The sequence below is a fragment of the Ahaetulla prasina genome, chromosome 4, assembly GCF_028640845.1.
Source record: "Ahaetulla prasina isolate Xishuangbanna chromosome 4, ASM2864084v1, whole genome shotgun sequence".
NCBI lineage: Eukaryota > Metazoa > Chordata > Lepidosauria > Squamata > Colubridae > Ahaetulla > Ahaetulla prasina.
This window is the reverse complement of record NC_080542.1, coordinates 125893252-126143700: the sequence shown is the minus strand read 5'-3', so window position 1 is coordinate 126143700 and position 250449 is coordinate 125893252. Positions and strand designations below refer to the sequence as shown.

General features: G+C 38.4%; 4 protein-coding genes across 15 annotated transcripts; 2 read left to right on the top strand and 2 right to left on the bottom strand.

Annotated features, from left to right (window-relative positions):
- The first annotated feature begins 15715 nt into the window (after positions 1-15715).
- ABI1 (abl interactor 1) lies at positions 15716-122601 on the top strand. Of its 3 annotated transcripts, XM_058183091.1 has the most exons (10): positions 15717-16025; positions 57802-57969; positions 93473-93649; positions 98554-98654; positions 104030-104170; positions 106321-106421; positions 108100-108276; positions 111831-111917; positions 117711-117896; positions 120155-122601. In XM_058183091.1, the coding sequence occupies exons 1-10, from the start codon at positions 15909-15911 to the stop codon at positions 120328-120330; spliced, it is 1431 nt and encodes a 476-aa protein (XP_058039074.1). In that variant the 5' UTR covers positions 15717-15908; the 3' UTR covers positions 120331-122601. The 3 variants fall into 3 exon arrangements, with proteins under 3 accessions (XP_058039075.1, XP_058039074.1, XP_058039076.1); XM_058183092.1 differs by lacking the exon at positions 111831-111917 and having other exon boundaries at positions 15716-16025; XM_058183093.1 differs by lacking the exons at positions 108100-108276; positions 111831-111917.
- A 156-nt stretch (positions 122602-122757) lies between these two features.
- Positions 122758-136016, bottom strand: PDSS1 (decaprenyl diphosphate synthase subunit 1). Of its 3 annotated transcripts, XM_058183095.1 has the most exons (11): positions 135837-136016; positions 133616-133680; positions 132199-132328; positions 131944-132074; positions 131208-131353; positions 130230-130337; positions 130025-130134; positions 127801-127881; positions 127526-127639; positions 125528-125608; positions 122758-123143 (listed from the first exon to the last, which is right to left on the bottom strand). In XM_058183095.1, the coding sequence occupies exons 1-11, from the start codon at positions 136014-136016 to the stop codon at positions 123003-123005; spliced, it is 1287 nt and encodes a 428-aa protein (XP_058039078.1). In that variant the 3' UTR covers positions 122758-123002. The 3 variants fall into 3 exon arrangements, with proteins under 3 accessions (XP_058039078.1, XP_058039080.1, XP_058039079.1); XM_058183097.1 differs by lacking the exons at positions 131944-132074; positions 135837-136016; XM_058183096.1 differs by lacking the exons at positions 131944-132074; positions 133616-133680; positions 135837-136016 and having other exon boundaries at positions 132199-133609.
- Positions 135997-191614, top strand: LOC131198441 (protein adenylyltransferase SelO-like). Of its 6 annotated transcripts, none has more exons than XM_058183088.1 (21): positions 136003-136127; positions 139187-139248; positions 146429-146676; positions 147912-148030; positions 150679-150807; positions 156232-156296; positions 156601-156657; positions 159229-159327; positions 172767-172834; positions 173986-174073; positions 175524-175593; positions 175812-175884; positions 177374-177457; positions 178971-179100; positions 182985-183029; positions 183121-183202; positions 183288-183380; positions 186938-187017; positions 187839-187882; positions 191132-191211; positions 191348-191610. In XM_058183088.1, exons 3-21 carry the CDS (start codon positions 146466-146468, stop codon positions 191468-191470), a joined length of 1740 nt encoding a protein of 579 aa, XP_058039071.1. In that variant the 5' UTR covers positions 136003-136127; positions 139187-139248; positions 146429-146465; the 3' UTR covers positions 191471-191610. The 6 variants fall into 6 exon arrangements, with proteins under 6 accessions (XP_058039068.1, XP_058039069.1, XP_058039071.1 ...); XM_058183087.1 differs by lacking the exon at positions 136003-136127 and adding an exon at positions 136171-136429; XM_058183085.1 differs by lacking the exon at positions 139187-139248 and having other exon boundaries at positions 135997-136127; positions 191348-191611.
- A 2493-nt stretch (positions 191615-194107) lies between these two features.
- APBB1IP (amyloid beta precursor protein binding family B member 1 interacting protein) lies at positions 194108-245374 on the bottom strand. Of its 3 annotated transcripts, none has more exons than XM_058183461.1 (14): positions 245148-245374; positions 229415-229486; positions 223947-224034; positions 222805-223091; positions 218627-218701; positions 215623-215782; positions 215101-215222; positions 211789-211863; positions 208900-209043; positions 207323-207433; positions 200254-200352; positions 199790-199907; positions 196797-196900; positions 194108-195451 (listed from the first exon to the last, which is right to left on the bottom strand). In XM_058183461.1, exons 2-14 carry the CDS (start codon positions 229484-229486, stop codon positions 194867-194869), a joined length of 2040 nt encoding a protein of 679 aa, XP_058039444.1. In that variant the 5' UTR covers positions 245148-245374; the 3' UTR covers positions 194108-194866. The 3 variants fall into 3 exon arrangements, with proteins under 3 accessions (XP_058039444.1, XP_058039443.1, XP_058039445.1); XM_058183460.1 differs by having other exon boundaries at positions 245213-245374; XM_058183462.1 differs by lacking the exon at positions 207323-207433 and having other exon boundaries at positions 245213-245374.
- Positions 245375-250449: the final 5075 nt, after the last annotated feature.

Below are 250449 nucleotides of genomic sequence, written 5' to 3'. Positions count from 1 at the left end.
ATATGCTCTCAGTGTACATAAAAGAAAAGATACGTTCATCAAGGTAAAACATTTACAACACAATTGATGGTCAATATATCAATATAAATCATAAGGATTGCCAGAAACAAGTTTTTTTTTTTATTTTATTCAAAAAGTTTTTATTAGTCAAAAAAGGTTTATACAAATACATATCAGGTATGGTAAATTTTCATTTTTCTTATCTAAAATAAGAATTTTACTCAAATTTTTTAACACATACAACAGCCATAAGGCAAGCAGGTGACACGAAGTAGCTAAGTTTGCAAATTTTAAATACGTAATAAAGAAGAGTCAAGAATAAACAGAATATCGTACAAAAGAGAATAAGGAAAACCAACACAATCCCAAATATCTTTATCACTTCCTAGTTTTGGATCTCAGAACTCTGGGTTCAGCCTGACCCAACTCCAGGGCCGCAACAGCGGCAGCCGCTTCAGCCCCATGATCTATAACCTCCCCTTCTTCAATTCCTGGGTCATCTGATTCCAGGAAGGCTTTGTGTTCCTCCACATAGGCCGTAGCCTCCGCAATTGTACTGATTTTTTTCGTAATGCCCTCCCGGAAAATCATCAATCCTCTGGCATCAGCCATCTGAAGCCCACTCCTTCTGGTACAATTTGCTTGACAAAAATAATATTTCTTTCTTTTTCACGTACCTGTCTGGGAATCTGCCTCAGAATGGCTATCTCCTGCCCCTGTAAATCAGTGCCCCACTCCTATGTTTTCTAAGAATTTCATCTCGCCTCTCTTCTCACAAATTTGACATGAACCTCTCTGGGAACTGCATGCGTGCGTGCATATTGCTAATTAACTCTATAAACTCGATCCACGTCCCAATTCATGAAATCAACACCTCTCCCAAGAAATTCTCCCAACAATTTAGTCACAACATCTCTCAAGTCTTCTTGGTCCACTTCTTCCAAATTTTGAAACCTAAGGAAATAAGACATTTTATCCATCTGAAGTCCAAGCACAGCATTGCCTGTCGCCTCCTCTCTTTTCTGCACTGCCCGCATCTCACCCTCCAAACCTTCCACTTTCTGCTTGTTTTCTGCTGAAACTTGTTGAGTATCCTTTAAATCCTTTTGGATAGTCACAATTTCTGCTCTTATTTCATCCAATTTCTTGTCCATATTAGATAACTTTTCCAAAATTCTCTCCATCTCTCCAGCAGTTGGTCTCTGACCTTTGCCATTAAGGAAAAAAAATCCAAAATCCTCAGGCAGGCACAGTATCCTTGTAATTTCCTCCGGATCCACCAGGGGGCACTCACAGGAGCAACGAGTCCAGAGTACAGTTAGTCAACCAGGTAGCCGAAGGGAAGTGATGTCATCAAAATTCTCATAGTGAAGGCGGAAGCTGGACGCCACCACTGTTCCCCAGAAGGAGGGGGCCTCAAACCTTCCCTCCTAAATTTCTCCATCACCCCTCTTCTCCAGAGCTCCACAAAACCGGTAATCTTCTTATTTTAAGTTCTCCTCTCTCCAGAATAACTCGTGCTCCTTCCAACCGCAGGGGAGAGAAAACCCCCCCGCACTCCGGAGCACTCCACTCACGTTTACCGATATTCCCTTCCCTTCTCCTCCTCAATTCTTCTCCGTGCCCTGTTCACCACCAGGCTGCTGCAGTTATAAATCCAATGCCCGGTGTCACGGGCACAGCGCCCAGGCGACCAAAATAATGGCCGCGGCCTGTGGCCTCCGAACCCCGCCGAGCCTAGGACGCGCCAGCATCGGTCCCCACAGTCCTGTATGTCGGCTGGGAGACCCCTGGCGAGCCGTCCGTGCGGCAGGTGTCCTTTTCGGAACACCTGGCCCCTGAGGGCCTCGGCGGCGGCCGGATTCGGGCGCTGGAGGCAAGAGAAGCCTTCCAGACGTCCGTTGCCGCTGGATACCGGAAGTCGTCTCCGCCAGAAACAAGTTATAGTCATACAGTCATAAGTGGAAAGAGATTGGTGGTGGGAACTATGAAACTATGAATATATCAATATAAATCATAAGGATTGCCAGCAACAAGTTATAGTCATACAGTCATAAGTGGAAAGAGATTGGTGGTGGGAACTATGAAACGATTAATAGTAGTGCAGATTCAGTAAATAGTCTGACAGTGTTGATGGAATTATTTGTTTAGCAGAGTGATGGCCTTCAGGAAAAAACTGTTCTTGTGTCTAGTTGTTCTGGTGTGCAGTGCTCTATAGCATCGTTTTGAGGGTAGGAGTTGAAACAGTTTATGTCCAGGATGCGAGTGATCTGCAAATATTTTCACGGCCCTCTTCTTGATTCGTGCAGTATACAGGTCCTCAATGGAAGGCAGGTTGGTAGCAATTATTTTTTCTGCAGTTCTAATTATCTTCTGAAGTCTGTGTTTTTCTTGTTGGGTTGCAGAACCGAACCAGACAGTTATAGAGGTGCAAATGACAGACTCAATAATTCCTCTGTAGAATTGGATGAGCAGCTCCTTGGGCAGTTTGAGCTTACTGAGTTGGCGCAGAAAGAACATTCTTTGTTGTCCTTTTTTAATGATGTTTTTGATATTAGCTGTCCATTTGAGATCTTGCGATATGATAGAACCTAGAAATTTGAAGGTTTCTACTGTTGATACTGTGTTGTCAAGTATTGTGAGAGGTGGAAGTATGGAAGGGTTTCTCCTAAAGTCTACCACCATTTCTACGGTTTTGAGTGTGTTCAGTTCCAGATTGTTTTGGTTGCACCACAAGGCTAGTCGTTCGACCTCTCGTCTATATGGGGCTCTCTACATGGGGCTCCCCTTGAGGTGCACTCGGAGGCTTCAGTTAGTCCAGAATGCAGCTGCGCGGGTGATAGAGGAGCCAGAGCTCCTGCAACACCGCCTCCTGCGCAGACTACACTGGCTACCTGTGGCCTTTCGGGTGCACTTTAAGGTTTTGGTTACGACCTTTAAAGCGCTCCATGGCTTAGGGCCTGGGTACTTACGGGACCGCCTGCTGTTACCGCATGCCTCCCACCGACCCGTACGGTCTCACAGAGAGGGACTTCTCAGGGTGCCGTCCGCCAAGCAATGTCGGCTGGCGGCCCCCAGGGGAAGGTCCTTCTCTGTGGGGGCTCCCACACTCTGGAACGAGCTTCCCCCGGGTTTACGCCAAATACCTGACCTTTGGACCTTCCGTCGTGAACTGAAGACACATCTTTTTATTCGCGTGGGGCTGGCTTAAATTTTATTGATTTTAAATTTTCTATTACAAATTTTAATGGGGTTTTAGTTTTATATATTTTAAAGTTTTTTGGCCAATTATAAAATAAGTTTTTTAATTTGTATTTTAAATTGTATATTGTATTGTTGTTTTTTTTTTACTTTTTGGCTGTACACCGCCCTGAGTCCTTCGGGAGAAGGGCGGTATAAAAGTCGAATTAAATAAATAAATAAATAATAATAAATATATGCGGATTCGTCATTGTCTCGAATGAGACCAATCACTGTTGTATCATCTGTGAACTTCAGTATCTGAATAGATGGATCATTGGAGATGCAGTCATTGGTATACAGAGAGAAGAGAAGTGGGGAGAGCACACAGCCTTGGGGGGCCCCTGTGCTAATTGTACAGGTATTTGATGTGATCTTGCTTAGCTTCACCTGCTGCTTCCTGTTTGTTAGGAAGCTTGTGATCCACTTACAAGTCTGTTCCAGTACCTGTAACTGGTTTAGCTTAGTTAGAAGAATGTCTGGAATGATGGTATTGAATGCTGAACTAAAGTGTACAAAAAGGACCTTTGCATAGGTCTTTGGAGACTCAAGATGTTGTAGGATGTAGTGCAGAGCCATATTAACAGCATCATCTGACAAACGGTTACCCAATCTCTTCTTTAAAACTTCCAATGTTGGAGATTTACAACTTCCAGAGGCAAGTTGTTCCACTGATTAATTGTTCTAACTGTTAGGAAATTTCTCCTTAATTCTAAGTTCCTTAATTCTAAATTCTTTCCTTGATTAGTTTCCAACCATTGCTTCCTGTCCTGCCCTTAGGTACTATGGAAAATAGCTTGACTCTCTCTTTTTATGGCAACCACTGGGATATTGGAACACTGCTATCATGTCACCCCTAATCCTTCTATTCATTAAACTAGATATACCAGCAACCATTCTTTATATGTTTTAGCTTCCAGTCCCTTAATCATCTTTGTTGCTCTTTTCTGCACTTTTTCTAGAGTCTCCATATCTTTTTTACATTGTAGTGACCAAAACTGGATGCAGTATTCTACGTGTGGCCTTACAAAGGCATTATAAAGTGGTATTAACAGTTCACGTGATCTTGATTCTATCTCTCTATTTATGCAGCCTAGAACTTTTTTGACAGCTGCAGCACACTGCTGGCTCATATATAAGTGATTGTCCACTAGGACTCCAAGATCCCTCTCACAGTTACTACTATTCAGTGAGGTACCACATATACTGTACCTGTGCAATTGGGTTTTTTTTGCCTAAATGTAGAACCTTTTTCACCATTGCATTTTATTTTGTTAGATAGTGCCCAATGTTCATGTCTGTCAAGATCCTTCTGTATCTTGTGCCTATCTTCTGGAGTGTTGGCTATTCCTGCCAGCTTGGTGTCATCTGCAAATTTGATGAGTTCCCCATCTATCCCCTCATTCAAGTCATTGATGAAGATGTTGAAGAGTACTGGCCTAAAACAGAGCCTTGTGGTACCCCATTGCATACTTCCCTCCATGTAGATGCAGTTCCATTGAGGACTACATGTTGAGTGCGGTTGGTCAGCCAGTTATGAATCCATCTGGTGGTGATGCTGTTTAACCCACATTTTTCTATCTTATCAAGTAGTAGGTTATGGTCTACTTTATCAAATGCCTTACTGAAGTCCAAGTAAATTATATTTAAAGCATTCCTTTGGTCCATTAATTTTGTCACTTTATCAAAGAATGCAATAAGATTTGTCTGGCATGATCTGTTTTTGACAAACCCATGTTGGCTTTTGGTTATTTCTTTATTTGCTTCTAGGTGTTAACTGATTTATTATTTGATTATTTTTTCCCAGAATTTTCCCTGGTATTGAGGTGAGGCTGATAGGTCTGTAGTTTCCTGGATATATTCCCCCCCCCCACACCTTTTTTTTTTTTTTAAAGATGGGAGCTACATCAGCTCTTTTCCAGTCCTTTGGTAGTTCCCTGATGCTCTAAGACCTTTGCAAGATATAGTTCAGTGGTTCTGAGATCTCGTCTGCCAGTTCCTTCAAAACCTTGGGGTGTAATCCATCTGGTCCTGGTGATTTGATCTCATCTAAGGTGGACAAGTGCTCACTTACCATTTTCTTCCTTATTTTAACTTGTATTTCTAATCTATTTTTGTAGTGCTGTTTTTGATAGGTTGGACTGTTTTTTTTCCCCTTTGTGTAAAGACGGATGCAAAAAAGGAGTTAAGTAGGTCTGCTTTCTCCCTGCTGCTTGTCACCTTCTTGCCACTTTCTCTCACCAATGGACCATTATCATATTCATATTCTGCAAGTATATAACAAGTGTTTATGCAATTCTTTGTATTGTAGAAGCAATGTACATTTCTTTTTTAAAAAAATGATACACATGAACTGTAGGGAATTTGCAAATGGTTCATGATGCATATATTACAAAGAGACACTTTGTACTTTGTGCTGAGCCATAGTTAGTTTACACAAGCATAGATAGCACTGTACATATCATACTTCTGGACTGGGAGAGCAGATTCAATATAATCTATCCATAACACAAAGAATAAGTCTAGGAACATTGTGCTTAAGAAAAATGACTCATTTTCAGAAAAAAGGAAGAATATTGTGAATTTGGAAGAACATGGCTCCTGGCCCTTTTTGCAATGTGGAATCCCTCCCTGTTCACCAATATTCAATGGCAAATCTCCAGATTTTTGATGCTATGATTTTGGTTTTCACACCTGTGAAAGACAAATCAAAATTTTGCCCTAAAGCAACTATGGCTTCCCAAAATATGAAGAAGAAATAAAACCAGCTTTAGCTTTTCCAGTAATGTTAATATGTCCTCATTTGTTTGTCAGTTAAAGTTTCTGGCTCTGAAATGTCTCCTTTGTGACAACGGAACCTTTAGTAGTTTACATATGGTATAATATACTGCATGTAGACTAATAAGATGTCATCTTGTGGTTATGAGCTGCAATTGCAAGGAGAAAATGATGTTACCTCTGTAAAAGTTAAAAACTCTTTTGATGTTTGCTTGGCAGTATCTGGTTGATCTTGGCAGACTGATTAAAGGTCATCAACTGAATAGAAAAGATAAGTGGACAGAAGGTGGATTTGAAACCAGAGACATTTTTACTAGGGATATTAAACAGAGCTTACAATAAAGAAACTCAATATTTGATATTACACATAATTACTGCTGCAAGGATTGTCTATGCACAGTTCTGCAAAAATGAAAAGGTACCAACAGAGAAGAAACAATCAAGAAAATTCTGGACTGTGCGGAGATGGATAAATTAATGAAAGAAATAAAAGAAAAGGAAAAGACAGAATACTATCGAGTATGGACTAAGTGGTACGATTGGTTAGAGAATAGGAAAAGTAAATATGAATAAATGATGGAGAAGAGAAGGTAATAAATATATAAAATATTGTAAATGAATAAAACTAGATATAAAGGGACAATAAAGATAAAGATAAAGAAAAGAGGGGGAAAAATGGGCAACACATAAAGCAGAAAGTATGTGGAACGAAACTGACATGTAAATAGAAAACACATATTATGTGTTTGTGTTATATATGTTTGGGTTGTGTTGTGTGTTGTAGTAAAATTAATAAAAATTTTGGATATAAAGGTCATCAGTTAAATATCAATTCTTTGCAACTACATAGCTAGATTGTCTTCCAGAGGACCTGTCCCTAACCTGGTCTTTCAACAGTGCTCTCATTGCTACCCTTAACTCCATTTATCTTGTTTTCATCCTCTTTTCTTTTGTTCCATCTTTCCCAGCATTAGAGCCTTTTCCAGGTCTTCACATAATGTGTCCGAAGTAAAATAATTTGAGCCTTTGTGGCTTAAGTAAGAATTCTGAATTGATTCCTTCAATTGTTTTTCTTACATTTTCACTGTATTATCAGAAGAAACCAAATTTCAAAAGCATCAATAAATTTGCTATCCTGATTCTCCCAAGTCCAAATTTTGTTTCCATAGATTATGACAGGGAATACTGTGACATATACTATTCTGATTTTTTAAGGTATAGAGATACATCATGGCATCTGAATACCTGTCCAAGGCTGCTCCACCAAGTGCTTATCTGTTCCATAATTCTTGAGTGATTGCTCATTATTGTTGATGGTTGATCCTAAAAAGCCAAAGCTATCAACACTTCAACATCTTTATTGTCCTTATACCTGTTGTTACTATTTTGGCCTCTTTTATACATAATACTACTCCCATGTATGCTCCCTGGCTTTCATTATTATAGTTTGCCAAACAATTATATGTTTAACTGTCAGAGTAATGTTAATAGCACAATACAGATTACGGATATTTGTTCCTCCAGTTTTAAAATAATATTACTCTTCTTCCAATCAAGCTTCCTTCAATGTATATTCATTATACAGTATAGGTTGGCTAAATTTAGGACTTACTCTTTTGTTAACTGGTGCCAGTCTGCTTTACTATTTTTCATCCAGAAAATGCATTTTTGTCCCAAGTATAAGGTTTACATTAGGATAAGAAGATGTTAAAGAATTTCAATTTTCCTAGAATATTTCATAGCTTGACATGATTGATACAATTAAAAGCCTTATTATAATCGGTAGAACATATACCATATTGTCTTATATTTTATATCCTTTGGCTTTTTCAACTGTACACACCAACACTAATGTCCCTTGTTTCTTTTTTAAAACCTTGAACATTTGGCAGCATCTTTCTCATGTAGGATTCTAAATTCTAATTTTAGAAAAATTCTAATTTTCAGAAAAAAATTATCATGTAACTTACAACTTCTCCATTGTAAAAACATATGGACTACAAATCTTGATCAAGTCAAAGTAATAGATGCAATCTACATAGACTTCTGCAAAGCTTTTGACTCAGTAGTACATGATAAACTCCTCCTAAAGCTAAAATCCTATGGCATTTCAGGACCCCTTCACAATTGGATATCTGCTTTTCTGTCTAACAGACAACAAGTGGTTAAAATTGGCAATGCTCTATCAAATCCTGTTCCTGTCAAGAGTGGCGTTCCTCAAGGTAACGTTCTTGGACCAACACTCTTTATACTATACATAAATGATCTTTGTGACCGTATCTCAAGTAATTGTGTTCTCTTTGCTGACGATGTCAAACTATTTAACACCACCAACAATACATCTACCATTCAAAAAGACCTTGATCTTCTAACCGCTTGGTCTAAAACGTGGCAACTCCAAATCTCAACCAGCAAATGCTCAGTCTTACATATTGGAAAAAAGAATCCAAACACTAAGTACATGCTTGATGGACATTACCTTACAGATGACCCCCACCCTGTTAAAGATCTTGGAGTTTTCATATCAAATTATCTAAGTGCCAAAGCCCACTGCAACTACATAGCAAAAAAGGCTCTAAGAGTTGTAAACCTAATCTTGCGTAGCTTCTTTTCCAAAAACACTACACTACTAACCAGAGCATATAAAACATTTGCTAGGCCAGTCCTTGAATACAGCTCGCCTGTCTGGAACTCACACCACATTTCTGACATCAATACAATTGAACACGTCCAGAAATATTTTACAAGAAGAGTTCTTCACTCCTCTGAAAACAACAAAATATCTTATTCCACCAGACTTGAAATCCTAGGTTTAGAAAACTTAGAACTCGCCTTCGACAAGACCTAAGTTTAACTCATAGAATCATCTATTGTAATGTCCTTCCTGTTAAAGACTACTTCAGCTTCAATTACAATAATATAAGAGCAACCAATAGATTTAAACTTAATGTTAACCGCTTCAATCTAGATTGCAGAAAATATAACTTCCGTAACAGAGTTATCAGTGTTTGGAACACATTACCTGATTTTGTGGTCTCTTCTCATAATCCCAAAAGCTTTAACCAAAAACTTTCTACTATTGACCTCACCCCATTCCTAAAAGGACTATAAGGGGCGTGCATAAGAGCACAAAAGTGCCTACCGTTCCTGACGTATTGTTTTTTATTCTTATACATATATGCTTATACTTCCTCATATTTTCTCATATATATGTTTATATACTATATAACCATTTTGTGTGATGCTTATGTATATTGTTGTGACAAAAATAAATAAATAAAATAAATAAATAAAAGTGACTCATGAGCCTAGCACATATATTACATGTAGCTTATTAAACCAAAACAAAATCATTGGCATTACAATGATTCATGTTTCTTTAGTCATTGTGAAGGGTAGTAATAATATAAATTACTGATATATATATTTTAAAACCACATATAGGATCCTAAAGTCAGAACATCACTAAGGGAATTTTTAGCAAAGCATCTGGTTTGTGCTAGAAATTGTTTTCATTGTGTTGCCCAGGCTGCAGCTCCGTAATTGGCACACAGTCACTTTTAGGATGGAAGTCTTGATTACAAAATCTCACCATCTGGTTTACTTATGGTTTCATACAGATTGGATTTTCATACAGAAAGAACATCAAAGGGATTGTGACAGGACATTCTGTTTCAAAGCTCTTCAAGAATCCTCCACTTCTCTCCCGCAGCAGTCACTTGCAAAAATCCCAATTAGTGACAACTGCAAAACTGGTTCTATTATGGAAAATAGATCTTGATGTACTCTCCTAAAGGTTGCAGTTTTAAAAGCAGGATGGATGGAAAAGATTAATCAACTTGTGCATCATATGGAAATGTAATGATATAAACTTGTCAGCTTGAAGCTGGATCCTAAAGACAATGAGTCTTTAACAGTGGACTGATCCTGTGTAGCAATCATAGCAAATAATAATATTTATCATAGAATCCCAGGATATAAGTGCTGGAAGAGGTACTGAATATCATCTAGTTCAATCCCATGCTTAGTACAGGAATTTGCAACTCTAGCTTCTTTGACGGACAGCCATCCAGCCTTTCTTTAAAAGATTCTAGTACCACCTTCCATTGCTGAGCAACTTTAACCATTAAGACATTTTTCCTATCCAACCAAACTCAATTTCTTGTATTTTGTTTTGTCTTCCGAACACTATTGAAACAATTTTGCCTTGGATTTTTTTTTTAGCAAGGCAGAACTTCAATTACGGTACTTTAAGATAGTATTATATTGTATCTCTATAGCTTTTTCTTCTCTGCACTAAATATATCCAATATCTCCAACTATTCCTTATAGGGTTTTTTTTAATCCCAGATATCTTATCATCTTATTTGTTATCCTTTGGACACTCTCTTTCCTAAAATGCAATCCTGAGAACAGCATTTAATGTTCTATATGTTTTTGACCAACCCAGAATAGAAAAGAAAAACTTTTCTTAATCCTGAAATTCATGTTGAAACAGTTTAGGGGATTTTATTTTTATTTTTCAATTATTATTGTTTTGCAAGTACAAGCCATGGTTGAGTCATACTCAGCCTATGATCTATTAAAGCAACAAGATACTTTCTGCATGTTGTGCTGTCCATTAAATTCTACCATTCTATACTCATGCCTTTGGTTTTTTTCCTACCCAAATATGGACTTTATATTTGTCCCTTCTGAAATCCATCTTACTTGTCCCTTGTTTTGTCAAAGTAATTCAAGTCATGTATAAGTACGCTGAATACCATAGGCGCAAAAGTGGAACCCTGTAGAACAGGCCTGTCAAACTCTGGCCAATGGGCCAGATGCATCACGCACTGGCCACGCCAATACCTGATTTACCAAAGGAGAAAAAAGTCCTGATATGCCACGTGACACCACCGTGACGCCACAAGTTTGACACCCCTGCTGTAGAACACCATTTGAATCTGACACAGAACTACTGACCTACTATATACTCATTGGGTAACACTGTTTAACTAGCTTAATGATAGTATACTTTTTGTCCTCTTATTTCTCAGAATCTAATGATAAATTCCATTGATTGCTTTGATCAAGCAAGGTTCACTATGACCATACATTTCAACGGTTAATTAAACTAGTCACTCTATCAAAAAAGAAGATCAGATTGGTTTGGCATGGTTTATTCATGATAAGTCCATGCAACTCCTGTCAAACAATACATCATTATTTGTTGTTCACAAACTGTTGGCATCATAATTTGTTCCAGAATTTTCCCTGGTATATTTTGTTGGTTTTACAAATTGAATCAAGATATACCCAGGGAATTTTTGGCGGGGAAAGTAGTTTATTGAAATTGTGTATTGTTCAATTAAAATGCTTTAGTGAGGGCAATATTCACTAGTTTTACGTGCATGGAGAAGTTAGAAAACACACAGCAATGTTTACATGGTGTTTGGCAGTCCTGACACTGAAATTTTTTACATTCTACATTTTAATTAAACTAAAATATTAATCTCCTCTGTGTTTAATCCTGGAACAATACTTATGAGAGTTTTCATTGAGCCATATTTTATGGTCTTTCCTTTCAAAGAAAATTGTTACGGAAACATTTTGATAAGTTTGGAGTAATGAAAGGAGAGAATACAGGGAGTTGATAGGAGTTGATTTTAGGGTTCTAAGTGTCTACAACCAATTATAAAGCATTGAATAAGTGTGTGTTTTTCCTGCATCAATTTCCCATTCTTTCCATTTCTAGTTAGTAAAATAATGGAAGAAGTAATGGGAAAACACAGGAGCTTATAAATGAAAGACACCAGCATTTGAATTCTCCCACTTTCCTTGCAGCCAAATAAAATTCTGTGAAGCAAAGTGAATCCAAGTAAATGCCCCATTTGAAAACATCCATGCTGTAAAACACAGTTAGTTTATAATTGGAAGATGCCATTTGGATCCTTCACATCATTCCATAAACGAGGCAAGCATGACTGTAAAATAAAAACTTCATCTAATATCAGTCTGTCCAGAAATTTTTCAACATGTTTCTGAAAAGTAAACAGAAATATTTGCCTAACTTGGATGAGATAACCATTGCTCAGCTTCTGTTCCTGGCTACTTCCGTGTACATAACTTGGCAATAAACCATGTCTAGTAGAAAGCCACAATGCGACTATTCACATAACATGCTAAATTAAAGCAACAAATAGAATAGAATAGAATAGAATAGAATAGAATAGAATAGAATAGAATAGAATAGAATAGAATAGAATAGAATTTATTGGCCGTGTTTGGACATACAAGGAATTTGTCTTTGGTGCATATGCTCTCAATGTACATAAAAGAAAAAAATACCTTCATCAAGGTACAATATTTACAAAACAAATGATGGTCATAGGGTACATTTTAATCCTTAATGATAGCAGCAAAAAGTTACAGTCATACAGTCATAAGTGGAAAGAGATTGGTGATGGAAATGATGAGAAGATTAATTGTAGTGTAGATTTAGTAAATAGTTTGACAGTGTTGAGGGAATTATTTGTTTAGCAGAGTGATGGCCTTCGGGAAAAAACTGTTCTTGTGTCTAGTTGTTCTGGTGTGCAGTGCTCTATAGCATTGTTTTGATGTAAGGAGTTGAAACAGTTTATGTCCAGGATATGAGGGATCTGTAAATATTTTTACGGCCGTCTTCTTGATTCATGCAGTATACAGGTCCTCAATGGAAGGCAGGTTGGTAGCAATTATTTTTTCTGCAGTTCTAATTATCCTCTGAAGTCTGTGTGTTTCTTGTTGGGCTGCAGAACCAAACCAGACAGTTATAGAGGTGCAAATGACAGACTCAATAATTCCTCTGTAGAACTGGATCAGTAGCTCCTTGGGCAGTTTGAGCTTTCTGAGTTGGCGCAGAAAGAACAGTCTTTGTTGTCCTTTTTTGATGATGTTTTTGATGTTAACTGTCCATTTTAGATCTCGTGATATGATAGAACCTAGAAATTTGAAGGTTTCTACTGTTGATACTGTGTTGTCAAGTATTGTGAGAGATGGAAGTATGGAAGGGTTTCTCCTAAAGTCTACCACCATTTCTACAGTTTTGAGTGTGTTCAGTTCCAGATTGTTATGGTCACACCACAAGGCTAGTCATTCGACCTTACGTCTATATGCGGATTCGTCATTGTCTCGAATCAGACCAATCACTGTTGTGTCATCTGTGAACTTCAGTAGTTTAACTGATGGATCATTGGAAATGCAGTCATTGGTATACAGAGAGAAAAGGAGTGGGGAGAGCACACAGCCTTGGGGGGTCCCTGTGCTAATTGTACAGGTATCTGAAGTGATCCCGCTTAGCTTTACCTGCTGCTTCCTGTTTGTTAGGAAGCTTGTGATCCACTTACAAGTCTGTTCAGGTACTTGTAACTGGTTTAGCTTAGTTAGAAGAGTGTCTAGAATGATGGTATTGAATGCTGAACTAAAGTCTACAAAGAGGACCCTTACATAGGTCTTTGGAGATTCAAGATGTTGTAAGATATTAGTGCAGAGCCATATTAACAGCATCATCTGTTGATCTATTTGCTCGGTATGCAAATTGAAAGGGGTCTAAAAGCGGATCCGTGATGGTTTTCAAGTAGGAAAGCACTAGCCTTTGAAAGGCTTTCATGACAGATGTTAAAGCAACTGGTCTGTAGTCATTCAGTTCCTTGATAGTGGCTTCTTCGGCACTAGGATGATGGTAGAGCGTTTGAAGCAAGAAGGAACATAGCACATCTCTAGTGATTTATTGAAGATATGGGTGAAGATGGGGGCCAATTGGTCAGCACAGACTTTAGGTTGCAGAACCAAACCAGATAGTTATAGAGGTGCAGATGACAGACTCAATAATTCCTCTGTAGAACTGGATCAGCAGCTCTTTAGACAGTTTGAGTTTTCTGAGTTGGCGCAGAAAGAACAGTCTTTGTTGTGCTTTTTTGATAACGTTTTTGATGTTAGCTTTCCATTTTAGATCATGCGATATGGTAGAACCTAGAAATTTGAAGGTCTCTACTGTTGATACTGTATTGCCTAGTATTGTGAGAGGTGGAAGTATGGAAAATCTACCACCATTTCTACAGTTTTGAGTGTGTTCAGTTCCAGATTGTTCCGGTTGCACCATGAGGTTAGTTTTTCAACCTCCCGTCTGTATGCGGATTCATCATTGTCTCAACCCCCCACCCCGCTGTCTGTATGCGGATTCATCATCATCTGGAATAAGACCAATCACTGTTGTGTCATCTGTGAACTTCAGTACTTTAACAGATGGATCGTTAAGAGATGCAGTCATTGGTATTCAGAGAGAAGTGGGAAGAGCACACAGCCTTGGGGGGGGGGCTGTGCTAATTGTACAGGTAACTGATGTGATTCTGCTTAGCTTCACCTGCTGCTTCCTGTTTGTTAGGAAGCTTATGATCCATTTACAAGTGTGTTCAGGTACCTGTAGCTGGTTTAGCTTAGTTAGAAGAGTGTCTGGCATGATGGTATTGAATGCTGAACTAAAGTCTACAAAAAGGACCCTTGCATAGGTCTTTGGAGACTCAAGATGTTGTAGGATGTAGTGCAAAGCCATATTAACAGCATCATCTGTTGATCTATTTGCTCGGTATGCAAATTGCAAGGGGTCTAACAGCGGATCTGTGATGGTTTTCAAATGGGACAGCATTAGCCTTTCAAAGGTTTTCATGACTACAGATGTTAGAGCAACTGGTCTGTAATCATTCAGTTCCTTGATGGTGGGCTTCTTCGGCACTGGGATGATGGTAGAGCATTTGAAGCTTTTTTCAGTGACGTAACATCAAATGGTCACTACATTAACTGTTGTAAGTCGAGGATTACCTATAGCTGTAAATCATTCTTAGCTACCATCTTGGTGCATGTCAGTGATTAGGAAAAGAGATTTTACAGTACTGGCATTCTGCAACAGGGACAAGAAATTTTATGATGCTACATAATTTTTGCTTCCTCAGAGATGGGAATGGAGCATTAACTGTGTGAAAAGGCTCTTAGTTTTGGTAGAATTGAGTAACCCATATTTGTACTTCAACAGATGAAAACACGGCCTTTGAAACTTATTCCACCAACGATGCTTAAATAAACTCTATTCACCAAAGCATCAATCACACAAGGCAGTTAAACTACCAAAGACTTAGAATAACTTTATTGTCACTTTGAATGTACACTAATCGGCATACGTTAAAATTAAATTTCGTTGCATACGGCTCTCACAGGGTCCCTACCTGTGAGAGGTATACTACATAAGCATGACAAAATAAACAAATACAAAATTATGCATATATAAAACCCACATATATTATATGACACGAAGAAACAACGTATATTATATGACACGAAGAATAGTCTAGTTTGGCTGTATACATACATACACCATAATGAAGCACCACCCTTGCTCCTATTCCCTAGCAAGCAGCATTCGCTGGAGAAAAGTGCTGCATTAAAAAAAAAAAAAAGAACGCCTTTACTGAGACGCCTTTTGCCTTCCGAAGCGCAATTCGGAACGAGCGCCGGAAAAGCGGCAAGAGGCTTCCCAAGCTACGGGGCGTGACTACATCTCCCGACGTACCGCGCGGCTGCCTCTTCCGGGCGAAGCAGGAGGGGAGGGGGGGAGTAGAAGTAGGCGGGCTCCTGAAAGAGGGAGGGAGGGAGAGTGAGAAGGAGGGAGGGACGAAGGAAGGAAGGAAGGAAGGAAGGTAGGCAGGCAGGCAAGGGAAGGGAAGGGTCGCGAGCGAGCGAGCGGGTGGGTGGAGAAAGCGGAGCCTCCGAGGCGAGAGCCAGGCGAGCAGGGTTCCCACAATAGCAGGCAGGTCGTGAGCCGGTGGCGCTCCCGCGGTCTCTTGAACGCCGGAGAGAGCAATGCGGAAAGGTGGAAAATGGCAGAGCTGCAAATGTTACTAGAAGAGGAAATCCCTTCGGGCAAGCGGGCTTTGGTGGAGAGCTACCAGAACCTCACCAGGGTTGCGGACTACTGTGAAAACAACTACATCCAGGTAAGAGGCCGGGCAGCAGGGTGGCAGCGGCTCCGAGGAGCCCCTTCCTCCCTTTTAACGGGCAGCGGGGATGGGAAGGAGCCCCTTGCCTTCCGCACTTACAATTGCAGGAAGCAGGCACCGACCGTGGCATTTTGGGGGGGGGGATGATGTGGCTCGCAGTTCTCCTCCTACCTCCCCAAGTCCCACGCTTCCTTGGGGTTTTTGCTTTAAACTTTTAACCAAAGAGAGCTCTTCCCCACTTCCTCCTCCTCCTCCTCCTCCTCCTCCTCGCCCTGAAACCCAACTCCACCTTAGTCGCTCTGCTGTTTGCAAAGGAAGGGAAATGGGGGAGAGGAGTTACTGTATTTCATCACTTCGGAGCCGAGGGTGTGCCACCTAATAGGTGTTTACTGTAAGGCAGGCTCGGCAGACTTCTGTAGGGTTGTGCTTCGTTTGAATGGGGTGTGTGTCGAGGGGGATGAGCTGCTCTTCCCAAGCCGCTGTCTTCCAGCAATGTCTGGCGGTCACTGCCATCCTTCTCGGCAGCCAGATTGGGGCGGAGGGTGGTTCTCTTCCAGCACAGCTGGTGGGCACCAGAAAATGGGGAGAGGGAGGTCCATCCAGAGGCAGAAATAGTTCATGGATTTAATAAGGCTTCTTATTCTCGGGCCAGTTTCCTCCTCCTCTCACGCCTTCTCATTAGTTACTCTTTGCCCTCCTGATAATATCTTACTGATCATGTGTGCAGGTTGCAAAACATGCATTAAAATAATGCTTTTTAGTGCATTAGAAAAGCAGAATTCCAACTGGATACAGAGAATAATTGCATGTTCTTAAAGGGTGCTGGGGCCTGAATAGTGGCCAGATTTGTTCCTCCTGTTTTTTTTCAAATATGTCAGTGGGGTTGTGGGAAAAGACTCTCATGTAAATAGTGAATAATCATTTGGCTTGCTCATCTGGCAGGATGAATAAATCCTGGTAGGAACGGGAAGCAAAGGAACTGGAGCAAAAGCCTTCTTGCACTTAGGCATGCTTATGGATGCAGCCACTCTTATAAATAACTTAGGGTAATGTAATCATGTGAGTCAATTCTATATGGATATTTAATGTTTTGACATATAAATCTTACTGAGCTAAATGAATTACATTCCTGCATGATATTAAATTGTTGAAATAATCAGCTGGAAAAAGAAGTAAACTGCAGCTGGGCAGCCAATCAAATAGAAAGCTATTTCTATTATGTCATGATGCTATCTAAACAGGTAACTTTAGGTATTAAGCATTTTAGAGCAATATTTTTAGATTTTGTGGGAGAGAATTCCTTATGGCTGAATGCTGTATTTATTTAAAATAAATACTTTAAATTTTTAGTTCCAATCACTCTCCAATTCACTTCTTCAATGACTATTATCACTGATCTTCCTTTAAAAATATCATAAGGATATGTGGTATAGTTTTAAAGCAAGATATTTAATCAGATGATACAATCTAGGTGTTAAAATATAGCCCTATTTTGTACATTCCTGATGGAGGGCAGTACATTTTGGAAAATGTAACAGCAATTTAACAATTCTGAATATATTTTAGGTAGAAAAAAGTAACATGGGATCTGTTGCATGCTTCCTTACGTTCCAGAAATATTTTTTATCATGCTCATTGCCCATATTATTTATGTTCTCTAATAATATTTACAAATAAAGTTGTATATTGTTTGAACTGCTCATTCTTCTCTACTTTTTCAAATACTGTGTAGCATTCTGGGGATAATATGACTATCTCATTATCCCTTGCATTGCGTTCAATTGATATGCTGTTCTGAATCTATTTAACATTTTCGTTGCTAATTTAAGAGCTTGTAAAGGTCTGTTATGTTTTAAATATTGATAATGCCCCAATTGTATTTTTAAAAAAGTATGCCAAATGATTCTACTTTTTTGAAAAGCAAATCCTATACATGGTTCTTGGATATGCCCTTCGGATGGATAGATCTGTGTTGCCTTTCTCTTCAGCCAACCTCTGATACCAAAATGTGCAGAGTTAAGTGAAAATCATGAAAAACAGGTAGAGGCCATCAGCATAATTATATACATGTGCCTTTGGGAAGGTGAAGGTTGAAAAAAAAACCCTGCTCCTGAGATGGTTAGTTCAAACTTGTGTTTAAATAAATGAGATTTAGTCTAGGGATCTAATCCTTAATTGTCGAGTGCAGAATACAGGTTTATTTATGGAGTGGTTCCCCTTCTGTAGGTATGTATACATATATGATATGCCTGTATTCATTCCCTGATAAGAAGATGGGAAAAATCCGGTGAATTTGTATTAATATAAAAGTAGCTTTAAAATATGTGATAAGATATAATAACCAAAAGAATTGACTATGAATGACTGTTTTGGATATGACACAGCAGATTTTAACATTTTCTTAAATGCACTAGTAACATCCAAAGATGATCTTCTATACAAAATACATTGAGACCTACACGGTACAGGCTACATGACATAAAACAAGGTCATTGATCTTAAGAGTGCAGTAGAGAATTAATTAAAATCTCAGTTCCAGTATGATTTTGTTGATCTTAGCCTGTTTCTCTACTTGAGTGCATGAATATCATTGGAACAAATCTTGAAGGATTGCATGGATGAAAAATGTGGAGCGTTGATGAAAAATGTACTGTAAACAATGCTAGAAATTCGGGGGGGAAATCTGATATAAATGGACAGAGCAAGTTGGAAAATAGGACAACTGGTCTGAGGTAAATAAAATTATTTTTGGATAAATAAGATGCAAATCCATTGTAGTTTACAGAGTAACATAACATGTAATTGGTATTTTTGTTTTTCCCCCCAGAAAGAATTCACAATGTATCACAGGCCTTTTTAATAACTATTGGTTTGTGTAATCTTGAAGTCTCCACCTTTTTAAAACTTCAGTTTTTAATATGGAAACATAGTAACATGTTTTGAACCCATCAGTGCAATAAAGCTAGAATAAATCATATACACTATCTAATGTGAAAAAAGTTTGAGAGAAAGCTACCTCTAGATGGGTAAAAGGATTTAGATTAGACATCAGTTGTAATATAAAACTTGTCTTCATTCAAGTAAATACAGAGATGCTATTTATTTATTTATTTATTTATTTATTTATTTATTTATTTATTTATTTATTTATTTATTTATTTATTTATTAATCATACTTTTATACTGCCCTTCTCTGAAGACTCAGGCCGGTTTACAGCCAAAATAAAAATTGTACAAAAAGAAACAAGTTAAGAACATTATTTAAAAATCTGATTCTAAAAATTGGCCTCATAATTTAAAACTAATAAAATATAAAATAGACCCTAATAAAACCACCCCTATTAAAATTAGGCCAACCCTGCCCGTTGGAATAAAAGAGTCTTAAGCTGGCGCTTAAAGGTCCGGAGGTCGGGGAGTTGGCGTAGCCCCAGAGGTAACTCATTCCACAGGGCAGGAGCCCCCACAGAGAAAGCCCTCCCCCTGGGAGCCGCCAGTCAGCATTGTTTGGCCAATGGCACCCTGAGGAGGCCCTCCCTGTGGGAGCGCACAGGTCGATGGGAGGCTGTCAGTGGCAGTAAGCGGTCCCGTAAGTAACCCGGTCCCAAGCCATGGAGCGCTTTAAAGGTGAGAACCAGCACCTTGAACTGCACCCGGAAGACCACTGGTAACCAGCATGCTTTGACTTGCCAGCATGCTTATGTTGGTAATTTAGCACGAATTCATATTACAACTTTCAGGGCAATTTTCTTTTTTAGCTTAACTTAGATATTATTTAAAATGTATGCAATTCCTACAAGGATTCTGAAACACTGGTGACAAATAGATTTGTTGTAAAGTCTTCTTACAAATGTAATCAGATTTGTAGTAAATACCATAATATTTTACACTCTTTACAGTTGAATACATAACTTTCCATTTTTGTAAATCTACATTGATTCAGCCAAACTTAAAATACAGCCTGAATATTGTTCTATGAAGAAGTGTTGCTTTTCCTGTTCAAAGTGCATTGAAGTTTACCCAAGAATTTGTGGATAACAGCTCAACTCTAGAACTGGCATTATCTATCTAAACCGCTCTTCATATATATATATATTTACAATGGTAAGAGTTAAATAAATTGCTGCTGTGACATTTTCTTGCTCCACCCAAATAAAGCTGCTGATACAAATGCTTCAAAAAAGGCGAGGTTACTTTTGGTTTTACTCATGGGACATATGACAAATACAGTGGTGAGGTAACTGCAACATGTTTCAACCTGTTAATGTGTGTTTGGTTTCTCCCCCCAACCTCATGTATTTGATACAATTTGTGGTGAACCTGTGTGGTATTACATACTGTTTTCATGTGCTGTGTTCTAATACAGAATGCATGTGCTGTATTTCAATTTGGAATCCTTTTTTTTTTTTTGTGCTTTAAAAATGCACATGACTTGAAAATAAAATGTGAATTAAAAAACAACAACTTTGCTTTGGCTAAGTTGTACAAGAAATCAGTGGCATTTTTAGGGTAATACTTAATTTTGATGCTTTACAAGGGTTTAGTCTAACTCAGTATAAGGTGACAAATGAGTTGATAATACTGATTTGATTTTCCCTGAATTACAGGACAAGCTGGAAGAAGCCATCTGTTCCACTGTTAGACTAGCATAGAAGATTGTGTTTCCAGGGGATTAATTTGGTGGTAGTGGCAATGTCTATGTTGATGCTGTATTAGAGAATTTAACACGCAAGGCAGTAGGACTATGTAAAGTGTGCATGCTGGGATTTGGAAAGTTATCAGGATTATACATATATAGTTTTAAAGGATGTTCAATCCATACAGTATTTGTATCCCAATGTACATGTAAATATATATCCCCAGAGAAAATACTATAAAAAAAATTAAGAGGCAGGATGTAAAAAGTAATCTAAAGATCCTAGAATAAATGCCTTCAGAATATTTATAAAATGGTTTTGACTTTTGCTAGAAGTTATTTGATTGCAGTCAATTCACACATTAACACAGGTGTGTAAGTTCAAACACATATATAAATGTAACAAACATGAGACTGTGGTTTTTTTTTATAATTCTTAAATTGTTGGATATGGGGTTTGGCACAATATGAACATCTGTTCTTTTGTCTTGCATTTCTGGATTGGCAAGACACTTGGGCATGGCACAATCAGGAATAAGCAAAGATTCATTGTTTAAATGCAACATAACAGGGTTAGTATAAGTCAGTATTTATTAACAGATCTCAAACAGTATTTCATTTGGGGTTTGCTCCTTGTCCCAAAATCTTCAGGAGTTGATTTAAACATTTTAACGTACACAGTATTGAAATTCTTTATGAAAAATATGTGGTCACTGGATGATCTTGGTTAATATGTGCGCATGTCCAAGATGGCGGCCGCACCGCTGAACAGCTGATGCGGCGGCGGGCCTATTTCGGGCCAGACCGGGTGGGGGGGGGTCTTTTTGACAGCTTGGACCCCCCGCCCGGGTAGAGGAGAGTGCGGTGAGTTGGAGGATGGGCAAACTGAGGCGGGGCGTCTCCGGGTTCCCTTAGGAGGAGTCCCGAGCTCTCCTCCGGGCGGTGCGGCCGACGATGGCGCGGCGGCGGCGGCCGGCCTTTTCCAGCGGCCGGGCCTTTTCCAGCGACGGCGGCGGCCCGGCCTTTTCCAGCGGCCGGGCCTTTTCCAGCGGCGCCAGCGGTCCGGCCTTCTCCAGGCTGGGCGGCAGCGGCCCGGCTTTTCCAGCGACGGCGGCGGCGGTGGCAGCCGGTTTTTTCCGGCGGTTTTCCGGCGGCGGTGGTCGGCGGCCTGGCCTGGCCCTGCTTCGGGAGGGGCTTAGAACCTCTCTCCCCTTTGTTACCCCTCGTCTGTGGTGCCGGTGGTGTGAGCAGCCTGGCCTTTTCCAACAATGGCGGCGGCCGAGTTCTTCAGTGGCGGCGGCCTGGCCTGGAGGCTCCTTCCCCCCGGCAGTGGCGGTGGCGGTGGCGGCGGTGGCGGCCTGGCTGGACCGGCTTGGCCAGGGCCTAGCCTGTTGGTGGTTGACTGGGTCCGGCGAACCGTGGCTTGACCCAGCAAACCCGACGGGTGAGTGGCCTATTCCAGCTGGAGGCCTGGCTTGGCGGCCACGAAGAGGCCCGATGGTCGCCTTCTTTGTCATCTTGAAGGTTGTCCACGGGTCCAGGGGACGCCCTCGCTACCATCTAGAGGACGTCTATGGACCGTCTATGGGGGCTTTTTTGAATCCTTTGCCCCCCCCCCGGATTTGGAGAGAGATGCCTCGTCGGTAGGGGATCTTTTGAAGACCTTTGGTCCCCAACAGGGGGAATTGAGGATTGTCCTGGACAATCCTAGCCTGTCTATTGTAGGACTATATCCTCTCTCTCCCCCCCCGCGCCCATAGACCACCCCTCGGGACTGGAGATGAGGGGTTGGAGCTCTGACTGAATCATGGCGGTTTGTTCATCTACCGCCCAAGACCTATATCCCGGCTGTCTTCTACTCGGAACTACTGGCGTCAATTTCCATCTTGACAGGTCCAGGATGGGTCTGTTCGCGGACTTTTATCATGCGGACATTTACAGCGGCTGACCTTCTTGCCCTCGAGACTCCCTCTCTCATGGTCTGGCCCCCACATTATCGAGGGCCCATCTTGAGGACGGGTTTTGGAACCCCGAGAGATGGCATGCCAAAAATAGGAGACTCAGGGGATTTTTAGTTAATTATTTTAATAGGGTTCTTAAGGGGAATTTTAATGGGACTTTTAAGGGAGGTGGGAACTGACGGGTCTGGGTTGGAGGGGGAGGGTAGTGTTGGGTGGGGGTGGGAGGGTTAGGGTGGGTGAGGGGGGTAGCCCGTCGGGAGGGAAACCAGTTCCAGCGCATGCTCGTGGCGACTATCAATTGGGTTCGGAGGTTATGGGGGGGGAGTGTGTTCCTTTATGTGAGGGTGAGTCTATTTGCACGGTAAGTGGGAGGGGCAGATATGGCGGAAGGGGGGGATCGTATCGACATAGGGGGTCACGCGTTCGATGTCTGCAGGCGATCGCGTGCCCCGATCCCCCTGACTTCTCCCGTTCCCCGGATGGCCAAGACCCTCAGAGCCTGGGCCTTCGTCTGATGTTATGCAACGCACGGTCCGTGGCCAATAAGGCCCCCCTAATACATGATCTGATTCAGGGGGGTGCCGCGGATATTATAGGCGTTACGGAGACCTGGTTGGGCACTGAAGGGGGTGTGCCCCTGGTCGAGATGTGCCCACCGGGTTTCCGTGCATTCCATCAGCCGAGGGCCCAGGGTAGGGGTGGAGGGGTGGCGGTTGCTATTAAAGAGAGTCTAGAGCCGAGGGAGACCACTGTACCTCAGGTTGCCGGGTGTGAATCCCTCTTTGTGAGGTGGGGTCATAGATGTCAGATGGGCTTGCTGGTCGCGTACCTGGCTCCTTGCTGCGTGACAGCTGCCCTGCCCGAGCTCCTGGAGGTGCTTGCCGGGGTGGCAGTGGAGACCCCCAGACTTTTAGTCATGGGGGACTTTAACTTGCCATCTGCCGGCTCGTCATCGACGGTAGCTCGGGAGTTCCTGGCCTCCATGACGGCCTTGGACCTGACTCAAGTAGTGGATGGCCCCACTCACATCGGGGGAGGCACACTGGACCTGATTTTTGTCTCTGGTCAGTGGTTGAGAGATCTGGACTTAAAGGAAATAGTCATTGAACCTTTGTCATGGTCAGATCACTCTCTCCTTCGCCTGGACTTTCTGACCGCTACCCAACACCGCAGGGAGACGGAACCATTACGGTGGTACCGTCCCAGGCGCCTGATGGACCCAGAGAGGTTTCGGACGGAGCTTGGGCCACTTCCTGAGGGTCTGGCTCACGGCACGGCAGAGGAACTAGCTGCAGCCTGGGAACGGGCTGCGGCTGGGGCTTTAGACCGTGTCGTGCCTTTGCGGCCTCTGACCCGGCGCAGACCCCAACCGGCTCCTTGGTCCCCCGAGGAGCGGAGGGGGATGAAACGCCGGAGAAGACGCCTAGAGAGTTCCTGGAGGTCCAGCCGTTCAGAGGCTGATCGGACACTAGTTAGATCCTATACTAGGACCTACCTAGTGGCACTGAGGGAAGCGAGGCGTTCTCGCCTCCTCCCTCATTGCGCCGGCAGATAACCGCCCAGCTGCCCTGTTTGGTGACCCGCTCCTCCTTCACCAGGGGAGGGGAATGACCCGTTGCGGGGACGTGCTGAGGAGTTTAACGGTTATCTATACGATAAAATCGTTCAGCTTAGGGACGGTCTGGACCAAAATTGTGGCGATTCAGACGAGGTATCTGAGAGCGGTCTTGGTGATGTTGTGTGGGATGAGTTTGACCCTGTGACTCCCGAGGACATGGACAGGTTGCTGGGTAGATTGAATGCCACCACGTGTTTACTGGACCCGTGCCCCTCCTGGCTGGTGCTGGCCACTCAGGAGGTGACACGAGGCTGGCTCCAGGGATTACGAGCGCTTCCTTGTTGGAGGAGTCTTTCCGGCCGCCTTGAAAGAGGCGGTGGTGAGGCCCTCCTCAAGAAGCCTTCCTGACCCGCTGTTTTAGGTAATTATCGTCCGGTCTCCAACCCGCTCGCGAAGGTTGTAGAGAGTATGGTGGCATATCAGTTTCCCCTGCACCTGGAGGAAACTGTCTATCTGGACCTGCTCCAGTCCGGCTTCCGACCCGTTACAGCACTGAGACGGCTTTGGTCGCGTTGGTGGATGATCTCTGGAGGCCAGGGATAGGGGTTATTCCTCTGCCCTGGTCCTATTAGACCTCTCAGCGGCTTTTGATACCATCGACCATGGTATCCTGCTGCGCCGGTTGGGGGTTGGGAGTGGGAGGCACCGTTTATCGGTGGTTCTCCTCCTATCTCTCCGACCGTCGCAGACGGTGTTGACGGGCAGAGGTCACCCCGCGCGCCTCACTTGTGGGGTGCCGCAGGGCCGATTCTCTCGCCTTCTGTTCAACATCTATATGAAGCCGCTGGGTGAGATCATCAGTGGCTTTGGTGTGAGGTACCAGCTGTACGCTGATGACACCCAGCTGTACTTTTCCACACCGGGCCACCCCAATGAAGCTATCAAGTGCTGTCCCGGTGTTTGGAAGCCGACGGGTCTGGATGGGGAGAAACAGGCTCAAGCTCAATCCTCCAAGACGGAGTGGCTGTGGATGCCGGCATCCCGGTACAGTCAGCTGAGTCCGCGGCTGACTGTCGGGAGCGAGTCATTGGCCCCGATGGAGAGGGTGCGTAATTTGGGCGTTCTCCTGGATGCACGGCTGTCTTTTGAAGATCATTTGACGGCCGTCTCCAGGAGAGCTTTCCACCAGGTTCGCCTGGTGCGCCAGTTGCGCCCCTTTCTAGACCGGGATGCCTTGTGCACAGTCACTCACGCCCTTGTGACGCCTCGTCTGGACTACTGCAATGCTCTCTACATGGGGCTCCCCCTGAAGGGCATCCGGAGGCTGCAGTTGGTCCAGAATGCAGCTGCGCGGGTGATAGAGGGAGCCCCTCGTGGCTCCCGAGTGACACCTATCCTGCGCAGGCTGCACTGGCTACCTGTGGCCTTCCGGTGCGCTTCAGGGTGTTGGTGAACGTCTTTAAAGCGCCCCATGGCATAGGGCCGGGTTACTTACGGGACCGCCTGCTGCTACCAAATACCTCTCACCGACCCGTGCGCTCTCACAGAGAGGGACTCCTCAGGGTGCCGTCGGCGCGACAATGTCGTCTGGCGACACCCAGGGGACGGGCCTTCTCTGTGGGGGCCCCCGCCCTCTGGAACGAGCTCCCCCCAGGACTTCGTCAACTTCCGGACCTCCGAACCTTTCGCCGCGAGCTCAAAACTTACTTATTTATCTGCGCTGGACTGGGTTAGTTTTTTAAGTTATGGGTTTTTAAATGGGTTTTACTTCCAAATTTTAATTATGGCCAATTTAAATAAGTTTTTTATTAGTATTTTAATTGTATGTATTGTGCATTTTACTTGGCTGTGAACCGCCCTGAGTCCTTTGGGAGAAGGGCGGTATACAAATTTAAATAATAAATAAATAAATAAATAAATAATACTGGAAAGGGTGGGCCTGATTATTAATGGAGATCATCAGAACTATAGGATAGAGTATCCTAAAAAAATGAAACAGGAAAGGACTTCTGTATTTTACAGGAAAATTAAACCTGTAACCTGTAATCCTCAGCAGTTGTCCCTTTTGAAGGATTCTTTATGTTTGTCTTAATGTGTTTATAATGCACATCTAACTTTCATCCTAACTAACCAAAAGAATTTACCTGACACTTGTGTTTGCACTTCCATAATTGTGATACTGTATATTCCTCTGGGAAAGAAAATACAGTTTGGGTTTAGTATCACTAAATCATAGTATAGTTTTACTTAACTCTTATGTGAAACTATGTAATCATTTAGTTTGTAAACAACATTGTTTATCCAGCAGTTTGCTGAATAAAGTATGATTAAACCCTAATGTAGTGCAGTGTATAAAACTTTGGCTCAGAATTTTGGACACAAGCGAAGATAATTTTTTGGAACTGAAGTAGTTTTTTTCCTCTTAATTAATCACGAATTTGATCATCCACTTTTTACCAAATTCTGAAAGATTCTTTTGACATACTGAGTTCAGATAGGTGTGTTTAAAATCAGTGGGTAAATTTATTTCTGAGAAGTCTAAATTGAACATCTCTAACATATAAAGAGATATTTATGTACAAATCTTTTGGACTGGAATCCTTTTTGTATCTTAGGTTGCTGAAGCTGAATAATACCGTATTGTACTAGAAAGTAACTATCAGTCAAACTATGTAAAATAAACAACAACTAAGGCTTCAAGATAGTAGTATCCTTTAAATCTGATATGTACGGATTACCTGAAAAGGCTTATCTGAGATGAGGGAAAAGGGAATGCTAGTAGAAAATATTAGAAAGATACCAATGGGGTTCAAAGACAGTATATTTATTTAAAGAAACCAAGTGTGTTTCAGATATAGGACTGTATGAGGAACTGAATATAAATAAAAGGAAACTAATGCAAATGCGGTGAGGATTTCAGGGTCTCAATAACGATGGGGGAGTTTATAGAGCTAAGTTATTATAAACTGTCATAAATTTTCAGAATCTTGTGAGACACAGATTTCTTGGCTGCTACATTTCTGCTATAAATAAAAAGGTAGAGTTTTTGTGTGTGATTTAAATTTTCTGTAACACACTGACCCTTACTGATACACTGTATATCTAGTCATACATTATTTCTTGCTGGAAAAATACCAGTTTGGAATCATGGGAAGAGACTCCCTAATTAGGGCTAGCAAAAGGAGACTTGCTGTACTTGTTTACTATGTCCTATCCCCTAATTTTTGCAATTTGATATCTTGAAGTGTAAATTAATCTTGGATCCAATAGTGATTCTTCCCTCCAAATCACAGTCTAGTAACTTGGCAGGTTGGGGTGGGGGTGAATAACTTTTTGCTTTACAGTTATGGGAGGAAATCTGGTTCATTTATATGTTGGCTTGTTCTAATTACATTGGCCAGCTCCTCAAATGTTTTCTAATTACATTGGCCAGCTCCACATACTGTTGAATAGCAGGGGAAAGAGCTGGGTTCATATAGCATATTAAACTGGAAGAAAACAAGGTTGGTCATAGTTTGCTTAATTGCTAAATGCTACCATGCTTCCCCCAAAATAAGACCTCCCTGGATAATAATCCCTCCCCTTAAAAATAAGTCTTCCCTGAAAATATTTAAACGCATGTGCATGTACAGCTGGTCCCCACCATTTCCTCTGGTTAGGGTTAGGGAGACAGAGCTGGAAATCAGGTAAGACAGCAAGAGGATCTCCATTTTGCTCCATGCACCCTAAAATAATAAGACTTCCGCGAAAATAAGCCCAAGTGCTTATTTTGGAGTTCAAAAAAAATGTAAGACAGGGTCTTATTTTCGGGGAAACACAGGTATTAGTGATGAGATTCAAATATTAAGTCATGATTTGCTCTACTACACTTTATTGAATAAATCACAATTGCCAAAATGTAAGCCATAACAATAATAAAATAACAAATGGTTATTATCTTTAGATGGTCTATAATATTCCATTTGTAATTTAATAATTTTAGGAATATAGTTTGAAAGTAGTTGTTTTTGAATTTTATAATCAAATACATTGTTGTTTTAATGCTTTACAATTTGTCTAAGGAAAATAAACTAATTAGACATCGTCTTTGTTTGCAAATTCAGTTGGGTTAAAATAACAAAATGGTTCTAACTGATATTCTGAAAAGTGTTTCTTAAAATTACATATTAAATAACCACTGGAGTCTACTAATTAAGTAATATTGTTGATGATATATTAAAAGGTATAATTCAGAAACAAATAATGGGTTCATGAATAAAAGAAAGGTGTAGTAAATGATGATTACAGTAAATAAATGTTGAAATAAATGTTTGAAGTGTGTAATTTATGTATTTTGGAAAAGGAAATATTTTCTACTAATCAAAGGATGCACAATCTATGTTGCAATGACAGATTTTGTGATACAATAAAATATTTTGAGTTCTCAGGTCAGTGAGATGGACTGTGAATTCAATAAAAAAATAAACTAAAATATTTTATATTGTTTATATTATTGCAGTGAATTCATTTGTAAGCCAGTGACTATTTATGAATATAAAATATAAGACTTCCTTCCTTCCTTCCTTCCTTCCTTCCTTCCTTCCTTCCTTCCTTCCTTCCTTCCTTCCTTCCTTCCTTCTTTCTTTGTTTCTTTGTCTGTATTTTCAATTTGTATTTTTATTTGAATTTTTTTTCTTTAAGATTAAATAAAATCTTATTGATTGCCCTTTAAATAAAATATATAAATATTAAGTAGTATTTTTTAAACCATGGTTTTCATCATCCTGTTTTATTTTATTTTTAAAGTTCCACATTCTTTAAGGTTGTATCATGTCAGTCCTAAATTAATTTTTGTTATGGTCTAAAGAAAAATATTTATACCAAACTGTCTTGGATAATGTATTAGAATGCACATCCTGTTTACAGAAATCCGTTGCAGACATTTTATTTTGGGAAAGCATTTTTTCATTCTGCTCTTTAGCCAAGAGTTTCCCAGAGTGGCTTACATTCAATCAATAAAGTAAGGCAGTCTCTTAAAGTAAGACACATATTTAAAAGTCTAAAATATGTGATGCAAAAAGGGAAAAAATGGGAAAAATAGCAGAAAAAAAGCATATTAGGGCAAGCTTATGTAATTGTAGATCTCTGTATCTTCTTTGTTTTTGTAGCATATGATTAATTTGGTTAGTATCTGGGAAATTTTCCATACATTATGTTCTAAATAGGAAAAATGTTCAAATGTAATTCAGATAGTCCTTGACAGTTTATTTAGTGACCGTTCAAAGTTACAACAGCATTGAAAAAAGTGACTTATGGCCATTTTTCACCCTTACAACCATTGTAGCATTCCCATGGTCACATGATTTACATTCGGATGCTTGACAACTGGTTCACATTTATGACGGTTATAGTGTCCCAGGGTCATGTGATTCCCTTTTGCAACTTTCTGAAAAGCAAAGCCAGTGGGGAAAGCCAGATTAACAACCAGGTTACTAATTTAGCAATTACAGTGAGTCACTTAACAAATGTGGCAAGAAAATTCATGAAATGGGGCAAAACTCAACAAATTTCTCACTTAGCAATGTTAATTCTGGGCTGAGTTGTGGTTGTAAGTCAAGGACTGCCTGTACCCATTACCAGCCAAAGAAGTCTTCTGTAAACCTAATAAATTTGCTGATTTTCTTCCGGTAGTGAAGTTGTCCTGCCTGAAGTTGGATGATGTTACTTTTGAACAACTGTAGCTAAAATATTTGTAATACAAAAGTATATGAAACAGGAACGTAGAATCAGAAATTCAATTTAATAGTATTGCATGTGCATTCTGATTAAAGTGTAAGATGGATTAGATCATGTGTCTTTGAGGCCAAACTGGATCTGGAAGTGAGAGGTATGTAAGCTTAGAAGTTTTGGTTCCCATGATGATATTACGAGAAAAAAAATCCTACAAAGTTCTCTGAAACTGCCACCTGATCATGTAAAATTCAGAACTTTTTGTAACCGCACATTTGTATGCAAGGATTCCCTTTTGTTGGTCTGATCCCCTTGGATTCAGTGCAGTGCAGTACAGTGGGAGGACTTGTAGTGGTTTGATGAGTGGGATATTTCAAAGGTATTAAATATTTAATACCATCTTCATGCAGTAGATTTCCTATGAACTGATGTTTGTATTTAGCACATCTTCAGTCTTGTATATCCCCTTTTTGTATCAATGACTGCTCTGTCACCAGTTTGAAAGAGTAATTTATTAAGGGTACATCTGTCTCAGCTTGTTTTTAAAAGATCTATGTGTGGAAAGACTAATCTGTACCCCATCTCTTATCTCTTAGCAGATAATTACTGTTTTGTTGATGTGATGATTTCTTTGTGAGACTTGGTGTTGTTGCTCCTGAATCACTGCTTTCTTCCTGACTTGTAGAGATGTCAAATTTTCTGAAATTTTGAAACTATTAAGGAAAAAAATGGAAATTTGGACAAATGGAAATAGTTATCAATACCCCTCTCCCCCAGGTAGAACGCGGGACAATGGGTGAACAGCAAAATGTGATTTTTGAGTGCAAGAATCTCTTCAAACATATGCTTTTTCCTGGGACTGTCCAGATCTCTGTACTGTGCTTTATACACATGGGTTTTTTTCCTCCATTAAATTTTTTTTAAAAAAAAATACCATATATACTTGCAGATAAATGGAGAATTATCTGCAATTAATCCCAAAATTTGGCTTTAGCGTATCTTTGGACGGGCTTATCCCCAAGTATATACAGTATACTTATGACCATAATTGCTACCTGAACTTCCATCACTAAGCTCTTCATTAAGGGAGGCACATCCAATTTTATGACCTATTTTGCTGTGGCCATTTAGTGAATCAGTGTAGTCATTGCAGTCATTAAGTGAATTTGGCTTTTCCCCATTGACATTGTTTGTTGGAAGCTGGTTAGGAACCTTACAAACGGCAGTCTCATGGAATGTTGTAATTCTAAATAAATGCTGGTTGTCAAGTAACCTAAATTTAGATCATGTGACTACAGGGATGCTATAATAGTAACTGGTACAAGTCACTTTTTTCAGCAGCAACATAACTTTGAATGGTTGCTAAATGAATGGTCATAGGTTTGGGACTGCATGTTGTTTTTTAAAAGTAAATTTTGTATATACTTGCATATAAACCTCATCCATGGATAAGCAGACCCTTTTAGTTAAACAAAAATACTTAATACTTTATACAAAAATACTTAATACTTAAATACTTTAAAATACCATGAAAACATGTGCACCCATGGATAAACTGATACAGACCATTTTTCACGGTTTGTTGTTTTCAATTTCTGCAGCTGGGCTTATCCATATATTCACAATGTCTATGAATGCGATTGTTATTGTGTATATCTTTCTTCCAGGACAACGAGGTCAAGTTAAAAAAGAACTCAACCATTAATCTTTAGATAAAAAGTCAACAAGAGGAAGAAAGACCGTGATCAAAAGAGGACTGAATGTTTTCTTCACTTTTGAAAGTATTGGTTTCCCCCCAGAAGGAAATGCATTCTTGTGCTCTTTATTTAAGAGTTATATTTTGTAGTGAGTTCTTGCCATAAGAATTTTAGTAAGTTAATACTGTAACATCAAATTCAAGCTAGTATATTGGTGAAGCGATTTGGGAAACAATATCTGAATTTCATAATATTTTTTTTCTATTTTTCTGGAGGAAACTAAGATTTGGGGAAAATGGGGTTTCCCTCTTTCATTGTTTTCTGCTTTTCCCTCCTGCACATTCACATTGGTGGGTACACTTGGTCATTCTTGCACAAGAATAGTCTGCCTCAGTACGTGTTGTACTGGTTCTACCCGTTTCTGGCAAACTGGTAGCAGCGGTGGCAAGAGGCTCCGCCCACCTGCCTAGACATCATCACGGACCCTCTGTGCATGCGCAGAAGGTTTTGCGCACGCGCAGAAGGTTTTGCGCATGCGCAGAAGATGGCACATGCAAGCAAAGCAAATGCGTACATGCATGCGCTTACATTTGCAAACCGGTAGCAAAGGTAAGTGAATCCCACTACTGAACTGCTTCCATCTAGAAGCGAAGCTACAGTCTCACTGCTGACCTTCCAAAATGTACTTTAGGCCAAATTCTTCCTGAGAGCATTTGAAGAATGAGTGGTCACTATCATACTTCTGAGTCTTTGAGTTGTTATATTATGTATTCTTCTTTGATTAATTAAGTAATATCAGAATTGTTTTCTGAGTCATGCAGTATAGACACAATAAACAATTCTGTTTATTGATTATCTTATATGTCACTTCTATGCCTTTCTCAATAATTTAAGTATTAGGCAAAAATATTTCAAAATTTTCCAGACTTCTAAAGGATGGTAGACTTCTGAAAAGGATAATACTTCTTTTTTAAATATCTGTCTTAAAGAAATATTGCTATGTTTTGAAGCTTTTAAAAAAATACTGTACTTGCATCTTGTTATTTATTAATTCAGCCATTATGATAACATAAATATACAGGGAAGTTCTAGGATATAAATTATGTAAATAAAATACATAATAAATCACATTATATAAAATGCAGGTACATTGCCTACTGAAAGTTACCCAGGCTATCCTATTTGATTGTTATAGTTTGACGGAGTGGCATCATAGATGGCGACTTTCAATATTATTATTATAGCATAGCAATATTACAACAAAGACATTTCTGTCAATTTTTCATACTATCATTTCAATGAAAATAGATTTAATTACTATTTTTGCTTGTTTTATTTGATAGACCAAATAACAGTCTATCCTGGAATATATTAGACAAAACAGCATTCAGACTTTTTTCCTGAAAAATTAAGAGAAAAGCACATGCCTGAATGTCTATGGAAATTCTCAGTTATTCAGGTCATGGTTGTCCCAAAGGTGTTTTTTCAAGGGGCAATTGGAATTTCTGATTTTTCTTTGAAGACCTTTTGCTTCTCTTCCAAGAAGCTTCTTCAGCTTTGACTGGATGGTGGGGAATGGAAGGATTTATATTCCTTGCAGACAGTTGGTCATTTGTATTCTTTTAGCTGGTCGTTAAGGTCACCTGGAGTGTTATCTGTGTCATCAGGGTCATCTAAGTGGTTCAAACTGGGGTGGAGCTTTTTTGGAACTGCTGAAAGGACTGTGTTGTAGATTGAAGATAGATGATGTTGCATCCCTCCCCCTCTGTTGGGAGAGGGCTGTTTAATTTTGACATAGATGGCCTCTTTAACCCTTCTTTCAAACCAGTGATCCTCTTGGTCCAAAATATGGTCTTTGTTGTCTTCAAAAGAGTGGCCCACATTTAAAAGATACAGGCCACTGTTTTCTTCACAGTTTTAATACTATGGTCACAATTTAAATTTTAATACCCTCAAACCATATCAAGCTGCACGTTTCCCCTGAGTACAAAGATGAAAATCCATGTTTAATCACCCAGAAGGAATATTCAGAAATACTTAACTAAGGTAAAAATGAGAGATCTTAATTAAGAATTTTGGATAGATGATATAAGTCAGCTTTCTTAATACTTTTCAGATGAACCACAGCCATATTGGCAAGGGATTATGAACTGTACAGTTCACATTAAGTTGAGAAAATCTCTTATAGCTTCTTTAGCAGGTAGTGTAAAACAGATAAAAGATCTGCAAATACTTCTTTCTTATAGCTGCTTATGACTGGAATGTGAACAAAGTCTGAATAGGAGACATTTGGAAAAGAAATTATATATATATTTTTAAAAAAGATGGCTTCCTAACTCAGTGACTCACACTTAGTCACCAATTTTATTCTTTACTCATATGGAAATTATAGTACTAAGGATTACGCAGAAATGTTGGCAGACCTCACTGGATGAGTGGATGTACTCTGCTCTTCAAGAATTGGCAAGTCTCAAATATGCCTTCTTAATTCTCGAATTCTAATACTGCAATCCTATATTTCTCTGAAATTAACTTAATTGAATATAATGAAATGGAGTAAATAATCGATAGAATGCACAGGATTGCACGTTAGGTTTCTAAGCTACTGCTTACAAAATGGAGGAACAGTTCTACCCTAAAATTAGTTGTTGTTTTGTTTGTGATAATTTTATACTTTTATATGGTTTGCTATGGTCAAACTAAAATACTGCACAGGAAAATATCTTTATTCTTTTTGCACAGTTGTGATTTCATATGACAGAAAACTTGAGAAGTTGAGTCTCAATAGTGCTGTATAATTAACTGCCTATATTCTATAAGAATATGTAATAAAAGCAGGCAGAGCATGTTTCAATCTTTTTATCACCTGGCAGATACAGGAATAACTGCAAAGTTCAGATTACTATCATGTCTAGTGTAGTACAAAGTTTATTTATTATATTTTATCCTTCCTTTATAAGTAACTCAAGGCAGTGAACATTCACAATATTCCTTCCTCTTTTTCCCCACAATAAGAATCCACGAGGGTGAGTTGGGCTGAGACAGAATGACTGACCCAAAATCATCCAACCGGCCTTCATGCCTTAAGTGGACTAAACTTACAGTTTCCTTATTTCTAGATCAGCATTTTAACTACTACACCCGACTGGTTCTTTTATCCTACTGGAGAAAGTGTTGCTTCCTCCAACATTATCCATCTGAATGTATTGAGGTACAATTTCCATAGTTTGGCAAATATAGTCAGCATGCATTATGCAGGCCTGGGATCTATAGTCTACATGGCATACTGGGATGATTGCATTGATATCAGATGAAGCCTTCAGACTAAATATTCCACATAGTTTCAGTTTTTGGTCAAAAATGTAAGACTGTTCTTGGAAGTTGAAAATCATTCCAGAAAGTAATGGAAAACTATTTGCATATTTTTTATCAAGGAAGTTACCAAGACATTGCCAGGACTTAAGCTGAACCCCAAAAGCTTTTATCTTTTAACTTTTAAAAAGAAATCCACAATCTTCTTGACTGAATTATCTCTGGCTGTCTTTCGGAACAATCTTGAATTTGAATCAACATCTTACCTTTTAATGGAGAGATGTAAACCCAGCCTAGGCAAATGGAAAATGTGTCTTTCCTGTTCATTATACACAGCTGCTACATCTGTGGACTTGCTTTTAGAAGTACCCATGACAACCTTGGGGACTTCTCTATTCCAGAAGTAGTCAAAAGACCCTCAGCAGCAGATGTATTGGCTATTCTGAAAAATAGGACTCAGCAGGAGTGAAATGCTCCCGGTTCGGACCGGATTGCGTGATCCGGTAGCAATGGGGGCAGGTAGTTCGGAGAACCGGTAGCAAAAATCCCTGCCCTCCCAACTGCCCACGCCTCGCTGCTCCTATTCTCTATCCCTGAAGCACTCAATGGTGATATAGCTGCAGATGGCCTTAAATGACTGCCACGGCACTTCAAAGGGCCGCACTACAGCTGATCAGAGTTGTAGGCAGCTAGTAGACCAGTGCCCCTATTTTTAAAGAAGGTAGACCAGTGCCTGCCAAAAAAAGGCACTTGGTAGACCGGGGTGTCTCAGTAAAAGGCAATTGGTAGACCGGGGCCTCTATTTTTAAAGAAGGTAGACCGGTGCCTCCCAAGTTTTGTATACTTTATTATTTTTATTATTTATTATTATTGACCATGCCCATTCAGTCATCTGACCACCAAGCCACACTCACCAATTAAGCCACGCCCACAGAACCAGTAGGGAAAATTTTTAGATTTCACCCCTGGGACTCAGCCAACCTTGTGTCCAGTGTTTGCACTTTCTAAATGTCAGTTAATGACAGTGTTTTTAACTCTGCGAATATGAACTCTTGATATGTTGCATAGTAAAAAAAAAAAAGGATTAAATAGACTTTTGCTACAGTGCTTCTTGGAATCCTTCCACTCCTGCATATCTGCAGAGATCAGTTATTTACAGCTATACAAAACCAGCTTCTTTCTCCACTTAGAAATGTGTTCCTCTTGAGTGAATGGATTCTTGAATATTTGTGAAGTATACCTAGTCATGCTCCTAAGAATAATGAGACACTGACTGAATTCACATACTGGGATAAATATGGATTGTTTATTATGTTTTATTGAATAAATTAAAATTTGTTGGCTCATCTAACATACTAAACCAAAAACAGTTTTATTAGCTGAGTTCGTCATGTATTATGGTACAGTTTATAATTTAACTCCCATAAATGCATATTGTTTTATTATTTGGTCTTTAGACTTAACTTTTTCTTAAATTGGTGAAGGATTTTTTTAATATATTGTATTTTACTGGTAATATGTGTTTTACAAAAGAAAAGGTTATAGTACCAATATGGAAGTAACTTGTGTTAGGGGCTATTAAGATCTTAATGAATTATTAGTAATGAACATAAGACAGTATAGAACAAGGGTCTCCAACCTTGGCAACTTTAAGCCTGGTGGACTTCAACTCCCAGAATTCTGAGAGTTGAAGTCCTCCAGGCTTAAAGTTACCAAGATTGGAGACCCCTGGTATAGAACAATGTGGATATCTCAATGGAGAATGGATTGAATGGGTGAACAGCAAGTGGTAATCTATAAATGATTAGGCATAACAGTAAATAATGTTTGGACTTATAGAATCAATGGCTGGTTTCAAATTCTGGCAGATGCAAGCCTAGTTCTTCTGCAACACACCAAGTTGGATGAAGACTAGATTGGGTTCTCAAATTTTACAGTATTGTGACCCCTTACTTTACAATTCCTAGTCCAGGAGTATGTAGAATGTGGTGACTCTTGTGGATACTTTGAACAATATAGAGAGGAATGAGACTACCGGTATGAAGGTTGTAAATGCAAAAATAGTTCACTGCAAATTTATTCCAGGATTGGCTTGGATAGGCTTTTCATCCTGAAGCTCTCTCCAAATTGTTATCCCTCGAATTTGCTGACAGTTTGACAAGTCCTAGTTTGCGGTAAGAGCATACAATCATTTTTGAGTGAAGGAAAGTAATTGAGAGAGAGAGGTATGATGTTCCTAGTTTCTCTCAGGCCACATCATCAACATGCTGTCTGTTGTGTTCTATTACTGTTATTGCAGTGCTTAAAATTTATTATATGAAAAATTACAGTCAGAGAGATACAGTGAACAGTGGACTGATCAGAAAGTAAGTTTGGGTATTCAAGTGCACAATCTTAAAGTAGCATAGCTGATCTGAGAGTGACAGGGTAGAATAGCTTTGAAAAATAATTTTTTGGGAGAGAAGCAACCAGATGGAAATTGGTAGAGCAGCCTTGCTGTCTGTCTGTCTGTCACCTTATAAATTTATTCTCTTTTCCATTGCCATCACACACACATATACACCCACCCACCCACCAAAAAATTGACTCCTGCCCCAAACTCTTGGTTGTGAAATTTGAAGCTAGAGCTGCTAAGAAATAAAAGTGTACTTCACCATGCTGGGAGTATGAAATCTCTATGGCTACACTTGTGTTTTCTGAGTGAAAACTACCCATTCTTTATTGGTCAGCATTACAATATCCTTTCATAATCTGACGTCTTTCTGATGCTTTGGGCTCAGAGACATAATTATAGCTGAAAGACATCAGCTGTCTGGGAATGTGTTTCTACCATTCTTCAACACAAAATTATTGGAAAAGATCATAACGAGGCTGTTTCGCCATTTTGAGAAAGGTACTGTATGTGAGGTGAAACTCTGAGAATCCTTGAAAGTTACCACTTGTTTAGAGATTAGATTAAAACGTTGTCATTTCCCCTCCTAGCAAGAACAGGAGGCACAATTTTGTTTTTGTTTAATAATTCCTGTTCTAACGGTAAATTTCCGATTAGTATACCTATATATATATTTTTTGCATCAGGTATAGAACTCTTACACATGAAAGGCAGGATAACAAATCTGAAATACGAATCAAGCATACTGAGTGCTTTACTGCCAGGAAAGGGCTAGAGATACTTTGCAATCTGCAGATGAAATATAGGGGGGGGGGGAAAAGACAATTTAGGTGAAAGAAGATATGGAGTGAGCAATTAACATTTGTATATTGTAACAATGAAAGGTAATTATGGATTAGCATGAGTTGAATTGCCATTATGTGTAATGTAAAGCTCCGATTTTTTGTAGAAATTCATACACTGCATTATGGAGATCATTTAATTTTCTCTTAGCCTCTTGTGTGAAAGTTCATAATTCATAGTTGTGCCAATCCAGCCAACTGTGGTTTATCCAATAAACAATTCAAGAAACAAATCCATAAATCCTACCCATTCTTATCATAGCTTGAAAATAGCTTGTAAGGTGTTTGTTTTGTAGTTCATTAAGAAAATATTTTCTGTAGTGAGAAGAGATGCGTGACTCTCATAATTCCTCTTGCCACATTGTGACTGGACTCTTCTGTTTTGAGAACAGTTAATATTAATCCTTGAATTAATAGCAACTAAAACAATATTGTTAAACTAACTGATGTCAATGCTAGTGGGCAAATATTTTTCCTCTTGATCCAAAAGTGTTGTTGTCAAGTAGAATATAAAGGTACCTTTTCTATACATATTCTTATTGTCATAATTTTTCAACAAGCATATTATTTTAGTCCTTAAAGTTCTGCAGTTGTTGAACTTGGCCAATGAATGATGAATCTCTGGTTTATTCACACTTCTTCTGTACTGGTCTTGAAGATGTAGTTATCATATACTAAAGGGTGGCATAAGCGTATAGTCTTTGGATAATGGTCAGTATGCAGGATGGATAAAAACTGATATTTAAAATATATATATATATCAGATTTTTTTATTTAAATTGGATTTTTTTGATATTTATTAAATTTATTTTAATAAAATGCTTTTGGAATAAAAATCTATCTAAAGATAATTTTCTATTTAAGATACATTACTGTGTTTCCCTGAAAATAAGACAGGGTCTTATTTTGAACCCCGAAATAAGGGCTTATTTTGGCGGTGCTCATGGCTGCTACTGTGTTGTGCTGCTTGTCTGCTGTTCACCTGAGGCTGTGCCCACATCCTCACATCCCTGCGCCTGGCTTTTTGGGAATTCCGCTCACAAGAGAGTAGTTGCCCGGCACCTTTTGCCACATGGTGCCCACCAGGCGGCCTGCGCACTCACAGCTGAGAGTCCAGCATAGAGAGGCTCCCTGTACATGCCGCCATCAAGTCCCTCCCCTCCCACGGGTGGTGGTGGAACACGAGTGGCCCGAAGGCGCCAAGCTGTATGAGCGCCTGTCTCCCCCTTGCTTGCATGCCCCCCAGGCCTCACCAAGTTGATGTGGGCTAAGTCACTGAAGATGGCTTTCTCTGTGGCTTCCAAACCCCAGCTTAAAGCCGCTGGAAGTGGAGAAGAGGCCGGTCGGGCCAGCTGCCTGATGCCAAGTCTTCCAGGGGCTGGGGCAGCCGCATGGAGCTGGAACCATAGAGCAGGAAGAGCACTCGCAGAGTGGCTGCTGTGGCACAGACTCCCCAAGGACCTACTGCTCACTGGCTTCGCCCACATCATGATCCTGGGATACTGCTTGGTCAGGGAATGGCGCTCTGCCTGGCTGGGGGGGGGGTGTTCACTGGGTGGGCACCATGTGGCAAGAGGTGCTGGGTGGCTGCTCTCTTGCAAGTGGGGTGGGAGTTTTCAGGCAAGGGGGATGGATGGATGGATGGGAGGCAGGCAAGCATCAAGAACACTGGGGAGAGATAGAATGAGAGGTAGCTCCCGAACAGCTCAGCTGATCCACGGGTTCCGATTAAGGGGCCCAGCTGCCATTAGCTGACTGGGGAAGGGAAGGGCTGCCTTCTGTGCTGGCCATGCCCAGTCCTTCACTAGGGCTTATTTTCGGGGAAGTAAATATATACCCACTCCAAAAATCAGGCTTGGCCTTATTTTCAGGACATGTATTTTCAGGGAAACACGGTAATAATTTAGTTTATTCAACATGAAATGGAGCTTAGTTATGTAGCTGTATATTCTGCAATACTGGGACTGTCAGTGAGTCAACAGCGGGTCAGAGGAGGAGCCACTGCAGGACAGAGATGACATTTGCTCTTTAAAAATTATGATTTAAATTGAGTTTATTTAAATCAAATCCACCCTGTCAGTGTGTTTTCTTTTTGTCTATTTTTCTTGACCTATGTGCACTGAACATAGCAGAGTCCAATATCTTTTATACCCACATTCTATTCATTTAAAATCAGGTTAGCTATATTGGCCAATTATAAGAAATTCAAAACAACAATGGGTCAAAACTTTGCATAGGACCAGTTAAAAAATGGAAAACATGTTGGCCTTCCTAGAGGTTCCTCAGGCTGGTGCTAGTTCTGGGGATTCTTCTAAAAATTATCTACCATCTAATCTATGATATGCAACAAATTTACCCAATCTAGTTTAATGCTTTTTGTTACACTGTAACATGTATGAACATTTTGTATGAAACCTTTTTTATGATTGTCCTGTCGTTACTTTGCAGTCTAGTCCACCAGTAAACAAAGATAAAGCTTTGTCATGGATGATTCCTGCAAGTAAATAAACATAATGCCATTTTAATTTCAAGCCCCATTAGTAGCAGACAACAAGAACAAAATAGTACACCATTTCTGTAAAGACCCTGTGAAATCACAGAAATCTCTATCCAGTAGTTTCATTTATAATCAGTGGCTTGCAATCCAGGTTTGATTGTTCCTTTCACCCCCTCAGATCCTACAGACATATATTGGCGTGTGTGTGTGTGTGTGTGTGTGTGTGTGTGTGTGTGTGTGTGTAGATCTTGGCGTATTTGGGTCTTTTCCCGTGTAAGGTTGAGAGTATCTTGGTGATGTTTCAACGAGGTCTCACTTGTCATCTTCAGGCTGGTGCTTACGGCTTCGTGCTTGTGCGAGCAAAGCGTGGTCGGAGCTGCCCTCTTTCTATAAATACTGGTAGGGAGGTATGGAGTGTTGGCTTTGTTGCTGTAAGCGGGTTGGTTGGCTGTGTGGTTGCATCTTGATTGGTAGGTGGAATGGGTGTTTTCAGATTAGTTGGCTGTTTCGTAGCATCCTGTGTTAGAATGCACACAACTAGGACCATACCCACATATATATATACCTATATATATATATACCACATATATATACCTACGCCAAAGTTTTCTTTTTATACTTTTATGTTTCTCCCTAGAGTTAATTCTAAACAATTTGTGTCTGGCATTTTAATTTCACTGTGTGGCTGCTGTCTATGCTATGTCAGATGCTGGATAGTGGTGCCGAGCCAATCTGTCTGGATAAGCTAGTTAAACCTGAAAGCAAGCAATTTGGCAATGTGAGATATTGATATTGTAATATGCTATTGATATGCACTGTTTTTGAGTCATAACTAAATTGGATTCACTTATCACCAAGCCACAGGTTGTTTTAATGGAGTGGTGTTTTTTTTTTTAGTAAGCAATAATATATGATGTCAGCTTGCTTCCCCCTTTAAGAGCTGCCCCTGGCTATTAAAAGTTTGTCCATTCTTATGGTAGAGAGTTACAGATTATTTTGTTTTGCTTATTTTTCAAAAATCTCATTTTGTTGGTAGTAAGGCCCTCTCAAGCAAATACATTAAGGGGGTCAGATAAGAGTTTTCTTGATAGCTTTAGCAGTTGCTAAGTTATGAACTGTTTCACATTATTAACAAAGTCCTTCTCTCCTGCCTGGCATGATTGCCAAAGAAGGTACTTTTTTTTTTCTTGAGATGGCTGCATCTGGGCAATAACAAAGATGTTAAGTCTCTGGATGACATTATGGGTCATTGTTTTCTTGGCAACAGTAAAGACATGTTTTGCCATTTCCTTAATCTAGCAATTTCTCTGTTTCCCAGGCTACACTGAAGCTCGTGTCTTCTCTGGAAGTTATATTTTCTACTTTGCTCATGAGTCAGACAAAATAATACTGCACTGCTAGTTTTCTCTCCTGATGTGATTAGTAAAATCCTATATTTGATAGTTGGTTTGGTAATAAATTAAAATTAGGATCATCTAAGAATTTGTAACCAATCTTTGTAGGAAATAAAGGAAAAGCTAAAGCAAACAGAAAAAAAGTATTTTGATTCAAACAGGAATGAAATACTTTGTAAACAATTTTTGTTAATCTTTTGTTGGTAGTGTGGGAAAGCTCTTGAGCAAAACATCCAGATCTCCATAGACTAAACTGTGAACTTTAGTATTTGGGCATGAGGAAAATACTTAAATCAACTTTATTTTCCTAAATTATATCAGTTACAGAATTTAGTCTTCCCTGTTCTGAAATCTGGATGCTCAAGTGCAGCATTCAATGTCTTTATTAATTCAAACATAGCACAATCAGGCATAATTGTGAGAAGTTCTTTGGCTTTCTCTTAGAAAAGGCATGACTCTGGAACAAATTAATTTAGGTTAAGTCCATTGTTCTACATCTTGTGGTTCAATTATGTATTACGGAATTCAGTGCATTATTAGGCTTCTCAAACATACAGCTTTTAGTGAGTCAAAACTCCAATCAAATCTAACCACACTGGGCTAAAGGTAAACATTTTTCTGTATCCCAAAACCTGTCTTTTGATTCCCACTTATTTTCCCTAGGGCTTCACTTTGCAAATACTCCTTCCATGCCTCTGCACTTTTAATTGGTGAATTTATACAGAGATATATTCATCCTACCACATTGTCATTTGCACTAATATGTCACTAAATTCAAGGCAGTTACACTGTCAATCTCAACTCATTAATTTGTACAGAGTAATACTGCAAATGTGTAACTCATCTTATTTTTTTATCCTTTCCTCAATTTTTGGGCTGGGGAATTTCACATAAAATAATGTGAAAATAGAAGGGCAGAATAAACCTATCAGATGGTTTGGATATTTTTTTTCTCGTGCATAGACATTATCTAAAGATGGCTGGACTAATTATGTCAACGATACCTTCATAAACATGTACATATTTAGATTGTAAAATTAGAATTTTAAGAATAGGTATTAATTATGTTATTGTTGCACATTATAGCAAGCCACAGTTTGTTCAAACTGAAATGAAAACTAGCCTGCTATATTTTAGGCTGGCTTATTGTGTACACACAGCTCTATAATTAGTGTATGGTTTAATTCTTTTGTAAGAAGCAGAAAATTAAGCTAACTTAGTAAATCATTGATAACACAGTCTGGTTTATGTGTATCATTAAGCCCATGATAGAGATCATGATAACAGAAAGTATATAGCATAAAGGATTTGATTTCTTTCACACAAGCCAAAATGCACTAGCACAAGGCTTAATGTCCGTTTTCTTAGAATCAGCTTTGATTGCAATCTTTGATAGAGGTATTTGAAATTACTTCAGATTGGCCTACGTTATGGAATACTTTTAATTAAAAGCAGACTGTGTTTACCTTTAATTAAAAGGAGGCTATTTTTTAAAAGACTTTGAATTATAACAAAGGTCTTTAGCTGGAATTAGCCTTATTTTAAAATAAAAGCAGAATAGAATTTTTTTGAATAAATATTTTAATAAAGTTGGAGACCAAGCACTGAATTCAAAATGCATTCAGAGAAAAGGTACCTAATGTCAAATCAAATTTTGCACCTTGAGATGATTTTTTTACTGGGGTAGACAAGCTGTGCCATAGAAGATGTTTCCAAATAACAACTGTATATGTACTTCAATCTAACTCTGCTGCTCTGGCTTCCAGCAGTTGCTTTTTCATCATGTTCTGGTAGTTCCCTTTATTTCCAAGAGTAAGGGGAGCTGTTGGCTATCCTAATCTTTCAGCAGATAAGTACCAGTTTTGAAAAAATGTCTTGAAAATCATTTTCCTTTGATCTCCACATAAAAAAACCATTTTACATACATAGTTAGATGTAACTGTAAAATGAAAACCAAAGCATGGCTTAGTAGTGCATCAAAGTATATTACCTGGAGCCACAGATACACCTGCTCATCTTGATTGCAGCTCCTTAAGTTCTCTAGCAGTTGCTGCTGAAGTATAATATTAAAAGATGAAAAGCTTGGTGACTGTTTAAATCTACTTTTATTTATATGGAATGCGTTTTAATACATGTATAAAGGTAAAGGTTCCCCCGCACATGCGTGCTAGTCGTTTCCGGCTCTAGACAAGGTGCTCATCTCTGTTTCTAAGCTGACGAGCCAATGCTGTCCGACAACAGCCTCTGTGATCATGTGGCCAGCATAACTAAACACTGAAGGCGCAAGAAACACTGTTACCTTCCCACCAAAGTGGTCCCTCTTTTTCTACTTGCATTTTTTATGTGTTTCGAACTGCTAGGTTGGCAGAAGCTGGGATAAGTAACGGAAGTTCACTCTGTTATGTGGCACTAGGGATTTGAACCGCTGAACCGCCGACCTTCAGATTGACAAGCTCAGCATCTTAGCCACTGAGCCACTGCATCCCTCTAATACATGTATACACCTATATAGTAGTACCTGTGAGAGGGATCTTGGAGTCCTAGTGGATAACCATTTAGATATGAGCCAGCAGTGTGCAGCAGCTGCTAAAAAAGCCAACACAGTTCTGGGCTGCATAAACAGAGAGAAAGAATCAAAATCACGTAATGTGTTAGTGCCACTTTATAATGCCTTGGTAAGGCCACACTTGGAATATTGCATCCAGTTTTGGTCGCCACGATGTAAAAAAGATGTTGAGACTCTAGAAAGAGTGCAGAAAAGAGCAACAAAGATTATTAGGGGACTGGAGGCTAAAACATATGAAGAACGGTTGCAGGAACTCGGTATGTCTAGTTTAATAAAAAGAAGGACTAGGGGAGACATGATAGCAGTGTTCCAATATCTCAGGGGCTGCCACAAAGAAGAGGGAGTCGGGCTGTTCTCCAAAGCACCTGAGGGTAGAACAAGAAGCAATGGGTAGAAACTGATCAAAGAAAGAAGCAACTTAGAACTAAGGGGAAATTTCCTGACAGTTAGAACAATTAATAAGTGCCTTGCCTGCAGAAGTTGTGAATGCTCCAACACTGGAAATTTTTAAGAAAATGTTGGATAACCATCTGACTGAGATGGTGTAGGGTTTCCTGCCTGGGCAGGGGGTTGGACTAGAAGGCCTCCAAGGTCCCTTCCAACTCTGTTGTTATATTATATTATATTTATATTTATATAATTTATATATATACACATTTATTTATACTTATAGATATAAATGTGTTATCTGTGTATAATTATGTTTAACTTTCAATGAAATAAAATATAGCTTTTATGTTGTTCCTACTCACTACTTTAAAAGAGCTCTACTCTTTTTGGATTACTATTCCCAGAAGGGGAGGGGATACATGCAGTTTTCTTCCTGGAAAAACGTGTAGTCCCACCATTTGAAATAAATAATAGCTAAGAAGTTTCCTTCTGTATGGATACTTCTTATCCATTGTTTCTATTCGGTTCTGGTTTGTAGACATTTGTGTAATAATTAAAATGTTGGATCAGGACTGAGGAATCCCTGGTTTGGGACTTTCCTTACTAACCCATAGAAAATAAATTATTTTAACTTCCTCCCTCCCTCCCTCCCAGCCAAACCTATTTTGAAGATCATTGTTGGGAAAAACTGGAGAAGGGAGTAATATGTTTTGAGTTTTGAAGGAAAGATGGCATACAAATCAAATAACAAATAACTGGGGATGAGTACTTGGGTCTTTCCTGAGAAATTCATATAAGTTCCAGTAGAATGTTGATTGGCAAAATCCATGTTATGTAGTTTGTCAACATCAGAATCATGAAGCATTATATGCAATGCCTGTGAAATACGTTTTTATGAGCAGCTCTCATGTGATTTGGAAAACATTTTTTAAAAAATAGAAATATTCTGTAGTGTCATCAAACCTTTATTTTCAGATGTCTTTTTCTTCAACTTTAATCAATTTCCTCCCATGTTGCAATCAATATTTTAAGAATAGTAGCGGGTATGTTCTCTTTTGCTCAGTTTAATTGTCTGTCTCTCCAGGTCAGAGAAATTCTGTGACTATTGTTGTGGTGACTCTCCTAGCTTTCTTTCCTGCTTCTTTTAACCATTGACTAGCTCAAGACAAGGTTGAGTTCTTGATAAGCATCTTTAAAAGCTTTACGAATAATAACAACAACAACAACACAGTGGTACCCACTGTCATTGGGACATTTGATACCATGTCCAAGAATTTTACAAAACACATCAAGAAATTGTAGCTTTCTGCAATAACACCAGCAGAACTGCAAAAAACTGTGCTACTTGGAACATCGTACCTCTTAAGAAGGTACTTGGTTGATAGCTAGGATGCTGGCAGCAACCCGTATCAGCCCTTAGCACCAGTGAATGGTATTTGTGATGCATTTTTTTAATGTTCAGTTGACTGAGTTCCATATTTAATGAATAAAGTATTTCACAACACCAGCAGAACTGCAATAACACCAGCGGAACTGCAAAAAACTGCACTACTAGGAACACATCATACATCTTAAGAAGGTACTTGTTGATAACTAGGACGCTGGCAGCAACCCGTATCAACCATTAGCACCAATCAATGGTATTTGTGATGCATTTTTGAATGTTCAGTTGACTGAATTTCATGTTTAATGAATAAAGTAAATAATGATGATGATGATGATGATGATGATGGGCTTCCCCATATAAAATTCTATAGGTAATTCTGTAATTATTTTAAATGATGTCTGGATTTACAGTTCTTAATAGTTCCTGCAAATTGGACTCTTGGCTCATAGTACGTAAATATTATCTGGTGTGAATGGGATAATTAAACCTCTGGGACACATTATTGCCGATCATATGTGGAAAACTGAGATTAAGCTGAACACAAACTGAAAAGATACTTTGAAAAATCCAAGACATTGGCATTGGATTTACAGCTTCGCAACCATCCTGAAAGGAAGATTGCAGTAAAAAGTGTTTGGGTCTCAGTTTATGCTACATAAGAAATGCTCTCAAGGCATTTCTGTAGTTTTCCTGTGGAGCAGTGGGGTGGACATTTAGCCACTAGTTTTCCTCACCCCTGTTTCTCATCAGTCAAGCTAAGGCACCATACGTATCTCTTTTCATCATTATCCACCACTTTCCAGTTTTTCCAAGAAGCAGCTTGGCTGCTCAACCTGCACAATGGATTGTTGAATGTTTCCCCTTTCCTTCCTTGGTATGAAAAGCTAAATTTACCCAGTGATATGAATCAACTGCTGAGCGTGTAAGGGCGAAGGCCAGTGACTACATGGAAGAATCGCAGATGAAGTGCTTATACTATAGTTCAATAGCAATTCATGCTGTCTTATTTCTTCAACTAACTCATATCACCCTTTAGTGTTTTTCCCTACCTGTTTCAAAAGTAACTCTGTTTGAATTTGGTGAATTAGTGGTTATAGACTAGCTGACAGTTTTACATGTCTATGTCTCTTTGGCTCTGATGAATAGGATAGTTTCTAAAACCAGTGAAACCTTTCCAAGGTGACAATCAGAAGACAAAAAACAAACAAACACAATAATTGCACTGAAACTGCCTGTAGTCCATAAACGTGATTATGTTAAAGATTGAAGTAAATAGATTTGGTCAGTGGTGAAATCCAATTTTTTTTCTACCGGTTCTGTGGCTGTGGCTTGGTGGACATGACAGGGAAGGATACTGCAAAATCTCCATTCCCACCCCACTCCAGGGGAATATACTGCAAAATCTCCTTTCCCACCCCACTGTGGGGGCAGCCAGAAATGGTATTGGTATCCAAACTACTCAAAATTTCCGCTACCGGTTCTCCAGAATTTGTCAGAACCTGCTGGATTTCACTCCTGGATTTAGTTTGTGCAAAATTGCCCCAACCCTATAAGGCAGGGGTGTCCAACCTTGGCAACTTTAAGCCAGGAGGACTTCAACTCCCAGAATTCTGGGAGTTGAAGTTCACCAGGCTAAAAGTTGCCAAGGTTGGACACCCCTGCTATAAGGCCTTTAACACCTGGTTTTATTACTGATCTTGGGACCTGGGTATCCGGTTGAGCTCATGTCATAGTTACATTTTTATCTTGGTTATAGTATATGTTGTTATTCTCTTGTGATATTTTCATCAGGTTTTAATTCACTGTTAGCCACCAAGAGTCATATCTCTTTTATAAATTGAATAAATTAATGAGTACATTTCACTCTTCATTCTGGAGAGAGTTCTTCAAATAGCTTTCCAAAAGCAAGACAGCTATAGTAGAGAGTTACATGCAGGTTTCTGTAAGTTTATAACTGCTTGTCTTTCAGTCATGGAATGGAATTAGAAAGAATCTCATTTATTTACCATATTTTTATGCAGTTTTTTTCTCTGAGAAACTAGGCATCCCCAAATGTTAACGTTCAAAATAATTCTCTGAAATAGGTTGGACTTAAAGTGATTGTTCCAAAGCCTTTCAGTTCATTTTAAGTTAGAGTGAAAACTTGAAACTGAATTTCACCGGCCTAAGTTTAATGCTTGAACAACTATGCTTTATGGGGCCTTCCATTATCCCAAACTGAAATCTTACAATACGGTGGTAGGAAGGTTGCAGTCCAAACCTGCTGGGTAGTTGATAAATCGTAGGGAGATCCTATTTATAGGAAGGCAATATTGTTCTTAATAAAAAGGGAAGATCTACTTATTGTATTTAATTAAAAAGGATGAGCCACTACTGAGGCAATCCTCAGATAAACAAAACTTAAGCCCAGGTCAAAAGTGCAACCTGGGAAACACCTAAGTCAGCATACACTCTCCCAGTCCAATTCTCATGAGGGAGGAAAAATAGCACGTTCCGATTTGCAAGATTCTGTACTATAAATGTTGCAATAAAACTAGCTTTAGATCCACATGGTGTCTCTTTCTTAGCGTGCTCTTCTTGATAGGCCTGATACTGATGAAGTACTCTCTTGTTTTTCTGTTGGCAGTCGAGCAAAGGATTTTTTGCAAATTTTAAGACTCAGATTTATTTATTTATTTATTACTTTATTTATTAAAATGTATATGACTACTAAAACCCTGAATACAAAATCCAATTAACCACTCCTCTGGTGACAATAATCAAACAAACTACTTGATAGGCTCTCTATTACCGTGGAATCCCCTGAACTGCTGGCAAAATCAGGTCTGAAGGACCTTTCAAAAAAGTATGAAATTGGGGATCAATCTTATATCTGCAAGGATGATGCGCCACACCACAGAATAGGCCCTTCGTCTTGGCCCGTTAGATGGACTTCCTTCAGAAAGGTAAAATAGAGAGGGGATAGAGGAAGCACATGGAGATTAGGAGAACATGGGAGAACATAGGAAAAATGAGAGAACACATTTATTTTTGGTTTTTGTTTCTGTAATAGTTTCTCTAACAGGATTCCAGCCTTCCTTTACAGTAAATGGGCAATGGGCATGAATCTGCATTCCAGGATTTGTAAGTATTGCTATATAGCAAAGTTTTATTTAGGCCTGTACAACATACAGCCAGCCATGCAGCTTTCTATAGTCCACAGGTGGTTTTTCTTTTTAATACTAAATAAATCCACGGTGGGAGGGCCTCCAATCCTGTCACCCCAAAACATCAGCTGCTGAGGGCTTGCAGGCCTCACTATTGCTCTTTTGCTGATTGGTGTCCAGGCTATTCCTTTTTGGCCGTTATTATTTTTAATTTATGAAGCTAATGCTTTGCATTCTATGAGTTGTACAGCCTGATTAAGCTGTCCTAATAAATTCATTTCTTTTAAATTCCAGTGTTTGATAAATATTGAAATACTAGGACCGAGGCATCTATGGCCCAATAACTTGGGACATATTAAAATAATGTTGGATGAATGCCTCTGTTGGAACTGAACTGTGAAAATGCTGATAGAAGACTAGAGCAAATTTTGAAGAAACTAAACTGGAAATACCAGGAAATGTAAATTAAATCCTGTAGGTTTCTCAGAAAGCTTAAGCAATAAGAGTTGTGAATTACAGAAGCAGAAAAGAATTGCTTAAATGGGAGCCTGCCTATTATTGCCTATTTTGGTAGCAACTTGCAGGTTAGGGCATCCTATTGTATTGTATTAAGCAAAATGTGAACAAAATACAGATTGTTTAAGTCATATGTAAACATTTAAATCATCAAATTTGCATTTCACTAGGCAATGCAAAGGAGGAAGGACTTTCTGCATAACTAAATACCATTGCATTTATTTTCAATAGGAATAAATTTAAGAGTAAAGTAAATAGCTGAAAAAACTGACCCCCTTGCGTAAAGTTTGACATAAGGAATGTTTCTGCAGAATCTTTTAGATTCTCCAGAAATGAACAGAGGAAATTAGACTTCAGATAAATAAGGGAACAGAAGATACTTATCTGTCTAATATTCTACTCTTCTGAAGAGGCCCTTCAGACTGTAAAATAAAATATTAGTTAAAAACATGCTACATTATACAAATGAAAAATATCTTTGATACACATGCATTGGATTATATCAGAAACAGCAAGTTTGGCAGTATAACTATATTCCAACAAATTTCCTCCAAGGCTGCAGAACATAGTCAACTGTGCAGTGGAAGGCTGTTTGGAACATGGTGTGAGAAAATTAATAAATTAGTCACTGTGGTTTAGAAACAAGGAATTGCCTGTTTGTCTTTTTTTTTCCTTACAATTTTATTCAAAGTAGTGCTGGAAGGAGAATTCTCACGAAGAAGAATTCTCACGAAGAATGGAATGAGGTAGGTCAGCATTACATCAGGCTTCTTTTATGGATGTGAGTCAGTGTGGTTTGACCAATGCTGATTAGGTTCATCCAACATCGTAAGCCACAGTATGATTGTTTACTTTTAGGCTGACATGCTGGGGAATGCTAGGCAGTCTTTTTTGTAAAACATCCTATTTTTGTAATTTAGCTAACTTCTTTAATGAAGTTTATTTAATGAATCATGATTGAAACAAGGCAGATATAGGATAAAACCCATGTGGATCTATATCTTCCTCTAGTTTTGAGCTGCAAAAGCATGTTAGATTGCTGGATATATGGTTATAGAAAAATTCTATGGGTAGGTAAGCCTTAGTCTTCTTCCTGCATTTCAATCAAGTACAAAACAAAAGAAGACTTATCTCTATTTTAAGATATGCGGGCTTCAACTCCCAGAATTCTGTAGCCAGTTAGCTGGAGGAATTCTGGGAGTTGAAGTGCACATATCTTAAGTGGTCAAGGTTTAGAAACAAGTTCTAGGACTTAGGCCAGCATTTTTATCTGTGGGAAAAGGCAAGGTTTTTCCCAGTCCCCTCCAACTCTAGAGTTGGAAATAATTATATTTGGCTACTCCAGCTTATATGTGAAAAAAGGCAAGTGATATAGTGCCATTTTATTCACATCAGCAAAACATTTGCAAGTACACAAATATGTTTCTTTGACATATGGATGATCCACAGTGTCAGTGAGAAATATACAGGAAAGGAAGGAAGAAAGGAAGGAAGAGAGAAAGAAAAAGAGAGAGAGAGAGAGAGAGAGAGAGAAAGAAAGAGGAAGGAAGGAAGAAATTTTCACAAATACATTTAAAAATGTATTTCTTAATGAGATTTATGTAAGTGATTGCCCAAGATTTATACAACAGAGAAGTCCAAGATGTCCCTTCCCAATTACTTCAGCTCTGTTTCCCAGCAATGTGTAATTGCGGCTGTCCTGATCACCATCCTGCTAGCACTTCCTTTCTCACTTCCTGATGGTTTTATTTTTATTTTATATTTGGGCGGAGTGAACAAACGTAAAGCTGTATCTTTGCATTTTGAGGTTGGCATCACCATGGAAAACGTCTGGGAGGAATATAACCATCATTACCCTTTTCTACTTGTTTTTCATAGATTTTGTTTGACTTACTATAGCTTACTTATTTTTATTAAAAGAATAATACTTTTTCAGTTGCATTTCTTTTTCTTTATGCTTGATTGTTCCTAAACTGACTCTTCTTAAAGCTTCCCTTTGTCCTTTCTTGTTCTCAGTAATTACTCTTCCTGTAATTTAATAGGCAAATATATCTGTGATTAATTCCCTTTTGTTTTGTAGTACTGTACACTTACAGGATCTTCCTAGTAGTTCCTTCCTCTTCAGTGGCCCTTAAAATTCATTGTCCAACGCAATTATGTCTCTGGTTTTGAATCAGGAATCTGGTAAGATCTTTTCAGACTACTGCATTTTATTAAAAGACCTAGTTCACAACAGATTATGCCTTTTAATAAAAGGTGTTATTCTAAAAGAAAAAAAGCCACCAGACATTTTCTCATTTTTTTGCTACTGTAGACTAACATGGTTCTCTTCTCACAATCTCTTGCTTTGATAATAGTGGTTGGGAGAAATTAGATTTTATCTCTTCCGGTATTGGAAGTTGGAAATCTCATAACATTTCGGTATTGGAAGTAAAACACAAAGAAAAATCTCTGCTCCTTCCGATAATAACATATTGTTCTTTAGTTAGTTTTTAATGTATTTTCAGCCACTATGGATTACTTAGTAAAAAGAGATGTTGTAATTTTTCTTTCGTTTCTAGTATGATATGAGCTTTTTTAATCAGCATGAATTAACCGGTTGGATTTTCAAAGATATCTATAAATGACTTGTACAATTGGGTTTAAAAAGGCAAAAAGAAACCTCTTCAAGCAAATAGCAATAGCACATAGACTTACCCTGTTTTCCCCAAAATAAGACATCCCTTGATAATAAGCCCAATCGGGCTTTTGAGTGCATGGCAATAAGGCCAAGCACTTATTTCAGGGTTCAAAAAAATATAAGACAGGGTCTTATTTTCTGGAAAATACGGTATATACCGCTTCACACTGCTTTATACCCCTCTCTAAGTGATTTACTAAGTCAGCATATTGCTCTCAAAAAACTGGGTCTTCATTTTATCGACCTCGGGAGGATGGAAGGCCGAGTCAATCTTGAGCCAGTGAGATTTGAACTCCCAAACTGTTGGCAGCCGGCAGTCAGCAGAAGTAATCTGTAGTACTGCATTCTAACCACTGCACCACCACAGCTTTTAGAACTCTTCTTCCTGATATGGTCTGGTACTTTCCAAGTGGTTTGGTCTGCCACTCCCATAAATGTGTCCACCCAGATGTTTTAGTCCAGGGGTCTCCAACCTTGGTCTCTTTAAGACTTGTAGACTTCAACTTCCAGAGTTGCTCAGCCAGCTTTGCTGGCTGAAGGACTCTGGGAGTTGAAGTCCACAAGTCTTTAAAGGACCAAGGTTGGAGGCCCCTATTTTAATCCACAGGGTTAAACGGATGCCATGTTGCCTACCCCTAAACTATAAAATAAATGCAATGATGATTGTTTAGTAGGGGACATAAACTGACATCATTTTGTCAATATGTTTATGGAGTCATTAGTTGCTCATAAAAACTTACAGCTAATAATCCATGTCTGTTGAAAGCATCTCCTGTTGTCTTCTCCCTTGTAGACTGGTACACTTATTTTATCCCCAGCTTCACCTTTAAAGAAGTTTGTTTGAGCTGGTAAATTTATCATTCTGCTAGTTCCCCAGTCCCTGCAGAGATTCCTAGACTTTTGTTTATATAGAGAATTGCTTTGAAAAAAATGTTTTCAAAGGAACAGCAAATAAATAGAACAAATATGTAAAATATAGCCAGATTAATTAACAAATAAAGCAGTAAAAAGCAACAAAGCTAAGCTTATAAATTAAATGCAATCCCAAACATGATTACAAAGGTCTAAAATTCTAATATAGAAATTTATCTGTACAATTATATGAATTAGAAATACCAAGACAAAAATTTGTTCAATGTTATCAGCGCCCCCCTTTGTCCCTACCATGCTCCATCATTTTGCTTTTTTAAAAAAAAAACAAACCTTAAAAACATTGAATTAAAAAAAGTGAAAGTGACAAAACTGCAAAGCAAATCATCACCTTCCGTTACTGAAGTTTTCAAGGATGCTGAATCAAAAAACCTCTCTCTTGGCAGATTTTTTAAAAAGGATACTGGTTGCTGCACTCCACTTTGTTTTTGAAGTTAGAAGTGTGCTAAACGTTATAAGGTTGAAGTATTCAAACCCCGGAAGTTTTCTAGTGCTATCCTCATCTTACTAGAAATATTCTGTTTTTCAATCAAATAATCTTGTGGAGGTTTTTTTAGAGTATATAACTCATCTGATAAGGTGAGAACAATGTTGAAATACTTCTGGTAACATGGAAGGAGCATTTCAGAACTGAAACATTTTAACCTTGAAACATGTGCCCACAGGTCATAAAAGGGTAAGAATTGCTATCTTAAATCTCTTAAAACTCTCAGGTTATTTGAGACAATTGCACCCATTGCACACAGTAGAGTTTATTTTTCTTTCCACAAAACACTAAGAAAAACTTTATTGCATGTAGATAAGGAGGGGAGCCTTATGTTTGCTCTCCTACCACTTATGGAAACAAGCAAATCTTACTTTTAGACCAGGATATTGGAATATGGCAAGGGTTAGCTTGATAATTTGATCCAGATTAATTATTTCCTAGCTCATTGGCTACATCAGAAGGTTTCTAGTTTGGAATTTGAACAAGACTTTGAAAAAGTAACTAGTGGCCAGTTTGAGGTTCCTTCTTTTGAACACTCTATTTCCTTGATGGTGAACCTGTGGCACGCATGCCACAGGTGGCATGTGTATCCATATCAGTGGGCATGCGAGCTCAGCTCTGGCACTGGCCAGCTGATTTTCGGGCCTTCTGAGCCCACCAGAAGTAGGGAAATAGGCTGTTTCTTGCCTCTGGAGGGCCTTGAGGGGTGGTGGGGAAGACCCATTTTTATCTCTCACCTGACTCCAGAGACTTTCTAGGAGTCTGGGGAGGGCAAAAATGGCCTTCCCCACCCCCATAGAGGCCCTCTGGAGGCCAAAAATGGCCCATTTGCCAACTTCCGGTGAGATCAGAAAGCCCATTTTTTACTGTCCCCAGTCTCCATAACTTCTCTAGGAGTCTGGGGAGGGTGAAAACGGCCTTCCCCACCCCCCCCAGAAGTCCTCCAGAGGCCGAAAATGGTCCATTTGCCAACTTCCGGTCCCACCAGCTGGTCATCGCATGCACGGGAGTGGCAGAAACTGGAAGAGCAGCTCCCTGGCGTGCATGCGTGCACCAGGAAGCTGAGCTTCTGGTTTCCAGCACACGCATGCAGCTGGTCTTCATGCATGTGGGAGTAGCAGAAACTGGAAGAGCAGCTCCCTGGCACATATGCATGTGCCAGGAAGCTGAGCTTCTGGTTTCTGGCATGCGCATGCACATCAGCCAGCTGGTTTTTGCGCAAGCCTGCATGCCAGAAACCAAAAGATCAACTGACCAGCGTGCATGCGCACACAGGAAACCGCAAGTTCAGCTTCCCGGTGCGCACATGCATAATGGAACTTCTCTTCCATTATCTGATGGTCCACCACACACGCGCACATGCGCACTCCCATTTTGGCACTTGGTGCCGAAAAGGTTCGCCAACATTAACCTAGGACCTTTCTGTAACTTTGTAGCCTGTCCTGACCTGCATGTGGCCTGTGCTGGCTCTCCCAGGACCTCCCCTGGCACCTGCCCTCCTTACATGGAAGTCCTACCTCTTACTGCTTAATGACTTTTGTGTCTTGGGTTACAGTAGTAATCAGGACTGCCCTAGATTGTCATTGGTAAACAATGTGGTAATGTGAAGTTGTGTTTTATGTTTCTATCATTTATTGCCGTACTAATCTGAGATCTACCTTGTACTTTGAATAGACTTTTATTTGTATTGAAATTCATAAGCTCCTGTGAAATAGTAAGAATTTAACCAGCTTGTGTTAAAAAGTCTTTAAAATTCTTCTGTAATAATCAACCAAAACTGCATACAATATTGCTTGGTTTTTTTTCCTTGTTTCCATGTGTGTGTGTGTGTATGTAGGTCTTTGGTTATTCGGGTTTTCTCCCGCGTAAAATTGGAAGTGTCTTGGCAACGTTTCGACGAAGTCTCATTCGTCATCTTCAGGCTTCAGCTTCGTGCTTCTGGGAGCAATGTGTGATTGCAGCTTTTTAACTGCTAGTGGGGGTTTGAACTGATTGGGTGGGAGCTTGGCTGTGCTCTGATTGGATGGGGTTTTTTTGTGCTCTGATTGGCTGGGGGTGTGTCCTGTTTGGGTGGGGGCTTGGTTGTGCTCAGATTAGTCTTAGTTGCAGGAGGATTTGAGCTGGTGAGCTGCATTGCTGTTGTTTGGCTTCGTGTTCGTGGTCGTGCACACCCCCATCCAATCAGAGCACAAAAAACCCCCCATCCAATCAGAGCACAGCCAAGCTCCCACCCAATCAGTTCAAACCCCCACTAGCAATTAAAAAGGAAGAAACAGCTGCAATCACACATTGCTTCCAGAAGCACGAAGCTGAAGCCTGAAGATGATGAATGAGACTTATTCGAAACGTCGCCAAGACACTTCCAATTTTACGCGGGAGAAAACCCGACCTACATGCAAACACCCGCGAAAACCTCAGAAAACATACATACATACATACATACATACATACATACATACATACATATATATATATATATATATGTATGTATACTTTATTACGGTCATCGACCAGCAATAGACATACAATAAATTAAAAATAATGCTGAAATTAATTGTGAATAAAAACATCCCTGTTATGAAAATACATGATCTCAAACCGTTAGGATCAGTTCCTAATTTACATGTGTGGAGAGCTGATAAGTATATGAGTAAATGTATTTTTCCAAAAAATCGTTATAGATATCTCCAAAAAATTGGCACAAGTTGACATCTATAATTCTGTAATCAATTTTTTTCTTGTGGACATTGCAGCGACACAGAATTTTGCCACTGCAAGCATGGTAGCCGGGTTTGAGTCTTGGAGGAGAAAGCCTACATAAAAGTCGTATATCCTCCCTGGCAATCCCTCTAGTAAGGGGAGAATATATATTGACCTACATACTCTGTATAACTCACAGTACAATAAAATGTGAGATATCTTCGATTTCTTCTTTACCACATATGCATACCCTTTCTGCTAATGGTGTTCTCTTATACCTACCTTGGAGAATGGAGTGCTGGAGTGCTGGAGTACCTTGGAGTGCTGAGGGAAGAATATTAAATCTGGCTCTGAAGAAAGCTATTCTTTGTTTTGGGAAGATCAGATCATTTAGATGTCTTGCTGATTCCCACATACCCTGCTTGATTCTGTCCATACTGTGGAGGGGCAACCTATTTATTTCTTCTTGCAAATCCATGTCCTTCATTCTATCATTTACTACTTGCTTTGCTTTGTCAAAGCCTAGGGACAATAGTGATGAGAGCCCATAAGAGCCCAGCTTGTTGCCTCTTTCCAGGGGGAAGTTGTCAGTTGTCTCCATTTGAATAACCAATTTGTCTACCTGGGTGTGCACTATTCTGCAGGAGACTTTTCCTGTTTCTGGATTGTCCGATTGGAACATACTGTATCCTCCAAAAATATTAGCATGTGTGTTTCATACATTCCATTCCTTGTGAAGAGAATTGTAAAGTGTTTCAATGGGACACAATTATGGGGGTTTTTCTTTGGAGTTACCAAAACATTTTAAAAAGATTATATGTGCCTAGCTATTTATTCATATCTCACTCTTTATAATATACCGTACATTTCTGTATAATCAGTAATTGATTAATTTGTTGTGACTTTGTGTTTGATCTCTCTCTGAATCTTAAAAAAACAAAACCTAAGCTTTTCATTTTCTTGTCTCATTCTTTAGGCTCCAGACAAAAGGAAAGCATTAGAAGAGACCAAAGCATACACAACCCAATCTTTAGCCAGTGTTGCTTACCAGATCAATGCATTGGCCAACAATGTGCTCCAACTATTGGATATCCAAGCCTCCCAACTCCGGAGAATGGAATCCTCCATTAATCATATTTCACAGGTAATTATTTGCCATGGAATTAAGTTATTACAGATATTTTCTTCCTCCACAAACTGGGTAATGGTTTACTTCAGGATGTTGTCTATATATATCTCAATTTATGGCCTGATCTTCAGGCCTTGGGAGGCCAGATACGTTGTATCTGTGACATAAGCTTCACTGACTTAAAATTTGAGATAACTATTCTTCACCTACAGTATTTAGCTTCTTTTTCTCCTGATTTCACATCAATTTCTTGATGTGATTAACTTGCATAGTAAAGCCATTGTGGCTTTAAAATATTCCTACTTGGTCAATCATATTAGTTCAGTTGGAAATAATAGATAACTGTAATATGCACCTGGGTTTGCAAAAAGCAACTTTTGTAAAATTTATATTGTTTTAATGTGCATTAAGTAAATTATATTTTAAATACTAGCAATTGAGCAAAATATTTTATGTTGGCTTCTTAATGTTCTCTGAGCTTGGTTGTCTTGCAGATGTTTCATTGTAATGCAACATCATCACTGATAATATTACCTAGCCTGGTAATGAAATATCTGCAAGAAGACAATCAAGCTCAGAAACATCAGGAATTCAAGAGATGAATCCTAGGCTGTATATAGAGATAATCCTTAGTTAATGGCAGTTACCGGAGCTGGAATTCCTATGGTTGAAAGATGCACTTTTAAAGCATGACATCACATGACTGCACCTTGGCAATCTCTGCAGTGCAGTCCCTGTTGCCATTGTTAAGCCTAATTCAAGGTTGTTAAACGAGGCTCTCCATGCAGGCTCCCAACAACTCAAGTCAATGTATAGTAGACCGAGGTGCTCGTAGACAGGTCAAGTGAGAGCTGTTTGCCAAGCACACAGATTATAATCATGTGAATGTAGGGTGCTGGGATGGCCAGAAGTTCAAGGACCAGTTATACGTTTTATTTGTTCAGTGCTATTGTAACATTAAATAATTGTTGAATGAGCGGTTGTTAACCAAGGACTATCTGTGTATGCTATCATTAAAATATTTCCTATTTGTTTTGTTTTAAAACATAGGAAATTTTTTAAAAAATGGCATTAAAATAAATTTATAAAGTACTACAGCTAGTTGACTATTTGCATAATTAGGCAAATGAATTTCTGAGAAGGAGCTTCCCATTTTATTTTGTAATGACTGCTTTCATGAGCCTGAACTAATCATATTTTAAACCAGAAAATATATTTTAAAATAAATAACACATATATTTAAATCATGCCATAGGGATATTAACATGTTTAGGGAAGTAGATTGCTTAAACTTTTAAGTCTATTATTTTATATTGTGTTGCCTTATTAATACTAGTTAAGCCATAATCTAAGTACAAAAAGCACAGCCATTTGTTTTGATAAGATTTTGGCTTGGTATGAAGACTGTATTATGTACAGAAACATTCAAGTCCCCTGGGTTATTTTTTTAAAAAAATGATAAATAATTCTTGCTTTATTAACGTAGATGGGGAACATTTATTGAGACTATAAATGCTTTTTTATCTGAGAACTTTTGGAGATTAATTTAAATTCGTTATCCTCTTCAAGTTTCTTTATAAATTTAACTTTTAAATTCAGTTTTAGTTATCATTTTCAACATTAATAAAACTAAGTAGTTGGTAATACTTCTCAAGACACTAAAACTCAATTCTTATCAGTTGAGTGATTTCACTTGTAATTAACCACAGTAATGTATGAAAAGGAAATGCTATTTATAAACACGTACTTGGTTGGTTTTTTTGCCATTTTATTTTAATACTGCTGAAGTGGAATGTTTTAAATTCTGCAATGTACACAGGAAAACAAAAATGCCTGCAACTTCTTTTTCTTCCTGCTGTGTAGTTTCTTCTTATCAGAAACTATTGTTATTCTCTCAGAACATTAACCACTGTTCATTGATCAATCTTCCAACATAATTTCCTCTGTCGTCTATTTATATAAGGTCTACATGCATTAGAAATTGAAAAATAGAGAGACGACTTCCGGTATCCAGTGGCAACGGACGTCTGGAAGGCTTCTCCTGCCTCCAGCGCCCGAATCCGGCCGCCGCCGAGGCCCTCAGGGGCCAGGTGTTCCGAAAAGGACACCTGCCGCACGGACGGCTCGCCAGGGGTCTCCCAGCCGACATACAGGACTGTGGGGACCGATGCTGGCGCGTCCTAGGCTTGGCGGGGTTTGGAGGCCACAGGCCGCGGCCATTATTTTGGTCGTCGCCTGGGCCGCTGTGCCCGGTGACACCGGGGCATTGGATTTATAACTGCAGCAGCCTGGTGGTGAACAGGGCACGGAGAAGAATTGAGGAGGAGAAGGGAAGGGAATATCGGTAAATGTGAGTGGAGTGCTCCGGAGTGCGGGGGGGTTTTTTCTCCCCTGCGGTTGGAAGGAGCACGAGTTATTCTGGAGAGAGGAGAACTTAAAATAAGAAGATTACCGGTTTTGTGGAGCTCTGGAGAGAAGAGGTGATGGAGAAATTTAGGAGGGAAGGTTTGAGGCCCCCCCTCCTTCTGGGGAACAGTGGTGGCGTCCAGCTTCCGCCTTCACTATGAGAATTTTGATGACATCACTTCCCTTCGGCTTCCTGGTTGACTAACTGTACTCTGGACTCGTTGCTCCTGTGAGTGCCCCCTGGTGGATCCGGAGGAAATTACAAGGATACTGTGCCTGCCTGAGGATTTTGTATTTTTTTTTCCTTAATGGCAAAAGGTCAGAGACCAACTGCTGGAGAGATGGAGAGAATTTTGGAAAAGTTATCTAATATGGACAAGAAATTGGATGAAATAAGAGCAGAAATTGTGACTATCCAAAAGGATTTAAAGGATACTCAACAAGTTTCAGCAGAAAACAAGCAGAAAGTGGAAGGTTTGGAGGGTGAGATGCGGGCAGTGCAGAAAAGAGAGGAGACGACAGGCAATGCTGTGCTTGGACTACAGATGGATAAAATGTCTTATTTCCTTAGGTTTCAAAATTTGGAAGAAGTGGACCAAGAAGACTTGAGAGATGTTGTGACTAAATTGTTGGGAGAATTTCTTGGGAGAGGTGTTGATTTCATGAATTGGGATGTGGATCGAGTTTATAGAGTTAATTCGCAATATGCACGCACGCATGCAGTTCCTAGAGAGGTTCATGTCAAATTTGTGAGAAGAGGCGAGAGATGAAATTCTTAGAAAACATAGGAGTGGGGCACTGATTTACAGGGGCAGGGAGATAGCCATTCTGAGGCAGATTCCCAGACAGGTGCGTGAAAAAGAAAGAAATATTATTTTTGTCAAGCAAATTGTACCAGAAGGAGTGGGCTTCAGATGGCTGATGCCAGAGGATTGATGATTTTCCGGGAGGGCATTACGAAAAAAATCAGTACAATTGCGGAGGCTACGGCCTATGTGGAGGAACACAAAGCCCTCCTGGAATCAGATGACCCAGGAATTGAAGAAGGGGAGGTTATAGATCATGGGGCGGAAGCGGCTGCCGCTGTTGCGGCCCTGGAGTTGGGTCAGGCTGAACCCAGAGTTCTGAGATCCAAAACTAGGAAGTGATAAAGATATTTGGGATTGTGTTGGTTTTCCTTATTCTCTTTTGTACGATATTCTGTTTATTCTTGACTCTTCTTTATTACGTATTTAAAATTTGTAAACTTAGCTACTTCGTGTCACCTGCTTGCCATATGGCTGTTGTATGTGTTAAAAAATTTGAGTAAAATTCTTATTTTAGATAAGAAAAATGAAAATTTACCATACCTGAAATGTATTTGTATAAACCTTTTTTGACTAATAAAAACTTTTTGAATATAAAAAAAAAAAAAAAAAAAAGAAATTGAAAAATAGAGTTTCTTTAAAAGACCCATAATGATTTCCAATGTCAAATATTGGCAGTTATTTTTTGAACGGATTAAGATGGCATTTTATTTAGAATTTGAAAAGCCTCACTCTCAGTTCTGTGGTCAGACATTTTAAACTTTATATATATATATAAATTGAGACAGTGCACATATCAAACACACATTCTTCCTATTTTTCTCACAACAACTTTGTGAAATGAGTTGGACTGAGAGTAAGTGACAAGCCCGAGGTCTCACAGCTGGGTTTCATGGCTACGACAGGACTTGAACTTATGGCCTCTTGCTTTCCAGCCTGGTGCCTTAACCACCAGGCCAATCTCACTCTGAAATGAAAATGATCGAAGTATCAAATTATATAAGGAAAACATGGATGAGAGATATGTTAAGATTGCTTTTTTTTTTTCAATAACTGGTCATTTGTGGACTGCAACGTATCGGCACATCATTATTTTATATACTGTGATCCATTAAGGCCACTGCAGTGAGTGCCTAATGTTGTGACCCAGGCCCAAGTAGGTAGTAGGAAACTCAGTTGGTGTAAAAACAAACAAACTTCATTCTCAGCATAGTTCAACCAAATTAAAGCAAAGTCCTCCCAATACAATTCCTCAGTCCTATCACCAGCCTTGGTCCAATTAGGCAAACTGCCAAAGCCTTTCTTGGCAAAAGTTCAGAAGACACCTATACAAATGCAACAAGACAAAGCTATCAACATTGTTTTCCGGCAAGAGCACAAATGCCATTGTTGATCTTTTAAGCCTTATGGGAGGGACCAATCATCTCTTGGCCCTACTCCCGAGTCGTCCTCTTTGCTTTAGCTGCTCTTGCCTTCTGGCAGCTCTTCTCATGCATACATTAGGAACAGGCTCCTCCTGTTCCCCTACCTCACTACTGTCAGCCCCTGGGGGCTCTGGAGTCCACACATCACTCCCCGATGGGAGTGAGCCTCTGACACAGACCCCTCAATCGGGCCTTCCCCAGCCTCCAGGACTGGCCCATGCTCTTCCTCAGCCTCATTGCTGTCCGAGTCCGTTGCCAGCTCCGCAGACTGCTGGCAGACCACAACATCTAAGTCTGCAGGATAGAATACTAAAAAACTCAAACTTTTCCCAGAAACCTTTGAAATTTTCATATTAATTATGACGCTGCTTTCACTCATGAAGAAGCAACTTGATAACTTCTGCTGCATCCCATAATGGGGGTTGTGTGGGAAGTCTCCAACTTCTGCATGGGAAATGGCAACTTCTGGGGTTCTTTCCCCCTGAGTTTGACAATCACTACAAGTTAAGGTTGACTCAGCCTTCCATCCTTTATAAGGTAGGTAAAATGAGGACCCAGATTGTTGGGGGGGGGCAATACAAGTTGACTTTGTATATAATATACAAATGGATGAGACTATTGCCTTATACAATGTAAGCCGCCCTGAGTCTTCAGAGAAGGGCGGGATATAAATTCAAATAAAAAAAAAGTTTGTCTTCTCTTCTAGGAGGGTTTATTTATTTATTTATTTATTAAACTTATATACCGCACCATCTCCCATAGGACTCAGGGCGGTTCACAGGCATATTAAAACAATATAAAACAATATAATAAATAGACTTTTAAAACCCAGATTAAAACTAAATATTATCAAGGCCTGATCACTAAAACAATAAGAACCAATAAAACCCCCATTAAAATTTGTTTAAAACATTTTTGTTCTTAGGCTAGTCCCGCGCGCTGAAATAATAGAGTCTTCAGTTCACGTCTGAAGGTCCGGAGGTCAGGGAGTTGTCGTAATCCAGGAGGAAGCTCATTCCACAGGGCTGGTGCCGCCACAGAGAAGGCCCTCCCCCTGGGGGTCGCCAACCTGCATTGTTTGGTCGACGGCACCCTGAGGAGGGCCACTCTGTGGGAGCGCACAGGTCGTTGGGAGGCAATCGGTGGCAGAAGGCGGTCTCGAAGGTATCCCGGTCCTAAGCCATGGAGCGCTTTAAAGATGGTAACCAAAACCTTGAATTGCACCCGGAAGACTACCGGTAGCCAGTGCAGGCCGCGCAGGATAGGTGTTATATGGGAGCGACGCGGTGCTCCCTCTATCACCCGCGCGGCCGCGTTCTGGACTAACTGGAGCCTCCGGGTGCTCTTCAAGGGGAGCCCCATGTAGAGAGCATTGCAATAGTCCAGGCGGGAAGTGACGAGGGCGTGAGTGACCGTACGTAAGGCGTCCCGGTCAAGGAAAGGGCGCAACTGGCGAATCAGATGGACCTGATAAAAAGCTCCCCTGGCGATGGCTGTCAAATGATCCTCTAAGGACAGCCGGTCGTCCAGGAGAACGCCTAAGTTGCGCACTCCCTCCCTGGGGGTCAGTACTTCCTCCCCCACAGTCACCGATGGTGTAAGCTGACTGTACCGGGAAGCCGGCACCCACAGCCACTCTGTCTTGGATGGGTTGAGTCGAAGCCTGTTCCTCCCCATCCAGACCCGTACGGCCTCAAGACACCGGCCCATCACCTCAACGGCTTCATTGGGGTGGTTCGGAGTGGAAATGTACAGCTGGGTGTCATCAGCGTACAGGTGGTAATCCACCCCGAAACCACGGATAACCTCACCCAGCGGCTTCATATAGATGTTGAACAGGAGAGGCGAGAGGACAGACCCCTGAGGCACCCCACAAGTGAGGCGCCTTGGGGTCGACCTCTGCCCCCCTGCCAACACCGTCTCTGACGGTCAGAGAGATAGGAGGAGAACCACCGATACACGGTGCCTCCCACTCCCAATCCCCAACCGTCGCAGCAGGATACCATGGTCGATGGTATCAAAAGCCGAGAGATCTAATAGAACCAGGACAGAGGAACAACCCCTGTCCCGGGCTCTCAGAGGTCATCCACCAACGCGACCAAAGCCGTCTCGGTGCTGTAACGGGTCTGAAGCCGGACTGGAGCAGGTCCAGATAGACAGTTTCCTCCAGGTGTTGAGGAAGCTGATTTGCCACCACACTCTCAACAACCTTCGCTAAAAGCGAAGGTTGGAACTGACGATAGTTAGCTAAAACAGCGGGTCAGGAGGGCTTCTTAAGGAGGGCCTCACCACCGCCTCTTTCAAAGCAGCGGGAAGACACCTCCAACAAAGCGTTGGTAACTTCCTGGAGACAGCCTCGTGTAACCTCCCGCGTGGCCAGCACCATCCAGGAGGGACACGGGTCCAATAAACATGTGGTGGAGTTCAACCTGCCCAGCAACCTGTCCATGTCCTCAGGAGTCACAGGATCGAACTCCGCCCAGATAACATTCTCAAGACCTGTCCCCGTCATCCCGCCTGAATCTATCCAATCAATGTCCAAGCCGTCCCGAATCTGAGTGATTTTATCAGACAGATATTGAACAAAATCCTCAGCGCGCCCCTGTAAGGGGTCCTCCCGAGCCCCCTGTGTGAGCAGGGAGCGGGTCACCCTAAACAGGGTGGCTGGGCGATTATCTGCCGATGCGATGAGTGTGGAGAAATAGTTATGTTTCGCCACTCTGATCGCCACTAGGTAGGTCTGAATATATGACCTTACTAGTGTTCGGTCAGGTTCGGAGCGGCTGGACCTCCAGGCGCTCTCTAGGCTTCTTTTCCGGCGCTTCATCTCTCTCAGCTCCTTGTTGTACCAAGGAGCTGGTCAAGTTCGTCGCCGGGTCAGAAGCCGCAAAGGCACGACGCGGTCTAAGGCGCCAGGGTTCCAAAAGTGTCTCATCTCTGCCTCATTCTTGGGCAATAATTACTATAAAAGCAGATGCCAATTTGACTAGGGAACTGGTGTCAATTGGAATAATGTGTTAATGGGTCCCTTATTGCTCTGTACATATGATCCCTTAAGTGACATTTGTATCTTTAAGTCATAATTTTTTTAGCTTATTCAGCAAATAAATGAAAATCAGTACTAGAATATAAAACAATTTGTCACGTTTGCTTTAGATCTTGGTTAGACTTTCTTAGAAATATGAGAGCTAGCCAATAGCCCAGTATAAGATTTGGGCTATTTCCTCACTTAGTGTTTTAAAGTGTCTTTTGGCAACATTTTTGTCATTATTTTTAAGCCAATTCTTATTGATGTTTTCTTGGTACAATAATGATTTGATGATGCTCTAGGAAGCCATAAATCACTAATGAGACAGTGCCTTAGACGAATTCCTGATACAGTGGTACCTCGGTACTCATCATTAATTAGTTCAGGGATGCGTGATGAGTACCAAAAACAGTGAGTACCAAACAATTTTTTCCCATAAGGAATAATGTGTTGAGTCACAAAGCAGCCGATATTGAGAAGTTCTAGCTTGTGCATTGAGTATCAAACAAACTATGAGTATTGGATTAAAATTTTCATGTCATTTCGTTTCACGCCACACACAATGACATGGTGGATGTGTGGAGAGAGGTCAAAGGAATTGAAAGAGTATATACTTTTTTCTCTAAGATATATAATACATATTCTAGAATTGATTATATTTTTCTTTCTAAAGATTTGTTGAATAATGTGGATAAGGTAGATGTGGGAATTTTTAAAGATTCTGATCATGCAGAAGTTATGGTGGATTTAGATCTTAATTTTGAGAAAAAAAGAAGCTATTGGAGATATGAGGAGAAACTGTATAAAAATGAAAAGGATAAAAAATGGATACTTAAAAAATTGGAGGAAAGTTGGAGATTAAATGATAATGGGGAGGTTAAATTTGAAATTGTTTGGGATGCGATGAAAGCGGTGTTTAGAGGGGAGAGTATTAAATTATCAAGTAGGAAATATAAAAATTATAAAATTAAAATGGAAAGGGATAAAAACCAAATTAAAGAATTGGAAAATCAATTTTTGCTTACTAAAGAAAAAAAAATTCTTCAGGAGCTTAATATGTTAAGAAATAAAATGATGGAAGAGGATACAGAGTTAGTAAAAAGAAATTTGAGATATTTAAATAGGAATTTTTTTGAATTTAGTAATAGAAATTCTAAATTATTGGCAAAGATGGCGAAAAATAAAAGAGAGAAGAGAGAAATTGGAGCTTTGATAGATGACAGAGGTATAAGATGTTATAAAAAATTAGAGAAATGTGAAGTGGTTAGAAATTTTTTCCAGAATCTATATTCAAAGAAACCAGTTAATCGGGGAAAATTGCAAAGCTATTTAGAAAAATATGTGGTGAAAATTGATCAAACATATAAGGAATTGATGGAAGAAGATATAACACAAGATGAGATTAATGGAATTATACAAAAAATAAAATTAGGGAAAGCTCCAGGTGAGGATGGATTACCTGCTGAGTTTTATAAAGAATTTAAAGAATTAATAATACCAAGATTGCAAAAATTATTTAATGGAATATTACATGGTGGAGAAGTACCTTCGTCATGGAATAGAACGGTGATATCCCTAATTCCTAAGCCAGATAAAGATTTAGAAAGGATTGAGTCCTATCGACCCATTTCTTTAATTAATCAGGATGCAAAGATATTTACTGCTATTATAAGTAATAGATTAAATAGATTTATAGATAGATATATAAGTTATAACCAAGTAGGTTTCGTGAAGGGTAGATACATGAGTGATATTGTTAGAAGAGTATTAAATATTATAGATGTAGCTGAATATAACGGTGATAAAATTGGTATAGTATCATTGGATATTTTTAAAGCTTTTGATTCCGTACAATGGGAAACTATTAAAGTAATTGTGGAGGCTTTAGGCTTTGGTAATAAGTTTATACATGTTATTTCAAAATTGTATCAAAAAAGCAGTGCAAGAGTGAAGGTGAATGGAATATTAACTGAAGAGATAAAATTAGAAGCAGGTACGAGACAAGGATGTCCCTTGTCTCCAACATTATTTTTATTGGCTATGGAAATTTTGACAAAAATGATAGAAAAAGATGAAGAATTAGAAGGATATAAAGGGTATAAGATAAATTTGTATGCGGATGATACTTTAATTATTTTGAAAAATGTAGAGAAAGACCTGAAAAAGATATATAAGCATTTGATAGAATTTGAGGAAATGACAGGTCTGAAAGTAAATTGGTCAAAGTCAGAATTATTGATGGATAGCAATGGTAATGAGTGTGAGAATATGCAAGAGCAATTTGGGATAAGGATTAAAAATACATTGAAATATTTGGGTATAGTGCTTTCACTCAAGGTTAAAGAATTGAAAAAACTTAATTATGATGTGGTGATTAATGAAATTGAGAAGAAGATAGATAAATATAAAATGTTAAAGTTGTCTTGGTTTGGTAGAATTGCAATGTGTAAGATGATGTTGCTGCCCAAGTTCAACTTTTTATTCGAGATGCTACCGCTAAATTTGACAGAGAAAGATATTGAAGGATATCAGAAAAAATTGGATAAATTTTGTAATGGTGGCAAAAGACCTAGATTAGTGAAGAAAATGTGGTATCAAAATCAAAAGGAAGGTGGATTAGGAATCCCCAAATTATTTAATTATTACTGTGCGTATGGTATCCGGATAGTGGTAAAAATATTTAAAGGTGAAGATAACTATTGGAGAGACTTAGAGTTAAGGGATATAGAGAAATTTGGATCAAGGTGGTTTTTAGATAAAGCAAACTCAAAATGTGTAATTAGAAGTTATTGGTTAAAGGGATTAAGTAAAATGTGGAATAAATTTGTTAAAATTTTAATTCCGGATATAATCTTTTTGGGGGAGACAATTGGAATTTGGCCGATTAAAAATAATATAAAACATAATGAAGTGATTAAAGAGGAAAATATAGAAATTATTAGAGCTTGGATAAAAGTTATGGAAAATGAAAGGAGGAATAAAGAAATTATTGAAAAATTAGGGTTAAGTTGGTTTGAAAAAATACAGATAGAAAAATGGACAAAAAAATTAAGGGAAAATTATTCGATAAATAGATGTGAAACTGAATTTGAATATTTAGTATCTCGGATTATGAAAGATGAAATTGGGCTAAAGGGACTCGTTAGTAGGGTTTATAAGATTATAAATTCTGATGAAAAATTACAAAGAGTGATGAGGACAAATTGGGAAAAAGATCTTAATATTGAAATACCAGAGTCAGATTGGAATGTGAATTGGAATAGTAGAATTATGAGAACTTTATCTATAAGGATTAAAGAGAATAATTATAAAGTTGTTTGGAAATGGTATTTGACTCCAGTAAGATTGTCACAAATGGATAAAAAAATTAGTAAAAAATGTTGGAGATGTGAGATGGAATTGGGGACTTATGAACATATGTGGTATAAATGTGATAAGGTTAAAAAGTTTTGGCAACAATTGGAGAAAATGATATTTGAAATGATGGGGAAAGTAATAATATTGAGAGTGGAAACTATATTATTGTTGGTAATTAAGGAAATAGAATTAACAAAATATGAAAAAGAATTGATTAGAATTATGATTATAATAGGTAGAATTATAATAGCTAGATATTGGAAACTAGATGTGATTTTTAGAATAGAAGAGTGGAATTCTGAAATGTGGAAATTGGCTTTAAATGATAAAATGACATGTGATATTAAAATTAGAAGTGGTGTGTATAAAGAAGATATTTTCTGGAAGACTTGGAAACCATTTGTGGACTATGCGCTTGGAACATTGGACGCTTCGGTACCTGTACCTCGAGAACGTGGATTTTGGCAATCATGAGGATATATCCGAAGACCCAAATCTTCCTTTTTTTTATGTATAGCACAAGGGTATAATAATGTATTTTCTTTTTTTGTTTGTTGGAAAAAAGTAATAAAAAAATTAAAAAAAAATTTTCATGTCAAAATGTGCTGAGTACTAAAGTCAATGAGTTTCAAAGTAATTGAGTACCAAAGTACCATTGTACTTGAAAAGAAGCCTTGTTTCAGAATTCTTTTTACTTTTTGAACCCTGCCTGAATAATAAATAAATCTCCCATTTCCCCCCTCTGAATTAGTTCTCCTGAACTTTAAATAATATGTAGAGATTCTGTGGTAAATGTATAGAGCACCCTTGGAGAAAAATCCACGAGCAAAAAAGGAATGTAAGCTATTTAATGCATACATTTAAATGATTAATTTTCTTAGTCCTCGACTTACAACAGTTCATTTAGTGACCATTCAAAGTTGCAACGGCACTGGAAAAAATGACTTCTGACCATTTTTCACACTTACAACCATTACAGCTTTCCATGGTCACGTGATCAAAATTCAGATGCTTGGCAACTAGTTCATATTTATGACCATTGCAGTCACAAACTGGGGTTATGTGATCTCCTTTTGTGACCTTCTGACAAGCAAAGTTAATGGGAAATACAGATTCACTTAACAACCGTAGCAAGAAAAGTCATAAAATGGGGTAAACTGACTTAATAAGTATTTCATTTAGCAACATAAATTTTGGGCTCAATCATAGTCGTAACTCAAGGGTTACTAGTATATCTACTCCTACCTACTGCAATATTTTTAACCTAAACTTGTGATCATTTTTATTTTACTGGAATTGAGCAATTATTTGAAGATCACAACCTTTACATTCTGCATGTTTGCAAAGAATTAAATGAGAACAATTCATCCCATTGTGAAAGTGGTGGTATCTATGGTTTTCCTTCCTCCAGTTACTGAAAGCCAGTATAAAATGGAAGCATTTTTTTACATGCTTAGAAGTTGTCCTAAGTATCAACGAGTTTTCAAGGAAAGGAGTTTCCTTTCTGTTTCATTTCCCATGTCTTCTCCAAAGCAAAGAGGTTTTAATTACCCATTCAGGAGCCCTGCATCCCAAAGTACCAGTGCTTATTGTATTGTGGCATTATATTATTTGAAAGTACTCGCTTATGATCTATTGTCAAGAAATGAATAATTGTTTTCGAGTGCCTGTGTTCTGGAAGGCAAAAGCTGTTATTTTATATTTTCACTGATATTTTCCAAGAGGCTGTTCTGCAGCTTGCTATTTTTGAACACGATTTTTCTTTTCTCCAAGTACTGAGCATTTAAATTTAAAGAACATTATCTGGAAACATCAATTGCAGCTGAAACTCTTTAAATCGAGGTTGGACAAATGTAACATTAGAAAACTGCCTTATATTCAGTAGGCAAAGCCAGTTCCAAAGAGCTTATTTCCTTTCTTTGCCTCCAAACAATTTATAAGTCTGTATTGCTTAATTGTAGGTATGTGTATAATATTTATACAATCAAAAGATGCTTTTGATTAAGAGTTTATTTTATATTTACTCTAGCATTAGCATTCAGTAAATCTGAAATCAGATTTCAGTTGGCTTATTCTGAAATCTGCTTGGTAGTATCTGTCACGTACTTCTATATAAGTACATCATAATTTTAAAAAATTCTCACATCATCCAGGGTTTAAAAATCCAATAAGTGTCACAACAGGATCCCAACATTAAATTAAAGCAAAATTTAAAATTAAAATAATAAATATCTGCAATAAATAACAAAATTTAAAACTTTGTAGAAGGATGCCAAATTCCTGCAAGATTTGATGCTTTTGCAAAACATGCTCTCGTAAAATAATTTTGCTTTTATTTTGGGGTTAGTATCATGATTGTTTTCAGATACCCTCATGATGGTCCCTGGGAATCATTTACGCGGAATCTAATATCTATTTTACCGCTAGTTTTTTCTCATTGCTTGTTATTTTTTTTCTAATCAGCATCAGTCCTAGAATCCATATTTGAAATATAGACCTTTGCATCAATTATAATACACATTGAAGTTTAATCAGATTTTTCAGTGAGACTTGGAAAGGAATAATATTTTAATACAATTATATAGTATTTCATAAAGTGCAACTTCATAAATAAATTGGGCTATGACCATTTTTTTTAATATAGAGAAAACAGTTACTTAAATTATGCTGTATCTGTTTTTTCCATTTCCATCATAAGCACTTAATGAGGAAGGTATGACACATTTTCAGTTTTGTAATCTGATAAATCAATAGGTGTAAATGCCTATCTATTATTTAAACTCTAGGCATGATAAAGATTCATTTAGTTCAATTCCTGGTGGCTATTTAGATATGTCTACTCTTTGGCAATAACATAGATTTGCTTCTGAGATGTTTTATGGTTTTTAAACCTGCTTGACAGCTCTGGGGTTTTCTAATGGAAATATGAATCAAGGCCAGCCTTCTGAGATAAGCCAAAAATTAGATCCTGCTACTTACTGAGGCATTTATTTCAACTCTTTTAAGTTCCATCCATTGCAATACAATGAATAGCAATTCAAGGAAGTAGATTTATTGATACTCAAAAGCAAGGATTTGCCTTATGGTCTTTTTCTTCAAGCTGATAATAGCTAAAACGAAATGGAAATCATTTTCATTAGCGCAACACTGAATTTGTATACAGATAGTCCTCAACGTACAACATTTAGTGACCGTTCAAAATTACAACACTGAAAAAAGTGACTTATGACCGTTTTTCACATTTGCAGCAATCCTATGGTCACGTGATCAAAATTCAGATGCTTAGCAACTGGTTCATATTTATGAAGGTTGCAGTGTCCCAGAGTCATGTGATCACCTTTTGCAAACTTCTGACAAGGAAAGTCAATGGAGAAGCCAGATTCACTTAAAAACCAGGTTACTAACTTAACAAGATTCACTTAACAATTGTGGCAAGAAAAGTCGTAAAATGGGGCAAAAGTCGCTTTAAAAATGTCTCACTTAACAAGATAAATTTTGGGCTCAAATGTGGTCATAAGATGAGGACTACCTGTACTTCTGAATCTGTTAAATCAGGGGTGTCAAACACATGGTGTCATCACATGACATATTGCAACTTTCCCCCTCTTCGCTAAAATGGGGATGGGGTGGCTAGCACGTGACACATCTGCCCTGCGGGCTGTGTGTTTGATACCCCTATGTTATAAATTTCAATTCTGAAAACAGAAGACATAAAATGGACATGGATAAAACTGTGTTTGTCAAAGGGATGCTTCTTTGGCAGCATGCTAATCACTGATGTGACAAGATTAAGAGGAAACAATGGACTTAGAGCCTTGACACTGAAGGATAAGTAGCTCATTCATTGAGAAAAGAATGGCTCTTCTAAATGAGAATGCATTCACATGGGTGACTTTGCTTTCAACTATTTAATGAGTTTTAGGAAGTCTCTGGTGTAATTATGTCTTTTTGATCCTTTGATTTATAATTCTGATGTTGTTTCTCCACTTTATATTAATCAATACTGAGTGCAGTTGAGAAATAAATTTTTATTCCATAAAAGCAAGCAAGATATTAATGGCACTAAAAGTACTGTATGTTTTGTTTTGAAATTGATTTTTCATATGAACAGATTTTCCATTTCCAGCATCATAGAAATACAGTTATCTGCAATATTAGGCTGCAGTTTATATATGGTATTTAAAAACAATATTCTTTTTGCTACCTTTTGCCTAGGAACAAAATTATATTTCTCCAAGACATCATAAAAATGAAAGTTTTGAGCAATTTAACCTTATATTTGTCTGGATTATATTTTTTGTTAGGATCATGTTAAGCATAAGATCTTGGACTTTGCTAGTTACAGTATTACTCCAAAGCAAATGGATGTGTATTGATATTGGTATATCACTTTTCGATTTAACAAGCAATTTTGAATGTAATGCATTATAATCCTTCTAGGGCTTGATTCAACTTGTAGAAGTTTGTAGGAAAATTATATTTTATTCTCCTAGACAATTTTAAAAAATGGAAAGGAACATCCCATTCCAGACAGTGTCATTCATACACTTTTGTTTCATGGGATAGAATATGGAAGATCCTTTTCTCTGTTAAGAAATCTCTTTTTTCTCAGAGATTTGCTGTTAGACTTGCAAAAAGCATTAAGCCCTGTTCATATATGTAGAGCCCAAATGGATTTCATTTTAAATTGTGTCCAATTTACATATCTGGTTTAACTTTGTCAGTAAAAAAGATATTGTGGCAACCTTTCTTAGTTTGTGCAGTAATAAAAGTTCACACAAAAATAAATATTCAAGCTTGGAGACAACAGAGAACATTCTGTTCTGTCAGTAAAGTACAGTCTTTAAGCTAAGATCCTAATATCTCTGTGGAATTAAGATCTATTATCTCCAGTATATCAATATTGTACCTTGTTGTACCTTGATGAACGTATCTTTTCTTTTATGTACACTGAGAGCATATGCACCAAGACAAATTCCTTGTGTGTCCAATCACACTTGGCCAATAAAAATTCTATTCTATTCTATTCTATATATTACAAAGAAATCCAGTGGAAATAACTAATAATATAAAAAATACCAAAAACACTTTTTGGATCCTGCTGGCTGTGAGAATATTACTTTAACACAAAGGAATTCTATCCTACAAGTCATTTTGGAAATTCTCTGGAACCAGTATAAGAAGATTGTGAATGGCTCACTTTTTTTACAGATATATTAAAAGCTGAAGAGCAAAATTGGTTGAGATTTAATTAACAACTTTTAAGAAAAATGTGTAGGAAGTTAGGAAACAAACAGATGTGTTATTTCAGAAATCTGGGAGTTGTGTTCTAGGTGTTTTGGCCTTATTGAGCAGCATCTTCAGCCATCATGGTATTGTGAGATTTGTAATCCAAATTATCTGAAGGGCACTTATTTACTCTGGGTCAAATTTATTTAAGAACATATGCTTAGATAGATTAATGAATAAATTCCCTCCTTATTCTTTGGACTTTTTCCAATGTGACATATTTTTTTTGAAAGATGGTACTACAGCGGAAGTTTTCAGTTACCTTGGCAAGATCTATAAAAGGCTTTATTGTATATATAAACTGTTTAAATAGCCTTGACTGTGTGCCAACGTTCCTGATTTGTATGTGTCTTTACTCATAATGTGCCAGAAACGAAGGCATGGTGAGAGCTTATAAGATGCAAATTTAAGGGAATTGACAGAATGAGGCCAGTTTATAGAAATGTCCTTCTGATGATTACCATGTATAAGCATCTTAAAAACCAAATGGTTGCTTTAGGCGCAATGGCTATTTCCAGTCTAATTGTGATCCAACTCAGATTTTTATTATTAAACACAATTATTATTAAACACAAGAACAATTTCTTCCTGAATGCCATCACTCTGCTAAACAAAAAATTCCTTCAACACTGTCAAACTATTTACTAAATCTGCACTGCTATTAATCTTCTCATTGTTTACATCACCCATCTCCTTCCACTTACGACTGTACGACTGTAACTTTGTTGCTTATATCCTTATGATTTATATTGATATTGATTGTTTCCTGATTCAGAGATCACCAACTGGTGGTCCGTGGACCACCGGTGGTCCCTGAGAAAATTTTGGTGGTCCACAGAAAAAATATTTGCATTTTTTTTTGTAGTGCACTAAATCAGGGGTCCTCAAATTATGGCCCCTGGGACAGATACATGCTATGAACGTTTGTGTTGCTGCAGAGAGTTTCCCCCTTCAGGGTCTTTTTGTGTGGATTGGAGGGGGGCAGAAATTCTTACTTGGGGTCTGCTTCAGCCTCCTGGTGAGGGGCTTTGGGTGAAGGGAAGTGCCACTGGTGGCAAGGAGCTGGAGAGCCTTGTTCCAGTGGGACTGCCTCATGGCCTGGAACTGGCTGACCATCTCAGCCCGCTGAGCCTCCAGGTGCTGGTAACTGGCCTTGCACTCCTGCCGATATTGCCTCTGCTTGGAAAGCTTATGCTCCTAGTCCTCGGTGAGGTGCTTCTGCTGAGCCTTCTTCTCGGTCAGATCCAGTTTGAACTGATCCAGCTTTTGCCAACTCTTTCTCATAGTGGCTGCTTAGCTCCAACAACTGCTTCTTGTTGGGGCCCTAAGGAGCCCGGGTGGGCAGGTTAGGTGTGGCTGGCAGGAGAGGGGTGAGTAGAGGCGCCCCTCAATGTGAGTGACATTGAGTTGGCCACGCCCACCTAGTCACATGACCACCTAGCCACACCCACCCAGCCAGTCATTAGATCATATTAGATCATATTAGTGGTCCGTGGGATTTAAAATTATGAATTTAGTGGTCCCTGAGGTCTGAAAGGTTGGGGATCCCTGTCCTGATTGCTTATTTGTACCCTATGACTATCGTTGTGCTGTACCTTATGATTCTTGATGAACATTTCTTTTTTGTACACTGATAGCATATGTACCAAGACAAATCCCTTGTGTGTCCAATCACACTTAGCCAATAAAAAATTCTATTCTATTCTGTTCTGTTCTGTTCTGTTCTGTTCTATATGCCTCTCTTTTTTGAAATATGAGCATAACAGGTATATGATGTACACCATTCTTGCTTAAATCAATGTACGCAACAAATTATTTGCATCAAATTTACTTTCTGAAAAAGCACCTGCCCCAAATATATATTGCTGTCACAAGAGACACAAGTTCCTATTCACGTAAAGATATGAAAGTTTTTTTGCTGTGTTGACTGTTGATGTGGAATTTGTTTTATGGGAGTTTTATAGAGAAGTAAGTTACAAACAGAAAAACAAATGCTCACTGCAAGTTGATCCCTGTTTTTTGGTCTTTGTTTTTAACTAAGGTAGAAAGACATTGTAGGACAAGATGGTTTAAAAGGAGAAAAACAGTGAAGCGTACATTTTAGACTTCCCTTCTGTCTAATGATATAGGGCATTATTTATGTACCTTATTAATATTGTATTATGTGCCACTGGCAAAACATCTCAGTCTGAAAACCTACCTGCAGCATTAGAGACAGATTTTACAATCACTTGGATTGGAACTAGAAGAAGCGCTAGAATGAACTTTGTCAGGAGATCATGGTTTATTATGCTTTTATTTATTCCAATATAAATTCAAAAAGTATAAATAAATGAATGAACACATAATTGCCTTTCCTTAATTTTGAATAGATTTTATTAGGTTAAAATATCCTTAGTTTCCAAAATTAGTTTGCAGTGTTTTATTTTGCACTGCAGTAGATTTTTCTAAGGCTTTTCTGTGATGTTGTGTGACAAAGGAAATAGTCTTTATATTTGTTTGTTTTTAATTCTCCTTAGGCATCATATGCTTTTATTTCAACAGACAATGCTACTACATTTATCTTGCACTTGGCATAGGTTACATTTTTCTTGCTAGGAGCTACATTTTGTTTAAAAATACTACCATTAACAATGATATAGTGACATTGTTTATACTGCAATGTATGCTGTTGGAACATTATATACACAATATGTATCATTCTACAATTAGTGCCCTAATTATTCTTATTCTTTAACCAATGTTTATGTATAAATATATAATTGCTCAAAATATGGACATTTACTTGACAGGACTCTTCTTATCATCAGGGATCTTGAAGTTTTGGCTCAGCAACTCCTGTGTTCAGTTTTCATTCCATTTTTTAAAAAAAGGATATTGCCATCTTGACTCTATTTTTAGGTGTTCCCTTCTGCTTTGAGTAGATGTCTTCTACTGCCACCTGCTACTTTCTTTTACAAGTTGCACATATGTTTTTGTACAACAGTTGTCTGTGGCTTTTTGGCATGCAAACTATTACTTACAGAACATAAACACAGTGTTCTGTTCTCATTGCAAAGTAGTGACAAAATCCTAGTTGCTAGAAAAGCCTTTCGTTTGCAGCTATCTTTGTCTCAAACATCATACATGGGCTTCCGTATAGTTTTAGTATTCTAGTCATGATTGCCAGAAGACAAACACAAGTTGTTCTAGGCCTTCCTTGAGCTCTTGTTTAGTTGAAAAAAAAGAAGGAAACGGCCAACAAAATAAAAAAAGTAGAAACAGGAAGGAGCTAAAATAAAGAGTATGGTGAGAAGCTCAAGTGAAAAAAGAGAAGCAGTGTTGGTAGAATTGGTATTCTGGTCAGATGATGACTAACAATTCGCCTATGGATGAATCTGATTTATGGGAACACGAAGCTGCTTGAAAAATTGTGTGAAAATTCAGAATTTTTTTTCAGAGGAAGTATGCCTGCCAATCCTTTAAAATATTTTATGTGCTAGTCTGTGATGAAAATAAAGATCTGATTTAAAATATTTTTCACAGATAGGACTCTCTTTTTATTGTGTGTCTAGAATATATTAAAATTAAAGTTTTGCCAGCATGGTTTTTTTAAAAATACTTTTTATTTTTTTAAAAACAACAAAAGATAACAAACACTAACATAAAACGTATATTCCTTCTTTACATCAGCTTTGTATCAGTAATCCTCTATTATTTACATTTTTCCCTCTCGTTTTCTTTAATTATACTTATCTTTTTGTCCCATTATCCCTTATTTCTATATATATTCCATCATACCTGTCATTATAAGAATACATTTTCTTTCCTGCACTACCTCTTTTTTTTGTGACCTTTCTCCCTTTTTTGTCATTTACCATTTCTAATTTCTATCCAGTTATACAATTTATTCCATACTATATAATATTCTGTATCTTCCTTTTCTTTTATCTCCTTTGTTAATTTATCCATCTCAGCACAGTCCAGAATTTTCCTTATCACTTCCTCCTCAGATGGTATGTTCTCATTTTTCCAGTTCTGTGCATAAAATATTCTTGCTTGCCAGCATGATTAATTCCCTGGGCACGGATAGTATATATAATCTGTAGTATTGATTTTTTTTTAAATGCACAAAGAGATCTGATTTTATTTTACCATACTGGGTTCTCAAAACTTTATCTAATTCTCCCAATACGTAAAAAGTTCATCATTGGAAATATTTCAAAATTCATCATGGAAATTTTGTAATCCTTTTTTTTTAACAGTAGGCAAGCCAATTATAATTTTAGAAAAATGGCTTGTGGGGTCTGAGTAATGCAAGACTTTTGTAAATATTTTTGTAAAGTAAGTTCCTGGATATTTTTTTTTCATTTTTTTTTTTTCATTTTTTATGTTCCAGCACTAGATGTGCTAGACTAGTCAGTCAGTAAAAAATCCTGGCCAAAGCACTATTACAAAGTTGGACTTTATTCGCCAGATATTTGGCTACCAATCAAAATTGTGAGAAAATATGGAGATGCTAGGACAGAGTTCAAGTAAAAGGAAGGGCATTAGAAGTTACATTTCTTGTCTTTTTTTCACTCTATAGAAGCATGTTTCACTAGAAACAGAATAATTTTCCAAGTGTCTGAAATGGGTTACGTGACATCATAGTGTGGGTGTGTTCTGCAACTGCACATTTCTTTTGCTCCAGTTCTTGCCCTTTTAACATTTTAAAAATATCAATGTTGCGAAAGCTAGTGGAAGTAATTTAATTCCTGCAGAAGTGTGGGTTCAAGCATTTCTCAGAAGCTTTTTTTAGTACATTCATATATACATATCTTTTTTTTAATTTTTATATAATTTTCTTACATGCATTAAGGAAGCAGAAGTAAAGAAGAATTAATAAAATTGCGAGTCAGCATCAAGAAAGTAGAGCTTATTTCTTAAACAATTGTGGATCAGAATGGCTTTTATGAATGGGAAAAAATGGACTGTTTAGGTAGTCCTCGACTTACAACAGTACATTTAGTGACTGTTTGAAGTTACAATGAAAAAAGTGACTTATGACCATTTTTCATACTTACAGCCTTTGTAGCAGCTCCATGATCATGTGATCAAAATTCAGGCACTTGGCAACTGGTTCATACTTACAATGGTCGCTGTGTTCCAAGGTCATATGATCTCCTTTTGCAACCTTCTGACAAGCAAAGTCAATAGGGGAACCAGATTCACTTAACAACTGTGGTACTAACTTATCAACTTCAGTGATTCATTTAACAACTGTGGCAAGAAATGTCATAAAATGGGGCAAACTTCACTTAACAAATGTCTCATTTAACAACAAAACCCAGAGGTTTGGGGCTCAATTGTGGTTGTAAGTTGAGGACTACCTGCATTCCTTTAAGAGGATTATAACAGCAACAGTGCTAACATTAAAAAGATATTCCTGATATTCTCCAGTCAGGACTTCACTAATGATGGGCTAGAGCACTGGTAGTCAACCTGATCCCTACCGCCCACTAGTGGGCGTTCCAGCTTTCATGGTGAGTGGTAGGGGTTTTGTCTGATACTGAAGCACTTTCCTTTTTTTTAATTTAATTCACTTTTTAAAAATTTTCATAGCATTATTTAAAAACATTTTCATTAGGTTTTCATAAAATTCCCTGTGACAATTTAAATTTCTGAAAATACACTACTTTTATCACCTGTGCATAAGTTTAGTTCACATTACGTAAGTGAAACTAAATGGCACTATAATGTGACTGCAAACAAAAGAGCGTTGTCCCAGAATAGCTCGCACATCTCCCCCCCACACCACCCAGCTGTAACAGACAAACAGAACTGGGAGCCGGCACCCCCCCTCCAAAATCCAATCCACGATGCACGAGAGGCATGTGCAGATGACAATACATGGCGCATTACTGTGGAACTGGTGGGCGGTTAGAAAATTTTACTACAGAGACACAAAAGTGGGTGGAAGGTATAAAAAAGTTGACTATCCCTTGGCTAGAGAAATCAGGGTCTCTGAAATTTGGTTGGATTATGTGCTGAATTGCAGAATGAAAATGCCAACTGAATGCATGGAAAGTAGGAAAAAGGCATTTTTTTGTTGTATATTAGGAAAGGGCTTGAATTAAATTTTGGGGTGCCCTATGATATAAGGTATGCTTTTAGACTTCAAATATTGTAACACATGAAAAACTGGAAGAAAAATCCAGTGTAATATAATTTCAGTAAGAAAAAACTGTCGGATATAATTCACTCTTAGCCATGAGACCTCACTGGATGACACAATTATTATTTTTCAACACAACTAGCCTCACTGATTATTGGCCGGAAAGAATTGAGGGAAGGAATGCTACATACATCATTCTTGAATCCCTTGAGAAAAGACAAGTACAAATGTAATACATGAATAAAAGAACAACAAACTTTACCATGTAACAAGATCGCAATATTTGCAATTTTATGATTAAAACAAAATGTGGGAGGGATTCAAAATGAAAAGGAAACCTTCCCTATGTTGGTAATTAAAATGTGAAGAAACCAATTTAAAAAGGCTTTAAAAGGGGTTTGAAGACTTAGGGAAGGTTTTTGTTCCTGCTTTTTTGAATTCCTATTAAGTGTACATACAGCATACTATTTGAACAGAATCCCCTTCAGATTTTTAAAGAGATATTATCCTTTCTTTCAACGTAAGATCTACTCATATATCTGAGTATAGGTCTTTGAAGTGCTTTCGTGATATACTGAAGGAATAGGATATAGGAACTGAAAGCATATGGAAATTGGAATGAAAAATACAAAATCTTGGATACTGTCAGTCTTGGGAACCTTTAATGGAAGTGAGTAGGCCTGATTAGTTGGGCATGTGTTTTCATTGTTTTATCCTATTATGCATTTTGAAGTTATTCCAATACAAAAACACAGATATTGAGTATGTGCCTTAACTACGTGGGGTATGAAGAGTCAAAAACAGATTGCACATTTCCTGTTTTGCTGTTATTTTTTTTGGGGGGGTGACTCAGCCGTACAACTTTGACAGATTAAGGAAAGGTATTTCTGTTAATTTTAAGAAAACCATATTTCTTCATTATGTCTTATTTTAATTTTTTAAAAGATACGTTTCTTCTGTTAAGATACATTTCTTTACTCAGCTAAACAGTGGCAGAATTCCCTAATATTTTAGCAAAATAAAAACAGTAAGATTTGTATTTCTATTTTTTTCCCCATACAACACATGCTATGCAAAAATGGAATAAATTTCAGTCAGCATCACTATTATTTTTGGGATCATAAATTTTATTACTTTTTCTGAAGTGCCTCATGCGGTATTCCATCTTGGCTTTATTAGCAGAAATTTGAAGTCTAAAAAATGGTGGAAGCAGTAAAATATAATGATCTTTGAGTGAAATTTGATTTCTGGAAAATACACAGACATGTATTTTCTGGGCAACAATATCAAAATAATTTGTTCTTCTGAATGAAACAAATTCTGTGTCTAGCCATTTAAATTATAGCCTCAGGAGGCTTGATGGTCAAATCAGGTTTCACACACAATGTATCCCAAAAGTAAATGGGGAAAATATGCAGTTTACCCGTAATAGTCCCACTCAGAACCCAGACACTGAATACTAAGTCTTCAGAAAGTTTGTTAGGGATCATATAAGGCCCTGTGAGTTGCACTTTTTGAATGTCCAGATTCTAGAAAATTCAACTTGTGCCAAAGAGAAAATGGAGGGAGGGAGAGAGAGGGAGAGGACCTTCTTGGGCTTTGAACTTGCTTCCTGTTCCTGTGGCAAAGGCATGTATTCTGATTGGCATGAAGGGGTAATTTTGTAGGTTGTCTTGAGTCCCAGGCTTGGTTGAACCTCTCTGGGTGATGCAATCTTCCCAGGTGCCATGTGGTGATATGGGTAGAGGGCTAATCCTGTTATGTCCTGAGGGTGAAGGTCTTTTTTTTTCTGTAGATAAGCTGGCCCAGCCTTTTGCCTTGTAGATAGGTTGGCACCAAAATATCTGCTGGGGGGGAGAGGGAGCTGAGGCTCTGAGTTCATGTGTTTAGAAACATATTTCTCCTTTAGGGAAAATATAATATTCTGCCTTTTTAATATTTCATTCTTCTAGGAGATGGCTAGGTGCTAACTTTCTACACATTAAAAGCTCAGTATGTTAGATCAATTTGGAGATAACTTTTTCTGTGTGTTCATTTTATTTCCTGTACAAGCAGTTGGCCATGCTGAGAAAAATCTCTCGTAATTGTTTGAATTAAGTGTAGCATTTTCTCCAAATGATATCTTAACGATATATCTTAATGATCTATCTTAAAGCCCAGTTAGAAGACAAAATAATATAAATTGCAGGCATGCTGTAATACAGGTAGTGGAATAAGGTTGTTTTTCCAATTCTTAGAATTAGAGGAATTCTTTGTAATTCTTCCTTGCAACAAGTATGCCTGGTAGCACAGCTAGGAGGCATTCCTTCCTAAGTCCAGAATTGTGATTTTTGAATCCCAGGGCGATGTGATGATAAAATCAAGTCTTGGTCGGTTTTTCACAGAGAACAAAATGTGAATGAAAGCTTAATGCCACACAATTAAGAATTGTTTTGAGATATGCTGGAGATTTTGTTAATGTGAATAGCCATCTATTGTGAAAGTTGTTTCAAAAGCTCTTTGTATTTTCTCATACACAAATAGAGAGATGGATTGATTGATAACTAGAGATTGAGGTGTGTCAATTCAATATTCTTTCTCTTTACTTCTCTTTATTTATATTTAAAGGGGGAAATGCACATGGAAGCAAATCTGTCTTTAGAACCTCACAATCAGAATTGAAGACTCTATGCAGGTTAACATAACTCAGAAATAGATAAATAAAAAATCTTGTGGGTGATTGTGAGATAGAAAGAAGAGGATTAAATATGACAACATTAGAAATGAATGCCTTGAAACCAGGCTGATGTGTTGCATTGTTATTATAGGTGGCAAACCCCAAAGTTTGAGATTGTTAACTGTTACCCTGCAGGAACAAAAAAAAATTCACTAAAAACAGTGCTTGAATTTTACATTTATCAGGTGCTGAATTTATTCTTTAATGGCTCTTTAGTATTTGCAATAAATATATATTTTCAAAGCATTTTGGCCTTGAAATAATACCTGTGAATTTTCTAGCATCAGCTGGGAGAAACCTGATAATTAACTAAGGATCCTGCATGCAAGAATTAAACATTTGCTAAATACTTTCAATGTGTTTCTTTAAAAAAAAAGGGCAAGTTTCATAAATATAAATAAATTAAATTTGAAAACCCAATTTTTATAAATACCCAAACTACAATAAGAATAGTTACTATGATGATTACAGCAGATTCTTATTCCTGAGCTTTGTTTAGGAATCCCTTATAGGAGCAGTAATATTATCTGATTTTAAAAGAAAACACAGTTAAAGTCTGTGTCTTGTTCTAATACTAGGATTCCAAGTAATATCTTGCTCTTGCTGCTTTACTAACTGCTGACTGCATGGCTGCTTTTCTAAGCTTATCTAAGTAGCTCTAAGGACTGTGAGTATATTATTAATAATGGAAACATAAGCTCTCTAGATACTGGATTCTGTGCATCAGACCAAATCTTTTATTTTCATTCTGTGAATGTAAACCTTGTACTGAAAACATTATGACCTTATTCCACATTCTAGTGAAAATGTTCAATATTAGAAATTCTGAAAATTAATCATAGCCACATCGTTCAATAAGTTTAAATTCAGTATATATGCAAAATGCTACAGAACTACTATTGAAACAAAATAACTGCTATTTATGCAAAAATCTAATACATCTACAAATTGATTAGAATAAGATGGGAGGAGTTATTATTATGAAAAACTGTCCTGTGATTTCTTCATGTTAGTTGGAACAGAGGTGGTATTCAGCAGGTTCTGACCAGTTCTGTAGAATTGGTAGCGGAAATTTTGAGTAGTTCGGAGAACAGGTAAATACCACCTCTGACTGGCCCTGCCCCCATCTATTCTCTGCCTCCCGAGTCCCAGCTGATCGGGAGGAAATGGGATTTTGCAGTAACCTTCCACTGGAGTGGGGAGGGAATGGCGATTATACAGTATCCTTCCCCTGGAGTGGGCTGGAAATGGAGATTTCATCCCCTGCCACGCCCACCAAGCCACGCCCACCAAACCATGCCATGTCCACCAAGCCACAATCACAGAACCTGTAACCAAAAAAAATTGAATCCCACCACTGAATTGGAAGATATGTGAATTATAGCTCTGTGTATTGGGAAGATGTTGGATTAGTAGAGGTGGATCTAAAAGTCACATTCCAGGTGTAGCCAACTTCTTATAAGGTTAACGTGAATGATAACGTCAACCACCCACTTGGCTCATTGGATTTGTCTACATTGGAAGGTTTATAAAAGATTCCCTAATTCCAGATGATCAATTTTTAGTCCAACACTACTTGCTAGTTTTGAGGTTAGGAGATTGAAGATTTGTAGGGCCAAAGAACTTTACATTATTTTCCTTTGCAGTGATATTGATCAATAAAGATGCAAAATAGATCCCTGAACATCTACTCAACATTTTTCCAAAGATTTATCTAAATCATTCCTCCATGACATTTGAATGATGTTATGAAATACATACCAGATTTTTATCCAAAAAATCAACAGCATCTGGAAACATATTTAAAAGAATTGACTGGGTATTTCACTGTTTACTAGAGGTAGATCATTTTAAAGAAGTGACATTGCTACAAGTATTGGTTACAAGGTGGTGAATTTATTTTTCAGCCCTTAGGCATTTTTGCACAATAGCTTCATACTTTCCTAAATCATCCATCTAGTACTACTGATAGTAGCAATGTTAATTTTCATGTTTATAACTAAGAATATGCAAACTTAACATAAAACCACAATTAGTAATAGATCATGCTATAGTTCAATATCATAAAATATCACAAAATAAAATAAGCCTCTAAAGTAAAAGGCCCAAGTCATATATACTCAAATTAGTAGGAAATATTTTTAAAGTTAAATATCTGTTAAATATCTTTAACAGAAACTTAAGAAAAATAGGAATATTTACAGATGCTGCCAAAATTATTGGTATCCTTCCACGTTTCCCCAAAATAATTCTATGATGAAACTGACTCAAGTAAATGGCATCCACCTTTCTTTATTTCCTAGCTAGTAGACACCTTTTGATGGATGGCTTAGCATGTTATTATAAATAATTTGTCAGAGCTGACAAGATATGGTTCTAGGAAGCCATGTAGATAAACGCATATTGTGGAAGCATAGATGTACCAATAGATATATCATTGTAAGTGTACGTTATTTCCACAGTGATATAATTATCACATAGTCTGATTGTAAGGCAAGTTGTACTGATATAGGTGATGATTTTGATGGCTTGCCGTCCATTTTTATGAGACGTTAATACAGAGTGCCTCAATATATGTGAATAAAATGATGGTGTTAGAGAGATTTCCCCCCCCCCCCAAAGTCTGTTATATAGCTGACAGTACTGGCAACTTAAATCTGACTATGACATCCATGAAACTTGATAATCCAACAAAGATAGGTCAAGTGTTTCAACTTGAGTTGCGTGGTTTGTATATTTTGGGAAGTTGGTAGAAGAAACCTGCTTAATAGTTGGGAAGGATAGACCAGGTTTATTTTTTTCAGTTGTCATTGAGAAAGTTATACCATTCAGCTTTAGTGTGAATTTGTTGATTTATAAAAAGCATAACATAAAGTAAAAGTATCAAAAGTATCCGTGTTGGGAGCACGTGTTCGATGTCTGAAGGCGATCACGTGCTCCGGCCCCTCAGTTCCTACCCGTTCCTCAGGAGGCCATGATCCTCAGAGCCTGGATCTTCGGTTGATGCTATGTAATGCCCGGTCCGTGGCTAACAAAGCTCCCCTGATCTGCGATCTTATTCAGGGGGAGTCCGCGGACCTTATGGGCATTACGGAGACCTGGTTGGGCTCAGAGGGGGGGGTTCCCCTTGTTGAGCTTTGCCCTCCAGGTTTCCGAGCATTTCATCAGCCGAGGGTCCAAGGTAGGGGTGGGGGGGTGGCGGTTGTCATTAAGGAAGATCTAGAGCCGAGGGAGGTCACTGTTCCTCAGATTGCCGGCTGTGAATCCCTCTATGTGAGGTGGGGCCATAGGAATCAGTTGGGCTTGTTGATCGCGTACCTGGCTCCTTGCTGCGTGACCACAGCCCTGCCTGAGCTGTTGGAGGTACTTGCCGCAGTGGCGGTTGAGGGCCCCAGACTTATAGTCATGGGGATTTCAACCTACCATCAGCTGGCTTGTTATCGACTGCAGCTCGGGAGTTCAGGCTTCCATGACGGCCTTGGACCTGATTCGAGTAAATGATGGCCCTACACACATGGGGAGGCACGCTGGATCTGATTTATATCTCTGGACAGTGGCTAAATGATCTGGAGTTAGGTGATTTAGTGACAGAACCTATGTCATGGTCTGATCATTTTCTCCTTCGCCTAGACTTCCGGACCGCCACTCACCACCGCAGGGAGACGGAGCCTATATGTTGGTTCCGTCCCAGGCGCCTGATGGACCCTGAGAGGTTCCTGACGGAGCTTGGGCCATTCCCTGAGGATCTGGCCCGCGGCACGACCGAGGAACTAGTCGCGGCCTGGGAACAGGCCGCGGCTGGGGCCCTGGACCGTGTCGCGCCTTTGCGGCCTCTGACCCGGCGCAGATCTCGTCCGGCCCCTTGGTTCTCTGAGGGGCTGAGGGAGATGAAACGCTGGAGAAGACGCCTAGAGAGCATTTGGAGGTCCAGTCGTTCCGAAGCTGATCGGACACTAGTTAGGTCCTATTCTAGGACCTACCTGGTGGCAATGAGGGAGGCGAGGCGCTCCTACGCCTCCACCCTCATTGCATCGGCAGATAACCGCCCGGCCGCCCTGTTTCGGGTGACCCGCTCCCTCCTTCATCAGGAGGTGCGGGATGACCCTTTGCAGGGACGTGCCGAGGAGTTTAGTGGTTATCTATACGATAAAATCGCTCAGCTCCGGGACGGTCTGGACCGAAATTGGGATGATCAAGCGAGAGAGGAGACACGTCTTGTTGAACGGTTTGGGATGAGTTTGACCCTGTGGCTCCGAGGGCGTGGACAGGTTGTTGGGGAGGCTTCACGCCACGACATGTTTACTGGACCCGTGTCCTTCCTGGCTGGTACTGGCCACTCAGGAGGTGACACGAGGCTGGCTCAGAGGATTATCAACGCTTCTTTGTTGGAAGGGGTTTTCCCTGCCGCCTAGAAAGAGGCGGTGGTGAGACCCCTCCTCAAGAAGCCCTCCCTGGACCCAGCTATTTTGGGTAACTATCGTCCAGTCTCCAACCCTCGCTTTGTTGCGAGGGGTGTAGAGAGTGCTGTGGCGCGACAGCTACCCCAATACCTGGATGAAACTGTCTATCTAGACCTGCTCCAGTCCGGCTTTCGACCCGGATACAGCACGGAAACAGCTTTGGTCGCATTGGTAGATGATCTCTGGCGGGCCAGGGACAGGGGGTACTCCTCTGCCCTGGTCCTATTAGATCTCTCAGCGGCTTTTGATACCATCGACCATGGTATCCTGCTGCGCCGGTTGGGGGGATTGGGAGTGGGAGGCACCGTGTATCGGTGGTTCTCCTCCTATCTCTCCGACCGGTCGCAGACGGTGTTGACAGGGGGGCAGAGGTCGGCCGCGAGGTGCCTCACTTGTGGGGTCCCGCAGGGGTCGATTCTCTCGCCCCTGCTGTTCAACATCTATATGAAGCCGCTGGGTGAGATCATCAGTGGCTTCGGGGTGAGATACCAACAGTACGCTGATGACACCCAGCTGTACTTTTCCGCCCCGGGCCACCCCAATGAAGTTGTTGAAGTGCTGTCCCGGTGTTTGGAAGCCGTACGGGTCTGGATGGGGAGAAACAGGCTCAAGCTCAATCCCTCCAAGACGGAGTGGCTGTGGATGCCGGCATCCCGATTCAGTCAACTGCAACCGCGGTTGGCTGTTGGGGGCGAGTTATTGGCCCCAAAGGATAGGGTGCGCAATTTAGGTGTCCTCCTGGATGACCGGCTGTCGTTTGAAGATCATTTGACGGCCGTCTCCAGGAGGGCCTTCCACCAGGTTCGCCTGGTTCAGCAGTTGCGCCCCTTCCTTGATCGGGATGCCTTGTGCACAGTCACTCACGCGCTCGTTACCTCTCGCTTGGATTATTGTAATGCTCTCTACATGGGGCTCCCCTTGAAGTGCACTCGGAGGCTTCAGTTAGTCCAGAATGCAGCTGCGCGGGTGATAGAGGGAGCTTCGCGTAGCTCCCACGTAACACCGCTCCTGCGCAGACTGCACTGGCTACCTGTGGCCTTCCGAGTGCACTTTAAGGTGTTGGTTACGACCTTTAAAGCGCTCCATGGCTTAGGGCCTGGGTACTTACGGGACCGCCTGCTGTTACCACATGCCTCCCACCGACCCGTACGCTCTCACAGAGAGGGACTTCTCAGGGTGCCGTCCGCCAAGCAATGTCGGCTGGCGGCCCCCAGAGGAAGGGCCTTCTCTGTGGGGGGTCCACACTGGAACGAGCTTCCCCCAAGCTTACGTCAAATACCTGACCTTCGGACTTTCCGCCGCGAACTGAAGACATATCTTTTCATTCGCGCGGGGCTGGCCTAAATTTTAAATTTTATATTTTAAATTTTAAATTTTAAATTACATAAATTTTATCGATTTTAAATTCTCTATTAATTTTAAATGGGGTTTGGTTTTATAAATTTTAAGGTTTTAGGCTAATTATAATAAGTTTTTTAATTCGTATTTTAAATGGTATATTGTGGTGTTCTGTATTTTATTGTTGCCTGTACACCGCCCTGAGTCCTTCGGGAGAAGGGCGGTATAAAAATCAAATAAATAAATAAATAAATAAAATAAATAAAAATTAAGATAGGTGTCCAAATATTAGCTAGAAAAATTGGAGAGAAAAATTACAAGATGTGTACGTTCTGGTAGAAAGGTAATGGATAATATGCAATCTATTCTGGGGAATGAATGTTGAAAGAAACTAAAATGGCTGTTATAAAGCAAAATACTTTTGTCTTTTTACTGAGTAAGAATCAGTGTTGCAGGAACAGGAGAAACAAAAAGAAACGGGGTGTATCGGAAATATGATACTTAGAATTTAATTTAATTTTAATTTAATTTATGTAATTTAATTTTGTAATTTAATTAAATTATGTAATTTAATTTAATTTATGTGTATTTTGTCAAACACAACAATATTTATAAGTATAAGCATGAAATAACCACACAAATTGAATACAACCAAAGGGAACATTAGGACAGGAATGGTAGGCACGCTGGTACTCTTATGCACTCCCCTTACAGACCTCTTAGGAATGGAGTGAGGTCAACAGTAGACAGTCTTTGGTTAAAGTTTTGGGGATTTTGGGATGAGACCATGGAGTCAGGTAGTGCATTCCAGGCATTAACAACTCTGCTACTGAAGTCATATTTTCTACAATCAAGATTGGAGCGGTTCACTATAAGTTTAAATCTATTGTGTGCTCGTGTATTGTTGTGGTTGAAGCTAAAGTAGTCTTCGAAGGAAGGACATTGTAGCAGATGATTTTATGAGTTATGCTCAGATCATGCCGAAGGCATAATCTAAATCCAGAATTTCAAGTCTGGTGGCATAAGGTATTTTGTTGTGATCAGAAGAGTGGAGAGATATTTTACAATATCTTGTAAAATATTTCTGGACACGCTTAATTGTATTAATGTCTGAAATGAAGTGTGGGTTCCAGACAGGCAAGCTGTAATCGAGAATTGTTCTAGCAAATGTTTTGTATGCTCTGTTTAGTAGTGTAATCTTTCCGGAGAAGAAGCTACGCAAGATTAGGTTTATAAACCTTAATGCCTTTTTGGCAATGTAGTTGCAGTGGACTTTGGCACTTAGATCATTTGATATGAAAACTCCAAAGTCTGTGATGGAGTTAGGGTCATCTACAAGGTCATGTCCATCAAGCTTGTATTTAGTGTTCTGATTCTTTTTTTCCAATGTGTAATTGTTGCTGAATGAATGTGAATTAAACAGAAAAGTGATTAATCTATGTTAAGGTTTTATGGGAAGACTAAGAATTATACTAGAACCCAGAAAACTGTGTTTGATTGAATCCAGCTTTAGCAACGGAAGTTCATGGTAGGATTTTGGATCAGTCTTAGCCCGGCTGACCTCACAGGGCTACTATTTCAGGTATTATGATGGTGGAAGAGCTTTCTATCTTGAGCTCCAGAAAGAAAATGAGATATAAATTGAATGAAGAAATGAAGAAAGACAAGGTAAATAAGTACTGAATCACAAAACAAATATAAAGAAAAAGTAAGTGGAAGGTAGACGATGAGAGTCATGTCGGATGAATCCTCAAATGAAAGAGGTGAGGAGTTTAAAATATTCAGTTGTATTAAAAAAAAAACACCTCACTATATCACAAATTTAGGTTCCCTCCCATTGTACATGACAGGTAATTATATCAAATGATATATTAACATTACAATGCCTTCTGGTGCGTGTTTTTGTATCAGATGCCTCCCTCTTTCAAAACCATCTTCAATTTGAAGTTTAAAGAAAAATTAGGGGTGACATGATAGCAGTATTCCAGTATTTGAGGGGTTGTCACAAAGAGGAGGGTGTCAAATTATTCTCTAAAGCACCAGAGGGCAGGACAAGAAACAATGGTTAGAAACTAATCAAAGAGAGAAGCAATCTGGAATTAAGGAGAAACTTTCTAACAATGAGGACAATTAACCAGTGGAACAGCTTGCCTTCAGAAGTCGTGGGCACTCCATCACTGGAAGTTTTTAAGAAGAGACTAGACAGTTGCTTTTCTGAAATGGTATAAGTTCTTCTGCTTGAGCAAGGGCCTGGACTAGAAGACCTTCAAGGTTCTATTCTATTCTATTCTATTCTATTCTATTCTATTCTATTCTATTCTATTCTATTCTATTCTATTCTACTCTACTTTACTCTACTCTACTCTGAAAATATTTGTGCATAGTTTAGAGAAGTTTTATTGTGGAAATTAAGTAATACTATTAATTTTGCCATTGATGTATATTCCCCAGCTTTGGTTTTCTAGTTTAATATTATTGGCAAAATGACTCTTTTTCACTTTTATCCCAACTTAATCCTTACACTATTAGCATATACCTCAATAAATTGTGGTTTCTTAAAATGTACTTAGAAAGATTCATAGTAGTAAAAACTGAAGTTTTATTTTCTATAAAACATTTTGTACTAATTTTCTCTTAAATTATAGCTTGGGGTAAATGTCACTGAATTTTTTTCATCAGTTCTCTTGTTATAATGTAATTATTTCTTTTAAAATGGCATCCATTTTATCCTGCAGTCTTTTATTTGTTCTGCCTCAATGCCATATTTTAACAGTTATATATATACATATTCTAATACGTGTTCTTGGTTCTGTATACAGTAAATGTTTCAAATTATTGCATTCTTTCTTGAGGTCACTTTTTATTCTTCCAGCAATCTGTGAATATATTATTCAGGGTGAAGTTTGATCTTGCCAAATAATTCTTGCTGTCTTTGGTCTATTTCTAGAATTTGGATGCACCACATCTGCATACATAATTACAATAATTTTCTTACAATAATTATCTTCAGAATAAAAGGCAATTTAGGATGAGACTAAAGACAAGATTGCCGGACACTGGGATTTGGCTACTTATGCAAATGAGTGCTACACATTATGTTAAACTTATAATTTAATTCTACAAGAGATTGATTGAGAAATTGAAATGAAATTCCAATTGTTAGTTGGGATTGAACCTTGGAACAAAATCATTTGCAAACATCATTGCCAAAATTTGAAAGTTTACTAACATATTTAAACAATTTAAAATGTAAAGGCTATATAAATATGAATTATTAGAACATATTCAAAGATTTTGAATATGTTCTAATTCTTGATATTTATATAGCTGTTACATTTTAAATTGTTTCCTGAATTACATTGCATTGTGTTTTGCAATTTATGAAATTATAAATGGTGCAGAGACTTTGTAACTGTGTTCCTTTATACTGTAAAACATAATATTTAGAATTATCTCAAATATTTCAAAAGTGTCATTAGCAATTTATATTTAAGTTGTAGAATATATAACTAGAAGTGTAATCTTTCTTGTTGTTGTTGCTATTGATAACAATTTTTCAGTATGAAATTTCCTCTTTTCCTTTAATTTTGTGACTATATGCTAAGTTTTTTAGTCTCCTGATTTATAGCAATGGAGAGAAATTAAAAAAGCGGCCTGCAATCTATAAAAACCATGCAATCTATAGAAACCATGAAAAGGAGGAAGCTGACACTATTACCGTTTGCTATCCTTATTTTTATTTATTTTATTGAATTTCCAAGGGGACTCAAATTGCCAGGATGTGGATAATTTCAGTCAGCAAAGAAATGCAAAAATAGTTTGTACTAACCTAATATTTGTAATGGCCCCAATTATCTTCCCGGAATAGAAGAATTCTATAGTTTGAAAAACGTTTAGTTTCTGATTATAGGTTCTTTGTATATACATAACATTTTAAATATAGATTTTTTTTGTGACCAGAAAACTGATTTTCTTTCAGAATATTTTTTCTAATTACTTTTGAGTTTCACCTCTTTCTTACAAAATATTGATTTTCTTTTAATTATGGCACACTTCCTGAGATCAAATTGTTTTTATAGGAAAAGCTTCTTTTCCTGTGATTATATGTAGATTGTTATTTACCTTTTCCATTTAAATGGTGTAGTTAAAGTTAAAGAAGGTATGATCTTGGATGAGTTTTTGCTCCATGTTATTTAATTGCACCATAATTGCAAGGATGCATGGGAGGAAGTGATCTCCAGTTGAGCAGGAAAACACTGTCTTGAAACCATGAGAATGTTGTCGCAAATGATGTTTGGAACAATTGTATATGTCTATTATATGTCTATATGTCTATAAGCTATTTGTCCTACATTCAACTTCTTTCCAGTTTTATGTATATTTAGGATCCAAATATCTCTCTGGTGGGCTCAGAGAGCAATTAAACTTAAGGGGAAAAAAGCTGCCTAAGTCATTATATTATATATCAAGATATAGTACATTTTATATTATGGAAAAAATTATTAAAATAAAATTTAAGTTGTTAAGCATGCATTTGTATCTTTTATTTTCTTTACAGACAGTGGACATACATAAAGAAAAAGTTGCCCGTAGAGAGATTGGCATTTTGACAACCAATAAAAATACTTCCAGAACACACAAAATTATAGCTCCAGCAAACATGGAGCGTCCTGTAAGGTATATTCGAAAACCGATAGACTATACAGTATTGGATGATGTAGGCCATGGAGTGAAGGTAAGACTTTGGTTCTTGTTCTAGACGTTGTCAATCATTTTAGATAACAAATAACACTGATATGATATGTTATTTTGGCCCTTCTAAATTGATTTTTTGCTAAAATGGTTTATTCAAATATAACTTGGAAAATAAACTCAATATTTGGTGGTGATAATCATTTTCTTCTTGTTTTATATCAGTTTTTAAGCTTTTCATATCAGAATTTAGCTTCCTAATTTCTTTATGAACTGAATTTGTTTTCAAAAGTTTCTTGAAAAACCAATTACCATGTTACGTTGCTTAAAAAAACTATACATATAGAAACTCTATACAGAGGATACGCAGCTACAAATATCAGCTTTGTCATGAATCTAAAAATACACTTATGATGCTTGCCCTACCATTTTAAATAGCCTTGACTATTCTGATAGAATGAGTTCTAATTTCCTGCTGTATTATACAGCACTTATAAGGAATGTTTTTTGAACTTCTGAAGACAGAAACTATAGTCATTGTAGTCATATAGTGACTTATGACTACAGTGAAGTCTATCCATTATGGTTGTATCTCATAATATTCATAAAGTGAGTCACCCACATGACCAGCCCAGTTTTACAAACTTTTTTGCGGTGGTTTTTAAGAGAACCTATTGTTCACTATGGGGCATTTATGACAAAAACTTGAAGATGAAACTGATTTTCAGCAGAAACATAGAAAATTGCTTTCACATGGCTGCTGGATGCGGCAAACTCCCATAAATGTGGATCAGTTGCTAGGCAATCAAAATATAGTCATATGATTCTGTGTGTGTGTGTGTGAGAGAGAGAGAGAGAGAGAGAGGGAGGTAGAGATAGAGACAGGAAGAGCGGGGGAAGGGAAAGAGAGGGGGAGGGAGAGACAGAGAAAAAGGAAGGGAAGGAGAGAGAGGGGAAGGAGGGGCCGAACTTCGAAATAAGGCCATGGTGGCGTAATGGTTAGAATGCAATACTGCATGCTAACTCTGCCAGCAGCCAGGAATTCGGTGCTGAGTGGTTCAAAGTTGAGTCAGCCTTCCATCCTTCCAAGATCGGTAAAATGAGGACCCAGATTATTAGGGGCAATATGCTGACATTGCAAACTGCCCATAGAGTGCTATAAAGCACTGTATATAAGTCTAAGGCTGTTGTTATTGCCATAAGTACCATTTGGGGGGCTGTTCGATGAAATTTTGAATGGTTACTAAAAGACAGAAACTAGATAAGGGGAAGAGAATATTAAAGACTTGTTTGCCATTGCATGCAATAGAGGATTGCTATCTCATTACGTTAAATAAATATTATCGTAAAATTTGTATCCAGGGGTATTTTTCCTTGTTAATTTTTGAGGCAAAATGCTTGTATTATGTTTGAGATAAGCAATACTTTACTTATGTCTTCTTTTAGCTTTCATACATATATTAAAAATAATCTTTACATTATATTTTTTTCCTAGAAACAAAGTTAATAATTTCTTGAAACAGTTGAGACATTTGGGCAGTTTATAATAGCGGTATATGTTAAACATCTGTTTTGATGAAAGCTCAGTGAACAAAGGCAATGATGCAGAAGGAACTGTTGAAGGAACAAGGAAGTAGGAGTATAACATCAGATCTGCTTTCCCCCCCCTTAGCAGTTTATGCAAGTCACTTCCTTGAAGCCTTTTAAGCAGAGACATGCTATGCAAAAGACTATAAAGTGACAACTCTGTAAATTTAAAATTGCCCAAATTACCAGTCATTGTGCTCCTAATGGCTTTCATTCTTTATAAAGGCAGTCATTTCTGATTGTGAATCTTGTACAGCAGTAATCAGAGGTCAAATTCAGATGCCTTCATCAAGCCTTTATAAATTGATGGAGTTTTTCATTACTATGTTCATTTATTAAATTTGTGTGCGTGCCCAACTCTCAACAAATTCTGGCTGATTAATAACAATCAAATAAATTACAAAAAAGCATAAAATATAAAGATAAAATTGCACAATGAAGTGAGGCACAATGAAGTAACCCTTCTTGGATTAAAAGCCAGGTTTTCACAGCTCATCTAAATAGCAGCAGAGTAGGTGGCTATCCAGATCTCAGAGTGAGCCTTGCTCCAGAGAGCAGATACTATTAAGATAAGACACTCTGGAGTCACAATGGATGATATTGTTTAAATTGTGTGGCAAATCTTCACGATCAAATCAGCCAGACAAATGTATGGGAGATAGAGGCTCCCTTTATTATTCATTTTCTGTGCAAGGAGCATTTCATTTGTGGTTGCATGCATTCACCGACAGAGTATTAATTTGTTGAAGAATGCACATATGTGGAAGATCTAAACTGGTATGAATTTCAATTCAATTCAATTCAATTCAATTCAATTCAATTTAATTCACTCATCATTCATTCATTCAACCAACCAACCAATCAACCACCAACCAACCCATTTGTGTATCTATCCATTTTACACATGTTATTGAAACCTAGTAGGAAATTTCCTCTTAATTGTCTCATTTGAAATACATTTAAATAAATATATGCAATTGTAATTTTTGAACTATGTATTTATGAACAGGATATTTATTTTCCAGATTGTAGTGTAGTGATAATAAAATTGAGTTTAAATGTCTAATCTTAGATCAAAAGTGTTATTTTTTGTCTCAAAAAGAAAATGCATCCACTTAAACAACCACTAGAGATGGTTGTACCCTCTGCTTAGATCACAGTTGAGCCCAAAATATATGTTGTTCTGTGAGACACTTGTTAAGTGAATTTTGCCCCATTTTACGACCTTTCTTGCCTCAGTTGTTAAGTGAATCACTGCAGTTGATACATTAGTAACCCGGTTGTTAAGTGAATCTGGCTTCCCCATTGACTTTGCTTGTTAGACCTTTGCTTGTTAGAAGGTTGCAAAAGGTGATCACATGATTTTGGGACACAATATGAACCAGTTGCCAAGCATTCGAATTTTGATCATGGGAATGCTGCAAATGTGGTAACCGTGAAAAACAGTTATAAGTCAGTTTTCAGTGCTGTTGTATCTAAATAAACTGTTGTAAGTCGAGGACTGCCAGTAGTTATAAAACTTTTCTATGGCATCCCAAGGCCTTCAAAATTTGCCAAAATTTTGATGTACTGGTATCTGTTTCTTCTCTTGGAGATGAATCATAAACATAATCATTTCGGACATGGAAACATGATTCAAGGATAACTGATTTCTTGTTAAGCACATTTTGATTGGATCAGACTGTCATTATTACATTCCTATTTGTCTTAGCTAGGCTTTATTTCTATACATAGCACCAAAGAAAAAGAAGAAGAATACAGAATTGTCTGAATGAAGCCTACTTGAAAAAGAAAAAAATAAATTGTTTATAATTCTGTAGAAGTACTTAGGCTTCTCATGGAGAAGCTCACTTTTTTTTTAAAATGCTTTGGGTACTGAGTTAAAGAACAAAGATTTAGAAGAAGAAGCAGTATAGTTCCTTTACTCTGTGGCTGCTTAGATATACAACTACGTGAAGAGAAAATAGTGTGAACTAAACTGGCGTCATGTAAACCAGTAGTCACCAACCAGTGGTCCATGAGAAAATTTTGGTGGTCCGCAGAAAAAATATTTGCATTTTTTATATTGCACTAAATATTATTTATCTTTTTTAAAATTTTATATTAGTGGTTTTAGGGATTTAAAATTATGAATTTAGTGGTCCCTGAGGTCCGAAAGGTTGGTGACCCCTGATGTAAACTATCTCTATAAAAGCAACTTGGGGTAGAAACACACCTGCAGCATAGAAATGTCTGCTTCTTTCATTATGTGATGCAAATTGACCTATTATAAAACCGGTTCAATGACGGATATACCGATCAACATCTAGATTAGGGAGATTTTCATGTCATATTATTTTATAAATTCTATTTTATAAATATCAGCCAAATTGCAGAGGAATTTTAATACCATTTGCCACCATTTCTAGTCCCTCTTCATTTCTACCTGAAAATGTTCTCTAGTTGTTCTTCAGTCTGTGTATTTCGTTTCGAGATTGTGTTCCAATTGCTGTAACCATAACACCATATTTTCAGTTTTGAGAGAAGAACTGTTTCAAACCTTCCGGGGGGGGGGAATGGGGGACTGGACTTGTTAGTCACAAGTGAAAGCTTAATGTGTCTGAATTGCAACTGCCAGTTATCAAAAAAAAAAAAAAAAAAAAAAAAAAAGTCAAGAAAATATTCATATATTGCACCATCAGTATTTAAAATCTGCCATGCAGACAGTAATAGATGTGCCATTAATTTTTGCTTTTCTTCCTCCTTTTCTTTTTGCCAACGTAAGTGGCTAAAAGCCAAGGTAAGAAGAGTTATTTATCATTTGTTCCAGAACACCCGTGACAATAGAGGCTGAGCCATTACACTTGAAAGCTAGTACTCTCTCCTGTACTTCTCTCTCCTTTTTCTACTCATAGGTTATTTAGATGCGTTTAATTTCAGCTCCAACTGACAGTTTTAATATATTACTGATATACATCGACAGAAGCATTTTATTCATAGATAACATTTAATTTCTCTAACAACATAGTGCTTTGCTTTGATCCAGCAGATGCGTTTTCTCTTTTAACGTTTTAAACAAGGTTTCCCAGAATCACTTGCATGCCTATGGTAATCAGATGCAGTTGGAAAAAAATAAATACATTGATAAATCTTGAATATAAAAAGCATCTCTTTGGTTTAATATGGTCACTAAAATCAGAAATTGCAAAAAGGATAGTGGGAGAAATGAATTACCCTTAAGTCTAACTGAGTAGGCAGCAAAATAAGCTCTATTCAAAAAGCTGTCTGGGAATCCTTTCTTCATATTATGATGCTGAAGCATTCAACATCGATTTGAACTGTTCCATTAAAAAAAAATTAAAGCATTATTCTGGTTTTCAGCATGGAAGCAATCAGCCTGCAAGAACTGGCACTTTGTCGAGAACAAATCCTCCTACACAGAAACCACCAAGTCCTCCTATGTCAGGCCGAGGAACGCTAGGGTAAGAGCAAGGTTTCTTCTTTTTATGTTGACAAAGACCACAATTCTGTCTCTTTATTTTCTAATGGGAAGTAACTGGAGTAAGTCTGTCTACATCTAAGAATTCACGTAGTGATCCCAGAACCAACTCCTAAATGATGATATGATGACATCAACTCAGTTGATGGAATTCCCTTAAAGTTCTGTTACTGTCAAAAAAGTTTTCTGAATATCCAAAACAATTTTTTGCTCCCGAACCAATAAAACATTTTGTTTAGGTTGCTGAACAGTTAAAAAAAATGGTTTAAACTCAATCCATTTTCTTATTCTAATTCCATTCTGGGAGAAATGCTGAACTTAGAAAGGAAGATTTTATTTCATATATTTGAATATAAGAAGCCCTTAGGCTGTCCTTAATAAATATCCCCTAATGCATTTTGGATATGTTAGACTGCACTTCCAGTTATACTTGCTAGATCAGGGGTGTCAAACTGGATTTCTTTGAAGGCCGAATCAGCATTGTAGTTCTTCTCTGTGGTCCGGCCATGGGGGGATGGGACAGACACCTCCTGCACCACCTTGCTGGCCAAAACAGTCGTGGAGGGCGAATGTGGCCCTGTGTTTCATTTTTGGGCTGGACGGCCTCCTGTAGTACTATGCTGGCCGAAACTGGGCGTGGGAGAGGACACATGTGCCCCCCCGTGCCCCATTTTGGTTACCAGAGGCACCGCGGGCCAATCCTTCTCTATTTCCAAGCTGGCTCCTCAGGCCAGATTTAAGCACCCTGAGGGCTGGATCTGGCCTGCGGGCCTTGAGTTTGACATCCCTGTACTAGATTAACCAGTACCTATGCTGACAGGCAATGAATGCGATCTATACTGAATTGGTCAGAGGCATTGTGCTGCAAAAGACTGTTCTTTTACATGAACAGGAAGGTTGGTATTGAGCCGTCTTTTCTTCATTTAGATACTGTATGTTGTTGCACTGTTAAGTATCAAGACACTCTCAAGAAGGGTGAAAATACTTTATAAAGTAGGCCAACTGCATCAGGAATGTGGAAATACAGAGTCAGCAGCTGCTCTGGTGGTTGCACATTTGTATCAATGTGCCCTTTTAGAGAGATAGCTCCCTGATCTATTAAAGGGATAGCATAAAATGAGACAAATAGCGGCCCTTTAAATTTGACAGAGAAGAGCCTTAAGTTGACGCAGTTTGGAAAGTGCTGTTTGGCATAATGCATGGAAAAATAACCAACAATCTTTTCTTTTTAAGAGGTAAAAGATGTTGCTTTCTTGCTAGAACCGCAGAATAATCAAGAATCAATCTTGCCACTTTGGAAACAACTTATGCTAGTTTAAAAATGGGATACTTCAGTGATTTACAGGGCATTCAGAAAGTATTTAGATCCCCTTCGCTTTTGTCAATTTTGTTATATTGTAGCCTGATTCTACAGTTGTTGAAATTCATTTTTTTCCTCAGTAATTTGCACTCAGTACCCTATAATGAGAAAGTGAAATCAAAATTTTAGAAATGTCTAAACACACACACACCAGTGGTGAAATCCAGTGAGTTTGACAGGTTCTGGAGAACCGGTAGCAGAAATTTTGAGTAGTTCAGCAAATACCACCTCCGGCTGGCCCCAGAGTGGGATGGGAATGGGGACTTTGTAGTATCCTTCCCCTGGAGTGGGATGGGAATGGAGATTTTGCAGTATCCTTCCCCTGCCATGCCCACCAAGCTGCACCACGCCCACTAAGCCACGCCCACAGAACCGGTAGTATAAAATTTTGAATTTCACTACTGACCCACCCCCATCCACCTACTGCCCCACCCCCCCCACACTGCATAAAACATAATCTATTAAGCCAAATAGTTCCAAATAGAGATTTGAGAAAACTTAAAAGAACTTTTTAGATGGAAATAATTTAATTGGCTGTAAGGTATTATTTATAATGTGATAAATAAGGAAATATTTAGTATATACAGCAAATGGACTGTAATTGCTGAAAACCTGAGAAAAAGTGTGCAGGAGACATACAGTAAATTTGGGGCTATGCCAACAAATTGGTAAAGGCAACAAATCATAACAGGAAGTAAAAAAAAAATTAAAGGGGTAACTGAAGAAGAAAAAAGACTATAGTTTAATTAATTGGCTCTAGGATTTATTACATTTTTCTACTTCTGCTAACTAACATTGCCTCTACTGTATCTGTAACATTTGTTCTTTAAATTTTGAACTCTCTTTTTAAGGATCTCATCAAGTCCATCCCGTGACAATTTTCTTAATCTTTTCCTTCCTCCTGACATGCATGTTTTGCAATTTGACCCTTGTTCCTTGCTCAACATGCTTATTTCATACTTGTTAATAACTTGGGAATTCAATCCACTCCGTACATTCTTAAACCTTTCAGTTCTTGTTTTACCACCTGCATTTCTTAAATATTTCACTTCTGCTGCATTTAACTTCTGTATTTTGTCTGATGCACACAACTCTCACTTCCATGTAATAAAGTGCCACAAACATATTCTTATGAAGCATTCTCATATTCAATAACATTTAGAAAGGAACAAATTATAGTGAATTATTGAATGAAAAGGGTAAACTTAAATCTATGCAAGAATTAGAAATACAAGGTATAAAGATGAATTGGATTTCTTACTTGCAAATACATTCTAGATACGATAAAGATTTTAAGACAGAAGGTTTTTATAATACTTTGACTAAATTAGATAAAATTTTAACAGGTACTGATGAAAACATAATTAAAAATTATATGGATATTTATTAAAGGTTAAACTGGAAGAAGAACAACTTAAAGGGAACATTCATTTGTCAAACAGACTGCATGATTTACTTGATCCATTTGCTCTCATTTTTTGCCATTTATATAGAATTTGCGATGGTTTTCTCACTTTTACTGCCAGACACAACTATCTAGGTTCTTATTATATAAATTTTCAAATCTAAACTCATTTTATGAAACAATCAAACATTTATTGCAGATTATTAGCAAGGCATCACTCAGTCAGCCAATGACATAGTACCATCTACATGTCTACATATATAATAAACTTATTGTTGTGCCCCTACTGACACGTCTTTAATGTAATTGCAGGCATTCTTGATACCTAAGTACTTTAAGCAACCAAGAGAATATTATACATCTCTGCCTTACTCCTGTTGAATATTAACTAAATATTCCATTCGTTGCTCCTCATGCTTTACTTCATCGTATGCTGTTCTTATTAAATTCAGCAACTATCCCTTAATTTACCTGTTCACACTACACATTACATAATTCAAACCTGTACATCTTTGTTTCTATAGATCAATTAGTGTACAATAAAATTCCTTTCTCCCATCTCCCTTTTCTTCTTGTGTAGAGAAACAATAATAGCATTCTTCTAGTCATCAGGTACAGATTAAATAAGTTTCACAACTACTCCATAAGCAAATCACATTCTGTGTTCCAATGTTTATTCATTTTGCTGAAGGCTCCTTGTTTAGCCCTCTTCACCCACTACCAAAATATTGTTTATTTCCATCAAAATCACTTCACAATTTTTGTCTCCCTTGGTGTCTTGGCTTTTATGCAACTATGCTTTTCTCTAAATAGACATAGTGCAATGTATTTCCTAATCCATTTTTGCAATATCCATTCTTTTGCTTAATTTGGGTTCTCAGTAATACAGTCAGGGTAGAGAAGATGACTAGGCTGCATTTCACCAAGTCGATGGAAGTGCAGGCCACGCTTTTATTACATGTTATTCTGTGTAGGGTTACTTCTGTAATCTGAAGATTTGTCAATTCTTCCAGGTAAAACAGACAGGACACATGTTTACATGAACTAATTCTATTTTATTATAAGACTAATTATAACAAAATCATGAAAATTTGAATTTCCCACAGCACTTTTAACCTCCTAATTAATTAGACCAGGCTGTTCCTAAGTTTCTTCTTCTAACTATTAATTCACTGAGGGTTTCTTCTTCTTTTGTCTGTTTCCTGGCAGCATCTTGCCCCTGAAAGTCATCTTCACATTTAGTTACCTGTTGTTGCCCATATTCTACCAACTAGGAGATTATGAGTGTGCTGTCACACATTCAGTTTTGTCATAAATTACCAGGTGTATAATATCTAATCTTAGAACAATTTTATAAAAAAGGAGTACTGTGTTACTGAAAATAATTAATTAAATATTAATAGGCTGATTTGCTTCTATAAGTAGCCCTTGTTTAAGCCTAACTGGGATTGAATTTTTTGTCACTAAATGATGCAGTTGTTAGGCAAAACATCATGTGTCTGCAATGCTTAGTGACCTCAGTTGTGATAGCTCTCTTATGTGAGGACCACATTATTATTAGGCAACCTTATTACCCTTATTCTGTCCTGCTGTGCTAACTTCAACTTCCCTCACCTGTCTATGTCACCCTTCCATTTTTGCCCTTTGGGTCATCCTGCCCTCCATTGCCCTGCCAACCTTTGCCATCATCTTCCTCTGCTGCTGCTGAGGTGTGCAAAAACGTCAGCTGAGGGTGGCAGAGGGCAGGGCAGCCAAAAGGGCAGAGATGGGAGGAGAAATAGGGAGGTGGTGGGAGGAATTGAAGCACACTTTACAGTCAGAAATGCAGGAAGGCTGCCAAGTGTCTAACTGTTTATCATGTGACCATGTAGATGTTATAATAGCCACACCTTTGAGGACTAAGTATTTATGACTAATAAATACAATCTATTCAGTACTTTTAATTCCATATATTTGCTGAATGAATGGTTATTATGTGATCTGTATATGGTAATTGGGAATTCTAAGAATTCTGATCTTTCCAATACGAGGTTAGACGTTCATATCCATGTAAAGACACACAGATCCTATAAAGAAAACAGTAAAGTTTATAGTATAATTCTGAGCATAACCTGCAGATTTTCATGATAATTTGTTTTTGGTTTTCTTGTGATTTAACTAAAAATATTTATAACAGCGATTCCTTTGAGTTTATACATACAATTCATATTTAACTCCTGAGATTGAACTTTCTGTTTACATTTCCCTTTGAATTATGAATTTTTGATTTTCCACTTATGAAATAAAGAGGAAAAAATATCCATAGATGCCTTCTTTGAAATTTATATTCCCAGAGTTGTGTTTGAGTAAAGCATAACTTCACATTGAACTTTTGATGAGACTCCATGTATATGAGGTAGTCCACATGCCTAGAAATTATCAGGTATTTATCAATAATATAATTTATGTAAAGAATGTTGTTGGACCATGGACATGAAGTTACTTAATGGTTAACGTCTCCGTACAGTGATTTGTTTCCTAGTAATCTGATCCATTTTTCATTTCTTTTTTCTCTTCTGTCCACTTTGCTTTCCGTTCTGCTTCATTTTGCTAGACGGAACACTCCCTATAAAACATTGGAGCCTGTCAAACCACCTACAGTCCCCAATGATTACATGACCAGTCCAGCAAGACTTGGAAGTCAGCACAGTCCTGGAAGGACTGCTTCCTTGAACCAGAGGCCGAGGACACACAGGTAAATGAATTGGAGTCTTGATGGCAAATCTGATCTTGGCAAGCGATAATAGAAGCTGGCAAAAGGAGATGAATATGTTTTATTTGGTGCAAACTATTTGCTGTTTCCAAAGTCAGATTTGTTTTTAATTAGGAGCTTTTCAAGTTTGGGTGCTGCAATGGTGACACATTAGAAATTTCAGCTATTTTCTTTGTATCTTTGAGGTTTCTATTTCTTTTTAGTCAGAGGGTTATACTTAATGGACCTGTTTTATTGCCTTTTTCAAAAAGTAAATTACCCTATTATAGTTTAGTAATTGATTGCCATATTTCTACAGGATTGGTTTAGTGAGCTTGGAATTCATGGGCCATGGTTTATCGATTTCTAGATTTAAAGAAAACCTAGAAATATTGTTTGAATCAATAAAATACACGGAGTACATGTATATGCTGCATTCATTTTAAAGCATGCTTTTAATCTATTTCATCCTACAATTTTAAGAACTTCTTCTGGAAACAATGCTTTTAGATTCTGGACATAAGTTGAGCATCATCTTGCAAATTATTCTTTAAATTGAGGGATTTCAAAAACTATATGTAGGGAAAGCATCCAGATCTATTATGACCACAGCATTTTTCATTATTCCCTGCTGATTTTTATGCATTGGAACAAGCTCTATGTTTATCATCTTCCTAGCTTCTAAAGTGAAATTTCATTCTACAGCAGTGCTACCAAGATTATTGAAATAATCCAAAAACAAGCATGATCTGAGAATTAGTCCTTAATTTTTCTGTTGGAAAAATGGGCTTAAGGCTAAAGAAGATTGCAGAAGGAAAAAATGTCTGTCTGTGTAGACTTTTATTAAATATTTCTCTAATTGTACAAAATTAATCTTTTATTCAACTTCATTGGTCAAATGTTGAAGAAAAGAGGTTATATACCGGTTGCTCTAATACAGCTTTTTCCAACTGGTGCTTTGAGAATAAAGCTGCTGTAAAGAAACAAAGGCAAGATTTTTCAGCACTGTAACATAGCGCTGCCAAAATGATTTGACATAGCAATAGTAATTTTAATCAACATTTTCCCCTTAATGACAAAATAGGCTTTAGTGCCCAGCATTCTTTGAGACAAAATATTTCTATTCTGAGCCATTTGCTAAAGCATTGTGTTATTATTTGAGACAGCAGAAATGGACTCTTCAATGTTCCAAGTGGCTTTTGATGAAATTCAGCTGCAACCATGGCAACAAGTTCCAGGTCCTTGGCATACCAAATGCCAATTTTTGTGAGAATAATCTCCATTATTGGTTGCAATTTTTAATGTTTCACTTATTTTTGGTTGAATTATTTCCAACTAACTGTATGTGGTGAATGAATGCCTTGCTTTGAATTAATATATGGAACATGGAATAGCAGTTTTTGGATTTTAGCACAACCTTTCTCAATGTCTATGGAGATTCTCAGTCATCCAGGTCATGGTTGTCCCAAAGGTACTTTTTCAAGAGGCAACTGGACTTTTTGGTTTTTCTTTGAAGACATTTCACTTCTTATCTAAGAAGCTTCTTCAGCTCTGATTAGATTGTGGGGAATGGAAGGATTTGTATTCCTTGTAGACAATTAGTCATTTCCATTCTTTTAGACAGTTGTTGAGGCCACAAACCATCCGACTGGGGAAGTGTTTTACTTCTTTACATTTCTAACTGGCTCTATTTAACTTATAAATGATAATTGATTTACATAATACTTATGTGAAACACTTTTCCTGATACTTTAATCCTAGGGAAATATATCTTCTGTTCATTGTAAATCATAATTTGCCTATATCTTAAAGCTTTTATTAGACAGTTTATGACCTTTAATTAATTTAAGCTATCTGCAAACATTCTGAGTATTATTTTAGTTTTTTTTAAGTCTCAGATTACTCCTCCCAGTTTTTATATTAAATAGTCGTAAAACTGCTTTTTTGTTTGAATATCACATCTGTGTTTCTTGAAGTCAACTCTGCTGTTACTCCAATCATCATCTGGGATTCATTCCCTCTCTTTTCTCTTTTTCTTTAGACAGAGAAAAAAAATGTGTGGTTCATGATTTGCTGACGTGTTTCAAAGTCACAAATGTTACATTACCGGTTATAGCCATATTTTATTTATCTGCTTGCTTTGTTTTGAGTAGTGGTAGCAGTGGAGGAAGTGGCAGTCGAGAAAACAGTGGGAGCAGCGGAATTGGCATACCCATTGCAGTGCCTACACCCTCACCACCAACTATTGGCCAAGGTATTTATTGATCAAAGCCCAGAAACCTGTTTTAGCAAACAATTCAGGGAAAAAAATGGATTCTGTGCAATATATCATCATCCTCTGTATCATCTGGAATAGTTCCTCTGCTAATTCTTGCAGTGACTTAATTCAGCCACTAGATTTTGGTTGACACATTGATGGGGCTTGCTGATGGTTTTAGTTTCTCCCCACATAGAGAACAAGACCCTGTTACTTAAATAAATTTCAAGAGGACTGAACATTTGTAGAACTATGTTGTGATCATAGAACACAGAAGAAAGGAAAGCATTTATCTTTTATGTTTATATTGAAAATGAGCAGAATCTGGTTTAGTTTTTTAATATCATAGGTTTTTTTGAAAGCCGCATGATTTTTTTTTCTAGTTATCATTTATAACAACATTTTGGGTGCCAAAATACACCCCCAAAATTGGGTTTGGTTTATCTGTGATATATATGGTTGCTTTTCTCTTTCAGCTTTTTAAAAATATCATTCCAAATATAAATATTCCATATATATTTGTGTCTGTCCACATGTAGGCAAGCAATACCCTCAAATTTTTAATAAAAATCCTTTGGAAAATGCACTCTTATTTAATAAGTAATTTTGAAAATTAAAACATATGAAAATTTTGACAGTTGTCTTATCTGCTGGCAACACATTTTTCATTGGATTTTAGCTAAAAAATTGAGTTCAGCTTATCGGTGGATGAACTTATCTGCAAATATATATAGTATCCTTTAAAAAGAAGTTATTATTTTTTTCAGAATAGTGCTGAATCCTCACGTAGAATTAGAAAAGCAGCAATGAGCAAACCAAATTTCTTTAATGATTAACTGACGAGTTTGAGTTTATTTGTAGATCAAGATATGACTGGCAAGTGAATGATTTTAGCAGCACCAATAACTGTTTTTTTCTAAAGCTCTTTCAGGATTCCAAAAGTTGTCGAGATGGATGGCAGGCTGAGTTCAACCTTTTGAGAATAATGACATTTGTTTGTTTTTTGAACTACTAGATAGGGTTCTTTTCTAACTTTCTTTACAGGATTGATGAATTGATGGAATTGGGTTTTTGTTCTTGTGTGGTTTTGACTACTTACATAACCATCTTACAATTTCCAGGATAAAAATATTATGCAGAAAAGGAGTAAGAAATAGTAAGTGAAACAAATTAAAGAATGAATTAAGAACAAAGGAATGGCAAAACAGCTAAAACTAATTTTTACCAACTATATTCAATTCCCTGAATTTTTCTTTTGTTGCAAACCACCTTTGTTTTTCAAGCCATTATGCAGCTACCTACATAGTACTTTGTTATTCATGCAGTATTAAGGAATAATCATAATTTGAGAACTTAACTGCCTAACTGCACTTTTGAATTTTATCTTCTGCACAGATTATTTATTTAAAGGGACAAAGTAGCTCTCAAAGATTCATCATGAGTTCTGTAGCATTGTGGCTTTTGAGATGTTAATATATTGATGCGGGTTTTTTTTTCTTTATCTGTCCCATGAAGCCTAAGTGGATTTGAATTTTCATGTGTTTACTGTGCTGTGGTCTCCCTACCCCTTTTCTCTTCCCTCCCTTACTCTTGGTTTCTGCATTGTGTTCTAAGTTGTTGTTTGTGTTTTGTTTTGCTCAAGTCGTCTTGGTTCCTTTTGGCTCTTGCATTTCAGCTGTTCCTGGGTCAGCTCCTGGTTCCCAGTATGGCACAATGACCAGGCAGATTTCCCGACACAACTCTACCACTTCTTCAGCCCCTTCTGCTGGATTTAGGAGGAATCCTTCTGTGACTGCTCCATTTTCTGCTCAACCTCACATTAATGGCGGGCCTCTCTATTCTCAAAACTCAAGTAAGGTTACTGCAGAGCATAGAACTCCTGGGTTTCTTTGGGGGCAAACCAGTTTGAAAGTTTTACGTAGCTCTTGGTTTAATCATCGATCTGAGCACTAAGGCATATCCAGACAAGACGCTCTTCGTCCAAGCCATAATTGACAAAGCCAAGAAAAGTTTTGCACCTACACAAGTTGTTTCTGTCCCTCCTTCCCCTTCCCCTTCCCTTTTGTGTTGCCTGGCTTCAGTCATTCAGATATTCTTTATGAAACCAGTTTCCCACTGAAATTACCATTTAATCTGTAACTATAGAACAAGTTATAACTTTGGCTTTTTTTAGAGGAAGATTTCAACATGAGCAAGTTACATTATTTATGCAAATTGAAGTCTTTTTTCTACAAAGAGTTATCCTTAAAACAATAGGGTTGCTTTATATTTTGCTAAAATATGTACAGATGGTCCTTGACTTACAACTACAGTTGAGACTAAAATTTCCAGTTGCCAAAGCATGTAAATTTTGATCACATGATCATGGGGATGCTGCAATGGTTCTAAGCGTGAGGACCAGTTGTAGTTCGCATTTTTAATTGCCAGTGTAACTTTGAACAGTGACCCAATAAATTGTTATAAATTGAGAACTACCTATAATACAGATGAGTAACTTAATTTATGTTACTTATATTTAGAATACATATAAGTCTTATATTTAGAATAATCTTCCTCTCGGGTAAAATACAGCATAGTTTATTATCATTTCAAGTAAAAATAAATGTATTTTTCTTGAAATACCACACTTAGGGTTTCTGCATCCTGCACTGTATAGTGAAGCTGCATTTGAATATGCAATATATCTGTACAATTTAGCATACATAAGCCAGGATCACAGAGGTGATTACAAGGACGATGCCAAGCATCTGGTAGGTTTATAGATTATTTTGCACAACCTGCCTCACAATACTTTGCACAATCTACTGACCACTGTATTTTATTGAGAAAGTGGAATTATAGTGTGGCATTTTGAGTTAAACTGTGTCAGGATATGATTTTTCCATATAGAAACAGAATAGCTTTTTTCAATTTAGAATAGAATAGAATAGAATAACAGAGTTGGAAGGGACCTTGGAGGTCTTCTAGTCCAACCCCCTGCTTAGGCAGGAAACCCTACATCCACTTCTTGATCAACTTTATTTAGATTCGGATTCTCAGAGTAACCCAGCTAGCAAGGCTATTGCTGAGAATTTTGAGAGTTCAAGCCAACACATCTGGATCACTGATAGGTACAGATTTCAGGAATGAGAAGAACACCCAAGTAGTCTTAATATGATAACAAGAGCTTCTGCTACGTTCAGTCTACAGTTTCAAAATAAATTGGTAATATATGCTTGCCAAAGATAGGCACATTTACAAATAAATAAAAATATCTTTCATCTATCACTTTGCTGGTAAGATTAAAGGATTCTTAGGAAGGACCTTACCTGAGAATTTTTAATTTAATTTTATGTTTGTTTATAATCACATTGCTGATCTAATACAGATACTAAAGATCATAAATATATTAATGATTGCCACATTAAAAAATACTTTGCAGTCATCAATTTTAACTTGACTAGATATTTTACTCTTCTCTTAAATTTAAGATTTAATGCCCTAGATTTGATAAAATAAATTCGAGGTTTCCCTGGACAACAAATTGATTTTATTGGAGGAAAAAGAAAGAGGAATGGAGCCAGTCAATCTTGGTAACAAGAGTCTTGAGAAATTGACATTTGTGTTATATTTTTTACTAGGCACATAAAACTGGATTAATATGAAATGAGCTCAGTGTTAGTATTTAATTGTAAATATAAATACTAAATCTTGGAATTGTTTAAAATCAGTCCATCTTTGGAAATCCAAAACTGTTTCAAATGAGCTTCCTTTTACTTTTCTGAACACAATACCCTGTATATTTTATATTTTATATATTTATACATTATATTTATTTTATTTACCTACAATACCCTGTATTGGGTAAAAAAAAGTAGAATGAAATCATTTGAATTTCTCAAGGTTATGGATCCCTCTGACATCCTGTTTTAATTCTATCTAAGGCCTGTTTCTTGATCTTACAATATTTTATTTTATTATATTTATTTTATTTACCTATCACATTTAGAAACTGACCATCTCCCTCACAGAAGGAATCTAGTTTTCACTATTACTTGTGAAAGTGTACCTAATGGTCACTTTATAGTGTACCTAATGGTCACTTTATAACGAATAAACACTTTATAACACACACACATGCACGCATGCACACATACACAGACACACAGACACACACACACTAATCAAAGGTGGATATACAGAATTGAGTGAGGAGATCAGAGACATGCTAATAAAATACTTTTTTGTTCCATCTGGCACATGTTCAACATACCCTTTCAATCAGTCTGAAAAGACTTGTGTTTCTGTACCTTCATAAACAGCATTCACATCTTCTGCTTCTCATTGATATTCACACAAGCTATTCTAAAACATTGCTATTATTTCTCAGTTATATTAAAAATGTACCCCTGCTCATAAATCGGAACAGAAATTCATTATGAGGGGTTTATCTAACATATCATTATGTATTTATTTGAGAGCCTTTGGCCTTTACCTCTAGGTTAAAGATTCATAGTGAGATTTGTTGGCTCTGTCAATAAGTGGAAAATGCCTTAGGTAACTGGTTGTTCACAATATAATTTATGGCAAATTGTTGGTTGCTGACCATTATTAGATGCTGGAAGCATTTAAAAATGCAGCTTCAACTTATATATAATGTTAAGGCTAACACAATTCAGTAGTATGAAAACTTGTTACAGATAATTCCTATGAAATCCTTAGATTTACTTCTTGAAAAGAACCCATTTCAGTTTTTGTAATGAACATATATATTTTTTGCAGCCCAGTTTTTATTTTCATAGAATTATACTTCTTAAAGCTCTCTTAAAAATCTCTCCTGAAATCCTCCAGTGCAGAAAATTTTAAAATATGAAAATAACAAGGCATGTAAAATGTAAATTTAATTTCATGCTAAAGAGCAGGCAGTCTATAAACTTTATTGCTCTGGCATTTTTTGCCCTTTTTTTTAACCTTCCACCATCATTGCAAGGGGCCTTTGCTACTTTTTTTTTTTGCCTTTTTTATACCACTTTCTTCAGGAGAAAACATACTTAGTAAGGAAGAACACACAAACACCCATATAGTTTCCCTCAACTTGGCATTCCTTACAAGATGTTATGGTAAGATGGCAAGATGTCTATATTTCAAGCCCACGAAAGTTTTTAAATGGCCAGGTGAAACGTTTGAAAGAGTAGCTCACATATTATCTACCTTAGGTTTTATTTTGCTTTGCTTTTTAATTGCCAGATGATTAAAACAAAATTTAGCAGAGGCTGTATTGCTAGGGTGGCTAAGGAGGTCTTGTTGTGTGTTTCATTGCGTAGCTTTTTTGTGGTCCAGTGTTACTGACAGCTACTTTTTGTTTTTATTTTCCTTTTCCTGTATCTATGTTTACTTTCCTGTTTATGGTGTGTGTGTTACTTCCAGTTTCTATTGCTCCACCCCCTCCCCCAATGCCTCAGTTGACTCCACAGATACCTCTCACAGGCTTCGTGGCCAGGGTGCAAGAAAACAGTAAGTTGGCAGCTTAGCTTCTCCAAAGAGTAGAGTCGACTCTTACTTTCTTTCTCTCTTTCTGTCTCTCTCTTTCTCTCTTTCTCCTGTAGCATGCATGGCTGGCCAATCAGATTCTTCTCCTTGGTTTTACTGCTTTGAGAGTTTGGATGATTTTTTTCGTACTTAAAATGCTAATTCCATCTTGCATTTCAGCACCAACGTGGAACTGAAGGGTACATTTTCTTATGCTCCAATTATTGTTACTGATAACATTTTTAGACCTGTGATTTTGTTTGTTTGTTTAATTATCCAAAATAATTTGGTCAGAAATTAGAAAAAGATAGCACTCACACACTTTTTGCTCTAGCTCTCTTTTGTCAAATCCCCAACCTGTTCATTTAGGAGATTTAAATAATAATTTTATATACACATTCTTTTTAAGAAATCATGGCTATACCTGCATCTAACAAGACACTGGACACAAAATTTTACAGCTGCATGGATTTTTTAATAAAAAGTTTTAATTTGAGGAGATAGAAACATTTAGATAGCCATCTTTAGCATTCCAAATCCCCAGGCCATGCAAATGAGCGAAGCCCCATCTGTGCACATGCGAGATCTAAGCAGTGCATGAAACCATGTCCCCCAGGCTGCGGAAAAATCACCCTCCATGGAACCATTCCCTAGAGCCCAAAAGATTGGGGGCCGCTGGTTTAAACCATTTTAGGATCAATCTAATTGGGATGCTAAGTATGTTCAAATAACATCTCCCTCCAAGATACTATATGGCTGACAGCATGTATATCAAATTGGACACATTAACACAGAGGAAGACTCGGTGCCAATAATATTTAATCTGACTTTTTTGCATAAAAATTACGTCAGGCAATTCAGGACATCATTGAAAATGTGAAAAACAAGTTAACCTTTCTTTGACTGAAGGTATCAGCTGGTCTTTAAATCTGGCTGTACTTTAAATCTGGCCGGAAGTGATAAAGAATAGCTCCAAAACAGAAATGACATCTTAAAACTCATACTTATATATAAACTTACATCAAAATTAAATAGGACTGATAGAAGAGGGCAGGTGCATGATCCAGAAAAAGACATAGCTAGGTTTGGCAGCAATTCCTGGAAGGATTATAGGGGCCATACCCAACTTTGATAGATTGGGTTTGACCCTGGGAGAGCCTCTGCTCCTATACTTTGGATCAGATTTAACTGTTGTAGAGAATAATACTGGCATCTTCTTTGGTGTCCTGCATCACATTTAAACTAGATGCTGCTCTCTTGTTTACGGTTAGGCTCTGTGCGTATGTTTTATTTTGCACAGCTGGAAAAGAGCAGCCAAAATCCTTAAGAATGACTGCAATTCCTATACAAGGATAGACTACATTTCTTGAAGAGTTTTCCTTGAAACAAAAGCAGACGTGCTACAATTGTATAAAACTAAAATAAAGAGACTGTTTTTCTCCTACTTACAATGGTAGGATTTGGCTCCTTCTTTAAGGAGATTCAGACCAATTTAAGGAATTGCTTTTTTTATAGAGTGCACAGTTGAACACAGTTGGCTGTAGTAAAGATAGAGATAGTAAAACAGCATTTCTTTCATCTTTCCAATGTCAGTAAGTTCTGTTGACAAAAGTATTAATTTTATCATCAATCTCTTTGTTTCTATGGGACCAAAGTACACATTTTCAGGAAACTGGATCTTATCCAGATTTTAAAGTTGCTGTTGTCCTTAAGAACATGTCAATACCCTTTATTTTAAGATTGTCTGAAGCTTTTCCTACTTTTATGGGATCCTGAATATATAGTATTCTAATCTCATTTTCTGGAAAATAATAAAGACTGGTTGTAATTTGATAATGGAGATAATTTTGTATTAATAGTATAGCAAAGATTGATGTTTCATACATTGTAAGCAATTCTTGCCCTGGTTTTCTAGTCCTGTACTTTGGATATTCTGAGCTGTATCTGGTGCTACTAATGGACTTGAGCTCGCTCACTGGGACTTCTTCCTGTTGTTCTTCATTCTGCTTCTTACTATCCAAATTCCAAATTCTCCAAAAATTTCCCAATTATTTGCAGCACTTTTTGCGGTGTTTGGTTGTGGGGAGAAATTTTAAGTTTTTATAATAGGTTAATATCAGATGTGGATACTTTTAAGTACAGGAAACACGCAGCATTATTTTATCTATGAAAAGTTTGCAGGTAAGAAGCTTTTTTGTGGAAAAGAATTAGTTGAAATAAGAACTGAATGCTAGATCTTTTTTAACTTATCTCAAGCTAAACAAGTCTGGAATGAAAATATTTTCTGTTCAAGCCATTGTATTGTTTTCTACTGTTTAAGTCAATGAACTGCTTGGCTTTTATGTACAGGACAGCTGGGCTTGGCCAATAAATCAAGGATACAATCCACTAAGAATATCTATTTTTATAAAATATAAGAACATATATATTTTTGGTACAACAGTTTTTAGGTCTGTGGACTTTAGGGTAGGAGAGACTCGCACAATTGTGCCTATTGGCATATTACACTGTGTTGAAAACTTATTATCCTATTTATTTATCATAGTCCAGTTATCAGGTTTGGATTCTGTAACGGACCAATTGTGTTAGATCCATCTTCATTAGTATATGTGAAAAAATAGAGCCTGGATATGTTAGTAAGGGACAGTTATGGGCACTCTCTAAACTAAGACACAACTGGTTCTAAGAATTCTGGTGGTAACTGAGCAAATTACCTCTTCAATATATGAAATATTAAAGTGATAAATAATAATAACATACTAGTACATCTTCAAGTTGTATTGTTTCATTAAAAAATAATAATAACCACCACTAAAGGCAATCAGCCCACAGTGGAGGTCCTCTTGCCAACGTCACCTTTTCTCACTTCTCTCTTCTAAGGATGGTTCCTCCTGGGTTTCTTTCTAAGATACATCATATTGGGCAGATGCTGAGCCTCTGACACTACTGCAGGTACCCTGAATGCATTGCTTCCCATCATAACGCCTCATTCTTTTGCAAGAAATTTTATGTAGACTACTTGAAGCAGATGTAGAAGATCAGCACTGTAACCAATATGATGCCTCCCAGAAAGAAGTGTAGACAAAGGGAGAGAACAAAGCATTTCATACATCCAAATGAACAAGTAGGCTTGATAGATGATAATGAGACACATGCCAGTGATCAAAGTCTACACTCCAAATCAAGAATTTTAGGTCCTACTACAATAAAAAGGCAGCTCTATTACAATAGACATTCAACAAAAAAGGGTTGTAACTGAAAAGATCTTACATCCTTGATACATAGTCATTACTTTAAAAATAAGTCCAAGGGAAAGGAAGTATGGAAAAACAACTTCACTGTTCGTAGTATCATTTCCCATCCAACACCAGTAGATTCCAAAAGTCTGATCCAGAAAGTGATTAGCAATCAGTCACATGTCAGTGAACCCACACTATATTTATTTTATTATTGATTGATTGATTGATTGATTAAATTTATTTGCCACTACCCTAGGCTGCTTACAATAATCAAAAAGAAGAAAAAGAAAGAAGGTAAATAGAACAGAAGCAAAGTAGCAGAATGATAAAATCAACTATGAAAAAGAAGACTATGAGAAAACATCAGTATGAAAGATGGATGGATAAAGAGCAGAGCGCAAAGGGGTGGGGGGAAGGAAGCGGAGTCTGCCATCAATCCAGCAGCCACATTCAGTGTGGATGCCACCATTTGGTCCCCTGGCCAACTGACAGAGGAAGGTCTTCAGGTGCCCATGGAAGATAGGAGGGTGGAAGCAGAGCTTAGCTAGAAGGTAGGGTGTTGCAGTAGAGAAGGCTTTTCTTCTGGATTTGGATAGTTGGAGTTATTTAACCAACAGGACCTCCAAGTAGGTCCTTTCTGCTGGCACGAGTAAGATGGGCTTGTATATACATATGCATGTTGTATATGCACAATGGTTTTTTTTGAAGACCATAGTCTGAGTCATCATTTATACTTTTAAAATTTAAAACTAAGCTCACTAATATGATGATACTTTAGCAACGTTGTTTTTAAAAGGACCTTTAGTTGCTAGATTTTCTTAAGAGATAGATAAGAAAGAGAGATAGCAATAGCAGTTAAGACTTATATACAGCTTCATAGTGCTTTTACAGCCCTCTCTAAGCGGTTTACAGAGTCAGCATATTGCCCCCAACAATCTGGGTCCTCATTTTACTGATTTCGGAAGGATGGAAGGCTGAGTCAACCTTGAACTGGTGAGATTTGAACTGCCGAACTGTAGCTAGCAGTGAGCTGAAGTAGCCTGCAGTGCTGCATTCTAACCACTGCACCACCTTGGCTCAATGCTCAAAAATTGTTCTCCAGTTTAATCTGAGGGCAAATGTGAGAGTGTCTTATTGTGAAAAATAACCATTGATAATGCCAAAGTTTATGCCTTGTAGGCTAAACCCATCAAGTCAAGGAACAAATTTCACGTCCAATCAGTGATGACCTCATATTTGCATACTTTTAAAAAAAATATAAGGACAACATAAGAAAAAATTAAAAATAGGCACATGGGTTTATCACTGAATGGATGTGAAATCTGTTTCTTGACTTGTTGATTATTTTTCTCCTCCATTTACATTTAAGTGATGAAGCTGACAATTAGCATAAAAATATGGGGACCTTAAGTATTTTGAAAGATGTGCTCCCCTGTATCACTGATTATATTAACATTTGGACATACTTCAGTCAAAGTGATGCATTTTTCCAGTTACACTAAGTTTTTTTGTGCTAATGATAAATATAGATACCATTTGCATCTATTGAGTAGTATTAAAAAAGCTTTACTATTACTGAACGATGCTCTTTTAAGTATAAGTTATAGCGAATGTTTTTCTCCTCTGGGATTTATCACTGCATATCCTAAGTTACAGGATTTGTATGTAGGACAGTTAATGAATGAGATTTTAAGTAGCCGCTTTTGAATATGCCTTATCACCTACTGCATTTTAGGATTTAGAAGGAGGATGCTGCAAATAGAATAGAATAGAATAGAATAGAATAGAATAGAATAGAATAGAATAGAATAGAATAGAATTTTTTATTGGCCAAGTGTGATTGGACACACAAGGAATTTGTCTTGGTGCATATGCTCCCAGTGTACATAAAAAAAGATACATTCATCAAGGTACAACATTTACAACACAAATGATGGTCAATATATCAATATAAATGGAAACATGTTAGTGATTTAGATAATAATGGCTGATGAAATTCTCTGGATAGTGTAGGTTAGCATGAGGCAGATTCTCCTGTCCTTGCAAGATAGGAATGTTTGTGATGCAGATTAAAAATAGGCCGCCTTTCCTCCCATCAGCATCAAAAGGAGACTTTGCTTGTATTAGAAGCGTTGTCCTCTGCATCTGGATATTTGTTCATCTAAGGCAAACATAAACTGACAAAATAAGACATTTAGCTTACAGCATTCAGCAATAGCTAAACCAGCCTCTTGGAACATGAAGCAATGATGCCTTGAGAATCATTAAAGTGATGGTCTACATCTCACTTCTGCTAGTAATCAGCTTATGCCTCTGGAGTATCTGCTTTGAAGTTAGCATCTATAGTTTTGTGGCTGCCAATAACTTGCAAAGTTGTATTTCATAGCATTTTAACATATAAAGCATTCATCTCTAATCTATGCATGATACTGTTAGTGCATGTGATTAGTTTCTGTAATAGGTATGGAACTCTGATCATGGATTTACTTCTGTTTGAACTAAATCTGACCAAATACTCTTTTTTTCACTGATTCACCAGTTGCTGACAGTCCAACTCCACCTCCACCTCCACCTCCAGATGAGATGCCTATGTTTGATGACTCCCCACCACCTCCACCACCACCACCAGTGGATTATGAAGATGAGGAAGCTGCAGTAGTGCAGTATAATGATCCTTATGCTGATGGTGATCCAACCTGGGCACCTAAAACTTACATTGAGAAAGGTAAAGGATGAATAGATTTGTACTAAACATCTCTTTCCAGATTCCTTAGGAAGATTTAAGCCACGTGTGCCCCATTCAGATGACATCACCAACTGGATGACTTGACATAAATCCCTTTTTAAAAAAGAGTTGCAATATTCCTTCCTCCCAAAATTGTGCAGTTTAGGAAATTAATGCTAACCAGATCTATGGAATTGTTTCTAAAGGTTAAGATCTTGATTGTACTGAAACATTACACTAAGTGAGCAGTCTATGGCCCTCCAGTTGTTGTTGGATTGCATCATATGTTGACTAATATTGATAGAAACCATGTATTTTATGAGTTAGAAATCAAATGTAAGTATTGGAAATATAAACCTGTATTAGATTCTGTCCTTGATTTTCAACTTTATTTCCACCAGTTGTGTAACCAGTTGTAATAAAGTTTTTCCTTTGATTTACCTGTCTCCACCCTTGGTATGTGAATGCCTTTTCTGTCTAGCAGAAGTGGTGCTAAGATAGGAATGTATCCACAAATAGGAATATCATTGATAGTTGAAATGTTTCCCTATTGCTAGCTGCTGTGTACTTTGTATTAAAGTCATCAAATGTTTTATTTTCAGTTCAGCACAGTCTTTCCAACATAGTGTCCTCTAAATGTGATGGGATTACAATTGTCAAAATTCCTCTACCTGGATGAGTCTGGGAGTTGAAGCCCCAATAGATAGAGCGTGTGCCACTTTGGGAAGGCTAATTTAGCTTGATGTACGAGTCCAGATTTTGTGACTTGTTAAATCATGTTTTTTTAAAAATGTATAGCTTCGTTTAGTTAGCTCAACTATTCTCAACATATTTTGCATCTGAAAATTTATCAGACCCCTCAAATTAGAACTACCTTGTTTTTCCCACTTCATTTTATAAGTAATAAAGTAATAATATATAATATCCTATTTCTGAATTGATATGTAATGGAAGCAATACATCTGCATCTCTTCTTGTAACAAATATTTATTTTTTCAAATAAATCATACACTGCTCACTCACATTTTTGGGCTACATGTAATTTTGACACAACAACATTTGTGGTTTGAGGTAAATAACCAAGTAAAGTAAAGTAATGTCCCATCATTTGAAGGATTGTATGTCTGTAACAAGAATGAGAATTTAATTGGTAGCGTGCCAAATTTTGTGGGTGGTGGTAATTGGGCTTTATTTTCCTAACACAGAAATAAATTTGAGGAAGCATGAAACTTCCTTTTACCCACTTAGTTTATCTAGTTCAGTAGGGAGTATCCAGAATGCAGAAATCACCATAAGGCCTTGGATGTTTTATCCAGCCAGCTCTTGAGGGTCACTTTATTTGAAATGTTAAGATTAGATTTGGGGTATTGTGCTTGCAGAGTGTGAGTTTTATTACTGTGTTTCCCCGAAAATATGTCCTACCCTGAAAGTAAGTCCTAGCTTAATTTTTACATGTGCGCCCAATATAAGCCGTACCCCAAAATATGCCCTAATTAAGACCCCACCCCATGTGCACAGGTAAAAATTAAGCTAGGGTGGGGATGGGGTGGTGGAGCTGCCCTACTACAGTTGCAGCCAGGGCTTGCACATCCTGACACCTGCCTTGCCGGCCCATTTCTTCAGCAGATGGCAAGGCTTTCCTGAAGGCTTCTGCAGTTGATAACAGAGCTCTGTTCTGATCTGGAGCTGTGTTATAAGCTGCAGAGCCCTTCAGGAAAGCCTTGGCGGACGCAGAAGTTCCTAAAGACCTCTGACCGCAAAAAGAAGGCTAGGAACGATGTGCATAAGTGAGGTGAATCAGTGGAAGACAACCCCCTCCCCCTTAAAAACAAGACATGGTGCCTTTTTTGTTGCAAAAAAATATAAGACAGGGTCTTATTTTCAGGGGAACACGGGTACTAGAATGCAGAAATAGTCATTTCATCTGTTCAGTCAGTCTGGTACTGACTGACTCCCATACCCACTTAATTTGTTCCTACAAGATAAAATTGATGTATGGTTGACTAATTCCTAGAAATTACAAAACTGTGGAGAATTCTAGTCTCACCCAGCTGGGTGACTTTGGATCAGTCCCTCTTTTTCAGTGCAAACCACTTCATACAGATACTTTTATGAGGAAAACGGGAGAAAAAAGAACATTGGAAGTGGGGTGGGGACAGAGGTAAAACGAAAAATGTGAATTGACATGAAAACCCTAGAAATGATTTTAGAACAACTTGTGACAAAATTCATTGGTACCTCTCTTTCCATTTTTCTAGTTGTTGCCATATATGACTATACAAAGGACAAGGATGATGAGCTATCGTTTATGGAGGGCGCAATCATTTATGTGATAAAGAAGAATGATGATGGTTGGTATGAAGGCGTATGCAACAGAGTGACTGGCCTGTTTCCTGGAAATTATGTTGAATCAATCATGCACTATGCAGATTAATTCTTTTTTCAGGCCAGGCTTTGCCTTCAGTCATGCCATAATGATCTACAAAGGATAAATTAACACTTGTCTTAATGCTCCTTAAAATGTGCACATCCTTTCCAGGCCATATTGTTTAAATGGCATGATTGAATGTTCATCTGTAAGCATCTGTTTCTGGAGTTTGTAAAATGAACAAATGTTTTAGGGATGTGCAGAATGGAATGGTTTCTCCTCAGAAGTTTGGTATTTTCCCCGGAATGGACCAGTCTGAACATTCTGGGTGAGGTTTGTTCCTCCAGAAGTCTTTTTTTGGGATCAGAAAGAGAGTCCTAGTGTTCAAATTCATCTTGTGCTTCTAAAACAAGAGTTCTACAAATCAGTTCGTGTTCTGAAAGATACACTTCCAGAAACATACAACCAGAATGATTGGATTGGCCCATTTCAGAGGGAGAAACAGAACATTCCAAGGAAAAACTATTCTGTTTTGCAAATAACTGAGCTGTTTATTACTGATTATGCTTATTTACCTATGCGTTGTTTTCTACGACCAGCCTAAATATTCTGGGGAAGTAGGGTATAAACTATTTAATGACTCAAGATTCAAATCGTGCCATTGTTTTCTTTTCTCAGTGCAACAGCGTGATAAACTAACAACTGTTAGACTAACTTTAAATCTGGTTGAAAAGTTTAATAATGCTGGTCATTTACCTTTATTTAGACTATTGCTCATCCTCAAAATATAGTATTTGTTTAAAAGCATGCATAAAAACTTATGTATTGAATTACACTTTCTTCTGAAAATCCAAGATGCTTCCAATTTGTTGTAATCTTTTACTGGAGTTCTTTCACTAAGAGTCTATTCCAGTGAGTCCTTTGAGTCTCTTATCGAATATGTCCATGTGAATCAAAGATGGGTGGTCTTATGATGTGTGTGTAATTTGTACCTGAGTTTTTAATAAGTAAAATTGCATTGACTTTTCCATTCATAAATACATAAATGAACCAAAGGTCTTGTCCATTACTTTTGTTGGCTTGCCTTGCTTTGCAAAGCAATATTGAAGCATGTTGACTTACCAAATTTCCCCCTTATCAACAGGGTCATTTTTAATTTCAGGTTCAAAACACCCCAATAAAGGGAAAAATATACTTCTGCAGGTTACCATATATTCAGATTGCACTTATTATTTGGCATATTCATTAGTAAAGGATACTTTTGAGTAGCAACTATTGGAAATAGAAAGCACATCAATAAAAGGCTGATAGGAGAAAGTATAAAGCAAAGTTGTTCTCGCTTGCAAAAATGCCCATTAGTTTTCGTTTTAGATGACTTACCAGGTTGCAGTGATCTGGGAGCAGTTTTAGAGCAGAAATCTGTTTCTCTTCTTAGCTACCAGAGAGTGCCCATGGATGGTGAAGTTTATAATGATAATGCATCACAGCATAGGTGAATTAAACATTTAATCACTTTTTAATTTTTGCTGCAATTGTACTTTTCCTGTAGCAAGCAGCCTTTTGCTGTAGAACTGCCTTAAGAGAGAAGCTTTAATGACACATTGCAAAAATAAATGAATGTGCAGAAGGTGGGCGAACAAACAATCAATCCCAAGTGACTCTTCTGTTTAAAACTATGAAAATTTCTTGCTTTGCTGAAAGTAAATTTTCACCACTGGAGGATTTTCTACTGATTCCCCCCGCCCCCCACATCACTATATTTAAGCAGCACCTATTTAGGAATACAGCTCTTGCGAGCTTAGCAGGATGTATTTCCATAGCAATGCTGTTTCTAGTCAGGCATCCTACTAAAAGAGCAAGAACAGCTTATGTAGAAAAAGATATAGATTGTTGTGCCATCCACTTGGCTTTTAGCAGTAGAACATCTCCAGTTTGAGCACAAGATCAGGTCACATTTCTGGTTTTGGATAGTACACAAGTTAAATCATAAAGGGATTGATTGCATTGTGTAGTAAAGATTTATTTAGGCTCGATTGTGTCCTAATGGGCATTAGATGACCAATAAGCAAGTGTACTAAATACAAGAACAATAGTAATATCTATCAACATTCAATATTGAAAGATCCCTTGGCTTGTTGTTCCTGAAATGAACCTAATTGCTTTATTTGCCTTTTCCTGATTGTTAACATGTTATTTCTGACATCAAACATCAACCCATGAAACATATTTGTATTCCCTTTATAAATTGGAACACTTCTTGATTTGTATATAACCTGTTTTAATTATAACAAGTATGTACAGTCTTTTATAATAAACCATTCTTTAATTTTCTGGGTACTTTGGAATTCTAACAGGCAATTTTAATTATCCGAGGAGTTGGTTATACTCCCAGCGCACATGAGGAACTGCAAAAATAATTTAATACACTGATTGTATTTTATTGTTTGTGACCTTCAGCATCAATAGTGAACAGTGTAAACAAATGCCCACATAAAAGAAGAAACCTCTTCATTAAAAACATAGATACCACGTGCGGCTATCAATTTAACAGAGTGATTGTGTTTCACTGTTGCATAAGGCTTTCTTCAATAAAAGCATTTCATAAGCCTAGTTACTTAACTAGGAAAACTTTAAAAAAAATAATGGGAACTGCACCAGAAGCAAGCCAAGATGTTCTGAAACTGTTTAGGCACAGTCTGGTAAAATAGCTGCCAGAATCACCAGGAAGAAGAAAAGGGTTATTTGTCTCGAGACAAGACAATTTCTGCCAGGTGCATAAGAGCATCTCTTTCTGGAGATGGTCGAAGCTTGCTAATCTCCTTCACTGCCTCATGGCAATAACGCTGTGCGAGGTAGTTTGTTTGCTGTATGCCACCGCTCTAAGGAAAGACCAAAATATTAAAGGAGGAGTTAGTGAACTGCTGTTTCCCCATTCTGCAGTTGGTTTGTGAGAGTTTAGTTGATTCTTTTTTAGAACTGCATTTTATAGTTCCTTACAATTTTAAGGTAAACGTAGATTTAAGCTACTTTGAAAAGTTCCCTATATGCTTTATATCACCATGGATGCCATGATTTATGAAAATGTTCCTTGAGTCTTAAACAACACTCAATATACCCAACTCACTAAATATAAAAATCGACAATCTGCCGAGAGAAGCCTGCATGAATTACCAAGACAATATTTACCTGATCCACTTTCAGTATGATCATCTGTTAGATCAGTGTTTTTTCAAACTTGGCAACTTTAAGATGTGTTTACTTCAATTCCTAGAATTCCTCAGCCAGTCTGGTGACTGAGGAATTCTGGGAGTTGAAGTCCACAAATAGCAATAGCACTTACTTATATACCGCTTCATAATGCTTTACAGCCTCTCTAAGCGGTTTACAGAGTCAGCCTATTGCCCCCAACAATATGGGTCCTCATTTCCTTGGAAGGATGGAAGGCTGAGTCAACACTGAGCCTGATGAGGTTTGATCTGCCAAACTGCTGGCAGCCAGTGATCAGCAGAAGTAGCCTGCAGTATTGCACTCTAACCACTATGCCACCGAAGTCCTTTCTTAACATCTTAAAGTTGCCAGTGTTTGAAAAACACCGTGCTAGATGCATATCCCTATAGGAGCTAGACAACTTACTGTATTTTTCGCACTATAAGATGCACTACCCCCCAAAAAAAGTGGGTGGAAATTTTTGTGCAACTTTATAGAATGCAATATTACGGCGGGGGGAAGGTGGCTGGTGCCTGTCATCACTGCTGCCATTCACTGCTGGGGAACATTGGGGTCTTTGCTGCCGAGCAGCTGATTGACGGTTGGATCGGCCTCCCGGAATGTTGCCGATCAGCTGCTCTAGGTGGCGGGGGTTGCCGCCAGCACCACCAATCCCCACTGCCTAGAACAGCTGATCGGCGGTATTCCGATCCAACCATCAATCAATCAGCTGCTTAGCAGCAAAGACTCCAGTGTTCCCTGGTAGTGGCAGCAGCTCAGCTCAGTTGACTGGTGGTGGACACAATGGAGTAGAGCCCTTATGAGCCACGTGCTGGGGCTGTGATCACATGCTGAAGCTGACCAGGCTGTTTGCTGCAAGGACACCAGCCAGATGAATACCAGATGGATGCTGGGAGGAAGAGGCAGATTTTTTTTCTTGTTTTCCTCCTCTAAAGCTAATGTGTGTCTTATAGTGCGAAAAATACGATATATGGGAGATGTATGTATCTCCCTTCCCTTTATCCCATACAACACGGATGTCAAACTCGCGGCGTCACGTTGCTGTCATATGACGTATCGCAACATTTTCCCCCTTCATGCAACTGGGGTGGGCATGGCCTGTGTGTGATGGTCCCAGATTGCAGGCCGCCCGTTTAACACCCCTGCCATACAATAATATTTTGAATAAGACTGTGCTAAAACAAAATTACTTGGCCCAAAGTTATCCTAGGAATTTTCATGGCTAAAAATGGTCTTGAATTTGGGCCTATTTTCTAGTCCCATCCTCAATTACTACACCACACTGGTTTTCCATGAACATTTGGATTCTATAAAGGAATATCTTGACTTACACTCCATGAACATTTGAACAGTTCTATGCAAGAAACTAATGAATATATTTTCTTGCAAAATGTTGTTAGTTGCGAAGTTGTGTCCAACCCATCGCGACCCCATGGACAACGTTCCTCCAGGCCTTCCTATCCTCTGCCATCCTCTGGAGTCCATTTAAGCTCATCTTGCAAAATATCGTCTTATTAAAATATTTAATCTGTGCTAATATATAATAATTGCTGTAGCATGTACATGATTTACTACAGATGCTGTAACTTTAATAACAGAATCAGACACACAGGATGTCAATGCCAGCATGGTGTGTTTTCTCTAAAAAAATAAAGAGGTAGTACTTGTTTAACAACTGTCCCGTTTAGTTATTTTTTGAAGTTATGACAATACTGAAAAAATAATTACAATCAGTCCTTGCATTTCCGGTAAGCAGAATCAAACAGAGAAGCTGAAAGTAAAACTGCAAGTCATGTCACTTTATGTCTCGCTTAATGACCACAGTGGAACTGAGATTGTAAGTATTGTGGTCATGTGATGTCTCGCTTAGCAATAGTGTTGCAGGTCCCAACTGTGGTTGTTAAGCGAGGACCAGATGTACTTCAATCAACATTGTATCACTTGGTGTTTTGTCTGCAAGGAAGAGTCAAATCATAAGAGTATACCAAATTTTCTTTAGGAACAACCAATACTTTTAATAAAGGTTTTGTCTCACCTGTAATACGAATTCCTGGGCACGTTGGACATCACCTGGGTAGGTGAATCGCCTCATTATCATGGCATTAATTTCTGGGAACTAGAACAGAGAAAAGTATAATTACCCCATCCTTGGCAGTTCTTTGCCTACTGATGCAATCTAAATCCAGGCACAGCTACATGAGGTTTTTTTGTAGCTTGCTGGATGTTTTTCTCCTCACGATCCACAATTCTATCAGAAGCAACCTCACAGAAGTAGCTGAGGGGTCCTTGGTGCTCTCTGAGCTTGCTTGTTTTCTTGCAGACGTTTTATTACCCTAACTATGTAGCATTATCAGTGCTAGTCATACTGGGGACACTCAAATGAAGGCAGGTTAAGAAATTATGCTATCTGACGGTGTTCATAATTTGCAATCAAACCAAGCGAAACTGAGTTGATGATCTGAAAATGTCTGTTTCACTTTAATTCATTTCCCAGAATGGATCACAATATATTTAGGAGAAAAATTGTCATTTGAAAAAAATCCAACTACAGTGCTGGATTCTATATGAGTTAGTATATATGCAGGTGTGACAAATTGGCTCAAACGTTAGAATGTTCTTTCTTTTTCAACAGTATAATTTGGCCAGAACTTACAAGCTTTACTATCCTTCCCTATTGATTATAATCAAAAATTACTGTACTCACATCTTTACAATCCCTTGAATTCAATCAATTATCAGGCTCAACTGAAAGGAAAGAGCATCACTTTTATATTAATTTGTGAATTTTTCATATGAGGTACAGTAAATGGATTGAATGATTTAGCAAAACAAGGACAAGTCAAATCCAGCGTTTGACTGATTTTGGCTTAGTGTGTTTTATAAAGGTAAAGGTTTCCTCTTTCCAGTCATGTCCAACTCTAGGAGCGTTGCTCATCTCTGTTTCTTAGCCAAGGAAGTAAGAATTGTCCAAAGACATTTCTATATCTATGGCCAGCATGACTATGTCAAGGTGCATGGAACGCGGGTTACTGTCCCACTGAAATGATACCTATTTATCTATTTGCATTCGCATGCTTTCAAACTGCTAGGTAATCAGGAACTGAAGCTAGAACAGGAGCTCATCCCATTTCATAATGCTCGGGTCTCCAACCTTGGTTGTCAACTTTTCAGTTTTAACCACTGAGCCATCGTGCTGTTAGTGTGTTATATTCAACAAGCCAATGAAGTTTGTTTTAAAAAAGCGTCGATAAATCACAAATTGAGAACCAGTTTAGTGTAATGGTTAAAGGATCAGGCTAGAAATGGGGAGACCAGTAGTTCTAATCCCACCTTGGGCAGAAAGGGTCCCTTTTGGCCACTCACTCACTCAAGGAGGCAATGACAAACCACTTCTGAAAAACGCTGGTAAAATTTACAGTGATCTGTCCAGGCAGCCTTCCAGAATCAGATACAGTTGAACCGAATCCTATTGCCAATTAATATGAAGGTTAAATGCAACTTCCAACGATGTAAAACCTTGGAACACTTAAACCCAGACAGGTTTCTACAATGAACTTTTAATGATCCAGTCAATAAACTTAACCGTGTCTTGGGTTGCTAATTTGATTTAGGATAATAAGAAACCAATTAAAGGTTAGTACAGGGGTGAAATTCACTTACTTTCCCTACTGGTTCGTCAATGTGCATATATTGTGTATTTTCCGTCATCTGTGCATGCGCAGAGCCTCCTGTGCATGCGCAGCTTAAAATGTCACAAAAAAGTGACATCATGATGTCCGCATGGGTGAGCGGAGCCTCCTGCAGCCACCGCTACCAGTTCGCCCTAGCTGGATAAAACCAGTTGAATTTCACCCCGGGTTAGTATCTTTTATTGCTTCTGATTTGAAAAGCATCTGTGGAGGCTACCTTTCCTTCCTTTAGCATCTTCCTTTTTTTCTTCAAAGCATGCATACACAACAATACTTTTAAATTTTAGCATAAATAAAAGACATGTAATATCTTGGGAAGAAAGTGCAGTCTCTATTGTTCATACCTGCTGGCAAGCAAATAAGACGGGCCCAGTGGCTATTCCAAGTTTAAGGTCCGCTGATGCAGGCTTTCCTAGCTGTTCAGAACATGATGTAAAATCCAGTACATCATCTACCAGCTACAGTAAACAAAGAATATACAATACGAAGTTTACAAGAAATTCTTGCAAGGATCCAAGTAAAGCACACACGTATAAATGCTCCAAACCTCCCCCTTTTTAGCATTTTATTTGATTGGTAAAAACTCTGTGTCTTTAAGTCATCATTCTTTATACATTACCTGAAATGCTATCCCAAGGTTTTTTCCATATAGATATGCAATTTCATGAACTTTTGGATCAGGACAGCCTAGTATAGAAACCTGAAAAGGAAAAAAGAACAGAATCTTTGGCTATTTCCCATTATTCATATGTGCCAACAATCCATTAACAATAGAGAAGCAGACATCAATAGCTGCATTCTGCCTAGTCCGCCTTTATATATCCAGAGTTTAAAAAAATTAAGTTATGAGAAAGACAACAGGAAAGCATTAAAAACAGGGTCTTCCAAATGTCTGAAGAGCTTTGGGGATAGAGATAGATAGATCGATAGGTAGGTAGGTAGATGATAGTTATATACATAGAAAGGCAGAAAGATAGATAAACAAATAGATGGAGATACCTTTATATTCAAAAATGGATTGACTTTTAAATATTTAATATAGTTACATATATATAACTGCAAACACAGGCTAACACATATAATAAGATTATGATTGCAAAATGATTTGTTTGTTTTACAGTCATCAAATTTCATTGTAACATAAAGAGAAGCACTATAATAAATGTTGAGAGACCCATAGTTAACTATCATTTTTATTACCTTTACTAATAGTATTCTTTACCTATCAGACAGCAAAGTTGATGTATAATCATAAAATAACCATTGTGGCAAAAATCTACGCAGTATTGGAAAGTCAGTTATACAACACTTTCTTTACTTACACCGGAAAGTAGAGCAAAAAGTATTCAATGAAAAATACTATTCCTATAAATAATTATTTTAAATACCTACTAGCCTAATGTCTGAAGAGGACTGTATATTACAGAAAAGTTAATAGGACAGGCACTGATTATTATATATTTAGGGTGCCAAACCTTTTGGCTTTAAACCAGCACTTTTAAACTATGCTTGTCAATAAAATATCTTCTAAGTTGTTAGAAAATTGTGTGATCCACTCTATGAAATACATCTATGAAAATTTGCATTTGCTCTTCTTTTCAAGATAAACCATATCCAGAATTCACAAAGATATGAATCTCTCTGGCCAGATCCTTCCAAAGCATGCAAGAAAAAAATGGTGCCTTCTATCAGGACCTCACTTTCCAAGCATTCTAATGGTTTAAGGATCTATGGTCTAACTCAGTGGTTCCCAACCTTTTCTTGTTTGAGGCACAACCTTTTCTTGTTTGAGGCACCCTTGGAAAGCCTTTCAAAAGTTCCCGGCACCCTTATAAGGAAATAGATATTTAAAATCTCCGTAGCTCAAAAGTTCCCGGCACCCTCAAAAGATCTCACGGCACCCCTTAGTGCCGCGGCACACTGGTTGGGAACCACTGGTCTAACTTCTACACTCATCTAATACTGATTTTTCATCTGGAACAGGGCTTACATCTAATTCCAGATTAGGAATACATATGAACAAAGTAGGACTGATCATCCATTAGTTTGCCCATCTATGATCTCTAATTGCAGGCAAGTGTAATCTGTAATTTTTTTAAGGTGCTGTGTGAGGCGTTTGGTTGCCATCATATTTTTTAAATGGCCAAAATTTCAAGAAATCACCAGATTTCTGATATTTTCTCATCCAGTATGTGATAAGAAATTCAATAACATCTCATAAGATTCTATGAACTTGCACTTAATTATTTAAAAACAAAACAAAACAATATTCTATTTTGGAATTCTGCAGATACCATCTGGGGAGGCACACACATTGCACTTCCCGAAAACATTGCATTGTTAAACCATGGCTTATATAATGGGCTCCTTTTTTATTGTGAAATGCATTAAAAAAACGTTGGGAATATCTGTTTAGTATTTCTCCTGTCTTCTTGGAATCACCTGAAATAATGCAGCACAAGGTGAATCAAAGAAAGTTCAACTGAAATGCTAAGTAACACCTTGATAGCACCATAACTGTAAAACCATTATTTGCTCAATCAAGTTATTTCTATAAGTTCAATGCCTTCTCTGAAACTGATGATGCAGGAAACTAAATTCATCATAACTGGTTTTTGTTTTGAATGAAGCTCCCACTTTTTCATTAGGTTTAATGTACTGGTTAAGTTATTTTCTCTCTTATTTTTCTCTCTGGAAAATGAATGAAAGATACCACTGCAGCCATTTTGTCAAAGCCCTTTATATTCTTAAGCTTGTTGAAAAAAAATTCAGTCTTCTAATTCCTAATCTGTCTCTCCTCCACACATTAATATAAATTAACAGAAAAGATGGAACGTACATACTGCTTTACAGCTGTGTGCTATAAGACTTGCAGTCTTCTTAAAAGTTTTTTCAAGGTAGTGAGAAAACCTCTCATTTTCATTTTCTTTGGAACCCAGCTGGAGAAATTCACCTGAGAGAGGTAAAAAGGATCAATAGTGTTAGCAACTAATTGCCAAGGAAATGGAATTGCAGTTATTTCTAGTTACGTTGCTAAAAAAGCCTTACCACGCACCAGATCTTCAATCACTTGCGTTATTAGAGAAAGGACAGTTGTGTTCCCAATACGTGCTAAAACTAAAGATGCCGTAGAGAGGATGAAATCACCAGCTAAGACTGCCTGAAAAAGAATAATTGATTTTAAAATACTCTAGCTGGAACCATTATTCAATTTACAGCTTTGCATACCATTTTTAAAAAAAATCTTGTAGTCAGGGAACCTGCCAACAAATAAATCTGGAAGGCAACTTCAGAAATGCAATTTCAAAGGACAACACATTTTATATTTTTTCCTCACTGATATAAAACATTTTCTTTTCATAAACTGTAAGCCAGAATGATAAGACAATGAGAGATTGGAAAGAAATTGTGGGAGTTGAAGCCCATATATCTTAAAGTTACTAACGTTGAGAAACACTGTTTTATACCCCTAGAAATTTCACTTAGTTCCTTTCTCTTGAGAAAATTCAAGAGCGGGGTTGAGGCTCCACTCTTCTGCCAAGAGGAAGTTTCTTTACATGAAATTATTACATCAACAGCTATTATCTACACATAGCTAGCAAAACTGAATCCCCTTATATATGTTTGTGGGAGTTTCAACCGCATATACAAAGCTTAATGGCAACTGTTGGGCATCCAGAAAGAACTAGAGTTTTCTTTTTTAAAAAACAAAAGTTAATATCTACTTTCAATTATTTCACTTTCGTCCCTAAACCTAAACTGTTCAATCAAGCTGTTGTGATCTTGCTCCTTTCTGAGCCCCTGGTTAGAGAAGGTGGTAAACTCCTTCTGGACTTATCAACAATCAATAATCCTTCTGGGATAGTTTAGGTGGTTTCACTGATTGTTGATTTTTCTTTGGGCTCTTCCTTGGACATATATTTTGTATCTTTCTTGTACTGTATTGCTCCATTTTGTGTCATGCAGATAAATCAATCAAGTAACATTCCCACTTCAACAACACTTTGTATAGCTAAGAAAAAATACTTGCCTTCCTTTCCCCCCAGATTTGATTAACAGTAACTTTTCCTCTTCGTGAATTAGCATCATCAATTACATCATCATGAACTAGTGTAGCGGTATGGATCATTTCTGCAATTAATGCTATGGAGCGCTGGTTTGCCTTCACTTCTCTAAGATTGAGACGTGGGAAGAGGATAAGAAAAATGTAGCATGTCAACCCTGTTAGAATAGCTTGAACAATACAGAAAAAGACAGGTGATATCAAGTCAGATTCAAAAATTTTGGAGACCATGCAAATTCTTGCCATATCCATTTATCTTCTGCAATAATAAATAGCTTTTCTTTGAACCTATCCGCTGGCCTTATCTATTGACTTTCTATTCTTCTACTTTCCTCAACTGTTTTTAAATAAATTATCCACTTCTACATCACGGCAAATAGGCATGTTTCAGCTTGCTAATCTTCTAGCAGTTGCCCTGATAATAATGAAACGATTAATGTTTGGAGTTCAGTTAAAGTTTATAATGAAATTAATATTTCATATTTAATGTAGAAGAGGAAGTATAGAATTAAATTTGAAAAATAAATACTGTAAATCAGGGCACAGTAGTGTAGGATATGTACATGGTGAGAAATTATTCTCTCTTATTCTAAATAAGAGACAAGAAGCTTGAATATCTGCTAAATCTTGTTGCTACTTGCTTTTGTATGGGAACAAACCTTAACTCTAATAATTCAAAAATAAAAATTAGATATTTACCCAGAATTGTTATGATGAAAATTGCATGCTCTGGCCATTAGTGCCACAATAATTGGCCGAAAGGCCTTCCCTTTACCATCAAAGTAGTAGTCACACATTTCCTTAAGCTCTGTAGTAGAAACCTGTAATTCCTGCAAAAAGCCAAACAAAGCCTGTCTATATCTGCTAATCTAGACTTGCTTTATGACAATAAAGTCCTATCTAAAGAATGGTCTATTAGAGCTTCTTATCATAGCTCACCAAAAACATATTTACCTTTTTAATATCTTCATAGAGATTTTTCAAGTCTTTCCCTCCAAGTTTAAAAGGATCTTTGTATTGTTCATCTCTGACTGCTTTACCAATGCAATGAGTTTGCACTGTTGTATGTTGAAACCTAGCAAAACTTTTTGGGGAAGAAAGAAAATATTAACATAATCCCTGTAACTGAGGCAATTTGGTCATTGCTGCCCAGAAAAATAACACTATTGTAACAATCCTAATTGAATTTTTAAAAGAAAATACATAAAAAGAAATAGTTCTTTCAGCTTATCTACAAAGTTAAAAAAAAAACATTATTCAGTTAATACTGAGAAGGAAGGAGAACATAAGTTTTCTAAAATCATTAAGTTTGGAGATTTTGTGTGGATCTTGTGTTTGCATTAAGCAGAAGCAGTTATTTTGCAATTCTACTATTCAAAATGGATTTTGCCCTCTGCCCAAATTTTAACCATGGACAGGATAGAATTGTATTGTATCCAGTACAATTATTAGTTTCTGAGTCTCATACTTCTATCTTGCTTTAGCTACATCACAGAAAAAGACTAGCTGTTTAGGATCTATAAAATTATAAAAAACCTGAGGAAAAATAGTTTAAGCATTTTATTCAAATGTACTAAGTTATTATCTCCATGAGGGTCATAGATGGTTTTTAAATCTGATACACAATAAAAGAAATATTGTACCTTTGTGTGGACATGCATATGGAGAATAAAGCAAAAGTTGTCATTTTGTATTGAATTAAACAAATGAAACAAACCCACCAACTATTCCATTCTACACAGTTATTTTCCTTCCTCTAAAACAGGAGAACAAAAAAAATCCAGCACCAAGCTACATGTTATATAAGATATGGAATTATTGTCACTATTCCCACTACATTAATTTCTTATGTTTGGTGAAGCATACCATTTCAGTAAATCACCATGAAGTACCTTATATGATGTGTGCATATACGTAAGTGTATATCATATACATGTATATCATGTATGTAATAGCCAAAATTGCAAGTGATCACCAAGTTTCACAAGATTTTATCTTCCTCACTGTTTTGCAAAATCTTAGGCAGAAAGATAGTATTTCATACAATTTCCTATGTGATTTTGGCTGTTTTAATTTTTATTTAATTGAAATTTATTAGATGAGAATATTTGCTCTGTTTGTTTCAGCTGCTATATTAAGAAACATGCTTATATGATGATTATCAAAAATCTTATATATCGATTTAATGATTTATATTGAATGTAACTGTCAAAGATGGAAAAAAGACTAAATGATGCATGCAATTTAATATCTCATTGTTGCATCCTTCACAGTTAAACTTAAAAAGATACTGAAGTTACCTACTTTAGTATGACTTTACTTTAGTGTGACTATTTTTTATAATGTATATAGTAGAAAGCTTTCAACTTACCGCCAACATATACTATACATTTTTGGAAAAAATAGACACAGTCTTTCCCCTAAAAAACTAGATTTCTGCAGAAAGAGAAGAGGAAAAAAAAAAGAATATTTATTATCTATATTTTATGCAGAATTAAGATAGAATTAACAAAAGTTACTACGGGTTACAATGGCAATTGGAATCAGAATTTTGTTGCTAAATGATGTGGTTGTAAGGTGCAACATGATATGACGTGTCACTTAGTGACCAGTAAGTTCCAGTTGCCATCATAACTCCAGGAGCATATTAGTTAAGCGAAGACTTCAAATGAACATGGCGTGGGAGAAGACGGAAGTCCCAGGCAAGCAAGCTGGTGGGTAAGAGTTATGGATGAGTGGATGAATGTTATAGACAGAGGCCATGAGAGCAGGTGGGTAGGTGCCACAGGTAGGGAGGCAAAAAAGTAGCAGGAGGAGGAGCAAAACTTTATGTCATCTTTATGGTAAGGCTTTATGATAAGGTATGGTTTTTAATTGCAAACATATGGAAAGGGAACAAAAGAGAATGAGGTTAGTCGACTGAACAAGGTTAGAAGTTCTAAATTAGACCCATCTGGATTAAGAGGTCAATGGATTTTATTGCAGTTTATATGCATAGGGCATTTGAAGCTCAGACAACAAACAACTCAACACTCCACAGATATTTCCCCTTATATCCACTTTTCTGCAGAGATGTTGAGTGGTATACAAGTGGCCCACATACATGCAGTTGGAGATATAAGTTCCCTGGATTTGTCTCAATGAGTTTTAGCAACCATAGAAAATAAGGCAGGGAAGCATAATAAATTTCTTTCATTTGGAAAACCTTGTAATGTAATCATTACTAGCTTCTCTCTCTTTCTTTCTTTCTTTCTTTCTTTCTTTCTTTCTTTCTTTCTTTCTTTCTTTCTTTCTTATTACTCAACTCATGAACTGTTGCCATACTTTCTCTTGAAGATATTGGTTTGGAAGTATGTGAAAATGGGTTCAGATATCTACAATGAAATGCAATGGGCTGAGCAAAATAATAAAAAAAAATGCCTATTTCATCTCTGACATCTTGTAGAGGGCAGTAACTTGTGAATTGATGAACCTGGTTGAAAGACAACTTTTCTCAAACTTAGGTATGTGTTGAAGCAACAATACTTTTTATCCCACTTTTTTATACTTTGGCCAACTCAAGGCAACAAACGTACCTAATATTCATGCCTCCTATTTAACAACCAGTATAGTCTGTTGAGAATAATGCCCACTGGCAGATAATTTAATATTTCCAACTTGTAAGCCTTTTAAGAGATACCTTCAAGACAAGCAAACCACATCAACACATCTTGCTGCAATCTGTAACAGGATTGTACAGCAGGAAATACTGTTATTTTCTTTTCTCTGGCCTTTGCTTATTGCAATCCCTCTTCCTTTGCCCTTCTGCACATCTTAGTCATTATCTGTCACCCGGTGCCCTCCAAATGCCCCAGGCGACAAATTTAATTATTTATTTTATTTATTTATTTTATCAAATACATATTAAATAATATACATAAGTATAAGCATGAATTGAATACATACAATGAATACAATCTAAGGGAACATTAGGACAGGGAAGGTAGGCACGGTGGTGCTCTTATGCATGCCCCTTACTGACCTCTTAGGAATGGGGTGAGGTCAACAGTAGACAGTCTTAGGTTAAAGTTTTGGGGATTTTGAGAAGAGACCACAGAGTCTGGTAGTGCATTCCAGGCATTAACAACTCTGTTTCTGAAGTCATATTTTCTGCAACATATCTCATCAGCTGCACCCCAACATCACCGAAGGGATCTTGGGCAACTAACTTCCTTAGTCGTCGCGCCAGGCTTGGAAACCGCTTCCCTTTCCGCTCCTTGTTTTCTCTTCCTCCCCTCGCCTTTTCTTAAGAATACCATCCCCACAACCGACAAGGTGAACCCGGGCATTACAGTCGCCCCATATCTCAGGGCACCAGGGCTGGTAAACGTCGGCTTGGTTTCCAAGCGCTGGGCTGCTTCTGGAGGTTCCCAAAGGCGCTTCCTCCCCACCACCGCCTCCCCTCCGCCCGCGTCCTGGTGCAACCCCTTCCTTCTTCACCCGGGCGCCCGGAGCTCTCTCCCCGGGACCGGCTCCTCCGCTGGGACCTGCGATCGCTGCACCCATTCATTCCCTTCCTGACCTCCATTCGCCCCAATGCATCGCTAACTTACGGCCGTCTTCGGCACCGGCGCCGCCAGTTCATCGCCGGGCTGCTTGTTAGTGCCGCCCCCGCCGCCGCTGTCACTAGTGATTTCCAAGCCGCAGCTTCGCAAGCTGCTGAAGAGTCTCGCGGTCCGGGACGAAGCGGCGCATGAACAGCAGCAACAGCGAGGCCGACACCAGAGCGCCATGACTTCCGATTCAGATCGGACAATAGGCCCACCCCGCAATCGCCTCGGCTGCAGCAGCAGCAGCAGCAGCAGCAGCAGCGACCCGGACGCGGAAACTCCGGCTTGGCCAACGTGAGTGTGTCTTTCAACGCCGCCTTCCCGGGGCTCTTGCCAGGAAAGGCTTCAAGATAGAGAGGCTTATGAGGAGGCCAGGGAGTGGCAGGGGTGGTGCAAGAAGAAGAAGGAGGAGAGAGCGGGTCAAAAATCCTCCCATGATTCTCCGGCGAAAGACGGAGTCGCGATTAGATCCGGATTTAACTCGCCCCGAGTTGCTCCCCGCACTGACTCTTTGGCCGCTGCTCCCGGCGTGGAGCCACGTGCATTAGAATCGCCCTCTTCTGTACAAAATGTCACTTGGGATTTGTATTAGAGAGGTGGGAAAGAATAAGTCTGTCCGAAGTTATTTCTGAGAAAAGATGGGTTAGGAGGGTTGTGTCCCAATGATGGTTGAAGCTCATCTTTGGGAGGGGCGGGGGCGGGGGCGGGAGAAAGAGGAAATCTTTTAATAATAACACCACTTTTAAATAACGTAAGCAGGAATCTTCCGTCTTTCAGTGTGTTTGGGAGTTAATTTTTGTACACAAGCATATTTTGTTGATTCTGCGCTGGGCTATTGCCCTACGCCCATACGGTAGTAGGTAGGTAGGTAGTGCATTTATAATAGCCAGTAGGAAAAAAAAAGGAAGGATAATGTTAAAGCTTTTGAACTGCCTGAAATTCTTACATCTGCTGGCGAAAAGAAAGGAAGGAGATGGATGAAGCCAGGTGCAAAAATTAGGCCAAATGTTTAATCATTTAAGATCTGCAATTCAGACAAGATCTTGAGAGGGAGGTGTTATTATGTGTTAACAGTGAACTCCAAAAAGTATGCCAAAAGGGGGGAAAAGATAAATGCTGCTTATACAGGGAAGGGAAAAACATGGATATGTTAGAATAGAATAGAATAGAATTTTATTGGCCAAGTGTGATTGGACACACAAGGAATTTGTCTTGGTGCATATGCTCTCAGTGTACATAAAAGAAAAGATACGTTCATCAAGGTACAACATTTACAACACAATTGATGATAATATATCAATATAAATCATAAGGATTGCCAGCAACAAGTTATAGTCATACAGTCATAAGTGGAAAGAGATTGGTGATGGGAACTATGAAACGATTAATTAAATTAATTAAATTAAATTAATTACTGCAGATTCAGTAAATAGTCTGACAGTGTTGAGGGAATTATTTGTTTAGCAGAGTGATGGCCTTCGGGAAAAAACTGTTCTTGTGTCTAGTTGTTCTGGTGTGCAGTGCTCTATAGCGTCGTTTTGAGGGTAGGAGTTGAAACAGTTTATGTCCAGGATGCGACGGATCTGCAAATATTTTCACAGCCCTCTTCTTGATTCGTGCAGTATACAGGTCCTCAATGGAAGGCAAGTTGGTAGCAATTATTTTTCTGCAGTTCTAATTATCCTCTGAAGTCTGTGTTTTCTTGTTGGGTTGCAGAACCGAACCAGACAGTTATAGAGGTGCAAATGACAGACTCAATAATTCCTCTGTAGAATTGGATCAGCAGCTCCTTGGGCAGTTTGAGCTTACTGAGTTGGCGCAGAAAGAACATTCTTTGTTGTCCTTTTTAATGATGTTTTGATGTTAGCTGTCCATTTGAGATCTTGCGATATGATAGAACCCAGAAATTTGAAGGTTTCTACTGTTGATACTGTGTTGTCAAGTATTGTGAGAGGTGGAAGTATGGAAGGGTTTTCCTAAAGTCTACCACCATTTCTACGGTTTTGAGTGTGTTCAGTTCCAGATTGTTTTGGTTGCACCACAAGGCTAGTCGTTCGACCTCTCGTCTATATGCGGATTCGTCATTGTCTCGAATGAGACCAATCACTGTTGTGTCATCTGCGAACTTCAGTAGCTTAACAAATGGATCATTGGAGATGCAGTTATTGGTATACAGAGAGAAGAGAAGTGGGGAGAGCACACAGCCTTGGGGGGCCCCTGTGCTAATTGTACAGGTATTTGATGTGATCTTGCTTAGCTTCACCTGCTGCTTCCTGTTTGTTAGGAAGCTTGTGATCCACTTACAAGTCTGTTCCGGTACCTGTAGCTGGTTTAGCTTAGTTAGAAGAATGTCTGGAATGATGGTATTGAATGCTGAACTAAAGTCTACAAAAGGACCCTTGCATAGGTCTTTGGAGACTCAAGATGTTGTAGGATGTAGTGCAGAGCCATATTAACAGCATCATCTGTTGATCTATTTGCTCGGTATGCAAATTGCAAGGGGTCTAAAAGCGGATTCGTGATGGTTTTCAGGTAGGAAAGCACTAGCCTTTCAAAGGTTTTCATGACTACAGATGTTAGAGCAACTGGTCTGTAGTCATTCAGTTCCTTGATGGTGGGCTTCTTTGGCACTGGGATGATGGTAGAGCGTTTGAAGCAAGAAGGAACATAGCACATCTCTAGTGATTTATTGAAAATATGGGTGAAGATGGGGCCAATTGGTCAGCACAGACTTTTAAGCAAGAAGGAGTTATCTTGTCTGGGCCTGGAGCTTTTCCTGGCTTTTGTCTGTGAAATAGGTCCTGCACTTCCTTTTCTGTGATCACTAGGGGTTGTGAACCCAATGAAATGGGGTCAGTTGTAGGAGGCTTGGCTGTTGTTGGTGTGTCTGAGATGGGGGTTGTGGAGATAGGTGGCTGTAGTTTCCTTTCAAACCTGCAGTAAAACTCATTCAGGTCATCTGCCAGTTGTTGATTACCTTCAGCCTGGGAAGGAGGTTTGCCATAGCCGGTGATATTTTTAAGAGTTTTCCACATGTTTGCTGGTTCATTTGCTGAAAATTGATTCTTTAGCTTTTCAGAGTAGCTTCTTTTTGCTGCTCTTATCTCCCTTGTTAGTGCATTTCTGGCCTGATTGTACAGCATTTTATCACCTTTTCTGTAGGCTTCCTCTTAGGAATGTTAGGATGATAAACATGACAAAGAGGAAAAATACAAAAGGGAGATAAAAAATCCATGTAATAATTATTGATAGTAATATCAATTAATCAATTAATAATTATCAATCAATTAATTCAAAGTTATCATTAAATGTAGACCACACAGAAACATATTGTTTCATCTTCTCATTTCTAGAACACATTTTTCAAAGATAATTAACAATTTCATACCTGGATCCATTCCTTATAATCAGGAGGGTAAGTTTTTTTTCTATTTGCATACAACTATTTTGAAAACAATTAAGTTCATTTTTAAATTTTAAATGCATTCATTCTTGAAAAAGGGATATTCCAATTCTCAGTTCTAACATTTCAGAAATGTAAGTTGTATAACTTGCATTTTGCTTTTTAAATTATGAATATGATTGAATGGTTGGTTTGTGGTCTACCATTAAATTTCTTAAGAATCCTAAAATTACAAGTACCACTATGGATATTTGAACACCTAGATCACATTATCTGGTTAGTTCATGTTAGTACATTGCTAGAATACATTTGTTCCAGTTAACAGAATAATCAGAAAATGTACCATATTGCTGTTCCACCTCAATAAGCTTTGATAATGACACTGTATAATTATCAAACCAAGCCATAATACCATTAGCATGTCAGAACAAGTTATCACATGCTTATTTCCCTACACTTCTTTAATAAAAAAAGCCAATAGTTCAGAACCACTGTGAAAATTGATTGATTTAAACAATTGCCACTATATAACTTGGTAGACTGAAAGACAGATACATTCATAATAATTCTAGCCTCTGGATAAACGTACAGCCAGTCTTCATTTAATAATCCTAATTGGGACTGGCCATCTATAGCTAAACAAAGCAGCCATTGAGTTAAATGTCACTTGATTGCTTTGTTTAGCAATGGCAGTTCCAGCAGTCCCAGTTACTGTTATTGAGTATATGCAGTCATTAGCAAGGACACACTGGATCCAAGCCATTCTTGGTAAGGCACTGTCTCCATCTTTCCCATCCATGTATCTCTCCCACAACTCTGTCCTTTTGGCCACCTACTGCAGTCAGTTGCCCCTATTGTTCAGCCCTATCTACTATCTGATGTCCATCACACTGTGCACCATTTTCACACCAGGTTTCTTTCATGTGCTAGCTGGATGCAAAAAAAAAGGACTCAGCCAGCACACACACACAAAAAAGACTTGGCCAGTAGTGGCCTGTAATGTGTAGTGTGATACACACCTGCTCACCTGTGCCTCTCACACATAGTCCTGCATGAGATTTCCATGGGGCCCCATGTGTGAATGGGATGGAGTGAAGAGATGGCATTGAAGATGACAATGAAGGTCAGCTGAGAATGGGAGATGGATAGTAGTAGGTGGGGTGGACCCAAATTTTGTTCATCTGATATGAGGGTATTATGATGGCCAGAATTTCAAGAACCGGATGTAAGTTCCTTTGTTCAACACCATTGTAATTTCAAACAGTTGCTGAATGAATAGTCATTAAGTGAGGAATATAGAATAGAATAGAATAGAATAGAATAGAATAGAATAGAATTTTATTGGCCAAGTGTGATTGGACACACAAGGAATTTGTCTTGGTGCATATGCTCTCAGTGTACATAAAAGAAAAGATACGTTCATCAAGGTACAACATTTACAACACAATTGATGATCAGTATATCAATATAAATCATAAGGATTGCCAGCAACAAGTTATAGTCATACAGTCATAAGTGGAAAGAGATTGGTGATGGGAACTATGAAACGATTAATAGTAGTGCAGATTCAGTAAATAGTCTGACAGTGTTGAGGGAATTATTTGTTTAGCAGAGTGATGGCCTTCGGGAAAAAGCTGTTCTTGTGTCTAGTTGTTCTGGTGTGCAGTGCTCTATAGCGTCGTTTTGAGGGTAGGAGTTGAAACAGTTTATGTCCAGGATGCGAGGGATCTGCAAATATTTTCACGGCCCTCTTCTTGATTCGTGCAGTATACAGGTCCTCAATGGAAGGCAAGTTGGTAGCAATTATTTTTTCTGCAGTTCTAATTATCCTCTGAAGTCTGTGTTTTTCTTGTTGGGTTGCAGAACCGAACCAGACAGTTATAGAGGTGCAAATGACAGACTCAATAATTCCTCTGTAGAATTGGATAAAGCAGCTCCTTGGGCAGTTTGAGCTTACTGAGTTGGCGCAGAAAGAACATTCTTTGTTGTCCTTTTTTAATGATGTTTTTGATGTTAGCTGTCCATTTGAGATCTTGCGATATGATAGAACCCAGAAATTTGAAGGTTTCTACTGTTGATACTGTGTTGTCAAGTATTGTGAGAGGTGGAAGTATGGAAGGGTTTTTCCTAAAGTCTACCACCATTTCTACGGTTTTGAGTGTGTTAAATTATAATCTATCTGTGTATCTGTGTCAAATTATAATCCAATGAACAAAATAAATTGGATGATACCATAATATCTCAGAATGTGCTATATCAGGCCTTTTTAGCATATAACAGAATTAGAAAAATGCAGTAGCTGTTGAAATTTCAACATAATGCTAAATGGTATCCTAAAACTTTCAATCCTTGAAGCTGCTTTGGAGGAAAGGGTTGAGAGCACTTGAAGAATCTGAAGCTCATTCATCGCTAAGCCACAATTTAGCACTGCATTCTAAAGAGATAATTCAGCTTCAGTCAGTGTAGCTGTCAGTGATCATTTTCACACATAATTTGAAAAGTCAATTAGCTGAAGATATGATCTGCTAAATAAAACCACAGCTATTTATACAGCACTATTAGTGTGGCCAACCTGCAGTGTGTATGTTTGTGTGTGTGTAGCAAAATATCATGATCTTGCTCACATGTTGCCTTAGGCACATCACTTTGCATCATCATCCTGCAAATTATGGTGCTTGGGTATCTGCAAAGGATCTGTAAGCACTGGCTCTCTTCCCTTTCTAAGTACTGGGTTGCAAATTATAGCAACATTAATAAAATATTATTATATAAGTGAGGAAAATTCTCAGGAACGACTCTCACCCTAATCATCACTTCTTCATCTTCTTCCCATTGGGAAGAGATATAGAAGTATACTAGCCGTACGAACAGGCTGAAGAATAGTTTTTATCCATGGGCTTTATCCATGGACTCCTGAATGAAAAATAACATTATAACTATGTAGTATGATGGACTGCAAGGCCGGCGCAATGTGTAACATGTTCACACTGCTGCAATAGGACTGGGTGTTTTGTTAATATGATTTGTTGGGTTAGGGATTTTCTGTCGTCACTGTGAGTTGTATTGTGTTGGGGAGGTACAGTGAGGGAGCTCAATCAATCTCATTGCACTGACAATAAAGATTTGAATTGAATAAAACAAAAAAAACCCTCTTTGGTTTAACTTTTGGAATGTAAAGTCTGGAAGTAGCCTTGAAGTTCATCTAATCCAGTCCTTTGCTTAAGAACAGGAATTTACTATTACATCATCTCCCACAGACAGCAATCCAGCCTTTATTTAAACAACTCTTATCATCATTCATCATCAGTTCTACTGTTCTACTGGCACTCTGCTCAATAGTTCTATTAAGGCTTTTTCCCATTATTTAACTGAAATCAATTCCTTTAAACCCAATGTTCCTTGTCCTGTGTCATATACTATTTTACCCTATCTACATTATAGTCCTTATACTTGAAAACATAAAACATGTCCAATCTTCTCTTTGGGGTTAAACTTTCTTAGCACCTCTGGCTATTTCTTACAGGTTTCTCCTTCCATGTTCCATGTCACCTTGGTTGATCTTTGGATTGTCAATCTTCTTTTTCCAAAATGTGGCACCTAGAACTAGATGCAATATTCTACATGCCACCTGTCTAGTAACTTGCATATAATTACAATATTGATTGAACAGATTTGCCATTATGTATAAAAAAGGTAAATAAAATAATTTTCCTAGGATTGAACAATCGTTGGCTGATCTCAGTCATATCAACAAGCCAATGGTAATGTAAACTCAGATCTACTAGGTGCTGCTGAGTAATCTGGAACTATTACAGTTTAGCCTTGTATAGGATAAAAGCTTGAGACTCCTTGACCACTGATGGAATATCCTATCTAGGAAATTGCAGTATTACTACATTTGGGCTTGTTCTTCATTTTCATTATCATTAGCTTTGGAATTCTTAGCCTAGGGATATTTAACTTTGGGGGTTATGTTTTGTATGATAATAATTCTCATCCTCTTTCTCCTATCACATTCAAATAATTGGTGCTGGAAACTAGCACCACATGATGTTGGGCGTTATATCTGTATCACTTAGTGACAGAAATCTCTGTCTCAATCACCATCATTAACCAAACGCTATCATTTGTTTCATTGTGAGGCAGACTTTCTTAGCTACCAGGGTGAAGTCATTTAGTGAAGTTTCTGCAGAAGGCGTTTTCTGGAATGTTGACAGTCATGCCAAGGTAAAAATCAGCATCTTGAAAGGAATCCAGAATACAAGCACTGAGTTTTTTTTACAAAACTGCCCAATTTTCATTTGGTAATGTAATTTTTATGCCAGGAAACTGCTAATTTGCTTGAATTGATAAATCAGAATGCTATTCAGTGGTAAATATAGCCAAAACGTGATACAGCCACTGAAAATAATATCAGGAAAGATTGCCACTGGCGGAAAAAATGTAACTGTTGACACAGGTACCTGAGTCCACCATTGATTTTTGGTAATCCATAATCCATGAAAGATCATGATTATTGGACTACTTCCAGAGAAAACAGTCCTGTCTGATCTGTAGTACTTGATTAATGATGGTGATTGAGACAGGAATTTCTTTCTCTAAGTGATGTCATAAAGCACAACATCATGTCACTGCATCAGTGGTGGGCTGCTCCCGGTTCGCCTCGGTTCGGGTGAACCGGTAGCGGCGGTGGTGGGAGGTTCTGCCCAGACATCATAAAAAATGCTTCTGCATGTGCAGAAGCACGTGCTTGCAAAGCAAGCGAGTGCACCCACACGCTACCGATAGCAAACCGGTAGCGCTGGGATTTGAAACCCACTACTGCACTGCACTACTTAATAACAGAAGTTTCAGCACAACTGGTTGCTATTAAGCAAATCCCATATCATCATTAAGCACAATGTCACATGACTGCCATTTGTGTTGCTTATCAGACGCCTACAGTCATGGTCATAAAGCCTGCATTCATGTGGCCATGGGGATATTGTGATGGCCAGAACTTTGAAGACTGGTTGTAAGTAACATTCGTTCAGCACCATCGGAAGCTTCAACAGTTGCTGAATGAGTAGTTGTTAAACAAGGAGGTATTTGGTCAACAATTTTTGTCCTTTTTTGCTACAATAAATAGTTATCGGGAAGTTAGCTTTGAAAGGATATCAGAAAAATGGAATAATTGATTTATCAAGATTGGACAGGAAGGAAATAAAGGCACAACATTAAAATATTAGGCTTCCTGATAATTTAACCTATTTCTTTATTGTAGCAAAAAAGGACAAAAACTGCAGTACCAGAAAGCCGTAGTTTTGCTTTCCAAATTGCAGTGGAATAATCTAGAAATATTTTTGAGAGCTACAAAAATAGATTGGTACTCCTATACAATTTGTGGATTGCCTATATCTGATTTAGATAAAACTTAATTTTATCTTGGAGTTCCTAATGGATGATCACTTAAACATGAGTCAGCTGTGTGTACTAATACAATCCTTAGTTGTATAGAATAGAATTTTATTGGCCAAGCATGATTGGACACACAAAGAATTTGTCTTGGTGCATATGGTCTTTGTACATAAAAGAAAAGATACCTTCATCAAAGTACAAAACTTAATGATGGTCATAGGCTACAAATAAGCCATCATGAAACAATAAGGATACAAGCAACAAAGTTACAGTCTTAAGTGGAAGGAGTTGGGTGATGGGAATGATGAGAAGATTAATAGTAGTGCAGATTTAGTAAATAGTTTGACAGTGTTGAGGGAATTATTTGCTTAGGAGAGTGATGGCGTTTGGGAAAAAACTGTTCTTGTGTCTAGTTGTTCTGGTGTGCAGTGCTCTATAGTGTCGTTTTGAGGGTAGGAGTTGAAACAGTTTATGTCCAGGATGTGAGGGATCTGCAAATATTTTCACAGCCCTCTTTTTGATTCGTGCAGTCAAGGTCGTCAATGAAAGGCAGATTGGTAGCAATTGGCAGCATCAAAATCATGTGAAGTATTAGTACCGCTTTATAAAGCCTTAGTAAGGCCACGTGTGGAATACTGCATCCAGATTTGATCACAAAAAAGATGTTGAGACTTTGGAAAAACTGCAAAGAAGATCAGCTAGGATGATTAGAGGCCTGGAGGCAAAGACATATGAAGAACGGTTGCAGGATTTAGGTTTGGCTAGTTTAGGGAAAAAAGGGAATAGGGGGCACCTGATAGCAGTATTCTAATATTTGAGAGATTGCCACAAAGAAGAGGAGGTCAACATATTTTCCAAAGTACCAGAAGGCAAAACAAGAAACAATGGATAGAAACTAATCAAGGAGAGAAGCAACCTAGAATTAAGGAGAAACTTCTTAATAGTGAGGACAATCGACCAATGAAACAACTTGCCTCCAGAAGTTCTGGGGGTGCTCGAACACTGGAGGCTTTTAAGAAGACACTGGAGAGTCACTTGTCTGAAATGGTATGAGGTCTTCAGCTTGAGCAAGGGTTTGGACTAAAAGACCTGGGAGATCCCTTCCAGCTCTATTCTGATTTAACTGATTAATTGAGGTCCCTAATGGACTGATGTTTTTTTAAATATAATTTTTATTGAATAATTTTTTTACAAGATAAAAATAATACACATATTAGAAAATAATCAAGAAAATGCAAACAATTGAGTAATTAAGAAAGAAAATAGAAAAAAAGATTATAAAGAAGCAGTTTCTCATCTTTTTGACAATAGTTATAAATGCATTTTTATTTTATCCTCTCTCTAAAGTTACATCTTAATTTTCTTCTTTCATAAGCTACATTTCTAATCTTCAAACCCATAAATCACGTTCATTTTCTCATTTTTTTTGAGGTAAAAGTCCATAAGGGATTTCCAGACATTGACAAATGTTGATCTTTTTCTAATCAAGTAGGTTAATTTTGCCATCTCTGTGAGTTCTGACATCTTCAGCAACTATTCCTATATTGTGGATATTTTGGAATCTTTCTATTTTTTGATCCATAATGGATTATTCTAATATGATCTTTAAAACAAAATAATATTTTAACAGAATTTTCTTGGCTGGAGAAAAAAATAATGAATGGAAAAATGGAATTGCTATTTGCCTATATATGTATGAAACTAAAACTGCAAGGAAGTTGTTTTTATAAATGTAAAGGCTCAGAAATAAAGCCATGTCTCATTATGAATATAATTCACATTTGTTTCCCTACAGAATTCATCATGATTTAAGAAAAGTTGCGGGACTTAGTATGTCTGGCTGCTGGGCAATTTTATGGTGGTTTTCATCGTTAACATTGATATATCATTCTGGATGTTACCTCATTGACCCAATTACTGCAAGTAGTTTTAGTCAAATCCATAATTACATTAATGCATCAAATTTGGATCAAGATTATTGTGAAAAGAAACTGAAATTAACTATTTTGGATGAATGGGAACTTTCCACAGAAATGTTCACAGGTACTTATATAACCCCTGACAACATGTACAGATTTTTGTTGAAACTTTATCTGGATAAACAATTTGCCTTAGTGCTATTCCAGAGTAGTTGCTATCTAGAGAAAGCTATGCAGATGAAAATCAACAGAACTGATTACCGTATTCAATCTATTTCAGTGAAAATTAAACGTGAAACTGGGTTGGCTTGCTAGCCTGCTTTTATTTACGATTATATTTAAAACTTACACTATTTTCCTAACTATGAAAAATGTGTTTTTATTACATAGTTGACTTTATACAGTCTAACCTAAGTCAGGGAGTTTTATTGGACTATTTGGTGTATTTGGAACATTGAGATATTGTTGTGGATGTTTGCCCAAAATGGCTGCCTTGGGGAAATTTGATCAAAATATTACTGCCATTGTAGAAGCAACAAGTCACAATCACACAGAAGCTAATAGGATTGCTCTTCAACCACTCTTTATCTTTGTTCATCCTTTCAGAGCAGGTGACTGCTGGGTTGCTGCAACCCATTATTTTCACTTTCCAAAATTACCTATTGGGTCCATGTGGAGCATCAATACAATCCTATGACCAAAGATAATGCTGAGGAAAATGTTTTATTTTGCAATGCAATAGTTTCACATTTTAATTCTTGGTTTTATTTGAAACTTCTATTGAACATTAAAAATTAAGCCAAAAAAAAGATTTCCTGTGGACATCTGTGGGTACCAGAAGGGTTTGTATGGTCTTACTAAGGCATACTGAAGTGTATGCCTTAGTAAAAGTATTGCTGACTGTGGGTTTTGTAGTTCACAATCAGAAATCTGCAAAAACTTATTAAGTGTGTTTGCTCTAAATTCTTCTCTTAGGTGGGTCTTTAAGTGTGACCTCTTGAACCTATGATCTAGATTTCCTGGGGACTAATGCAAGCGTGCTTAAAGACTCACCAAAAAGAACGATTTAGGAGCAATGACCTTTAACGACTTTTTGCCTACTTAATTAAGGAGCCTATTCAGATTAAGTAAAAAATGAAACCACCCTGATGGACATTCATGGGGTCCCTTTATTAACTTGCTCTGATTGAAGAAGCTATTTGAATAAGCAGCAAAACATTTCAAATTGAAAAAGAAAATAATTCCAATTGCCATGACTCCATTTCCAGACAATCAGAAATCTATAGTTTTTGCTGAAAAACCTTAACACTGCCACCTTTTTGGAATTCTGTGTGAAATTAATTTACTTCTCCCCTCTAGCTACACTTCCCGTTGATCGTATACAAGAGAATTATGTTCGTGAGGTTCAAGATTGTATTTTTTCTGTTGGATATCCTACACCATTTAATTCCAGAGTTCTACTTGTAGCTGTTTCAGAGGTCAGGAATATTTTTTTTAAATACAAAATTGCAGTTTTACTCTGCAGCTGGTGTCTATCAGAGAAGTTTATGAACATATAACCTATATAAATAATGCTTCTTACATTACATTCTTCTACTTCATTCAGTCTACCATCTGAGTATCAGTGGACATTTTCCCTGTCATTCAAGACACAAAAATGATTGAACTGTATAATTCCATATTCTGGGATACGAAATCACTGGAAAATAGCAAGTGCATTATATCAAGTTAGCCCATTAGTTCGTCACAATTACTTTTATCCACAGAGGCTCAATCAATCAATCAGTTTATTACAGTCATAGACCAGAGACAGAGGATCTTCTCATGCAAGGTTGCTAAAAACTGCTGGCACAGTTTCTTCCAATTCTGAGGCAGAAAATAAATAAAAATGGAAGTGTAAGTTGTTGAATAGATGTAATCTCTTTTATAAAATTGGTTTTTTTTTATAAAAAAAGAAAGGAAACTTCATTTTGTGCCACCAAATAAAAAGAAACAAAACAGAAAAATCATGTAATTTATGTGATATGGCCTTGACAACTTCACATTATTGTCTTGCCTTATATATTATAGCATGGCCCTTAGAATATATGTTAAGCATGGCCCTTAGATATTGTAAGACTGCCATTATGGGCATTAATATAATACACTTAATATAGTGTTTTTCAAATTTGGCAATTTTAAGATATGTGGACTTCCTCTCCCAGAAATCCACGTCCAGTAGTTGAAGTCCATACATCTTTGAAAAATACTGCTTTAATTAATAATACCTAAACCTAGTACTAATTCAACTAGAGTGAGGAGCTCAACTTTTTGGGGCCATGGAATTTATTAAAAAAAATCCAGAATCCATGATTAAAAGCAAAGCTTTAGTAACAGAAATTTGACTGCGTTTAAATGAATTTGTTTCCCTTTTGATCTCTCCTGGAACACCATCAAATTCTTGCAGAACCCTATGAGAGTTATAGATCTCAATTTGAAAACCCTATCCTAGAGATCCCTTAACTTCATTGTCATACAGGTGTTGCTTCTTATCCCTTTCTGATTTTTGAACCAACTGTAGTTAGCGTTTCATCAGCCCTGTCATTTTGAACAGGGCTGATGTTTACCATTATTGTTTACCATTATTGTTAGGAGCAGCCTTGCCATTATCACTGAAGATATTGCAAAGGTGTAATACTAATTAGAAACTTGGATCCAAAGCTTAAGTTGTACCAGGAATCACTTGCAAGAGGATGAGCAAATAAATACTTGAGCTGAGAAGATATCCCCAGTCTGTGGGAAGTGTTACCACATTAGAGTTTTATCTTTAACTATTTATCTTTAATTATTAATAGGATCCAGAACCACAATATGAATATATGAAGGAGAATTACACATGGATGTTTAGTAACAAATTTAATATAGCTAGGAAAACAACCAATTTGATGCAATTGTATCTCTGGGCAATATTATACTGAAAACATTAGATGAAGGTCCAATTTCATAAACCATATCTAGCTTTTATGTTATAGTATTTGATAATTACCTAATTAAAGTGAATTGTCAAAGGTCAGTAAATTGGACACCTGTACTTTATACTAAGTGGAATTGTATAAATGCATCCCCTTTTATTGTCTAAATGTGTAGGGAATGAAGGAACAAATACTGCTCTTATCAGAGAAAGGTAAAGGTTCTCCTCGCACATATGTGCTAGTCGTTCCCGACTCTAGGGGGCGGTGCTCATCTCCGTTTCAAAGCCAAAGAGCCAGCGCTGTCCAAAGATGTCTCCGTGGTCATGTGGCCAGCATGACTCAACGCCAAAGGCGCATGGAACGCTGTTACCTTTCTGCCAAAGGGGTCCCTATTTTTCTACTTGCATTTTTTACGTGCTTTCAAACTGCTAGGTTGGCAGAAGCTGGGACAAGTAACTGGAGCTCACCCCGTTACATGGCACTAGGGATTTGAACCGCTGAACTGCCGACCTTTCGATCGACAAGCACAGCGTCTTACCCATTAAGCCACCGCGTCCGTATCAGAGAAAGCTACTGGTATATATTTAACAAATCCATTCCAAATTCAAGACTGGAAAATAATAATAAAGAATCCATTCAGTTAAAAAGACTGGAAGAAGAGACTTTATACCCTGATATTGACCCAGATATATAGCTTGATTTCTGTGATAATTACCTATTACTGCAGGTTAATCTTCCGCATATAATATATGATTTCTTATCTACAATAAAGCAGCTTATCTACCAGTGACAAATCGCTGATCTTTCTACTTGTTCTGAATATGGGCTGCTTCTAAAAGAATAAGATATTTATAACTGTGCCTGATCTGGAGTCTCACCAAATACAATAACCCAAAACTACTAACATTTCCTGGAAATAGGAGTAGGAAGGCTGTAATTCTGCACCTCTTCTTGAGTGCATTTCAATTCTGGCTGCTCTGAGTTGAGGTTTAGCAACAACTGTACCTCACTTGAAAACAATAAATTCTAATAGTCTGGAAAATAAGATGGGTATTTTGTGGCGAACAAGTAGAAGTAGATCACTAAATATGGATTTCTATAATGTACATAGCTAACATGTGAAACTTTTTTTTACATTTTAATAATTTTCATGGATTGATATACTCCTATTTCAGGAAGTCCTAGAAGAAATTCTGGACTTGGACAAGTCTGCCTCAAGCTCAGATGATTTTCTACAGCTTGTCAGTGGTGCAAAAATAATCTTGGGGTCTCAACCCCTAACACATAGATATGGTGGCCATCAGGTTAGTAGTTGTACTACTTGTTTTCTAACCAGATGTTATCAACATTTTTAAAAATGATTTATATGTGTGTGTTCTTTCCAATTACAAAGGGGAATTTTTTCTTAGGCTTTACATGCTAAAAATGATACATTCTGTAAAATACTAGGTTTTTTCTGTGTACCCTGAATGTCAGTGATATTCAATGGTCAGTCATTTACAGTAAAAATTGTGGAAGCCTTTTGGGAAAAGTGTATTTTTGATGGCTAATAACACCACTTTTTTTGGAGTTTCAAGATAATCATATTCCACTGCTGGAATAGCCCAGTCCTTTACCCAATTGAAAATCTATGCAGCTGACTAAAGAAACTTGTGAGTCAGAAGTGACCCAGCAATAAAACCCAGTTAATAGAAGCAATCATTCAACACCGGTTTTACATTATAAAAGCTGCAGAACTAAAAGATTTGGCTCACTCCATGGGAAGACCTAGTAAGGCCTTAATTCATGCTAAAGGTTACCCAACTAAGTATTAACTGATATGGTGATAATTTTTGTATATCTCATTTTTTCTATGGTGATAATTTTTGTGTAGCTCATTCTTTCCACATGTTTTAATTTCCTTCTTTGTATTGCAACTGCTATTCTAATAGCAAATCCCTCTTAAAAGTTTTTGCATTACATTCTTGATTAGATTATCTTTCCATTTATATATAATTTTATGGTACTACTCCAAAAGGGCCTCTGGTGCTCAACAGGCTAATGCAGCCTGTTATTAACAGCAACTGCTTGCAATATTGCAGGTTCAAGTCCCACCAGGCCCAAGGTTGACTCAGCCTTCCATCCTTTATAAGGTAGGTAAAATGAGGACCCAGATTGTTGGGGGGCAATAAGTTGACTTTGTATATAGTATACAAAATGGATGAAGACTATTGCCTGACATAGTGTAAGCCGCCCTGAGTCTTTGGAGAAAGGCGGGATATAAATGCAAATAAAAAAAAAGTGAATGTTATTAGCTAGTTTTAGAAAATACACTTTCCCCAAAAGGTTCCACAATTTTGGCCACTACTGTACTTTCTCTTGTAATTCTCTTGTAAATCAGTAAATCAGTCAAATAATCGAAATGATAAAGCATGCAGATGGGAATAATGTTGGCTAGTCATGTTCTACTTTTTTCTTTCATTCTTCCTTTCAAGATTGTTATCCTGTATTTTATGGGTGACCAACGTTTTCAACTTCAGGCTTTGCAACAGGCATAATACACTTTCTCACACTTATATTCTTTCATCATTTCCCTTCTTTCCAGTGCTACTGAACGGAATGCAAATCATAGCCGCTTTTTATTTTGAGCCATAATGCAGTTGTTCTTCCCTGTGACTCTTACCAGACAGTTGGTACACTAGTTGAAAAACAGAATAGCTCCTCATAGCTCCAAAGCTATACAAAGTTATACAAAGTTATACATGCTAAATCCAGGAGACTTAGGGGATTTTTAACTAATTGTTTTAATAGATTTTTTAAGGGGAGTTTTAATGGGGATTTTAAGGGTGAGGGATTTTTAAGGGGTGGGAGGGGTAGGGCGGGTGTTGGGGGAAACCCGCCGGGTGGGAGTTTTAATGGAAATTTTAAGGGGGGGAGGGAAACCGACGGGTTTGGGTTGGGGGTGGGTGGGAGGGTTAGGGTGGGTGATGGGGGTAGCCCGTCGGGAGGGAAACCAGTTCCAGCGCATGCTCGTGGCGACTATCAAATCGGTTCGGAGGTTATGGGGGGGGAGTGTGTTCCTTTGTGTGAGGGTGAGTCCATCTGCACGGTAAGTGGGAGGGGCAGATATGGCGGAAGGGGGGGATCGCATCGGTTTAGGGGGTCACGCGTTCGATGTATACAGGCGATTGCGTGCCCCGATCCCCCTGACTTCTCCCGTTCCCCGGATGGTCAAGACCCTCAGAGCCTGGGCCTTCGTCTGATGTTATGCAACGCACGGTCCGTGGCCAATAAGGCCCCCCTAATACATGATCTGATTCAGGGGGGTGCCGCGGATATTATAGGCGTTACGGAGACCTGGCTGGGCACTGAAGGGGGCGTGCCCCTGGTTGAGATGTGCCCACCGGGTTTCCGTGCATTCCATCAGCCGAGGGCCCAGGGTAGGGGTGGGGGGATGGCGGTTGTTATTAAAGAGAGTCTAGAGCCGAGTGAGACCACTGTACCTCAGATTGCCGGGTGTGAATCCCTCTTTGTGAGGTGGGGTCATAGATGTCAGATGGGCTTGCTGGTCGCGTACCTGGCTCCTTGCTGCGTGACAGCCGCCCTGCCCGAGCTCCTGGAGGTGCTTGCCGGGGTGGCAGTGGAGACCCCCAGACTTTTAGTCATGGGGGACTTTAACTTGCCATCTGCTGGCTCGTCATCGACAGCTCGGGAGTTCATGGCCTCCATGACGGCCCTGGACCTGACTCAAGTAGTGGATGGCCCTACTCACATCGGGGGAGGCACACTGGACCTGATTTTTATCTCTGGTCAGTGGTTGAAGGATCTGGACTTGGGAGATATAGTCACAGAGCCTTTGTCATGGTCAGATCACTCTCCTTCGCCTGGACTTTCTGACCGCTACCCAACACCGCAGGGAGACGGAACCATTACGTTGGTACCGTCCCAGGCGCCTGATGGACCCAGAGAGGTTCCGGACGGAGCTTGGGCCATTCCCTGAGGGTCTGGCTCACGGCACGGCAGAGGAACTAGCCGCAGCCTGGGAACGGGCTGCGGCTGGGGCTTTAGACCGTGTCGTGCCTCTGCGGCCTCTGACCCGGCGCAGATCCCAACCGGCTCCTTGGTTCTCCGAGGAGCTGAGGGGGATGAAACGCCGGAGAAGACGCCTAGAGAGTTCTTGGAGGTCCAGCCGTTCAGAGGCTGATCGGACACTAGTTAGATCCTATACTAGGACCTACCTAGTGGCACTGAGGGAAGCGAGGCGTTGCTACGCCTCCTCCCTCATTGCGTCGGCAGATAACCGCCCAGCTGCCCTGTTTCGGGTGGCCCACTCCCTCCTTCACCAGGGGGAGCGGGATGACCCGTTGCAGGGACGTGCTGAGGAGTTTAACGGTTATCTATACGATAAAATCGTTCAGCTTCGGGACGGTCTGGACCAAAATTGTGGCGATTCGGACGGGCGTCTGAGGCGGTCTTGGTGATATTGTTTGGGATGAGTTTGACCCTGTGGCTCCGAGGACATGGACAGGTTGCTGGGTAGATTGAATGCCACCACGTGTTTACTGGACCCGTGCCCCTCCTGGCTGGTGCTGGCCACTCAGGAGGTGACACGAGGCTGGCTCCAGGGGATTACGAGTGCTTCTTTGGTGGAGGGAGTCTTTCCGGCCGCCTTGAAAGAGGCGGTGGTGAGGCCCCTCCTCAAGAAGCCTTCCCTGGACCCGGCTGTTTTAGGTAATTATCGTCCGGTCTCCAACCCGCCCGGCGAAGGTTGTAGAAATATGGTGGCATATCAGTTTCCCCTGCACCTGGAGGAAACTGTCTATCTAGACCCGTTCCAGTCCGGCTTCCGGCCCGGTTACAGCACTGAGACGGCTTTGGTCGCGTTGGTGGATGATCTCTGGAGGGCCAGGGATAGGGGTTGTTCCTCTGCCCTGGTCCTATTAGACCTCTCAGCGGCTTTCGATACCATCGACCATGGTATCCTGCTGCGCCGGCTGGAGGGATTGGGAGTGAGAGGCACCGTTTATCGGTGGTTCTCCTCCTATCTCTCCGACCGGTCGCAGACGGTGTTGGCGGGGGGGCAGAGGTCGACCCCGCGGCGCCTCACTTGTGGGGTGCCGCAGGGGTCGATTCTCCCGCCCCTTCTGTTCAACATCTACATGAAGCCGCTGGGTGAGATCATCAGTGGCTTCGGTGTGAGGTACCAGCTGTACGCTGATGACACCCAGCTGTACTTCTCCACACCGGGCCACCCCAATGAAGCTATCGAAGTGCTGTCCCGGTGTCTGGAAGCCGTACGGGTCTGGATGGGGAGAAACAGGCTCAAGCTCAATCCCTCCAAGACGGAGTGGCTGTGGATGCCGGCATCCCGGTACAGTCAGCTGAGTCCACGGCTGACTGTTGGGAGCGAGTCATTGGCCCCGATGGAGAGGGTGCGCAACTTGGGCGTTCTCCTGGATGAACGGCTGTCTTTTGAAGACCACCTGACGGCCGTCTCCAGGAGAGCTTTCCACCAGGTTCGCCTGGTGCGCCAGCTGCGCCCCTTTCTAGACCGGGATGCCTTATGCACAGTCACTCACGCCCTTGTGACGTCTCGTCTGGATTACTGCAATGCTCTCTACATGGGGCTCCCCTTGAGGGGCATCCGGAGGCTTCAGTTAGTCCAGAATGCAGCTGCGCGGGTGATAGAGGGAGCCCCTCGTGGCTCCCACGTGACACCTATCCTGCGCAGGCTGCACTGGCTACCTGTGGCCTTCCGGGTGCACTTCAAGGTGTTGGTGAACGTCTTCAAAGCGCTCCATGGCATAGGGCAGGGCTATCTACGGGACCGCCTGCTGCTACCGAATACCTCTCACCGACCCGTGCGCTCTCACAGAGAGGGACTCCTCAGGGTGCCGTCGGTAGCGACAGTGTCGTCTGGCGGCGCCCAGGAAGGGCCTTCTCTGTGGGGCTCCGCCCTCTGGAACGAACTCCCCCCAGGACTCCGTCAACTTCCGGACCTCCGAACCTTTCGTCGCGAGCTTAAAACTCACCTATTCATCTGCGCTGGACTGGGTTAGTTTTTAAACTTATGGGTTTTTAATGGGTTTTTATTCTAAATTTTAATCGTGGCCAATTTAATAAGTTTTTTAATTATATTTTAATCGTATTTATATTGTATTATTTTGTATTTTTTATCAGGCTGTGAACCGCCCTGAGTCCTTCGGGAGAAGGGCGGTATAAAAATTTAAATAATAAATAAAAATAAAAATAAAAAGGCTGCCTTTATATTTTTAGTTGGTGGCAAATGGGTATGTCTGGCCTAGTCCAAAACACTTTCTTCAAAGGTTGGTTGCTAAAGCAAAGGAGAATGATGACTGTTTTATTTACTGATACTATCTCCTCCCATATAACTTAGCCAATTCAGATTGTAGATACAGAATATGTTTAGCTTCATATTATGAGGTTAATTGATTTAGAAAACCTGGTAGAACGTCCTTGGCTGTCACGGGAAAGAATGCTATTTTGGCTATTTTCTCTCCTCACGTTTCACAGCTCTACCTGGTCTTGCTGTAGCAGCTCTGAAGATGGTCCCAAAATGGCTTCAGGGCTGACAGGAGCATTATACTGAACTGTTCCTTTGCCTATTGCAATTATTAGTAAAATATACATAGAATATTGTTTATTCAAGCATGTTGAATCCCAATTACGGCTCCATTTCTTAATAGCGAATAATTGTTTCATATTTTTATCTCAACTTTTCATGTTAGTTTGGTAGCTGGGCAGGACAGCTGGGTGATGGAAGAGCCCACTTGATCGGCATTTATACAAACAGGTACTGCATATCTCGTCTTAAAAGGCCTATTCAGTATATGGTTGCTACTAATATCTCAGAAACTAAAATAACAATGACCAACAATGACAATATTAACCAGACTAAGTATGTAATAGTTTTCAAAACTCCTAAGTATTTCACATGTATTATTTTGCTAATCCTTGTACTACAGAATACATACATGTTATTTTCCCTATGCTACAGGTTGGCTTGAGGGTTCATTGTACAGACAAGATTTGTATTAATGATATTTTGGCATAAAGTGTGCCATTCTGTGCTGCTAATGTTAATCTTCTTTCTGTAGATTTGGATCCAGATGGGAACTGCAGCTCAAAGGTTCAGGAAGGACACCATACTCCAGGTGTGTTACATATTTGGTGTAATAGTCTTTAAGTTCTTGATATGTTTTGGATTAATTTCAACAATGCATCACAGAATCCAAGGATTGGAAGAGAATGTGGTTCCACCCCCTGCCCAGACCATCTTACAGAATGACTATCCAACCTTGGCCATGGAGCACTCATTACTCAAGGAGGCAAGCTGTTCTGTTTATATTTTTCATGGTCCAGAAATACCTCTTTATCTCAAGGTTGAATCTCCCCTGGCAAAACTTTTAGTTCATGTTCTACCCTCAGGCATTACAGAGCATAAATGTACATCATCTGCTTTTTGAGATTTTGAAGTCTTCTATCATGTCTTTAGAGACGTGGTGGCTCAGTGGCTAAGACAGAGCTTGTTAATCGAAAGATCGGCAGTTCAGTGGTTCGAATCCCTAGTGCCGCGTAACGGGATGAGCTCCCGTTATTTGTCCAAGCTTCTAGCAGTTCGAAAGCACATAAAAAATGCAAGTAGAAAAATAGGGACCATCTTTGGTGGGAAGGTAATAGGATCTGTGTGCCTTTGGTGTTTAGTCATGCAGCCCACATGACCACGGAGATGTATTCTGACAGCGCTGGCTTTTCGGCTTTGAAACGGAGATGAGCACTGCCCCTAGAGTCGGGAATGACTACCACATATGTGCGAGGGGAACCTTTACTTTACCTTTATCGTGTCTTTCTTCTGCCTTTTTCCTTTAGACTAAACACACTCAGTTTTTAGAATTATTCTTTACATCGTGTTTTTTTTAATTTCAATAATTTACCATTAAGGACTACCCAGAAAACCAGTCTGTTTTCAGATGAATCTTTCCTTTTTTCAGAGTTTGGATTATAAAATACTGTAGAATTTTACACTAGGTTTTTATAACCACATATAAAAAGAACAAGATAAAAATAACCATGAGATATTTTAATATAGAAATGCCAAAATGGAACCCTGACTGAATGGGATAAACCTTTATTCCCAAAACTAACAAATATAAATTATTTACTATTTGATTGATTAATCAATTGATTAAGTGGCATCAAGTCATTGATGACTCTTAGTCTCTTAACATAGATTTTGTCCATAATGATCTGTCTCTAAGCTGGTCCTTCAGCTCCTCCAGTAATGCCCCATTACTGCTATAAGTGGGTCCAACCACTTTGCTCTTGGCAGTCTTCTTCTCCTTACTACCACCTTCTCCAGCATTATACAGGTAGTCCTCTACTTACAAGTTTGTTTAGTGACTGTTTGAAGTTACAACGGTACTGAAAAATGTGGTTTATGACAATTTTTCACATTTATGGCAGTCTTAGCATTCCTATGGTCATGTGATTTCCATTGAGATGGTTCATATTGGATGATGATTGGATGTGATCCCCTTTTGCAACCTTCCGACAAAGTCAATGGGGAAGCCAGTTTCGTTTAACAACCGTGTTACTAACTTAACAATTGTAGTGATTCACTTAACAAATGTGTCAAGAAAAATTGTAAAATGGGGTAAAACTCAATTAACAAATTTCTTACAAGTTTGGGCTCAATTGTGATTGTAGGTTGAGGACTATCTATGGTCGGTGCCTCAGAGTTAGGGCTTCACATATAATATGCCTGAAGTAGGATAATTTGAGCCTCATCATTTGTGCCTTGAACAAGAAATCTGGGTTGATTTGTTTGATGATCCATTTGTTTGCTTTCTTTACTGTATGCAGCATTCTCAGGAGCCTTCTCCAATCCCAGAGTCCAAAAGTATTAATACTCTTTGTATTTTTCTTTCTTCAGAATCCACGTTTTGCGTCCATAGAACATCGCAGTGAACATATAGAACAGGGGTGTCAAACTCATGGCATCCTGGCATCATCAAGTGATGTATTGTGACTTACCCCACTTTGCTAAACCAGGCATGCATCTGGCCTGCAGGCCACGAGTTTGACACCCTGATGTAGTTATCTGCACAACTATATAGTTATGTGTTTCTATTCACAGTTTGTGATGTGAACTAAATTATATGGAATGCTTACTTGAGGATTTTTAGCAGTGTGATTTCTTAATTCTGCTTTATAGTGAAGCATTGCCACTCATACATGGCCTTTCTAGCATTGTATCAGAAAAAAATAGGTTTCTAGGTTTGGCATGTTACGTTTGGCTGTCATTCACTGATTGAGCACATACTTTGCATGCCAAAAGCCACAGGTCCAATCCTTGGCATCTCCAGAAATAAGTTAGAAAACTTCTATTTGAAAGAAGATGAAGCATTGTTAGATTCAGCCCAGTACAGATTCCAACGTTACCTTTATTTCCATTCTATTTCTTTGTTGATCCATATCTTTAAGAAGAATTGTATATCCCTCTCAACAGAACAAGCTTTGGTTCTCTACAATAAATCCGTATTTAAACACATTAGTACATATTTAATTTGTTTCAGCTGTCAACAATATTTGGACAAGTGCAATAACCACAGATATCGAAATGTGCCAATCAATCAACCACTGCAAGGATTTGCTAAGTATTTTTCTATTCAGTGTCAAAATAATAATAATAATATCTGTGTTTCTTGGGCGTTTTTTTTCTATAGGAGAGGAGATGGCAGAGCTGTGCTTCGGTCTTCTGCACGAGAATTTTTGGGAAGTGAGGCCATGCATTACCTTGGAATACCTACAAGCAGGGCAGCTAGGTATTTTATCCAGGTTTATACTTTTATCTGCATTGACAGAAGGGTGCAATCCTCTACTTAGATCCCGTGAAGTTCTTTGTGTTTGAATTGCCAAGTTTCTGAAGCATGATTACTGAAAATTGGCAGTGCCATTTTGCAAAGTGCTGCTCCAACATTCCATGTATGGGTTAATCTCTCATCTATTTGCTCAAGACTGAGTATTTTTTCCCCCATGACCATGTCTCCTACTTCCTGTGGTCTCCATTCTTTTTACTCAGTCAATTAATCAAGACTTGAGTTTCAGTTCTCTGGCAAATAGATGCCAGATTAACCTATAATTTCTTGTTTAAAAATTTTTCTTTGGTTTTTTTGGTTGTTTATTTGGAATTTCTTCATTTTAGTTACTTTAATTTTTTTTCTGGAATTGTTACATGGAGCCTGGAGCTGCGCATTTAAACTAGGTAGGAGAATTTTATCTCCTTTGCTGCTGCTGGTGGGTTAGACGTCTCTTGGAAATCCAGATCGTCTTCCCCCACCCTGATTGTTTATTTTTTTGAGGAAGCAGCAGTCTGGTGTGTGTCCCATTTGGGCGCCTCCAAGGTTTGTGTTGCCACTGGTGTGTGTGTGGGGTGACTGGAAGTTAACAGAGCCCTTACCACAATCGCAGCTCCAGCATGTGTTGTGCGGCTACGGAGTCTCTGACCAGGACCCCTGTGCAAACTCCATAGACCAGGAAGTGCTTCGTGGCACGTGAGAGGCTTTGTTTTTGCCTTCACACCTATTTGGAGAATGATTACAGCAGCGGCTCTTCAAAGACACAGTTTTATAGCTGCCTGCCATTTGTTGGAAGCGTGAAGGGGTTTTCTCGCCGAAGAACAGCTGTTTCTAATTGTGCAGGCACAGGCGGCTTCTTCCTGCCTGCGCTTGCCATTTACAGTCTATTTTGGGCGTTGTTGGAGCGGAGAGAGCCAGGAAGCTGATTTTTTTTTTTTGCATTTATATCCCGCCCTTCTCCGAAGACTCAGGGCGGCTTACACTATGTCAAGCAATAGTCTTCATCCATTTGTATACTATATACAAAGTCAACTTATTGCCCCCCAACAATCTGGGTCCTCATTTTACCTACCTTATAAAGGATGGAAGGCTGAGTCAACCTTGGGCCTGGTGGGACTTGAACCTGCAATATTGCAAGCAGTTGCTGTTAATAATAGGCTGCATTAGCCTGTTGCGCCTACAGAGGCCCATTTCTTCAATTGCTAGCCTGGGTTAGCTCCTGGAAGTGCGAAGCAGCGTTTTAGAGTCCTTTGGCTCTGTGCTGAATTGCCTGGTCGTTCTTCTGCCTGGGATCCTTCTGCAGATAAGGATCTTGCAGTCTGCAGTTGGTGCTGAGAGCAGGTTTTGGAAGGACAGGTTTGCCTGGGAGCAACGTGTTCTTATTTGTTGTGTTTCTGAAGCCCAGTCATCCTTTGATCTAGTATTTTCTGTGTGGTAATTGGGAATTTCCCTTCCCTTTTCTGCATACAGTCAGATTCCTGAAAGGAATTAATTTCTGGACTTATTGGAAACAATATTTATCATGTCTGCCTCTGATGTATCTTCTGACTTAGAACCTACTGTTAGCCCTCCAAGGCTCCATAGAATCACAAGAGCTGTTTCTAAACATTCTTCTAAATCTACCAGAAGTAAGTCAGCCAAAGCTAGACCTTCATCAGGAGGATCTGCAAGACGGACTGCAGGGGCAGACAAAGATGCGGGCAGGTGCCACAGGGCCTTAGAGAAACAGTTTGATAAGGCACAGCGCACTGCCTTGGTTGCAAAACATCTGCGTGCTTCCACATCTGCTGCCATATCAGCTGCTCCAGCGGTGTTACTTCCATTGCAACGTGTTGCTGCTGCTGCAAGCCAAAGTTGGGCTACATCTGAGCCTGGAATGTCTTCTCAGCCATTGCCTGAAGTTGTGCAAATTGACCTGTGGCAGGCCAGAGCACACCACAGGTAGGATTAGTGGTCAGTTGGCACCTAGCCTTCAGGTTCCTGAAGCAACATTCACTCCGATTGCAGCAGGGTTGCATGCAGAAGAATAGTCTTCATCTGTTCAACCTTTGGATAGTTGGGCTTTGATTTCTGATACTCTGTCCAAAATGCTGGCAGCGGGTATTCAGCACTCCAGTCAGATGCCCTTGCTGGCAATCAGACCTATTCAGCAGCCTGTTGTGACTGGCAGACAGACTTCCCCTTCACATCACGAATCTTCTAGTAGTGAGAGTTCTTCAGAAGGGGAGGAGTGTCTAGAAGAGATGGAATCTTCGGAGGATGAAGGGCTGAGATCTGGTAGGCCAGCCTTCCTTGGTCTGTTCCACCCACCGCTCTTTAAGTCCTTACTCCATAAGGCTAAAGTAGCTACCAAGATGGGACTACTAGAGGAACCTCAGGATCAAGGTCTAGAGGTTGCCTCTTCTAATGATGATTTGTTCCTTATTCTAAGAAGGAAGAGGATTTCATTCCTTACCCAAAACTCTTTTCTGAGGTGGTTCAGCGGCCGTGGAGTCAGCCTGGTTCACTAGCAGCTCCTAGTGGCCATGATAAGAAAGTTCATTGTTCGGCTTCAGACCTTGAGGAGTCTCTCCTGTTGCCATCTGTGGACGGACCTATTGTTGCTCTGACCTCTTCCACTCTGCTTTCAAACAATATGCTGGAAGGTCTTAAGCCTGAGGATCGTAAAGCAGAACTGACTTTCCGTAAGTCTCATGAAGCTTCTGCTTGGGCCATCAAGGCCACTACGTCGGCTTCATTTTTTAATAGAGTTTCCTTGATTTGGCTTCGTCAATTGCAAGAACATCTGCTTCAGGATGACATTGGCCTGCACAAAAGATCAATAAACTAATTGCAGCAACGGAATATTCTGCAGATGCATCTTTAGATGCAGCAAAATTTGCTTCTAGAGCCTTGGCATCCAACGTTACATCATGCCGGCTGTTATGGCTGCGCAGTTGGAAGGCTGACTTGAAGTCAAAGTAGAAGTTGGCTTCAGCGCCTTACAAAGGTTCAGTGCTTTTTGGAGAGGTCTTGGAACCAGTTCTCATAGAAGATAAGGACAAACGGAAGGTTCTACCTTCCTCATACAAGCGATCTGAGTGCAGATACATGCCTTATTCGCAATGGCAGCCATTTCATCAGGAACCTGGGACCAGTGGGTCCTATTTCCAGGGGTCCTATCAGCAAGGATATGACAGACCCTTTGACAGGCAGTCTTTCTGGGATCGGAGCAGTCGTCAAGCTCCACAAAAGAAGCTCTTTCAAGGGGGCAGGTAACGGCCCTTTCGTCGTGGCAAGTGACGCCATGTCACCTCTTCCCATTGGCCGACATCTACAATCTTTCCACCAGCAGTGAGCGTCCGCCACAACTGATGCTTGGATTCTTTGGATGGTGGAGTATGGTCTCACCTTGGAATTCCTATCCAGCACCCCCAGCCGCTACCTGCAGTGTCCGGTTCTGCACCAGCACATCAAGAAACAGCTCATGGAGGACGAGATCCAACATTTGTTGGACCTCAGGGCCATCAAGCCGGTACCAAAAGGTCAAAAAGGGACAGGGTTTTATTCCATCCTTTTCCTGGTACCCAAAAGTTTGGGGGGCTTGAGGGGAATCGTGAATCTCAAGCACCTCAATCAATTCATTGTATACAGGAGGTTCAAAATGCAATCCTTGAAATCTAATCTGGGTTGCATAAGGGAAGGAGACCTGTTACAGTTGGTGGACTTCAAAGAAGCCTACCTCCACGTCCCGATTCATCAGGCACCTCACAAGTTCCTCCACTTTGCATACGCCAGTCGACATTTCTAGTATTGGGCCATGCCATTCGGCCTGTTGTCGGCTCCACGAACATTCACCAAGTTGTTGGCATCAGTGGCGGCATCTGTCCGGGTGATTCCAACACGCATCCTGTGTTACTTGGACGATATTTTAATCCTGTCGTTTTCACTATCGCAGGCAGCAAAGGACAGCGTGACAGTGGTTCACATTCTGCAACTACATGGGTTTACCATCAATTGGCCAAAAAGCCACTTGCAGCCTACCACCCGCATTCTACACTTGGGAGCAGTGATAGACTCGTTCAAAGACCAAGTTTTCCTGTCTCCCATTGTTCCTGCAGCATCAAGGAGTTGACATTACAAGTGGTCTCCAGCAGGTCTGTTTCTGTCCTTCTGCTGTCCCAACTGCTCGGATAGCTGATTTCCTGTATAGCCATTGTGCCCTGGGCTCGCCATCATGCTCATCCACTTCAATGGTTTCTATTACCTTTTCAAAAGGCGGGGCGCAGCAATTCGAAGGCCAAGGTGAAGGTAACATCTCAAGTCCGGCGTTCACTTCACTGGTGAACTTCAGCAGCCCTGCTTCAGGGGTGTGTGTTCCAGGAACCCGACCGGGTAGTTCTGACGATGGATGTGAGTCTTCAAAGTTGGGGCGCTCACCTTCTGTCACAGGTGGCTCAGGGACACTGGTCTCCACTGGAACGTGCGAACAGCATCAATTGGTTGGAATTGAGAGCAGTGCGACTAGACCTCCGTCACTTTCAGACCAAGGTGACAGGTCAGCATGTGTTAGTGTTGACAGACAATATGGCCACAATTGTCCATATTGAGAAGGGGGCACTTGGTCCAGGGCTCTGATGGCCGAAGCAGAGAAACTGATGCATTGGACAGAGAAGCACACATTTATCAGTCAAGGCGGAGCACATCTCCAGAGCATCCAATGTCAAAGCGGACTGGCTGAGCAGAGAGCGCCTGGACCCAAGCAAGTGGCAGTTACATCCTCTGTTGTTTCAGGAGTTGTCTCAAACGTTCAGAGTTCCCATTCTTGACCTCTTTGCCAGTCCGGAGAATGCACAGCTACCAAGATACTTTTCCAGGTTTCGGGTTCCAGGAGCGGAGAATTACAATGCTCTTCGGTGCCACTGGCCGCAGGGAGTGCTATACGCATTCCCGCCCATTCCATTCATTCCAAGAGTGCTTCGCAAGCTGTTGACAGAATGAGCAGAACTTCTGCTCCTCATTGGCCTCGCCGGTCTTGGTTCGCAGATCTAGTCAGTCTCTCTGTGGCCCCTCCATGGAGGATTCCATGAGACAAGATTTCACTCAGCCAAGGAGCCGTCCTCCATCCGGACCCCCAATGGCTCCATTTAACCGTTTGGCACTTGAAAGGGTCCTTCTGAGCAAGGACAACCATTCCGACAAGGTGATACACAAATACAGGCATCCAAGCGGGGATCTACAAACAGGATTTATGATGCTTCCTGGTGAGCCTTTTGTCAGTGGTGTGTGAAGGTACATGTAGATTCTATGTCGGCTTCAGTTTTGCAAGTTTTGAAGTTTCTAGAAGTGGGAGTGGACAACAGTTTGGCGCCGGCCACCTTACATCGACAGATGGCCGCCTTATCGACAGTACTTACCTGTGATTCCCATCGATTCCTTTCTCAACATCCGAAGGTTTGTTGTTTTCTCCAAGGAGGTGCCAATCTCAGCCCTCCTCTGGTGCATCGTTACCCTACGTGGGATTTGTCTCTGGTGCTTCAAGCTCTCATGTCTTCTCCGTTTGAGCCATTGGGTTCCATCAGTCTACGTTTTCGGATTCTCAAGGTTGCCTTTCTTCTAGCAATCACATCAGCTAGAAGAATCTTGGAAGTGGCGGCCTTATCGATCCGGAAGGACCTTGTATTTTCCATACTAACAGAGTGGTTTTACAAATGGACCAGGACTTTCTGCCTAAGGTGAATTCTTGGTTTCACCAGGCGCAGGAGCTTATTCTTCCTGATTTCTGTCCAGATCCAAAACATCCGATGGAAGTCAGATGGCACACGTTAGATGTTCGCAGAGCTCTCCGCAGGTATATCAGGAGAACGGCTTCCTTTCGTCGGACTGAAGCCTTGTTTGTATCCTTTCATCCTTCGTCTATGGGTTGAAAGGTTTCTTCTGTACAGTGGGCAGGTGGCTAAAAGCCTGTATCACGAAAGCATATGAGCTCAAGGCCAAACCTTTACCTGGACGTATTTTGGCTCATTCTACTTGCAGCGCGGCTACCACGGCTGCTTGGGCCACTCAAGCTTCTATCTCAGACATTTGTAGAGCGGCCACATGGTCGTCCTTATCATCCTTTGTCAGACATTACAAATTGGACACTTACAAATTGGATACTTTTGCCTCTGTGGAAGCATCGTTTGGGAGAAGAGTTTTGCAAAGTGTCATTTCCACCCAGGACCAGGGGATCAGTTAGACCCCAGCCCAGGGTCCATAAGCTTGGGTATGTCCCATACATGGAATGTCAGAGCAGCACTTTGGAAAATGGACATTGGCTTACCTGAATGTCCATTTTTGAAGTGCTGCGTAGACATTCCAACCCGCCATGTAGGCTGCCTGATCCTGGCGGGGGTGTGTGTGCTCTTCCTTTTGTTTCCTTGTGATACAGGTTCTTGGATGATTACATCTTCGTGAAAAGACTGAAGACCACAGGAAGTAGGAGGCGTGATAATGGAAAAAAAATACATTCAGTCTTGAGCAAATAGATGAGAGATTAACCCATACGTGGAATATCTATGCAGCGTTTCGAAAATAGACATTCAGGTAAGCCAATGTCATTTCCTCCATTTTTAGAACACACCAAAGGGTATTGCTTAACGCTAACAAAACAAGCAAATAAATTCATCAAAACTTCCACTCATGAGAACAAAAATCCTTCACTTGAGCCCTCCAAGCTGCATAGTTTGCATTGCCACCCACCTTTCCCTTTTTCAAAAACTAAACATAAGCCCCTGTCTCCCAAACGTTTCCACCATTACCCTTATACTTTCTGACTTCCAATGAAATGAAAAGGAGAAAGCTGCAGAAGTATATTTACAATTTGTTTTGTTAGCATTTTTTGCTGATTGATGATGCAATGTTATTTCCCATCAAAATGCTAAATCTCAAAATAGGATGATGACAGATAACTTAAACCATCTGCAACTATTTGCAGAGCCAATAAAATGAGAGTGTTAATATTCACTTCCAGGCCCCAACTAGACAATTCTATCTTGCAGATGTTATCCTCCTCTTGGCAATTTTTAGGGCATGCTTTTCCTTACTAGATTCTTTATACTGAAAGCAGATTTGGTTGGGATAAATCTTATTGGGCCAAGTATACGATGGGTATAAGGATGGGCAGAGGAGAAAAGATTAAGTATCCTTCTCCCTGACCAATTTTTCTACGCTGAAAATAATTCTTGTGCTCATATTTTTCAAAGCACTATTTCTCAATTCTAGCAACGTTTAAGACACTTGGACTTTGACTCCCAGAGTTCCCTAACCAGCATGTAAAAGTTCATTGACATGATTCATGATTCTTGGCCAAAGAGACCAAGAGAAAAGTCCATGTGAACATGTCCGCCCTGAGACTAGTCCTGATTTTATTTTCTATGAATTTGCACTTGCCAGAGTCACAAAGAAATTGCCCTCGGACTGGAAATTTTGATTCACAGTCCTACACCATAATTTCCTAGCATAACCTCAACAGAATGCCAAGTCACTTCCACATTTCTAGCCCATGAGATTTGTTCACTGTCTGGGAAATAATGACAGCAAGTTATTGGACATGAATGCTTCATGTTAAAGCATTCTGAGTTTCATTTAGACATGAAGCTGGGGACTTCACTCTGCCATAGGAGACATCATCTCCTATGGCAGAGTGAGACTTTCAGTGAACCAGGAAGACAGCAGATTAATCATTGCTTCATCCGCCAGGAGGGCCACCTACAGCCTCCTAGTAATACTTTGGGACTTGATAAACTTTTGATCTTGAATTCCAACATTTTATACCCAAAGATAGTCCTTTAACCTTAAACAAGAAAAGCCTAATTCCAACATTCTATAGATATTATAAAAGATATCTAAATAATCTGAGAAACGTTTATTTAAAATCATTATTAAGTTGTTTTGTATTTCTACTTAATATTATCAACATTCTCTCATTCATACCCCTGCCAGTTCCACAAATTTCATAAATATTCGGGTTAACTCAATTTACGAATTATATCTTTACAAAGCATTTATATTTCCTGTATGTCATACCTATTCAGTATAACATTGGAAATGGAAACTCTGTCAGCATTCCAAGTAATGTACCCATAGAAAGCAGAACTCTGAGGCAGGTAGATTCCTCAAAGAACAATTTACTGGATATATCATATTGGCACAACTGGTGAAAGCCGACTCTGAAAAGTTCCCACAGTTTTCATCTAATTAAAAAGTGAAAGTTTCCCTTTTCCCCTAAGTACTGGTCATGCTGTCCAGTCAAGGTGCTGGCCGGTTGCTTGGTTACTTCACTCCTCCCCTGGCCATCCTTGGTTCCCATAGGAAAGCTTTCTCTCCCCCTCCAAAAAATATTTTTATTGCATTTTTACAATTAAACAAATCGTACTCACATCTTATGCATAAGTGCGTCCATTTACATATCATAACATTCCAATTCAAGTACATTCTGTATATTTTTATTATACATTTTAATTCTACTTCTGTTTTGTCTATTTCTTTCCCATTTTTCTGTTCTCAGTCCAGTCATACCACTTCTCCCATATTGCGTAATAGTCTGAATCTATTTGTCCTTTCAGTTCAATTGTCAATTTATCCATTTCTGCACAAATATTTTTTTGATTACTAAACCTTCAGAAGGTATACTTGTATTTCTCCAGCATTGTGCGAAAGCTATCCTTGCTGCAGTTATTATATGTAAAATGATACATATTATTCTTTTGTCGTATTTCCCTTTAACTATCCCCAAGTAAAATAATTCCGGGGTATATTCCATCCAAAGTCCTGTTAATTCCTGTAGCCACCTGTGTATTTTCTTCCAATATTTTTTCGTTTCAGGGCACAACCATCACAGTTTGGGCCAAAGATATGGGTATATCTTTGCTAGTTTGGAGGGTGCCAAGTGTCAGTGATAGAACATTTTATACTGATTCTCTTTGTATTTTGCCCATTTAGTTATTTTATAGTTTCTATTCCAAATTTTTCCCTAATCCTTCAAGTCAATATTATGCCCAACGTTTTTTGCCCATGCTATCATAACTCCCTTCACTATATCTTCAGCTCTATCAAATTCTAATAAGTAGTTATACATTTTTGTTATCAATTTGTCATCTGGGCCAATCAATAATTCATCCAATTGTTGCGGCACCATCTCAATTCCATACTCATCTTTATTTCTTTTTTGTATCGGGATTGAAGTTGCAAGTAAGGCCACCAATCTATGATTATGCCCTGTTTTTCCAATCGTGCCTATTTTTTAGGTTCCTTTGGCTGTCTAGAATTTCATTGTACTTGACCATCTTATCTATATCCAGAGTGTTAAGGTGAATCATCGCTTCCATTGTCGATAACCTACTGGGAATTTTCATATAATGTTTTCTCTTGGTCTCTTGCCATATTTTCATCAGAACTTCCCTTCCTTTATGTCTAAAAAAATACAAATGAGATTTATTCTCCTTGTCCCATACGAAGGCATGCCATCCTTTTTGTAAGTCATGTCCTTCAAGTGTAAGTAGTCTTCAAATTAATCCACTACCTGATCCATACTAAAGTTGCCCCTTTATAGTAAAGTCGCCAATCTGGAAGCCCAAAGCCACCTCTGATTCTACTATCCTGGAGATCTGTTAGTTTTATTCTTAATTTCTTACCTGTCCATATAAACTTTGTTGTAATTCTATTCTAATCCATGAAAAATTTCTTGTTCAGTAGTTTTGGCAAAATATTCAACTTGATGGTTGCAATTAGACCTAGTATAGGTAACTGTAGTGCCCCCCCATCTTTCCAAATCCAATTTTATTTGTTGTATTAATTTCACATAGTTGTCTTCTTTAATCAAGGAACACCTCGCTGTCAGCCAAAGTCCTAAGTATTTATTTTTTTTCGTACTCTGTAGTGCCAATTCTTCGTCTAGTTCTCTTTTCTGTTTTAATGCTATATTTTTAACTATCATTTTGTTTTTGCTTTATTAATTTTGAAGCCCAATACTTTATATTTTCTGTTTCTCGTATTAAGATAGGTCCTGTCTCCCTTGGGTCCTTAATAAAAAATACCAGATCGTCTGCAAACGCCTGTATTTTGTATTCTTCCTTTCTAATTTTGGTTCCTTTAATCTCTGAGTTTGCTCTAATTTTAGTTAATTAGATTCTAATGTCAAAATGAAGAGCAGAGGTGAAAGTGGGCATCCTTGATGGACTTCTTTCACTATTGTAATATTGCCATTGATTATAATACTTGCTTTTTGAGAAGAATATACTGCTTCAATCATTTGTTCAAATTTGTCTCCTAATTTCATTTCTCTAATTTGTCGAATCATGTATTGTCAGTTTAAATTGTCAAATGCTTTTTGAACAACCAGAAAAACAAGTGCTACTTGTTTCTCTGGATGGGCTTCATAATATTTTAATATGTTCAATACTGTTCTTGTATTATTTCTGATCTGTCTCAATGGGAGAAAACCATTTTGATTGGTGTGAATAATCTCATTTAATATTTTTTTCATCCTGCCTGCTATTATAATCATGAAAATTTTATAATCAGCGTTCAAAAGTGAGATTGGCCTATAATTTTGAATTTGATTTGTATCAGTACCATCTTTCATAATCATTGTGATGTATGCTTCCTTCCACAAAACGGGCATTTTTGCTTCCAACAAAAATTATACAATTCTGAAAGTATTGGTTTTATTAGTTCCTCCGTATTTTTATAAAATTCCCCTGGCAAACCATCTGGTCCCACAGTGTTATTGTTCTTTTGTCTTTGAATCGCTTCTTTTAACTCCATAGGTGTTATCTTCCTATTTAACCACATTCTCTTTTCTTCCTCCGGTATAGACATACTTTCTTCTTTTAAATAGTAGTTTATTTTATCTATCTCAATTTCCTCTTGTCTATATAAATTCTCAAAATATTTTAAAGCGATCATATTTATTTCTTCTTCCCTGTTTTGTAAATTACCTATCTCAACCTGCAACTGTTGTATTATCCTACTTTCTTTTTCTTTTTTTAATTTGTATGTCAACCACCTCCCAGGCTTATTTGCATTTTCAAATAGATATTGTTTCGTATATTTAATGTATTTTGCGTTCGCTTGTTCTATTAAGTTTAATTTATGTTTGACTAATGTTAACGTTTCATTGGTTTGTTCTTCGCCTGGATTTATTTGAAGCTTTTTTTCTAGATGACCTATTTCTTTCATTTCTTCTTTTTCCTTATTCTTTTTTGACATATAAGCTATTGTTATTCCTCTTGTGTACGTTTTCATTGCATCCCATAAGTTCCGCAGGGAGGTGTGTTGTTTTTTGTTTACATCGAAGAATAGAATCAATTCCTTTTTAATCTTCTGGAGATATTCGTTCTCTTGTAATATCTGCAGATTTAAAGTCCATCTTTTAAGTTTTCTTTTTTGACCTCTCCATGTTATTATCAGAGGAGTTTGGTCCGCCCAAATATTTGAGGGAATCTCTATACTTTCTGTCTCTTTGCTTAATTCTCTGTTTGCCCATACCATATCGATTCTCGAGAAGGATTGGAATAAAAGGTAGTTTTTTTATTGGGGTTTAATATTCTCCACACATCAATCAAATTTAACTCCTTGATGAAAACTTCCTTGTTTTGGCTACAAAACCCCATCTAGCTATTTCTCCTCTTCCTGCCCCTTCTGCTTTGTGGCAGCCCTGAAGCCTTCAAGATGGCCTCAATCAGATTCACTTCAGGGTTGATAAACTCATTCTGGAGATTCTTGCGTCTCAGCAGCATCACATGTTGGGATGGTTTCTCTATACAGATCCTTGAAGAATTACATTTTTTTTCTGCTACACAATGCATGGTTGGGAAGTGACTCAGGTTGTCTCTCCATTTTACATCTTATTATTAAATAATAAAAGGAGGATCTTTTAGTGCACATAAATGGCTTTGCAAGAGAGTGTGAAATTCTCTGTATGCATCCAATTTATCTGTCCTTCTGCCCATATACTAAACGAACTGATATTTTCTCCCAGGGAGAACCTAATTGATTTGCAGGAATGGTACTCTTCTTATTATTGCTATCACATGAGTTGTGGAAAATTAGAATTGTGTATTACATGTAAAAGCAAGCATTCTAGTTTGAACGGCAATCTGTATTTCAGGAATGCAGTTTGGGGCAGTTTATTTGGAGCAGAAGAGAGGGGAAGACATAACATTGTCCCTGCTCAGCATATCAGTGGGATGATCATTATTCAAACACACATTTGCAATTTTTATCAAATAAAATCCACCCATTTCCAACATTTCTTCCCACATGGTTCCCCCTGTTATATGTAATCCCCAACAAATGCTATCTCATCCTGCTTTAGCCTCTCAATCTGAGCAGGAAACATTGGGGCTTCAAGAGTTAGATTCATTTCTTTTAAGCTGTATGCCTTGCCAATTATGGAAGTCTCTTGGTTGTTTAAGGTTAAAAACTATAAGAATACAATTAAGAATATTAAAAATGAAGTTAAAAAATCCCACAATTGGAAGTCTTTTTAGAGAACTGCATATTTTAGTTCTTTTAAGTACCAAGCAATGACATTGAGTCCTTTAGTGCAGCAGGAAACTGTAAAATAGCAGAGAAGTCTTGACCCATATTTGCATGACATAAACCCAACAAATTCATCAAGTTTCCCCAATACATATTTGAATTTCCTAGTCTATCCTAGAGTCAAGGAATTTCCTGGTTGTTTTACCATCTAAGAATTAACTAGGTCCTACTCTGCTGAGATTGGGAAACAACCAAGACCCAGTAGAGGCTCTTCCATTGCTAGGCTTCTCTGATACATGTGTATTGTAGCAAGATTGTATGAAGTCTAGTTGAACCTCAGACAAATAGACCTTTTGCCAAGAGTTTAAGACTATTATGGGTTACATCAGTAACCCATAATGGTCTTATGGTCTTATGGTGGGATCCTACTGGTTTAACAACTGGTTCAGTGATAGCACATGCACGTTTGCGTGTGTGCGCAGTTTTATGAAAACTTACCTTCCACATTACTGCTAGTTAGTAACACAGGTGAGGTGCGGCAATCCATTCTGCCGCACAAATCAGCTGAGAAGATATAGGTCAGTAAAGCGCAGGAGCGGGCCCACCTGATTGTTGGAGCGAATCGGTTCGCTCCCAGCTGATTATCGGAACTAGTGGTTTGCACGAACTGGTCCAAACAGGTAGAATCCCAGCCTTGGGTTACATCCTACTTGTTTGACAATTGTAAGGGTCCTCCTCAGACTTTTAGAACCATTGTGAGATCAGGTTTATTAATCTGTGTTTGGTTTTATTTATCCTTCTTTTTTTCCTTAAGATATAGTATGAATTCACTTTGTCCAACAGGATTCTGAACTTCTTTCAGTCTGCCTTGTACTAATTCCCTAATTCCACTGTTTCCACAGCTTAGTTGTAAGTGATGACGATGTTTGGAGAGATCAGTTCTACAATGGGAATATTAAGAAAGAAAGAGGTATTTTTTTAATCCCTGTTTGACAATGTTATCATTAAATTTTCTCAGATCACCTATTTCTAATCTGCTTTCTTATCTGTTGATGTGAACCTATGCATTAGTTATGCTTGTGACTGGATTATGGGCTGTGGATAATGGTCTGCTACTCAGAAGCTAGCTTGCAACTGGAAGAACAGTGCTTCATTTCAGATGAAGAATGTTTCCCTTTCAGGACATTACTTTTCTCTTACATGCTGAAATGAACTTAATTTGACTCATCATAATCTGTGGTCAGCTGTAGTTTTCGTTTTTATGTATTTTGAATTTTATTATGGTCTCTTGAAGCATCTTGATTTATTCATTTAATACTGCATGTACCTGGACAGTTTTTCTTCAGTTTTCCTTTTTTGAAAACATACTTTTTAAAGTATTACCTAAATTAAGTCATTAATTAGCAATAGTTTATTGCCTCACAGCATTATGACTAATAGTCCTTAGCAAGCCACTGATTTGACTAAATTACTTTCAATAAGAGAATTTTCTCTTTAGTTCTTCCAGAAATGGACATCAGAATTCTCCATTCTAATACTCAGCTTTTACTAGTCTGATAGTTTTTTGAAAAAAACATTTCTTAGTGCAAGAAGTCTCTTTCTATCCGTTAAGGCAGGGATGTCAAAGTCGATTTTATTGAGGGCTGCATCAGGGTTCTGTTTGACCTCAGGGGGCCTTGGGTGGGCGTGGCCAGCTCAACATCACTCGTGTCAGGGGTGCCTGTGGTGGCCCGAGCGCTCTGCCAATAAAAATGGGCTCCCAAACTCTGTTTTCGGCTGCAACGGCTTCCTGCATCCCTCTGCCAATGAAAACGGAGCTCAGGAGGGCTGCCCACAGCCCTCCTGAGTTCCATTTTCGCTGGCAGAGGCATCATGGGCCAGTTCTTTGGTGTTTCCAGGATGGCCCTGCGGGCTAGATCTAAGCACCCTGTGGGCTGAATTCGGCCCTCGGGCCTTGAGTTCGACACCCCTGCATTAAGGGAACACTTTTTATTATATATTCCACTGTGTAAAGTTCTTCTCCCACCATAGAGCAAGCCTTCATGCTAAGAAGTTATGGCATAAGGAAGTAGGTGAAGGAAATTTTGAAATGCATTAACTTGTATATATACTTATTTGCAGGTGCAATTGTGTTACGTGTTGCAAAATCATGGTTTCGAATAGGATCATTGGAAATACTAGCTCATTCTGGAGAACTGGATTTATTAAGGTTAGACTTAAACCCTTCATTCAAGATTTCCATTTCTATAGCCAGACAATAGAATAGCTGGTTCAATAAAAAGAAATGCAAACTGTATTATCTGGAAAATACAAGAGAGATTCTAGATGGGCATTCAGTAAGATGCAAGAAGTTGCAAAATTTGGATCCTGAGTCTTCTGCAAAGCTTCTTTGTATCCTGGAAAAGCTTTAAAAATGAAAGAATTACTTGCTTCTTCCATATATTTAGGTAAGTGAATTACCATGCATTTGAACAGATGTGCAGTTCTCCATTATGATAATGACCAATATGGTAGTGTCCATTAGCGGAATGGTGGCAAAACCAATAAAATGCAGATGGCAATTAAAGCCCCTTTGTACTTACATGGGACATTGATGGACATACAAAAGGAGTGAAGCTTGGAATGTGGTGCCATATGTGCTACCTGGCCCATTTTAACCTGTCCCCCCTGCAGACAGTAATGCATAAAAATAAATAAGGAAAATAGAAAATTGCTGTTATTTCTCAAATCACCCTAGCTAGCTATTGTATTTCCCTATTTAAAATCTTTTACAAACTTTGACAATCTTACAATATTTTTTGCCAATGTAAATGATATTTCTTTGTTTTTAATTGTTGTTGGGATGTGCTGGAAGTACAATGTTGCGTACTCTGTATTAAGGTATTTCTGAATATATATTTTATCACAGTAGGATAATTGTATCATGGAATTTGTTTCTCACACAAAAAGTACAATATCAATTTAATTTAGTTTAATTTAGAGTACATTTTAGGAAATATGTATATTTGTTTCTATATTTATTTATATTTATATTGTATTTAACATTATTCAATGAAGAATTTATTAGATAACTTCCCAAAGCATTATTTCAATGCATTATTATTCTGTATCTTTAGAGCTGGACGTATTTTCCTTAGGGGAGTGCATAGAATTTCTAAATACTGGAGGATATGTATCTGAAATAACAGCTGCTAATTTGAAAGGAAAATCAGTAACCTTTTCCTTTGACATTGACCACATTTTCTTAAATTGTACAGTATCTGAAGGAGATGGGCAGTTAAGAAATATGAAATATAAATAAATAAATATAATTACGGATTTATATATAAAATCTGATTCCAGCTTTTCTTATGAGGTACTTAGAGTTATGTTTGCATAATAAGATTTTTGGGATTTCTTTTCCTCCTTTGGATAGGTAGTGTAATTTCTGTTTTAGCAAGTATTACTTTGATTTTTTATTAATTTTTCAATATACTATGATTAAAATCAATATTGTACATCTAAGCAGAGCTAAAATTCCTTCCTGAAAGATACAATAGATAGCTTATCTTCAATTCAGTTTAGTCTTCTTAGCAACAAATAGGGTTCAGTTTAAATATTTACTTAACTGATGTTTCAAATTCTTCTTTGATAAAAGAAACTTTTACTTTGTGGAACAGGATGCTGCTAGATATGGTCATAAAAGAGCACTTTCCAAAAATAAGAATAAATGATTCAAATAAATATCTGGTAAGTTTTTTAAAAAAATCCATATACATTTATGTCGATCCAAATAGGAAACATTTATAAAAAATTGTGATTATGTATTTTTGAAATCTTTTGTAATCTAATTTGTAAGGGTAATTGCATTTCCAACAATTGTTTTATGTATTTATAGTAAATATGAGCTAAATATTCTGGAATATTACTACTTTATTTATATGCTAAATGTAAAACTTTGATTTTAGGCATTTTTCTCTCAAGTAGTATCTGAGACGGCACATTTAATTGGCTTGTGGATGTCAGTCGGCTTCGCTCATGGTGAGATTAAAAGGGGGAGGGTTTGATCTGAACAGTATAACCTTTTTCCTTTTTGTTAAAGATGGATGGAACACATAGCAAAAATTTTGAGTAGTTCAGAGAACCAGTAGTAAAAATTCTGACTGGCCCCAACCCCATCTATTCTCTGCCTTTCGAGTCCTAGCTGATTGGGAGGAAATGGGGATTTCGAAGTAATCTTTCCTTGGAGTGGGGAGGGAATGGAGATTTTACAGTATCCTTCCCCTGCCACGCCGACCAAGCCATGCCATGCCCACCAAGCCACGCCCACAGAATCAGTAGGAAAAAAATTTGAAGCCCACCACTGGTTCATACATTGTACAAGGCCAAAGCAAAACCATTCACAGTTTGACTTAATATACTCAATTCATCTGCATTGACTGCTTTAAGTCTTTACTGCTCCCTTAAGGGCTCAGAGCCCTATAACTGGAATATATTTCTTTCTGTATGCTTGGTTAGAACTTTCTTCCTTTCTCTTTAATTTAAGTGCTGTAGCAACATTCAACGTAGTTGAATAGATAGTAGATGTATTGAGAAGGTTGATTTGGAGCAACATGGCCATGCTATAATTTCATCAATAGGCCTTTAAAATGTAAGAAGAACAGTGCTCAGGAAGCCATTAGAAGATTTCAGTGCCTTTATTGATATTTCTTTACAGTTTACTTTTCCTCATGTCTTCTTATTACAGTAATTCCTCAAGCTTTTTTATTTTTTATTTTTGGGAAATATTAGACAAATATCCACAACTACTTAAGTACATGAAGACATCTATCAATTTATTTCACTTCCTTGTTGTAAATGAACCGATGTTTGAGACTCCATAACTGGTGGGAGCTGAGGTGAATTCTGACATTTTTGGCATTTTCGTATTGTCAGTGGATAAAAAGAAATTGAGCATTGATTGGTTCATAGTGATTATGTTTTAAAATAGGCAGAAGTGAAGGTCAGATTCAATCTACTTAGGAAAAATAGAAATTGCTACTGTGAAAATCCCATAAATTAAATCATGAAAATTTAGAAAAATAACTTTTCTAATAATTATTCTGTAGCAAAATAGTACTAGATCTCTTCTAAGCTATTTGAACAGCATAAGTTAATAAAAGGAGTTAATGTTGAAGCTGGAGCATTACAAAAATAGTATTACTCCTTGTGATTTGGTTCTAGGACTGTTCCTAATCCTCAGTCACTACTGTGGCTTTTCAAAACACAGACTTATTACTAGATTTTTAATACACAGGTATCTATCTATAGCTTGTCCTTTTCTTTCCAAACTGTATAATCGAAAATAAGAAAGAGGAGTTGTATTTCTTATGAAAGAATTAAAAGAATCTCAGTTTTTGACACTGATCTTACAAACCTCTTAGCTATGAAATGAGGGGCTAGATCTGGTTTCCAAATTGCTCCTGAATAAGTTTCCGTATTAGCACTTCTTACTGTACTGTTTTGATAGCCATGTTGCTTTATGTTTTAGGAGTATGCAATACTGATAATTTCAGTTTATTATCCATAACCATAGATTATGGTCCATTTGGCTTCATGGATTCATACAACCCAGGTGAGTATAACCTAAAGGAATTCAGGCTTTATTATTTTGCAGACAATGAAGCATGAAATTCTAAGCTGTGCCTGCATTTTTAAATTTTTGACTTCTTAAATTTACGTGAGATCAAAAGGATTAAAAGATTGAAATGTATGGGACTCATATATTAGAACTGGAATTGACCAGTCGATGGACCCTTGAGAGTTGTATTTGAAATATTTAAAATTAAATTGATATGTTAGGTGTGGATAAAATCTTAATTACATCAAGGGAACTATAGAAAAGTATGCTAGTTTTTGTAGAGAAAAATGGGGGTTAAAGTTGTAGGTTTTATCAGGGGATGTAATTTTCTTGTTGTGTGAGAAGGGCAAGGTTTTGGCCATGGGAGATAGCATATTCATTGTCAAGTTTCTTTACACTTTCTTTCTTTACACCTGAAAGAGTCCTGTTTGAGAGCCTTTAAAAGTTGAAAGCTATTACTCATGATGCCATGAAATTAAATATTCATTAGCATACACAGTGCATGTAGAGTGAACCTATGGAATGCAGATATATCTCAAATGTACTTACAGCCCATATATATTCTGATATGGGCACATTATTATTAGTCATTATTATAATTTCTATGAAGTATAATCATAAAACATAAGTTGGTTATTAGTAAATTTGTGACAAAGCAGATTGGGGGAAAAAAGCCCCAAAGTAATACTTATGTATCTTAAAATAAAATGAAATTTTATTTTGTATAACAGGCTATTTGTGTCCAAAAACATGGTCAATATTTGTTGTTTTGTGTCCAAAAACATGGTCAAATTATAGTTGTTCATATAATGATCATTCAGTGTTACAGTGGCACTGAAAAAATGATTTATGGCCAGTTTTTACACTTAGGACATTTGCAGTATCATGGTCATGTGCTCAAAAGTTGGGATTTAGTAATTATCAAGGATTTATGACACGTATTGAACTCTCTTAAGAGAGTTCTATGAGAGTTCACTACGTTCACGTATTTGAACTCTCCTAAGGTCATATAATCACAATCTGTAACCTTCTTAACTGCCTCCAGACAAGCAGAGTCAATGGGAGGTCAGATTTGCTGAATGACTGCATAATTCATTTAACAATTGCACTGATTTGCTTAACAACTTAATTGTGGTAAACAGGTCATAAAGTGGTACAAAACTCAATTATCAACTATCTTGCTTAGCAACATAAAATGTTGGGTTCAATTGTGGTCATAAATCAAGGATTACCTGTGTATTTAAAAAATGGATAGTTTAAACCACTGATTTTGGTTTGCAGTTGGGGTAAAAAAAATACATTGCAATTTTACACTAAAAGGAAAATAGTGCATTATTTTCCTTGGGCTAATCTAGCCTAAATAAATATGCTTGCATTTAGAAATTTGGGACGTGGTGTCTATAGATATTTACTACCTGTGTAATTTTCCTTATTCTGAATCAAGATGAATGAATGTGGTTGGCTATTTCAAATGTTCCACTGTAGTAAAAACAATGTTTTGTTTTAGACTTTGTTCCAAACACATCAGATGATGAAGGACGGTATAAAATAGGAAATCAGGCAAATGTTGGAATGTTTAATCTGAACAAACTGCTTGATGCTTTAAACCCTTTATTTAATCCAACACAAAAGCAATTGTAAGTAATCCTTTAAATTGTCTTCTTATTTAAAAGAGCTGAGATGACCATTCATTCCGAAAAGAAGATATTTTCCTGCAAGAGAATATTTTCAAAATTGAAATTATGTTTTACAATAGAAGCTTGCAAAAGAATAAAAGTGTTCCGTGGATTTATGGAAACTACAATTTTATAAAGTAAAATTTTGTACTTTTGCTGCTAGGAAACTGAAGAAGAAAAAAAATGTGATTTTTTTTATTTTTTATTTTGACTTTTTGCTTTAATTTGGTCAAAAATTAAAAGCATGCCTAGCAAGACATTTTTTTCCTGAATATCATCTGTAGTTTTAGAGGCAAATGGAAAGAGATTATTTGAAGCACTTTCATTCAAAGTGCTTTCATTATTATTATAAATTTGTCCCAAACACATGAATCATTTTAGTAATATCAGTTTAACTTGGGGTGCGCAATTGAATCCATAGAAAAAGCAATGAAGATGAGAGAGATGGACCATGATTGCACCATTATCAAATGTTTGCCAACTATTCTATATATTTTGTTTCATAAAATATGAAAGAAGATACAATATCTTGTAGAAGCCAAAAATTTAGCAGTGATTCAGCTTGGATACATTCCTAATTTCATAAACTATGGTTTATTAAACTGGGAAAGAACCTTTGACTTAAATGCTGTACTCTAGCTATTTCCTTCATTTTGTAAGGATTCAATACTTACTTTGTAAATAAACCAAATTCAGCACTTTTCTAGGCCACTGTTTCTTGGAATGTACAATACCCATGAACTTAAACCACACATTGCATAATTAAAACTGGTACATAAGAAGATGAGATAAGGAGCTGAAATCTTATTGCAGCTCATAAATTTATGGTATATTAAATAGGAATGTTATTTCCAAAAAGGCCTTAGGAATCAGCAACCTTTTCATGCTATGACGATCATTGTGTCTGAGTTTCTTGTTATCCTCCTGAAGATCTCAGAATCTTATGAGATTTCAGTTCTGTAGTCTGTAGATGAAAACCCTGAAATGTGACAAGATTTGGTAAGATTCCAGCTATGGTTTTCTTAATTGTAATAAGTATATTAAAATTTAATAAATGGAGGAAATAAGTTTCACTCTTTTTGGGAGAGTGTTGATGGACACTAATCCTCAGAGGTAATAAAAACCATAATTACTTAGCAAGGCAAATGCATTTTGGGCTTTGTAACCTATATATTTTATTATTTAAATAAAGGTTTGTTATGATATGGAGAAAATATTAGACTCAACTCCTCATCAGACGAATGAAAAAGAGTCTAGGCTGAAATCCAGGATATTCACTTTTGGTCCATTCAGATAATTCTGAGGTGGTTGTATTCTTCTTAGAGTTCTTACCTTCTGCTGTAATAGGAATTCCAATAATTCCTGCTGTTGAGTTCTTAGTGTTCTTTGAGCTTCTTTTTCCTTCCCCTATACACATTTCATTGCCATGCCGGAAAACCTCAGTGTGAGGGAAAGTGAGATTTGCTGACAGTTTATATAGTGTAGCTTTTTCCTGCCAGTCTTGGTGTCCTTCTTAATAGTTCATTGATTGGGGTATTTCTTTTTTCCAAATTGCTTATGGGGTGCTTCTTCTGCTTGTCTAATGTTGGCTGGTGGAGATGATGTGTAATGGATTGTTTCCTTTCTTGACTTTTGGTTGAATCTTTTAAATAGCATGTAGCTGGGTTTATCTTTGTGTGTCTATCAGTAAAACCTTAAAGAATAGCAAGAATCATGAGTTACAAATATTATCTACTCTTGGAATTTCTTCTGAACTGATTAGAAATGACACAAACCAGGATATCAGCCATCCAACACAGAATCAGTGGAAAAGCTATGGCTGGAATTGTTTGTCTCCTTGACTCCCCCCTCCCCCCCCCGCAATGAAATAGGTGTGTTAATCCTATTAGAATTTAACTCATCTATTTTTATGTTTACTGAGGGAAAAATGCAGATCAGACTAAAGAAAGATCAGCCATTTGCTGCCAAATGTTAGCAGGTTGCAAATGCAGGATTATCCATCTTACTAGATCATCCAGGGTAAAATGTCTAATACCTAAATATCTATGGATATTCTCCATCATCCAGGTCATGGTTGTCTGAGAGGTGCTATTCCAAAGGCAACTGGATTTTATTGGGTATTTTTTCCTAAAAATATTTCATTTCTCATCCAAGAAACTTCTTCAATTTTGACTGAATAGGTCAAATTTATATTCTGAGGAATTTGGAGGAATTTATATTCTGTGCAGTCATCTAGTTGTTGACACTGAGGGTCAGTCACTAGCTCTCCAAGAATTGTTAAGACTACTTGGAGGTTTATCTTTATCCTCGGAGTCACCTTAACGACAGTGTAAATGAATGTGGAATCTTCTTGGGACTGCTGAAAGGATTGTGTTGTAAATAAGAGATAGGTGGTATCTTATATTCCTCCCCCTCTATTTAAGGGCTGTTCAGTTTTAATATAGATGGCCTCTTTGACCCCTCTTTCAGACCAATGGCCCTCTTTGCCCGGAATGTGAACTTTCTTAGAAAGAGTGACTTTGCCTTTCGGATGCAGATGGACTGCTGAATATTGTCCTGATCGGTTTGTTTTCCTGTTTGTTTTTGCCATGTGTTTGTGAAGTGGTTGTTTTGTTTCCCCAATGTACAGATCTCCACATGTCTTATTACCCTGCTGTACTGTACATACGACATTGCTCAGTTTGTTTCTGAATGCTTTATCCTTGGGGTGGACAAGCTGCTGTCTTAATGTGTTCTTGGCTTTAAAGTGTGCACATATGTTATGTTGGTTGAAAATCCTTCTGAGCTTTTCAGATATTCCTGCATCATATGGAGTGACAACATTTGTTGTTCTCTTTGTCTGTTATGGAGAAGTTCCTGCTGTATCTTTTTTTGTATTTATTTTTTAAAATTTATTTTTATTTATTTATTTATTTTGCCAAGCATATATAAGATTACATATATAAGTATAAACATGATTAGGAATACATGAAATGGATACGAATAAATGGGGACAGTAGAACAGAGACAGTAGGCACGTTGGTGCACTTATGCATGCCCCTTACAGACCTCTTAAGAATGGGGTGAGATCAACAGTAGACAGTCTAAGGTTAAAGTTTTGGGGGTTTGGGGAAGAAACCACAGAATAAGGTAGTCATTCCAGGCATTGACCACTCTGTTGCTGAAATCATATTTTTTGCAGTCAGGTTTGGAGTGGTTTACCTTAAATTTGTATCTATTGTGTGCTCGAGTATTGTTGTGGTTGAAGCTGAAGTAGTCATTGACAGGTAGGACATTGTAGGAGATAATAAGCAGGTATTTGATGAAGTCCCAGATGAGGTAGCTTCCTTGATGTTTTTTTCTTTTTTTTCTTTTTTTGGTAGTTAAACTGTCTTGACTTTTCCGGATTCTGCAGTACACATTAAGAAAGGCAGAAACCTTAACATCAAAGTATACAGAAAACCTACACACATTTACATATGCCATGTTTCCCCGAAAATAAGACCCTGTCTTATATTTTTTTGAACCCTGAAATAAGCGCTTGGCCTTATTGCACTTAAAAGCCTGATTGGGCTTATTATCGGGGGATGTCTTATTTTGGGGGAAACGGTACTAAAGCACAAACTAGGAGTGCTAACAATCAAATGACTGCAAATAATAGAAATCCTTCCATTCCTGCCCTCCTTTTCAGTCAGAACTGAAAAAGCATCTTCAGTGAGAAGCAAAATGGTTTTAAGAAAAAAAACAAACGAAGAAAGTCCAGTTGCCTTTAGGAAAAGCACCTGTGTAATACCTGAACAATAACATCTGAAAATGTTATTAAATTGTTGTTTTTTTGCTGAAACATTTGCACCTTTTCTGAACAGGGCTTCTCAAATACTTGAAGGATACCCTCAACAATATTATAAAGGGTATGTAAGCATTGGAATTAATTTTTTTAATAAAAACGCACATATTTCTGTGACATATCAGTTTTGCCATGCTAATTTTATTAACCTTCAGCTTTATAGAACTATTCAAGACAAAATTAGGTCTGCTAGGAGAGAATGAAGATGATGAATATTTGATTGCTTTCTTTCTAAAAGTGAGTTTTTTTTTTAATTAAATATTTGTTCTGTACCTTGAGTTATCAGTAAAGGCTGATACAAAAATGTGATCCTATTTCTTAGCTCATGGAAGATACAAGGGCAGATTTCACAATGACTTTTCGGCAACTCAGTGAGATTTCAGAAGACAAACTCAAAGATTTCAACATACCTAAGGTAGGTGATTATGTAAGATACATCATTGTTAAGAAAAAAATGAGTTTTCTTCTTTTAAAACAATGGATTGTGAAAGTGGAGTTGGTATAGGATAATATATGTACATACTATACATATACATATATACACATATATAGACGTAACTACATATAAATACAACACACAGAGATATGTATGTATGTATGTATATGTGCATAAAAACACAGATTTTTATATAGCTATATATTTATAAATGTCTGTCTGTCTGTCTGTCTGTCTATCTATCTATATATCTGTTCACATAATATTGAGAACATTAAAGGATGCACACATACTTTTATGGAGCCGGCAAGATTCAGAAGTAGCTACGGTGCAATGGATCACATCCAGGTTGTTCAGTAAGTCATTGAACGGCTCAACGAGTCATTGAATGGCTCAACGAGTGCATGGCTTTCATCGACTACGAAAAGGCATTTAACTCAGTAGTCCAGCAAGCAATAGACACTGCTTACACAAACTTACTGCAATCAATAAATGAAAAAACAATGGAGACAATTTATTTTAATGATCTTAAAGTGGAAATTAACATACAACAAGGTGTATGATAAGGCAATACAATATTACTCATCCTTTTCTCAGAAATACTTCAGACAAATACTTCTCAGAAGTATTTTACAACCCAGGCTGGGTGAAAGATGGAATAAAAATCAATGATGCCTTTTTAAAGCACTCAAGATTTGCAGATAATGTTCTCTTCTCGCAACACCCAGAAGAGCTACAAAGACACATACAAGAGCTTCATAAAGCAAGAGAACCATTTGGCTTAAAAATAAACCTGAAAAAAGCTAGTTATGTTTAATAAATTCACCAAAGAAAGAAAAAAAATCTGGAGAAGAATTAGACATAGTAGACCACTACATATAACTTGGCCAACAGATCTCAATGGAAGGTGATACAATAGAGGAAATTGAAGGACATATTAAATGTGGTTCTCCAGCATTTGGCAAACTAAGCATAATTTTTAAGAACCTCCCCCTATGCCTGAAGAGTCTTATCAGTGTGTGTTATCTCTATACATACTCCATGCCAGTGGAACATGGACACTAACCTGACAATCGATACAAAAGCTAAGAGCGGCACAAAAAGCCATGGAAAGATACATGCTCGGCATTAGAAGTCAAAATAGAGAAACCTGCACATGGAGTAGAGAACAAACCAAAGTATACGATACCAAGAGAGTAAAAGAATTGAAATGGAAATGAGCTGGCCACATAGCAAGAAAAATTGATAGCAGGTGGACCAAGGCAGTCATAGAATGGATTCCACTTGATAAAAAGTGCCCATGAAAGAGACGTTAAACAAGCTGGAGCGATGACATCAGCAAGTATTGTGAGCCCATTTGGCAAAAGAAAGCTCAGGACGTATAGGTTGGATACATGTGGAAGAAGACTTCATCCTGCAGTAGATAGACAATAGCTAAATTGATGATGATGGTGGTGGTGGTGGTGGTGGTGGTGATGATAATGATACACATATACATACAAACACACATATACAATACTTGCTGGTGTTGTCAATCCATCTTGTTTTAGGTCTCTTCCGTGGATGCTTTTTATCATGGTGGGATCCATTCTGTGGCTGCTTTGGTCCACCAGCCATCAGTTCTTCTTGCTATGTGACCAACCCAATTCTTTTACTCTCTTGATGATATCATATACTCTTGTTTGTTCTCTAATCCATGTCCAGACCTTTCTATCTTGTCTTGTAATGCCAAGCATGTATCTTTCCTCACAGGATTGCTGTTGTGGAGAAAATAGGAAGAGAAAATAGTATTAAGCATGTTCACCATCTTGAGTCATTTATAGAAATAATTAAGGTGGGAGATTTATATCTCCTACAGTGGTGAAGGTGTTTAGTACTACATTCTCTTCCTATTTTCTCCACAACAGCAATCTTCAGCTTCAATCACAACAATACACAAGCACACAATAGATTTAAGCTTAATGTGGACCGCTCCACTTGCAGAAAATATGACTTCAGGAACAGAGTTGTTAATACTTGGAACACACTGCCTGACTCTGTGGTCTCTTCTCAAAGTCCCCAAAGCTTCAACCAAAAACTGTCTACCACTGACCTCACCCCATTCCTAAGAGGTCTATAAGGGGCGTGCATAAGAGCACCAACATGCCTACCGTTCCTGTCCTAATGTTCCCTTTGATTGTATCCAAATTTCATATAGTTATTACATACTTATGATTATATTTATGCTTATATATCATATAATTATTTCATGCTTATGCTTATATATACGGTTGTGACAAAATAAAAAAAAAATCCTGTGTGGACAGTTGGGCTGTCTCCTGAGATCTAGGCCAGCACCTTAACCACTAGACCAAATTAGCTTTCTGATAAGATTGCAGATTGTCACAATCTGGCTAGATACCAAGTTTTTTTAAATAATGTTTGGTTTTTAGAACGAAGAGTAGAATTGGAACAGCTGCCTTTTCCAATGTTTATCTTTCTAGGTTTCCATGGTAGCAAAACATTGATGACTGATAAGTTTCCTTTCCAAATGCAAAACAAACATTGAGAGGAAGGCAAATGCTTCCCAATAGTGCAAAAATCGTAAGGAGTTTAGAGTTTCCTTACATCAGCATAGAATATTCCAGGATATACTGATCTCTTGTCTGCTCTTATTCCAAATGCCTAAGATTGTCTATAGTTTTACCTGATTGCAAAACAGAGTTTACCTCACATAGTCCTACGATTAACAATAATTTGGCATCCACTTGTTAATTGAAAAGCCAAATTGTTGCAATGATTTCCCTACAAAGGTTGTTTTCTCTACCAGCTCATCAAAATTGGGATGCAGCCTGGCATTGTCAGCAGTAGTGGGTTTCAATTTTTTTTACTACCGGTTCTGTGGGTGTGGCTTGGTGGGCATGGCATGGTGGGCATGGCATGGTGGACATGGCAGGGGAAGGATAATGTAAAATATCCATTCTCACCCCACTCCAGGGGAAGAATACTGTAAAATCTCCATTCCCTCCCAATCAGCTGGGACTTGGGACACAGAGAATAGATGGAGGTAGGGCCAGTCAGAATTTTTACTACCGGTTCTCCGAACTACTCAAAATTTCCACTATTGGTTCTCCAGAACTGGTCAGAACCTGCTGAAACCCACCTCTGATTGTCAGTATTGTTTTATATATTCTGTTTGAGTAGTGGAACAAACTCACTATCCGGCATGCCAACTAAGGAAAGTGGATTTTCATTTCAAGAAAAATCCTAACCCTGATCCAGGCTGTTCAAATGTTGCTGTCTTTTGTGTACAGAGCAATATTTAGCCAGTGGTGTGTGCTTGCGACATAGTTCTTTTCAAATTGGTTATCTTAATCCCAAGTCTAGCAAGGAATTCTACTATTTTTTCTTTTTAAGTACTGATTTAACAACTGTTGCTGGAAGTGAATATTTGTTACTGAAGTTCTATACAGGTCTATTCTGGAATATTAAACTTAATTGACAGTTGTAAGAATTCTTGTGTTTTGTATTGTAAGTGTTCAATTATTTTCATACAGGAATTCTGGGCTTTGCAAGATGTAGCTAAACATAACAACTTTTCAACCTGGATTGCTTTGTACCTCTTGAGATTAAAAAGGTAAATATAATAGATTAATTTATTATAATTATGATTACATGTTAAAGAAGAGGAACATTAATTTCACTAGATGTTTTCCAAGCAGCTTCTTCAGTTATTTATGATGATCTGAATTTGATTACTCAATTGCAACATTTAAAGTAATTTTAAATAAGTAGAACAGGATTAATGAGGGATGTGCTATCCGTTCTATGCACAAAGCATTCCATACCCAGATTAGTCAATATTGAGCCATCTGTCCATGGATTAAAATACAGATCTTATGAGTTTAATCTTTGCATAGCCCTAGAGTAGCATTTCTCAACCCTGGCAATGATAAGATATGTGGCTGGGTAATTCTAGAAATGGAAGTCAATGGATCTTCAGGCTATACAAGTGTTTTAACAAGAATTCCAGGATGGAGATAGAAAAAGGAAGAGTAAGATTAGCGGTAAGTAGAGTGAGTTTGTTGATTATGTCTAAGGAAGCTGGAGGAGATGAGAAAAGAGCAACATACAATGAGCTAGCTCCATCTACTCCCTTAGGCTCCTCTTTGCCTTAGTGAAAATCTGTATTAACCTAAATGATCTGAGGTTCAGTATGGCTGCATTATCACTGAGTTAGAATGGTCTGCCCAGATATATCTTCATTCCATGCATGGAACAAACCATATTTTTCATTTTGCACATCTCCAAATATCATGTTGCAAAATGCACAATATCTACTCATGGTTGAAAATGTGTCTGTTCTTAGGAATTATTGCCTCAAAATCAGCCTATATAATCTATATAAAGAAATAGTTTCAAACTGAATGTTTGCATCTGTGTTTATATGCTGTATAGGAATATAGGTGATTCAGACTCTGAAAGAAGGAGAAGAATGAGCAGTGAGTATAGTGATAATTTGTTCAGTCATTCAAAAGTTCATTTCTCTTCTTATAGATTCAGCTTCTAAATACCTGCTTGTTCAATAAAATAGATGTATATTGTTAACAATTGGAAAGCTTGAGAAGCAAGGAATTTTTCATTCTTTATATTTAGAACAAACACGGATTGGAAAGCAGTGCAGTTTCACTGTAACAATTTAAAGATTAATTTTGATATTCCTGTATTTGCAGTTTTCTGTGCTGAACTTTGTGATTCAAAATTCAAAAACAATTCAGTCCTTTACACAAATGCTAGAAACTTCCCAAAGTCTGGATGGCTGTTTGTTCCTCCATTTCTTTCCCTGGAAAAAAAGGCAATTGTATTGAGACATGGCACATGCCCTATCCCAAAATGATAATCTTCCCAGGTTTGTGCTTGATACTCAAGTCGGCCCTCTGTTAGTGGCATAGCATAGTCCCAGCTGTTCAGCCCCATGTTTTTAGAGGAAAGACAAGAAGACTAGCCATATCAAACCTCCTGTTATTTGACAGATGTTTGTAAAGGCCAATCAAGCCAAGCTGCATTTCCTGCCTGTCCTTGTTCTCATTGATTAAACTCTGAGAGGCACAGCTATCCCAGCTCAGCAACAGCTGCACTACAGGTGCAGAAAATGTGACTGACCCTCAGCCTCTCCAGTGAAGAAGCAGAATGCAAGAAGGATGTGCCCAAAGGGGCATGCTTTGCAAGCATAGTGGCTGAAACTGATTGCCCGGGGATGCCAATCATCTTGAGATCTACACACTTGCCAGTGGACTATAGATTTGAAAAGGTTGGAAATGTCTCTAGCTGCAAAGAAAGCCTTGTGTGTGGCAGAACTCAGAATTGAAGTATGGACATGGACAGAATTGAAGTATGTCATGGACAGAAGCAGCAAGATTTGAAATAAAAAATGGCCACGATTCTGTCAATGGAAGGTGGTTGCACCTTAAAAGCTTCTGGAAGCAAGTGCAACATATTGCAGATGAAAATGACATGTTTTTGAAGATACCAGGAATTAACTTTTTTATAAGAATTTTCAGTGATCCCCCATGTTGATTCCCATGGTCCCCATGGTCAATTCCAAATGTTTGGAACTGACAGAGATTTAGGTTCACCATAAAATGAGCCCTACATGTGTGTCCATGAAGACTATAAGCAAAGGTGATTTTGTAACTTTTTTGGGATTAGATTTATATTTTGCCTTTCCTCTCAGAGCTTCAAGTATCATGAGTAGCATTGACTCCTCAAATTATATTCACTTTTTGTTTGAGAGTAATTATGAAATGATTCTTCTTCAAACTACAGTACTTTTTATTTTCTAGAAGTAGGAAACCAACTATGTAGCATTTGCTTAAAGAAAGATTTGGAAATCTATAATAACTCGATAGAACAGTTCTCAAAGGGTATAGACTAGACTAGACTAGAATAGAATTTTTATTGGCCAAGTGTGATTGGACACACAAGGAATTTGTCTTGGTGCATATGCTCTCAGTGTACATAAAAGGAAAAAAAAAGACTAACACCCAAGGGAACTGAAAAATAATAAATAAGGGGTTACGGGTGTATAATTTTTTCAAGTGCTTTTCCACATAAATTACCAATTTGTCTTTACCAATCAGTTTATCAATTTGATTCAAAAATATATTCTACGTATTTGATTTTGAATATATTTGATTCTCATTCTGTTCTCTCTGAGCATAGAATCTGCATGAATCCTGTAATTTTTTAACACACTGCATTGCTTTACACTGAAGATTAAATCACATCTATATCTTGAGAATATACTTTTTATGCAAAAGTCTGGTATCTGATCTGAGGCTCAGTTTGTGAAGGAGTACAAGACAGGAAGAGAATCAGACTTCCAGTGTAGAAAAACAACTTAAAAGCTACTGGTGTTTTGCAAGTTGTGCATTTTAAGTATTGTTTAAGACAGATCTATTTAAGACAGAGACATCTTTCCTTTCCTTTCCTTTCCTTTCCTTTCCCCTCCCTTCCCTTTCTTCCCTTCCCTTCCCTTCAGTGGTGGGTTTCAAATTTTTTTTACTACCGGTTCTGTGAGTGTGGCTTGGTGGATGTGGTGTGGCTTGGTGGGCGTGCCTTGGTGGGCGTGGCAGGGAAAGGATACTGCATCTCCATTCTGTCCCCACTCGAGTTACTGCAAAATCCCCATTTCCTCCTGATCAGCTGGGACTTGGGAGGCAGAGAATAGATGGGGGTGGGGCTACAGGTTCTCTGATCTACTCAAAATTTCCACTGCTGGTTCTCCAGAACTGGTCAGAACCTGCTGAAACCCACCTCTGCTTCCCTTCCATTTCCCTTCTCTTCCTCCTTTTTTTAATAGAGAAGGTTGTCTCAAAAATGAAACCTAGGACAAAAATAGCTAGAACAAACTATTTTGTTTGTTTATAAAGTTGTATGGTTCTATTGTTTTTTTTAATTTGATGCAGAGATTAAAATGCAACAAATAAGTGTAAACTAAGTGGTATTGTTAACCCTAACTCTAAAGAAATAGTTTTATTCATTAAGGGAAGGGGATTCATGTTATCAGTAAATAAATTTAATAAATAAGTAGTTATTTTAGGAATCACAATATATTATTTTTGGTTGTTGTCTAATATAAGTGATCTAACATTGTAATATGCTCTAACCCAGTGGTAGTCAACCTGGTCCCTACCGTCCACTAGATAAATGGTGCTATAGTGTGACCACAAACAAAATAGCCTCATCCCAGAATAGCTCGCGCATCTCCCCCCACACCACCCAGCTGTAACAGACAAACAAAGCTGGTAGCTGGCGCCCCCCCAACCCAATCCACAATGCGCAAGAGTCATGCGCAGACGACGATACACGGTGCATTACTGTGGAACCGGTGGGCAGTTAGAAAATTTTACTACTAACAGATACAAAAGTGGGCGGTAGTATAAAAAGGTTGACTACCCCTGCTCTAACCAGATTTTTGGAGAAGGAAGCAATGGAAGGGTTGCTACATTTATTGAAGCTTACAGTTTAGAAAAAAATTGGGATACTTGGCAACATCTTGTATTGTTCTAGTACAGGTTCAGGATAAAAAGTAGTATGGTGAACAATGGCTATTCAGTTTTATCTTTCTGTTTTATTTCAGACCTTTGAAATCAGTATTTTTATTCTAGCAGTGGAAAGGAAGTAGATTTCGGTGTAGCAAATCTGTAGTTATGTTTTGTATCTGCAATTCGTTTTCTTTTTGGTTGCAGGTGTTAACCCAAGATATGTGCTTAGAAATTGGATGGCAGATTCAGCTGTCCAGAAGGCGGAAATAAATGATTTTTCAGAGGTACATGTTTACAAAGCTGTCCTGATATAGTCCTTATATACGAGAGACTAAAGTTATTTTCTCTTGAACAGACCAAAGGTATTGTTTAAGCATTTTCAAATCCCCTGCACCTGTTTTTTCCCCTTTTGTTTTCCAGGTCCGCTTCTTGCAACAAGTTTTGCAACATCCCTTTCTGATACAGAACCTGGCTGAGAGAGCTGGTTATGCACAGCGTCCCCCTGTTTGGGCTAAAAATGTTAAAGTCAGTTGTTCATCTTGATGAAAATAATTTGTGATTAAATTAAATGGTGACACTTTCCCGTCATAGATTTATATTGTATTATTGTTGAATTACTTTTTTCCTTTGCTAGATTTCTATAACATGCTAGGCTAGGTTAAAAGGGAGTTTGTAGTTCAGTGTTTGTTGATCTCTTTCGGTGCAATTTTTTGGTTTTGGCAAACTTCTCCGACTTGAGAGAAGCTAAATTAAATCTTATTTCTAAGCCTTTTCCAAAAGCACTGAAAAAAATTAAAAGTCTGTTTTTCTCTCCCCCCCTCCCCATGCTCATTCCAGTCTGTACAGATGTGAAGCTGTGATCAAACAGCACGAAAGTCTTCAGTTACAAATTCCTAAATATTAAACCAACACTGGTCATGTCCCAAAAAGACAAAGAGGCAGATTCTCAGATAGCACATTATATAGTCATGGTAGGCACTATTATTATCTGTTTTTCCATTTCCATTTGCCCTATTCTGTTTAGTCTTCCTATAACTTCGGCTGTTTCCAATACTCCTTGAACCGCATTATACTATACTTTTGTGTCAGAAGCATTGAAACGCTTCCATGGTGAAAGGATAAACTGGTGACATCACCTTTTCCTGGGGGATACTCAGTTGGGGGTTCCTTTCATGTCCTAGTTAAGTTGCCCACTAAAGTGGTACCATCTATTTACTTGTGATCTCCTGCTTTAGAACTCTGAGTTGGCAGGGCTGGAGCGAGTGATGGGAACACACCCCGCCAAATAGCAACAACTGGGTCTTGAATGCCCTAACCTCATGAGCCATTCCACTCCACTCAGAATGAGATGGGTGCAGTGGTGGGATTCTACCAGTTCGGGTGAACTGTTAGTTCCAACTTTCAGCCGTGAGCAAACTGGTTCTCTTTCTTTGAAATGGCCCCACCCATCTACCCCTTTGTTATACTTACCTAGATTTCTCTTCCGAAACCCAGCTGTTCGGATTGCCACTCCTTAGCTGTTTTCCTTGTTCTCAGCAACGCAGAAGTTCAATTTTCTGATAACTGTGCACACACATGCTCAGCGAACCGGTTGTTAAACCACTAGGATCCCACCACTGGATGGGTGGTATATAAATTTAATAATAAATAACTAAAACTATTATGACCAGAAACCCAAAGGAGTCCAGCACTTTCCTATTTAACCATTGACATAGATGTTTCATGCAGAATATCACATTGCACCATTAATGCAACTTATAAAATTCACATCATTTATGCATGGTGTACATTATGTATTTGCTCCTCCCGCTTGCCTGGTAAATCAAAGGCCATCAAGTCTTTTTTGATCTGATTTTGTACCAGTCACCAGTGGTTCACAGGCCAATTTGTAATTAGAGTTCAAATGTTGCAGCTAAGAAAATCTGCATTTTGCATTTTAGTAAATTTGCATTTACTAAACTTTTAGATATATTAATGAAAAATGAAAATCCAAAATTCATGGTGGACATATTTGTATTGTAAATGTAAAAAGAATCTCTTATTGGCCAGCAAGTTCGTTGGGAGGTTATTCTGTTATTCTAAAGAATATATAAAGTTCCCAAATACTATTTCTGGGTCCCAGGTTGAGTTTTCAAGAATTGTGAATTATGAAAGGGTTAAATATAAAATGCAAAGAAATGAGGCGAACTGGTATTTGATAAATTTTAAATGGTATTTTGTGGTCTGCCATTTGATTTGGATGAAAGAATGGTTGTTGCTAAGAAATAAGGGAAAGTTAGAATTGGAAGAGCACAAACAGATTTGGGTGGCAATTTTTTTTATGCACAATAAAATTAAAGTGAATGTAGGTTTCAAAAATCAATTAAGTTAGGAGTGCCATATTAAGAATATAAAACAAATATAAACTCAGACTTTGCCCGAAAATACTTTACTGGCTTAAGCGTTTTATAGAAAAGAAACAGTGTAAAGAAAAATGATTAACATATCAAAACTTATAAGCAGAGGAAACTAGAGAACTTGAAATGAAATCAAAAGAACAATTGACTGCTGATGGACTTATTTTTTAAAAGGAATGTGATTGCACTGGCAAAAAAAAACAGCTTGCATTTCTTCTTCTCTCCTCTTGCAGAGCAGAAAGATTGGAGGAGATATCAAGATAGTACAAAATGCAAAGCTGTCTGTATAGAATCGGTGATATTCAGCCGGTTCTGACTGATTTGGGTGAACTGGTAGTGGTGACCTGCCTACCTAACCACCCCGGTGCATGCTCACATTTTCAGTGCATGGCTAACCGGTGGTAAAATTATGTGAAACCCACCTCTGTATACAATGCTCATCATTCCCAGGCTCAGTCTGCCATCACAATAAAACTGAATAAAACTTTGTTTACAATTAAGTAGAAAAGCAAACAGCATATTCTCTTGCGAACCCTTCCTCTTCAATCTCTCTAGTCTGCGAGAGAGGGGGTACAGGATATATACCGACTATAATGATAATGAGGATCAAATGACTGAGGGAAGCTGCAAAAGTCATAAATAGTTGTAAATTTGCTGTAAATTTTAATTTTTAGCACCATCATAACTTTGACTTAATGACTTAATGTGAACCATGGCTTAATATAGTATATGAATCAGCCATTAATTTCCAAAGTGTATGCTTTTCATTAATTTAGACACTGGGTTGAAGAAATAAGTTTTATTCATGAAGATTGCAGTAAATAAAGGAGCATAAAATACATGATAAAATATAAGTAAGAAGAAATAAATTACTTTCTTTGAGATAAACATTTTTAGATATCACCTAGTATAACCACTACATATGTAGTTGGGAATGGAAAAATTAAAGCTATCTCCAAAGGAGTTATCCTGCATTAAACCAAATAAATAACCACAGAGATTGCCTGCAGATATTATCACTGAAAACAAATTTCACTTTGTCTTTGAAAGAAATTGAGGAAACAGCTGTAATATATTGCATAACATTCATAATAATGTTGTGAGTTGCATTTTCCCCAAATCCAACTATGGGGGAAAAAAAAGTAGATGGGGCAGATATGGGGCAGATTTTGACTTCATAATGAAAGAGGGAATTTACAAGCTGTGAAGTGAATTTGTTATTCAATGTTACACCCCTTATTTCTACAAAGTGTTTTAGATGAGTCAAATTGCCAAGGCCTTTGAAAAAAATAGCTTTTTATTAAACTAATCAGCTTTTAAATGAATCCTGATTTTAAAAAAAACCCTACTGGATCAAATTAAACAATTTTTCTGGAACCTGTTTTTCTCAAGGATGACACCTATGCTTGATTGTACTTTTCAGGCTTCAAGCAAAGAGCATGGGAATTGACCCAGTAGCTCAACCAAACCTTTGGTCTGTGTCTACCATAAATTTTTCTAGCATATTCTCCTTTAGATCACCTGATGTTTGAAACTACTTCGTTCATGAGGACTCACTCCTTTTCTTTTGCAATGCTCTCATGAGATCAGACATGAAATCTCCTTGTTCAGTAGCATGTCTCCTTGAAATTGATCCACTTTGTTTTGGTCTTACGACTTGACAAGCACCTTCTTCTTGTCTTTTAGGAGGAGGTGGTGGTTTCTTCTTAGTTGCAGGAGGAAGCCCAGGGGCAGAGAAGGAAGGCGGTGGTGGAGGTGGTAATTCTGAATATCCAATGCCAGTAGGAAGAAAAGGAGGTGGGGGAGGAGTGAAATCAGGAGGAGATTCATAGTATTCAGGTAGTGGTGGAGACGGTGGTGGTGGTGGCGGTGGTGGTGGCAGATCTTCCAAATTGGGAGGAAGTGGTATAAATTCAGGAGGTGGTGGAAAGTCTTCATAATTTTGTAAGGAAGTTGGATTTTCTCTCTCAGCAATGGTGGATAAATCCAATGAAGCAGTAATAGCAGAAGACCGTCTTTGAGGAGGGGGAGGAGGATGCAAACCACCATGTTTGCGGATCTGTTTCACCTGTTGTATAGGTAGGGATGATGCTTGACCAACATTGAAAGTATCATCTGGCTTTTTAACCTTAAAAAGAATTTTAAAATGATTAGCATATGACTAAGAAATTAGAAGAAATTTATGAGTTCCTGAATAATTATAAGAGTGTTAGTCAAGAGGTTCCTACTGATACATTGCCTATTATTCAGGAAGCAATCATTTACAGCATTCATTCAACAACTTTAACATGTTGTGGATGTCAACTTCCAAATTCTCTAGTCAGTATGCTGGCTAGGGAATTCTGGGAGTTGAAGTCCACACATCTTACAACTGCTGAGGTTGAAAAGCAACTATTTAGATGCTCCCTGATTTTATTAGGATTAATGCTGATAAAAGCAAAATTCTTATCAAATATTTTTACATTCACCAGGGTAAATGTTTAACTTATCTCTGATTTTTTCATATATGAATGAATACTGAATTGAAATCTAGCTTGCGTTAAAAATTGTTTGAATTTTGCAATTGTAATTGCTAAATGCAATTATAATTTTATAATACAATAACACACATGTATAGGTAGAGAATTATATAAAATGCATACCTCATGAAAATAACATGCAAATATATATCATTGTAGGAAGAATTGTCACCAATGTTAGCAGAAGTGTATATACCATCATTTTGGTATAAACATTTTTTAAAAATCAAAGTTATGACACCAAAATTATAAAAGGAAAAATAAAAGGAGAAGCATTAGTAATATCCCTAATGTTCACTTACATTCAGTGTCTCAAGTACCCACAGTAGTCTAATTACTAAGTTTTTATGCTACCCCTCCCCCTTGTGAAATGTTAATTCACAAAGAGCCTTAATAGAAGAGGTTGCAAGCAAAATTTACCATTCTTTATAACGAATTAATGCTTAAAAGCTTTTTTAAATGACATTAAAATAAGAGATGCATTTAAAGGGTTTTTAAATAAATATAGAACAGTTGATATTTGTCAGTTTCATATTTATACTCTTAAATGGAGTGGGTGGCCTTAGCAAGGGCAATTGTGGACTAGAAGGGACAAAATAGTCTGAAATAAAACCTAGGCAAGGTATAGGTAGTCCTTGACTTACAACTAGTTTCTTAATAACTGTTTGAAGTTAAGATGGACCCTCCAAAAGCCACTTACAGCATGTTTTCAAAGTTTCAACACCCAGATTCATCCCTACGGACACGTGATTGTCTTTGAGTGTTTGACAAATGGCCGTTTGCAAAATTCCAATCATGTGACTACAATTTGCAATGGTTTTTTTTGCCGGTTTCCAGCATTAATTTCCCATTTCTGGCAAGGAAGAGGACTTCTTCAGCAAAAAAAGACCAATAATTTTTCGGAGACCCTTTCTTCCAAAAAGGTAAGAAGGCCTGTAGTTTTTGCATACTTACATTAATTTGTATCTTTGGCATCTCAGCAGATTTTCCAGTTTCTGCAGTGTTTGCTATATTAAGAGTTATGTTTTGGGTGATTTGTCCATTGGCATGAAAGCTACCTATAATAATGATAATAATAATAATAATACAACAAAGAAGAAAGAAGAGTTTTGCCTATGCTACTAAAAATAATTAGATTTAAAAAATAATCTTATTCAGTATCATCAGTAAGAATTGAGATTGGCAAGGCAGGAATCATCAAACCCAGGGAGTATCATGCTGCAAACATACTTCAAGTACTTTTCTAGGCTATCAAGTATATGTTAACTTGGAAGGAACAGAGAAAAAGGCCTAGCATTTAAACTGAGCACTGCTGTATTTGATTTGATTTTTTGCATTATTTTGGGCAATCAATCCTTGTACAGACTTCTGCTATGACGAGAATATGCTACTCTTTCCATCGTATTAAAATAGGTTATAAATTGGTGATGGCAGATGAATACTGTTCATAATTTCCAAAAGGAGCATGGACCTCAAGTCACCCTTATGACAAACTGGACCAAATGAAAACAGGTGTACTTTGTTTTTAACTACCATGCATACGATCTTTAAGAGCTTAGTAGGTTAGAAGAATGATCTGTTATTCACCTGTTTAGTCAAGGAAAACTGAAAATGGAATCTTTGAGAAAAGCAGTTATTGTACTGGAATATCAACTCAGTGTAATAAATGAGAAAGCAAAATATAGTTGCTTTAAAAGAAATACGATGCAGAAAATTTTGACTGATGCTGAAGGCAGTTTCACACTCTTTTCTATGCTGCTTTTGGCTGTTCCTGAAACCAATTTAGCAATTCTATTCTGAGCTGTAAAAGGGATGTAGTGGTTCAGTGGCTAAGATGCTGAGCTTTTCGATTGAAAGGTTGGCAGTTCAGCAGTTCGAATCCTTAGTGCTCTATAACGGGGTAAGCTCCTGTTACTTGTCCCAGCTTCTGGCAACCTAGCAATTCGAAAGCACGTAAAAAATGTAAGTAGAAAAATAGGGTCCACCTTTGGTGGGAAGGCAACAGCGTTCCGTGCACCTTTGGTGTTTAGTCATGCCGACCAGATGACCACGGAGATGTCTTCAGACAGCGCTGTCTCTTTGGCTTTGAAACGGAGATGAGCATCACCCCCTAGAGTTGGGAACAACTAGCACATATGTGCGAGGGGAACCTTTACTTTTACCTTACTCTGGATTATAGTGCTCTGGCAATAGGCCTGAGCTAATGAAACATAGAAATAAAGAAAACTGACAGCAAAAAAAACCCCAGTGGGTCCATCAAGTCCAACATCGCTATCATAGTACTTGATTGCTTGACCTTCTTCCCATAGCAATTGCCAACACAACTTTTAGGGATTATTCCTTCTTCATCAGTCATTTAACATGGATTCCCCTTCCCCCTAATTGTAGCCTTACTGCTCTGGATGCTACAGTGATCAAAAAGAACAGGTTGTTCCTTCATTCCGCTGCAAGTTGATAGAAACTCTGTAGCAATGAAGAATCAGATTCATAGAACAAGAAGTAGAACTCCTTCAAATCTGATATCTATGTTCTGTGCCTATAGTTTTTAAAAAGAGAAAGGAAACCAGAGCAGGAGAGAAGGATGATAGGAAATAATGCAGAGCATGCTTCCTCTGGAAAAACTGGGAAAAAATTGTATTGATGGCCACTGAGAAATGTAAAGGTACAACAGGTGTGTTCTGGCATAATAGGTAATGAAAGTGGCAGAAGAATTAGTCTTATGGTTACTATTAGATCAACTGAAAGAAAGAAAATAACCAAGCTGACCAATTGAGGGTACAGCAGCCCAGCATGAAGTAGCCTTTGAGGGCAGTGAATGACCTGTCATTGGAAGGGAATAGAATAGCAAGCATTATAGCTAATCAAAGCTGACGATGTCCTAGCCTGGAATAAAGCCTAGTACAGGGGTGTCCAAACTTGGTCCCTTTAAGACTTTTGGACTTCAACTCCCAGAGTTCCTCAGCCAGCTTTGCTGGCTGAGGGACTCTGGGAGTTGAAGTCCAAAAGTCTTAAAGGGACCAAGTTTGGACACCCCTGGCCTAGTAGATAAACTGCACAAAAGGGCTTAAAATGGCTCAGGACAGAAAACAGCAGAGCTTCAAAACATGGCTGCAGGGATGGGTTAACGAAGGGTAGGATAGAAGGTGGAGGATGATTTCAAGCAATGCGATACTCAGAAAATGTCCATCAGGGCAATTCTGGCCTGAATTGTAGTTAGGATTAAGCAAGAACACCTTAGCAAGCTAATTGAGACCATGTTATGGGGACAAATAAAGGCCATTCCCCATTAGCAAAAGCAGTGCTTTTACAGACTTTTCTAAGCAGAGTCAGCAAATTGCACCCAACAAAATGGGTCCTCATTTTACCAACCTCGGAAGGATGGAAGGCCAAGTCAACCTTGAGTCTGTGAGATTCGAACTGCAAAACTTAATTTAAGAGGTCATTTACAAGGAAACCAAGAAACAAATTAGTGGGCCCATCAGGATTTTTTAGGATGGAGAAACAACCATTTCTGTATGTGCAAAACATAAAGTTTGACCATGTGAGCCAAAAGCTTACATCAAACTATATTTGTAAGTCCTGCAACAATCCCAGTGCGATCTGCTCCTGCAGGACAGGTCCAGTGATTGTTGCCGAATGAACTTTTCTCTTTTACCATTTTGGCCTCCACTAAACTTTGGAACTGCAGAATTGTTATTCACATCAGTACTCATTAATAAAACGAACCTCTGTTCACTCAGATAAATTTCTCAGGTTTACATCAATTAGATACAAACGACTTTATTGTCCTGCTCCAGATTGTAATGTCTTCAGTTACTAAAAAATCACATCCTAAAATGAGCTATTGAACATGTTAAGACAATGATCGCGATTGGCAAGATGGTAGGGAAAAAATGATCTTATAATCCTCACAATAATTTCTTTAAAAAAATAAATAATTTGGATACCTTTTGAAGATGATCCCCCAGAAGCTATGGATTTAGTATTTCCTGGCTTTGCCAGACGTGAAGCTAACTCAGACTTTTGTACTGCACCAATGTAGTTATCATACAAGGCCTTTCCATACTGAAAAATAAGTACCACAAATATCTGACAGATTTTCCATCATAAAAAAGTGAACATGCATTTCTCTGCTTGTTCCATCAATTCTTAACAGAAGAGTGGTTCATTTGAAATCTCTTCCATAAAAACTATGAACTAAGAAATAGGATTGTAAACAAATAGGTTGAAAGCCTATTATTTGTTTGACAAAGTAGTTTATTTTCCCAATACAAATTCTGTTCTATATACAGTACTCTAGGGTCATGTTTATTCACTAGAGTTTTATAACTCACAAGAGGATAATGCCTTTTTGGTTTTCATCATTCCATTTACTTCCTTCTTTACTACTGAAAAATATCCTTCTTCTTACCTTTGCAATTCTGATACCAGTTACCCATAGATGTAGAGCCTGCTTGTCATCACAGCATAGGTATTTGATGTACTGTGACTCCTTCTGTATTTGAGGATGCTATAAATAATAACAGCAATAATATTTTTAATCATTAAAAATCTGCGGAAATAATCCAAGTAGACAAGCAAACTTCCCAACAAGGTTTCTTGTCTATCACTATATCTTGGCTACTTCAAACCACAAACCTACTGAGAAACCACAGAGATCAAAGCATGTGTTTTTCATCAGTCCTTCCAAAAGATTAATGGTACACAACTGGGAGTTACATGATTGTAATTGGTATTTAAAAATTTAGTCAAACTTGGTGTTTTAAAAAATTCTTCACTTTCCATCTCTTCTTTTTTCTCACAGCCATTTTAGACAGCAAATTTGCAAGCAAGGGCTATCTTTGATTACAAAGGAATTGGGATAAATGTCTTTAAATAATAAAATGTCAAATTAACAGGAAACTAATTGGATGTGCATCTGTAAATAAATCACACAAAGCCAAATTTCAGAATATCACGGATTATAAATATTTATGCTCTATTCAAAGGAAATTTGACTTGAAACAGCTTATAATATTATTTAGCTAAAAGTAATTTTAAGCACATCAGAATTCTGAAGTTAAACATAATACGTGAACAGTTCTTAATTGTCATCTGGAAGTGATTAAAACAGGAAGATAAATTTACTATCTGCATTTTCCAAAAGTAAACAATTTTCCTTCGTTTTCTGCTAATTCCTCCCCTCCTCATTTTACCTTTCCATTACCTTAGGATCTGAGGACAACACATATTCACATTTATTCAAGACCATGAATAGGATGCTAGGTTTTATTATTCAAACTACCAGGCCTAATTTACATGTCAAATTAATGCTATGTGATTATTGACAAGTATCAACAATGTAAAACAGTCTGTCAATTTTCTTCTGACACTGATGTACAAATACTGACTAAATAATCTGTAGCTAAGGTTTTGCAATGACATGGTAAATCCAGCAGATGGCAACAGATACTTTTCTATTTTAATTTTTTTTCTTTTGATGTTTTCATCTCTGTATCGCAATAAAAAATAGCTTTATTGCATCTTGTAGGTCAACATATTTATTAGACATAAGCTTTTGTGGAGTAGAATCAATTCCTCATGAAATGAACTTGCAGAAATATATATAGAAATATGCAAGGAGAAGATTACGCCTTTTCTTATAATGTTTATTTTTTATATTTCATTTTCTGAATAATAATATTCTAGATTTTCTCAATAGCTTCATCAAGCATCTTTATTTTTTTTTAAAAAAAATTAAAGATAAACTATTATTTTTCTATCACTCAAACCCATCTCCTCAACAAGAGTTTTTTCTCTTTCAGAAAAAAGGATGCATTTAGAAGCAAGGGCTGACATTATTTTGTTAAATAAACTTATGTGTAATATTTGATTCTCACATATCACAATTCAACATGGCACAGGGTTCCAGAGCCTTAAATACTCCAATAAATTCATTTTGTGTATTTTAACTTTGATTATGATAGGAAGGGAGAGCTATTTCAAAAAGGAACTGTATATAAATTATTATCTTAATCATAATTTGTCGTAAGTTGGGGTAGCATGGTACACTGGACAAAATCTTGGGTAGCTAGAATACTGGGCAAATACCATCTCAGAGGTATTTTTAATGTAATAGCTTCTTGGTTATAACATCAAACTTACCACCTTTCTGAAAACTCTCAAGGGAGGGAATAAACACTGGACATTTTAGGGTGGTTGTTGTTTTTTTGCCTGACTGCAACAGACCAAAAATTGAGGCTTATCATTTTATGTGAAACTTGGGCAGGAGGAGGAATATGGAAAGAAAGCAGGTGATATAGGCAGTTTCTCTGTGATTATGTCAACTTCAATGATCTCACCACTGGGAGTAAAAGGAAAAAAAAAAAAGTGCCAGGAAGTGACCCTCTCCTGGCCACCTTAACAGAATAACGGAATACCAAAGTTGGAACAGATCTTGGAGGTCTTTTAGTCCAACACCTTGCCCAAAAAGGAGACTGTACCATTTCACACAAACAGCTGTTCAATCTCTACTTTAAAATTTCCAATGATGGAGCACCCACAATTTCTGGAAGCAAACCATTCCACTGATTAATTATTATCACTATCAGGAATTTTCTCCTTCATTCTAGGTTGCTTCTCTTCTTGATTAGTTTCCACCAGGGGTGAAATGCTCCTAGTTTGGACCGGATCGCCTGATCCGGTAGTGATGGCTGCTGGTGGTTCAGAGAACTGATAGCAAAAATCCCTGCTCCCCCCCCCAACCATGCCCAGCTGAGCTGTGTGATCATCAGGTTTTTTTTTTAACTTTTAAAAGCATTTGTTCTTCGGCTGAAAAAATGCTTTTAAAAGTAAAAAAAAAAAGCCTCTGACGATCAGGCAACTCAGCTGGGATCATCATAAGAGCCTTTTAAAGCATTTTTTCTACCTTTTTGGCCGAAAAATGCTTTTAAAAGTAAAAGTTGGCCAGGCCCACCCAGTCACATTAACCCCCCCAAGCCATGCCCACAGAACTAGTGGTAATAAATTTTACATTTCACCACTGGTTTCCTTCCACCCATTGCTTTGTGTCTTGCTTTCTGGTGCTTTTGACAATAGCTTGACTCCTCTTCCTTATAGCAGTCCCTCGAATAGAAGAAAACTGCTATCATGTTTGGAGATTAGAATGACCCCCATTCTAATACTCTTCTGGAAAGCACTAACGACCAGCTTCTGCCAGCAGGCCTGAGGAATACAGAGGGGGATGGAGCCCATTGAATGGCTCGTATGATGTGTTATCACAGGGGAGGCGGTGGGGGTTATTTTATTATATATGATTCTCTTTTATTGTTTTTATATGATGTTTTTATATTCTTGTAAGCCGCCTTGAGTTGCCATCTGTGAACAGGTGGCAATATAAATCTCCTAAATAAAATAATATAAAATAAAATAAAATAAATAAATAAATGTCATTCCTAGTCCTTCTTTTCACTAGACTAGACATCCAATCCCTTCATCATCTTTGTTGTTCTTCTCTGCTCTCTCTTTCTAGGGTCTCAATATCTTTTTTATATCATGGTAACCAAAATTGGATGCAATATTCCAACGATGGTCTTACCAAGGCAACTTTTGAAGGAGCCAAGAGACAGCCCAAAACAGATGCACTCTATTTAACCAGAATATCCACGATAGCTTGCCCTCCAAGAGATGGGGAGTTACAGCAAGAGAATGGGTCAGCTGTATAATCCAAACACCACTATTATGCTTCCACACAATGCTTGAAGATGCTGTGATCACTAAACATGTCAAATCCTTTTCCTTATCACACTGCTTTAGAAAGACCAGAAAGTGGTTGGAAGGTTATTAAATGCCTTTTCATGTTTCTTAAATGAATGAATTAAAAAGGCATTTTAATAAAATCTTCTTGTATGACAAGTGGTAGTTGGCTGATTTTTAACCACCATAGTCTAACATGGCTATCTTTTTATTATGTTATTTTAAAGGAGTCAGATGAGGAAGTCACCAAAACAAATCCCAGATTCAGGTGAATGATCTTTCCCATTTTAATTCAGGGAAAGCCACAAATGCTATTAGTAAACAAGCAATGTTGCTACCCACACTGTTGTTAAAGAATACAGCAACTCAATTTGAGAGAGAGCAAAATCTGAAAGAATTAGGAAAACGAACTGCATGGGCTCTGAAGAGAAGTACTAAGCAATGGAAATGGGATAAGCGGACACTGTTGTGCCAGTTTGCTCCCAGGATACCAATTCTTTCACCCTAGATTAATTCCACATTATGCACCATTACTCTCAGGTTACTCAAGCAAAACTTGTGCCAATAAAGCATAATTAAATTCTCCTGGTATCCGAGACACAACAGACTGACTAAATGAGCCAATTTACATATAGATTACCTTACTACCACCAGCTGCGAAGATTAAAAAAAAAATACCCAACAACCAGGAGCTAGGACTTTATGTTGTTGCCTTTTCAAATTTTCTGAAGAAATGCTACATAACATAGTGCCCAGAACCTGAATTTGAACTATAAACAAATATTGTTGACAAAATCTTGAGCACTCTTTTCTGGTTTAAACCAGGATTGCAAATTCTTTGGTTATTCATTAACACCAATAAAATAATGATGGATGAAAACATGTTTGGATAGTTCAACAAAATTTACAGTTTTTAATTTATTTCACCAGATCTGACACTCTTAAATAGCTGGCAGGATTGAGCATTTCATTAGGCTAACCTCTGTCATTTGGCTACCCAGAATATAGAAAAGATAGCTTTCCTTACTGAAAGCATTTTTAACACCTTTCCCAAGGAAGGTGGGAATGAAGCAAACCGTAATCTTAGCAAAATATGAATATAATTTCTGAAAGCCAAAAAGGAAAATTACTTAAACAACTCTGAAGATCAAATGAAAAAGATGTCTTTTGATGCCCTTTCTGAAAGCAGGGAGTAGGGAACAATTGCAGCCTCACAGGGATCATATCCTGGGATTTAATGACAAAAAAGGCCCTTTCTCAAATATCTATGCCAAGCAGCCCCTAAAAGGGCAAAATACTTAAAGGATTCTCTTTCCAATCTTAAAACTGTAAAGTTCATGATAAGACTTTCGACAAACGGCCTGTGGATTAAACAGCCATCTAGATTAAAGATTAAAACTTAAGAATTTGAAACCGTGGTAGAAAATATGGCTGCTTATGAGCATAAGGGATGTTCAGTATTTATCAACTTCAACAACTTTAAGATGGACTTCAACTTCCAGGATTCCCCAATCACCATGACACTGAGAAACATTGTCCTAGATCAGGGGTCTGCAAACTTGGCTCTTTTAAGACTTGTGGATTTCAACTTCCTGCTGGCTGAGGAACTCTGGGAGTTGAAGTCCACAAGTCTTAAAGAGCCAAGTTTGCAGACCCCTGTCTTAGATGATTCAGTTTCAGCAACTTTTTGTAAGCAAATGTTTGCATACATGAGCATCAAATTTACATAGTTTAGGGCTTACATTTCTTATAGGTTACCTAAACAGCAGGTGACTATTAGGATCAGTAACTAATAATGCTCTTCTCTTCCATGCACAAGTTATTTCTGACACTATCAAAGTTATTGGTTATTAAGCACATCTTAGGGAAGCAACTGCTGTTGTGTAACCAAGCATGTAGGAAGTAACTCCCTTGGCTTATTTACTGTTACCCAGAATTATTTCATAATATTTGGTTTAAATATGGTGAACAAAAGAGAGGGAGAAAATTCTTGCCCTTTTCTCAATACATACAATACAGGAGTTATATGTATATACATACATATAACTCCTACCTCATTGTCTCTCACTCATCCCAATTTAAGTCTAAAATGTCCAATATGAACCTTTCCTTCAAACAGTTATCCTTTCCATGGACTCACCAGAACTGGAAGGGACCAATTACTCTTTGCAGCCCAAAGCCACGATGAGTGCAAGAATCCAAATTAAAATATCCCCTCTAAATGGCCACGTAATTTGTGTGTGAATGCACTCAGTGAAGAGGAACCCACCAGTCCTTGAATAATTGGTTCTGCTGCCATTTTCATTCCTTTCCTAATGAACCTTGACATAGAATATACTTCTTCACAGCTGCCACACACAGGGATGACACTTCCACTGAACTGTCCATCTCAATCCCAAAGTAGATTGTTTGCTTCCCCATGCTTGAAAGGTATGCCAAAATAGGGTTCATTCATTCAATTTGGAAAATGAATTACTTTTTGTCTTTCTCACCCTGCAAAAAGGGATGCGGTGGCTTAGTGGGTAAGCTGCTGAGTTTGTCGATCAAAAGGTCGGCAATTCAGCGGTTCAAATATCTAGTGCCGCATAATGGGATGAGCTCCCGTTACTTGCCCCAGTTTCTGCCAACCTAGCAGTTTGAAAGCACGTAAAAAATGCAAGTAGGAAAAATAGGGACCACCTTTGGTGGGAAGGTAACAGCGTTCTGTGCACCTTTGGTGTTGAGTCATGGCAGCCACATGACCACGGAGACGTCTTCGGACAGCACTGGCTCTTCGGCTTTGAAATGGAGATGAGCACTGCCCCCTAGGGTCGGGAACGACTAGCACACATGTGCGAGGGGAACCTTTACCTTTACCCTGCATAACTTAGCATCATCCACAAACCTGACCATCTCACTATCAATATCTCTATCAACAGATGATTTATGAATGAGCTAGCAATGGTCCTAACACAAACCATTTCTTAAAATTATAATAATCTCTTTATCAAACTCTTATGTGGTTACTGAAAAAGGTTTTTTCCTTTTTGCATTCTTGCTGTAAGATGCAATCTTACATACCCATGTAGCTAGGAATGAGCCTTATCAGGGATGTATATACATACAGTCATAACGGTTGAAAGATGAACACAATGGTGTTCATCGACACTCTGCTTTTTATTAGTGAGTGTTACACATAAAAATGGCTGGAGCTTTGATTGCACCATTGTGTCTGCCATCTTTTTTGACTATTCTCCCCAGTTACCCCTAAACCTTATTAAACTCAGTGTCAGGCCTGGAACCCATACTAGACTTTAGGGTTCCAGACGCTGCCACATTTTTCCCCTGAGGGGAAGAAGGGGGGGTTGAGGGGTATGGTAACATTCTTCAAGCGGTCAAGGTCGGATGGTGTTCACATCTGCAGGAGGAGTGGCGAGAAGATATTCGAATGAACTGGGAGAACGTGGGACCATGTGACCAGCAAAAGGGTCAGGGGGGTGGGACTCTTGGGGTTTGTATAACTGGGGAAAAAATCCGGAAGTTCAGTTTTGGAATTTCACTCATCGTGTGCCAGTTTCCTCATGCTAGTAAAGAACTCTGAAAGACAATGGCTTCTGAGTTTTTTTTATGCAGAAGAGGTTTTTCTGGAACCTTGACACTCAGCAGGGATTATTACTGAGTAAACATTATAAGAATGCATGATCAACATATGTAACTCAATACACAATATACAACACAGTAAAGAGTGCATGTTCTATAATACATACCTTTAGGACAAAACAATAATCAGTAGGGGACTTATACTTCATTTTGTACTGAATACCATAATAAACATTCACGTTCTCAAACTGTATGAAACAAGCCAAGTCTCGGGATGTCTAAAATATTAAAAATACAACCTTTAGTTATTAGAATAATTATCTATTTATTCAAAAGAAGGTCACCTCTTCCATGTTGGATAACCTTTTGATCTACTTATTGATCTGAGAATTAATAGCAATGCAACTTTTGTAACACATTGTAAGTTTAGGAGCGATGGGGAAGAGGTGTATCATTGTTCTTCTGAGGACTTGAAGCAAATAATTCACCTACCATTTGCAAAAATAAATCCACAAAAATATTACAATTCTTTTCAAGAAAGGTGCATAGAATTCATGGAGGAAGGAGGAAAAACAGACTTTTCAGTAATGCATCCTGAAAGTTTATTTGTACACAGGTGAAAACTTCATCTGTCTTTCTGTGCCAATTTGCACTCCTGCCAAATAGAGTTTCTACTATCACAAAATGCACATTGGCTGTTCTTAAGAGGTTGCCATGGCAACAAAGTTTCCTAGTGAAGGATCTGTGGACCAATTTGAATGGAAATAGAACAGTGCCTAAAGCCTTCCTGGCTCATGTACATGTACAAGTAGTCCTCAACTTACAACCACAATCAAACCAAAAATTTCTGTTGTTCAGTGAGACATTTGTTAAACGAGTTTTGCTCCATTTTATGACCTTTCTTGCCACAGTTGTTACGTGAATCACTGCAATTGTTCCTTTAGTCACACGGTTATTAATCTGGCTTCCCCATTGACTCTGCTTGTCAGAAGGTCACAAAAGGGGCGGGGATCACATGACCTCAGGACAAGGCAATTGTCATAAATGTGAGTCAGTTCCCAAGCGCCTGAATTTTGATCATGTGACCATGGAGATGCTGCAATTGTCATAATCGGTGAAAACTGATCATAAGTCAATGCCATAGTAACTTTGAACGGACACTAAGTGAACTGTTGTAAGTACCTGTAGTTGGTTTTTTTTTTTTTAATACTAGGAGCTCTTCAGAACTTAGTTCACAAGAATAGCTGAGAAAGAGATCTTCCCTGTGCAGAAACCTTAAAAAAAAACAACACCAAGAATCCCTCTGACTTAGTATTTTCAAATCTCTAGAAAAGCGGAGGAGCTAAATAGAGGCAACTCCTAGGCTAATTCTCGCCTTGGCCAAACAATGGCAGCTTTCTTGTCTGCAGTTTGAAATGCAAAACTATTCCATTTTATTCTATTTCTATTTCTTTAAAATTAAGCAAAAACGATTGCATTGTTTTGCAGTTATTGACCAATTGCAGTTCAGAGATGTTATTTCTTTTCATGACTGAAATTTTTAAGAATGCAATTCACTATTATTGAAAAACAAAAGAGCAGTCTATAAAGGAATGAGTTTCAAAGGAAATCTGCCATCCATTCTTCGTATTTGTCCAAACAGCCGCTCTCGGGGCCACCTCCTCAACAGTTACCAGGAAGCTTCTTTGCCTTCCCTTTTACAAATTGCTTTAATGCTTCAAAGCATTTCTTTGACATGCCTGACCTTGGTCTTTCCTTTGGGGACATAATAAATGCCTGAAGCTCGTAGAAGAAAATAACGCCTCTTCCAGGACTTCTTTCCATCTTCCTTTAAATAAAGGGCACCTTCAACTTCTGGTACAATGACAGATGTACCACAGAAGCTTTCCTGCAGAGGGAAAAAGTGGTGAGATAGAGTAGCAAGTGAATAAGCCAAGCGTCTTACAACATGGCTTGTTCAGTTTTGCTTCCAAAAACCCGAGTCTCTATTCATCCCATCAGCTTTGTTCTTTCCTTCACCATCATCAAAAACAGGGTAATGCTTGATTCCCTAAACATATGAACAACTTCCTTGAACTCTTGAATAGGCATTGATCAGTGGCTGAATTTGAGATAAGAACTTTGGGTGGCATGGCTTTAAAGTAACCCTGATAAGGCTGATAAGTCAGGGCAGTGCTACAAATTTCCTTCAGGAATAATTGCCAAATTGTGCTGGGTTGGGCTTCGGGGTTTGGTGACCACCTTGCCTCTGAAGATACACTGGCAAAACATCAGGAAATAGATTGTTTAGATCAGGGGTCACCAATCTTTCAGACCTCAGGAACCACTAAATTCATAACTTTAAATCCCGCAGACCACTAATATGAATTAATGACAGGACATGGTCCTTAGCTTGGGCACCTGTTAGCAAAGAGAAACACCCGGGGTCAACCCTAGGTTTGTTTTCCATTGTAGCTAGAAATCTCAAATACGACCAAGAATGAACGTTTGCCTTGTAGCCAGCCCTGGTGCTAGATGGCCACCCCCCTCCCCGCAAACTCTGTCTCTCGATTAGCCCAGCTGAAGTTTTGTGCACCGCTGACTGAAGCACCTGGACTCCCAAGGAGGGAGGGAGAAGCTGGAGCTACTAAACAGGCAGTCAAGCTAAATGCCTGAAGGACCCCATCCCATCAGCAAGCGGGATTAATTGCTTTGGCAGGCTGTATCTGGCCCAGGGGCCATAGTTTGAGGATCCCTGATTTAGTGCAATATAAAAAATGCAAAGATTTTTCTGTGGTCCAAAATTTTCTTGCATACCACCAGTGGTCCACGGACCATCAGTTGGTAATCACTGGTTTAGATTACCATGACTAAATCTTGAAGGCCAAAAGTCTATACAAGTTAATTTGCCAAATTATTACTTCTATTTCCTCCAGGAATATTTGCCAAACTTACATAGAGATACCAAGGATTGAATGCTGGTCCTTCTAAAATGACTGCAAGATAGCACCCTCTCTGTTTTGAACAAACTCTCATCAGTTCTGATAATTTCTAGTATGGCAGGTACAATCTGAAACAACTGGAGGGTACCACTGTTCTATAAGAAAAACAAGGCTTCTATAGCATAGACCAGGAGTCAGCAACCTGCGGCTCTGGAGGCGCATGTGGCTCTTTCACCCCCCTGCTGCGGCTCCCTGTCACTCAAAATATGAGTCACAACCGCCAATGTGCGATACCCACCTGCATGCGATTTATTGAGCTTTTCAATCCCCAGTGGGCCAACCATAGATAAATCCAAGAAAAGAAAAGTTTCAGAAGAAAACAGAATGTTTAATTCAACTACATATCCTATCTTTGTGGCTGCTCAAGAAATAGTCAGGCACGGGAAGGGTTTTGTAGCTCCCGGTGTTTTCTTTTCTGTGGGAAATAGGTCCAAATGGCTCTTTGAGTGTTTAAAGTTGGAGACCCCTGACTTAGACTGCAGAGTCCAAAAGTAGCCAGTCAAGTAGCCAGGTGGGCAAACAATTGGAAGAAGAAGAAAGTTTCTTAACGCAAAGAACACACAGACCCAAATATTAAAAACAGACATGTACACCATGCATTTTGGAGGTACAAGCAGATGTACTTGTCACCTCCCAAGCTCATGCTTGAAAATAAGCCCTTTGGGTTTTTGAATACATGAACCTTTTCCGAGCAGTCTCATATTTAAAACACTTGACAGACAGAGCTTATAATGAGGCAGTACATGTTAAATTTGATAGCTTTTAAACAAAGTTAATAAATGTATTTATTTATCAAATGTATATGCCTGTGAAGTTGAACATTTTGATCTGTTATATATAATTATTTTGGACAGCCTCATAATAATTAGTGAATGTTCCCCAGCAAAACCCCAGCCCTTTAGGAAGGTCTGGGTCTTCGTTATGTATTTGAACTGAGATGGCAAGTTTCCATGTCTTTGAATATGCCTGTCAGTTCTTTAAGGCAGGGATAGCCAACCTTTCGGATCTCAGGACCTCACTAAATTCATAATTTTTAATCCCACAGACCACTAATATGATTTTTTAAAAAAGATTAAGTAGTATTTAGTGCAATATAAAAAATACAAATAATTTTTCTGCAGACCACCAACATTTTCTCGTGGTCCACACACCACCAAGTTGGTGACGGCTGCTTTAAGGTAATCTAGGTGAGAAATCAAAACCATGAATACTAACTCTACTTGTATTGCAAGGTTACAGTAACAAATCAATGTAAGTTATGAAATCACATCTTCCTCCTTTGTCTTTATTTCCCAGAGAAATAAGGAGACATTTCCGAGATGCCTTTTCTGTCCCTATTCCTTCTGTGGCTGAGATATCTCTCATCAGGCCTTTCCAATGGATTTATCATTTGTTTCCTAAACACTTACAACACAGCTTTCCATGGCCTGTGAATCAGTTCTAACTTGACCCAAAATTGTCAGAATTAGTTTCCTCATGTTACACATGTTGAAGATATTTGATTTTTAGAGTTTTAAAATACAAGTCTGAACTTCCTGTTTTTGTATTGCATCAAATGCAGAACTGAAATATTTCAGTTCTATTTCAGGAACTAGGAAGAACTTAAGAAGTTGTTTTACAATCAAATGTGCAGTTCGTTAACATTAATTTACCTCCAATAATGCTTCTTTGCTTTTCTCATTCATTTCCTTTATTTCATTTTTTCCTTTGTTTGACAAGTAGAAATTCTAATAAAAAAAAAAAAGACAAATGAACCAATAAAATAGGCAGTTACTACTTGAGGAAGCCCCCGAATGAGACTGAGTGATATAAGGTCATGCTGCATTTTAGCCATATTTCTCATCAGCTGCCTATTTTAGTACTTACAGGTTTTCATTCAAGTAAAAAGCAATAAGCACGGAGCAAGAAATTATCATCCAAGTTAGGCATGATTGAGAATCTGTCTAGTCCAGTAGAGGCCCCTCTAACCAAACTGGTCTAGACTTTGCTTGTTCTAGAACCATTTTTATCTATGTGGACTTTAGCTCCCCAAATTCCCCAACCATTATCTTAAAGAATTTGAGAAGCTGAAGTCCACACGACTTATACTTGCTAGGATTGAGAAATATTATCCTCAATCATTGTAACAGGATTATAACAGGAACATATCATATGAGAAAATCAACAATAGAAAAAAGGCACTTTTAAGTATTCCAATTCCTGTCTCAATGGATCTAAGTACCAATGGTGATGGAAACATTCATTTCTGAAAGAGGCTTATGGCTCTTTTAAATTGGGGCACTGGTGATGGATAAGATAACATTGAGAATCCAACGTTAACTGCAATTCCTAGGAAAAGTCTTCCTAAATTCAGGAAAATTAAAAGTCTAAAGAAACTCATGTAACACTATGAGGATCTCTTTCTATATAGTCCAGATTATTTACAATGAGGCTTGCACAGTAAAGATATGCCATTACAGCTAGGAAGTCTACCAATGCTGGGTTTTTGTTTTTGTATTTTGTATAGACAAGTCCAATCTTCTTGCTGTTAATTTCTCACTGAGCAAACTCAACACTATCACCAGTGGTTGAAATAAGATAAGAACCTTGCTTGTAGAATGAGCTGAGCATCCTGGAACTTGCAGTTCTACAAACTTAAAAAGAATTTTTTTGCTCATTTTTTCCTCATGTTCCATGTTTAACGAACATGGAAGGAGAATCAAACTGATTCTCCTGAGAAATCAAACTGGCACAATGTCAATATTAAAATAGCCCAGAAAGTGTTTATGTTTCTTGCTCAGTTCTTTGTTTTTGAGAAAATAGAGCACCATAGGACTAAAATGATTTCTTCTAGGCCACCCTTCATTCATCAGTACACAGGAGAGCTGGTATGCAATGAATGAAGCAGCAGCTGGATAGTCATTATCTGTATTTTCACTGTTGAATGACTGCACCTGGCTCTTCCTTATTAACTATACAATATCCAGCTAATTAACTGAAAAAGGAGTAGATTCTTTGGCTCATTGCACTGCACTGCACTGTGCAGAGACTTTGCACCAAATGATGTCTTTCCCACTAAACAAAACACACCTCAGACTTAGGAATATTTACTTTCCCCCCCAAGGGGGGTTTGCAACCTTAGGATAAATCAAAAGTAAACCTTAGGATAAAACTAAAGTAAAGCACCATGAACTGAGACACTCCAATTATGCCAACAAAAATCAGATTTATTTTGCTATCTTGGAAATCAGTCATAACCTTAAAAAGTAATTTCTATTGGCTCATTTATTGCCATTAAGATATTTGGAATATGTATGTTTGTTTGAAGTCCAAGCTTTTGGTAAAAAGCTTTTGACCTTCCACTTATTGAATCACTGCAATAGTTCCATGAAACACAACCTCTTAATATGATTTCTCTGAGAAAATTACAAAAATACGGATAGAGAAATGTACTACACTTAGCTAAAAGGAAGATGACTCTGAATAGACGGCAACATCCTTCCAAAAAGGATACAAATAAATTGTCTGCCTTCATTACTGAACTTTCATCAAATCTAAAATGCCCTTCCTATTTAAAAGTTATTTGAAAGAAATAGTCTCTTTCATAAATAAATTTTATTTCCTCGATAAAGTCAACTAGTCCTCAACTTACAACCATAATGGAACCTGCCCAATACGTTCGTAAGTTGTGGTGATTGTAAAGATGGTTACCCATACCAATCAACCTAATTTAATGGCAGTCATTAAGAGAATTTGTTGTTCACTAATTTGTTGTTCACTAGAATTTGTTCTTCACCATGAGGAATATTTGGCAAAAACCAGAAATATATGCCAGTTTTAGGAAAAAACAATGAATTGTGCCTGTGTAATGCATGCAACAGCTATAAATGCTGAATGCTTAAAACACAGCCATGTCTATAGCATACTAAATGCAATGATGGCCACAGGGTTTCAACTCAAAAAAGGCAGGAATTCTAGAAAGTGTAGATGTTAGGGATACATCAACATCCACTGTGGTTATTCTAGAAAATAAGTTTAGGAGCCAAAATAGGTGGTGTTCTGATAACCAGGCAAGACAATTTTATATATCTTTGAAAATTTCTGCTCAACTTTTCTTGTTTTTGAATTGCTCCTTAAAATCAACATAATAAGTAGCATTACAAGACCTAAGCCAAATCAATAGTGGACACACTTCAGTTTTTTTTATTTTTCTCCTGAAAAGGCATTGTTATAATCGTTCTAAGAGTGGTTAATCATTTATTAAAAGTACGTCTTCCAAAAATATTATTTTCCTGATTCATATTTGGTTTCCTCTCCCCTCCTTCAAATAAATTTACTTCTAGAAAGAGATGAATCACAATGAACAACAAACATTTTGAAGAACACTTGAACGTTCTTTGGAAGACAGGGATTTTGTACACAATTATTTATGTCTCGAATAATTTGTTTCCAGTATCATATGAAACATCTGTGGGGTTTCTTCACTATAGCTGTTCTTTGTTATCAAAGCTGTATTATTTTTAATCATAGGCAGGCAATGTGTGAATTATTAAGAATGTGGATAAGCAATTTGTACCTTTTATTGATTAAATTCTTATCTATATATTACAGAAGTGAATAAATCCATATCTATTTTCTGCCCTCCATTGGTGTAGTTATAGCAGACAGTCTTAAACTACAATATCATGACATGTTAAAATGAATTTATGGGATACCCCCTCTTCATAAATAACTAAATGATAAACAAAATTGCTCTGATTGGCAGATGGTTTTGACAGATGTGTAGACCTAAAGATTTAGCTTCTCAAAACTTGCTCTAGTCTTTATCTATCCAATCCTGCTGCCAGTTTTTATACTGCTACTAGCTTTGCTTGGGCAAATTATTTTAAGAAATTAATGTGGCTTTTCTCAAAGATGCTTGTGATCCTGTTAGGAATTCAGAACATACAGGGTGATATCCCTTGGTCTTGGTCATATTACTTTACCTGAGGGTTTTTAAATACAGCATATTTTTCATTTTTCTCCAAGAACAGTATTTTATTTTCACTGCCTCGAGTCCAATGGGATAGAACTTCAATCACATTTTCATGATCTTCAAAAAATCTTTCTAGGGAAGGAAGGAAGGGAAGAGAAAGAAATATAATTTAAAATGACTGCCTAATATAATATAAAGACCTAATATTTCGGCCTTTATATTTTTTTTGTTAGATTTAGCAGAAATAAGAGTGATATCTTCAAAACAAAGAAGCTTCCTAAAAGTATTGATAATTTTAGTGGAAAAAGAGCCTTATTTGTATAAAGTGAGCATCTGTCCGATTAGCCAGTTTTTTTCCTCTCTGTCACATATGTATGAATACAAAAACACACACCAGCCATTCACAGCTTTGGAACCCAACAAACAGCACACTTCTCATTAATACAGACACAGGCTTGGTGGCTGAAGAAACCGCTCTCTGGGAAATACCATACAAATATCAGCAGATATAGCCCAATGGTTTGAAAATTACCGATTTGTAGCTCAGAATGTATTTCATAAAGGCACCAGTTTATATTGCAATCACAGTGGGTTTTTTCAAAGAGATTGTCTAAGACATCACGTGCCACTTGTCGTTCATCCACCATTAGAGACTTTGTGCTGTTATCATTCATGTGCACCTTGACAACAAGCTGGGGAGAAAATAATAGATCAGTCAGTTAATTTCAGCCTGGAAGAAAAGACCAGAGTATTCAAAAATCTGCCATGACTGATAAAAATTGAAGATTACTGCAGATTCAAATGCATCCTGTATATTACAAATTGGACTGAGGGATATAATGCACTCTCATTCATCACCCCATCAAATTTGTTCTCCTGTGTGCTTTTGATTAAATAAGATTTTTAAACGAATTGTGAACTTGGTTTTGGACAATATGTTCACCAAAACCAGCATGTAAACCTGGCTTTGCATCCAAATGAAATCATTTGGTCTTGACTCACCATATTTATTGAATGCAATTCTAACATTTCTCTTTGATTTTAAGGGGCTCCAACCAGAGGTACAAAAAGCAGAAGGTGTTTTTTTATGCTATGGGAATTTTTTTTTTGCCTAAAAAAAGAATAATTTAATACAATTGTGATCATAATTTGGACATATTGAAAATTCTGTAAAATTCAATGCTGGAAATTCAGCATTATTTTTATTATGAACTGTCCCTATAAACCTTTTAACAACAGTGTTTTCAGAAAATCTTGCTATGCTGTGAATTTTGAGATTTGTACTTGCAAAACACACACACACACACGTCTGTCTTTTGTCCTGATAGTTGCAAGTATCTAAGTACTAACAAGGTTCTGTATTCTTATTTGATGATCTGATGAACATCATTAGGTTTTCTGGCAAAAAAAAGAATGCTTAGAAGAAGAAGCTCCATTGGTAGATAACAGCAGACATATAGGACAAGAAGAATCTGGACTGTTTGGGAATCAGAACTTAGAATAACAATTCCTTGTTGAAGACTCATTTTAAAGCATCAAGAATCAACTGATCTCAGAATTAGAAGAAGGAAATTAAGAAAGAACAAGCATTTGCTCTGCTTATTTTATGTTCACACTTTAAAAATTAAGGCAATTAAAGAAATTATGACATTCCTACATACATCAGCTATTAGCAACTTATATCATTATTTCCCTACTGCAATCCTGTATCCACTTTATGGGGCACAAGATCTAGATGGGAGTTTAGTCAGGGCCAAAATTGGCTGAAAAGGTTGATTGCCACCTCCTGACCATTAACTGGGATTATGGATAGGGTCTTTCTTCCGGGTAGAAATAAAATAAAGAGTTTTGCTGGATCAGGCTGAAGACCAACAATATGCAAGTTAACATGTTTCCATGGTGGCCAACCAGTTGAATCTGGAAAACAATATATCCTTATAAATATATCCTTAATATATAAGGATATATTTATAAATGCATCCTGCTTATCACTGGTTTAACCTTAATGACTCGAAGCACTGACAGTTTATTTTCCATACCTACAATGATGTAAAACAGGGGTGTCAAACTCGATTTCATTGAGGGCTGTATTTGACCTCATGCGGGGGGGTGGGGGGCAGCGAAAATGGGCTCCCACAAAATGGGCTTCCTACAACCCTCTGCCAGCAAAACTGGAGCTCAGGAGGCCCTCGTTTCACTGGCAGAGGCACTGCGACCCAGTCGTTCACTTCAAGGGTAGCCCTGCTGGCCAGATCTAAGCACCCTTGGGCTGATTGAGGATTTGCGGGTCTTGAGTTTGACACCCTTGGCTACAACTAGATTTCCTTTCCTTTTTTCCTTCAGCAGTATGGAAGGCATGAGCTCCTGATTTTTGCTAGGCATGAGCTCCTGATTTTGGGTAGTGGTGTAGGCAGATCTACAGGGCATAGAGAATGGCCTTGAAGGACAGGAAAGAAAAACTGGCTACCTGGTTAGGCAACGGTCAGATAAATGGGATTTGAGCCCATTCTAAGAAATTAATTTGAAAAAAATCCTAATTCACACGAAGATAAAGTGAGAAAGAGGGAAACACATTCAGACTTTCAAGATTCGATTACTATAGCTGTTACAACAAAAACAGTCTGACCAGGGGTGAAAAGTAAAATTTGTTACTACAGGTTCTGTGGCCGTGGCTTGGAGGGGTAATGCGACTGGGTGGGCCTGGCCAACTTTTTTTTTTTACTTTTAAAGCATTTTTTTAGCCTCTTTGGCCAAAGAGGTTGTAGAAAAAATGCTTTTAAAGGGTTCTGATGATCCCAGCTGAGTTGTCTGATCGCCAGAACCTTTTAAAAGCATTTTTATAGCCTCTTTTGTCAAAGAGGTTGTAGAAAAAATACTTTTAAAAGTCTCTGATGATCAGGCAACTCAGCTGGGATCATCAGAGGAGCCTTTTAAAAGCATTTTTAGACCCTTTTCGGCCGAAGAGGTTGTAGAAAAAATGCTTTTAAAGGGTTCTGACGATCCCAGCTGAGCCATGCGATCATCAGAGGCTCTTTTTTTTTTTACTTTTAAAAGCATTTTTTCGGCCAAAGAAATTTTAAAAGTAAAAAAAAAAAACCTCTGATGATCGCACAGCTCAGCTGGGGCTGGGGCAGTAGGGATTTTTGCTACTGGTTCTCCGAACCACCTGCTGCCATCGCTACCGAATTGGGTGATCCGGTCTGAACCAGAAGCATTTCACCCCTTGGTCTGACCCATATGGCATTGGTTTCTAGGTCTAGCCTTATAGGGTTGACATCAGAAAAGAAGCACTGTTCCTGGTTTGTCCAAAAATATGATCATAGCATTTAAATATCCTTTATGATGTAATATGACCACAAGGCATTTAATCGCTTATTTCTGTTATAAATCTAAAAGTAACAGTTTGGATGCATTTATAATTTGGTTTAATTTTCCTTAAAGAGAACAGCATTCCTGTGCCTGAAACATGGTATTTAAAGAAATGGTAGTGAATAACAGATAGTGGATAGTGGGCAGTGCAACCATATAAATCCTACCTTTTTAACCTTGGCTTCCTTTAGTTTTTCTAATGCTAGTTTAATCTTGTCAGCTTTTGCTTGTTCTTGTGCTTCCTAGAAGGTGGAAATAGAATTGTTAAAATCTTATATATGCTTGTTCATAGTCATTTCATAATTTTTCCCCCAAAAAAGTTTTTACAGCATTTTGTAAAAGTTTCTCTAAAACAGTATGGACCAGGGGTGAAATCTAAACTTTTTTGCTACCTGTTCTGTGGGTGTGGCTTGGTGGGTGGGTGTGTCCTGTGACTGAGTGGGCTTGGTCAACTCAATGTCCCTCACAGCCATGCCCACTCAGTCACAACCCCCCCACCAAGCCACGCCCACAGAACCCAGTAGGAAATTTTTTAAAATTTCTATTCTGCCTTTTCCCTTTTTGCAAGATGCCTGCAGCTTCAGCTTCTCCGCCCGCTTGCCACCCACTCACTACCTGTTCTCCCTTCACCTTGGGTCGGGGGCCGAGGCCCAGGGTCTCGCCATTCACCATAGCCCCGGAGCCGCCACCTGCCTCAACGGGATCGGGGAATGCACCATTCCCCAACTCTGGCCTTTCTCTGGAGCTGCCGCCCACTCACTGCCCGCTCACCGCCTACTCGCTCTTTGCCTTTGGTCAGGGGCCAGGGCCCAGGGACGTCCCATTCCCTGAGGCCCCAGAGTCACCACCTGCCTTAACCGGTGCATTCCCCGACACCAGCCTTGTCCCGGAGCCGCCACCCACTCTTCCTTCGCCACACGGCATATACTTACTTTCCTCCAGCGGCTGGCTGGCAGGAAACGCAAGTGTCCAAAAGTTACCGAAGTTGCTCTCATTGAATATGCCGCCTTGTTCTATGTGCCGGCTGCGCAAGCACACACCCAATCTCCCGCTGATAAATAAATGAAATAAACAGTGTGTGCTTGCGCAGCTGGTGCATAGAACAAGCAGCAATGGTGGTGGCATATTCAAGGAGAGTGACTCTAGTAACTTTTGGACGCTTGCCTTTCCTGGCAGCCAGCCGCTGGAGGAAAGTATACGCCGTGTGCGAAGGAAGAGCGGGCGATGGCTCCGGGGCAAGACTGGTGTCGGGGAATGGTGCATTCCCTGACCCAGTTGAGGCAGGCGGCAAGCAGGTTGTGGGTCTGGGGTCTCAGGGAATGAGGCATCCCTGGGTCCTGGGCCCTGACCAAAGGTGAAGGGCGAACGGGCGGTAAGCGGGCAGCGAGTGGGCAGCAGCTCCGGGGAAAGGTCGGAGTCGGGGAATGGTGCATTCCCAGACCTGGTTGGGGCAGGCGGCGGCTCCGGGGCCTTGGGGAATGGGCCCTGGCTCCTGACCGAAGGGCGAGCAGGTGGCGAGCTGCCTTCCCGTGTCCCAGTGTCCAGGTTGCGAAGGCTGGACTGCGGGCCATGGATTGGTTCAGGGACGTGGCCAGCCAGCGATTGCTACCGGATTGGCGAACCAGACCCAATCTCTGCTACCTACTCGCCCGATCTGGTCCGATCCGGTAGCATTTTACCCCTGGTATGGAGTAACTTATTAACCCTTTTAAAAATGATCAAAAGTTAAGATTTCCCTCGCACACCTTCTTTCAAGAGTATAGTCTCGTCATCTGATCTTTTTGACAGTTGTTCTTAAATGTGTTCCTCCTTTTCCTTTTATAATAATAATAATAACAGAGTTGGAAGGGACCTTGGAGGGCTTCTAGTCCAACCCCCTGCCCAGGCAGAAGACCCTACACCATTTTAGACAAATAGATATCCAACATTTTCTTAAAAATTTCCAGTGTTGGAGCATTCACAACTTCTGCAGGGAAGTTGTTCCACTTATTGATTGTTCTAACTGTCAGGAAATTTCTACTTAGTTCTAAGTTGCTTCTCTTCTTGATTAGTTTCCACCCATTGTTTCTTGTTCTACCCTCAGGTGCTTTGGAGAACAGCCCGACTCCCTCTTCTTTGTGGCAACCCTTGAGATATTGAAACACTGCTGTCATATCTCCCCTAGTCCTTCTTTTCATTAAACTAGACATATTGAGTTCCTGCAACTGTTCTTCATATGTTTTAGCCTCCAGTCCCCTACTCATCTTTGTTGCTCTTCTCTGCACTCTTTCTAGAGTCTCAACATCTTTTTTACATCGTGGCGACCAAAACTGAATGCAGTATTCCAAGTGTGGCCTTACCAAGGCATTATAGAGTGGTATTAACACTTCATGTGATCTTGATTCTACCCCTCTGTTTATGCAGCCCAGAACTGTGTTGGCTTTTTTGACAGCTGCTGCACACTGCTGGCTCATATGTAAATGGTTATCCACTAGGACTCCAAGATCCTTCTCACAGTTACTACTATTGAGCAAGGTACCACATATACAGTACTTATGCATTTTTTTTTGCGTAAACGTAGAACCTTACTTTTTTTACTATTGAATTTCATTTTGTTAGATAGAGCCCAATGTTCAAGTCTGTCAAGATCCTTCTGTATCTTGAGCCTATCTTCTGGAGCGTTGGCTATTCCTGCCAGCTTGGTATCATCTGCAAATTTGATGAGTTCCCCATCTATCCCCTTGTCCAAGTTATTGATGAAGTTGTTGAAGAGTATTGGGCCTAAAACAGAGCCTTGGGGTACTCCACTGCATACTTCCCTCCATGTGGATGTAGTTCCATTGAGGACTACACGTTGAGTGCGGTTGGCCAGCCAGTTACAAATCCATCTGGTGGTGGTGCTGTCTAACCCACATTTTTCTACTTTATCTAGTAGTAGGTTATGGTCTACTTTATCATCTACTTTGAAGTCCAAGTAAATTATATCGACAGCATTCCTTTAGTCCACTAATTTTGTCACTTAATAATTTTATCAATCACTGTACTGTACCTTATAGCAATAATGTTTTTTCCCTGTTTTTATTGCTTTGCTAAAACAAAAGATGCTAAATCCAAGTTTTGTCCAACAATAAGCTTCAATTCCTTTCCCTTATCACCCAATGGATGAGTTGTGATTCATCTCACTATAATGACATCATCACTTCAGTTATACTTGTAGAAGGCTAGTTTTTTAAAATGAAATTGTGGGTAATAGCCATGACACTTTCATAAGACTCTTTCACTCATCATTCTACTATTCGCTGCAATTTTAATTGCAGCATCTTGTAGATTTGAACAGGTAATTTTCTCCTCAGCTTAATGTGACAAATAATTCAGGAAACATCTTGCCTCTTCAGAATAAAAATATATCGTATTTTTCGGACTATAAGACGCACATGACTGTAAGACGCACCCAAAATTTAGAAGAGGAAATTAACATAAAAATGTTTTTGGCCTCTGCGCACCCCATTTTTGGGCCTTTTCCAGCCTTTTTTTGGCCTATTTTCAAGACTTTTTTCTGCCCATTTTCTAGGCTTTTTTTGGCTCATTTTTGAGGCTTTTTCCTGCCTGTTCTCTAGGCCTTTTTTGCCCCGTTTTTAAGGCTTTTGGGGGCCATTTTCAAGGCCTTTTTTTCAGCCCATTTTCAAGGCTCTTTTCAGCCAGTTTTTGAAACTTTTTTCAGGCTGTTTTTTCTGAAAAAATTGCCCAGAAAAAAGTCTTGAAAATGGGCCAAAAAGCCTCAAAAACAGCCCAAAAAGTGTCGAAAATGGGCTGAAAAAAGGCCTGAAAAAGGCCCCAAAATGGAGCGGGCGGAGGCAGAAAAACCAGCCTGCGGATGGGCAGGGCTTCGACATTATTCAGTCTATAAGACGCACAGACATTTTCACCTCTTTTTGGGAGACAAAAAAGTGCGTTTTATAGTCCGAAAAATACGGGTAAGTGGAAATATCAGTGTATTGACCATACTCATTTATCCTTATTGTAATTTTCAGCAATCACAGAATAAAGCTTCCATCTTCCGTAGAATAATCACTGGCCTGTTCCACGTAGGGTTTCCTCAGCCTGAATTATTTATTAGATTTATATCCTGTCTTACCTCTAGGACCATAAATCCACAAACATTACATTCTTTCCTCAACCTTTTTGACTAACGAAACTTCCAAAATTGTACTAAGATTAATAATCTCCCAGAACGAACATTACAAAAGTTAAGATGTTCTTCTAATGCATCAGAAAATTTTGATAGTCTAGTTTATCTCATATTAGGGTGCAAATAGCTTGAGAATATTAAGATAAGAACTTCTTTAGGGATTCTCCGGTTGCTAACCTGAGTGAGTGGCTGCTGAGGAAAGGCTGGAAGTGGTGGCAGTGGCATTCGCATTTCTGCAGGAGGGGCTGGTAACCTATTCTCATCCGGTGAAGGAAAATTATTTAGCACTGATTGAGTTCCACAAATAGGAGCAGCTTTTGCAGGTGGCTGTATTATGGCACTTTGCTCATTGTACGAGGTATCCTTCGGTTCTTGCAATGTGGTCTTTTCTACTTCACTGATGTCTGCTATAAGATCAGCCATTAAAGTATCTAAATCAGTATCTTCCAATGTATTCAAGGACTCTGTTATGAAAAAAAGATAAAACATATATTAGGAAGCCACCCTGATCTTCTCCAATGTTACTAAGGAACAGTACTTCCATAAACATCATTAGACAGTCTTCCAGACAGCTACAAGCAACACATATATAGACTCAACGGTTCTTGGGATTCTTCTAAAAGGAAGACATACAGTATCCTTTCGTTAGATGATTTATTACATTTGAAAATATGCTAGAATAATTTGCTCATGCCTGCTCTCATACAAAGGCATCCCTACTTGTTGCTTTTCTGATGGATTGTCTACAATCCAATTCCCAACATGAATTATTATCCCTAATTGAAACAGTAATGATTAAGCTGGAAAATATATTTCAAAATGAAGGATTTATTAAGATTTGATAACTGGCAAGGTACAAAGTAGGTTTTATGCAGTTAACATTACCTTACATTTTAGAAAATAATTTGGTACTGAGATGGCTCAAAAATAGGTCAGATTTTTTTCTTCCCTTCTTCGCTTAGCATTTTGCCTGATTATAAAGCTTGGAAAGCTGGCAAATATATTGAAAAAACTTCTATTATTCTTCAACTTTATTTTATATCTTTTTATAGTCAATGAATGTTTTAATCAAATCGATAGAAAATTTGGGGAAACGTTCTGAAACTTTAATTTTTATAATGTCAGCCTCCTATATTTATCTTTTGAAAACTAAGTAGATTTCATTGGAATTCATTGGACACAACAGACACACCTATACATAGGCAGGCCAATTATCAAATACTTTTGGAAAAGAACAAAAGCAGTGTAATTTTATGCTTCTTATACTTCTAATCTGCATTAGAAAGTATGCCCAATTGATTTTTTTTTTTAGTACTTACCATTTAAATCTTTGAAACCAACTGCAAAGTTAAATTCAGCATCAGTTGCTTTTTGGTGAGGAATAGGCATGGCTTCCACTTCTAAGCTCTGATTTAAAAAAAAAGTTTTAAAATTTGAAAGCCTTTGCAATTTCATATAATGGGAAGCACATTTATATTTCTATTGGCTTTTTTTTCCCATAGGAAATGTTTTGCTTTAGAATTATGAAACCTACAATCTTTTTCTCCAGAATATTTTCTTCAACTACAATGATCACACACACACACACACACACACACACACATTCATATACATATTAGAAAGTGCATATTATAAGAAAAATAAGTTTTTGAACAATGTTTTTTTTTTGTTCTCTATATGATGAACAGCATAAAACACATTTGAAGATAAAAATTAGCACATGAAATTTGGCTAATAATAACCCTTCCTAATTCCTTTCTTCAACAGAACAGTGTTTATTGCAGAAACATTAAATAGAGGAATGGGAGCACATAAGAATTTAAGAAAAAACATACCAGAAGACTGTCTAGTCCAGGGGTCTGCAACCTTGGTCACTTGGTCACTTTAAACTTTGCTGGCTGGGGAATTCTGGGAGTTGAAGTCTGCCAGACTTAAATTAGCCAAGGTTGCACACCCCTGGTCTAGTCCACCATTTTATTCTTAAAGTGGACAACCAGACTCCTAAGAAACCCCCAACCATATATAAAAGTGACACTTTTCGTTTCCAGCACCTAGTATTGGTACTTTCTAGATATGCTGGTATTATAATTCCCAGAATGCACATTCTCAGTGATTCTGGCTAGTCTAAAAAAATCTGAAACTTTAATACATTTACATTATTAATCCCTTTTTCTGACTCAGTAATCCCTTAATTTGGGATAGACAGCACAAAACTATTTTAACACTAAAACACGGACTTAATAAATCATTAAAATATTAAAAAATATAACTTGTTATCCTGTTAATTCATTTATTTAATTTCATTATAACATTTAAATTCTGGGCAATCAGTATAATGCATTGCTTCCAAATTTCAATAATTTTTATCTAACAAAATGTTGAGCATTTTCTTATAACCATGCTATATTTGCCATTTACACTTAAAAAAAACAGATGGATCTTCAGCCATACAATCATAACCATCATCTTGATTTTTTGATCACTCCCTGAGAAAACCCTTGATGATCAAGGTTCTTTGTTAAACTTAACTGAGCTTAATGTGCCATCAAGTTATTTTTAATTCCTAGCAACCATATATTTTTTCTCTATGATGATCTATCCCTAACCTGGTCCTTCAGTACTACGAATGTCCTGTAGCCGAGTCTTGCTACCATTATCCTTTTCTTCTCCCACTGTTAGAGTCTTCTCCAGAGAGCTAGGTTTTTGCATAATGTGTCCAAAGTAGAATAATTTCTTCCCTTAATATACCTGTCCTATAACTATCCCCAGTTGATAATCATATTTACATTTTTGGATAATGAATTTCATGGTTTAATCATGTGTTACATGAAAAAGTACTTCTGTACAAGATGCCAACTTGCTGGAGACTCAGTTAAGTTAAACGTGTACTAAGATACGGAAAATGGATTGAACTGAGTAAGCCCCCAGTTAGGTTAACCACAAATCAGGGGTGAAATACTTCCGGTTCAATCCAATTCGCCCGAACCGGTAGTAAAAAAGGCTACTGGTTCACTGAACCAGTAGTAAAAAAACGTTAAAAAAAAGTTCCAATGATCAGGTGAGCAATGCGTGATTGTCGGAACTTTTTTTTTTTTTTACTTTTTTAGCATTTTTTTCCTACTGGTTCTCCGGAACCGGTAGTTAAAAATGCTTTAAAAAGCAAAAAAAAAAAAAAAAAAAGAGTTCTGAAGATCGTGTGTTGCTCAGCTGATCGTTGGAACTTTTTTTTTTTACTTTTTTTTTTAACTTTTTAGGCATTTTTTTACAACCGGTTCTCTGGAACTGGTAGTAAAAATGCTTTTAAAAAGTAAAAAAAAGGCTCTGACAATCACAACTGAGTGACGATCACTGCGATTGTCCGAGCCTTTTTTTTACTTTTAAAAGCATTTTTTTACAACCTATTCGGGTGAATAGGCTGTTAAAAATGCTTTTAAAAGGTTAAAAAAAGGCTCTGATGATCACAGCTGAGCTGTGCGATTGTCAGAGCCTTTTTAAAAAACTTTTAAAAGCATTTTTTAACAACCTATTTGGGCAAATAGGTTGTAAAAAATGCTTTTAAAAGTAAAAAAAAGATTGCGTGCCACAACTGATCACATACTCCTGCTCACTGTTCTACTTAACCCATGCCTCCTTTTGGTGTGCACTGCACGCGCAACTCGCATTTGGTGTGGTGCATTTGGCACGCAGCACGTAACCAGCCAACCGGTAATAAACTGCCACAAATAAACGTATTATGCTAACCCACTGTCTCTTGAAATTTCTTACTATTCATCTTACAAGAGCCTTGTAAAATAGCAGAAGTAGTACCATGCTGTAACAACTATTTCTTTGGCAAACTATTCTCTGTGCTGTGGCTGCACACAACTTATTTCACTGCACAACCCTAGCAAAATAGCAATGCTAATATTCACAGATCTATTTTTGTTCTGAACATTTTAAAAAAAACAACTATTAGAATAAAAGCTTGCCTATGGGAGTCTTCCACTCACAGTAAATCAATCAATCCCAGCACTGACAAAAGATTTCTTTATCAGGAACGTTTACCAAAAAGAATTGGCTAATCAACTGCTTCCACAATTCAGGACAGGATGGAAAATGGTAGGACAGGAGAAAGGTGGGAACGGCAGTGGAAAATGGGAGAGCAGTTCCCCACAACAAGCGAGAATTAGAGATCTCCCTAAAAATACCCAAGCGGTGTAATAAGATATCCAAGGGCATAGATAACTGTTCTGTCTCCTTTCCCACTTCAGACCCATGAGCTGGCCTTCAGCCAGTGGATTCATGGCTCTTATCAGTCCTGGCAGAGAAATTGCAGCTGCCTGCCAAAGTTCAAACAAATGACTCATGTAGCAAGACTTTCAGCTCTTTTTGAAATGGTTCAGCTAAACTTTTGCTTCCCGTGGAGTGAGAGCAGTCCCAAAACTCCTTATATACAGTATCCTGTGGGGTGGGGCTCCTGCCCCGCCCTTCCTTTTGATGACGCCACCTCTCTAATCTTCTGAAGCGCGGGTCAAGCCAAGCTTGATTATTATTATCAGCTGGGTCTGAAGGCTTAGCCTGGGGAAGGGAGGAATCAGGGGATGACGGCCTCATTACGTCCTCCGACTTGTCTGGTTCTGGCTCCTGGAGCTGAGCCAAAGGAATCGGTGCTCCCGAGGTAAGCCTTAACTGCCCTTCCCCCTCACTTTCTGAGTCACTTTCGGGCATAGGGCCAGGTTCGGTGGCTAGAGTCACAACAGATAACCAACATAAATTCCTAGGTATATTTTGGATTGTACTGCATAGTTTACTTCTCATTTGCAAGCTAGATATAAAACAAGAAGTAGAAGTATTCCAAATATGGGGAAAGCTTTGTTGAGAAGATAAAAATGTGCAATTGCTCCATTTTGTGAAAGAAAATAGCAGACTGGGGAAAATAGAGAAGGAAGCCTTAGAAGACAGAATAATATACAAATAAAGAAATAGAACAAAAGGGGAACTGAGGCAAAAGCCTAGTCTGGCAACCACCTTATGGCTGTCTCCCTTGTTGTATTTATGAGGGAGAAATCTCATTAATAAGGGTTTGATGGTATTTTTATGAACCGTTCATCACTACTTTAGATTTATTGGAAAGATGATCTGAAATTTAAGGCACTGAAATGGAAGAATAAAGACAGGGAAAACCCCAAGCAGATCAAAACTCCTATCTAATGCCATTTCCCACCTTGCAATTTCAAAATTGTGAATTCCAGCTAAACCCAATTTTCCGCTTTTCCATTACCCTCAAAATATGTGCAAGTTTCATGCACAGACTATGTGCCTTATACTTATCAGAAGTCACACTGCAAAAAAGGAAGGAGCATGTGCACGTGTCTACAAGCCAATCAGCACACACACACACACACATTTGGCTGTAAAATAAATCCTCCCATTTATATCAGTAATTTTCCAACCGTGATTTTACTGTAGGTACAAGCAAACAATTTGCTCACATAAAAACTGTCAGAATATTCATGACTGGGAAGACATGGTAACAAGGTCAGCTAATGAATAGGCATAGCAACTAAGTCAGCCAACTGAGACAGACCGGAGCCAGGGTGTATTTTAGTCTGCAGCTTCTGATTCTGTAAAGTGAAACTGAAACTTATGTATTAAGCTCTACTGCTGTACTCTGTGTGTGAACATGTCTGCTGATCTCGGTTAAGAAGCAACTGTTGGTATTGTAAATATACTTTACGTGTTACTATGAATATAAAGAAGTTAATGAATCAGTTATCTGTGTGTGCTTCTGGATTTGATTTTTGCAATAAACTCTGACAAAAACTTTGCTGCTCTCCATCAAACAGAAGCAGCAAAAATGAAGACAAAAACATAATGAAGATTGTGCAAGAGGATTGTGCAGAGGTCTTCCCGGAGGAGAGGAAAGGAAAAACAAGGAATTATTTTATGGTCTTGATTGATTCACCTTCTGATGGGGAGAAGGAAGAAGTAGAGCCAGGGGCTTCTAGGGATTGTAGTCCTGGAGGGAGCAATATCAGCAGTGCTGAAGCCAAGAACTCCATTCAGTTAAGATAGCCAGCTCTGTTATTCTGTTAAGTCCCCAGCTCGTCTTTATTCTCCTCATCATCAGAAGGACCAGGACATCAATTTTAATAAATTTACAGACATTTGTAAAATTCTGTTTTCACTTTCTTATTAAAGGGAACTAAGTGTAGATTAATAACAAAAAAAATGAATTTCAACAACTGTAGAATCAGGCTGCAGCATAACAGAATTGGCAAAAGTGAAAGGGGTCTGAATGCACTGTAGCTGGACAGCACCAGGAGCTGTCATTGTTTTTCAACCTTGGCAAGTTTTAAGATTACATGGACTTCAACTCCCAGAATTCCCAGCCAAGTCCAGACACCTTAAAGTTGCCAAGGTTGAGAAACACTGATCTACATGTATTCAGTATCGCTGCCACCTGCCATGTTCTTGGGATTAATTATTTAACTTGGGAGAGAAATGTAAAATCAATACATGTACAAACCCCAATTTCAGCATAAAGTACTGCAGTGGGTAAGGAGCGTTGCAGGTTTCCCCCCCTCTTCTATTTTGAAAGATGCAGTTGGGTGTGTAAACTAGAGAAACTTTGGTGTTTTGATTGCACTGTATTGCACTGATTTACTCCATCAATTTAAAAGCCTCATACAGGGAAAAAGTTCTAGCATAAAGGAAAGAATGTTTACAATTTAATAAATATAAAAAGCAGAAAACTGAAGAGGAAGCAAATAGGATTATTTGTCCCATTTCCCACGGGCATAATTACCTGTGTTAGCAAATCCATTTCTCCCAATAAGTCACTGAACATTTGATCTATATCTTCACAGGCTTCCTCCATCTGAAACACAAAAGTGTGAAATGGGTGTCAGTATCCTATTTCACTGTCTACAAATAATTTGTAAACTATTCTATAGTGGGAAAAATAGATGTCTTTAGCATGGAATCTCAAAAAAAAAAAAATCTTCCCCAGTTTTCACTGCGGTAAACATAATTAATAATCCTCATTTTAATTAAATGCGATTGTTGACTTTATAGACAAAATATGTAATTTTCTTGCCAGCAATATAAAAATGCCACTGTCTTCTATTTGCTTTCAAGGCAATATTTGATTTAAAACTATTTGCTTAGCAATCATTCAAATTTAAGATTATACCTTCTCCCCAAAACTTTATTGTTTATTGTTTCTCGCATTAACTTCCAGTGTGGCAAAAACAAAAATACCCACGCGGGAGGGAGGGGGATGGATTTGCTTAACAACTGCATTATTTGCTTAATGACCATCATAAAAAATGGCCATAACTTCAAATATGGTCATGTGATGCCTCAACCTATGGCTGCAAGCTTGATTTCAGGCTCAATTAGGAACATAAATTGAGGACTGCTTGTAAACAGTTTCATTTTTACTTAGAGTGAAAAGTTCTTGGGATTATTGTTATCAAGCAGCACTACTCCATTAAGAGCCATTGATCGTATCATGTCCTATTTTACAAAGTGATAGTTTGTTTTCAGTAAAAACAATCCTCCAGAAATTTTTCCCGTTGTTCTCTCAGTTCTCCAGAGATATTGGAGTAAAGAACGCCTGCTATGTGAAAAAACAGTGCAAAGTCCTCCACATTTCTTGGCTGCCACCTCACAATCATCCAGGTTTTCTTAGCCCAAATACCTGAGAGAAAAAGGCTTTCAGGCACTGACTGAGGGGGAATGGGCATGCTACATGTGTATTGAATGGAAATATGAATGGAGGAGAGCACAGGAATGCCTTGAATGAGTGAGGAGGTGAGAGATGAACTTTCCAAGACCCCGGCATCTGGTGAAAAGGGGAAGAACTAAGGAAATTAGCTTCCTCTTCCTCTTCTACTGCTGCCCTCAACTGCTGTAGCCTGGATGGGGGTCAACACCTGCCCCCTCCCATCACTGGGAGTTCCATCACAGAGATTTTATTCCTTGATGCCCACAGCTCTCTAATTATATTCCTGACTGAAGCCACAAGAAAAAAAAACATCACACAAAGCAGTTCTTATATGAAGTGCCTTTGTTTATTTTCTGATATATTTCAGTAATTCCTTCATGAAAAAAAACAAAAACCTCTACATAATGTAGAATGCTAAGCAAAGCATCTTGTTTCATTTTTATCAAGGAAATAAGAAATACTGCAATAAAGAAAGGAATGGGAGGACTTCAACTACAAAGAGATTCTATTTTCAATCTAGGGCTAACTGTATAATTTCCCAGCAAAATATGCAAATTAAGAAATGCAATTTGCAACGGTTTAGTTTGAGAAACATTTGTTTCTAAACTAATGTATCTTGCTGGAAACATGCAGCATTATCTTCTAATAGACAAGAAACATATAGCAAAATGCTTCAGAATAGCACCTAAGAAAGCGTAGTTCAACCAGAATGAAGAAGATGAAGATTGATCATGATGAAAGGCTGCACCATTTATAACCCTTCTACTAGCTGTATATAGAACTGAGTCAGTTTATAAAAGAAATTAAGGAGTAAGCACATCATTAAACTGATTATTTTTTCCTCTCTATGGAAGAGAAGAGCTTTCTCTCCATCATTATCCCTGATTATTATGACTTGTGTCATAAAATTAGTTCTGATTGCATAATTACTGATCGGATCCAAAATTAACATCATTTTAGTTCATATTATATCCGTTATTTTATTGAAGAACTTTATTTTTAAATAATTTTATTATATTTATGTGTGTGTATATCAAAGTGCATTTTTTGTGTAAATGATACACACATGCGTAAGAACAGAAGGAGGAAGGAAGGAAGGAAGGAAAGGAAGGAAATGCTTCTTAAAAATATTTATTGTTTGTGCATTTGTCAAATGCTTATACTAAACAAAATACATTTACTGCCTTTTGGGGGGGGGTGTTATATTCATTGTTAAACTTGTTTATTGGTTCCCTGAATGTGTTAATCAAATAAACTAAACCACAATCCCTCCCTTTCAGGCCACAAAAACAAGGATCAAATGTAATAGGAAGTTAGTGGGTGGTGGACTCCTCGGGGGGGGGGAAAAATGATTATATTAGATAAAATGTTTGTTTTGCAAATATTCATAATCTGTTTTATGTTTGTTTCAATTTATTTTTAATTTTGCACATCACCAGAGTCATCACAGAGTTGAGTAGCTTTACAGAATTGATAAACAGCTCTCCCAGTTAAAAAAATAAAACCTCAATATTCAGTTTTCTGAATACTAATGAGACTAGACTATACTTCCCAAACCTGAAACACAACAAACGTTTGCCATTTCCAGAAACCAACCCCTACATGCTAGCATGAAATTCTGAAACTTAGAATCATCAGTTTTTGAAAGATGCAGCTTTATAAAGACTATCTCGGGAAGATAACATTGTGAAGCTGATGTGGTAATGTCAAATATCTTGTTCATGTACTATGAGAAGCCATAAAATGTTAGTTTGTGGAATTAATGATATGTACCAGCCCAAACCAAACAAACTACATTATGGTTTAATGTGTTAACTGAATCAGGGCTAAGAATCCATGAGAGCTAAATGCATTACTGCTACTATGATTCATACTACTCTTCTGAAGTACCAGGAATGTGGCTAAAGCAATTAGCACTTTATCATTTCATAGGGAACAAAGAACACTATCAACAATAAGTAGAGATACTAGGCTAGAACAGTATTTCTTTTCTTTTTCTCCAGGCCATTTCCCACTTTAAAAAATTATGGAGGACCCCAAAAGTGGTTTTGTTTGTATGGGTTATGTTTATCAGTATTTGCTGGGCTAAAAATTAAAACTGATGCATTCATTGTCACTACTAATGAATGTTTAATGAGATTGTGTTATTTTTCAACATAGGCTGAGAAATAATTTTGAGAAACACTGAGCTAGAAAGTCTTTAGACATGTCTTCAAAATCTGAGGAGAATCAAAAATTCAAAGGGGAAAAAAGTCTATTCAACAGGTGCATTAATGATCTTATGTACAATCCATTTTTTTCCAGGTGATTCGGATATCATTTGCTTTATTAAGAATTTATATGTCACATTTCCCAACAAAAGCTTTCTCAAGGCAGCAATCAGGCTGTTCTGTGATTTCTAGGACAATTTATTTAGTCTGCTCTGCAAAGAGCAGCACCATTAGCACAATAATACAGCTTTCACAGCTTAATGGAAAGCCAGAAAATCAGGAAATAAATGAAACTTGGAAGGTGAGCTATTTAATGTAATAGCCACCATCAAGGCCTGTTTCCAGGTATCCCATGCCAACAGTTACAATTGTAGGCGGTGAGATGTGGATCAGAGGTCTCTGTATCAACTCTCTCACTCGAGTGCAAGAATTGGAAAGCCCAGGTAGAGCAAACAAGATTATTGTAGAAGTCAAAAGTCCATGTAGATAAACCCAAGATCTAATCATTCGATTTGAATGTAGTCTCATTTCATGTAGATAAATCCAAAATCTAATCATCCAATTTGAAGGGAGTCTCATACCAGTTTTAGGATTAACCAGGAAATCAGAAGTAACCCATATTGAGGAAGTCAGGTCCAAGGTTGGAAAACCATCGGCCAATTAAGTCTTATTCCCAGTTCTTCTTTATTGTACTGACTCAGTCATGCCTGTTTTCCTGACTCATGAGCCTGTCATATGAGAAGCCTCTCAAAATGTCTCTATTCTACTCCATTAAGCCTTCTCTACCTGTGAAGGCTAGGACCAGCAGTGAAATCCGACCGGCTCTATTTGGCTCATGTGAACCGGTAGTACCAGCGGTGGAAGGCTCCAGCCACCCACCGGGACGTCACTATGTCCCATTTTTCACCCTCTGAACATGCGCAGAAGAGGCGCACACGCTTACATTCCCAAACCAGTAGCGAAAGTAAGTGCATTTTACCACTTCCTAGGACATTTTTCCTGCTCCGTCTCTGTCATCTGACTGAGCCTGATGTTGTGTTTCTATAACAGGTGTTGATTCCTGGTTTCTCTATATATTCAAGCTCTTCCTTCAACTGCTTGGCTCTTGAGTTGCAAGGTGAAAACCTATCTGCTTCGCTTCTTCAACTCAGACTTTGGCATATGAGACATTGGGTTCTTCATAATTATCCTTTCTCAAAATGTTTGCACAGGATGGGTGAAAACATCAGTGGATACCATCCTACCAGTGGAAAGGAAGTCATCCATATAGAGCTTTCTAACTTTTAGTGACTGAAGCAATAGTTATACTGTTGAATGGCTTATCACTGCCAACAGCTGGACCACTTGAGTTTGGACCAACTGAGCTTTCTAGATTGTCTTTAGAGACAGGCTGTGCATTATTAATGATAAAATGCAGCACACTAAAAACTTCTCACATTTGTTCTCTTTCCCTAATTCCTATTGAAGATTTGAATTCTTATTTTTATTGCAAAATCAAACAATACAATCATAATTTATTTCCTGACATGTATTTCCATAATAGGTACGATTGCTTGAATAATGAGAATGCATAAAACTAAAGCCATTGTAAAGAGAACTGGGACATTAATTGGTTATTTTGAAGCCTGCAGGCATATAGGCTGTCGGTACAGAAAAGCTCATAGCAAATATTTTTATAATAGTCATCATTAATAATTTGATGTTTTTCAAAAGAATAGACAAGTTGGGGTCTTTTTTTCTGTTTCAACATGTTTGATTCTTGGAGACAGTTTAACAAGAAACAAAATTCAAATTAGCACAATAATGACTTATGATAACAGAAATATTCCATGCAGCAAAACAAAACAAAAAACCTAATTGATAAAAGGGTCACTATTTATTCAGCACACTGTCATTGGTGTTTCTAATTAATTTTTCCTCGCCAAATGCTTTTTAACATATTTTCAAACAATTAACAAAATCAGCAAGTCTTAGAATAAGTAAGATAGCAGAATTAACTATTTTCTGTTGGAAAGAAAAGCTTCAGCTATGAATACATATATGCAGAGAAAGTTTGCAACATTCTAGCATAGCCCACAAGTTTCTGAATGTCATAAACGAACAACAATGAAAGTTACAAACAATGATCTGAACATGTGAACTATTAGCAATGACACCTGGGTGTAGCCAAATAGCAGGAAATTTGTGAGACATACCAGTAGCTGTTCGAAGAGGCCAGTTAAAATTTATTTTAATTTATTTTTTTATTTACTAGAAAATTTGCACATGGTGTCTCAAGGCGGCTTATAGGGGTATAAAAACATCATACATACACACACACACATACACACACACACACAACATAATAAAATAATAAAATAATATAATAGCCTCCCATCCCTTATCCTGGCGACAACACATCACACCAGCCATTTAATGGGCTCCATCCCGCTCTGGGTTCCCCAGGCTCGCTGGCAGACCAGGTGTTCAGCACCTTCTGAAAGAGTATTAGAGTGGAGACCATTCTACTCTCTGGGGGAACGATGTTCCAGAGACAGGGAGCCACTATTGAGAAGGCCCTTCTTCTGGGTCCCACATGGCATGGTGTATCTCCCTAGGGGATGGGACCTGCAACATTCCTTGCCTCCCTGCTCTAGTGGGTCTAGTAAATATGACCAGCAAGAAACGGTCCCTTAGCCCTGAAGGGCTTTAAAGGTGACAACCAGCACCTTGAATTTTACCTGGAAGCAAATAGGCAACCAATGCAGCTCCCGCAGGAGAAATAATACATGTGCACACCACCATGTGGGCCGCTGCATTTTCATTGTATCAATGAATTTCATTGACACAAGAACAGTTTTATATTTAGTTGGCTGGACTGACAGATTTGGCTTCAGAACTATTATCATATTCCATATTCTGGAAAAATAATGCACTTTGCCTAGAAAATTGGTCTAGACACTTTCAGAAAATCTTGAGATTCTTTCAAAAGTCATTCTTTTTCTCATGTGAGAAAATAAATCCTTTTTGGCCAAGTTTTATTTTTTTGGATTCAGGGATTGGTCCAGATTCTGGGTTATAAAGAATGACTGCCAGTCCCCTTGCACTGATGTGAGGTTGCTACTTCCGCTTGTATCATGATAGCATTTCATAGAAGTTAAGAATCATTGCCTTTAATACTTCTACAAATCTAAGTTTGGTCTTTATTCTGATGTTTGAGTAGACTTTTTCCAATACAAATGCCATTTATTAACACTAAAGAAGGTAGAGACATCTTTGATTCACATCTTATACTCTCTCCTCTGGTCAGACTTACAAAAATATATACTGCAAGCATTGTTCTTTTTGTTGAATGTGTTGCGGTACCAACAGTTGTTTGGTAAATGTAGTATTGCTGGCAAGGGAATTCTGGGAGTTGAATCCCACACATCTTAAAATTACTGAGGTTCAAAAACACTAATTTTTGCTAACACAGAGGCACTTTTGATTGGATTGATTTTTTTAAAAAATTCTTTTCTTGTGGGATAGCAGAGAGCTACTACAATCTAAACCAGGCACACAGTATGCCATCACATTTCAGCAATTTTCCAGCAATGGTAACCTTCATGTGTGTCCTGAATTCTGAAAAGCCATGTTACCAGTGAATTCTTGTCCGATACAATCTAGGTGCCAAATTAAAGAAAGGTGCAAAACAGCACAATGCCTAGCAATTACTCCCACCTCGATAATTATATTTTGAAAGAATTTATAGAGCTATACTATAGATATGAAATAATATGTGAAAATACAATTTTTCTGTCTTTCACTAATTCAAGTTATATATAACTTGAAGCTAGGAGACCGAGAATTCTAGAACATTACTGCATGAATTGGGAAACAATGCAAAAGAAAAACGCAGAAACAAGAGCTTTCTCTTACATCCACTGTGTTGTTTCTTATCACATAAACAGCATTGTAAAATCCTTAAACTGATGGGCTATCAGTTGTGCTTTCTGGCATCAAATCAACAGATGCTCTTGGATTTATAGATATTCGTATCATCCTCCCTCCACTGTATGTTAACAAGTTCAGATCTGTTCTTATAGTCAGAAAGATAATTAAAGTGTAAATTGCCTGGTTTTCCTTGACTATCATAGGCATGACCAACATCTTGAAATTAAATTAGATATTGTTCAAAAGGCTAACATTATGGAATATTCTTAATTGCTCTTTCATCAGTTCTTCCATCAGAACTTTCAACCAAAAGGACAGTTTCCCTCCCCTGTGAAATGATAATGCATTAATCTTGCAATTCAGACTTTGTACTTTGAAATTTTTCAAGAGGAAGAAAGGAAAAGGACAAACAGCAGATGTAACAGCATCTTTTTGCCAAATGCCAGAGTACATTTTCAGTCTGATTAAGTATCCTCCAGAGATAAAATGATTAGCATCAAAGAAGAACCACTAGAGTTGGAGAGTACCGTATATACTCGAATATAAGCCGATCCGAGTATAAGCCGAGGTCCCCAATTTTACCCCAAAAAACTGGGGTAAACTGGGGACTCGAGTATAAGCCGAGGGTGGGAAATGAGGCAGCTACCGGTCGGGGAAACCCTCCCTCCCTCAGCCGAGGAGGCTGGCGGGTCCCCCGCCCCCCCCTCTCACTGCACCGCAGGGCTTCCCGCTAATGCAAAAGCCCCCCAAGTTTGCGCCATCCGGTATAATGTGAAAAAAAGAAGAAAAAAAAACTCGAGTATAAGCCGTATATACTCGAGTATAAGCCGAGGGGACGTTTTTCAGCACAAAAAACGTGCTGAAAAACTCGGCTTATACTCGAGTATATACGGTACTTTTGTTATAAATAGAACCACCTCTATACAGGTAGTCCTCGACTTACAACAGTTTATTTAGTGACTGTTCAAAGTTACAATGGCACTGAAAAATGTGACTTTGATAATTTTTCACACTTATGACCTTTGCAGCATCCCTATGTACATGTGATCAAAATTCAGATGCGCGGCAACTGGTTCATACTTATGACCACTGCTGTGTCCCAAGGTTCATGTGATCCACTTTTGCGACCTTCTAACAAGCAAAGTCAATGAGGAAGCCAGATTCACTTCACAACTGTGTTACTAACTTAACAACTGCGGTGATTCACTTAAAACCTGGGTTAAGAAAGATCGTAAAAAGGGGCAAAACTCAACAAATATCTCATTTAACAACAGAAATGTTGGGCTCAATTGTGGTCATAAGTCAAGGATTACCTGTACTGGCTAAACCTGTCTAGTTGGGCAATCTAAGAAATATAAACAATTAAATAATCGTCCAGATTGCAAACAGGAAACTGAAACAATCCAACACATTTACTGTACATGAGCCAAAAACCCAAAGGCACTGCTTTACACTTTTGCTATCCAATGCATTAAAATTACTTTTGAAAGAAATTCCTTATCTCAACAACTGTCATAAGCTTGGTTTTTTTTCCCCTATACTGTCTTTTACTGTGTCATCATAAGCTTGACTTGTACTATAAGCCATGATTTTTCAAATGCCTGAAAAATATACTACAGGTAAATTCACAAACAAAATTATTACAATTGCATGGTTTTCCAATTCTAATAAAATCCTAGTTCTAGTGCAAAAATCAAATTATTTATCTTCTGAATGTCTTCTTATTGCCTAGACGGGGTGTCAAACTCAATTTCATCAAGGGCCACATCAGGGTTGTGTTTGACCTGGGGGTGCCCAGGATGGATGTGGCTAGGATGGGCGTGGCAAGCTTGACATCACTTGTGTGATCAAATGCCATTTTTTGCTAGTAGTCTGTTTTGCTAACAATCTGCCAGCAAAAACTGAGCTCATGAGGGCTGCATGTGGCCCTTCTGGACTCCCGTTTTCGGCTGCGATGGCCTCCTGCAGCCCTCTGCCAATGGAGCTCCATTATTTCCCTCATGTGCTCAGTTACCGCAGGCTGAGGCACCGCGGGCCAGTACTTTGGTGTTTCCAGGGCAGGCCTGGGGGCCAGATCTAAGTACCCTATAGGCCAATCTGGCCTGCGGGCCTTGAGTTTGATACATCTGGCCCAGAAATACAATGCAGGCTACGGACTCACACAAGCTAATCCTCTAAAAGCACACATATAGTGAACATCCATTTCACACCTTATCATGAATGTACATGAAGTCACACCCTTTCTTTATGAACAAAGACTCCAAGTCTTCATAAGTACCCAGTAGGCTAAAATTGGTATGTACAGCTTTCCTGCTTAATTACACTTCTATACCTATAAAAAATAATTTGCTGGTTGCAGCAATGAAAGCTGTCATGGTTATAGAACACATGTGATTTTACTACTAGTATAGTCCTAGAGTATTTTCAGGTATGGGATAACACGAATTTAAAAAATGAATTTTACAATGGAGACTAGGCACATAAAACGAAGCAGAAGGGATTGGTGAACTTTTTTTTCAGTTAAATGAATTTGTTCTTACCGTCTTCTTCCAAGAAGTGCAGCAGGTATGGCAATGATGTATGGCATTTTCAGGTAGTTCATTAAGCTTATTGTAGGCTTAACAAATCAATTTTATTTCCTAAAATTGCTATATTGCTGCTGAATTTCAATGTTTTAATACTTGGGGATTCTGGGATATGGCTGCAAAATTTACCTCTACTCCAAAGCTCGTTAATAGATTAATTCTGAAAAATGAGTAAAAACTGAACAAAAAAGAACTGTGAACATTTTCTCTAAAGATAGCCTAAAATCTCACACGTAATAAACCTATAATAAACAATTTCCATATAACATATAGTACAAAATATACATAGTTCTCGAATTATGACAACGGAGACCAAGATTTCCATGCTAAGCAAGGCAGTTCTTGAGTTTTGTCCCATTTCATGACTTTTTTGGCCACAATTAAGTGAATCATTGCAGTTAAGTTAGTAGCAAGGTTATTAAGTGAATCTATCTTCCCCATTGACTTTGCTCTTCAGAAGGTTGCAAAAAGTGATCAAATGACTCAGGGGCACTGCAACCATCCTAAATACATACCAGTTGCCAAGCATCCAAATTTTTATCACGTGATCAAATAATTTAACAACTGGTTCTCTGCCCTAATGACTGGCTTGGCCATGGTGGGTGTGGCCAGAAGGTGCGACAGGCAACACTCGGCCTCCTGCACCCCCTGGGAGTAAATCCCTAACACGCTGCATCCCTGTGCCCCATTTTGGGCCTAGGAGGCCTCCCTGAACTTACCTGGGAGCCAAAATGCGATGTGTGGGCACTCCTGGAAGGGGCGGGATAGGAAGAGGCGGGGCCAGTCAGTAATTTAACTATTGGTTCGCCTGAACCGGCAGGATCCCACCACTGCTGTAGTTAAATCTAAATGCTGCAAGTTTCCAAAGTGTTTTAGTTTATTCAATTATGCTAAACTGAACATTTATTTCAATGATTTTACTTACCCAGCGCATTGTGGTATTAACTTATAAGATAAAAACACTTCAATAGTGAGCTTTCTTGGCATTGATCCGGTCTAACATTTCCTTCCTCCTGGATGCTTTCAATTGCCCAGTTACTTTTTGGATCATCTATGGCAGGGGTGTCAAATTCGTGTTATGCTGTTGTCACATGACGTATTGCAACTTCCCCCCTTCGCTAACATGGGGATGGGCGTGGCCAGCACATGATGCATCCAGCCTGCCTGATCTATGGCCTCCCATCCAAGTACTTAGGTTTTTTACATCAGCTAAGATTGGCCAAGCACTAATTACAATGCCAAAAATCGAATTCTTATCTCCATTCAGTCATAAAGCTTGTATGCTCTGATTGTTCGAAAAATAAATGGAAATAGGATTTTGTGTGCATCTATGGAGAAATATGTTCCAATGCTTATTAGTGCTTTTAAACTTTTTTCTCTCAGGTCCTCTTGCTGGTACAGACAATACTCAACAATACAACAGCTTTTGTTTGTATGGGTTATATATATTGATAATTACCAGATTAAACATTAAAACTGATGCATTTGCTGTCACTACTGCTTCTTAGTTTATATGATGGGATTTTAATATTATATTCTTTTTCAATATAAGCTGGCAAGTAATTTTGATTTTGAAGATAGGTTCTTGGTCCAGGTTGTGCTCCAGGGATCCTAGGACTACACTTTAAAACAGCATGATCAGTGCCATCTTGAGCTTTCTGGAAGGGTAGAACTAAAATGAATTAAATATAATGATGCATAATATTAGCAACTATGCTCTGTGGGTATGAAGGTTATTTTAAAAGTTTCACTTGGAAAACCTTCTAAAATAAGTTAAATAAGAAAGGAGTGTGCTCAAAGAATGTTTCACACTCTCAACTAACTATGTCTGATTCTTAACTACCATGTCATCCTCTTGGCCTTCCAGCTTTTCTAGAGGGCCTTTGGAGACTGATTATGGAACCAGGCTTATTAATATTTGTTAACTTTATTTCACCGATTGAATGTGTATTTACTATTTTTTATTTTAATACAGGTAATCCTCAACTTACAACCGCAATTGAGGCCAAAATTTCTATTGCTAAACGAGACATTTGTTAAGTAATTTTGTCCCATTTTACAACCTTCCTTGCCATGGTTATTAACTGAATCACTTCAATTATTAAGCTAGTAACCCAGTTATAAAGTGAAGCTGTCTTACCCATTGACTTTGCTTGTCGGAAGGTCACAAAAGGTGGTCACAGAACCACACACCAAAACACTGCAACCATCATAAATTAGTTGCCAAGTGTCCAAATTTTGATCATGTGACCACGGGGAAGGATGCTGTAATAGTCATAAGTCACTTTTTTCAGTGCTTTGTAACTTTGAACAGTCACTAAATGAATTGTAGGTCAAAGACTGCCTGTGCCTGCAAACTGCCTGGCGCTCTTTATACAACTGAGGCATTTCACCAATAAAAAAAATTAAACAATTAAATAAAATAATTCTACTCTGATCTGCATTGGAATTAAACACTAATGGAAAATTGTTTATTTTTTATTTCTTTTGTTTTGAACAATCTCTTGGGAAGTACAGTATGTTGAATCATTATCCTTCTCAAGTAGGCCCTTTTAGCAGTAATTTAAAAATATGATAGCACAGTAAAAAGGAAAGAAGTCATTGGAGGGGTATGCAGAATACAGTCGCAAAAAGTCAGTATGACAGTCATGATGTTGTGATCAAAGCTGTTTTTTTATGTGGAAATATGTGGACCTTTGATGGTGCTACTGCAGCTGCCATCTTAAGCTGTTTGACCACACCTTGCACACAACCCTCAGAAGTCCTGGAAAGCAGACTAGAAATTTTTAGGAGATTTGGGGGGGGGGATGGGGGGAGAAGCAGATGCTTTTTCCTAGGTTATACATACCTTGACTTATGATCCTAACTGGGATCAGAATTTCCATTGCTAAACAAGACGGTTGTTAAGTGAGTTGTGCCTGATTTTATGACTTTTTTGCTACAGTTAATTGAATTATTGTACTTGCTAAGTGACTCATGCGGTCATTAACTGAATCTGGCCTCCTCCATTGCATTTCCTTGTCAAGGAGATGCCTGAGAAGGTTAGAAATGGTGATCATATGACCTAGTGATTCTGAAACAATCGTAAATACACGTCAGTAGCCAAGCACCCAAATTTTGATCGTGTTACTGTGGGGATGCTAACAGAGTGGTTGGAAGTCATTTTTTAAAAATGCCTTTGTAACTAAACCAATGGCTGTAAATCAAGGGGCAGGGAGTTGGACTAGAAGACCTCCAAAATAGGTGACAGACTAGACATCCAAGGTACCTTCCAACTCCGTTGCTATTTGTTAAGGACCACCTGTATTTTCAGTTTCCCTAAAACAGGGGTGTCAAACTTAAGGCCTGAGGGCTGGATCTGGCCCACAAGATATTTAGATCTGGCCTGTGGGGCCACCCTGGAAACAGCAAAAGACCCTCCCATGGTGCTTCTGCCAGCGAAAACAAAGCTTGAGTGGGCCATGTGCTTTCCGAGCTCTGTTTTCGCAGGCAGAGGGTTGCTGTGGCACCTGAAAACAGAGCTCGGGAGCACATTTTCACTGGCAGAGCACTTGGGCCACTGCAGGCGCCAACACAAGAGATGTAGAGCTGCCCACGCTCACTCTGGCCCTCCGAGGTTAAATACAATCCTGATGCGGCCCTCACTGAAATTGAGTTTGACACCTCTCCCCTAACAGATCAAGGTGGGTTTTAACAGCCATTATAAAGCTGCCTAGGTTCAAGAATGCTACTTACATCGGTTCATAATAAGTTCAGAATGAAAATACATTTTTCTGGATAAACTCCTTTTTGTGCTAAAGTTAGCATTGTGAAATTGGTGCATGTGTCTAGATATATTTTGGCATGCTCTTCGTATCTGAGAGTTGCTCAGCTCTGAAAGGCCCTTCATGTTACAGCAGTTGATCAGGGAACGGAAATGAAATCTAACTTCTTCCTTTCTCTTCCAAGATAATATTAGCTGCTGACTAACTTGGAAATATACAGCACAGCCTCTGTTAATATGTACTTTTTAAAAAAAATAATTCCTTTTTTTATTCTAGGATAATATTAACTGGCTAACTAGAAATACGCAATGTAGTCTCTGTAATGTATTTACCAGAGTGTAAGGACAAGCTGTTTCGGACATCTTCATAGTTTTCTTGATGATATTGCAGAAATAGTTTGCCACTACTTCTCCTGGGAGACTTTTGATTTCTCAATCTAGCCTAGAAGTCACCCATACAATTCATAACTAGGCCCAGACCTACTTAGCTGCCAAAATCAGAGAGAGTTGGCCTCTTACTGAGGCTTACTTAGCTGTATTGGGGCAAAAGAATGTTTTAGGGTTTGGGGGGCTTAATGGTTGGCGGGAAGAAGTGGGTAGGGGGAGCTGCATAACGGGCAGAGAAAGAAACTCAGAAAGGAAGTTCCCAAATTTATCAAGTAGTAAAAGATTGCCGATTTGTACTTTCAGGCCTGCAAGAATCTGTTAATTTAGCCTTACAATTAGCTCATCTGGTCATATTTCCTATCTGGTCTACCTTGAAACCAATAAAATCTGTGCTTCAAGTACGTATGAAACTGCAAATGCAAATGTTTTTAACAGAAAATGTGTGATTCATTATGATGTTTATCACAGTAGAGTTTGGCTAGTATAAATGTATGTATGTGCGTATATATGTTTAAAAAGTAACATTCAACTGAAGAGGGTGAAAGCATTAACGTTTCACTTATCCCCAGCTATATTTTGTGACTTGCATCTGTTTTCTTTTACATGCACAGTTACAGGGGAAAGAGAGAGATTTTATTTCTATATTGCTCTTTCTCCTAGTCAGAGAAGTTCAGTCTTTTACAATGGAATAGAAACATCATTAAATACATTACAAGCCATTCTTAAATGAAAAAAAAAAATCAGAATCACAATTATTTTGCTGTAACTTTAAAAGATTCAGTGGCTGTTCATGTTGCAGTTCCTCTGTGTTGCAAGAGTTGCTGTTCAGCCAACATAACCTTATGTATACTTTTTGTGGCAGGAAGTTTTGCAGAATTAACAAAACCGCCATATAGAGAAGTGAGCAAATAGGTATCAGAGATCAACACCAGAAGAGAGCTGGTGAAGAAACTGCCATGCTTTCACACTTCTTCCCTCCCCCATTTTCACACCCACTTATCTTCTAAGATCCTTAGGCAGAGCTTAATAAATAAAGAGTTGTGGGAACTGACCCACCGGGAAGCCACATTCTTTAAACTGGAGGACTATTGAAAAACAAAGTAATGACCTTCCTTGATGTGAAGCAAAGGTGATCTGTGCATGTTCAGGAGCTGCATAATCTCCTTCTTGAATACGTTCCATCAAAATATCTTCAGAGATCATATCAAATCTCTTACACTGCATTTTCAATTAATTACAATACAGTGATCCTACCTACCTCATATGGTGTATTGCAGTTACTATCAGGAGTAATTACAATACACTATATTAAAGGGGAGGGTGTTAGAAATATCAGGATGAATTTATACAGATAGCATAAAGGTGTGGGGCGAGGAAGAAATACTGTCAGATGGAGTATTTGGCAAAAGTGTATAAAATGGAGATCTGTGGGATTATCGTATCTGCTAAATTCAGAAAAACTCCAAGATTTACTAAACTGGAATTGATGCAAAAAGCCAATGCTTAAAATGAATGAAACCAGTTTACTGCACCAGTCCTTCCACAAAATCCAAACCTAATTACTCCATCTTTACTTTCATCTCAGCAACCGGAACGAGTGTGACGCTGCTGCTGTTGCTGCTGCGGCTGCTGTTTAATCATTCCAAAACTGACCAAGTAATTCCCGAGCCAAGTTCTACTTTTAAAGTTCAAACTTGGGCTGAATTCCCGAAAAGGGGCATTACAAATTGCCGTAGTGAAGGTAGGGTTTTTCGTGTAAAGAAATACATTTTGCATTTAATGGGCCCCCTTCTCCCCCACCCACCCCCACTCCCCTTCCCCCCCCCGCCAGGAAAAGAAAGGGAACCGAATTTTGCAAGCAAAACAGGCATTCTTTTCTCTGCTTTCTTCTATTCGGTGTAACGGGGCACTTGTGACAAACATCGCCCGAGGGGGGGAAATCCAAACCAGACCTTTCTTTCTTTTTTTCTTTCTTTTTGCTGGCACGAACCCCAGCGGCTCTTCTTCCAAAGCCTACCTTGGCGGATTTTGCTGCGGCACCAACTTCCAGAGGTTCAAGCGCTAGGGAATACCTGCGCAACCAAGGCGAAGCCGATGGGCAAAGGGTGGAGAGCGCGCGCTCGGCCACGACTGGCTATTGCCCCAGCGACTGAGCGCTCCTTTCCACGCCCGACCGCTCGGCTCGCTGCTCCCAGAGAGGAAGTTAACACCGGGTGGAGAATACAGGCTGCCGATGGGGCGGGAGGGGCGGCTGCTCGAAGATGACTGGGTGGGCAGAGATAAAACAACAGGCGTTTCCTACAATGTCCTTGAAGAAACTTTTTGCCCTCCCCTGTTTTGCTTTGCCTCTCTTCTCTTTGCTTTAACGAGATTTGATCTCTCGAAGAGAGAAGTTCCGTTTGATCATAGTCAAGCTAAAAGGGCGTTTCCAAGTTGCACCTTCCCACAACTGGCCCGTGCCAATATGGTATTCCCGGCGACCTTCCCTTCCCAGCCTAAAGACAAAGCACCCTTAAATTGTCCTTAGCTCTTTAAGGAGCAGTTTCCCCACTTACTGCAATATAAAACCAGGGAAGCCACAGGGTTTAATTTTGCTTTTAATTTCCTTCCTGTGGCTTCTCAAATTTGTAGTTTACTTCAGACCCTGAATGCCAGCGACTTTCTAATATGCCTCTGAACAAAAAGTGCTAGCTTTATCTCATCCTAGAATTAATTGCCTAATGCTGATCTTTTGTGCACCATTAAACTAAATAATAAAAATCAGATAATTTTTTTGCTTAATACATCACAGTACAAAGAGTATATACACTTGACATCTTCCCACAGCCAAATAACCTGGTCCTATGACTATCATTGTGTCATTAAGTGTTATATTTATTTTGTACCCTATGACCAGTGGTGGGATTCAATTTTTTTAACAACTGGTTCTGTGGGCGTGGCTTTTTTGGGGGCAGGCTTGGTTGTCATGTGACTCGGTGAGTGTGGCTAGCTGATCATGTGACCTGGTGGCCATGGCTATGGGCATAGAAACTACTCAGAGGGCTAAAAAAAGGCATTTCTGACCAGTCCTCGTACTTTTGACCGTTCCTCGCACTTATGACCATCCTCACATTTATGCCCATTGCAGCATTTTTAACAACCATGTCACTCATTTCACAACTGCTTCTCTTCACCACGGTTACAAGACAGGGCGCAAAATGTAAAATGTGAGAACAGTCGTAGGTGTGAGGACCGGTCAAAAGTGTGAGGACAAGTCAAAAATAACTTTTTCAGCTCTCTGAGTAGTCCCTATGAACAAAATGCTGCAACAGGCATAAATGATGACAGGTCATAAGTGTGAGGATGGTCAAAAGTGCGAGGACCTGTCAGAAATCACTTTTTTCAGCTCTCTGGGTAGTCTCTATGCACATTGGGACTACCAGAGGGCTGAAAAATGTGATTTCTGACAGGTTCTTGCACTTTTGACCAGTCCTCACACTTATGACCGGTCATCATTTATGCCTGTTGCAGCATTTTTAATAACCATGTCACTCATGTCACAACTGCGGTGCTTCATGTGACTGGGTGGGTGTGACCAGGTGGTCATGTGACATAGTTTCTTTGCCCTAATGACAGTTTGCTACAATGTTCGTAAGTGTGAAAAACGGTCATAAATCACTTTTTCAGTGCCATGCTTATTAAACCAATTACCAGAACAAATCCATTCTCCCTCCCTCTTTCTCTCCTTCATCCTTCATCCTTCTCCCCCTCTTTCTCTCCATCTCTTTCTCCCCCTTTCTCTTTCTCTCCTTAATCTCTTTCTCCCGCCCTCTCTTTCTCTCCATCTTTCTCTCCTTCTCTCCTTCATCTCCCTTTCTCCCCCTTTCTCTTCTTCATCTTTCTCCCCCTTCTATCCTTCATCTCTCTTTCTCTCCTTCATCTTTCTCTCCATCTTTCTCTCCTTAATCTCTCTTTCTCTCCCCCCCTCTTTCTCTTTCTCTCCCCCTCTTTCTCTCTCTCCCACTCATTCTGTCATCTCTCTTTCTCTCTCCCCCCTCTTTCTCTCTCTCTCTCTCTCTCTGTCTTTCTTTCTACCCTTCTCTCCCCCCTCTCTTTCTCTCTCTCGCCCCTCTTTCTCATGGGCCAACCAGTGTCTTGGGGCTGAGAGGAACTCAAGCTGGGGAGACTGAGGTTCAGGACACCAAGAAACAGCTGCGAGATCCAGCTCCCACTCTGGAATATGGAGTGAATCTCTATTCCTCCCGCTTCTCTTGCCAGGCGAGGAGTGACTGGGAAGGGAGGGCGAGGGACGGGGACAGCCACTGGTGGGTTCAGCCCAGGGGTGAAATTACAAAATCATTTGTGTGTGTGTGTGTGTGTGTGTGTGTGTGTGTGTGTGTGTGTGTGTGTGATCTGAAGCCGAGCCACCCAAACTTCTGGCAGAGATGGGGACGGCTTCTGAGGAATCCTGAATCAGCCAGTTCCACCTGACCTATTTCCTGAGTCTCGCCGTTCTCCTCGCCCCCACCCCTCAAGCAGTGGCTTCCCTGCTCAGCCCCAACAAGCTATGCATGCATGGTGCCCACACCAGCATCTGGAAAGAAGCAGAGAAGAAATGCCGCTGCTTGAGTGGGGGGGAGGCAAGAACGGTGAGACTCAGGGAATAGGTCAGGTGGAGCTGGCTGATTCAGGGCTGCTCAGAAGCCACTCCCATCTGCCAGAAGTTTGGGTGGCTTGCCTTCAAATCGCTCCCTCCCTCCCTCCCTCACAGACACCCACGCACAAAAACAGAGGTTGGAGAGGTCTCTTGCTCGCTCGCGCCCCGTGCACAGCCCATTTGAGGAAAGGGCATGCATGGCTGGGCACGTTTGGCTGCAGGAAGAGGTGCAGAGCAGTGGGGTTGTTTTGTTCGCAGCGGTGGTGCTTCAGGAAAGCAGGTGGACATATTCATTATAGTTGTCACCTGCAGACATCCCGTGCCGCTTCAGGGAGAACTCTCCCTGCAAGCTCTCGTCTCTCGAGGAGCCCGACCCAATGTGCATAGGGACTACCCAGAGGGCTGAAAAAAATGATTTCTGACAGGTCCTCGCACTTTTGACCAGACCACGCATTTATGACCATCTTCACATTTATGCCTGTTGCAGCATTCTTAACCGTGTCACTCATTTCACAACTGCTTCTCTTCACCACGGTTACAAGATAGTGCAAAACGTAAAATGTGAGAACAGTCATAAGTGTGAGGACCGGTCAAAAGTGCGAGGACAGGTCAAAAATAACTTTTTCAGCCCTCTGAGTACTCCCTGTGCACATTTTCATATTCTCATAGGGACTATGCACATAGGGACTACCCAGAGGGCTGAAAAAAGTGATTTCTGAGAGGTTCTCACACTTTTGACCATCCTCACACTTATGACCTGTCATCATTTATGCCTGTTGCAGCATTTTGTTCATAGGGACTACTCAGAGAGCTGAAAAAGTTATTTTTGACTTGTCCTCACACTTTTGACCGGTCCTCACACCTACGACTGTCCTCACATTTTACATTTTGCGCCCTATCTTGTAACCGTGGTGAAGAGAAGCAGTTGTGAAATGAGTGACATGGTTGTTAAAAATGCTGCAATGGGCATAAATGTGAGGATGGTCATAAGTGCGAGGAACGGTCAAAAGTGCGAGGACTGGTCAGAAATGCCTTTTTTTAGCCCTCTGAGTAGTTTCTATACCCATAGCCATGGCCACCCGGTCACATGACCAGCTAGGCTCGCTCACCCAATCACATGACCAGCTAGCCACGCCCATCCAGTCACATGACCACCAAGCCATGCCCCAAAATGAGCCACGCCCACAGAACCAGTTGTTTAAAAATTTGAATCCCACCACTGATTGTAAGTATTATACCTTGATGAAGGTATCTTTTCTTTTATGTATATTGAGAGCATATGCACCAAGACAAATTCCTTGTGTGTCCAATCACACTTGGGCAATAAAAAGTTCTATTCTATTCTATTCTATTCTATTCTATTCTATTCTATTCTATTCTATTCTATTCTAATGACACTACTCCAACAGCTGAAAGTACAGCTGATTTTCAAGTAATGAAAATCAAGGAATACCATGAAAAATGCAGGTACAAGTAATCATAAGGAAGATCAAATTAATGCAACTGTACTTCAAATTGGCAAAATATTAAAGTGAATACCTACTCTTTTTTAGAATCAGTTATGAACAATAAAGGAACTAGCAATAAAGAATTACAACACAGATTAGCATCTGGTAGAGCAGATGCTTTGGAAAAAATGCTGTGATGTGTCTAGAACAGAATTGTGTAGGAATGGCAAAAATTGGATTTTGAAGAAGCAGCATATGAAGAATATTGACACTTTTGAACTTTGGTGTTGTAGAAGACTCCTGAGAACACCTTGGATAAAAAACAAATGGATCCTAGAACAACTCATTCCAGGCACTAATGAGCAGGTTCAAATTGTCACACTTTGTACATATGTAAAAGTTTAGCTTTCTTGAAAATCTATAATGCTTGGAAAAGTAGAAGAAAACAGAAAGAGGATGACCAGAATTGATTCAGTTGCAGAGGTGATAGTGAATGCATGGGCAGAAGGCCTTAATGAATAAATTGGATTGCATTTAGAGCTTTGTATTATATGCAGAGCACATCATGAGAAAGGCAGGGCTAGATGAATCAAAAGTTGGAATTAAGATTGCTGGGAGAAATATCAACAACCTGAGATATGCAGATGATACCACTCTAATGGCAGAAAGCAAAGAGAAACTAAAGAGCCTCTTGATGCAGGTGAAGGAGGAGAGTGCAAAAGTTCGCTTGAAACTCAACATTAAGAAAACTAAGATCATGGCATCTGGTCCTCTCTATTCCTGGCAGATAGATGGGGAGGAAATGGAGGTAGTGAGATTTTATTTTCCTGGGATCCAAGATCACTGTAGATGGGGACTGCAGCCAAGAAATTAAAAGACGCTTGCTCCTGGGGAGGAAAGTTATTACAAATCTAGACAGCGTACTAAAAAGCAGAGACATCACCCTGTCATGAAAAGCACGTATAGTCAAGGCTATGGCTTTCCCAGTCACAATGTATGGCTGTGAAAGTTGGACCATAAGAAAGGCTGAGTGCCAGAGAATTGAGGCCTTTGAACTCTGATGCTGGAGAAGACTCCTATGACTCCCCTGAACTGCAAGGTGATCAAACCTGTCAGTCCTAGAGGAGATCAACCCTGACTGCTCTTTAGAAGGCCAGATCCTGAAGATGA

Bases quoted from the DNA above. Each gene is read 5' to 3' on its own strand.
- ABI1 (XM_058183091.1), top strand. From the start codon at position 15,909: ATGGCAGAGCTGCAAATGTTACTAGAAGAGGAAATCCCTTCGGGCAAG. The intron at 57,970-93,472 runs GTAATTATTTGC...TTTTCTTTACAG, and splicing joins CCATTAATCATATTTCACAG to ACAGTGGACATACATAAAGA. The intron at 98,655-104,029 runs GTAAGAGCAAGG...TCATTTTGCTAG, and splicing joins TCAGGCCGAGGAACGCTAGG to ACGGAACACTCCCTATAAAA.
- LOC131198441 (XM_058183085.1), top strand. From the start codon at position 136,015: ATGACTTCCGATTCAGATCGGACAATAGGCCCACCCCGCAATCGCCTC. The intron at 179,101-182,984 runs GTAAGTAATCCT...TTTTCTGAACAG, and splicing joins AATCCAACACAAAAGCAATT to GGCTTCTCAAATACTTGAAG. The intron at 191,212-191,347 runs GTACATGTTTAC...TTTGTTTTCCAG, and splicing joins AAATAAATGATTTTTCAGAG to GTCCGCTTCTTGCAACAAGT.
- PDSS1 (XM_058183095.1), bottom strand. From the start codon at position 136,016: ATGGCGCTCTGGTGTCGGCCTCGCTGTTGCTGCTGTTCATGCGCCGCT. The intron at 132,075-132,198 runs GTAAATATGTTT...GGCTTTTTGCAG, and splicing joins TCTATGAAGATATTAAAAAG to GAATTACAGGTTTCTACTAC. The intron at 131,354-131,943 runs GTAAATATCTAA...TCTCAATCTTAG, and splicing joins TTTCATCATAACAATTCTGG to AGAAGTGAAGGCAAACCAGC.
- APBB1IP (XM_058183461.1), bottom strand. From the start codon at position 229,486: ATGGAGGAAGCCTGTGAAGATATAGATCAAATGTTCAGTGACTTATTG. The intron at 223,092-223,946 runs GTAAGTACTAAA...TTTTCATAACAG, and splicing joins TGGTTTCAAAGATTTAAATG to AGTCCTTGAATACATTGGAA. The intron at 218,702-222,804 runs GTTAGCAACCGG...TCCACCTTCTAG, and splicing joins CTCAGCAGCCACTCACTCAG to GAAGCACAAGAACAAGCAAA.